General features: G+C 44.7%; 5 protein-coding genes across 5 annotated transcripts in view; 3 read left to right on the top strand and 2 right to left on the bottom strand.

Annotated features, from left to right (window-relative positions):
* ZCCHC7 (zinc finger CCHC-type containing 7) overlaps nt 1-59,951 on the top strand; it is a 161,525-nt gene extending 101,574 nt beyond the window's left edge. Inside the window, exons 5-8 of the mRNA XM_056848601.1 lie at nt 709-744; nt 51,578-51,673; nt 57,870-57,987; nt 59,463-59,951. Coding sequence (XP_056704579.1) covers nt 709-744; nt 51,578-51,673; nt 57,870-57,987; nt 59,463-59,902 — 690 coding nt within the window. The 3' untranslated portion in view covers nt 59,903-59,951. The remainder of the gene's footprint in view (nt 1-708; nt 745-51,577; nt 51,674-57,869; nt 57,988-59,462) is intronic.
* Nucleotides 59,952-87,011: 27,060 nt separating this feature from the next.
* On the top strand, nt 87,012-130,976 carry GRHPR (glyoxylate and hydroxypyruvate reductase). Its single transcript, XM_056848942.1, has 11 exons — nt 87,012-87,124; nt 91,895-91,973; nt 111,909-112,120; nt 119,982-120,112; nt 120,314-120,386; nt 121,706-121,822; nt 123,761-123,849; nt 126,094-126,198; nt 127,188-127,323; nt 129,621-129,751; nt 130,838-130,976. Exons 1-11 carry the CDS (start codon nt 87,012-87,014, stop codon nt 130,957-130,959), a joined length of 1,308 nt encoding a protein of 435 aa, XP_056704920.1. The 3' UTR covers nt 130,960-130,976.
* Nucleotides 130,977-132,758: 1,782 nt separating this feature from the next.
* On the bottom strand, nt 132,759-144,091 carry ZBTB5 (zinc finger and BTB domain containing 5). Its single transcript, XM_056848154.1, has 2 exons — nt 144,026-144,091; nt 132,759-134,995 (listed from the first exon to the last, which is right to left on the bottom strand). Exons 1-2 carry the CDS (start codon nt 144,031-144,033, stop codon nt 132,964-132,966), a joined length of 2,040 nt encoding a protein of 679 aa, XP_056704132.1. The 5' UTR covers nt 144,034-144,091; the 3' UTR covers nt 132,759-132,963.
* Nucleotides 144,092-149,380: 5,289 nt separating this feature from the next.
* Nucleotides 149,381-169,598, top strand: POLR1E (RNA polymerase I subunit E). The gene is made up of 12 exons (XM_056848865.1): nt 149,381-149,459; nt 151,740-151,843; nt 154,056-154,132; nt 155,753-155,838; nt 156,767-156,822; nt 158,247-158,391; nt 161,558-161,665; nt 162,222-162,318; nt 164,625-164,758; nt 165,126-165,207; nt 167,413-167,544; nt 169,451-169,598. Exons 1-12 carry the CDS (start codon nt 149,396-149,398, stop codon nt 169,596-169,598), a joined length of 1,233 nt encoding a protein of 410 aa, XP_056704843.1. The 5' UTR covers nt 149,381-149,395.
* Nucleotides 169,599-185,821: 16,223 nt separating this feature from the next.
* FBXO10 (F-box protein 10) lies at nt 185,822-231,820 on the bottom strand. Its single transcript, XM_056848864.1, has 10 exons — nt 231,236-231,820; nt 227,487-228,344; nt 221,393-221,542; nt 209,537-209,673; nt 201,238-201,308; nt 199,824-199,976; nt 196,634-196,909; nt 194,232-194,542; nt 191,392-191,573; nt 185,822-186,043 (listed from the first exon to the last, which is right to left on the bottom strand). Exons 1-10 carry the CDS (start codon nt 231,818-231,820, stop codon nt 185,866-185,868), a joined length of 2,901 nt encoding a protein of 966 aa, XP_056704842.1. The 3' UTR covers nt 185,822-185,865.
* Between the last annotated feature and the right edge of the window lie 28,268 nt (nt 231,821-260,088).

Raw genomic sequence — 260,088 nt, 5'->3', positions numbered from 1 at the left:
AGGAGAAAAAAGATGTTTCTGTTTGAAAGTGTGCACACATTTGTAACTAAAATAATACTAGACTGAGAAACAAGTAGCACTTGTGTTACTTTCTTCTAGCTGTACCTGAAATAGTATGCAAAGAAATCTTCATAGTAATTAAATGCTTTAAGTGTAGTATGGAAAAAGAGCAAAGTAGAATAATAAAGGTATTGTAAACTGTGTAGTAATGGAATAGTTATACTCCTTATTTTTACAGGTCTTATTTCATTCTGTCGAGGATTGACTACATGAAGCAATTGTTTTTTCATTAGATTACAGGCAAAGTCAAAACCAGTAATATTGTTTCAGAATTCGAATGCCAGGTATGACACACGTTAATTTCCGAAACGTTGCAGAAGGTCCCTCCTGCGGTTCATCTGGCATTTTGTTTACACTCAGACCACTTACAAACTTGTCTTTAAAACTTCTGAACTTTAGCAAAAGAAAGGGAAAAGGGGGGGGGAACCTGTGACTGACTTTCTGACAATGGCGGGGAGTGTGTTAAACCAGTGTAAAATTCAATTAAACTGTCTAGCCAGGTTTTTGAAGCTGAAATGCAGACCCCTTTCAGTTAAGCTTCTTATTTTCCTGTGACCGACACCGGTGGATACTGTGTTATGCCAAAACCAACAGGCTGTAAAGCACCTTGTTTCATGCTCCCAGCTGATCAATATTTTTATTTTCCAGGCTTGCCCAGAAATATGGAGGCAGTATCACCTAACAGTAAGTAGAAACACCTTTTTTATTTTCTTCTACACCCAGCCTATTTACTCTTCTGTGAACTGCTGACCATAAAATATAGACAAGAATCTTGTGAAGGAAGATAATAAATATCTGAAGAGTTTTTGAAATGAAGAATGGACGAATGTACTCTTGGGGGCTCCCCCCCCCCAGCACTCTTTGAAAACAGTTTATGTAACGGAAAACCTTCTGCGGTGCCCTCAGGTCACTTGGCTGCCCATAACTTCATCAACAGTTCATAAGCAGAGTATAATATACTTAGATGTCTCACAGAAGTACAAAGCAGCGCCATTACTCTTACCTTTCCAAAAACCGTTATTTTTGTCTTCCCCTTTTCCAAGGAAATGACTTTGACTTTGACTCAGCATTTCAGAGAATGGGACATGATGGTTAGAAATGGACAGTTAAGGATGTCTCTTAATGAGGAAATTGGTTGGACCTTGATTAGGAGGCTTTCCTTTTAATAACTGCTCAGCAAATAAACTTCAGTCTCCCTACCCCACTTTGTTTGCAAAACACAGGGAACCGTCAGGAAAGCTGAACTTTCACAGTATCTAGTTCAGGGCAGGGTTTAATGTTCTACAAATTTTATGCAAGATTTATATTTGGCTTTCCCATATAATTCTGAAATATTAGGGTTTGATTTGCTCATGGGAACTTTGGATGGCTTCTAAGAAATAACTTAAGCTTAACCAGCAAACAGCTGTCACCTTTAAATAGTTAAATATTTTCATTTAGGTAAGGACATACAGGCACAAGGTACATTCAAATATAATTCTTATTTGGCATATTAGAATATTATGATTTCCTCTGTTTTTTCTTTAGAAACATACTAAAGTTTTGTGATGTCTCTACTTATGATTTCGAACACATGTTTTTAAAACACCCCCTTTCCTTTTGGCTATCAGAAGAAACATGAAAAGTCTTTATGATATGTATTGTATTTTAGGGAATTGTGTCATAGTATATCATTCAAGTGAATATTTAATGTGGAGAAATAACTTGGATAAATGTTTCAAAGTATATTGTATTTTGCTTCATTTTGGGCTATCCGTTTCTAGAAAAAAAAATTCTTACAAAGGGCTTTGAAAATTGTTTTGTAGCTGCTTATTACAAGAATAGTTTCACAGTGTTATTTTATATGATGAACCTGCTTACTTTTTTCTGCTATCTAGTAATCGCTAAAGATTATCCAGGATTGCAGTGTACATGGACAGTGTTTTCTGCATAAATGGACAGTGTTTTCTTCAGCACTTTCTATGTTGATACCCTTATTGGTGGCTGTATTTGTCTCTTGATATGCTAGCAAGTCTTCCTAAATAGCAGTAACGGGATTTCATCATCAGAATCTTGGTTTTTAAAAAAAATCTTTTTAAACCAACATTTCGTATTTTTATAACTACCACCTCACGATATCATATGATGCTAGGATAAAGCAGGATACTTATTGGTATAACTTAAAGGTAGGCCAAACCCAAGAAATGAAAATACTGAATGTCATTTTTTATTAGCCATTACAAAAAAAGTGAAAGAATAAATAAACTTACATTAGTATTGTATTTGCATTAATGATAAAACAGCTTATTCCATACTTGTCTCCAAGTTCAGTCTCACCTAGTTGTAATGTCTCTTAATGAACCAGAAGGCAAAGTATATATCAAATTTGCGTAACCAGAACATTTTTATATCACACAAACATATACCACGTAGATAATCTTTTAATCCCACTTATTATGCGTGTTTGTCAAAGGGTCATATAAAATGTGTGGTTAATTTCTCATGCATAAGCAAAACGTCCCTAATTAATCATCATGAATGCTTGTTCAGATCAACATAACACAATATTTGTCACTTCTGACTATTTTTGGTGATTTTATTCCTGATTTCTCTCTTTACCAAGAGATGGGGTGCCATCTATTGACTCATTGTATTTATTACACTCAAATCTTTGCTTCAGTACAGATAATGATGCGTAAATAACGTAGTTTGTTATTTTGGGGTTGGGTCTAAGATTTTGATTAAATTTGGTATCTCTTGAACTTTTAGCTCTCTGAAGAAAACTGTTGTCATTATATCAGCTGTAACATTTCTGAATCCAATTATGCTCCCATAATAGTAAATGCTGTAAAGTATTTGGAAGGACTAGAGGAAATGTGTTTAAGAAATGTGTTAATTTGTGCCTTGCAGATATTAGTCTTGCTTGTCTTGATATGATTTAATTCTTTGTCGTAATAGTGTTTTAGGGTTCAGCCAATACAGGTGTCAAAGAAATTAACAAATTAATGGGGGGAAAAACACAGCATCCTAAAGCTGTTTAAAAATTCTGGATAATAATTAATGTTTCACCTCGTGTACAAAACAACTAACTCCAGAATTTTCCCTTAGTAAGTAGATTGTAAAAGTACCAAATCAAAACATCGTGTGTTCCCTAATGTAGGGTGCGCTCTGACATCTACTACATGAAAGATTTCAGAAATTCAGAGTAATTTAAATTCAGAGAGGGGTTTTGTTTTTTTCTAGCAGTGTATTAACATTCAGAGGTGCTGTTCCGATCAAGAAATCAATTTTGCTGGTCAGTGTGCAGCTACCCATTAGGTCATGTTGTTTGACTCTAAAGTCATAATTCATCTGTTTATTCTTATTTGTAATAAATGTGATTACTGTTTGTAATGTAATAAACGTGATTACTATCAGTACACATATATGTCGTTTTCCAGCATTTGTTTGCATTTTGTTTGTAACTTGTGCACTATTAAAACCTTATATTAACATAATTTACATTTTGAGTTGCAAGACTGTCTTCAATACATTTTTCATTGCGCAGATGAGGCCCAGCTCAGTTTCTCCTGAACGAGTAGCCCCTTGACTGCCTTGGTGCTTTTGCTCCTGAATATGTTGACTTTCAGGAAAGAGTACAAGCACTCTTGCTTTTGGCTGATTTATAGGAGGGTGCAAGGTTTGGATCCTCGTAGTTTAAGCATTGGAGGTAGGGATTCTTTTCCCTGTGTCTGTTTTGTCCATTATTAGGGAAGTGTTGGCACTAGGTGCAGCTCAGAAGGATACCCTTGGCTGAGATCCAGAGAGATCCCTGTGAATGCAAAGGGGTCTGGATTCTAGATTTTTTCTCTTTCCAGCAGTAGTTTCTAACATCTCATGGGGTCCTGATGTATAGGAGCCCTAAACCACAGGGGGTTTCAGAAAGCATGGGGGGGCTGCCAGAAAGGGGAAAATGGAAAATCTTATACAGATGTGGTACTTTAAATTTCAGCCATAACATGTTTCAGATACAGGGCTTCCATGTATCTACACTTGAAGTTTTTTTTTTTAAAAAGCCTTAGTTTAGGTCATGATCAGCATTTTTATGATTATTTAATTATAGGATCTTATTCAAATATCTTTCATGTCATCGCCATTAATCTTTCCTGCAATTATTTCTCCCTTTAAAGGGGGATGGGACGGTTTTTTTACACGTCACAGTATTCATGTATCTGCTAAATGTACAGTTTGATATCTTTCTTGTCTTTATGGCTGTTAACGTGCTGACTTCTTTAATTTCTTGGGTAAGGATGTGTTGCAATGAATGACCTGGGTCCTTAATACCCAATGTTAAACATCCCACCCTAGGTATAGCGTAGTTTCTTTATCTGAAAGAAAAATCTGTGTTTTCTTTTAGTAAAGTATCACTTCCTAGAGCAGTTTCTTATTCTTCTGGGTTTCTCTTGACCATACAGCTTTGGGTGCAGTTTTTCACAGATGGCATTTGTAATCAAAACAAACAATATCTGGCTGTCTGTAGTTGTAGCACTAAAATTAATGCATAATGTAAAGTCAGTGATCTCCAATATGGTCTCTCAGCTCTAAAATGTGTGTGTGTGTGTGTGTGTGTGTGCATGCATTTCTCCATAAATATGAAAACCCACATAACATACCGGATAAAAAATATGTATGGTACCTAAATGTGTACAGTGTCTTCATTCATTGGAATGGGCCACCATCAAATGATGCTAAATTGAGACTTCATGTCTGTGGGGTGCAAAATGGCAGACATCCGATGAAACATGAGTAACAACTATAATGTTTGAGTGGAAAATTGCATTTGTTTTCTACCTATCCTGGAGGGGAGGGGGCGAGATTTCAGTGTCCTTTAAAATGACTTACAGCATAAATACCCTTTTACTATTCCATATCCAGAAAATGCCCTGGCTTAAAGTGTACGCCATGTTATAATGATTCTATAAATTATTATTCGGATATTCTGGATTTCAAAACATATTCAAAACTTTGCAGCTAAAGAAGTCCGTTATTTTTGTAGGTCTTTTTTTAACCTGCTTTTTTGGTAGATGTAATGTTGTTTTTCCTTTGGGAGATGGTAATTTCTCCTCTTTCCCTTGCTCTGTGCAGGCAGTAGGCCTCCCTTCCCCCATCTGCTGCCATCTCTGCCGTCACTCTGCTCATTCATATTAAAACCCCTCTCACCAAGATGGCCACCAACAGAGTTTTACAACCATCAGAATTTTTTTTTTAGCTACCAGACACCATCACTTAACACGCTTTTTGACAGTTTGTTAATCTTACTTTTAATCTACTTACATTAAAAAAGGTGGACCTGGAATTTGCTGTTACGGTATGCATATGTAACAGAAATGAAGGCCTGTTAAAAAGAAACGAAGGCACAAAACATCTTTTGTGCTTAAATTTTGCGGTTGTATTTCTTTGTGCGCCATTATGAAAATTCCGCCCAACCTACCACTTTTTCCTCCGGAAATAGAAATGCAAGCAGCCCTGCTTTTATGTCTTCAGGAAGTCATGGCTGGAAAGAAAAGAGACTCTTAAAACACATAAAACTCCATGCGCAATATAGGAAAAAATAGCCCTACATTTCAAAGGATGAAACTTAATAGTTCTCCACAAGGTTGCTGCAGAGGAAGATGATTTGGCTTTTTGGCTGGATTATTCAAAGAGATTGGTTCCTCATAACTGCACCAAAGCCTGCCCTTGCCCGAACTAAGACATTTGAACATATAAGCCTTGTAATTGCTGTTATAATTTGCCGCTGTTTATGAAAGGATGGCCCGGGCTGGCCTTTGTCTAAGGAATTTTGAAAATAGCAGTGTTGTTCTGTCTAGCTTTGCTCATATTTCCTATATACAACATTCTGCTGGCTTTTTGTCCTGTCCTGTACTCGGGAAAAAGTCCCACTGAGTCGTTGGGACGATTTAAGGACTTCCAAGTTATGTGTATGGTATTGCAGCCTTTGTGTGCCAGCTCTCAGAACTTTTCCGTTGGATAGTTTATGTTGGGTGTAACCTAGGTTTAATTTAAAGAACATATATCATTTTTGTGTGTGTGTAATGGGAAATAACGTGGTTATACTAAGGCAATTATTCTACTCGAATTCTGACCAATTAATATTCATTTTGAAGTGGGTTTAATCTTTACTTTGGTGTCTGAATTTAAGGAGAAAATGTAACTTTTAGGGTAACTAGAATTGTTTAAATTAAAAGATAGTTTATGCAACTAGAAATAAAAAAAACTAATTCCAAAATAATCCCTTGTTCTAAATCATCATCTGTGTGTGTGTGAGAGAGAGAGAGAGAGAAGAGAGAGACTGTAAACGGTTTGAATTGTCAAAAAAAAAAAAAAAAACCCTAACCGTCACATTTTGCATCCTGGAAGGCACTGACTTGAGTTTTGCAAACGTCTTTGTAACTAATATTAGGACTTTATAGATGTTTTAATTTCTTAATTGTTTATCGAGTATGGAATTAATTCATCCTTATTTTCTTTCTGATTGCCTGTTTTATAAGATCAGTTCAGGACATCTTCACTGCTATTGAAGTCAACGCTAAATCCATCAGTCTTATCCACGCTTGCTGGAGAATGACTCCTTATAAATACATTTGAAACTTGCCTCTGAGTAAGAGTGTGTAAAATGAAGCCAAATAGGCTGTTCATGTTTCTAGCCCACCAATCTATATACAGGATATTAGCTTTTAATTAAAAGGAATTGGGCGGGGGGTAGTTAAGGGTACTTAACTCGTGTTGCAATTGGTAAGACTGAGGTACCTTTAATATATAAGATTGTGCCCTTACTAGTTTAATGAGTCTCTGAAAATAGATCTTTGACAGTGGATTAACATATATAATTTGAATTTGGTAAAATTAAGTGGTAAGTGATAGTTTATCCCAGTTTTGTTTTATACCTCTACGGTATCTAGAAAGCACAATAACATCTTCAAAGAGGGAAAGAAAGTTGGTATTTTTAAGTATATGCCAGCTCATGGTACCACAAAACAGTATAACGTGGCAAAAACATAAGTAGGCACTGCTGCTAGCTGCTTATTCACATAATACAGAGCAATTTATTCAGGGTTTTGGAATGGACTGGTAAAATAATGGGCTGTTGAAAAGTAGGATTCTCCTCAACAGCCTGATAATGGTTGGATATGTTGGCCATTTCTGTTTATGTTATAATTCCTGAGACTAACAGTGCAATCTTGAGGAGAGTTACTCTTGTCTAAGTCCATTCATTTCAATGGGTTTAGACTGGAGTAACTCTCTTTAGGATTACACCATTAGTGTATCGGGCTGAATTTGTAGATACATCTGATAGGCTCAAACATATGAAGTTCATGTTACAATACCTTTTTAAAAATAAAGCTCTTGGTCTTTTATGTTCTTTGCTTCAGCAGGCTTGCAGCTTCAGTTTAATTATAACAATAATGTTTTTAAAAGTCATTTACACTGGTCTATTTAGAATATTGATAGAGTGCACATTTGAATCTTCATCCCATTGAAAACAGTGTAATGCTCATGCACAACGTGGACATTCCAGTGTGTATTCCATTTTGCATTTGGAGGTGTACCCAATTTACATTTACGGTTCCTAATCCAACAAGTGAGATGTGTGGGGATTAATATTATAGGATATTGTTATTTGCTATTCATTTAAAAGGATTACAAAGAAAAAATATAACATTGCATCCAAGTTCTAAACTAATTTATTAGCATTGGCTCTTAAGAGTATACAGTTAAAACTGGAGGAGGTAGAGTTTGTTAGCCAGTCACAGATTCCAGAAATAAATGTTTGCTGCATAATAGTTGACATAAAATACTGAATATCCAACATTTTTGCTACTAGTTTTTCTGAAACTTCTGGATGTGCTTCAGTTACCTAAATAATACATTACTTATGCATTATTCATATGGCTATTCTGTACTTACTTAGAATTACCAAAGAAATAATTTGTTACAGATATGCTAGTTAACAGCTGAGCGTTCCAAAAAATGGTCTTAACACCATTTTCAAAAGATATTGGTCAAGCAGATTGTTCCCCACAACATTCTTCCAAGCCAGTATTCTTTTTGAAAATCTGACATTGTTAACTTAGTGGGTTTTATAGTCCTGTAACGCCAAATAATAGTCAGTTCTCTGAAATATCTATTACAGGCAATGCCTAACAGTTCAGTCCTAGCAGAGTTACACCCTTCTAAGTCCACTGAGGTCAATAGGCTTAGAAAAGTATAACTCTCCTTAGCAGTGGTGAATCTGTGGGACTTCTTTAGAGACGGTGATATTTGAGGATTTCCAGATTAGATTTGTTTGAAAGAATATCCCTTTGTTTAGTATCTGAAAGTCATTTTCTTTGCAAATATACTGTAAGCATTGCCCACTAACATCCCTGTCCACACTGAATTATTCAAGAGGGCCTTTCTGTACAAATAATAGGTTATAGAAGCTAAAATGACTAAGCTGAGGCTATTGTATTTTGGTCACATTATGAGAAGACAAGAGTCACTGGTAAAGACACTCATGCTAGAAAAAGATGAGGGCAGCAGGAAAAGAGGAAGACCCAACAAGAGATGGATTGACTCAATAAAGGAAGCCACGGCCCTCAGTTTGCAAGATCTGAGCAAGGCTGTTAAAGATACGATGTTGTGGAGGACGTTGACTCATAGGGTCGCCATGAGTCGGAAGCAACTTGACGGCACTTAACACTCACGGACACAATAGGGTTGCACTGTACAAATTACAAACTTGGACAAATGATAAGAGACTTGGTCTGTACTGCTGTGTATAGTGTACTGTGAGTTGGATCCTATTATGTAATTTTTTGCACTGCTTAACGTGTCATGTTAATCCTTATGCTATGCTTCGGTTCTTTCCGGTTGGTTCCAGACTTCTACAGTCCGAATGCATTGTTTATTGAACATCCCATTTTGTTCATTGTGCTGACTCACAATTGTGTAATCCTTGAGTCCCTGTGAGAAAGGTGGACTATAAAGAATTTAAATAAAATAAATAAATCTGATGACATTGAAGCATTCAGATTTAAACTGAGGCAGTCTAATGACATTTAATGGGTCAAAATCACCTTAAATCTAGTTACTCCAATTTGTGACTGGGTAGTCACAACATCCCATGACTGGGTAGTCACAACATCCCATTTTGTTGATTGTGCTGACTCATTATTGTGTAATCCTCCTTGAGTCCCTGTGAGAAAGGTGGACTATAAAGAACGTAAATAAAATAAATCTGAAGCATTCATTGAAGCATTCAGATTTAAACTGAGGCAGTCTCATGACATTTAATGGGTGAAAATCACCTTAAATCCAGTTACTTCAATATAAGTTGTGACTGGGTAGTGAGGCATGCTAATATTGCAGATTAACTCTTTGGGATTCTCAGTGTATTAATTTCAATTTAGCCATCTGCTAAATATTTTCTTCCCAAATTTTCACAAGTGCGCTTGGATCTGAAGCATTTAAATTCCACTTACTGCTTCAGATTTTCTTTTATAGTCACTCCCATGATAAGAATGTCAAACGGACTTAGTCCCAGGCCTAATTTACAAGTTAAGACTTAGATATGCCAAGGATCACAGGTGCAGATTGGTGTAGAAAGTTCCACAAACAATTCTAATGCCACAGTTTCTATTTTGTACTGACTGCTGCTGCAATTTCGGGAAATAGTACTTATAATGTTGGCCATTGCCCCTGAGTGAAATAGGTGCATCTTTTGTCAGGATATTTTCCATTGCGTTTTACTATAGTAAAGGTAAAATGCATCTTTCCCATTCTTTTCTTGTCTGTGTCTGTAAATATTTGCTCGGTGTGGGTTAATTTATGTACAGATTGTTCCTTAATCCAATTTGCCGTCTTGTTTGTACTTGATGTGTTAATATTGTATACCTGATGTGTTAAATATTGTATATAAGTATTCTTACATAGAAAGGATAGACTTAAAATCACATACCCAATTACATACCCAAGCCTTTCTAATATTGTTTTGAGATGCACACACATTTCAAATTCTAGCCTTTTAAAAATATTTATCTATTTAGATTTGAAGGAACGAAATTCCACATTCCTTTCTACAAGTGTCACCACAAGCAGGTAACAAAAACCTATCAAAACCAATTTAAAAGACAGAATCAACGATATCCACATTCAGGTCTGTTCAACAGCCAATTGTTAGTAATTCAGCAGTCTAAAAATATGTCCCTGTGTTTGTAGATAGTAACTTAATGCCGAGAGGACAGGAGCGTGATCGTCTTATGAACCTCACTGGGAAAGGGTATTCTGGATTGTGCAGGAAATCCATCAGAGTGTTTTTTGTTTTTTTTCTAGCAAAAAATCTCAAAAATATGACTGCAGAATAATGGAATCTTGGCACCCAACATTCCTAAATACTTTCCCCGTTGTAACTGCCTCCAGCACGCATATAAATGTTGGTTTTAGCTGTTCTGCTAGGGCACCGGAGGATGCAGTGCATCCTAAACTTTTAAGCCTTGTTTCCCAAGCAAGTACTCATGTTGTCGGATGTACATTTGACATCCCAGTTTGCGGTATTTTTCATTTCAGCCTCATGCATTGTGGCATGAGGTTTAGTAAGCAGGGTCACATTAATTAAATGGGTTGTGAACAAATGTTTGTGTGTGTGGTGATGTATATAAATAGCATGCGTATAGGTCCAGTGCATGGCAGCGGGGTGATTTATAAGGTGAAATTGAAACTGGAAGGAACACGTCCCAAAAGTGGAGAAAATAATAGTTCAGCTACCCGTCCTGGAATTTGAATTTGTGGGTGCAGATCATTATAACAGAACACATATTTGTGATATCGAAGACAAATATTAATAATGTAAGTTATGCTGCATCCATTACTCTTTCATGTGTTTTAAGTTATCTTTAGTTTAATCTCAGGTTGTGATGACAGAGTTGGTGTGCTCTGGATGTGCCATCTTGGAATCCTTCCTCAGCCACAAATCCCACTGGGATAACCTACAGTGCAGTCTTAAGCAGAGTTACACCCTTCTAAGCCCACAGTGTAACGGTGCTCAGGATTGTAGTAGCTACTAGCTCTTGGCCTGACGTGCATCAGAGAAAAATTGAGGATAACCTCTATGTATATCCTTTTGGGAGGTAGGGTGATAAAATAATAGTCCAAATAAACAGTGGTAGTAGGGGCCTCTCTTTTTTTTTTTTTTTTTTTTTTTTGCAGTAGCGTTACTAATTTTATCGCAGACGATTCAGACCTTTCTTCTGGGTAACGCCTCTGTTAAATGGATATCACCCTTTTCTAGTGGGGATTTCTCATTTTCCAAACCATCCCAATTTGCCTAAAACAGCCCTACTTTACATAGCTAAGTCATAGGGAAAACCATAGGGAGCCAGCGTTGCGTAGTGGTTAAGAGCGGTGGTTTGGAGCGGTGGAGTCTGATCTGGAGAACCGGGTTTGATTCTCCACTCCTCCACATGAGTGGCGGAGGCTAATCTGGTGAACTGGATTTGTTTCCCCACTCCTACACATGAAGCCAGCTGGGTGACCTGGGGCAAGTTACAGCTCTGCTAGAGCTCTCTCAGCCCCACCTACCTTTCAAGGTGTCTGTTGTGGGGAGGGAAAGGGAAGGTGATTGTAAGCTAGTCTGAGTCTCCCTTAAGTGGTTGAGAAAATTCGCATATAAAAACCAACTCTTATTATTATTATTCTTGCCTTATAATAGCTGTGGTTTTAGCTTTTTTAAAGAAACAGATGGTATGGGGGTTTGGGGCATTGCACATGTGTACGTTACCTCAAAGTAAAGCCATGGGAATAGCCACCACAGAGGATTTGTCTTCCAGAGCTGTATATAAACAGCGGAGATCTTGACATTTTTAATTTCATGCTGATACCAAAACTATGGTTGCTCACCCTGTAATATTTCACAGCTGCTCAAATAAAAAAAACAACAACCTGGAAATATTCTATTGAACACAGATTTTGCCCAAATGTTCTTCCCCAAAGCCTCGATGCTAAATGCAAATTGTGCTTTTGCTATTAGCCAGTTGTCTCTGTTTCTCCAGGCCCGTAGAAGGAGGGAAACAAGATGGAGATGAGGAGGAAGTGTACAAGTGTACACCTGAGGGCAACCGCAAGCCTTTTCAATATGTAAATTGCTGGCCTCCCCATCCTCCCCCAACTGGTTATGGGGTTTACTGGCTGGCCAGGACTGTCCAGCATCTGAAATTATGCCATATTGTATTTTAAAATATGTGGCCAAGAGCCACATGACGCAGAGTGGTTAGCTGCAGTACTGCAGTCCAAGCTCTGCTCACGGCCTGAGTTCGATCTTGACGGAAGTTGGTTTCAGGTAACCAGCTCAAGGTTGACTCAGCCTTCCATCCTTCCAAGGTCGGTAAAATGAGTACCCAGCTTGCTGGGGGTAAAGGGAAGACGACTGGGGGAGGCAGTGGCAAACCACCCTGTAAAACAAAAGTCTGCCTAGTAAACGTCAGGATGTGACGTCACCCCATGGGTCAGGAATGACCCAGTGCTTGCACAGGGGACCTTTACGAATTTTAAGGTATGTTTTCATATAGATGTTTTAATTGATGTTTTATATTGCATTGTGAGCCGCCCTGACCCGGCTTGCCGGGAATGAGGGAAGAATATAATAAATAAATAAATAAATAAATAAATAAATAAATAAATATACAACAGAGAATGAAAGAGTAAGAGAGAGACTGGGTGTTCTTTTGCTATTTTGGTATGTTATTTTGATAGGCTATGGCATGTGGGAAGGGCTGTGGCTCAGTTTGTTGACCATCTGCTTGGCATGCAGAAGGTCCCAGGTTCAATCCCCTGCATCTCCAGTTCAAGGGACTAGGCAGGCAGGTGATGTGAAAGACCTCTGTGCCTGAGACCCTGGAGAGCCGCTGCCCGTCTGAGTAGACAATACTGACTTTGATGGACCAAGGGTCTGATTCAGTGTAAGGCAGCTTCATGTGTTCAAGTGCTTTTGAGCTTTGGAGGCGTCTGCTTCCAGAAGAATGGGAAATACATGCTGGATCGACCTGGAACAGCACTGCAGACATAAAAGTGACTGAAGATAGAGCAATGAAATGGGACTTTACCGAAAGCCCTTCTCCCGTATTAATTGATTTATGGAAGACTGTGTGCTTGTTATATTTAAGAGATATTTTCATTGTGCTGGGTTTCTGGCATGCTGATGTGGTAGACCTTTCATTCGATTGTTGCCATTTACTTTTGATTCGTTAGACACACCTCTTAGACCTTAGCATAGGACTATAAGTGAGTTTCTATTATTCTGCTTTGTCTGATATTACTATTATTGCTATCGTTGCTAAATTATGGATAAAAACCTTTCATAGTATAGGATTGTTTCCTGGACATTATTTGGTCATAGTGCTGCTTTGTTTTTCCCACCTGGAGGTTGGCAACCCTATGTGGGAACATTATGATGGTTATGGGGCAGATTTAATTAGCCATGCCTTCTTGGTCAGTAGGCAGGCAGCCACCTGTCAGTTCAGTGATAACCATGGGTCATTTATGAAAGGGAGTTTTACCTGAGGTTCATTGCTCGCTGCACCCACACTTTCCTGTTGGGAGTCTATGAACCAGCAATCTCCAAACTCAAATCAAGTCCCTGCCCCATTAAATGCTGCTTGGTAATTGACTGTAGTGAGAGAAAAGTTCCTCCCCCCAAAACCCAATTGCTTCATAAAAAAGCATTTAAAGAGCGTTCTATTCCTTGGCTCCATCATCAACCAAAAGGGAGACTGCAGCCAAGAAATCAGAAGGAGATTGAGACTGGGAAGGGCAGCCATGAAGGAGCTAGGAAAGATTCTTAAGTGTAAGGATGTGTCACTGGCCACCAAGATCAAGTTAATTTGTGCCATTGTATTCCCTATTACTATGTATGGGTGTGAAAGCTGGACAATGAAGAAAGCCGATAGGAAGAAAGTAGATTCTTTTGAAATGTGGTGTTGGAGGAGAGTGTTACGGATACCATGGACTGGCCAAAAAACGAATCATTGGTTATAGATCAAATCAAGCCTGGCTCTAGAAGCTAAAATAACTAAACTGAAGCTATCGTATTTTGGTCACATTATGCGAACACCAGAGTCACTGGAAAAGACAATCATGCTAGGAAAAGTGGAAGGCAGCAGGAAAAGAGAAGGACCCAACAAGAGATGGATTGACTCTATAAAGGAAGTCACAGCCCTCAATTTGCAAGACCTGAGCAAGGCTGTGAACGATAGGATGTTTTGAAGGACATTGATTCATAGGATCACTATGAGTCGGAAGCAACTTTATGGCACTTAACACACACACATATATGACTGTCACAGCCAGACCTGTTTTTTGCAATGCCCTTCTTTCTGACCCATAATAGCAAGGTACCTAAAGACTAATAGGATGGATGCCATATGAGAGGAGTATATCTGATACAGATTCAGATAGTTTATTTGCGGCCCTTAGCCAGATAAAACAAGATACATGGACTAAAATTGGAGGAGTATATCTGTACAGGTAATGAAGCATCCCGCATTTCATTGGCACTGTTGCTCTTTGCCTTTGTACTGTTTTTTTTTTTTAAAAATAATATCCTTTTTTAGTAAAAAGCTTCTTAACCTTCTTGCTTTGGGAGGAAATGTTTAATTGACTGGATAACAATTATTTCCTTTTGTTTTTGTGTGTATGTATAGGCATGCACGTACTTCAATTTGTGTGATGTTCTCTAGAAATGTAAATGAATGAAGTGATGGTTTGAACTGTGGTAGAGTGGTGATGTTAATGACACCAAATTTAATTACAGCAGAGTGCAAGGGAGTAGGCTTATTCTGTGGTGGCGTAGGAAATGGAGTGCATTCCCTACAGGGTCAATGTGAAGTTATAATCAGTCTGAAATAACTAACACATACGTCTCTCGATTTCTTACTTAAAGTTGTTCATCACCCTTATCACATGTTTCAGCCATCCCAACTATAAGTATGAATGGTGGTGAGGGGTACCTCCACTGAAGGTAATTTGCATTCAGTGATCTTGGGTTGGCATCCTGTTGTCGTAGTGATCTGCAGTGGAATTAATGGTAGTTTTGAATTAACATTAAATATAAGCATTGCTTACAGACTATTGTGTGATTTAGGATGTGTGCTTCAGATATATCACCATTCATTTGTACCTAAAATCACAGTGGCTAAATAATGGGTTGGATCTAGCCAGCTTTTTCGCTCCATCTCCCTTAATTCATCTCCTTATTGTAACATGGTTACAACCATTGCACATGGTTTTTGCTCATGGTATCCCACAATGCCCAGTATAGCCTTTGTTGGTGGTCAAAGGAATCCCTTCCTCCCTTTTCGCTAGCGAAAAAGTTGGTTGGATCTAACCTAGTGGCTTTAAGGATGGCTCTAAAGCTTATGTAGCTTCAGTTTGCTTAAAAGCTCCTCGGTTTTTACATATAGTATGCAGAGCAAGTTCAGTCTGTTTCCTAGACCTGTCCTATCTAACAACTATAGTAGAAATAGCTACAAAATTATTTTTGAAACATATGCAGCAGAAAGCTTTCTGTATTATACAAACAGTCATGTGAAGCAATATTTGTGAGACGGGGACGACATCTGAGGAATTTTTCCACGCTTAGCACATAAATTAGGAAGTTTTCTCCCCTAGTTTGTAAATAGTTTGTAAATAGACAAGGTTCTTCCCTGGATCACTTTTTATAGGTGCAAAAGTGCACGGAACTATTAATCAGAAAATGCCCCACTTCTTGAAAAAACCCTTCAGTGGTTAGAAGTACACATGCCTACCAAGTTGATCCAGTGGTATACAGTGAACTTTGAAGTCTTTTGGGGGGCCTTCCTTTTGATTACCAATAAGCCTGCAAGGGATGATCTGAAATAGGGGGTATAGTTTCACACAGTCTCTCTCTATTCGAGATCATTTTAAGTGCACTGATTTTCATAATTCTATGCCATGGTGAACCATCGAAATGGTTAATGAATGGCTTGCTCCCATCACAAATTGTGTGTGCCCCTCTGACTCACTGGGCCTCGCATCTGACTTTCAGCTGTCTACCCAGCCATGCCTCTGACGCCCACCCATGTACTTAACCTGCAAATATCAATATCATCTACAAAATCATAGAATCATGGAGTTGGAAGGGACCACCAGGGTCATCTAGTCCAACCCCCTGCACACTGCAGGAAATTCACAACTACCTCCCCCCCACACACCCAGTGCCCCCTACTCCATTCCCAGAAGATGGCCAAGATGCCCTCCCTCTCATGAACTGCCTAAGGTCATAGAATCAGCATTGCTGACAGATGGCCATCTAGCCTCTGCTTAAAAACCTCCAGGGAAGGAGAGTTTACCACCTCCCAAGGAAGCCAGTTCCACTGAGGAACCACTCTAACTGTTAGAAAATTCTTCCTAATGTATAGACCAGGAATGGGGAACCTCTGGCCCGCGGGCTGTAAACTGCCCGCGGGGTCATTTTATCTGGCCCTTTGCCTGCCTGCCGTGTGCCCCTTTCCAGCCCTCCCCCCTGCTCAATCCCCCCAACCCGCGTGCTGGCCGCACTGCCGCCGGAGGGCCCCTTTTCAGCCCTCCCCCCTGCTTAATCCCCTGGCCTGCGCACTGGACACGCCGCCGGAGGGCCCCTTTCCAATCCTCCCCTGCCTCGATCCCCCACCCTGCGTGCTGGACGCGGCCCCGGTGGAGGGCCCCTTTCCAGCCCTCCCCCATACTTGTCCAGCTTACCAGTTAAGATCTTCATCTCAAACCCTGCTCCCTATGTCCCTGCTGGTGGATTGACGCAGGTCGCTACTAGAGACAGGACTTTCTTGGTAGCGTCTGTTTCTGGAATTCCCCTCCTTGAGGCTCACCTGGCTCCTACAGTGTTGGCATTTTTAATTCATTCTTTCTTGATTCTGACATTTAAGAAGAAGAAGAGTTGGTTTTTGTATGCCGACTTTCTCTACCACTTAAGGAAGAATCAAACCGGCTTACAATCACCTTCCCTTCACCTCCCCACAACAGACGCCCTCTGAGGTAGATGGGGCTGAGAGAGCTAAGAGGGCTGCGACTGGCCCAAGGAATCAAACCTGGTTCTCCAGATTAAAGTCTACCCCCGAACCCATCGCTGTTAACCACTACGGCTAAAACATCCCTCCCCCACCTTTTTATTTGTCTGTTTTTATATTTTATGGCCTGTATCATGCTTGTTTGAGGTTCCTGTGATTTGTTCTCAAGTTTGTCTTATGCTGTTTTCAAGGTGCTTTCAATGGCTGGTGGTTTTATGACTGCTAAAAATTTAGATTATTTTATTGAGGCTAGTTTTACTGTGCTGTTTTATTGTATGCGGAGATATTTTTTTAATTGTTAGCTGTCCCGAGCAGATCTCTGGAGAGGCAAAATGCAAATTTTATAACTTTCCTCCCTTTCTAGTATAATTGTTGGTTTAAACTCTTTGAAACTTCTGATGCCTCTGACCAAGCAGTTTTATTTAGTGGAGTTTGGGGAAGTCTTCATCCATGCCTAAAGCATCTCTTATTCCCAGGTGTGTTATTTTGAGAGCAAGAATGTGGTTGAATAAAGCAATTTCTAGGAGGAAATATGGGCCTAAGCAAGCTCCATCAGTGTGCATGTGTCAAGGTATATAAATAAGATTAAGAACCAGAAGAGTGTGGTCAGAAAAAGAGATGGGTTTTTTTCTGGATTCCGCAAGAAAGCTGGTAAATCATGAGCCATTTTCAAATCCTTACTGCTAAAGACATCCCTCCACTGTCCATGTTTCAAAGCACAAGATTCCAAATCGCTCCTTTTTTCCCTTTAGAGTAGTCAATGGCTATACATACAGACTCCCTCCTCTGTACAGGGATGGGTTATATTGCTGCTTATGTTGAATGGATGTACATCACTGAAGAAAATATGTTATGCTAAATCGTTTGGAGAGTTCCTAGCCGGTGATCTGCTAAGAGTGTGTGTTTGACATCATTTGAGACTTCTATAGTGTGACATTAAAAATTTCACAAGTGCTCAGTGGCACAGTAGGAGAGGAGATATTGCATTTACACTTAATAACTCTATTGTCGCTCTGTGTGTGCGTGTGTAACACCATAAAATAGGCTTGGTAACTGCTAGTTTCTTTTATCACTCATTGATATATCAAGAGGTGAGTAAATGCTCACTTAGATTACACCATAATTTTCTAAAGGTATACTCTTTAAGATTCTGAGACCCTGAGTAGGGCCTGTTGTTCTTTTAACTTATGTCTATAGAGAGTTTTTGGTTGACTTTATATAATAAAATAATAAAAGATTCTGAAGTGTAAGGATGTGTCACTGGCCACCCGGATTAATTCCTGCCATCTTATTCCCCATTACTATGTATGGGTGTGAAAGCTGGACATTGAAGAAAGCTGATAGGAAGAAAGTAGATTCCTTTGAAATGTAGTGTTGGAGGACGGTGTTACGGATACTGTGGACTGCCAAAAAAAACAAATCAGTGGGTTCTAGATCAAATCAGACCTGAACTGTGACCCTAGAAGCGAAAATGACTAAACTGAGGCTATCGTATTTTGGTCACATTATGAGAAGACAAGAGTTACTGGAAAAGACAGTCATGCTAGGAAAGGTTGAGGGCAGCAGGAAAAGAGGAAGACCCAACAAGAGATGGATTGACTCAATAAAGGAAGCCAGAGCCCTCCATTTGCAAGGCTGTCAAAGATAGGACTTTTTGGAGGACATTGATACATAGGGTCGCCATGAGTCGGAAGCAACTTGGCGGCACTTAACATACATAAATAATGTAATGAGGATAGAGCTAAGAATCCAAAACACAAGATTCTCTGAGTGTTGGTATGCAACACATCTGTAATAACATGTTAGTGTGATCTATCATGGTACTGCAGTTGTTCCTTATTCAAATTTAAAAACAAAAATAAACCTTGTTGGGTTACAATAAAACTCTCTAACCTGCAGTCTGTTCTCAGGATTTAGAACCTCTAGATGCCACAAGAGCGGATCAGTCCCAACTACCGTTTCCATCTTCTAATAGCAAATTATTTGTGATCATATTTTTCTAGTCTTAATATTCTTCCATGAATTTTAAGTCTTTTAAAAAACCAGATGATATTACTGGCCGTTTCTGTCTCCAGGATTAAAAAGAAAACTGTTTTATATTTTTATATTGTATGGCAATTAATTTGATTCCGGTCTAATTCTTGTGTTACATGAAACAGTTTACTCCTTTGGAGATTAATATAGCCGTTTTCTCACTCTACTGCCTGTCTGCATCTGCTCAACATGCATGCCATGTCACACTGAGAGCATTCATGTGCTATGCCTCTTATTGAACCCTTCAGCAACTGGCTTCTCTTAGGTCCCCCCACCATTGAAGCTGGGCTCACCAGGAGTAGTGGCTCCCTTGATCTTCTCTGGACATGACGTGCATGCAGCAAATCCCAGCAGCTGGTCACTATGACAGCATAGTGGAGGAGGGTTCTACCGGCCTCAGTAGAGCTGCTGTGCATGTCGAGAGCCAGCGTGGTGGTGTGGTTTGGAGCGTTGGAGTCTGATCTGGAGAACTGGGTTTGATTCTCCACTCCTCCACACTAAGCCAGCTGGGTGACCTTGGGCTAGTCACACTCTCTCAGCCCCACCTATCTCACAGGGTGTCTGTTGTGGGGAGGGGAAGGGAAGGTGATGGTAAGCCGGTTTGATTCTCCTTTAAGTTGCAGAAAAAGTTGGCATATAAAAACCAACTCCTCTTCTTCTTCCTCATCTTCTTCTAGTTCTCTGCCCAGACACTGAATGGCAATATGATATAGCAAGGACACCTGGCTTCCTGTCATCCTTAAAAAATAGATATATGTTGGCACCCCTCTCACAGATTTAAATGTAAAAAAATTACGCAGATCTTTTACTCTAGTTAGATGTGCAGTACTACCATCCGCCATAATTGAAGGTAAATACAATAAGATTCCGTTTGAGGCGAGGATTTGTCCATGTGATCTCAGAGAAGTTGAGACTAGGGAGCACATTTTCTTTTAATGTCCTATATATAATCAGCTTCGACTCGCTATTCTGTCCCCATTATTAGTTAATTTACCCGGCCGTTCCAATAAATATAGACTTGAAAAATTATTGACAGACGAAAACCCATTAATTACAAGACAGGTTGCTAAATACTGTGTTGCAGGGATTGAAGCTCAAAGTAGGATAAAAACTAAAGAGTAGGTAATGACAAGCTTGGTCTACAGTAGCCTACTTGCGGATGATTCTAATGACTGTTTTGGGTGTAAGAAAGAGTTCATAGTTAAACTACCATGCTGCAATCTGTTTTATCTGATAAGTTTTTATATGATATTATGTTGTGTGTTGGTTATTACATACAATATGTATTTATTGATCTTTGACCGCAAATAAATTTATCCAGTTCAACTGCTCTAGCCATGATGTAGTAGTGCATGCAGCAAGCCTCAGCAGCTGGGAACTACGACAGCACTGCGGAGGAGGGTTCTACTAGCCTCAATAGAGCTGCTGTGCGTGTAGTTCTCTGCCCAGAAAGAGAACTGACTTGTACCCCAAGAGAAAGTAAGCCAGGTCTCAAATACATCAGGTTAAAGAAGTCATACTCCGCTGATTGAAGGAGTGTTTTCCAGTCAGGACAGTAACCGATGTTACAGAAAATGAAATCTGCATTTTGGTTTTGTGGTGGGCTCAGTTTTCATTTGGTTGTGAAATGTCATTTCTTTTAATACATATTTAATAATGTTCCAAATAGCTAGTATCGATTAATAGTTGCTGCTCATTTGCCTTGGCAAGGTTTCCCATTCTGCATACTTTTAAAAACTGTATGCAATTTTTTATTGGCCTGGGATATTTCTTTCAATTGTCACTTGTCCAGTTGCTTAAACACCTACGGTGTCTTGCAGTTCTTTATTATGGCTTAACTGAATTTTGCTGGTGCCTCATAAGAGGGAACATTTGATCGGGGTTCATTTTTCTTAACCTTGGTTAAGCATTTCATCTAAATACCGTCATTGCAGTTGTGCTGGGGCTGCTAACCAGCATCTAAAACCAGAGCTTGAAGTTGGCTAACCATGGTTTGCTAAACCTGCAGTGCAATCCTAAGAAGTTTTACACCCTTCTTATTTATTTTCTAAACCAAAAGATACAGTAAATATGTACAGATAAAGAAATACAAAAAAAGGATTTCCACAGCTATGAGACAAAATAAACAACCTCATCTTTAGGATACGCAAGTGACAGAGGACATAAAGAGAGATTCATTGGATCAAATAGCAAATCAACTGTAGAAAAAGAAGAGTTGTTTTTTATATGCTGACTTTCTCTACCACTGAAGGCAGAATCAAAGCAGCTTACAATCACCTTCCCTTCCCCACCCCACAACAGACACCCTGGAAGATAGGTGGGGCTGAGAGAGTGTGACTCGCCCAAGGTCACCCAGCTGGCTTCATGTACAGGAGTGGGGAAACAAATCCAGTTCAGCAGATTAGAGTCCACCCCTCATGTGGAGGAGCGGGGAATCAAACCCGGTTCTCCAGATCAGAGTCCACTGCTCCAGATCGCCGCTCTAAACCGCTACACCACACTGGCTCTCTGTAGATGTTTCTATTTTGTTAAGTATGAAATTCCATTTCTTGAATATCTCCTTTAGATCATGGGCTTTTTGCAGTGTGTTAAGATGAAGCAGTATAAAGACTTCTTTGTGTTTATTTATCCAGTCATGTTTGTGGGCAGCAGCCTAGATTTCCAAAGTCAGCAAACTTTAGGAGGGGTATCAGATAAAGGACAATATGTTAGTGCCCTTTGGGGACTGCAACAGTTCAGTGGAGGTTTGCAGGTTAATGCTAACTAAATGCTAGTGGCAATATTTTTGTCCCCATAATCTCTTAGCCCTTACACACTTCCACCAAGTGTGTAAAAAGTTGGCTTTCTCTTCCTCACAGAAACCAACAACTGCTGGAATTATTTTTTATAAATTCTATCTCCTCTCAGAGAATTTAAACACAATTGATAGATAATTTTACATATATTTTCTATGATAGGAACACTAACCCAAAATGTAGAGCCCTGGGTTAACAGAAAAGACCAAACACTACCGTTAACATCATAACAGAGATTTCCTTCATTTCAAAACAAAACTTGTAATACAGCTGTTTCTTGGTGGAACAGGCTTCCTTGGGAGGTGGTAGGCTCTCCTTTGGAGGTTTTTAAGCAGGGGCAAGATGGCCATCTGTCAGCAATGCTGATTCTGTGAACGTAGGCAGATTATTAGAGGGATAGCAGGAAGGGTTGTGCTAGTGTTTGGCTCCGGTTGCCCTTTCTTACATGCCTAGGGTAATGCTGATCGCCACTTGGGGGTCAGGAAGCAACTTTGGCCAGGCATCCTGGTGGATTTATTTATTTTATTTGCCATATTCTGGGCCTGGAATAGGGGTCACCATGGATGTGGGGGATGTAGTTGTGAATTTTCTGCATTGTGCAGGGGTTTGGACTAGATGACCCTGGTGGTCCCTTCCAACTCTATGATTCTATGAATAGGAGTATGGTTAACCTCTAATAATTCAGCGTACAAATTTGACAAGGTCCCTTTCTCAAACTTTACTAAACAGGTTTTAGATGTACACATTGCAGACATCAACTTTCCCCTACGCAGTTTTAGAAGAATTAAAATTTTCATCTGCAAGTAGTAAAAAAGTAGAATAGCACCTTTGCTCCTATGTAATACCTCTTCATACGGGAGAAGCTTTTAATCTTTAACTTGGTCACTATAATGGCTCAACATAGCATTCTGAGAGTGCTTCCCAAGAGCATTAGACCACAATCCTAGGAGCTAGGTCTATCACTGCTGAAGATAACGGAGCTCTCTGGAGTTCTGTTATACTTTATATTATACTTTACAGCATATTTATTCCATGTTCTGATCATGTTTGGTAATAAAATTTCAGTCTTTCATATTACTTTGAAAATACCCAATCACTAAACTGAATTCCTACACAAGACTGTTGTGTGCTTTGAAGAGGTTCTAAACCACTCTGATAACCAGAGTTGCCTAGCAGCTGAATGATAATAAAAACCAAACTTGGAATCATTAGCCCACCATGAGTCCATTTTTTTTAGCTGTACTCTGGTCAGTTCTGAGCTGTTTTTGTTCCCAAATGTATTCTAACAATAGTTTTTGACATTTTTAAAAAAAATCTGTCAGGAATATCAGTTGGGATATTTTGTAGGGGAAAGATCAGTTTAGATAGTGCTGTCATTTTCACAAATCACAAAATCACACAAGGTTGGAAGAGACCACAAGGGCCATTCAGTCCAACCCCCTGCCATGCAGGATCCCACAATCAAAGCACTCCTGACAGATGGCCATCCAACCTCTGCTTAAAGACCTCCAAAGACGGGGACTCCACCATCCTCCGAGGCAGCGCATTCCACAACACTAATTCTGTTCTATAAAGGTACTTTAAAAGAGGTCCACAGCTTAATTTTACTAGTTAACTCTGTGATAAAGGGTTACAGTTAAGGGTAACAAAGACAATTTAAATTTGGTGAAATATAAATACCAAAATACTTTATCAGTATATTTTATGTTACACAGCCAGCAATTTTGTCGATGTCTTCTTTATGTAGATTAAAAAACATTAAACAACATCAATTCAGATTTTTTGTAGATATAGCTTATAACCAGAGACTAAGCTATAGTCATCTAAAGTTGCCTTTAAAGCCTTAATAGAGTTTTCAGCATTCAATAGAAGTAAAGCCAGTTCATCTGTTGATAAGCTTAAATTAAAGTGGTAATTTGTCAAGGTAATTCCCCTAATTAAATGAGATTGGTGTATTGATACTGCCTGAGGTTCAGTTGCAAGAATAAAGAGTAAAGTTGAGAGCGGTCAGCCCTCTTTTACTCTACTTGAAATCTGAAGTGGCTGAGAGTCAGCATAGTATAGTGGTTAAGAGCAGTGGTTTGAAGCTGTGGACTCTGATCTGGAGAACCGGGTTTGATTCCTCACTCTTCCACATGAGCGGAGAAGGCTAATTTGGTGAACTGGATTTGTTTCCCTGCTCCTACACACAGAGCCAGCAGGGAGATCGTGGGTAAGTTACACTTTATTAGAGCTCTCTCGGCCTCACCTACCTCACAGGGTGCCTGTTGTGGGGAGGGGAAGGGAAGGTGATTGTAAGCTGGTTTGAGTCTCCCTTAAGTGGTAGAGAAAGTCTGCATATAAAAACCAACTCTTCTTCTGGGCAGGGATTAAAAATATATTATATTAGCCCTCTGCATATAATGGTCCCCAAACCCAAAAGCTGCTAAACAGGATATCAGAAATAACAGTTCAACACAGTCAAACGCTTTCTCTGCATCTAAAAAAAAAAAAAGCAGAGCAGTTTGTGCTCTTGACACGATCAATCAAGTTACAAAGCTTCCTAATGTTCAGTGATAAAGAACAACTGGGAATGAAACCACTTTGATCTGTGCTGATGTATTTGGCGATAACTTTTTTTTAAGCGTGTAGGAAGAATAGTAGTCAATATTTAGGCCTTTTCGCGAAGATCAAGTATAGAAGAGTTAACACCCTTCTTAAGCCCATGGACGTCGGTCAACACCGTGACTTTCCTTGGGATTGCACTGCTGGTGCTGTACATCTGCACACAGCTGACATATTTTTGCCTTGGTTCTAACATATGTCCCGTCATGGTTCAGAATCAGGTACTGTTTTTTAACTCTTACTCTAGGGACCTCATAAGTTATGTGCAAGTATAAGCCTTCCAAGGAAGATGGTCGTGCACTGATAGTCTTAAGTGATCAACATTTCAGAATTTATTTGTACATTTTTTTTGAGCAAGCCATAAATGAGAATTGTACGAGCATAGTTTTACAATTTGGCAGGATTTGTCCTTTGCAGATTTCCCCCCCAAAGACCTCCAATCCTTGGCCAGATCTCAAGACAACATAATAAATATTTTCTCTCTGATACCAATATTCTGATGATGATGGCATGGTGGGAGATTACATTTTATTTGTGTAAACGGTGTGTCATTGATTTAGCTCTCATAATATTGAAATGAAATACTAGTTTTGTGTCACTTTAAGTAGGTGCTAAATTAAGACCAAATGCTTTCACATTACTTCAGGTCCTAGGATTTTATGTCAGCGTTGTGATATGTTCATACTGACTGCTTCCTAAGCAAAGATTGATAGGTTCTGATCTCATAATGATTTTATACGCACTGGTTTTGACTGTGTTGAGCTAAGTTGTCAATAAACTTCACTATGTATCGTCCATCTTGTGCCACATCAGTTGGCAGATAGAGAATTTCAGATCTGAAAAACACTTCCTACCATAAAAAGCTGTACTTTCCTCAGGGAAACATCTAGCATAGAACCTCCCCTGATATGGTAGTTTGTATGTGCAGGGAAGTTTTTTTGGGAGAAGTATTAAACATCCTGTTCTTCCACCTGCAGTCTGAAATGATGGAGCAAAGGATAAATCACATGGGTCTGCTATGTATTAGGTTGGCTCTAAGGCAGGGGTATCAAACATAAGGTCCGCGGGCCAAATCCGGCCCCCTGAGAGCTTTTATCCGGCCCGTGAGCCAGCCGAAACAGCCACCCCCTCCAGTCCCAATCTGGGCTGACGAGGCATGGCCCCGCTTGACCAAGTGACATTTATGTCATATCTGGCCCTCGTAACAAATGAGTTCGACACCCCTGTTCTAAGGTATATAGTATATGCTAATCCTTACTAGTAGGATATAGTACAGTGAGGGGAAAAAGTATTTGATCCCCTGCTGAATTTGCCCGTTTGCCCTCTGACGAAGAAATGACCAGTCCATAATTTTAATGGTTGGTCTGTTGTAGCTGTGAGAGACAGAATAACAACAGGAAAACCTCCAGAAACCCAGAAGACAAAAGTCAGAGATTGATGTGCATTATAATGAGTGAAATAAGTATTTGATCCCTTTGCAAAAGATGACTTAGTACTTGTTGACAAAACCCTTGTTGGCAATTACAGAGGTCAGACGTTTCTTGTAGGTGGCCACCAGGTTTGCACACATCTCAGGAGGTATTTTGTCCCACTCCTCTTTGCAGATCCTCTCCAAGTCAGTAAGATTTCAAGGCTGATGTGTAGCTACTCGAACCTTCAGCTTCCTCCACAGTTTTTCGATGGGATTAAGGTCTGGAGACTGGCTAGGCCACTCCAGGACCTTAATGTGCTTCTTCTTGAGCCACTCCTTTGTTGCCTTGGCTGAGTCATTGGGTCATTGTCATGCTGGAATACCCATCCTCGACCCATTTTCAATGCCCTGGCTGAGGGAAGGAGGTGCTCACCCAAGATTTGACGATACATGGTCCCATCCATCATCCCTTCGAAGCGGTGAAGGTGTCCTGTCCCCTTAGCAGAAGGTACCCAAAGCATAATATGTCCCCCTCCATGTTGGACGGTGGGGATGATGTTCTTGGGGTCATAGGCAGCATTCCTCCTCCTCCAAACACGGCGAGTTGAGTTGATGCCAAAGAGCTCGATTTTGGTCTCATCTGACCACAACACTTTCACCAAGTTCTCCTCTGGGTCATTCAGATGTGCATTGGCAAACTGCAGACAGGCCTGTACATTTGCTGTCTTGAACAAGGGGACCTTGCGGGTTCTGCAAGATCTCAGTCCTTCACGGCATAGTGTGTTACCAACTGTTTTCATGGTGACTATGGTCCCAGCTGCCCTGAGATCATTGACAAGTCCCCCCCCCCCGTGTAGTTCTGGGCTGCTTCATCACCGTTCTCATGATCATTGCAACTCCACGAGATGAGATGTTGCATGGAGCCCCAGACCGAGGGAGGTTGACAGTTATTTTGTGTTTCTTCCATTTGCGAATTATTGCACCAACTGTTGTCACCTTCTCACCAAGCTGCTTGGCAATAGTCTTGTAGCCCAGTCCAGCCTTGTGCAGGTCTACAGTCTTGTCCCTGACATCCTTGGACAGCTCTTTGGTCTTGGTCATGGTGGCTAGTTTGGAATCTGATGGATTGATTGCTTCTGTCGACAGGTGTCTTTTGTACAGGTACTGTAACAAGCTGGGATTACAGGTAAGACCTCTCCCTTACAGCAGGTGCTTCTAATCTCAGCTCGTTACATACAGTGAAGATACCAGGTAGCCTGACTTCTGGCTGGTTGATAGAGGATCGAATCTGGCTGGTTGATACGGGATCAAATACTTATTTCACTCATTATAATGCACATCAATCTCTGACTTTTGTCTTCTGAGTTTCTGGGGGTTTTCCTGTTGTTATTCTGTCTCTCACAGCTACAATAGACCTACCATTAAAATTATGGACTGGTCATTTCTTCGTCAGAGGGCAAACGGGCAAATTCAGCAGGGGATCAAATACTTTTTCCCCTCACTGTATATGCTATAGTATATAGTATATGCCAGTGATGGCGAACCTTTTAGAGACCGAGTGCCCAAACTGCAACCCCAAACCCACTTATTTATCGCCGAGTGCCAATGCGGAAATTTAACCTGAATACTACCCCCAGAGGGGGCTCAGAAGGAGAGGCTAGGGTTGCCAAGTTCCTCTTCGCCACGAGTGGGAGGTTTTTGGGGTGGCGCCTGAGGAGGGTGGGGTTTGGGGAAGGACTTCAGTGCCATAGAGTCCAATTGCCAAAGTGGCAATTTTTTCCAGGGGAACTGATCTCTATTGGTTGGAGATCACTTGTAATAGCAGGAGATCTCCAGCTAGTACCTGGAGATTGGCAACTAGTTCCTTAGTGTTTTCTCTCAACATATCAAGACAAATGGAAAAGTGTTTGGAGGATGGCTTGTGGGCACTTCAAAGGTGGAATAGGACTGCACGCCCCTCTGCCCGCGCAGACCCAGAGGGTGCCGGAGAAGCCGCTGGAGGGAAAGAAGGAAGGAAGGAAGGGAAGAAGGGAAGGGAGGGGGAAGGGGAAGGGAGGGGGAAGGGGAAGGAAGGGAGGGAGAGAAAGAAAGAAAGAAAAAGAGTGCACGCAGAACAGCCCGCAGCGCACAGGGCACCGGAAGACCCTTCCCTTCCCGCGGAGGCTCGATGTCCTGCCCCGCTCCTACACACCCATGGAGGGCTGGGGCAGGTCCTGGGTGAGGGAGAAGGAGCTGGGAGAGGAAGGGTGAAGGGGCAGGAGAGGCAGAGCAGCCCAAGGAAGGCCAACAATGCAGCGGTGTGGCTCAGGCCCACCTTCGCGCCCACCAGCCAGCCACGCCCCTCCACCTGCACAGGCCCAGAGGGCGCCGGAGAAGCCGCTGGCCATGCCGAGTGTGGGCGCTCGGCTTCTGTTCCCCACTCTCCCACCCACCTGGCCAGCCGTGCACGCTCCAGCGGCGGCAATGGCGGCGGCTTCTGTGGGAGAGTCTGGGGGCCACCGCCAATGATGTCGGAGGTTCCCCACCCCTGGGCTACAGCCTCCCCCATCCGGGGCAGGGCAGATCTGGAAAGGACAGCTGCTTGGAGGAACTGCGCGTGCCGGCAGAGAGGGCTACGCGTGCCGGAAGTGGCACTCGTGCCATAGGTTCGCCAACACGGGTATATGCTAATCCTTACTAGTTGGAGTGGTGGAGTCTGATCTGGAGAGCCGGGTTTGATTCCCACTCCACATGAGTGGCGTAGGCTTATCTGGTTAACTGGACTTGTTTCCCCACTCCTACACACGAAGCCAGCTGGGTGACCTTGGGCTTGTCACACTTTCTCAGCTCCACCTACCTCACAAGGTGTCTGTTGTGGGGAGGGGGAGGTGATTGTAAGCCGGTTTGAGTCTCCCTTAAGTGGTAGAGAAAGTCGGCATATAAAAACCAACTCTTCTTCTTCTACATGAGTATGCTAATGTGATTGGGAAGTTATGGTCACCCTAACCAGTGACTAGCCTGATAAGATTGTGCAAGCCCTGATGCTGTGGCCACTTGAAACATAGCCATCTTCTGGGCATGGAGTAGGGGGTCACTGGGGGTGTGTGGGGGAGGTAGTTGTGAATTTCCTGCATTGTGTAGGGGGTTGGACTAGATGACCCCGGTGGTCCCTTCCAACTCTATGATTCTACCTGGAGGCAGTTTTACTTGGTAAGGCATTTGTATTGTAGCTTCCAATGTTTGCTACCACACCAGAATAAACTGTGGGGGAGAGAAGGAGTGTAACAGCATGAGAAACAAAATCTGGAAGCATACAGGGAGTCACTTCACACAAACAGGTGCTAGATGTTGTGTGGAGTTTTACACACAAGTGTGTTTCCACTGTTTATACATGTCATAAAGAGGAATCACGCTATCAAGGTAAACGATCTTCTCCTTACAAAAGTTTTAATATTTTGAATGTTTTGAGTTGCTGCTGTCACTAAACAGTAAAGTCAGAGGTTAATTCAACATTGAATTTGAGATACACAACAGGGACCTTAATTAAAACTTTTGAGATGTACAACGTGGAAAACTCACAACCGTGGCAGTAAAATGAAAACGTCAAAAAGGGACTCACACACATTTCTTTGTGGCCTCTTTGTTATGCATTTTTTCCTAGTCCTAAATACAAATACTACATTAACACACAGTTCTGTTTTTTTGTTTTTTTTTACTGTAAACCTTTTCCGTTTTACAGGTTATTTCAGGCACTTCCTGCTGTTGTGAATTATGGTTAAATCTGGTGCTGTAAATAACAGGAGAGGAAGTTGTACATCATTTAGCATTTGTTCAGCTCCCCAGCGTATTATTAGCAAATATAACTGTACTCCTCTTATATTTATCAGCTGGCTTTAAAGACATTAAAGATTTGTGCCAACAGGTCGAAATATGCATGCGCCATATTCATATGTTTGCCACATTATATAGATGACACATGTCTTACATATACTCAGGGTCATATATAAAAGAATGCTAGTTTCTGTGAACCACTATTATAAAAATGTACATGGGATCCAAATATAGCCGCCTTCTGCCCCTCCGTTCCCAATCAACATCAAGGCTTGTGGGTTTTTTCATCCCCTTACTAAAAAGGTGGGTTTTGTGTGTGTGTGTCAGAGAGAGAGAGGGCGAGAGCTAGGCCATTTGTCAGTTATTGTTTGAGGTCTAAACATTGGCAGAATACCTTGTCACTGATCCAGTATGTTGTGAATGGCGGCTCCTCTCTGACAATTGGCGGAGGTGCCTCGAAATATCCCTGAGAGGATTATTTAACCTTTCAATTTAGGGGGCACAAAGCCGTGCTGATTAATGAACTTTCTGATGGCCGCTGATAAGCGGATCTGTTTCTTTATTTCCTCTAAAAGTGATTCCTCCTTCTGCCCCCCCATATTACTATAATCTTTAAACATAAAATGTGGCAAATAGATTAAAAAAACAGCACATGAAGAGTTTATCTGGTTGGCAAACTGAAGGAGGCTAAATTAAAATTGGTAATGAAAAGCAGTGGCTGAGCCCTGCGTATGGTTTTTTAAATGTGCTCTGTATTTTGAAGAGACTTATTCTCCAGCTTGCCTGGTAATGACTCTGCTTTTGGTGCACGGTCCGGGGCTGGCTTCTGTTATCCCCCCCCCCCCCAAAAAAATGAGTTGTGTTATCTGGATGACTGCAGACACATATGCATCCCCCTTTCTCACTGCATGGGCAGACAAGGTCGATAGCATTACAAGGTATTTGTGGCAGCGCTTGTTTCAGTTTTCAGAGCTGCCAGTTTCCAGCCAGATTTGAATTACAAAAGAAGAAGCTGGCATGAAAATTGAAAGGGTTTATCGGCTAGTCTGAAGCCTCATAGCACATTGCTTATTTATGCAGTCCATTTGCACCAGGAATTTTTTTTTTTTTAAGGAAATACATTTTTTAAATAAGGTCATAAAGACCTAGATATGTTTAAGATGGCAAATAAAATATAGATACCTGTAATATCTTTCTGGGAAACGGTTTCACTTAATGTTGCACATTACTTTAGAGGAGCGTTTATGTTGCTGTCGTAAATTTGTGTGTTTATGTCACTATGCAGGTAGTCTGTGGGGATTAAACAGGAAGCCTCTGCTAACTTGCTTTAAAATTAAAATAGAGGGAAGATAGGTCTGCAGCTTGAAAGCTCCATAGGAAACGGTTAGAGTTTCATGCACCACCCTATTTAAATAATGCTTTACATTCCATGTAAAATTAGCTATGGGCCAGTGAATAAGTGGCATGACCTTTGGGGAAAATTGAGGGGCCTTTTAAGCCATGAAGATTTTGGATTCTTGCTTTTCTCTGTGTGAGGTTTTTAAAACGTTATATATATATATATATATATATATATATATATATATATATATATATATATATATATATATATATATATGTGTGTGTGTGTGTGTGTGTGTGTGTGTGTGTGTGTGTGTGTGTGTAATTACATTGTTCTGTGCCTGTAGAAGACGACTTCTTCTGTGTATTATAAAAAGTACATACTAGAACAGAGCTCTAGTATGTAATCTAGTATATGTAAGATTTTCACAAGATTGTATTCTTGTCTATCAAAGCTGTGATTTTTCCAGATTTTTTTCTCTATAGATTTAACGTTTTCGTTTAGTCAGTGTGGCTATGATTTGCATCTATTTAAAATTCATTATATAATGTCTACTCTGTAGAAGACTATCATGTCATACCACTTGTATTGTAGATAGAACAACTTACATGTCATTTTATGGTTATTTGCAAGTTTTAACCCTTCAACTTTCCAATTAAAATGTCTGCCAAATGTCAGCTTACATGCCATTTAAAGGAAATGTAACATACTTCACTCTGAGTTTAATCGTCAAGTATTTCTTCTTTGTGGCCGTTCTTTTGAGGTTTTAGTCACATCAAAACTGAAACATTCTCAGCTTTAATCTTCCATTCAAAGGTCACTACTTATATATTACTTTTTTCTTTTAATGTAATTCAGTTAAAATTAATTAGTCAGTTAAAACAGGAGTGTAGTTGAATAAGGAATCACCAACTCCATAATTTCCCAATAATTTTCTATTAATTTTCTCTTAAAATGCTGAAATGTTTTAAACTTCTCGTATCCTATATGCTAATATTATTTTTTTTCATGAATTTTCATAAGGATCTTTATTACGTACATGTGTGGCTTAATGATGCAATCACCCGATTAGACTAAAAAGGTTCCAAAGGAGCCGTTCCGGTCTGTTGTGTACATAATACATGTTTCAAAAATCTGCCTAATTAAGGAATTACCCAATGGAGTGGGAATCTATTGAGTGCATAACATGATTTAACCCAACCCACCCAAAGAAACTGCATAATTATGACATTAAATGATGTCTGATATTGGCAGTTTTTAAACTAGAGTGATGACTCTACAGTTGCATACTACCTACTTAAAAGAATGGATCCAAACTCAAAGTTATTCCATCATATCAAGTATATGGGGTTTGTTGCTTAAATTTCATAATTTCTTGTCAATTATTTTTATCCTGACTCAGGCATATGTGATCCATGTACATGAATGTTTGTAGATACATAACCAGAGAATCTGCAGAACTTTTTTACTATGAATTGCTTGCATCCAACTCTGATATCAGTTACCAGGATCCTACTTGTTGCTCAGCGAATTATGACTAGATACTCATTGTGCAGTTTGGGTGGTTTGGTTGGTTTGGTTGTTGTTGTTTTTTATTTGCCGACTTTCTCTACCATTTAAGGGAGTGTCAAATCAGCTTACAATCACCTTCTGGGCTGAGAGAGAGTGACTTGCCCAAGGTCACCCAGCTGGCTTCATGTGGAGGAGTGGAGAAACCAATCCGGTTCACTAGATTAGCCTCCGCCGCTCATGTGGAGGAGTGGGGAATCAAACCTGGTTCTCCAGATCAGATTCCAGTGCTCCAAACCACCGCTCTTAACCACTACACCACGCTGGTGCACAGAGATGGGGAGAGAGAAAGAGAATGCCTCTTATTATTCAAACATGTTTTTGTTTGACTTCTGCTTGTCTCAGTCTGGACCATACACCATGATTAAAAAATGCACTAACTATTAACTAGTGTTGGACTAGGACCTATCTGTGCAAACTTGTTGTTAGGTGCTCAGACCTCTAATCCAGGTATTTTTACTCAAATGGCATATTTAATGGAGAATTTTTTCTAAACGTGCATGTTACATCAACCCCAATGTTAAATTAATTGGTAAAATGTGCATTTCCAAATCAAATTTTAAAATCCTGGCATCTTTTGGCCACTGGCACCTAAAAAAAAGTGGGCCATCTTGGTTGCTGCAGGGCAAAATCTTGCTGGCCCTATAGATTTGCAAAAAATGGCAAGAAAAGCACTTTGCAGGTAACGTTGCAATAAGCTAGGGTTCTTTTGTTATAATCAAGTTTGCTGTCAGTATACAAGGATTGCTCTGACCTGGATAACCCAGGTTGGCCAGATCTCGTGAGATCTTGGAAGCTAAGCAGAGACAGCTTTGGGTAGTATTTGGGTGGGAGACCACCAAGGAAATCGTGGGTTGTGACACAGGCAATGGCAAACCACCTCTGACCATCTTTTGCCTTGAAAACCCTATGGGGTCGCCATAAGTCAGATGCCACTTGACAGCACTTTCTACCACCATACAAGGATTAAGTGCATGTTTAAAAGAGAGTGGTTGTAATACTAGCCAAATGGCTACCAAGTGATGAACATGTGTGGTGTTGTCAGACTAGGATCTAGGAAGATCTAGGGAGGAGACAGAAAATAAAAGTGTAGGTATAATTTTTGGAATTATTATATTATCATTAATAGGAATCATTATATTAATATGCAGTGCAATGATGTTGGAACATGTATAAATACTAGCCAAATGGCTACCAAGTGATGAACATGTGTGGTGTTGTCAGACTAGGATCTAGGAAGATCTAGGGAGGAGGCAGAAAATAAAATTGTACGTATATTTTTGGGAATTATTATATTATCATTAATAGGAATCATTATATTAATATGCAGTGCAATGATGCTGGAACATGTATAGCTCTAGTCACTGACTCAAAGAATATCATGGAGCTGTCAAGGATTCAGAAGAGGGCAGCTAAAATTATCAAGGAATTGAGGCTGCTTGCCTATCTTGTATGACTTTATCATGCCCTGTCTCCAAAGAGCACAGGGCAGCATACATTTGTCTCCCTTTCCCATCTCACCTTCATATAAACTCTGCAAAGTAGGTTAGGCTGAGAGAGAGTGTGACAGACCGGAGGCCAGCCACCAAGTCAGTATGGTGCAGTGGTTAGTGTTGGGCTCCAATCTGGGAGAGCCAGGTTCAGATCTGCCGTGGAAGCTTGCTTGGTGACCTTAGGCCCATCCCACACTTCCTCATAGGGTTATTCTGAGGATAACATGGAGGAGAAAAGAAGAATGTAAGCTGCTTTGGATCCCCATTGTGTGGTGTAATGAAGTAAATAAATAAATTTCATGACACACTGGAGATTTGAACCTGAGTTTCCTAGATCCTAGTCTGACAATGTAATCAATACGCACCATGCTGGCTCCTATCAAGAAAATCTAAAATGTTCATAACTTCATAGCTTAGGGGAAAAGGCAAATACAGGGCAAAGTAAAAAGTGAGTAACATTAATATTGTAGAGGGTGGGATATTCTCCTGATCTGATAATGATAACACTCTGGACCATCTGATGAAGCTGCTCAGCAGAAGGTTCAAAACTAAAAAAAACATCCATAGGGTGTGCTATTAACCTCGTGGAATAATAGCCATTCACTTAAACAACTTTATACTTTATTTATTAATAAGTACTGAGACCAAGCCTTTCTTCATGGCTTACAAACCATACTTAAAAGCATCACAATTAAAAACCAACATTATAAACCCCTGAATAATCCCCTCCCCCTGCAAAGCACCTGCAGCTTGTTTTTAATCAATTTATTTGCAGTCATAGACCACCAAATAGAGCGAATTTACATAACTAAATATGGGGTAAAACAAGTACAAAATACACTTGAAATTAAAATGCTTGAAAATGGCAAAGGTTACAGAAGTAAATAGCTAATTAATATCAAATAGAGTGAATATTAAATATAGTTTAAATTGTAATGCTTATTAATAGCAAAAGATTACAAAGAATAAATCTGTCAAAATAAACATACTTAAGTATATAGATACATACAGTACATACAGTACATATTCACTATCTCCTTGACTGTTGTGGAGTCCTAAGCGATCTCTGCCTTATTTTAATTGCAAGCCAAGCAAATCTGGCCATGCTAACAGATAAGTTAACTATTGTATCCAATAGGAGGAGCGCTAGATGCCATTTTCTCAGAATTCTGCAGCTTGTTTAATTGTTTTATAAGATTTTATTCACAGAGGATCAGTCTGTTGATAGCTATTAACCTTTAAGTGGAACCAGATACTACGGGTAAACATGGAAGAAAACCTTCACATTATCCTTGTGAGGTTCCAGAGACAAATGGCTGGACTAAACTTGAAGGCAACTGGTCGCTAATATATTAAGTACTTGCAGAATTCCCAGAAGGCTTTTTTTAAAAAACTTAGGTGGCAGCAACCCTACCTGAGCCTCTAAAACTGCTCGTGTTCAACCCATGTCACTGATATGGGTGACAGGACCCGAGAGGTGGACTGGACCAAGAACTTAGTAGCTGTAATCTTCCCCTCAGAGATCTAACAGGAGGCAATCAGTCAGAGGTTCTTCTGGTATAAGCTCAGGTAGAGGCTGGTTTCCTTCCCCTTGATGACATGAAAAGAGACTCCATCCAGATCTAGCATGCTGGCTTCTTTACAGAGGACAGAGCTTCTTTCCCCCAGAACCATTTGAAAAAAGGATATTTACAATGAACAGACATAAATGCTGTAAATGCAGCTGCAAAAGCTAGAGTTCTGCTTAAGGCAGGGGTGGGGAACCTTTTTTCCACTAAGGGCCATTTGGATAGTTATAACATCATTTGTGGGCCATACAAAATTATCAACTTAAAAATTAGCCAACCAAGCCCCAAGCAGGCAGCTGCCCCAGATGACTGTCAACATATGTCAAAGTTATGCCTAGTCTGCAGTTTGCTAAACAGATCATACTGATCAGAGTGACAGCTAAGTCATGTGATGATGCTGGTCTGATCCAGTTTGTACAGCCAGGAATGGGGATTTCCAGAATGACTCATCTCAAGTGAACTGTGATTGGTCATGAATGTGTATATAAGTCTGTGTATTGAATGCGAGTTACCTCTTGCCTGAAATATATATGCTGGCGGAGCATGCTGTTGCTCAGAGCTGTGAATGTTAACAGCCAAAGGACTCTGTGTAGATATTGTAAATAAACTGTACACAGCAGAACTGCGTGGTGTGAAGTTGCTACCAGGTAAACTCCTGAAGTCCAGACAAGCTGTGCACGACAATGACCCCCCCTGGCATGGGCAAGCAGGCAGGCATCCAACCGGTGGTGCACTTGCCCACCTGGTGGCACAGGATGGTCTGTTGCACCAGCTGGGTGTAGCTGTCCAGCCACACGCTGGAGTTGCTCCTGCTCTGCATGGTCGAGGCCAGATTCTACAGCTGGCTCCTGCTACCTCCGCCTGCAGGGATGAAATGAGGACACACTGGCTAAGAACTCGCCCCCCCCCGCGCATTCTGCCCCTGCTCCCTTTAACCCCTCCATTGTCGCCACTTCCGCCCCCAGCCCTCTTGTAGTACAGAGGGAATACGTTTCTCCATGGCCCGGGTGGGAAAGGGTTAATACAGTTTCTTGGGTGGTCCTAGAAGCTCCATAGCTATCGACTCTTCTGCAGGGGGGAAAGGGTTCTTTTTCTCAACAAAACAAACTCACATCCGCCTTGAATAGAGGCTCTTCCTGTCCACTGGAGGGGGCGGATCGCCAGTCTTAGATCCTTCTGAACTAGAGATCTGCCAGGACCCACAAAGGGCCAGACCAAATGATTTCATGGGCCTTAAACGGCCCCTGGGCCTGACGTTCCCCACCCTGGCTTAAGAGAACTTTCTTCCATTGACACAGATCATGGGATAGGGAAGACCTCAGTTGGATGGGTTTGTTCCATTCCTCCATGCTTTGTTTTAAGCTATTAGGTGTTTCAGGCCCATCTGTCCTTTTTTTTTGGGGGGGGGATAGCATTGGAACTAGTTCTCTCAACCCAAGCCTTCCTCCAAGAGCAATCCAGTCCAGCCAAGAACAATACAGAAGATAGCCCCCTTATGGCTCGTCATGGAATGAATGTTCAAAAGCTTCTAAAGAATTGTAGAGAGGAAGACCGCATTGTCTGGGAAGAAAAATCTACTGCAACTGAATTGAAGCAGGAGCAACTGTTCAAATTATATGCTTTTCTTAGACTACTTACGAAAGTTACTGAAATCGTTCAGCTTGGCCAGAAACCAGAAAAGTTTTTTAAAAAATCCTTAAGATAGTAGAGGTTTTTCCTGTAGATAAGAACTGGGTTCAGTGGTTCCTTTCCCCAAAATGTTTGACCAGCTAATGAAAAAAAAATTAAGTTGCCCTAATGGAGGCCAAATCCATCAGAATCTGATTAAGTGCCTACCTATCCTCCCACAGAAGACACTACAGGTTCCACTCATAGATGTTTTGGCCCTTTTTTCTACCATTCGCCTGGTAAGCAATCCCTCTAGCTCAAGGAATGAAAAAATATAGGCTCAGATCTTTTCACCATTCACCTAGTAAGCAATCCGTCTAGCTCAAGGAATGAAAAAATATAGGCTCAGATCTTTACTGTTGCAACTGCATGATGAAGCTCAGCTGGGAATTTTAATTGTACCTTTTTTCCACTTACGTATTTTGTGAAAATTTTATTCTTATAAAAATTAAATGATAGCCCTATAGTTGTGGGTGGGCCCCCTTTGTCTCCTGGCAACCAAATCAGTTAGAATGCAGAATGTTTGTTGCTTATTGGAGGAATTTCATTCAGAGGTTTAAAGCCATAACATGCAAATATGGACAGTGCATATATGAATCTCCAGGGAGGGACTGTATCCCTTGCACTTCACAAGGAAGTGATGCTCTAGCAGGCAGGATCCTACATTGTCACTTGAAGGGGTGGGTTATTTACAGATGGTGGAGAATTTCCCATCCGTCCCTGAGGCAGGAATGAGGTTACAATTTCCATCCCTGGCACCAGGGAGTACTCTCCTCCTCTTCGTGTTCGTTTACTTCCTTGACAGCAATGTGCAAAATTAAGAGAGCTCTGTAGGGATTTTTTTTTTTTTTAGCATAGCTCTCAGTTTGTAGGTTATTTCCTCTTTTGTGGCTAGTTAAGCCCTCTTTATATCTACTGTTCATCACATTCTTATGTAGTAAAATAAAAAGGGGTCCAGAAGGCAAACGGGGAATTACAGGCCAGTTAGCTTAACATATGTTTGAGGCAAATTAATAGAAACTGTAATCACATAGAGTTATTAAGCACATAGAGGAACAAAGCCTGCTGAGGAAAAATCAGCATGGCTTCTGCAAAGGAAAATCCTGTTTCACCAGCATTTTGAATTTCTTTGAAAAAATGAACAAACATGTAGTTAGTGGTGACCTAGCAGACATTATATACTTGGATTTTGAAAAGGTTCTTGACAAGTTACGTCACTAAAGATGCCTAAAGTAAGCTTAGCAGTCATGGGATAATAGGATGGATCCTTGTCCTTGTATGAATTAATAATTGGCTAAATGAAAGAGCCCCATGGCCCAGAGTGGTAAGCTGCAGTACTGCAGTCAAAAGCTCTGCTCATGACCTGAGTTCGACGGTTGACTCACCCATCCTTCCGACGTTGGTAAAATGAGGACCCAGCTTGCTGGGGTTAAAGTGTAGACGACTGGGGAAGGCAATGGCAAACCACCCCATAAACACAGTCTGCCCAGTAAACGTCGGGATGTGACGTCACCCCATGGGTCAGTAATGACCCGGTGCTTGCACAGGGGACTACCTTTACCTTTTTAAATGAAAGGAAGCAGAGTAGGAATAAATGGACAGTTCTCTCAGTGAAGGGAAGTAAGCAGTGGGGTCCCACCAGGATCGGTACTGGGGCCACTGCTGTTTAATTTGTTCATTAATGATGGAACTGGGGGGTGAGCAGTCTAATGGCCTAGTTGCAGATAACACAAAATTATTCAGGATGGGGAAAACCAGTGCCAGCTGTGAAGAACTCCAGGAGAGTCTCCACAAATTTAGTGAGTGTGCAACAGTGTGGCAAATGAAATTCACTGTAATGCCCCGTATAGATCTATGGTGCAGCCTCATTTGGAATACTGCATGCAATTCTGGTCACCATATCTCAAAAAGGACATTGCAGAGCTGGAAAAAGTACCAAAGAGGGCAACCCAGATGATCAAGGGGTTGGAGCCCCTTTCCTATGAGGAAAAGTTGAAAGGCCTAGGACTTTTCAGTTTAGAAAAGAGATGACTAAGTGAGGACATGGTTGAGCTTTATAAAATTATGCACAGGACAGAGAGAGAGAACTTAACGAGTGTTTAAAATGTGGAATTAGCTGCCAGAGGATATAGTGATGGCCACAGGCATAGACGGCATTGAAAGGGGATTAGATCAATGGAGGATAGATCTGTCAGTGGCTACTAGCCATGAAGACAAGGGAACCACCGCATTCAGAGGAAGTAAAGACAGGAGACAACATCAGAGGAAGGCCTTGGCCACTTTGCTCTGTTGTTTGCCCTTCGGAGAAACTGGTTGGCCACTGTGCAAGAGACAGGATGATGGAGTAGATGGACCACCATGTCTGATCCAACAGGGCACTTTTAATGTTCTTGTATGCAGCAGTAAAGGACTTTGACATTGTTTAAGTAGAAGGGGCCATGGCTCAGTGGCAGAGCATCTGGTTGGCATGCAGGAGGTCCCAAGTTCAATCCCTGGCATCTCCAGTTAAAGGGACCAGGTAAGTAGGTGATGTGAAAGACCTCTGCCTGAGACCCTGGAGAGCTGCTGCTGGTATGAGTAGACAAGACTGACTTTGATGGACCAAGGGTCTGATTCAGTATAAGGCAGCTTCATGTGTCATGAACCCCAAAAGGGGTTGCTTTACACTTTCAGTGCCCTTGTTGCCAAAACCATGAGCACTCAGAAAGGCATGAGTGGAGTCTCAGGGTATCATAGCCCATTCTGTTAGGGGAACATCTACATTGCCTGCCTGTGGTTATTTGGTTTTTTTTTAAAATACCCTGCCTTTCTAAAAAAACAGTGACTAACAAAGTCTGCAAGTCACTCATGGAGGACTGCAAGACACTCGTGGAAGCAAATATCCGCCACCCCCTTCCCCCTATGATCCCTGAAAAGACAATGCTGGGGCGGGGGGTGGGATCGTTGTGGACAAAAGGGCAAGTGGGATAAGTAAGGATGGCTGCATGGAAGAAGAGGGAATCGGCCCCCTTCCTTTTCAGTTAGCAAAAAACGGGTGTGGCAAGCTCTCCACTTGGGAGGGAGAGTGGTGATTTTGCCCCATACATGTGGCTTTTTGTCCATGAGGATGAGACTCATGGTGACCCTATGAATCCAAGTCCTCCAAAATGTCCTATCTTTGACAGCCTTGCTCAGATTTTGCAAATTGAGGGCTGTGGCTTCCTTTATTGAGTCAATCCATCTCTTGTTGGGTCTTCCTCTTTTCCTGCTGCCCTCAACTTTTCCTAGCATGATTGTCTTTTCCAGTGACTCTTGTCTTCTCATTATGTGACCAAAATACAATAGCCTCAGTTTTGTCATTTTAGCTTCTAGGGTCAGTTCAGGCTTGATTTGATCTATAACCTACTGATTTGTTTTTTTGGCCGTCCACGGTATCCGTAACACTTTCCTCCAATGCCACATTTCAAAACAATCTACTTTCTTCCTATCAGCTTTCTTCAGTGACCCCCCCAGTATCTGCTTTTGAAGGGTCATTGCTAGGGAGAAGGCAAACTTGTTTTTTTCTTCAGAAATTATTCATTTGGTGCACATCTGTGGTGATTTTCCAGTGGAGAGGGAAAAGTGGAAAGTACAGTGAAGTTCATTTGTCCTTTCTTGTAGTGCAGCCGAGGTTGGCCTGCTATGTGGGACCGCACAGAAGATTAAAAATGAACATTTTACACCACCTGAGTTGTGCAGGGGAACCGAATAGAAATAGGAATCAGTAGTTTTTAGGGACTGCTTTGGATATCAGCATCTCAGTTTGTAGAGCATCTGCTTGGCATGCAGAAGGCCCCAGGTTCAATCCCCAGCATCTCCAGTTAAAGGGACCAGGTAAGTAGGTGATGTGAAAGACCTCTCTGCCTGAGACCCTGGAGAGCCGCTGCCTGTCTGAGTAGACAGTACTGACTTTGATGGACCAAGGGTCTGATTCAGTATAAGGCAGCTTCATGTGTTCATGTATTCATGTGTTGTGTTTTGGGGGAGAGGGTAGTTAATAATAGTATTTCCATCAGTTCAGATTGTTAATGATAGCATTCTTCACATTTATGCTTAGGATTGGTTATATCAGCTTTGGGAAAGTGAGAAGAGCCCTCATTCCTCTTGGGAGAATATTCCTTCCTTTGCTTGCAACAGTAGGAGGAGCTTCCTTTATCCCACAGTGAACCTCTGTGCCCTTGACAGCAAGAGTATGCTGTTGTGGTTAAGTCCCACTATTCTTTTCCCTTGATGGAGCTTCGAATGAATTTGCACTATTTCCCTGATTGCCATCTAGCAGAAAAGAAAGAACGAGAGCAGTAAACTTTGCCGCTGAAACCAGGAGGGCTGGGCAAGAGAGAAAGGGCCAAGCAGAATTGTGATTGTTATTTTATTTATATTGTAAGCCACCTTGGGGAGAGCCAGTGCGGTGTAGTGGCTAAGAGCGGCAGGGCTCTAATCTGGAGAACTGGGTTCGATTCCCTACTCCTCCACATGAAGCCTGCTGTGGGTCAGTCATAGATCTCTCAGAACTCTCTCAGCTCACGGGAGTCAGGCAACAGCAAACCACCTCTGAACATCTCTTGCCTTGAAAACCCTACAGGGTCGCTATAAGTCAGCAGTGACTTGACGGCACGCACGTACACATAAGCCACCTTGAGTCCCATAAGGTGAAAAGGTGGCTGATAAATGTTTTAAATTAAATAAATAAATAAAAGGAACATCTGACAAACTGCGTGCAAGTGACTGTCACTATATTCCACTTGCCGGATTTCTGTACATGTTTACGGTAAGTTGGAGAAGTTTCTTCCTCTTGAAGCAGATAGTTTTCCATGAGAGCCAGCATGGTGTAGTGGTTAAGAGCAGTGGTTTGATGTAGTGGACTCTGATCTGGAGAACCGGGTTTGATTCCCAACTCCTCCACATGAGCAGCAGAGGCTAATCTGGTGAACTGGATTTGTTTCCCCACTCCTACACATGAAGCCAGCTGGGTGACCTTGGGCTAGTCACACACTCTCAGCCCCACTGACCTCACAAGGTGTCTGTTGTGGGGAGGGGAAGGGAAGGTGATTGTAAGCTGGTTTGATTCTTCCTTAACAGCCCATTCCTGAGGTTTCTGGGTGAAACCTCTTAGGAGGCCGCGTGACCCCGCCGCCAGCGTAAGTGCGTGTAAAACCGTGATTACACGCACTTATGGTGGCAGGGAGGCCAGTCCCGCTGGCAGCTGAGTGCTGCGGGGACCGCGCCTCACCCCTCCACTGGCGCAGCCTCTCTGTGGCGCAGGCCACGGCATAGAGAAGCTGCGCCGGCGCAGGGGGGCGTTCCAGGGGGAGGATCCACCGGGTAGGCGGCTTCCTATCCCATTTCGGCTGGTTACGCCAGCCCCGGGAATGGCGTTGCTGTGCCTGCTTTTTAGCAGGCTCAGCCTCACTGTTTTCTATGGGACGAGACGGCTTTTTTTTGTGTGTGTGTGTGTGGCATACGCAAAACGGCTTAGGAAGAGGCGCCGCCACACCTCTTCCCTGCCGTCTCTGTACGCCATCAGCTCAGGAATGGGCTGTTAATGGTAGAGAAAGCATATAAAAACCAACTCTTCTTCCATAAGGTAGAAAGGTAGCTAATAAATTTTTTAAATTAATTAATTAAAGGAACATCTGACAAACTGCGTGCAAGTGTCTGTCACTATATTCCACTTGCCAGATTTCTGTACATGTTTAAGTTGGGGAAATGTCTTCCTCTTGAAGCATAGTTTTCCCTGTATTCATACTACTAAACAGACTACAGGATTATTCTGTAAAGACAGTGCAGGTCAGATGCATGTCCCAAACGAGCACTAGCCCAGAGTTAAAATTCTGCTGCAGAGAAAACCAGAGTTTGTCAGGATTGGGTGTTACTGTAATACAGTTTGGTCTACATATGGAACAGCCTAAACCAGACAGGGTGATAGCTGGTGTAAACTGATTAATGTCACAAGACAGTGACCTCAGATTCAGCGGATCGGAGGGTATTAGTAAGCAATTGCAACTTTTCATGTTTTATTCTGCTGTCAAAATCATGTCATTAGGGATTTGTTTGATGGATCACATAAGACTTGACTTGTGATGGTGCTTTCTCAGGGACTCAATGTCAAGTAAGACATTGATTTTACAATTAATAGCAACTTTAAACAATAAAAAGCATAGTCGCAAATCCTAAACTGTGCACTCCTCAACATTTTATCTACATGGTATGTTGGATGTACGGTTTAGCAGGGCATGCGGCCACAATCCAGGGGTCTGTGTTGCTAACTTTTCATGTCCAGTGACTCCCCCCCCCAAAAAAAACAGCATCTCCCCCACCAATCTGATCTCAGCACTTATATTTCAAAAGCACTTTGCGATGTACCATAGGGGGGTAGTGTTCTAGAGGTGGGGGGAGCCAGACGACCCACTCATCTCTCAGAAGTATGAGATCTTTAGGGGTTGATGGAAGCCCCAAAAGGTGTACCCTAGATTCTGGTTAACGTGTTACTGTTAATGTTAAAATACATGGTACACTGTAAAAGCCTTTCATTTTTTTTAAAAAAGAAACAAATAGCGTGGTCCCTTTGAATAGTGTGGGAGCACCCGAAGCAGAGCTGATATAGATTTGATCAGGAACCTGAATGGGAGACTACGAAGAATCCCACATAAAGAGCAGCGTGCCAAATCTAATTTGCATTTTGAAAGAAAACATATTGTCAAATAATTTTTCCCCCCAACTCAAATTTGGAAGGGGGAAAAAACGAGCGTGTTTTTTCCTTGTCAGCATGTGTCGTCAAAAGATAGAAGGGGGGGGGGGAATGTGAACAGACCATTCCTTTTAATTAGTGAATTTTTAAGCCGGATGCATATCTTAAGAAGTAATGAGCTTCATAAAAGCAAGACCTCATTGGATCAAAGTCAGTTTAAGATAAGGGCATCTCAAGGTCACCGAGGGAGCTGGCCAGCAGCGCCATTTGCATAAAAAATTACTGTCAGAAATGGGCCGGGGAGGCAACCCCGGTGGTTTGATCTCTTGGCCTTTGTCATGGAGATTTCTGGCAGAGGAGGGAGGAAGGCCAGTGTCCCAGATAATGATTAACTGTTTTAATGGCATTCATTCATTCATTCACTCATTCCACACTAACTACTCATGCAGAAAAAAGGGTTATGTAAAATGACATTAGAAGAAAATCGTTTGTAATGGTTGCATCGGGGCTGCACTTTGAGGAGACATTAGGAGTAAATCCATGGCGTGGTCGGCTTACGCTTTATCTTCTGATATTTACTGAGTTTACTGGTGCATGAAAAGCTTTCAGCAAGAATAGCAGATGGGATGGACCTTTCATAGGTAATGCTATCTACTGGGTTATTACTTCTATATATTGATAGCGAAGTAATCTTCAAGATATCGCCCTACAAAATATAGATTATTTAAATGTTTGTAACAAAAAAAAATCCCATAACACAGAGGAGCTACTATTATGAATACTTCATTTTGTACCAGTTGGATCACAAACCTTAAATGCTTTTTAAAAACCTGAAATAATGAGAATATAGTGAGCTCGACACACTGGGTCTCTCCCCCCCCCCTCCTTTTTTCTTTTGGACAGCTGTAGGGAGATATGCATAGTTAATCTGAATAGCAGGTATTCAATTTAATTTGTCTCTTTAAATCTGACCTTTTCTGCTACATAAACAAAAGGGAAGTGTCTTGCAGATAGCTTCCAGTGTCACATGAACACATGGTTCCTCATACATCCAAACCCTCCTCAAGGATTTTTTGTGAGAATTGTGAAACATAAAAACAGGCTCCCGTTGTGACTGATTCCAAGTGCTCATGTACAATTATGTCCCAAATGGAATCTTTCTCCGGCCGCTCTTCCTATACCTATGGGAGTAGGATAACATTAGTCGGAGATGTTTTCAACTGATCAAACTATTTAGGCATCTGTTTTATCAATTGATACAATTGAGAAGCTCTGGAGCAGAATATGGTTGGATCTAGACTCCCACAAATGGAAGGTATCCATGAATGCATATCTTCTCTGCTTTACCCTTCTCCCAGCAGCCCTCTGCTTCTCCTATAGACCCTCTGTTGGGGCTAGGGGTCCCTTTTGAATAATATGCTACGCAGGGGGCTGTAGCAGTTAGGCAGAATTGAGCTAAATGCACAAGTGGGGTCAGCTAGCCCACCTGCTCACACACCCGTGTACGTTTGTATCCTGTAAGGAAAATGCACCACATTGTAAATCTGTCCTATCTGTGACTCAAGCTGCCATATGCTGAGCTAGACTATTCGTCTGACCACTTCTATCATCTATATACCAATACTGGAATCAGCCAATCCTGAGGATACTTAAATCCAGTGACTGGAGCTGTGAATGGGCAAGACAGATCTTTCTACAAACCTTGAAAAATCTGAAATCTTTAAAAAAAATAACCAGGGGTTTAAAAAAAAAAATGATAAAAGGAGCTCCTGAAGCTTTAAGATACAGAAGCCCTCAGTGGCTATTGCTAGGCAACCACAGCTTTTCAGGCTGTGTTTTTGTAAGTAAGAAGGCAGGGTCCTTTTCAGGGCTGTTCTGGCCTTTGAGGGAGAGCTCATCAGGGCCAGGCCTGGGGTTACGGTTGGCAGCTCTAGGTTGGGAAATTCCTGGAGGATCTGGGGAGAGAAGGGAGCTCAGCAGTATAGTATATGATGCCATAGAGTCCATGCTCCAGAGCAGTCATTTTCTCCAGGGAGACAGATCTCTGTTGTCTGAAGATCAGTTGTGATCCCAGGAGATCACAACTTCAGGCTCCACCTAGAGGTTTGCACCCTAGGCCTGGCAGTAACCACTGGGTGACTTGGTACCACCTGATTTTCATGACTCAACTAGGCAGCATACATGGTCCCCACATCCTGTTCTGTCCTCAGAACCCTGTGAGGTTGATTAAACGGAGAGAGAATGACTAGCCCAAGGTCACTATGTGAGGGTCATATCAAGCTGGATATTTAAACCTAGATATCCTAACTCCCAGTCCAGCACTCAAATTCCTACAGCATAATGCATCTTCACATACATAATTTTAATTGATAATTTTTTTAAAAAAAAAAAAGTAGTGCTGACAGCCTTCCTGCCTGAGAAAGTTGTTTTACTAAATCTAGCCCGTGGACTAGATTGTCCACGTCAACCAACGGGTTTTCCAGGGCTCCAGAAGAGGTCCTTCTTAGTTCATCCACCTGACATACTGCTAAATTGAAAAGCCAGGGACGCAGGGATGTCAAACTCATTTGTCATGAGGGCTGAATATGACATAAATGTCATTTGGTCAGGCCAGGCCATGTGTACCAGCACGCGCGGGCTCGCCAGCCCAGATCGAGACTGGGGGTTGTCTGCCTCAGCTGGCAAGCCCAGCGCGTACATCACCCTCCCCAGCTGCCCCCTCATAGCAGTCCCAGCTCACAGCGTGGATCAGAAGGCCCCACAGCCCAGAACTGGAAGCAGGGGTGGTGGCTGCTTTGGCATGGCTCACTGGCCAGATAACAGCACTCAAAGGGCCGGATCCAGCCCTTGGGCCTTGTCTTTGATACCTTTGGACTAAAGATTCTTAATGTAAAACATGTTCTGTGAAAGAGTTTTATATGTGGTAGTATACCAATTACCTGCTCACCACAAAACTATAGTGGTCTGGCAGGGTGCAAGCAGGTTATCAACTGAGCACAGGGTCAGCTTCCTAAATAATCTACAAAGACATTTCGCCATAATTTCTAAGCATAGTTTAAGTGCCATTAAATTGAGTGAAGTTTACTTCTGAGTAAAAACCTCTTTGGGGGAAAAGCTGTTGTACAGGCCTCTCACAGTTGGCACTGCGAGAGAGCAATTTGTAAGAACACAATTCACAGGTCATACAGCTTCAATTTCATGTTCCATTTAGCAGTCGAAATATGACAATAAAATTGGTTATTTGGTTTTTTTTGAAGAAGGTTGATGAAGAGATTTAAGAGCCAAAGAAACGTACAGTAAGTTGTTCTGTAATGCAGTTGATTTCCCTGGATCAGCTGCTGCACAACAGTATTCCAGGCAGATGTGCTAGATGATGGTCACAGTAACGTGTTGATGTCTAATATCACTAGATTGTTTACAAATGATGTCAACTAAAGCTGGCAAATGGATATCATGTACACGCATAGTGAGAAAATGAATGATTCTCAGATTATCAATAGATTGCAGAGTTGTAATTTGTTGGTTTTAATTCTTGAACTTTAGCACTACTTTTTCGATCGATTGGTAGAAGAAAGAAATCCCAATGTAACTGAGCTTCTCCAGAGCTCAAAACCTCCCTTTGTGTTTGGTTTTCTCCCAGACTTTGGCTGTTACCGCACTAGGTATTCCAAGCGATGTATTAAGAGTTTGAAAATGTTATAAAAAATACTGTTGGCACTTTCTATGTATTCCCACCGATGTATTAAGAGTTTGAAACTGTTATAAAAAATACTGTTGGCACTTTGTTTGGCCCCTTTAGCTGTGAAGATGTCTTCCAACCATTTTTTAGCCGTGACATCCAAAAACCCTTTTAAAGCGATGTTTTTTATAACATTTCCAAACTCTTGATACATTGCTGGGAATACCTTTGATTGGCTTTGGTTCAGATCAGCGAGAAGAATATGAACATAAGAAAGGCCATGGTGGATCAGACCAATGTCGATCAAGTCCAGCAGTCTGTTCACACAGTGGCCAACCAGGAGCCTCTAGGAAGCCCACAAACAAGACAACTGCAGCAGCATTGTCCTGCCTGTGTTCCCCAGCATCTAATATAATAAGCATGCTCATCTGATCCTAGAGAGAATAGGTCTGCATCATGACTAGTCTCCATTTTGACTAGTAGCCATGAATAGCCCCCTCCTCCATGAACATGTCCACTCCCTCTTAAAGCCTTCCAGGTTAGCAGCCATCACCACATCCTGGGGCAGGGAGTTCCACAATTTAACTATGTGTTGTGTGAAGAAATATTTCCTTTTATCTGTTTGGAATCTCTCACCCTCCAGCTTCAGCAGATGACCCTATGTTGTAGTATTATGAGAGAGATAAAAAAGCTTCTCCCTGTCCACTCTCTCCATACCATGCATAATTTTACAGACCTCTATCATGTCTCCCCTTAACCGCCAGTAGTGTAGTGGTTAAGAGCGGTGGTTTGGAGCGGTGGAGTCTAATCTGGAGAACCGGGTTTGATTCCCCACTCCTCCATATGAGCGGCGGAGACTAATCTGGTAAACTGGACTTGTTTCCCCACTCCTACACACGAAGCCAGCTGGCTGACCTTTTGCTAGTCACACTCTCTCAGCCCCACCTACCTCACAGGGTGTCTGTTGGTGATTGGAAGCCGGTTTGAGTCTCCCTCAAGTGGTATAGAAAGTCAGCATATAAAAACCAACTCTTCTTCTTCTTTCTTCTTTCTTCTGCCAAACAGCCCTAAGTGTTTTAACCGTTCCTCGTAATGAACTTTCCCATTGCAGCCCTCTCTGTCTCCTTAAATGCTCCTTCCAGATATCAGGAGACCTGAGGAACAGTCCTAGTGGGGGTCAGCAGTGGGAGAGAGGAACCTCTGAATGTTACACCCACTATGGGAAGTACATTTGCCCTGACCCGGATGGCCCAGGCTAGCCTGATCTTGTCAGATCTCAGAAGCTAAGCAGGGTCAGCCCAGGTTAGTATTTGGATGGGAGACCGCCAAGGAATACCAGGGTTGCTGTGCAGAGGAAGGCACTGGCAAAACACCTCTGTTAGTCTCTTGCCATGAAAATCCCAAATGGGGTCGCCATAAGTCGGCTGCGACTTGAAGGCACTTTACACACACAAGGGATAATGGCTTGATTTGAGAGGCAACCAGCCAGCAGAGGGAAAATAATTAGGACATGCTTATTTTGAAAGAATTTATCAGATGTCAACAGTTCAGATTTTTCTATGCACACTTAGTACAGAAATAGAATAGGGGAGGGGCTGTGGCTCAGTGGTAGAGCATCTGCTTGGCATGCCAAAGGTCCCAGGTTCAATCCCCGGCATCTCCAGTTAAAGGGACTAGGCAAGTAAGTGATGTGAAAGATCTCTGCCAGAGACCCTGGAGAGCCGCTGCCGGTCTGAGTAGGCAATACTGACTTGGATGGACCAAGGGTCTGATTCAGTATAAGGCAGCTTCATGTGTTCATGTGTTCAACTATATTTTCACAGAACTGTGTCTACCTGATAGTGAAATACTACATATCTGCAATCTGAAGTATAACTAAAATTTGTTATTCTGAAATAAAATTAGGTATGCTGCAGTATAACTAAAATTTGAAGATTCCACTCTTCCTAGCATTTTTTATGTCTCAGGTCTCTTCTGCAGGGGTTCCCAATTCAGGGTCTGTGTTTTTAGAAAGTGAGTGGGCCAGGTGGGGTTTTGCCCAGCAGAGCTTCTGATCAGCCAGTGGAAATATGATTGTGTAGATTTAAAAAAAAACTACAACGTTGCTTCCACAGCAACTGCCACCACAGCACAAGAATCTTTACTGCTGGGATGAAGGTAACCCGTGTGTAAGCAAGAAAATATTTTAAAACTATATGATCATTTTTAAAAGGCATCCTGTTAAACAGAGCTTCTGACGGAAATGTGAAAGAATTACTATTGGGGTTATACATAATCTCACTCCCTGACATTTTGTGGCTGGCTCTGCTTCCTGCGGCGGCATTTTGTGGCTTCACCCACCATCCTGGGTCAAAATTCCAAAGGTGCCTGAAGGTTTGAAAAGGTTGGGGACCACTGCTGTAAAAGCTGAGCTTCTGTTTGATATTGTACAAATTCAGTATATTTGTTCATAGTATAACATCTGTGTCCCCAAATAATTAGAACTAAAACCTGTTAATTTGAGGAGGAGAATCTGTCTTGTTTCACTGAAAGGAGCTAGTGCAAATCTGTACTTTTCTTACATTAAGTGAGTCCCAACTTGAAAGCCCTAGAGACAAGAATTCAAATCTGTCTCGAGCAAGCTTACAAATCGCCAGGTTGATCAGGACACCTATTAGAGGGGGTATGTTTTTTTCCCCAGTTCGTGGCACAAGCAAAGAATATGTACATGCCTGGGAGAGAACCAAACATGTAGCTAAATTTTTTGTTCTGTGCTTTTTTCTTTTAAACTAGACCATAACTTGTTTTTCCAGTAGTGTGGGATTGTGATGAAAATAGCAAACTTGATTGCATGTGCAATTTTCGCCAGCACATGTATGTGCCTTCTTTGGACAATATCCACTGAATTTTATTTGTGTTATCGGAACAAAGGAGTGTGGAAAACTTAAGTCGTACCTGGTCTAAGAACAGCCTTTTCATATTATGTTGCTATTCTTGATGGAGAGCTTCAATACTCAAGGGCTCTTGTACTAGTGGGTGACCATCCATTAGGCCAACTACCCTTTAAGGGGTGGAAGAGGAGAATCTGAAGGTTAATTCCTTGTACTGGAATCTTTTAAGCAAAGTAAGAGAACAGAACTGTATTTCTTCCTAAGTTGGTTTTGTGGTTTATTTTTAACTTGCTCTAAGATTGGCATACACCGTACATTATGTTCCTTTTCGCTGTTCTCAGGCTGTGCTGTGATGTGTAAGCACTACTCTGAATGAACATGCATAGGATTGTGCTGTTAATGCTCCAGCATGCGCCGGCTAATCCTGTGCGCTTTGGTCAGTCAGTCTTATTTCAAACAAGTGAGCAACTGAATGCAACCATTCTAAGCCGAGCTACATCCTTCTAAGTCCGTTTAAGATTTGGGGTATGTGTGGAATGTTTATTAATACGGGGACCGAAGAAACTATGGGAGACAGTCGCCCTGTTAGAGGCATTTCTTCTCTCATGCACTGGAGGGAATGCCTTTTCTAAGGTGGTCCTGCCACAACACATGTAACGTCTAAAATCAAAGGAAGTACGTTTTTCCCTGAGAACTTTTGCTTACGTGCGAATTTATGCAATATTACTAGTTAATCAACTGACTACATCTAATACACTCAAAATTTATATGACAGCTCTAATTATACTGCTATTGATTCAAGTGTGAGGGGGGTGAGTTCTGGTTATTTTAATTATAGTTTCTCCTATTTGGAATGTTCCTTAACTTAATTGGTGCCATTTTTTCCCCTCTTCCAGACCAGGCGAGGACCACTCAAGAAGGCCAGTTCTTTCTCTGTACATGATGTTCCAGTATACTGTTACAACTGTTCACGGAGAGGCCATTATGGCTATGTAAGTAGGTTCCAAAAATGTTTGTTTGTTAGTTTTTGCTTGTTTAGAAAAAATTTATGCCGCCTCTCCAGAGCATCTCTTCAAGGTGGCTTACAAAGCTTCTTCTTTTAAGATAAAATTGTAAAACATCATCTTTATTATTCAGTATTCAGTATTCACAGAATCACAGAGTTGGAAGGGGCCAAACAGGCCATCTAGTCCAACCCCCTGCTCAATGCAGGATCAGCCTAGAGCATCCCTGACCAGTGTTTGTCCAGCCTCTGCTTAAAGACTGCCAGTGAGGGGGAGCTCACCACTTCCCTAGGTACCTGTTGAAAAACTCTTATTGTAAAAAAATTTCCCCTAATATTCAGCGGTACCCCTCTGCCCACAATTTAAACCCATTATTGCGAGTCCTATCCTCTGCTCCCTGCCCTCCTCTAAGTGATAGCTCTTCAAATACTTAAAGAGAACAGTCATGTCCCCACCTCAACCTCAACCTCCTCTTCTCCAGACTAAACATTCCCAACTCCCTCAGCCTTTCCTCATAGGGCTTCTTCTCCAGGCCCCTGGTCATCCTCGTCGCTCTCCTCTGCACCCACTCCATTCTGTCCACATCCCTTTTGAAGTGAAGCCTCCAGAAATGCACACAATACTCCAGGTGTGGTCTGACCAATGCTGTGTACAGCAGAACTATATTGCTACTAACAAGGACTCTTTAACAACGCACAGGGTTCAGGATCTGGAAGGCTTCTTAAGAGTCACCAGTAGTTAACTTCTGAGTCACACTAGTATATAGTTCATGAGAGGCTGTGAATGTACACGGGTGTCTTTGGCAGGGGTCTTCTGTAACTTTCCTGAAACATTTTCGATGTCTGATTTCCTTGTTCATACAGGAGAGTACAGTGCTCCTTCCCTGAAGGTTTTTAAGCAGAGGCCAGATGGCCATCTGTCAGCAATGCTGATTCTGTGACCTTAGGCAGATCATGAGAGCGAGGGCATCTTGGCCATCTTCTGGGCATGGAGTAGGGGTCACTGGGGGTGTGGGAGGGAGGTAGTTTGGAATTTCCTGCCTTGTGCAGGGGGTTGGACTAGATGACGCTGGTGGTCCCTTCCAACTCTATGATTCTACAGTGAGATAAATGATTGTGTCAGTTTATTAAAAGAGAGGAAGGAGACATATGTGAAGGGCTTGATTGTCCCAGGAGTCTTAGGTGGATCAGACAAAGGTAGGGTGGAGCTTTGATTGCTTTCACTGTCGGGAGCACCAGCCAACCCTTGCCAGTAAAGCAAAAACGAAGCCCAGCAACTGAGGGAGGTAGAAAGCGCTCAGCAAATCACATGGCTTTGGATAAAAAGACATTTATTGTGCAATTATGCAGATTTGAAACGGGAACATTTAGTACAGCACAGGGTAAAACCTTCTTTTCTAGCCCATTTCTTGCTGCATTCTAAGTGAATTATCTAAGTTCTCTGCACTGTAATCAGCCAGCCTGTTTAAAATAGGTAGATTTAGTTCATACTGACCAAATTAATTATGTCCAAACTTCAGCAATTACCCAGTTTGACTTATTTTGTGCCTCTTTCAAATATGCCGCAAGTTATAAGTTATGAGAAGAATCTAGTAAAGTGATGAAGCACATTAAAATTCAACTGACTTCATTGAGATCTGACAAGAGTTCCTTACAACTGACTTCAAATTACAGTTTCAGCAGTCACTGTCCTACAATAACAAATATAGATTAGTGTCTGTAGGCACCTAATACATGTTTTGATCATTAAATGTACACCTCAATAAACTTATGAGGGAATTTGAGTAAGAAATGTTCAGCATTCCTGGCCAACTATCATACATACTTTTAAGAGACTTTGCACCTGTTTAAGTTCAGGTATACACAATTCAGTGGGAACCTTGCCTCATGGGGAGGGGCTGTGGCTCAGTGGGAGAGCATCTGCTTGGCATGCAGAAGGTCCCAGGTTCAATCCCTGGCATCTCCGATTAAAGGGACTAGGCAAGTAGGTGATGTGAAAGACCCCTGCCTGAGACCCTGGAGAGCCTCTGCTGGTCTGAGTAGACGATACTGACTTTGATGGACCGAGTGTCTGATTTAGTATAAGGCAGCTTCATGTGTTCATGCATTCCTCATTGAAATCGATGGCAGCTGAAATCGATGGAAGCCCATCACCTGGAGTCCACAGAAGGTGGGATTCTGTCTCCTGCAGTGGTACAGTGTATTTTAGGAGAAGCATTAATCAGCAATTTGTGCCATTATTTTCAGCCTCTGAGATAGGAACACAACAAGAACTGCACTGGATCCAAATTAAGAACATTGGAAAAGCTCTGCTGGATCAGACCAAGGCCCATCGAGTCCAGCAGTCTGTTCACACAGTGGCCAACCAGGTGCCTCTAGGAAGCCCCCAAACAAGACGACTGCAGCAGTACCGTCCTGCCTGTGTTCCGCAGCACCAAAGATAATAGGCATTCTCCTCTGATCCTGGAGATAACCTTGCCTTATGTGGTGGGGCTCAGTGCTAGAGCATCTGCTTGGCTTCTTTCCTGGCCATCACGAAGGAAGATGGGTGACGCAGTAGTCACTTTGATGAGAAACAGCCGTCTCAGTGGATTCCTGAAGAACTCAGGAGGCTGGAGGTTGTGTGTGTTAAGTGGCGTCAAGTCGTTTCCGACGCATGGTGACCCTATGAATCAGTGTCCTCCAAAGTGTCCTATCCTTAACAGCCTTGCTCAGATCTTGAAAATTGAGGGCCGTGGCTTCCTTTATAGAGTCAATCCATCTCTTGTTGGGTCTTCCTCTTTTCCTGCTGCCTTCCACTTTTCCTAGCATGATTGTCTTTTCCAGTGACTCTTGTCTTCTCATAATATGTCCAAAGTATGATAGCCTCAGTTTAGTCATTTTAGCTTCTAGGGTCAGTTCAGGCTTGATTTGATCTAAAACCCACTGAGTTGTTTTTTTTTGTGTTTTTTTTTTGGCAGTCCACGGAATCCGTAACACTCTCCTCCAACACCCCATTTCAAAGGAGTCAACTTTCTTCCTATCAGCTTTCTTCATTATCCAGCTCTCACACCCATACATAGTAATAGGGAATACAATGGCACAAATTAACCTGATCTTGGTTGCCAGTGACACATTCTTACACTTAAGAATCTTTTCTAGCTCCTTCATGGCTGCCCTTCCCAGTCTCAATCACCTTCTGATTTCTTGGCTGCCGTCTCCCTTTTGGTTGATGATGGGGCCAAGGAATAGAAAGTCTTCAACAATTTCAATTTTCTCATTGTCAACCTTAAAGTTGTGTAATTCTCCTGTAGTCATTACTTTTGTCTTCTTGGTGTTCAGCTGCAATCCTGCTTTGGCACTTTCTGTTTTAACTTTCAGCAGTAGTCGTTTCAGGTCTTCGCTATTTTCTGCCAGTAATGTAGTATCATCGGCATATCTCAAATTGTTAATGTTCCTCCCCCCAATTTTCACTCCACCCTCCTCTAAATCTAATCCAGTTTTCCTGCTGTCTAACACCTTTGCCAATTGGAAACCATTCTGTTTCTCCATATTCTGTCCTAACTGTGGCCTCTTGTCCAGAATACAGGTTGCTCATCAAAACGATCAAATGTTGTGGCACACCCATTTCCTTTAAAACCAGCCACAGCTTTTCATGATCCACACAGTCAAACGTTTTGCTGTAATCTATGAAACACAAGCTGATTTTCTTCTGAAATTCTCTTGTATGCTCCACTAACCAACGTAAGTTTGCAATATGATCTCTGGTGCCTCTTCCTCTTCTGAATCCAGGTTGAACACCAGGCATTTCTTGTTCCATATATGGTAGTCTTTGTTGTAGGATTTTGAGCATCACTTTACATGCATGAGAAATTAATGTGATAGTTCGGTAGTTGCTGCAATCTTTGACATCTCCTTTCTTTGGAATTGGGTTGTAAACTGATTGTTTCCAGTCTGTGGGCCATTGTTTTGTTTTCCATATTTGTTGGCATATTCTTGTCAAGATTTTAATGTACTCCGTTTCTGTGGCTTGGAATAGCTCTATTGATATCCCATCTGCTCCTGGTGCTTTGTTTCTCCCAATTTATTAGAGTTTATGGTCATGGGCAAAACTGTTAGAGACTGCACTTGATGAGAAAGGAGATGGGGAGATCTGGAAATGTTGTACTGGAGTCACAATTCTTCAGCAGGAGTAAAATGCACAAAGCACTTGCAGCAAGCAGCTTAAGGCCCAAAGTACACATCCCATGTAACACAAGATTGCCACAGAGGCTTGCAGCAGGATGCCAGCTGCAAATTCCCCATGGGAACTCAATTCTGAAGCACCGCAGGGGTCTAATTTGGATCAGGACCATGCTGGAGGTGAGGGGGGGCTTCAGCCTACTCTCCTGTACCATTTTCCCGACCCCAAATGGCCCTGAGGTATTATTTGCCTCACATGCCTCACATTATTTGCCTCACATGTATCCACGAGGGGTAGCCATTTTAGTCTGTCATTAGCGGTAGAAAAGAGGAAGAGTCCAGTAGCTCCTTAAAGACTAACAAAATTTCTGACAGGGTGTGAGCATTGGTGATCCACAGCTCACTTCTTCAGATACAGCTAGAATGTGAGTCCATCTATCCTTAAGTAGAGAAGAGTGAATTAGACACACTATGACAATGTAAATGTCAAAAGCAAGTAAATGATATTACCAGCCGTGATTGGATTAGGTGTGGTATGCAAAGGTTTGATATGCAAGAATCCAGTAGATGTGCATCCCCCTACAATCCAAATCAGGTCCATCGGCACTTCAGAATTGAGTTCCTATGGGGAACTTGCAGCTGGCATATGGCTGCAAGTCCCCGTGGCGATCACATGTTACATGTAAGGTGACTTTTGAGCCGAAGAAGAAGGACCCTTTTCAAAAATTGTGGTCTTATGGGGTAAAGAGAACCGGAAAGCAACTTGGAAGATTAAAAGGGGTGAGGCAATGACCCGGATGTTGAGAGGTTTGTAGGGGCAGGCAAGTTCTGAAAGTGCCCTCAGAATCGGCAAGAACCTAAATTGCAGCAGCCGTTCAGTTGTTGCCCAAATTCTGAAGAGCCCATTTCAGTATTTAGACTTCGTTGCCCACTGTTGCAAGTTGCAACGCAAGAAAGAGAGGACCGGTCGATTCGCTTTGCATTTGTATTCCAAGCTGTCAGTTTGACCAAACGTTTCTCAGGTGGGTTAGTAGCAGGCCGAGCTTTCAGTCCTGGGTGAATTACCTGTGGTGCTGAGAAGCCTCCCTGGAGTATTTAACAGTACAAAGCGTGTGGCAGGAGTGGCAGCTTACCTGAAAGAGAGGGGTCTGGGAAAGTGCATGTCATACACCATTGAGATGATGATTCAATGTGGTGATGTTCAGAAGAGGAAGCAGGCGTGCCGGTTTTTGGAGGCTTGTACGTTTTTCACCCGCTGGGGCTTTACTGTCAACATATTAACAAAAAAGGACCATCTGTCTGCAGCATTACACTCTAGACTTTGTGCAGCGTCTCTGAGAAGACCTTGGGGGGAGGGTGTTCCACAGCTATCAAAGATTAACTGGGCTTCTTCGCATAGTCTTGTCTGAAAATATTCTGGAGGGGTCTCGGAAAATGTTTGGTTGAAACAGGTAGAAAACAAACCACAGGTTGAAATGGAGACCTTCTGCATCTACTGTATCACCAAGAGAGCTATATTCCTCCTGTAAACATTTTACTGGTCAACATCCCAGGAATAGAAAAATCACATTAACAAGTAGTAAAAGGTCTCAGTGTGCATAAACCCTTCATTTAAGATCATAGAAGGCAAACAGGAAATAGTTGGTCTAGTGTATGAAGCAGTGAGAAAATAATTTTTGTTGTGAATAAATTGTATAACTAAGAATGAGCTTAGGCGTTCAAAGGGAATCAAGCTTCACTAATCCAATATATCTTCCTGTGCATGCAGCTAGATTACTTATGAGGATATTAAAAGCGAAGCACGGGAATACATTTCTCTTGAAGGCCAGGGATCTTAATTTGCCCCACAGATATCTTGTTAGTATCGGTTAACAAAAGGTCTCATTACTGCAGGCCAGCAAAACTGTTTGCTCTACCAACTTTCTTCGTTGGCTTCCCTGAATGTGTTCAAATGTTGAGTTATTGAACCCAAAGTAGGAGAGACTGTCTGTCAAAGAACTAACATTTCAAAATACAATTTATAGGAATGCTCAGAGAAGCGGATGTTTGGAGGGACGTTCCCTACTTTCCCCTTCGTCTATTACTATGATAATAAATATGATATCAAGAGGGGCTTTCAAAAAGCAAAGAAAAAAGTGCAAGGTATGATAAACATTTCATGCTTTTATCGTTGTCTGTTAACAGAAGTAGTAAACATATTTATGCTAATTTGATTTATGCTTGAGAATTAAAATAAGTAGACTCAGGATTATTTCAGAATTGACACAAACAGTATTTTCCATTTGTAATGTGATGCCTCCAAAGACAATTCTGGCCTTAAAACATTTTGTTCAGCAGTCAACAAGGCCACATTGGTTCCTTATCGAGAAACTGAAGTATCCAGTTACTTCTGCGTTTTGAGCAGCACGCAAGAAAAATATTGTAAAGAACCAAACTTATTTCTAAGGTAAAAATTTGAACATGTGCACATGAGTATTGGAGAACATGAGTATTGTAAGTACTCATAAAAATTGCATCAATTAGTATTCAGTCAGGATTACTGCTGTTTTAAACCTGTATATGACTAAAGCTGCTAAGTACCTGGAGATTTCACAGTTTGTTGGCCTCAAACATCTCATCATATAGATTTCTCTATATAAGGTTGGATGTTTGTTTATTGGGTTGGGATACCCTTAATGCTGGTATGAACTCACTGAGAAAACGTATCTGTGACACCTATGTTATGATTGTTGGTTGGCTTTTCTCTGCAGCTTGACCTCTAAAATGAGTGGGATAGAAAAGTATCCATTTGTTGCCAAAGTATTTAATAGGGCTGTGCACCATTTTTTTCGGCATTTTTCAGGTTTGGGTTTAATAAACCCGGAAATTAAAAAAAAAAATAGACAAATCCTTATATTGGCTATTTTCGGATAATCGAAAATCTTCAGGTTTACTAAACCTGAACCCAAAAAATACGTGGCACAGAGTTGAACTCTGGTTTCAGCTGAGCCCAGTGTTCAGTTCTGCACTGCCTGCTGCCTCCGAAGTCCACGTGGACTTCAGAGGTGGCGAGGGCTGAGCCAGCAGGTGAGGGAGGGGGGAAATGGTGGCAGAGCCAAACTGGACCTGAAAAATGCCAAAAAAATGGCATTATTCAGGATCTTCTTTTTTGACTCCCTTTAATTGCCGCCATTTTTTTCTGGTTAAAAAAAAAACACCTGAAAAATACCAATAAGGTAATTTCGGGATTTTTTCGGTTCAGCTTTAGCCAAATGTACACCCTTGTATTTAATAACAGTGGGTTAGATCTGACAATCCATGAGCCAAAAGATTGTGGATCCCCACAGCAAGCCTTTTTAATTTCATGAATAATCTGATAGAAGGGAGGGGGAAAGCAATTTCACACAGTCCCTTGACCATTTGGGCTGTTAGTCCACACAAGTTCCGTGACCCTGGGAATCAACTTTCCCAGTGCTGGAAAGGGACTAGTAGCAGGAAGGTAACAGGGGAAAGATCTGCTGACTGAGTACTGGTTCCAGCCATTTAAATCCAGCGCAACTCCAACTTGCATGTGCTGCTGGGCTTTTATGTTCTAATAATGTGACCTCTTAAGTATCACCCAGTGTTTGGTTTTACAGATCTTCAGGAAGCTGGCCTTCTTCCCATGGCATTGAAGAGACCACACATGGATGATGACCAGAAGGTGCACACCCATAAGAAAAAGGGGAAACTGTTGAAGGAACACAACAAAAGAGTGGAAAAGCGTCACAGAAAGCTCAAGAAGTCCCAGGCAGACAAACACAAAGGAAGGAAACACAAGAAAGACGTCCAAAACAACTGTAACATAGAGGAGAACTTTCCCAGAGGAGGTCACTCGAAAGCTCTGAAGTGGCACAAAAAACCCAGTGCTTCTGCAAATGGGGACAAACCAGAAATTGCGAAGGCTTCCTCGGAGGCAGCAAGAAAACGTGGGGAAAAGAAAAAAAAGAACTACACAGTCAGTAGCCCCACCAGGGATGAAAGTTTATTTCTTATAAAGCAGAGAAAGAAGAAATCAAAACAGAAGCCTAGTAACTGATATGATTGCAAGAAGGTAGCTTGGGGAGTGGGTGGGGCTTAGCTTCAGGCGAGGCTTTGACCCACCCTCTCCATGTTACAGTGTAGAGCGCCAGACCACATCAGGCCATCTAAGCAGAGGCTGGGATACCAAAAAGCAGAGAAGCTCGTCCGTGCCATCTCTCTGAGGGCATCTTGGTCTGTGACGGTGATTCATGTGTACATCGGTACTGGTGTGTTTTCTGCAATGTCTGTATTTGGATTAAAGGTGTTTTTTGGGGGAGGGCAGGTGGCAAAGCTGAAAGCAAAAGGAGCATTCGGGTCTCCTCTGTTTCATATGTACTTTTTTTTTTTTTTTTTTTACAAATCCTACGATTTATTAAAGCACCTGCTGAGCACACTTGGTTTGCTTGCATCTTGGCCTTTAAAGAGCAGCTTTTTAAACTAGGAAAACTCTCAGAGGGGTGTGGAGACTACAAGAAATAAACTTAGAACTGTTGCACGTATGTGGCAGAAGCGGCAGAAGGTATGAGTGACTCATGATTCCTTTTTAGCAGCTGATGCAGGGACAGGGGTGCACATCATCCCCCTTCTCATGAGACCCGACATTGGTAGTGGCTTCGTTCTTCTTTCATGATTTATGGAATACGTGTTATGAAATGCCTGGAAATCCATGATCTCTCATGGCTTCTTAAAAGAAGTGGGCGTGTTCCAATTGGGGCGACAGAGCTAGGAAAAAAGGGGAGTTTAACCTTTCCTTCCATGCACCATTTTTCATGATGCGTCTCTCTCTCCCCCCAAACGTCTAGTTCCTCTGCCAGGGGAAACCGTGTCTACAGCAGAATAAAAGTTCAGTGGAAACAGCTACTTTTGTGGCACTGTGATCCCCAAATCCAAGTTACTCCCTGACTACTTTTAGAAGCCCCCCAGGAGATCTCCAGTGGCTCTCCTGACATCTCTGCTTAACCCCTTAATGTATGAAATAGATAGGCGGTGGGGAGAGAGATACTGCAAGCAGGTTCTCCTTTTCATCCTGATTCATTTACCTGCCAGGATCTGTCATGATGTTTCTGTCTCATGCTGATGGCGTCCTCCCGTCTTAGAATTTGTTACCTGTGTCTTTGGTTTGTCATACTCCCTTCTCCACAAGTTTGAGTAGCGTGCCTGGTAGGAAAGCAGATCTTTATTTTCTTCTTTTTTAAAAAATTTTTTCTTTTTTCTTTTCTTTTAATAGAAACAGTAAAATCCTGAAACCTCACCCATTGGGACTTTAAAGTTAGGTGGTTTTCAGGATTTTGCCTCCCAACTTCCTTAGCGTAGCTAACTAACGTTGCAATTAAATTATTAAAAATTTAACTATGGATTTAAATGTTGAATTAAATCTTTGTAAGTAGGTGTCGAGTTTTTTTAAGAATGTAATCATGTAAAAACCCATCTGTTCTCAGAAATAAATTGTTTTATAATTCTGTTTCTTTAAAACAATGCATTTCTGTCCATTTGCAGTAGTTAATTTTGTTACAGGAATAAATGCAATATCCAAGGGGGAAAGTAACAGTGACTTCCTTGTTTGCCTCGGGAAATCAAGTCTGTAACATCTTAAATTCATACTATCAAATGATGTTAGTTATAGCAAGTTTTTGGGCTGTTTTTACACATTATCTTTTTTGACGGACGTTAATCTCCTCGTAAGAAGAATTGTGAAGCTGTCCTGGGCGACTGCGGGTCAGTACTGAAATCCTATTGTCATGGATAAACCTCTTTCCTGCTGTCATAAAAATGGAAGCTGTCCTTTAGTGCTTCTTAAAGTTGAACACATCATGATAATCTTACTGAATCGTGCCATTGGCCTGTCTAGCTTGCTATTTTTTGCTCTGACTGGAAGCAGGTCTCCCTAGGTCCTAAGAAGAGAGACGTCTTTCTCCATAACTTCTGCCTCAGCCTTAGTTCACAAAGATCTGAAGTGGTAGAGTGGACTGCCCCACTGCAGGTGAAGAATCACATTTTGGGATGTTCCCTTATGGCACTGTTCCCCCATGCATCTCCTGTGAACACCATGGTACCTGCGTGGAGAGAGCCAGCATGGTGTAGTGATTAAGAGCGGTGGTTAAGAGCAGTGGACTCTAATCTGGAGAACCGGGTTTGATACCCCACTCCTCCACATGAGCACGGAGTCTAATCTGGTGAACTGGGTTGGTTTCCCCACTCCACATAAAGCCAAGGGTGACCTTGGGCTAGTCACAGTTCTCCCTGAATCCCTCAGCCCCACCTACCTCACAATATGTCTGTTGTGGGAAGGGGAAGGTGATTGTAAGCGGGTTTGATCCTTAAGTGGTAGAGAAAGTTGGCGTATAAAAAACAACCCTTCCTTCCTTTCTCTCTTCCTGGCACCCATTTCATTCTTCCCCAAAGCAAAGAGCCGGTCTTGGCTTTCCTCCACCATGTTGGAGCAGAGTTGCTTCTGATGAGCTCAGGAGGCATCAACTTCGTGTCTGCCAAGAGCACTGCTTTGAAAACTCTCACTTCCGTAGGAGGCCTCTTGGCTTGGAATTTCCCAATATTTTGTGACTGGCCCCAGCCCCCATGGCAACCATTTTGTGACTGGCTGCCTCCTCATCCTGTCAAGTCGGTGGTGCCCACTGTTTTTAGAAGCCAAAAGTGCCCACATACTCAATATCGGTGGAGAACCTGCTTTGCCATAAAGTGGAAGGGCGAGGTACTTCCTCCAAGGCTGATGGAGAGGAAGTGCCAGGAGATTGCCAGTAGCCTGCAGCCAAAGCAGAGCAAGAAGGCAGGAGCACCTCACAGGGAGCCCCATTGGGCATCAAGGGGGACATTTCCCCAGCCAAAGCAAAGAAAGGGGAACACCTCATGAGAAGCCCCACTGGGCACCAGGGGCATAACATGAAATTTCCTCTCTCCTCGAAGGCGGTGCAAAATTAAGAACTTTGAATGAAACCTTTAAAATCAATATAATAAAACTGGGAGTTAATCAAGAGAGATGAATAGCAGAGATGTCATAGAAAAAGAAGAGTTGGTTTTTATACGTCGACTTTCTCTACCACTTAAGGAAGAATCAAGCTGGCTTACAATCTCCTTTCCTTCCTTTCCCCACAACAGACACCTTGTGAGGTAGGGTGAGGCTGAGAGAGCTCTAAGAGAACTGTGACTAGCCCAAGGTCTCCCAGCTAGCTTCATGTGGAGGAGTGGGGAAACCAATCCAGTTCACCAGATTATAGTCCTCCGTTCATGTAGAGGAGTGGGGAAATCGAACCTGGTTCTCCAGATTAGAATCCGCCACTCCTAACCACTGCTCTTAACCACTACACCACACTGGCTCTTTTTTCTCAACTCCCACAGACCGGGTCAAACAGGAATGGAAAAAAAATAACCAGGTAGCACATTCAAAACAGAATCTAGAGGGGGAAGTGGACAATCAGATAGTGATATAGTGCAATAATCTGAGCAAAATCATGCAGTAAAGATTGTCATATGCAAGCAGCATTAAAACTGACTGCTGAGACCCATGCACACACAAAAATATTTCCTGCAGTTCTGCTCAATGAAAAAAAATTAACAGTAAATCCTCTTCAGGTATATTTTAGGCCAGCACAAGTTGCCCGTGTCGTCTTTTATCTCTTCAAAGCGAAGTGCACTTCAGTATGTCAGCTTTTCCACGTGCTGGGGGGTTGCTTTGGTTTTCTCCTTTTCAAAGAACTGTCAGTCTTCTCTCTCAAGAAGCCTGGGGCTGAATAACATCCTCATCCCAGGAGGGGATGGTGTCTCAGGGTCACAGTTGATATGCACTGGCAAAGTAGCATGAGGGAGTTGGCACCGTGGGAATAAATAAAGGGCTTCCCCTCAACATAAAGAGGTGGCAAGAAGGTAGCAGAAATGGTCAGAATCTGATTTCTTCAGGAGTGGCGTGTGGGGTAGGATGGGCAGGAATAAAGCGTTAATTATTGGCTGGGGACTCCATACGCCAGTCAAAAGGTGGTTTCTAAAACCTGCTCGTCTTCTACCTGTATTAGAATATGGATTCTGAGGAAGTGGACAAGTCAGAAATACCAAGGAGCTGGAGTATTCTGCATGGTATTTCCAGAGCTGCTGTAGCAAACCTCCTTCAACTTAATCTGTGAAACAATTTACATACCCAGTATTCTTTTGCATATTCGGAACCCAAGTTAAATCCAAGATATCTTGGGTCATTTACACAGGGCTGACTTTGCCGCTCACTCGCAGCAGAGTTTAATGATCCGAAACATATAACGCCTATTCATGGGTGCGGAGTGAAACGACAAACTCCAGGGCTGAGTTTTTTTCATTGGTCATTCAGGCAGGGCTGACTTTGGAGTTCTTACAAAAACAAAAGTTTGCAATGACAGACATCAATGTGTACCCAAATGCAGAGTCTGAAAATACTTTCAAATGAGGCAGAATATTTCTTTTGAGTAGATTACCACATCCTTCTTGCATATTGAATTATTCATACCAGAGCTGTTCATTTATAAAGCTATGGGTCTGTTATAAAGCTATGGCCCACCCATTCAAAAATTAAATTATGAATGTAAGGTACTAGAAAACTAATCAACTTTCATAAATTCCAAAGGAAGCATCTAAAATTAATAATTTTAAATGTTTGTATCTTAGAGCACTTTCCTGCCCCACAAGCATCTCTCTCTGGTAACCTAAATTATGGAGTAGGGGTCACTGGTGGCGTGGGAGGGAAGTAGTTGTGCATTTCCTGCGATGTGCAGGGGGTTGGACTAGATGACCCTGGTGGTCCCTTCCAACTCTATGATTCTAAATGTTCTCCAGGTTATCAGGAAGAAATGCCATAAATGCCTTAAATGCCAAAAATGTGGATTCTTTTATTCACATTTTCTTTCACAGTTCAAGAACACAAGGCACTACATCATGTCTGCCTTAAAATAAAATGTCAGTTCATTTGCCTGAAAAACGAAATCCCTATTGCCGAACACTCCACTTGGATGTGAAGAGGAAAAGCAAAAATATGGTAAATATGACAGTGCCTCGGAAGAGTGACAGACAGCTGATGATACACTGTTGAGAAAGAAAGGACGACTGAGAATGGGAGAATGAATGAATATTACACAATGGATGATAAAATCTCTTATTTATACTAAATTGCATGCAGTGTCTATTTTCTATAAATGTAGAAGCCAGTGTGCTGTCCTGCCAAGAAATGGAACTCTAGACATGAATTCACAGATGAAGCAGATAGGGCAGTCCCAAATATTTCTGTAAAATTACACAACTAATTCCATAATTTACAAAATAAACTGGGAGTGCTCGGGTTCCAGTAAATTATAGTCTTCCAACAAAATTTATACTGCTAGCCCACCATTCGTTTTCTGTCAGTACAGCTAGGAAAAGTATTTTAGATTTCTCAGCATCCCACATTTGCCATTTTTGTATACAATTTTTTTACAGAGGTACAGAAGAAAATATAGCAGAGTTATTACATTCATTTTGCCTATTGAGATCCTTAACATTCAGCTTTTCTTCATTTCTAGATCTTCTTTGGTATAGACTGGTTTGTGATTATCTTGATGGAGTTTACCTAAATCCTTTCTCAAGATAATCCCTGGTTTTTCATACCCTTTTATATTACATTGTCTTCTGAATTTCTGTTTTATATTTTAATTCAGGTTCAGGCTCAATAACTCTGATGTTATATGCTGATAATTCTATTACAGTGATCATAACTTTCTACAGAAACTAATATAGCTTGACTATTGCTTGCATAATCTCTGTGCAAAGAGGGTTTCATTTTCTTTTCTGCTTTTACTCACTTTACCTTGCTCCATCCTAATGTTTGTTGCTATAGAATCTGTTTAAGAAAACTAAAGTGCCAGCGAACTGATATCCCTATCAAGACTTCTTCTTCCTCTTCCTCCTCCTCCTCTTCCATAAGGAAACTATGTAAGCTCAAAGCCAAATCTTCATGGTTGCTTCTTGTTTATAAAAGAATTAGCGGTGAGCAGGTTAGTGGTCAAGTTGGCGAATGACACCTTTTTATTCAGGGTGGTGAAAACCAAAGCAGATTGTGAAGAACTTCAGAAGGATCTCTCTACATTTGGTGAGTGGGCAACAATGTAAGAAATAAAATTCAATGTAGATAAGTGTAAGATGGTGTATATTGGAATAACAACCAAAAAATCCTAACTTTAAATAAATGCTGATTGAGTCTCAACTGGGAGAGACTGAGAAAGAGATCTTGGAGCTGTAGTGGAAATCTCTATGAAAATATCAACTCAGTGTGTGACGATGAAGAAGGCAAAATCCATGCTGAGGGATAGTAGGAAAGGGACTGAAAATAAAATGGCCCTTTTTGACCTATGGTGCGGCATCATTTGGAATACTGTGTACACTTTGGGTTGCCACATCTCCAAAAAAGATGTTGCAGAGCTGGAACAACTGCAGAAGATGCCAACCAGGATGATTTTGTGATAGACACCTTTTCAATGAGGAGGTTGAAGTGTCTGGGGCTTTTCAGTTTAGAAAAAAAAGTTGACTGGGGGGAGGACGTGATTGAGATGAATATAATTATGCATGGGGTAGAGAAAGTGGATAAAATGTATTCAACCTCTCCCATAATACTGGAAATTGGGGGCACCCAGTGAAACTTATGGTAGATAGTGTCAGAAGGGGGGAATACCTCTTTATTCAACAAGTAATTGAATTATATTCACTGAATTGAATTATATTCTCTGAAGATGATATAGTGATGGCCATCAGCATTGATGTCTTTAAGACACAATTGGACAGATCTATGGTAGATATGTCCCATCAATGGCTACTGGGTCGTGGTTACTAAAGGAGACCTCTGTATTCAGAGGCAGTAAACCTCTGAATAACAGTGCTAGGAGGCAGCATCAGGGGAAGGCCTCGGTTTCTGTACCCTGTGTGTTAGCTGCCATTTGAAATAGGATGCTGGATGAGATGGGCCACTGGTCTGTTCCAGCAGGGGCTCTATCTAGGAGAGATATTGGGCTTTCCACATGGGTTTGTCATCCGTTGTGATCTCATACTGTTTCAGTTTATCTCCTTGATTCCCGCACACATTTTTGTGCCTTTGGTTTTCACTTTGTCCCTCTCTCCCCCCACCCCACCCCCGTGGAGGGTTTCTCGCTCTTTTGAGACAACTTCCCCCAATGTTTTTATGGATTCCGGTTTTGAGTCAGCTTTTTCCTCATGTGTAATGTTTCTGTCGGTTTTCCTTGTTGCACCCACCTCCAGCCTACTTTTCAATGTTTAGGCTGTCGTCATCATTAAACCACTCCCTCTCCCCTCCAAGGAATAATTCCAGTTTTTTTTTTTGTTTTTTTTTAAGATAACCCTAAAATATCAATATCGCTGTAGTGTTGTAAGGGTAGTTTAAGATGGTTCTCTGAATTCCCAGTTTTGTTTTGTTTTAAGTAAATCTCCAGTTCCTTCCCTCGCAGCGATATAAGGATAAAGCGCATCTCTGTGCGGGGAAGAGGTACAGACTTGCTAATCTTTTAAAATGAACGCTGAGAATTCAGAGAGCCTGCTTAAACTATCGTTTACAACACTACAGTGTTATATCCATATTTTAGGGCCTTCAAAAAAAGGGGGGGTGCTCTGATGATACTGATGAGGACAGCACCCTCCCTAATAGGGAAGACCCTCATTATTTAAGCCACACACAGAAGAAAAAAACCAACTCAACAATTGTAAAAATGCACCGGGAGGGCAGACAGGCAGGAGGACCCTGCCCAAACTGATTCCAATGCTTGTGGATCGACTTCTGAGAAAATCAGGAGTAAGCAGAGTGTGCAGAAAAGGCCATGGTGAATGCAGGATGAGATAATTGCATGACAGTTACATGTTTATATACAGCAACAGAATCTGATATTTTTCTTCAGTTTTCAGCTAGCATTCTGGAACTGTGACTCCTGCGTAGAGCATCATTCTCTCAAATTCATGTCTGTATTTTGCCACGCATGAACACATGAAGCTGCCTTATACTGAACCCATCCAAGTCAGTATTGTCTACTCCGACCAGCTCTCCAGGGTCTCAGGCAAAGGTCTTTGACATCACCTACTTGCCTAGTCCCTTTAACTGGAGAGCCTGGGGGTTGAACCTGGGACCTTCTGCATCCCAAGCAGATGCTCCACCACTGAGCCACCGCCCCTCCCCAAACATGGTGACACCACACTAATGTTCATACCATACAACAAATAGTTCTGGGCAAATGTAGCCCCCAGAACATGCTACTTCTCTCTCTTGCTTTTTTTCAGGAAGTTCTACTTGTTCATCTCATGTTCAGAACTGCAGGGCCCAAAAGCAGTTTCTGCCTCCCATCAAATGCAGGCTGTTTAAAATGATTTTCCCAGCTATGTCAATTAACCAGGAAAGTTATGTGTGGGTTGTTAGAAGCTGTTTTGATGTGCAATTTGAGCAAGGACACTTCCCCTCCCCAAAGCGATGTTAATTAGGGCTCCTAACACCTCAAGGACCAATCTCCAGTAATTCGACTGTCTAATCGTCCCATAAATGTGGTGACGCTCACCTAAAAATACATTTTATCCTGTTCGTTAGGGCTTAGACAGATTCTAAGCTTCAGGAACCATACTATATGGTGAATTCTGCCCTTGCTGAGCCGCCTAAATCTTAAGAGGTTCTATTGAACTCCAGCCGGATTTTCTATGCACTGTAGGTTTTTCATTTTGCCTTTTAATTTTTTACTTTAATGACTTACTTTTTTAACAAAAGAACAAAGTCACAACCAAGCTTTAAAATAATAATAAATATGTGGACCTTAAGAGGGGAAAAAATTAAATTGACTTCAGGAAAACTCTTTAATTAAAAACTTTGGAAAATTCCATTCAAAATGGCTGCAGTACGCATGTGTTCAAGGCATGGTTTCCTTCTATTGCTCTGCCCAGATTTGTGGTATAAGATCGGGAAGATGGAATCTGGATAGAAACCTTTGTTGGTGACGGCAGAGGATAGGAAAGACAGACAAAAAGGAGAACTTTGTGCAACATCTAATTGTAGAATTCACTCCCAGAAGATGGGGTGAGGGCGTTCACTTCAGTGACTTTACAGAATTAAACATGCATGGGTGGTAGGTCTGTTACTTATTGGCTGTTCACATAAAGCAATGGTTCCCAAACTTTTCGGGCCACCGCCCCCTTGGTTCCACAAACTCAACCCCAGCGCCCACTACCCTATCCTATAAAATGCATTATTCAAAGTAGGGGTTTGCATGACGCACTAAGAACAATAAAATTTCAAAACAGTAACAATTAATTGCACATCTATTCAAAATCAAATTAAAACTTTTTAGTTGAAACTTATTCAACAAAACTGATGAACTTGATGCTGTGGTACCAGCTCTTTAACGTCTGAAAAAAAATTCTGATAGTTTCCACCAAATTTGCCAGCATGGTGCCATAGCTTGATCTATTGTAAATTAGTGAACAACACAATTGAAGGGGTCCACCTCTACCACACCCCTGCTGCCCTCTTGCCTCTTAGTGCCCCCCTAGATAATCCCACCTCCCCCCAGGTACTGCCCACTGATATAAAGTAAGCTAAAGTTAAATAGAACCTCCATGTGCAGAGGCAATATATCTGGAGATGAGCCTGGGTAGGCTACTGCCTTCATGCCCAGCTTATGAGTTTCCCAGAAGAATTTGGCTGGCCACTCCTTGAAACTGAATGCTTCATAGACCCTTAACCTTGATCTTGTCAGGCTTTCCTTTTATATTACAAAGAAAACGTAGAACGTTATGCGACTCAAATCCGCTGAAACTGGTATTTAACATCTGTGAACCTCAGATGTCAGCCTGTGCTTGAAATTTTACCCCATGTAGCCTTGAGTTGTAGACGAGATAATTTTTCCTGAAATAAGGTTGGCTTTGGACTCTGTAGTCTTCAGTTTACTTGAATGTCAGCATTGGAGCTGTGAAAATCTTCTTGTGTATTTTTGTAGCTGTTAGATGTGATGGCTTCACATTAACAGATAGTTTTTAAAAATATAATCTGGTTTGTGAACCCAGCGGTAAGGAAACACCCAGAATGGAAGGGAGTTGCAGCCTAGGATCAGCATGGGGTTAGTACATCAACGCCTAGTTTTTTTACAGGAAACTGAGTCCTCAGGGCCAGATTAATTGCATCCAAGGGTACTAAAAGAACTCGTAGATGTAATTTCTGAGCCTCTGTCCATTATTTTTGAGAATTCTTGGAAAACAGGTGAAGTGCCGGAAGATTGGAGGTGGGCAAATGTTATCCCTATTTTCAAGAAGGGGAAAAAGAAGGATCCAGGTAACTACCAACCCATCAGCTTGATGTCTATACCTGGAAAAGTTTTAGAACAAATCATCAGTCAGTCCTTGAGCATTCAGAAAGGTTGACTGTGATTACTAAGAGCAAGCACGGGTTTCTCAAGAACAAGTCATGTCAGACTTACCTCTTCTCTTTTTTTGAGAAAGTTACTACCTTGCTGGATCAGGTTTATCTTGATTTCAGTAAGGCTTTTGATAAGGTTCCGCATAATATTCTTGTTGACTAGTTGGTAAAATGTGGTTTGGATCCTATTACTGTTAAGTGGATCTGTAAGTGGTTGACAGATCAGACCCAAAGAGTGCATGTTAATGATTCCTCATCCTCTTGGAGAGGAGTGACAAGTGGAGTGCCTCAGGGATATGTCCTGGGTCCTGTGTTGTTCAACATCTTTATACATTATTTGGATGAAGTGAATAGAGGGAATGCTTATTAAATTTGCAGGTGATACTAAATTGGGAGGTGTAGCAAATTCAGCAGAAGCCAGAGTCAGCATACAGGATGATCTTGACAGACTGAAAAACTGGGCTAAAACAAATACAACCTGGGACCTTCTGCATGCCAAGCAGATGCTCTACCACTGAGCTACGATCTTATGTACATTTTTCCCCATCAAGTCACAGCTGACTTACAGTGACCTCATGGGGTTTTCAAGGCAAGAGAGGTTCAGAGGTGGTTCTCCATTGCCACGGTCTACTGATATGCTTGCATGTGTCCACATAAATTTGGGTCCTACCACCTTTCTAAGCAATCTCACACGCTCCTCTGTCTGCTGCCCCTGCCCCTTGAAGGCCTCACAGTCCCTGGGATAGCCTTTTCTGGAGTCCAAAGGGACAATCTATCTTTTCTAGTGCAAAATCTGGTAGGATCCCACCCAGTGCGCCTCCAACTCTGTGAAGGCATACATCTCCCCTTCAGACTTTGCATGTGTGGTCATTTATGCATTGGAGTTTTGCCTTCAGACTTTGCATGTGTGGTCATTTATGCATTGGAGTTTTGCCTGAGGTTTGTTGCTCGCTGGACCCACACCTTCCTATTGGGAATCTATGCACCAGCAGTCTCCAAGCTCAAATTAAGTCCCTGCCCCTTTAAATGCTGCTTTGTAATTGGCTTACTTTGTAGAGCTTACTGTGAGAGAAAATCCCACCCCAAACCCATGGTCTTCATTCTGTCAAGATCTGCCAAATAAAAAAGCATTTTAAGAACAAAAAACAAAAACCGGAGCAATCTGAAAGGGGGGGATCCAAGCCTCGGTTTCAAAAAGCCTTTCTTCTGCTCAGAAAGAGCTCCAAGGAAGAAGGAAGCATTTGATTCCCCGCCTCTGGACATACTGCTTTGTAATTGGCTGTGTGAGAAACCAAGCTTGGGTGCCCCACACTTTGCCTTATGATCGGAGATTTCACCCGGGCCGAGCTCAGGGGAAAGTGAAGAATCGGGTAAACAGAGGAACGGGAAGGTCCAGGATTTGTGAGGGCTGGCAGCGAGGTCATCTCCAATGGACAGAAAGCTCATGCATAACTCCAAGGAACAACCTAGACAGACCGGGGGTGAATGTGAGTGAAAGTACTCATGCATAAATGACCTGTATGACAGCACATCCCTGGATGGCCCAGGATAGCCTGATCTCGTCAGATCTCAGAAGTTAAGCAGGGTCAGCTCTGGTTAGTATTTGGATGGGAGACCACCAAGGAAGTCCACGGTTGCTATACAGAGGAAGGCACTGGCAAACCACCTCTGTTAGTCTCTTGCCTTGAAAACCCCATAAGGGGTCTCCGTGACTCGGGTGCAACTTGACGGCACTTTACACACCCACACATGACAGCACATGCTGAATAACGGCAGCAAATACAACGACCACAGAAAGTATAAAGCCATCTTAGGAGTTTTTAGCCCTCTTGCAAAAAATTGTTGGTTGCCTGCTATCATCCTTACAATGTCCTAGCATTGTATCTGACTGTGCATGTGTTGATGGCTTGGATATTATTGCTTGACTGTTCCCTTACTTGTCAAATTAGCGTATAGTTTGAAAAATTAAAGCGGGCGTAGACGGGTGAATACTTGAGGGACTATGAATCACTGACTACAGTGGGCCTTATATACACACACAGGATCCAGCTGCAATAGTGGTTTTTTTAAATGCACCATTGTTTGCATAAATGTAAAATATTTTCAGTAAAGATTTATATCTGTACAGAGCAGATACTTTTTACAAAGGACAATTAGACACCCACAAACATGCTCCAGGTTAAAGTCTATCCATTTTCTTCACATTTTGTCGTGAATTAATTCTTTCAGGCTATGCAAACAACATCTCCTTTTGAAATACAGCCAGCTTCCCTCTACATGGAAAAATTAAATTTGCTTTGATAATGAACGGAGGTGCTAATCACTTTTTTTTTTGCAATGCAAAAAACTCAATTATGGACTGCCACAGCCTACCGTACGGCTTTCTCCTGCAACTGTTTCCAAGTGCTTTGACTGCATGAGAAGGAGTGAAACCCAGAGACACACTTAAGGCCATGGCATTTTTCACTGCAACCACACAAGGCAAGGCAGACAAAGATGAAAAGACACATAAAATTCATCTCACCATATTTTCTCTCCCATCTGACATGATTTCATTTGTTCTCGGTTTTTCAGATGTTACTAGCGGTGGACTGGGAGGAAAGGACCCTGCCCTTTGGTCTGTCCCCCTCCAATGCCAGCTCTGGGTGGTGAAATTCCTGGAGATTTTGGGAGTGGAGCCGGGGGGGGGCAGGGTTTGGGGAGGGGAGAAACCTCAGTGGGGTATAATGCCATAAAGGCCAACTTCCAAAGTAGCCATTTTCACCAGGGGAACTGATCTTGGTCATCTGGAGATCAACTGTAAAAGCGGGAGATCGTTGTATTTGTTTTAGCCCAGTTTTTCAGTCTGTCAAGATCATCCTGTATCCTGACTCTGTCTTCTGCTGAATTTGCTCAGGTGATGTGAAAGACCTCTGCCTGAGACCCTGGAGAGCCGCTGCCGGTCTGAGTAGACAATACTGACTTTGATGGACTCAGGGTCTGATTCAGTAGAAGGCAGCCACATGTGTTAATGTGCCACTTAAACGGCTCTCCTCTACCTATCATCACTTCCCCTCCCACCCAAGCACTTTTAGCACCATTAGTAGCAACATGATGTTTTACTGATTCAAAACTCTGGAAGACTTGTTTCCTTACTCTGGTTAAACTATTTGGCCTTTGGACAAGATTATTTCCATATGGAACAGGATTGTTATCACTTAATAGAAAATAATTATCCAATGCAAATTGACTTATGGGATGTCGAGTTGGATGAAAAAGCAGTAAGCTTCGCAGAGCGTTTTAAAGACTGCCGAGCTGGTTGTTTAAAGACATGTAACTGCAAAGATAAAGGCTGATATTTATTTTCTCTCTCTGAACGAGGAGCGTTGGGCATTCACAGCTGAAACGCAAAAGAAATCTTCAGGATTCTGAAAAGCATGCACGTTCAAATAAGCATAGGGAATGGAGGGGAAGCATTGTGCATTTCAATAAAGAGGGTACACAAGAAGAACAGCCAGGATTTAACAGCATCGAAAGGATTCAAGTACTGTCCTTACTTGAATAGGTGACACTGCTGTGATCCGTGGAACTATTACATTCCCATGGTACGGCAGCAACCGTTTTGATTTTGTGTGATGAACAGAGTTCTAACCAAAGGATGTAGCCAAGCAGGGCTTTGTTCATCACAGCAGAGATCTTTAGAAGATGAATTTACTCATTCCCCAAGGCTCTCTTTGGATGGTCAGCCAAGATTACTTTGGGTTGAGATGAGTACTGGTGATATTAGGCATGCCAAACAAGACTTTAGTAACACGGCTATGCTGGAAGCATCTGCATACACCCCAGCCTAGTCCTTTGCTTTAACCACATATCTCTGATGGGGTATAAATAGCAATCTCTCATTTCCCACCGCTTTAATATACTTATTGCATTTATATATTGCATTTCAAGTGCTCAGATTATTTCAAATATATCTCAGGAATTCTTACAAGAGCTTGCAAGGTACCCCAATGTTATTGTGTGTGTGTGTTAAGTGCCGTCAAGTCGCTTCCGACTCATGGCGACCCTATGAATCAGTGTCCTCCAAAATGTCCTATTTTTGACAGGTCTTGCAAATTGAGGGCCGTGGATTCCTTTATTGAGCCAATCCATCTCTTGTTGGGTCTTCCTCTTTTTCCTGCTGCCCTCAACTTTTCCTAGCATGACTATCTTTTCTAGTGACTCTTGCCTTCTCATAATGTTATTAATGCCATATTATGGGGGGGGGGGGAGAGAGAACATGTCCTGATTAATCAATTAATTAAAATATCTGTATCCTACCTTTCCTCTTGGCTCTAAGAGCTTAGCTTCCGAGATCTGACAAAATTGGGCTAGCCGGGGCTGTCCAGGTCAGGGCCCTATGAACACAAGGGCCTTCAAGTCACAACTGACTTATGGTGACCCCCCACAAGAGGCTTTCAAGGCAAGTGAGAAGCAGAGGTGGTTTGCTGTTGCTTTCCTCCACCGTTCTGTCCTCCTTGGTGGTCTCCTGTTAAGGATTGACCCTGCTTAGCTTCTGAGATCTGACAAAATCGGACTATACCATACTGCTTTCCTTCCCGACGATCACCATAGTATAAAAGGCATTGTGATGACCAAGTAGATCCTCTTCTGGTGTTCCTCTCTGTGAAGCAGAATCCAGTCTGGCTTTGCAGCTAGAGTAGTGGACTTGGACCCAGAAGACTCAAATTCAAATCCTTATTCATTCAGGAAATTCCCTGGGTGACCATGAGCAAGTTTATTTATTTATTTATTTATTGGGGGGAATTATCCCACCTCTCCAGGGAACTGGCCCCAGGCAGCTTACAAAACAAAACATACTGAAAACATAAAACATTAATTAAAACCCAGCCAGGGCAGAGCATGAAAACAAACCACTGAAGAATTAACACGAATTTAACAGTTTTCAGGCTAAAAGCCTGCTATAAAAATGGTGTTAAGAGATCAAGCCCTTAATTAAGAGCCTAGGTTAAAAAGAAATGTTTTTGCCTGGTACTTAAAAGACAGTAGCATAGCTGCCAGTCTATCCTCAAGGGGAAGGGCATTCCATAGGTGAGGGGCCACTCCTTAAAAAGCCTTGTCTCTGGTTGCCACCTGCCGCACCTCTGAAGGTGGCACATACTGCAGGACTAGTGAGAAAGATCTTAGAGCAGGTATCTTGCATAGTATCCAGTAATGAGGAGTACTGGCCAGGGATTATTTGTCACACCCATGGAAAAAAATGCAGTCTATCGCTTGACAATGAGAGAGGGTAACTTCATAATTTGGAATAAATTGGCATATTAATATGCAGTGCTTCTCCCTGCATCAGTTAGTGATTTCATTCAGTATCTTTCATGTCAGGGTTGCTTACAGTCAGAAGAAGAAGAAAAAGAAGAAGGAGGAGGTTTTTATGTGTCGACTTTCTCCACCACTTAAGGCAGAATCAGACCGGATTACAATCACCTTCCCTTCCCCTCCCCACAACAGACACCTTGTGAGGTAGGTGAGGCTGAGAGACTGTGACTAGCCCAAGGTCACCCAGCTGCCTTCATGTGGAGGAGTGGGAAAACCAACCTGGTTCACCAGATTAGCTTCCGCCACTCTTGTGGAGGAGTGGGGAATCGAACCCAGTTCTCCAGATCAGAGTCCACCGCTCCAAACCACTGAGAGCCAGTGTGGTGTAGCGGTTAAGAGCGGTGGTTTGGAGCGGTTGATCTGGAGAACTGGGTTTGATTCCCTGCTCCTCCACATGAGCGGCGGAGGCTAATCTGATGAACTGGATTTGTTTCCCCACTCCTCCACACGAAGCCAGCTGGGTGACCTTGGGCTAGTCACAGCTCTCTCAGCCTCACCTACCTCACAGGGTGTCTGTTGTGGGGAGGGGAAGGGAAGGTGATTGTAAGCCGGTTTGATTCTGCCTTAAGTAGTAGAGAAAGTTGGCATATAAAAACCAACTGTTCTCCTTCTTCTTCTCCTCCTCCACCACCACCACGCTGGCTCTCCAGCGTCCTGTCCTAATGGCTAAACAGGTAACCCCATATTGATTACAGTATAATACCTTTAGGGGCTGAGGGGATTCTAACAGGAAAAGACTGCGCTAACACATTCTTGTTGTATAGTGAATTTTAAAGGAAAGTTGATGTGATGAGTCGAAACCTCTCAAAATAGCCAATGGAGAGTCATGGGAAGTGACTGTGATGTAACAGACGCTGATAGGGATGCTTGGCAACTGCTGTCCTGCCTTACTAGAGATAGCAAAGGTTGAAGGCTCGTGCCAGCCTGGATTTCCAGATTCGCAGCCCATGACAGCAGGCAGCGGTGTCAGAAAGGATGGCGACAGATGGGAGAATAACACTCCAGAGAAATACCTTTGGGGTGTACCCTCTAAGGAATAAGAAGTGGTAATGTACAGGACGGTAAGTGTGACAGGCTTTTTTTCCTTGCAATCGAGGGACCCACGATGCTTCTCCGACGAATCTGGAGGACCTGCTTGGTTTTAAGATATAAGCTTTCCCCTCCGGTGCAGGATGTTCTTAGGGTAGTAAGTGTAAAGGCTGGGGTCACTGCTGTGAGGTACGTATTGTTTTGAGCATGAAGAGCAAATCAGAGATGACTGGTACCAGGAGGTTTCAGAAAACAACAAAGAATATGTATGTATGCACACGTTATTTGGTGAATTCTCTTTAAAGCTTGTAGTTAACAGGTCTCATCGCCAGAGACACAGGCCTCACAACACTCTCCTCTCCCAGGTGTAGCATCAAACCAAGTTTATCAAGTTGTGCTTACCTACAGGCTTGTTGGTATACTCAAAAAATTCTAAAAGATTAGCGAGGCAGGGCTTCCCTTAGAAGGTGAGTTTCAAAACTATTATTAGCCTTGAGGACTAAATGAAAAATCCGTGAGAGCCAGCATGGTTTAATGGTAAGGATTAGAATCTGGGAGGCTCCAGGTTCGAATCCTTCACTCTGCCATGGAAGCTTGCTAGGTCGCCTCCAATAGGTGTCCTTGGGCCAGTCACGCACACTCAGCTTAACCAACCTCACGGGCTTGTTTGGAAAATAAAATAGAAACTGTTGAAAACCACCTTGGGTTAGGGTTGCTAACCTCCAGGTACTAGCTGGAGATCTGCTATTACAACATCTCCAGCCAGTAGAGATCAGTTCCCCTGGAGAAAATGGCCACTTTGGCAATTGGACTCTAAGGCATTGAAGTCCCTCCCCTCCCCAAACCCCGCCCTCCTCAGGCTCCGCCCCAAAACCTCCCACTGGTTGCAAAGAAGGTCCTGGCAACCCTACTTTGGGTCCTCAGTGGAGAGAAAAGTAGGCTTGAAATTAAGTAAATAAATGTTCAGAAGCAGCATTCCTTTGAATACCAGGCGTTTGATAGAAGTTGATGCTATCATTGCATATGAACTTTCCCAAGGTCATTTGATGGGCTACTATCCTACCCTAGAGCCTGGATGCCTTCTGCTGCTTAGTAGAGTATCAGGGGGGTTAAAGGGGAAGGTAATAGAAATCAAGGCAACGTTGCAACCTCACTTCCAATATGAACCTGGAAACGAAGTTAGTGAGTCAGCATGACACTCTTGGATTCCACCAAATTTCTATGGTTTTACTATAGAGTTTTGTTGAAATCCTGATGTCACTTAAAGTTTGTGCCGGAAGTGACATCATGGTGTTGCCATGGCACCTATTTTGCATGTCCTCACCCCTCTCAACTCCTTCCAGTTGCCAGAGAGGGCAACTCCTGCCAGAGAGCTTGGCTGGCAGCCCTACTTCAGTGACTAGTTTACACTCTCATTTCAGATAGTGCAATCCCATGTTGAGTTACTCCAGTCTATGGCTATGAGCTTAGACTGGAGTAACTCAGCAGTCTATGGCTATGAGCTTAGACTGGAGTAACTCAGCAAAGGATTGCACTGTAAGTTACAGGAGCACTTCTAACACATTTAAAATCTGTGAATAAAACTGCAGTTTCCTATTTTATGTGTGATTTCCCCCCCCCCACATGTAGATTATCTTCATGTGCAAGCAACATTTGTGTGTGCATGGTATTATGGGCCATGCTGTCCTGCTATTCAAGATCTCTCTATAATTTTATGATTGCTCGTCCACAAACAAGGAATGCTAGAGCCATCTAGGAATGCAATGCACCTCTGTCTGCCAATGGGAAATAAGATAAGTACTCAGTTTGGACAAAATACGGGAGGATGTAATTAGGATGTGGACTGAAGCAAAGTTGGGGGAACTTCCTGGGGCATCTGAAGGCACATCCAGATCAATCCCACCTGCATTCAGAAGCACATCTGGATGTTTGCCTGAATGGATATCTTATGGAAGCCCTTATGTGGACAGGAACATCTTAATTTTGAGCTTTCTATCCCCAAAAAAAGTAGCAAAGGGGTTTCTGGCTAGCAAGAAGTTATTTTGGGGAGCTACCCAAGTGCTCAAATTATATATTTATAACGAGTGAGAAAACACCATGTTTATTAGTGACCCAGGAAAAGGCTGGAACTTCTTACCTTTTGGAGAAAAGGGAAGCATGGAACACACTGGGTTGGATCCTAACAACTTGGGCACTGCAATTTAAGAATGATGTAGACAAGCTGGAATGTGTCCAGAGGAGGGCAACAAAGATCGTGAGGGGTCTGGAGACCAAGTCCTCTGAGGAAAGGTTGAAGGAGCTGGGTATGTATAGCTTAAAGAGAAGACTGAGAGGGGAATGGGGATATGATAACCATCTTCAAGTATTTGAAGGGCTATCACATAAAGGAGGGTGTCGAGTTGTTTTCTGTTGCCCCGGAAGGTCAGACCAGAAGCAACGGATTGAAATTAAATCAAAAGAGTTTCCGTCTAGACATTAGGAAGAATTTTCTAACAGAGCGGTTCCTCAGTGGAACTGGCTTCCTCGGGAGGTGGTAAGCTCTCCTTCCCTGGAGGTTTTTAAAAAGAGGTTAGATGGCCATCCGTCATCATGAGAGGGAGGGTATCTTGGCCATCTTCTGGGCGTCAAGTAAGGGTCACTGGGGATGTGGGGGGGGAGGTAGTTTGGAATTTCCTGCATTGTGCAGGGGGTTGGACTAGATGACCCTGGTGGTCCCTTCCAACTCTATGATTCTATGAACCTTCCCACTCAACCTCACCTAATTCCCATCCTCACTGTTTTCCCCATCCCACATGACTCTTGTTCACATAGCTCCCACAATCCCCAGCATAGCCTTTTTGGTGGTCAGGAGTGGCCCTTCTTCCCTGTTTCATTAGTGAAAAAGCTTATAGGATCCAGTCCACTGTCTTATATGAACTGCGGTGGGAGTGCATAGACCGGGAAGTAGATGTGCATAGTATGTACTTGCTAGATGTGTTCTGTGTTCCCCACTTGGTGGCCCATGTGGAAAAAATCCAACAAAAATTCCATCCATTTTGCATAGATTATTCCTGTGGTTGGTTTCCACATTCCTGTAGAAGACAGCGAGACCTCCGTGGCATGTGAGTCAAAACTCCACTTCCAAGTATGTGTTTCTGTTCCCTAGACAGATATGCCTCTAAAGTATTCTTGATCTCTCCCAAATAATTATTATGCATTAAAATGTATGATACATATTTAAATATGCATTTAGTACTTCCAGTAAATACTTGGGTGAATATGCATGTTAGAAAAATACATATTTAACTAATAGTGTAATTAATTGGGTAAAACTACTTATTACTTAGGGGAATGGAGCATCCTCCAAAGTGTTTTAATTACTGAAATCCAAATTAGGGGAGGGGGGAGAAGATAGGAATTATCAGGATTTTTAAAACAAAAAAAATTCTCCATTTAAATACACCCTCTTAACCCAAACCTCTGGTTTTGGAGAACGAGGTGTTTTTTAAAAGGAAACAGTTTGACTTTTAAAAATCCTGATAATTCCCATCTTATTTTCCCACTGTTAATCTTCCAAGTTGCCATATGTCAAATACAGACATGGAAAAGGTTAAATGGAATCTGGTTCCTCAGAAATGTTGTGTGGGTTATAGATGTGTTTAATTCTGAGTATTAATTCTGAAATACATACTCTGCTGTTCAGAATACTTTTGTTTTCCAAAATAATGGAAGGGTTCAGAATGGATTTACAAGGTTAGTTTCTTTTGGACAAGAAAGTTGGAGAATTTAATACAGTACATTGTTTGAAAATGTACAGAACTCAAGCAGGCAGTACTAGTCCCATAACTGTATTAATTCGAAAAAGCAAGATAAATGTGTTAACTTCCCACAGGGAGCTTTCTTCTCCAACTAATTTTACAATACTATTTCTTAGCTGTTGGCACACAAATCGTATTCAGGGGCCCTTCTGGTTTCATTCACTCATGCAAGTCAGCAACAATATCAAGGCTAGGGACTGCTGAATGCTAAGGAATACTGTACTATTAATTCAGATAAATATACAGTAGGATTTAAAAGATCTCGCCTTGTGGACTCCGAACAGGGTGTGGAAAAGATTATGCAGTTTTTATTGCAATGTTGTTTATTGTATTATCAAAAAGGTAAAGGTCCCCTGTGCAAGCACTGGGTCATTACTGACCCATGGGGTGGAATAAAGTTTTGTTAGTTTTTAAGGTGCCACAAGACTCTTGTTTAGCTTGGCTGCAACAGACTAACGTGTCTACCCTTCTGAAATGACCTTCTTAAACTGTAATCATATAGGGCCACTTTACTGAAATGTTCAGTAATTTATCACAACTCCAAAGTGGATTTAAAAAAAATATTTAAAACCTTTGCTCTGCCTTTCAGTTAAAATTTTCAAGGTGGATAACAAAGCAAATGTGGGGGTTTTGTTGTTGTTTTTAAATATGTTGCTACCAATAAAATCACTATGACAAAACTACAGCAAGAGACAGAAAAAGGATAAAAAGAAACCAGCAATTAAACAGTAGGACCACATTGCTGAACAAATCAGTGATTAGAAGCCAAGGGGAATAAACTAGTCTAAATCTGGTGCCCAAACAGCAGTAGAGAAGGCTCCAGTTGAAAGTCTCTGTGGAGGTAATTCCATAGCCAGGGTGCCACCATAAAAAAGCCACTGTCCTTCTTTGCCGCTTGCCTCACCTTCAAAATGTGATCTAAGAGAATGGGCAGGTTCCTATGGAGCAGGAAGTACTTCAGGCCACTTGTCCAAAAGACAATATTTTGAGGCTGAAAGTTCAACAATGTCATTTAAGGATACATTGAGAACAGCCTGCTCTCTAACCAAGGATATGTGCTACACCTGTCTTCAGTGTCTGTAATAGATGATGATCATCATCACAATGTTGGGCCCAGGAAACTCCGCTCTACTGAAACCAGGTTCATGTAACAACCCAGCTCTTGTGTTTGTACTATGAGCTTGGACAAGAGACGTTCTTTCTGAACTGTTCTCATATTTACTGGCCTTGTTTGCATTTTCTCCAGCCCCACTTAAAATGTTGTTGGTTATGGAGTTTGTTTGAAAAAGAAATTGCATGGCACCCAACTTTTAGCATGCATGTTTTCAATCCATGAACAGACACTCGGTGCTGATAACTCGGCAGTTCTAATTTGCAGTGAAATGAAGTATGAGATTACCAGAATGGGTTCTCCTCCCTTTTAATGCCATGTTTTCTAGTGGAAGCTGGTGTGCATTGAAGTTTGAAATACAGAAGGCAATGGTCTCCTGGTGAGCACTCTTAACTGCCCTGGTCAGTCTCAGGGACTTCAGAAGAAACGTACACGCAGTGTGTGTGTGTGTGTGTGTGTGTGTCTCTCTCTCTCTCTCTCTCTCTCTCTCTCTCTCTCTCTCTCTCTCTCTCTCTCTCTCTCTCTCTCTCTCTCTCTCTCTCTCTCTCTCTCTATATATATATATATATATATATAGGTTAAGAGTGTATAGGTTAAGAGTGGTGGATTCTAATCTGCAGAACTGGGTTTGGTTCCCCACTCCAACCGGGATCAATTCCTCACTCCTCCACATGAAGCCTGATAAGTAAGGTTGCCAGGTCCCTCTTCACCACCGGCGGGAGATTTTTGGGGGGGGGGCGGAACCTGAGGAGGGCGGGGTTTGGGGAGAGACTTCAATGCCATAGAGTTCAATTGCCAAAGCGGCCATTTTTCTCCAGGTGATCTGATCTCTATCGGCTGGAGATCAGTTGTATTAGCAGGAGATCTCCTGCTACTACCTGGCAGGTCACCCACCCTACTGCTGGGTGACCTTGGATTAGTCACAATTCTCTCAGAACTCTCTCAGTCCCACCTACCTCACAGGGTATCTGTTGTGGTGAGGGGAAGGGGGAGCGATTGTAAGCCACTTTGAGACTCCTTATGGTAGAGAACAGTGGGGTATAAAAACCAACTTTTCTTCTTCATCATCCATAGCTAGTAGCCATCATCAATTCAGTGTCGTTTACAATTACAAATTTGGCTCTTAGGGAGTTTTTTCAAGTCAAGAAATATGTGGGTGACCTACCTTGTTTATACTCTCTCCCCCTTTTTCATTCTGACTGATTTTGATCCCAATCTTGCATGAGGGTATGTGCTCAATGTGGGAAGGGTCTTCTACATACCCCATGCATATTTTTGCTAAGAAACGCAAAAGAAATGGTCTGCTGGATCCGCCCAAAAGTCTGTCTTCACCAGAATTCTTTTTGCAACAGTAGCCCACCAGATGTTTCTGTGAAGCTGGGGACAGGAGGGCCATAACTCAGAGGCAGAGCGTATGTTTTTCATGCAAAAGCCTCTAGTGCCAGTTCACAAATTATGGAGTGCACAGGTTGGGTCTCGAGTCCCCACTCTGTGTCAGACATAAAACAATGATACATGAGCTGTGGGTTCTCTTCAGTTCCCATGCTTGTGGTGCCTAATGTGCATCAGGAGCATAGCATGAATGGAAAAAGGACTTCAGAGTTCCCCTTTGAATCATTTTCCCAATCTGAAAGAGCCTGAGAGAGGGAGCTCTTTAACCCATTGGGGGAAGCCACATATATCCTAGGGATGCCTTGACCTGGATGGTCCGGGCTATTCCCGATCTCATCAGATCTTGGAAGCTAAGCCGGGTCAGCCTTGGTTAGTATTTGGATGGGAGACTGCCAAGGCAATCCAGGGTTGCTATGCAGACGCAGGCAATGGCAAACCACCCTCTTATCTCTTACCTTGAAAACCCTGTAAGTTGGCTGAGACTTGATGACACTTTCCGCTACCATTCAGGGAATGTGCAGCTTTCAACAAACATTGCTTCCCCCACCCCACCCCGGAACTGTTTCAGAGAAAAGGGACATCTCTCTGAAGACCTTGGATTGCTCCCGCCAGCCTAAACAGATGATATTGGATGAGATGGATATTCAGAAATAGGGCATGACCCCTACTCCTAATGATGTCTGCACACAAATGGTTGCCCTCATGATTCAGTCCCCAGTAGCAAAGAGAACTAACCCTGGGGTGCTTGGTGGTGGGTTAATAAATAAATTAGGGTTTTTTAAATCCTACCCTTGCACCAAAGAGCTCAGGGATGTGTGCGTGGTTTCCCACCACCCATGTTCTCCCCGGCTTGGTGAGGCAGGTTGGGCTTGAGAGAAGGAGAAAGAAGGTCATGGTGGCTGTACAGGATGCAGACACACCCAATGTTTAGGGTTGCCAGGCCCCTCTTTGCCACAGGCGGGAGGTTTTTTGGGGCAGAGCCTAAGGAGGGCAGGGGAGGGGCTTCAACGCCATAGAGTCCAATTGCCAAAGCGGCCATTTTCTCCAGGGGAACTGATCTCTATCAACTGGAGATCAGTTGTAATATCAGGAGATCTCCAGCTAGTACCTGGAGGTTGGCAACCCTACCAATGCTCGTGTCATTCTTATCACCCATATGTGCCAACAACCAGCCAGTGTTGGTCCCTTGACCACCCCGATGTGCCCACACTACCAATGGGAGACCAATGAAAGACTAGGCCAGGCCATCGGGATAACAGTAGGAGCCAAACGAGATGGGTAGCTCTTTCTTCAAGATATCTGCTCTTCGGATGTAGCCCAGAAGCAACCGACAGTCAGCACAGGCAGCTGCTGTGCATGCCCCAAGACAAACATTTTGGCAGGCGCTCTGACAGCGGACGATGCATCAAATGCCTTCCTCGAGACAACAGGCAACGATAAATTGCATCCCAAATAATTTGGGAGTGCGGTCCAGACTGCTAATACCCTGTACAACTGCCTATATAAAAAAAAAATTAAAAGGTCTTTTTTTTTAATTTGTAAAAAGAGTTTAATCATTGTAGGAGGCTGTACCTTAAGGGTATCATTTTAGAAAGACAGGCAGAGATTAGAGGGGATTTGTGAGATGGTGTTTATTCCCAATTTAGGTGCTTTCCATAAATTAATTATAGAAGCAAGCCAAAACAAGGGAGGTGTACACTGGGAAATTCTCAGTGTTAGTCATTTTCATACACTAATATTCATGCCATCTGCCTTAGAGCTTTTTCTCCCCACCACCTCTTTTTTCTCTAAATGTGCCATTGTTAATTCCGGGTTATTTTCTTCTGCTGAATTTGATCTCTGCCTCTGTCATCGCAACCAAGGGCAGGAATCCCACATTGTGGGTAGTCTCTGAAAAGTTTAAAAAAAAAAAAAAAAGGTTCTGTGTGCAAACGCAAGCAGCCCTTAAATGAACTTCCTTGCAGAGATCTTTCAAAACAGAAACATGAATAAATACTTGGGGTGGGGGGTTAGGGCAACTTTCCATGAGTCACTTACCTTTGCAGAACAGTGCCCTGGAGTTTTGTGGGATGTTTTATGAAACGTTAAAAATATTTAGCGAGAATTTTCAAGTTGAGCAGTAACGAATTGTGGGCAGATATGCCACGGAATCACTATGAGTTGGGTTTTGGGTGGGGGAGTACTGATTTTTCTGTCCTGTGTTTTCTACTTCATACTTCATGGAGTGATCTTAGACACTCAAAACAATCTCTCTGGAGTTTGAGCCCAAACCAAGCAACCATATGCTTAGCAGAGAGTTTTCCTGTCTCTAACATAGACTTGTTAATCCTTCTCTTATTGCCATGTCATCCTGGGTAAGCATCTAGCCCCAGATTGGCCCTATGCCAGGAAAAATGAGCCCAATCTCAACCCAAGATGGGTAGGGTTTCCAGGTCCCACCACCGGCGGGAGGTTTTCGGGGCAGAGCCTGAGGAGAGTGGGGCTTGGGGAGGGACTTCAGTCCCATAGAGTCCAATTGCCAAAGTGGCCATTTTCTCCAGGTGAACTGATCTCTATTGGCTGGAGACAAGTTGTAATAGCAGGAGATTGGCAACCCTATGCGTAGGGTGATGGGGTCCCTCTACTTAGAGACACATGTAACATCTGGAATGACTGTTCCTAAGCACTCTGGGGCCTGATATGGTAGCATGGCATAGCATGGCATGGGGGGGGGGGGGGGGCGGGGGAGAAGCTTCAGCCTTACTTTCCACACCATATTCCTGAGCAGAATCGGAAACAGCCCCCAATGGGGGCTCAACAGGCTGCAGTCAGTACACATGGAGCGCCACAACAGGCAAAAAAGGCCAAACAACCTGAAGCATCTGTGCTTGATTTCCAAGAAAACCTTCTTGCCTGAACCACAAGAACAAATATGGAAGATTAGGAGGAGGATATGGGGAGGGGCTGTGGCTCAGTGGTAGAGCATCTGCTTGGCACACAGAAGGTCCCAGGTTCCATCCTTGGCATCTCCAGTTAAAAGGACCAGGCAGTAGGTGATGTGAAAGACCCCTGCCTGAGACCCTGGAGAGCCGCTGTCAGTCTGAGTAGGCAACACTGACTTGATAAGTCAGTTTCCTGTGTGTTCAAGATTTCTGACCTCTGATGCAGTGGCCGTTTAATGAATAGGGCTAGACTGGCTACAGATTGGTGTCGATCCAACCATAATTAAGATGACCGGAAAATTGGTCTCTGACAGCCATTTTTATAACCCTCACGGTAAATCATTTCCAGCTCTCCGCTGCCGCCTGGGAGTTCCGTTCAATTTTTAAAACATCCTTCTGTTAAATGGTGAATCTGTGTTTCTCTGCATGCGAGATCCTAATTGCTTTGGCAGGATGATGGCCGGCGTGGTGCCATCCGTCTCCTACAAGCTGGCAGTGGCGAGGCACGTCAGTCTAGACCCAGGGCATTTTGCCAGGGTGATGCTTTCCCACGAGCACAAGGCCGCAGGAGGCATCAAACCTGAGTGATGGCTTGTCCTACCAGAAAAACAAGTGTCGACGCTTCAAGAATGACAGATGAAGAATTCCTTCGCCCCCCCAGTGGAATAATATCCCCAGTGGGATTCTCTTTAAAGGAGACGAGCAAGGAAAAATTGAACAGGCATCTGGCTGTGGGGATACTTCAGGGCTAGACTAGCCTATCTCAAGAAGGAAACTGGACCAAAATAGTCCAGTATAGTGGTTTGCATGTCAGACTAGGACTGGAGAGGTCCAGATTCAAATTCCCACTCTGTCCTGAAGCTCTTGGGCTGGTCACTCTCTCTCAGCATCATTGACCCCACGAGCTTGTTGTGAGAATAAAAGGCCGGAGGAGAGAAAAGAGCCTTTAAAGCAGCGCCCCGATCTCCTTGGTAAAAAGGGTGTGGTAAAAATGTCATGTCCCTTTATAATTTTAACCATGCAATCCTGAAGGGGGGGTGGGTCGAAGCGCTATAGGAGCCAGCGTAACCCTGTGCCGGCATCCGTGCCAATTTTCCCCATGCTAAAGTGGCACGAACGCCGGCATGAGGGGCACTTACGCCAGCACCATGGAGCGACATGGCAGCGCGGGCAGCAAAAACTCAGAAGCAGGGGCCCGCATGGCCATTAGGAGAGCGTTCCCAGGAGCGGAGCCGACGTTAGTCAGCTTCCAAACCCCTTTAGGCCTGGGACCTAGGGTTGCCAGGTCCCTCTTCGCCACCAGCGGGAGGTTTTTTTTGGGGGGGGGAGCCTGTGGAGGGCGGGGTTTGGGGAAGGGAGGGACTTCAATGCCATAGAGTCCAATGGCCAAAGCAGCCATTTTTCTCCAGGTGAACTGATCTCTATCGGCTGGAGGTCAGTTGTAATAGCAGGAGATCTCCAGCTAGTACCTGGAGGTTGGCAACCCTACTGGGAACGATCCTCTATGCTGGGTTGCCCAGTGTAACGCCGTGGAGGATTTTCATGGTTGTTGTGTTTTTAAAATGCATTTTAAGCATTTATTTTTTCGGCCGGGAAACCTGTGGATGCGGCACATTTAATCTTCCCTTTTTGTAAGAAAGAAACTGGTGCTGGTGGTGGTTGTTCTCCCCATAGGGTTGCCAGTTCCAGGCTGGGAAATACCTGGAAAAATTTTTTTGGGGGGGTGGAGCCTGAGGAGGGCGGGATTGGGGGAGGGGAGGAACTTCAATAGGGTATAATGCCATAGAATCCACCTTTCAAAGCAGCTATTTTCTCCAGGTGAAAGCATTTCAAGAAGGCCTCCCATTCTGGGACTGGCCAGGGCTGAGCCTGCTTGGTTTTCAGCAATATAGCTACATATTGCAGCATGGTGTAGTGGTTAAGAGCGATGGTTTGGAGCAGTGGAGTCTGCTCTAAAGACTGGGTTCGATTCCCCACCCCTCCACATGAGTGGTGGAGGCTAATCTGGTGAACTGGGTTGGTTTCCCCACTCCTACACACATGAAGCCAACTGGGTGACCTTGGGCTAGTCACAGCTCCCTCAGCCCCACCTACCTCACAAGGTGTCTGCTCTGGGGAGAGGAAGGGAAGGTGATTGTAAGCCGGGTTGAGTCGCCCTTAAGTGGTAGAGAAAGTTGGCATATAAAAACCAACTCTTCTTCTTCTTCCTACTATTCTCTGAGCCTGTTTTTGAAAATATAATATTGGGGGGTAGGGTTTCCAATTCTGGGTTGGGAAATTCCTGGAGATTTGGGGAAGGAAACTTGGGGAGGGTGGGATTTGAGGGGAGGGACCTCAGTGAGGTATCATGCCAAAGAGTTCCACCCTCCAAAGCAGTCATTTTCTCCAGGGGGAGTGTCAATGATCTCTTGTCTGGAATTAGGGGAGATCTCCAGGCCCCACCTGTAAGTTGGTAACTCTGGGGAGATAGGGTTGCCAACCTCCAGGTGGTGACTGGAGATCTACCGCTATTACAACTGATCTCCAGGTGACAGAGATCAGTTCACCTGGAGAAAATAGCTGCTTTGAAAGGTGGATTCTATGGCATTATACCCTATTGAAGTTCCTCCCCCAATCCTGCCCTCCTCAGGCTCCACCCCCAAAATCTCCAGGTATTTCCCAGCCTGGAGCTGACAACCTTATGGGGAGAACAAACAAAAAAACCCCCACCAATTTCTTTCTTACAAAAAGGGGAAATTAAAAGATTGCTTCTTGTACTATACTACAGTTGCTCCAAAATGTTGTTTGCAGCCAGCTAATTACAACATTTCTGTAGCGCCTTGAGAAGGAAGGATTAAATCGTCAGGTCTGATTAATATCCCCAGCGGAGGCAACCTATTCTATTTTATTTCCCCCCCCTACAGGAAACTTTGGACTATTAGGCTGAGATTATTTCTGTAACCTTGCGAACTGCCCTGACACATACATTTGCACACCAGTGAACACAGACTTCCATCTGAGTAACAGACTTTGAGGGTGTCACAAATTCACAGACAAAGGGTGACAGCTTTTTGAATCCATAAGCAAAAAAAAAAAAAAAATGTCTGGCAACGCACCCGGCACGAGACTCAACTTCTCCGGACCACGGGTAGATGTTTGAACAAAGCGCCGATGTCCAGAAACAAAATTCTCAGTCAAAAACTAAATTAACAACCCAGGGATCAAAGGGAAAATGGCATTCTCCTTGGATTCATTGGGTTCTTTCCCCTCAATTTTAAGGATCTTTTTGGCAAAAGGGAAAATGTGTTTGCTTCAAGGAATTCTATAGCAACCTCCAAGTACTAGCTGGAGATCTCCTGCTATTACAAGTGATCTCCAGCTGATAGAAATCAGTTCCCCTGGAGAAAATGGCCTCTTTGGCAATTGGACTCTATGGCATTGAAGTCCCTCCCCAAACCCCGCCCTCCTCAAGCTCCGCCCGCAAAGAGGGACTTCGCAACCCTATCTATTGTAGCTTTGGTTAAAAAAATGCAGACCTCTCCTAACAGGCAAGGCAGTAGGAACTTACCTAGGAGGATTTGTGCTGCCCCAGGAATAGGACTGATAACATCACCTGTTGAACTCCCTTGTATTATCACTATTGGAGAAGCACTTCAGTTGGCTTAGAGGCACAGGGTGGCCTGCTGCTCATTGGGAATCCCATAACTCCATTATTGGGCATTGGTGGAGGGAAAATGCAGACACCTGTTTACTTAGCATCACATGAACACGCGAAGCTGCCTTATACTGATCAGACCTTTGGTCCATCAAAATCAGTATTGTCTACTCAGACCGGCAGCAGCTCTCCAGGGTCTCAGGCAGAGGCCTTTCAAATCATCTACTTGCCTAATCCCTTTAACTGGAGATGCCGGGGATTGAACCTGGGACCTTCTGCATGCCAAGCAGATGCTCTACCATTGAGCCACGGCCCCCATTGTATGCCTGTAACCCCTTGGTAAGTTGCAGCACTATAACAAATTGTTTCTATTCCCATTTGAGCATCATTATGGGCAGTGGAATTTCTTTTTCCGAAACTCTCTTTTTTAAAAAAGGATATAGCCAGTGATTCCTCTTATTCTTCCCCCCTCTTTCAAAATAAGATTTTATCTTTGATTTCTCTGTCTAGATTTCTCTTACACCTCAAACACCCCCTTTTGTAACTTCAGCCCTTGCGAGTATTGTTTTGAGGTCACACATCACGGTGTGTTCTATCAGGAGGGTGTGGGAAGGTTTAGGAAGACACTGTCCTGCCTCTGAGCACCTACAGAGTAAAAGTGTGAAGTTCTTGCAGAACCTTCCTTCCTGCCCCTCCTCTCTTGGATTCCTTTTCTGGTCAAAGTGGAATCGATTCAAAACAGACTTCTGATTCCTGAAAAGAAGAAAAGAGAGGATTGTTGGATGTCAGAGAGAAATTGGGTAAATAAAGAGGAATTAAGAGAATTCCTCTTAATAACCTGAGTCCTGGGCAGGCTCACAACCCAGTATCCCTGAACGCCCAACGATTAGCTCTGGAACAATTGAGAATGGCTGTGAACATTCATAGTCCATTGATAGTTAAATCCACCATGAATTTCTCCACCATTCTCCCCAATGGGGGACCCAAAGTAGCATACACCATTCTTCTCTTTTCCATATTATCCACACAAAACAACCCTGTGAACTGAAAGTGTGTGACTGGCCTAAGGTCACCCAGCAAGCTTCCATGGTAGAGTGGGGATTCGAACCTGGGGCTCCCAGATCCTAGTTCAGCACTTCAACTACAGCACCCATAAGAACATAAGAAAGGCCATGCTGGATCAGACCAAGATCCATTAAGTCCAGTAGTCTGTTCACACAGTGGCCAACCAGGTGCTTCTAGGAAGCCCCCAAACAAACGACTGCAGCAGCATTGTCCTGCCTGTGTTCCACAGCACCTAATATATTTGGCCTGCTCCTCTGATCCTGGAGAGAATAGGTATGCATCATGACTAGTATCCATTTTGACTAGTAGCCATGACTACCCCTCTCCTCCATGAACATGTCCACTCCCCTCTTAAAGCCTTCCAAGTTGGCAGTCATCACCATGTCCTGGGGCAGGGAGTTCCACAATTTAATGATGTGTGAAGAAATACTTCCTTTTATCTGTTTCAAATCTCTCACCCTCCAGCTTCAGCAGATGATCCCGCGTTCTAGTATTATGAGAGAGGGAGAAAAGCTTCTCCCTGTCCACTCTCCCTGCATAATTTATTAGACCTCTATCATGTCTCCCCTTAACCATATTGTCTCTCTTGCTCCCGGTATGTGCCATTACACCGGTATATCCTGGGAGTAAGTTGTCTGAAAACATCTTCAGCTCTGTCTTTGATAAGGCTGTAGGGGTCCTCTGCTTTGTCCCTTGGCGTCTATGAATGAAGAGCCCACTGTGGTCAGAAGGCCGCACTGTGTTCAGCTGCAGCGCATGAAACCTGGAAAGAAGGGGAGGGGATTGAATTCCTTCCACCCAGCACTCCAAAGAGATAAACACAAAGATGTCACCCTGAAGGATATACACTCCTGACACAAATCCCCTCCTTGATCACCAAGGAAGATAAGCTTCACCCGACACATCCCGGCTCCAGTTCCCAAAATAATCAACTTTTCAAGCAATTATTAAAAATAAAAGGCTTAAGTCTACGTAATCTGACAATGTGCGGGACGGCAGAATAAGTGATGGATAAGCGATAAACACGGGAATCCGATCAGGAGGCTTCAGTCTCATTAGATAAGCCGATCCTACACATAATACAGTGTGAGATTTGCGCCAGAGAGAGGCGGGAAGGGTGGAGGAGAGGAAACTACAGTCACCTCGGGGTCCTGGAGTTTATTAAAGCTGCTGAACCCTTCACGTTCTAGACTGGCAGACCTGTTCTTAAAAGCTTTTGCCTCTTATCTGAATCTCTTCGTCGCTGTGGGAGCACCACAGAGAAGATTTCCAGAAGTGGGTAGTCTCCCCTCCCCCTTTTCCCCATAGGAAAGATGTAGCCGAGCAAGATGGCTTGGGCAGCGGTCAGGTGGCCCTGAGATGTCAAGAGTGGCGGAGCCTCAGCATCGTGAGAGACAGGCTCCGCTGGGAAGTCCAGCAGGCAGGCAGTGACTGTAAACAGAGATTTGGTACTTTAAAAGTCTAGCGGCATCTCTGTGTGCAATCCCCCCACTTTAAAAAAAAGCCAAGTAGTTCCATCAATTCATGTATATGGAAGCCCATATAAATAAGCCATTAGCCTTTTGATTGGGTCATCTTTTGGATAACAGTGAATGCTAGGATTTGTTTAAGAATTTTTACCCTGCTTTGTCAAGCAGCTTACAAAATATGATTTAAATGAGCAATCACACACACACACACACACACGGGTTGCCAACTTCCAGGTACTAGCTGGAGATTTCCTGCTATTACAACTGATCTCCAGCTGATAGAGATCAGTTCCCCTGGAGAAAATGGCCACTTTGGCAACTGGCCTCTATGGCATTGAAGTCCCTCCCCTCCCCAAACCCCGCCCTCCTCCACAGAGTCTAATTGCCAAAGCGGCCATTTTTCTCCAGGTGAACTGATCTCTATTGGCTGGAGATCAGTTGTAACAGCAGGAGATCTCCAGCTAGCACCTGGAGGTTGGCAACCCTAATTGTAGCTGTATCTGAAGGTGTGAGCTGTGACTCACAAAAGCTCATACCTTGCCAGAAATTTTGTTACTCTTTAAGGCGCTACTGGTCTCTTGCTCTTTTCTACTGCTACAGACAGACTAATGGCATCCATCGTGATCAACCTCCACATAGGGGTGATCAGATCAACCTCTAGGTAGGACCTGGGGATCCCCTGGGATTACAGTTTACAGCGACCTGTGCTGTGGTCATCCATACTCAGCTCAGCAAACAAAGACTGGATGCAAAGGAAAACCAGACTCTCGCACCTGCAGCAGCAGGAAATATTCCAAGCAGAGCCAGCGTGGTGTAGAGGTTAAGAGCAGCGGGCTCTAATCTAGAGAGCCGGGTTCGATTCCCCATTCCTCCACATGTGCTGGTGACTCGGGTTGGTTTCCCCACTCCTCCGCATGAAGCGAACTGGGTGGTCTTGGGCTAGTCACAGCTCTCTTAGAACTCTCTCAGCCCCACCTGCCTCACAAAAGGTGTCTGTTGTGGGAAGAGGAAGAGAAGGAGATTGTTAGCCAGGTTGATTCTCCTTTAAAAGGTAGAGAAAATCAGCATATAAAAACCAACTCTTCTTCAAGTGCAACCTGATGCACACCTGCTGAAACTTCAAGACAATGATGAATACTAGAGCAGCCCTGACCTCTGCTTCAAAAATCACTCCTTTGACTCCCAGCACTCAAACCGCTAACCTTTGGTGCTAGGAAGCACCCATGTATCTCACTGGTACCCCATCCATCCTCTAAGAAGTGCAAGGCAGTGGTTGTGGGAAGGGCCGGTGCTACCATTAGGCGAACTAGGCGGTCGCCTAAGGCGCAGACCTCAAAGGGGCGCAAAACTGACCTGAGGGGCAGTGTTTTTTTAAAAAATCAGCAGTTTCAAGTTTTGCGTTTTTATTTTTTCTACAACACATTTGTTTCTGAAAATTGGTTTGCAATGGGGGGGGCGCAAGCGGTTAGCCTCGCCTAGGGCACAAAAAAGCCTGGCAGTGGCCCTGGTTGTGGGGTTTCCCCCTACCATGTGAAGTCAGTCGGTCATGCCAATCTTGAAAGCAGCGAAACCCACATATAAGGTTGGGGTTTCTTCACACTTGGAGGAACTCTCCAGCTAGGCAGGAATACGTGCCTTTGTAAATTAGCATACTTGCAGTTTCTCTCTTTATTTCCCCTTCTCAAATGCATATTTTTAGAAAGGGAAATTAGACTGAAGGTGGTTCAGATGCACAAATCCCATTTCCTTCTCTCTGTCTCTCTCTCACACGGATCCTGTGCGCCTCGCAGACACTGCAGGCAAACTCTGTCCTTAAAAGCCATTTTCAAGTTATTAGAGATCAGGGCGAGGTGTGTGCGTGCGCTCTCCAAATGCACTCACTCCATAACAATTATGAATGGGGAGCCACCTTCCGGCAAGGTGGGGCCACTCTTTGGAGAACGCAACCTGGAGGGCTGGCAGAGCAAGATGTGCTCCAAGAGCCGAGACCCCAGACAAACATCTTGCCTGGATTAGTACAATCTCCCATTGTCGGGAGGTGCTGTGAGCCGCCGGGGTCCCGTGACGTGGTGGTAAAATGGGCGGCCTGACACCTATAGGTTCGTGTTCATTTCCATTTTTGCTTTAATGACAAGCTGTCAGACCAGATGCAGAGTGAAAGCGCCATTGTTCCCTTAATCTAGAGGAAGAATGGCCCGATTCTCTCTAGAACAGAATGTATTTTATGACCATCAGATATCCTGTATGCTCTCCCCCCCTTGTGATTTCGCTCCACTTGGCTCCTCCTCCTCCCCTGTCTTGTAGCTGAGCGCATTTATTCGCCTCGCAGTTAGTTCGAGGTGTCGGTGGCTCTCTTGATCACACAAAATAAGAAAACAATAGGAGAGGTGGTTGGAAGTCGCCATGGCTTTCCATTCTGAGTAGCTGCAGGAGGGGAAACCGGGGGTGGCGGGAACTGTACGAGGGAGAGGGAAGCAGAGGAGAATCTGGGTGGGAAATGAATTGCAGCATGTCTAGAGAACCTGAGTAGTGGTATTAATGAGCACAATAGTGCCATTCCCCCCCCCCAACATAATCAGTTCATATAATGCAGGTTAATTTTGCAAACCTAATATAAAGCCTACCTCCCTGTACCAAGTGAGCTGTTGCTGGCCTTCGGGGGGTTTAGAATAGAGTTGCCAACAAGCCAGAATTTGACCGACCTGACCAGACTTTTATCCTCTTGCTCAGGAGTGAAGGATGTAATCTAGGGTTGCCAACCTCCAGGTACTTGAAAAACTAAGCAGCAATAATGCCAAGAATTCATATTGTTTGTCTATGTAACTCACATTATTTGTATTCACATAGGCTTAAGTTTGATTGTTAAATACACTTAGTAATTGTGAATTCTTGGCATTATTGCCGCTTAGTTTTTCAAACACACCCTGCAGCAAGCTAACGTTGTTGTTTTGCACAACCTCCAGGTACTAGCTGGAGATCTCCTGCTATTACAACTGATCTCCAGCTGATAGAGATCAGTTCGCCTGGAGAAAACGGCCGCTTTGGCCATTGGACTCTATGGCATTGAAGTCCCTCCCCTCCCCAAACCCCGCCCTCCTCGGGCTCCACCCCAAAAACCTCCTGCTGGTGGTGAAGAGGGACCTGGGAACCCTAATGTAATCCCAGGAGAAAAATAAACGCCCGAGCTAGGCTTGCCATTTGCACACTCAGGGTGGGAGGAGATCTCCCCCCCCCCAGCTGTCACTGCCCACCAGTACTCTGGTGACTGGGGGCGGGGAGGAAAACAAGCATTGGGCGACAGCATTACATTGCTTCCAGGAAAACCCTGGGAGTGACATCACGGCTCTCTAGGATTCGCTGGAAACTTTATGGTAAAAGCGTAGAGTTTCTGGCAATTACTAGAGAGGCATGACATCACTTTTGGGTTTTCTGTGGAAGTGATATAATGCCATTACCCGACAGTACGCCCCATGTCCTCACCCCCCTGGACTCCCTGGGGGCCCACTATACCCCTCACACCAGAGGGCTTTTTGCTGGCTTAAAAAAAAATGGTAGTAGTGTAATGCTGCTGTAATGATATAATTTCTACTTACTTTTTAAAAGTCAGCAAAAAGCCTGCCAGTGGGGGTGGAGACGGGGGGGGGATGGCAGGTGCAAGGGGGAATGGTGCCAGGGTGGTTGCCAACCTCCAGGCAGGGCCTGGAGTTCTCCTAGAATTATAACTGATCTCCAGCTTTATAGAGAGGGCTGCCAGGTCCCCCCTTGGCTCTGGCGGGAGGTTTTTGGGGCAGAGCTGAGGCAGGGATTGCGTGTGCGCGGCCGCACCGACGCAGTCACACCACTTCCGGTTTACACCCGGAAGCGCCCGCATGGCAACAGGAATTTTACAACTCAAACTGGGAGTTTGAATGGTAAAAGGCCCGTTGCAATGCGGCGCTTCTGGGTGTAAACTGGAAGTGATGCGACCGCACCAGCGTGGCCGCATGGGCATGCGATCCCCGCTTCCAAGCCGGGCACTGGATTGGTGGGCAATTGCCAATCTAAGCGACCTGGCAACCCTGCTTACAGAGATCAGCTCCTCTGGAGGGAATGGCAGCTTCAGAGGGTGGATTCTATGGTATACCATAAAATCTAGGAGAAACAGAAATCCTAGAGTGACGTCACAATCCTACTGAGCTCCTCCCCCTCCCTAAACTCTGCTCTCCCTCCCCAGGCAATGCCACCAAATCTCCAGGAATTTCTCAAGGCTGACTTGAACCACAAGGAAAAGTGGTTCAAAAAAGTGGTTTTAATTTAAAATTAATTTTAAAATGTTTTAATTGAAAAAAAAATTAAAAACTGGAGCTGGCAACCCTATTGGAGCTGATTTGGGCAGAGAGCTACGGAAATCCATACCTTCCAACAGAACAGACCCCCGCATAGCAGCAGCCCTGGTCTAAACGAATGTTATCCCAGCAAACAATTGTTTAAAATAATTGTAGCGAATGGTTGTCGAGACGTTTCAGAAAGCGAGGGAGGGTAATGGATGTGCATACACACAGTCAACAGCGTCTTTTGGAGATAACGGATGTGGGGAAATCACTGAACAACGGTCAAGCGTCTCCTCGCTGGCCATTTTCCTTTGCCTCTTGGCATATGATGAATCCTATCAAGCGTAACTTGTGTTAAACATAGCTTTTTCTAATTAATTACTTATTGCTCTGTGTCTCTCCAAAGCTTTTAGCCGTGCCGCCGGGCCTGTCGACGTTGGGTCTGACATTAGCGGGGATGTTCCCGCCGCTGTTCTGCTCATTGTGGAACATGAATGTCACCGAGAGATAAGCAATCTTTTTAGAACGTGACCTTTTTTCTCTCTCTCTTTCCTTTTAAAGAGCCAACTTGGCATTTGCTGAGGGGAAATCGGTTCATTAAAATTATCTGTATTTCTTACCAGGCATTAAGCAATCTGCGGGGACAATCTCCAATATATTTGCATTTAGAGAATGGGTGTGTGTTTGGGTGGGCACTTTTAAAACTTCCATTTAAAGTATAGAAAGATAATCCAGCTCTTGTTCTCTTGTACAATAACTTCCAAAAACCTGCCCAAGTTCAAATATAGAAACCTGAGGGGGCGGGGGCTGTCTGCCAGATTAAAGCTGACTTTTAAATCCCTGGATGTCCCAGTGTTTTTGTCATTTTAAAAAGAGGATCATATATCATTAAAAAAAACGAGAGCCAGTGTGGTGTAGTGGTCGGAGAGTTGGAGTAGGATCTGGGATTGGGTTCAAATTCCTACTCTACCATGGAAGCTTGCTGGGTGACCTTGGGCCCATCACACACAGGCTAACTTACCTCGTAGGGTATTTTTGAAGATAAAATGGAAGTGAGGAGAACGTTGCAAGCAGTTTTGGGTCCCCACTGGGGGATATAGGCAAGGTATGTATGATGTAAATAAATAAATATTTATATAATCAGCCCATGATAGTTCCTTCTCACAAGTTATCCCTCTTGTGTGAGTGTTAAGTGCCGCCAAGTCGCTTCCGACTCATGGCAACCCTATGAATCAATGGCCATTTATGCATGGGAGGTTTTGCATTGGATTTGCCTCTCTCTAGATGCACATTTTCCCAATCTGAATTCTCAAAACTCTGCATGGGGGCTTATTGTTGAGTTTTGAGAATTTGGGTGGGGGGAATGTGCATCTAGAGGGCAGCAAATCCAAGGCAAAACCTCCCATGCGGAAATGGCCATAATGTCCTCCAAAACATCCTATCTTTAACTGCCTAGCTCAGGTCTTGTAAATTGAGGGCTGTGGCTTCCTTTATTGAGTCCATCCATCTCTTGTTGGGTCTTCCTCTTTTCCTGCGGCCTTCAACTTTTCCCAGCATGATTGTCTTTTCCCGTGACTCTTGTCTTCTCATGGTGTGACCTAAGTACGATAGCCTCAGTTTAGTCATTTTAGCTTCTGTGGTCAGTTCAGGCTTGATTTGATCTATAACCCGCTGATTTGTTCTTTTGGCAGACCAGGGTATCTGTAACACTCTCCTCCAACACCACATTTCAAAAGAATCTATTTTCTTCCTATCAGCTTTCTTCATTGTCCAGCTTTCACACCCCTACGTAGTAATAGGGAATACTATGGCACGAATTAACTTGATCTTGGTTGCCAGATACATCCTTACACTTCAGAATCTTTTCTAGCTCCTTCACGGCTGCCCTTCCCTGTCTCAATCTCCTTCTGATTTCTTGGCTGCAACCTCCCTTTTGGTTGATGACGGAGCCAAGGAATAGAAAGTCTTGAGCAATTTCAATTTCCTCATTGTCAACCTTAAAGTTGTGTAATTCTCCCTCTTTTACCCTTTGCTTTATAAGGATGTGATCCAGCGGCTATCACATGTCAACCTATTGCCTGGAACAACAGGATATTTTGTCCTGAGGGAATAACAGACCTGCCTTATATGAGTTCAGACCTCTGGTCCATCCAGCCCAGTGATATTACATGAAATTCCTTTTTAAATGAAGATAGAACCAGGGACTTTCTGTCTGCAAAGTGTGCTCTACCGCTAACTGTAGCCGTTCCCTAGAAACCAGTTTTCATCATGTCTTATTTTTGTGCTTTTATCAATCTGGGATTTTTTAAATATACTTTTATGATTCTGGGCTTTATTGGCCAATGTTTTAATGGTGGTTAATTGTAGCGGTTTTACGTTTTTGTTACTTTCTCTATTCCTTTAACCTCCTTGAGCGGGTCTCAGAAGCGGCAGCGTACTAAATATTTTTAAATAGGTAACCAAATTGGGTTCTCTAACTGATCAGTAATACCCTCTTAAGGGCTAGTTTGCTGCATTAGAACAATGAGTCTTTAGTCCAGCATTCTGTTTCCAGAACAGTTCAGGCAGATAGATGCCTCTGGGACGTTCACAGGCAGGTCATGAAAAGCAATGCACCAGATATCTCTAGCATCTAACATTCAGAGGTATAGTTCCTCTGAATAGGGAGGTTCCGTTTGACTGACTAAATAATAGCTGCCCATGGAGCAGTGAATGTTTGACAGAGATCCATGTGATCGTCCGCAGTACCTACGCGTAGGGTTGCCAGGTCCCTCTTCACAACCAGCGGGAGGTTTTTGGGGCGGGGCCTGAGGAAGGCGGGGTTTGGGGCGGGGAGGGACTTCAAATGCCATAGAGTCCAATGGCCAAAGCAGCCATTTTCTCCAGGTGAACTGGTCTCTATCGGCTGGAGATCAGTTGTAATAGCAGGAGATCTCCAGCTACTACCTGGAGGTTGGCAGCCCTACCTACGTGACTATATCCACATGCCACCGGAACATGGGCTTGTAACATGTGAAAGTGGGAGGAGCCTAAGCTCATGGCTGTTGCAGGCCCAGGAGGAGCTGGTTCTCTCTAGGAGATGCTAAACCCCCACCCACCCATGCCTCAGATGACTGGGGGGCAAGTAGAGCCCCCGTGGTGTGATAGCACTGTCCCCATTATTTCGCCCTATGCAGTAACTTGAGTGGCTTTGCCAGAGATCTAGCCCTTTTCCAAGTAATTAATGTATGCCTTCCAATGGATTCAGTTGGGCATGCCTGCGTGAACACCTACCCAAACTAGAGAGGTTAGCTAATTTCTGGGGCTTTCAAAAAATCGTTTAATCGTCCTCCTTTTAACCAGCTCATTAGCTGATTTATTGAATTTAATCAAACATGTACATTACTAAGAAGTCACCTCGGGTGCCTTATTGAGCTATTGAAGGAAGGGAGAGGAAAATGTCATTTTAATAATCGAAAGCTGCTACTCGTCATTAGATGTGCTGTCTTTTCATGGCTTAGATGTAATCAGGTTTATCTGTTGTGGTTTTAATAGTCTTAAATTATTGTTATTATGTTGTTTGTTGTGAGCCAACCTATGCCTTGCTAGACTGAGGGTGGGAGGGATATAAATAATAAATAAATAAAGCAAATATGTTTAGTATTTTCTTTTCTCTTCCCTATTACAGCAACCCATGAGAACCCAACAGCCATTAAAAAAAAATGTGTCCCTCACTTGCAGCCTGCTTTGTCAAGCAAGTCAGTTGGGTTGCCAACCTCCAGGTACTCGCTGGAGACCTCTTGCTATTACAACTGATCTCCATCTGATAGGGATCAGTTCCCCTGGAGAAAATGGTCGCGTTGGCCATTGGACTCTATGGCATTGAAGTCCCTCCCCTTCCCAAACCCCGCCCTCCTCAGGCTCTGCCCCAAAAACCTCCCACTAATAATGAAGAGGGACCTGGCAACCCTACTCATGTTACACACATTGTCTATTTGAGCCCTCAGCAAAGAGAAACTCCCAGGGGTTTGCTGGATCAGACCAAGGCCCATCAAGTCCAGCAGTCTGTTTACACAGTGGCGAACCAGGGGCCTCTAGGAAGCCCCCAAACAAGACGACTGCAGCAGCAGCACCCTGCCTATGTTCCACAGCACCTCATATAACAGGCATGCTCCTTTGGTACTGGAGAGAATAGGTGTGCATCATGACTAGTATCCATTTTGACTAGTAGCCATGAATAGCCCTCTCCTCCATGAACATGTCCACTCCCCTCTTAAAGCCTTCCAAGTTGGCAGCCATCACTACATCCTGGGGCAGGGAGTTCCACAATTTAACTATCCATTGTGTGAAGACATACCGTACTTCCTTTTATCTGTTCCTTTTATCTCCACCCTAGATGGGTGGAGTCTTTCAAGGGAGAAGATGGACATCAGGCAGCTCAGAATCCTAGAGTTAGAGGAGCGTAGGTCAGAGGGGGAGAAGTGGGACACAGAAATTATGTTTTGCACAAAATATTTATGAATGAGGAGGGGCATCTTCTCTGATAAGCACTTTGGCTTCTATAGGGGAAAGTGGCCTGTTTGCTATCAAGCAGAGTTTAGTTACATTGTTGTACATACACCTCCTCAAATAAGTTGGCATTTCTGCTGAACTTTTATTGTCAAATGTCACACCTGCAGCAGCTCCAAGCTTTTCAAACAGGGCAACAGATCACTATTAAAGGAGTTGGGGTGGGTATCATGAAGACACCTAGTGGTAAAAAGCGAGAATGGATTTGATTGAGATGCTGGCGCGCTTAACTGGAGTCCTATAAAAAGAATTGCTACTGAAATCCCAATTCCTTCCAACGAATCTCATTTAGGTGCCCAGTTTTTGTGCCATATTATTCATTATATCCCTCCCACCCCCAAATATGGTTACAATCCAGAGTGGAATAAAGCATGTGTAAGACTCTTATGATTTAGGGAATGTCTGAGTTTAACAGGGCTCTGGATGCTTCTCAGTAGTTATATCATGTGGTTTGCACCCCTCCCCGCCATTTTATTCTCTCAACAGCCCTGTCAGATAGTAAGAGAGTGGCTGACCACATGGTCACACAGGTCAGACTTATACAGAATGGCTGTATAAGGATCACAAACTACATTTATATAGCAATCATATTTACTTTCCGCAGACACCCACACAATCCATTTTTAATGGGACAAATTTGTGTGACCTTGGGATTTGCACATTGCTTGCCTCAGATTTCTCCAGACACCCGTTTATAAATAGCATGACTATTTCCAGCAAAAAAATTGCATAGGAGTACAGCCAGTCAGCTGCAAGGAGATTTGTGCTAATCATAGTTTGCCAACCTGCATTTGAGTAATCTCAAGACTTTGCAATCTATAGGGTGAAATAAATTCACATACAGCCTCCCACACACACAAAAAACCAAGTTGTTAAATACTCGTGGAACCCAAAGGTTTAGAGAAATGTCTATCCATTCTGTAAAAATTTATCTTAAAATGTACATATACTATAGTTCATCAGGAAATTATTCTTCTGACTTGCTCTTTATAAGCTCCTTTAGAGTCCTACCTGGGACCAGCGAATTTGTGAGAATGAAACCAGATTATGTTGCTGATTATTTCATTTTTCCTAGACCTGATCCTTTACCTTTAATATCATCCTAAAATTTAATTGGACGAGCTCATCCTCTTATGGAGATAAAAATTATGGGGAAAATTCACCAGTTCAATTTGTCTGTGTTGGGCTGCTATTCCGGGGTTTGTTTGTTTTTTAATTATTGTTATTGTGATCTGTCCTAATAACACTACCAATAATCATTTGAAGCATTTTTTAAGAGGAAAGTGAGGTATAATAAATAAAATGAAATGCAGGCCTTGCCCTGCGGGTTGCAGCATAATAGACAAAGAAAGGCAGGTTGAGGTGAAAAACGGCAGTATGTAAGAAAGTAGAAGAGAATCACCTAACAGGCAAAGGCCAAGAGGGCCAACAGTGTCATCGCATGTTTAAGAATGGAAAATGATGGCATTAGGGGGCCAATACTAAGTAGGTCCGATCCGAAATAAGTCCTGTCTTAGTCAATGGGGCTTGTTCCCAGGAAAGTGTTCTTAGGATTGCCTTGGAAGGTAAGTAGGACTGCCAACCTCCAGGTACTAGCTGGAGATCTCCTGCTATTACAACTGATCTCCAGCTGATAGAGATCAGTTCACCTTGAGAAAATGGCCGCTTTGGCAATTGGACTCTATGGCATTGAAGTCCCTCCCCAAACTCGCCCTCCTCAGGCTCTGCCCCAAAAACCTTCCACCGGTAGCAAAGAGGAACCTGGCAACTCTAAAAGGTAAGGAATAACAAGAAAAAGAGGGTACAAATTAACACTGAAGGCCGCAATCCTGAGCACGTCTACTAGGGAGTAAGTCCATTGGACTCAATGGGATTTACTTCTGAGTATTACATTGTTGGGATTGCACTAGAAATCTGAGTGTTGTTTATCATTTTATTTTGATTTAGGTATTTAGCCCTTCTTTTCTCCCCAACAGGGATCCAAAGCAGTTCTCCGTTTTGTCCTCCGTCTCGTTCTCCTCCTCACAACAACCCTGCGAGGAAGGTGAGGCTGAGAGTGTGTGTGGCTAGCCCAAGGTAATTCAGCGAATTTCCTTGGCAAAGTGAGGATTTAAACCTGAGTTTCGCACATCCTACCCCAGCAGTCTAACCACTACACCAAACTAGCTAATGACAAGAAGTGGAAGATGTTTGACAAGATCTGAAAGGCAACACTAGACCATGAAGGAGTACAGAGGAGCAGAAAGATGAGATTTCAGTCTGCAGACATTTCTAAAATGTTTCAGTCAAATCCTATATGAAAATGGAAGCCAACACTGAACGGACCAAGGTAAAATGGGAAACAAGAAGAGCTAAAAGCACTACATGAATTTAAAACAGGAAAGCAGTTGTAGCTATGCAATAGGAAAGCCAGGTAGGGGAGTGTTACAAAAATCAAATCCAGACATTTTATTGGAGGGGGGCATCTGCTTGGCATGCAGAGGCTCCCAGGTTCAATCCCCGGCATCTCCAGTTAAAAGAATCAGGCTGTAGGTGATGTGAAACACCTGTGACCCTGAAGAACTGCTGTCGATATTGACCTTGATGGTCCAATGGTCTGATTCAGTATAAGGCAGCTACATGTGTGCAACTTGAAGTAGGGGGTAGGATTGCCCCTCTCTTCCCCCTGCCCCTGGTGGTAACGCAGCACCTATAGATGCTCACTGTACCCGGCTCATTGTGATGGGACTTGCAGAACTCTTTTTTTTCCCCCAGAGCTTGCTCCGGAGCAAAAAATTATACAAAAAAATGTCTTCTTCCAACCACTTCCACCACCACCCCGTCAAACGTTATATCAGTCTTCACCCCATGTTTAAAGGTTTGGCTAAAATTAGGGAATGTACGGGGAAATTGCCTTACAGAGTTTGATGCATTTTCCTGGTAGTGTTTAATGTTGCGCAGCAATACCTTTACATTTCATCGAGGAAGAGGAGGAGGAGGAGGAGAAGTTGGTTTTTATATGCCGACTTTCTCTACTGCTTAAGGGAGAATCAAACCTGCTTACAATCACCTTCCCCTCCCCACAACATACACCCTGTGAGGTAAGTGGGGCTGAAAGAGCTCTTAATGGAACTATAACTTGCCCAAGGTCACCCAGTTGGCTTCAGGTGTAGGAGTGGGAAAACAAATCCAGTTCACCAGATTAGCCTCTGCCGCTCAGGAGGAGGAGTGGGGAATCAAACCCAGTTCTCCAGATCAGAGTCCACCGCTCCAAACCACTGCTCTTAACCACTACACCACACTTAGCAAAAATTGCATCTGGCTGGCCATTCTGGTCTAGGAACCTCTCAGTCTGTCTCTTGTTGCTTTTGGAACAGATTCCCCTCCATTCAGTAACCACACAATCCTCCTGATCAGGACTCTGTCTCTCCCCACTCTCCCAACCCCTTGCCCCCAAGATCTCCAGTCTCTATCAATGTCCAGCAAGACTGTTTAATTAGATGTAGCATTTGTTCTTCAAAGGGGAAAAATTTCTAATCTGCATAATTCCTGGTACAGACCCAGAAATGTTTCATTTAAATATATTCCCTTAGCATATTTTTTTCACTCCATGGATTTTTAAAATTCATCGCTAGTGGAAAAAAAGCCACTGTCAGATTTCTCAGTGTTCAATAGCATTTGTTAATCACTTTCCTGCTTGCTCAGCATCTCTCAACCACTGGAGTTCTGTCTCCGGCCGTTTCCATAAAAGAGCAGCACCTTTGCTTTCGTACGATTTTATGTCGTTACACTTCTGATTCCTATCAATGCAATACGCCTCTTTTCTGATCTCGCTTCACATCTGCATTGTGCAAGGCATAGGGGTATATTCAGCCAGAAAAGGGGAGGGGGAGTGAGAAAAAGAGGGAGATAAATTAAAATTGGTGATGATTTGGAAGCTGCCGTCTTGCTGAGCCCTAACTTGGATGGTCCAGGCTAGCCTGATCTTGTTAGATCTTGGAAGCTAAGAAGCAAGGTTGGCCCTGGTTGGTGTTGGATTATTAAGGCTTCACTATGCCCAAATCCATGTTAAATTAGCAGAGTGCACAAAGGCTGTGGTGCGCAGAGAAGCTCACCCAAACCTCTGTGTGTGCCAGGAACAAAATTGCTAGGAGCCTTTTTATCTATTCAACTAATATACTTCATATACTGTAGGAAATCCATTTCAGGATAGGGATAGAGTAGAATATAGTTGCCTGTCTATTCTAACTAACTGGGATGGAGGGAGATCCAGGACATGCGTCCTTCCCTCATAGAGGCAAGATGGAGAAGAGGTGCCTGTGGGTATGAGGAGGTGAGGCAGAAGCAGGAAGGAAGGAAGTTTCCCTAAGAGTAGCAATCTACACATCAAAGGGATAGTTCAGAGCAGTAGAGAAAGGATGCCCTAGTGCAGGGGTGGGGAACCTTTTTTCTGCCAAGGGCCATTTGGATATTTATAACATCATTCGCAGGCCATACAAAATTATCAACTTAAAAATTAGCCGACCAAGCCCCAAGCAGGCAGCTCCCACCCCAGCGTGGGCAAAGAGACAGGCATCCAACCGGTGGCGCACTCGCCCACCTGGTGGAACAGGATGGTCTGTTGCACCAGCTGGGCATAGCCATCCAGCCACACACCAGAGTTGCTCCTGCTTTGCATGGTTGGGGCCAGATTGTACAGCCGGCTCCTGCTACCTCCACCTGCAGGAATGAAATGAGGACACACTGGCTAAGAACTCCCCCCCCCCCCGCGCGCATTCTGCCCCTGCCCCCTTTAACCCTTTTATTGTTGCCACTTCCACCCCCAGCCCTCTTGTAGTGCAAAGGGAATACGTTTCTCCATGGCCTGGGTGGGAAAGGATTAATAGTTTCTTGGGCAGTCCTAGCATAGCTAACGACTCTTCTGCAAGGGGGGAAAAGGTTCCTTTTCTCGGTAAAACAAACTCACATCCGCCTTGAATAGAGGCTCTTCCTGTCCACGGGAGGGGGCGGATCGCCAGTCTTAGATCCTTCTGAGCTAGAGATCTGCCAGGACCCACAAAGGGCCAGACCAAATGATTTCGCGGGTCTTAAACGCCCCCCCCCCCCGGGCCTGTCGTTCCCCACCCCTGCCCTAGTGTATTGTCCCCTCTGTCTCTCTGACTCACTAGTCTTGTCCTCCCTGTGGAGTCTGAGGTTAAGAGACAGCGTAATGTCCTTCACTTCCAACAGTTGGTACTTGGATGGGAGATTAACAAGGACGTCCAGGGTTGCTCCACATAAACTGGCAATGGCAAACTTCCTCTGTTTGTCTCTTGCCCTGAAAACCCTGTGAGGTCGCCAGAAGTTGGCTGCAGCTTGACAGCACTTTCCACCACTATCTTGCTGACGTTACTGGCTGTCGTTTGCCATTTCATTGTGGGAGAGCAAACTTGGCTGTGCAGAGATTTCTTCGTTGGATCCAGTCAGTTCATCCAATGATTCCCTTCCACCAAGAGAGGAATCTTGTGGAAGGACTCCTACCTCCAACAGAAGGTGGTTCACTTAGCAGAAGGGAATAATTGGGTTCAATAAAAGCTGTAGAATAAAAACAATAGCCAAGACAGAAAAGGCAGTACAATTTGAACACATGAAGCTGCCTTATACTGAATCAGACCATCAAGGTCCATCAAAGTCAGTATTGTCAACTCAGACCAGCAGCGGCTCTCCAGGGTCTCAAGCAGAGGTCTTTCACATCACCTACTTGCCTGGTCCTTTGAACTGGAGAGGCCAGGGATTGAACCTGGGACCTTCTGCATTTAAATTTTAATAGGAAATTCCATTTTTTCCCCAATCAGAAATATTCTGTAGAAATCCCCAACACAATTTGAAAATCTTCCTAATCAGAAATAAAAATATATAATACCTGATAAATAGAATGCTGCACCTTCGGTGGTGTTAATTGGAAGCTATGGCAACTTACCTTATTCAGATAGGCTTTGTCCCTGTGATCTGAAGAGAGTGGCTTAATTATCCCATATGATGTTGGAATGCCCCCAATACAATTCTTATCGCAATCAATGGATTACTCCTATCTTAATCAAATTACCTGCCATTGTAACAAAAGATAAAACAGTCCCCTTTTTGCTGGCGGATAGAGACCCAAGAACAATATGGGTGGTGTCGAAGAATCTCTCCACCATATTTTCCTTAAAGAAATAAAGGCTCCCCATTTACTGCTCAAGACCTTTGGGTCAAGGGAGCTTGAAAGAAGGAAAGGAAAGGAATGCCTGACAAATAGAAGCTTAAGACGAACATTCAGATAATGTTATGTGAAAATGAATAATTGTACAAAAAAACTTAAATGGCCAAAAATTTCCACTGTCATTAAAAATTCAGAAAAAAAAATTCAAACGTTTAAAATGTATGTCTCTTTAAGAGCAGCAATTTATTTGTCCAAAAACCAGTGCCTTATTTAAATACACTTGGTATGGAAATAACAAGGTAGCTAACACAGCCCTCCTAAGCAGGCCAACTCAGAATCCTACTGCAGATGACCCAGTGGGGCTTACTTGCAGAGTGTCTTCGGGGAGGGGCCGTAGCTTAGCGGTAGAGCATCTGCTTGGCATGCAGAAGGTCCCAGGTTCAAGCCCCGGCATCTCCAGTTAAAAGGTCAAGGCAAGTTAGGTGATGTGAAAGACCTCGGCCTGAGACCCTGGAGAGCCGCTGCCGGTCTGAGTAGGCAATACTGACTTTGATGGACTAAGGGTCTGATTCAGTATAAGGCAGCTTCATGTATTCATGCGTCTTCTGGATTGCACAGTAAACTACATAGATAAACCACATTGTTTATGTTGAGATCAATTGCTCTAAGAGTCACTCTAGGGACTCACAACCTGTGTTTTCTGATGGCAACAAATAAATATATTGTTTTATTATTTTAAGAGTCTGTTCCCTCTTAGATACTGTAACAAACATGTATGCAAAATGTGAATCTACACAGCTGTATGCTGAGGGAATGTGCTCTATAACATGTCACTAGATGGCGCCAATTTTATTACTTCATTTACTTACTCCATTTATGGTTCACCTTGCAGAATCTCAAGGTGGATTACAAAAAAAAAAAAATCTTTAAATCAGCAACACAACAAAAATACTATAAGAACCAATAAATACAATAGCCTGAAAATGCATGAGCGGGGTTGTAGACTTACCAGCCTCAAGGCTGGACCTGGATTTCTCCCTGTTCCCCAGACTACAAAAATCAGTTCCCCTGCAGGATATGGCAGCTTTGGAGGGTGGACTCTATAGTATGCCATACAGTGTAGGAGAAACAGAAGTCCTAGAGTGACATCACATCCCTGCTGAGCTCCCTCCCCTCTCCAAATTCCACCCTCCCTCAAAATCACCGGAAATCTCCAGGCGGTTCCCAAGACGGAGTTGCCAACCCTAAAAAAGTTATACTTTCTCGCCTCAGTCCACTACCTGGAGCTTAAATCGTCTCTTCTCCAACAGTATGGAAGCTGGTTAGCCCTGGTGTAGTGGTTAAGAGCGGTGGTTTGGAGCGGTGGGCTCTGATCTGGAGAAACGGGTTTGATTCCCCACTCCTCCACATGAGCCGTGGAGGCTAATCTGGTGAACTCGATTTGTTTCCCCACTCCTACCCATGAAGCCAGCTGAGTGACCTTGGGCTAGTCACAGCTCTCTTAGAGCTCTCTCAGCCTCTCCTACCTCACAAGGTGTCTGTTGTGGGGAGGGGAAGGGAAGGTGATTGTAAGCCGGTTTGATTCTTCCTTAAGTGGTAGAGAAAGTTGGCATATAAAAACCAACTCTTCTGTTACTTCTTCTTCTTCTTCCCAAGGATAATGACCAATCCGCTAAAAATTACTTACTTGGTTGTCAATTCTAGTCTTGAATCACCTCCAAAATTCACATGGAGTAGGAATAGGGTTGCCAGCTCCAGGTTGGGAAATACCTGGAGATTTTGAGGTGGAGCCAAAAGAGGGCGGGGTTTGGAGAGGGGAGGGACTTCAATGCCATAGAGCCCAATTGCCAAAGCAGCCATTTTCTTCAGGGAAAGTGATCGCTGTCACCTGGAGATCAGTTGCAATACGGGGAGATCTCCAACTGCCACCTGGAGGTTGGCAACCCTACATGCGATTCTTACGGCAGAACCTCTCAGTTTATCCAAGGAAGCACCTGCAGAATAAGACACAGTCCCCAAAAGTGTACATTTTGTACAAGTAAATTAAAAAAAAAAAGAAATGTTGTATTTGCTGCATTTCAGTATCCGGGAACCACCTGCTTGCTCTTGTCCTGGTGCCCGTCTCAATATACTTCATTACGATATGGACTTTTATCTCGTTCTCTTTCCCTTTCATTCTAAAGCAAACAGGTCCCAATCTTTCCCGTCTCCTTTCAGAGGATGGTTTTTCTCGGCATGCCCTCCGCATTATTCTAGCTGTACAATTATCTAATCCTTTCTTCTTAAAACTCGCTAAACCGGTTGCTCTGAATGATTGCCTCAATGAAGAGCTATTGGAGGTTGATAAAAATGCCGTCTGTTTTTTTCCCCTTTAAAGTAATTCCTTTTATCCTTCAGAAAATGTGGTCTAAATGACCTTGCGGGGGTGGGGAGAGAGAAATGTTCAAAATGTTCTGCTCCTGTAGGGCTTGTAGTAGCACCTTGAATCCTAGGGTGGCCCTGAACAAAACTCTGGACAAAAGAGGACATAATTTGCACTTTCAGATTTATAGACTTTATCAGTATTCCAGCAATGTTCTCGTCCGAAGACAGTGGCACTCACACCCTTTCTGGTTATATTGGTTGAGTGAAGAGAGAGAGGACTTGGTCCCCGAACCAAAATGATTAGTGGACTAGAGCAAGTGCCCTATGAGGAGCGGTTAAAACGCTTAGGGCTGTTTCGCTTGGAAAGAAGGCGGCTGAGGGGAGGCATGATAGAGGCCTATAAAATTATGCATGGTTTGGAGAGAGTGGACAGGGAGACGTTTTTCTCCCTCTCCCGTAATACTAGAACGCGGGGTCATCTGCTGAAGCTGGAGGGTGAGAGATTCCAAACAGATAAAAGGAAGTATTTCTTCACACAACGCATAGTTACATTGTGGAACTCCCTGCCCCAAAATGTGGTGATGGCTGCCAACTTGGAAGGCTTGAAGAGGGGAGTGGGCGTGTTCATGGAGGAAAGAGGTATTCATGGCTCCTAGATAAAATGGATGCTAGTCATGATGCATACCTATTCTCTCCAGGATCAGAGGAGCATGCCTATTATTTTGGGTGCGGTGGAACACAGGCAGGATGCGGCTGCTACAGTCGTCTTGTTTGTGAGCTTCCTAGAGGCACCTGGTTGGCTGCTGTGTGAACAGACTGCTGGACTTGATGGACCTTGGTCTGATCCAGCAGGGCTTTTCTTACGTTCTTATGACTTTGGTTCAGCTGGATCTTTTGGCATTCAGATGGTTTCCTTGAAATCTCCCTTGAGCACTGGGTTAAATGGTACTGTGAAGTTTAGACACTGTTGAACTCCCAGTCACCTGTTTTTGGAGTGGGGATGCAAGAGATATTGTGATGTGATGCGGCACTTTAAGGACTAAGGAAACCTTCAGCCTATTTCTTCAGAAGTGATGAACAAGCATTATCATTAGGCAGACCTCTGTAGGGTTGCCAGCTCTGGGTTGGGAAATACCTGGAGATTTAGGGGGTAGAGCCTGGATAATACGGCAGGGTTTTGGAAGGGGAGGGACCTCATTGGTACATAATGCCATAGAGTCCACCCTCCAAAGCAGCCATTTTCTCCAGGGGAAGTGGTCTCTGTAACCTGGAGACCAGGTAATTCCAGGAGATCTCCAGGCCACACCTGGAGGCTGGGAAGGTGGGAGATACAAAATCCTCTCCGCATGTTGCATCTGAAGAAGCAGGAACTGGCCTACAAAAGCTGATGTAGGAATAAAATGTTTCTAGTCCTTAAAATACCACAGGACTAGCTGCCACAGGTTCATATGGAATCCATAGGATGAGGCTGTTGTCAGGAAGCAGTGAGTTGCCAACCTCCAGATGGTGGCTGGAGACCTTCCGTTATTACAACTGATCTCCAGATGATAGAGATCAGTTCACCAGGATAAAATGGGCGCTTTGAAAGGTGGACTCTATGGCATAGACGTCTCTCCCCTCCCCAAACCCTGCCCTCCTCAGCCCCCCCCCCCAATTCGTGGTATTTCCCTGCCTGGAGCTGGCAAACCTAGGAATAGGGTTGCCAGCTCTGGGATGGGAAATACTTGGAGATTTTGGGGCGGCGCCTGATGAGGGCGGGGTTTGGAGAGGGGAGAGGCTTCAATGCCATAGAGTCCAATTGCCCAAGCCAGGTGAACTGATCTCTATCAGCTGGATACCAGTTGTAATAGCAGGAGATCTCCAGCCACCACCATCAATTTGCAGCCCATTTTCTTCGGGAGCATGAAATATTCTTAAAATAAATTAAAAAAGCAACATAGAACTGAAGACGTTCAGTCAATCCTACTTGTTAATCATGACTTCCTTTCGGAGGCTGATGAAGCTCTATTAAGTGAAAGCGCTCAACTACCCGGGAGAGCGTTCCCTCCATCTTTGCTTGCAATTGGCAGTGGCAAGATTTTGGCAAGATTGTGGTTCTGACCTTTGGACTCGCGGTCCCTCTCCTTGGACTTGATATTCGACCTATTTCTGCCTTGCCTCTCGTCCTTCTGCGGAGCCTGCCATTGAGCTTTCTGCACAATCGCTGTCTCGCTGCACAGATGCATGTAGTGGCACAACTGTCTTTTGCTTCCGTGTGCATTTTGTAATTGGCTAACTTTGGCTGTCGCAACTGAATATAGAATTTGGGACACTGAGATTTGAGCCGACCCGGTTTTGTTCTTACATTTCTGGTGTCACAGTGGGTTTGAGTCTTTCTGGTAGTTGTGCCACCTGGAGGTTGGCAAGCCTACCCAGGAAAAGGACTACTGGCGCGCGTGCTTAAGGGCCTCTTTGCCCTGCTTGGGAAACAGCCACATTTCCCAGGGGTTGTTGCGATATGTTTGGGGACGCTGGGGGGCGCTGCCGAGCAAGCCGCGCCGGCGGAGCGCAGGCGCAAAGCCCTGCCCGGGGCAGAGGGCGGCGGACCGTGCATGAAGGCGGCGGCGGCGCTGCAACTCATGAAGGTGTTCGTGACGCGGCGGCTCCCCCCGGAGGGGCGGGCGGCCTTGGCCCGGGCAGGGGGGTAAGTGCGCTGCAAGGAGCAGTTCTGCTCAGGGCGGGCGTTGTGCAAGGCTGCAAACGGGCTCCCAGGCCCTTTGCAACGGGGAGTTGCTTCCTCCCCCCGCCTCCATACGCCGCCCGTGTCCTTGGAGGGCTGTACTACCTTGGAGGGCTTGAAGAGGGGAGTGGGCGTGTTCATGGAGGAGAGGGCTATCCATGGCTACCAGTCAAAATGGATGCTAGTCATGATGCATACCTGTTCTCTCCAGGATCAGATGAGCATGCTTATTATATTAGATGCTGGGGAACACAGGCAGGACAATGCTGCTGCAGTCGTCTTGCTTGTGGGCTTCCGAGAGGGACCTGGTTGGCCACTGTGTGAACAGACTGCTGGACTTGATGGGCCTGGGTCTGATCCAGCATGGTTTTACTTATGTTCTTATTATAATTATATTATATATAATGTTATTATGTTATATATATTATATATATATAATTATATTAGGTGCTGTGGAACACAGGAAGGATGCTGCTGCTGCAGTCGTCTTAGTTTGGGGGCTTCCTGGAGGCACCTGGTTGGCCACTGTGTGAACAGACTGCTGGACTTGATGGGCCTGGGCCTGATCCAGCATGGTTTTACTTATGTTCTTATTATAATTATAATATATATTATATTATATATATAATTATATTAGGTGCTGTGGAACACAGGCAGGATGCTGCTGCTGCAGTCGTCTTAGTTTGGGGGCTTCCTGGAGGCACCTGGTTGGCCTCTGTGTGAACAGACTGCTGGACTTGATGGGCCTGGGTCTGATCCAGCATGGTTTTACTTATGTTCTTATTATAATTATATTATATATAATTATATTATATATTATATTATATATATATATTATATATATAATTATATTAGGTACTGTGGAACACAGGCAGGATGGTGCTGCTGCCGTCGTCTTGTTTGGGGGCTTCCTAGAGGCACCTGGTTGGCCTCTGTGTGAACAGACTGCTGGACTTGATAGGCCTGGGTCTGATCCAGCAGGGCCTTTCTTATGTTCTTATTATAATTATATATAATTATATTAGGTGCTGTGGATACAGGCAGGATAATGCTGCAGTCGTCTCGTTTGTGGGCTTCCTAGAGGCCCCTGGTTGGCCACTGTGTGGACAGACTGCTGGACTTGATGGGCCTGGGTCTGATCCAGCATGGTTTTACTTATGTTCTTATTATAATTATAATATATATTATATTATATATTATATTATATTAGGTGCTGTGGAACACAGGCAGGATGGTGCTGCTGCCGTCGTCTTGTTTGTGGGCTTCCTGGAGGCACCTGGTTGGCCTCTGTGTGAACAGACTGCTGGACTTGATAGGCCTTGGCCTGATCCAGCAGGGCCTTTCTTGTTCTTATTATAATTATATATAATTATATTAGGTGCTGTGGATACAGGCAGGATAATGCTGCAGTCGTCTCGTTTGTGGGTTTCCTAGAGGCCCCTGGTTGGCCACTGTGTGGACAGACTGCTTGGCTTGATGGGCCTGGGTCTGATCCAGCAGGGCCTTTCGTATGTTCTTACCTTCGGACAGCCTCCTCCACGGCGCTCAACGGCGCTGGGAGCATGTTCCTGCCCTTTCCCCTGCTTGCAAACTCTTTCTGCAATCCTGCGCGGAGTCACTCCGGTCCTAAACCCATAGGATAATCCTATGCAGAGTGACCCCAGTCTCAGGCCAAGCGTTTCGACTGGAGTCACTTTCTGTTGGACTGTTCGCTGCATTAGATTGCAGTGGCTCTGTGCAGGATTGCTCTGTGTCATTGGAGCACCATTCCCCGGGGAGTAGTGTGTGTGTGTGGGTGTTTAGCTATAGGAAACAGGAGACAGTTTTAACGACTTAAATAGTGAAATGGTGGAACTCCCTGCCCCAGGATATGGTGATGGCTGCCAACTTGGAAGGCTTTAAGAGGGGAGTGGACATGTTCATGGAGGAGAGGGCTATCCATGGCTACTAGTCATGATGCATACCTCTTCTCTCCAGGATCAGAGGAGCATGCCTAATATATGAGATGCTGTGGAACACAGGCAGGATGCTGCTGCAGTCGCCTTGTTTGTGGGCTTCCTATAAGCACCTGGTTGGCCAAGTCTAACAGACTTGATGGACCTTGGTCTGATCCAGCAAGGCCTTTCTTATGTTCTTATTGACTTGAAAAGGGTGTATTTCTACGTAAACCTTCCCAGAGTAGAGTCCTCTTCTTCAGATGCCATGTGTTTGAGGAAGTGGGCTCCAGTTCTCAAATGCTTGTGCTGAAATTAAACCTTGTTTAAGGTGCCACAAGGCTTGTGTTTACTTCAGTGGTGCATGTGTGGATGGGGGCTTGGGTGTTGCCCTTGTCCCATGTTAATTAGTCTGGGTTTACTGCACCCCTGGTTTCTGCCCTCACGGGCAGCTTGGAAAGAAGGGGTTAAGGGGAGACATGATAATCTATAAAATTATGCAGTGTGGAGAGAGTGGACAGGGAGAAGCTTTTCTCCTTCTTTCATAATACTAGAACGCAGGGTCATCTGCTGAAGCTGGAGGGTGAGAGATTCCAAACAGATAAAAGGAAGTATTTCTTCACACAAGGCATAGTTACATTGTGGAACTCCCTGCCCCAAGATGTGGTGATGGATGCCAACTTGGAAGGCTTTAAGAGGGGAGTGGACATGTTCAAGGAGAAGAGGGCTATCCATGGCTACTTGTCAAAATGGCTACTAGTCATGCTGCATACCTATTCTCTCCAGGATCAGAGGAGCATGCCGAATATATTAGGTGCAGTGGAACACAGGCAGGATGGTGCTGCTGCAGTTGTCTTGTTTGTGGGCTTCCTAGAGACATCTGGTTGGCCACTGTGTGAACAGACTGCTGGACCTGATGGACTTTGGTCTGATCCCCCATGGCTTTTCTTATGTTCTTATGTTCAGGACCAGTCTGCAAAGAACTGGAGAGTTGTGGTAAAGGAGGAGTTGGTTAATAGTGAGGTAAAGCATTATGTGGTGCTTGGTGTGAGTAAAGCAGGGTTTTCTGGGCAACGTTTAGGATAGGTATGTTAGTCTGTTGCAGCAAAAAATGTTACCTTAAAAACTGACAGTTGTATGGGGCATGAGTAAGACCTACTTCATAAGTGTTATGGATGATTCTCAACAGAACCTCCTGCGCCTTCCTGGGTTAAAAGTAGTAAGGAACTCACCCTTGTTACTATTTTTGAGCTGGATTGGGAGCCTTAAAGAATACTTAGGAAGCAATCCTGAGCAGGTCTACTCACTGTATTTAGGTCTATTCTATGGGGCTTAATCACAGGAAAGTGTTTTTAGAATTGAAGACTTGCAGAGTACTTTAAGAGGCAGTTCTCTGTGTTAAGTGACCATGGGTACGATCCTCTGAGATCAAGCACCTAGGCACATATAAACACACACACATTTTAGTTATTTCTGCCTTACTGAATGGGAGAACAGAGTCCAACTCTGAACCATGTGAGGGAGCAGGGAGCAGAACAAATATTGAACAAGTCTGTGGAGGTGGGAAAGCTAGGACGTTTTCCTTTACACAGGATGCAGTAAGGAGAACTTTATGCAACACCTAAAAGTCATGTCAGTTGTGTTTAAATTAAGGGGGGGTCCAGGTACCAAAGCCCCCAACATTGGAGCCTAGTAGCACCTCGGGATTTGCAACTGTTTGTTAAATGTGTGTAAAGAGGGTCTCTTTAAAAGAAATTCAGCACTGGCCTCCAGTAAGTTATTTGCTATTTATTTGCTACATCCCAGGGACTCAGAAGGAGTTACAGGTAGGTCTGTGGAGAAGACCCATAGGTTTCTGCCACCAGAGTCTCGAAATCTAGGCCTGTTTCTCACATTGCTACTTGCATAAGTGGTGATCGACCTTTTTCTGGGCTGAACCTCTCCAAACTGCCAGCGGAGGCTCCATTGTGTTGAATGATTTCTTATACAAAAACAAAATCCCTGCCTGTAGAAAACTAGCCCATCAGGGAGGAGGGAATCAAGGTTGACCTCGTCTCTCACACCTTTGTTTTCTGAGTGTGGGGGAATTCCCCCCCGCTTGTTTGGTACAGAGGAGTGTTCACTCATGCTGAGTCTGTAGCCTGAAATGGTACCACCATCTGTTTATGAGAACTTTTGCCTTATTTGTGAAGTTGTTATGGGGGTGACCAGAAACACACATTCATGCCCTCCTAGCTTTGCCTCTGGCTTTTCCCCTCTCTGTTGGCTTTGTTTCTTTTAATGTTTGGCTTGTTGTCTTTTCTTGCTGAAGTCACTTCTTCACTGTTGATCTCCATGCGTAATAATGTACAGCTCTGTTATGGAGACCTTTCAAATCCTGTTCTCTCTCGCCTCTACCTGCTTGCCAGTAGTCACCTGGTCCAGAGAATGACCCTTTAAGCCAGATGAGTCTCACACTGGCTCTTTCCATAGGTACTGTTCCTTTCAAAGTGGGAAGTCTGGTGCTTATTGGCAACTCCCAGCTCAGCCCAAAACAGAGTTCCAGCCGAGGACTTTGATGGGCTTAGAAAGAATCCCAGAATCATGGAAGGGGCCATAGAGGCCATCTAGTCCAACCCCCTGCTTAGTGCAGGATCAGCCTAGAGCATCCCTGACAAGTGCTTGTCCATCCTCTGCTTAAAGATGGCCAGTGAGTGAGGGGGGAGCTCACCACCTCCCTAGGGAGCTGGTTCCACTATTGAACAACTTATAGGCCATTTATGCTTGGTAATTAGCAGCCTGTTCCATGCTGAAGTAGAGGAGGGCAGGGAGCTGTTCCTGTTGGCAGCAGAGGATAGGACTCACAATAATGGGTTTAAATTGCGGGCAGAAAGGTACCAGCTTGTTGTTAGGGGAAAATCTTTTTACAGTAAGAACTGTTCAACGGTGGAGTCGGCTAGCTAGGGAGGTGGTGAGCTCCCCCTCACTGGCGGTCTTTAAGCAGAGGCTGGACAAGCACTTGTCAGGGATGCTCTAGGCTGATCCTGCATTGAGCAGGGGGTTGGACTAGATGGCCTGTATGGCCCCTTCCAACTCTTATGATTCCAAGCCCAGGCCTCAGACAGGCCAATCACACTTGTGAATTTTTGCCTGGAAAGAAGCCATCTTTGATGATGGCCATTTGGAACCGCATGGCTCAGTGTGGACTAATGTTTAACAACGTTCTTTCGGCAAGGAGCTCTGCCCACGGTTAGGTTAATCATTCGCCACGACCAAGGTCTCCCCTCACTTGCTTTTGGCCCAGCAACTGGGATTTATTAAGAGAAGGCCTCTTTTATTCAGTTCTCTAAATTTGTCCCTTATTACCCCTGTTTGGTTGTGTTGGGAGCCGCTGTTCTCGTTTTCCTCGTTTCTGACCTCGCAGCCTCTATGTAGAGAGCGCTTGAAAGGCTTCTGCAGCTTGTGCCTGAGGCAGATTGGGAGGGTTAACTGGAGGAGGAGGAGCTGAAGTTGGTTTTTGTACGCTGACTTTCTCTACCACTTAAGGAAGAATCAAACCGGCTTACAGTCACCTTCCCTTCCCCTCCCCACAACAGACAATCTGTGAGGTAGGTGGGGCTGAGAGAGTTCAGAGAGAGCTGTGACTAGCCCACGGTCACCCAGCTGGCTTCATGTGTAGGAGTGGGGGGAAACAAACCCAGTTCACCAGATCAGCGTCTGCCGCTCATGTGGCGGAGTGGGGAATCGAACCCGGTTCTCCAGATCAGAGTCCGCCGCTCCAAACTGCCGCCCTTAACCACTGCACCACGCTGGTCCAGGAACAGGCAGGGTTGACACTTGTGGGACTGTCCAGCCTGGCTGGCAGCGACGACCATGGGCAGAGGTTTGCTCGGTGCCGCCTGTCATGACTCTGCCCGCTGGGTCCAAGTGGAGAAAGGAAAACTAAGCTGACAGCGGCATTGGAGGAGGCGATGGGCAATTCTAAGCACATTGTTCTTGCTGGCCAGGTTGGAGCCAAGCGGTACCTGTGAGGCCTCTAGTGCTTGGGTTGCTTCAACAGGACAGTTCAAAGCAAAAAACCTGTACTTAAGCCCCTTGTGCAGTTGATCAGGAGAAAAAGAGTTGGTTTTTATATGCTGACTTCCTCTACCACTTAAGAATCAAGCCGGCTTACAGTCATCTTCCCTTCCCCTCCCCACAACAGACAATCTGTGAGGTAGGTGGGGCTGAGAGAGCTCTAAGAGAGCTGTGACTAGCCCAAGGTCACCCAGCTGGCTTCATTTGTAGGAGTGGGGAAACCAACCAGCCTCTGCCGTTCAAGTGGAGGAGCGGGGAATCGAACCCAGTTGTCCAGATCAGAGTCCACCGCTCCAAACCACCGCTCTTAACCACTACACCACGCTGGCTCAGCTGTCCATTGTGACGAGAAGTCTGCCTGTGATACAACAAAGCTCAGTGCACTGTGTGAAAGTTGAAGAACTTTGTGCTTTGTGCTTATATTATCAGTGTGTGAACTGGGCCGTTTGTTGAGATCTCTGCTAAAATATTTCCCAGCCTTGGTGAGGAGTAAGTCAAGAGTACCCGGTGATGGCAAAGCTGACGAGTCAAGTAAATAAAAGACCCTATGAAGAATTTCAACAAAAATGGGAATTGTATTTTGCATATGTTTCATAGTGATTATATAAATAGAAACTCTTTAGAAAAATAATAATAATAATAATAAATTGCTTTGGGCATGGGGGGTTTAAAGATGTTTTGCCTAGATAAAGACTATGATGTTAATGTTGATTATAGATAAGTGAACAGGAGTTACAAAAGGGATATATAGGTTTTAGTGCTAAAGCAAAAACAAAGCATAAATATTATGATATGATTGATAGATGGGGCAGTTGGTAATGATTGTGCATACTGAAAAATTACAAAACTAAAGGTTATTAGTAAAGCAGAATTAGGTATGCCATAATGTTAGAATTGTTTTGGTGTTATGTTTGTGTGATACGGTAGGTTGTTTGATTTTTTTTTAAATTAACAAACTGATAAAACAAAGCAGTGTGTATTACTTTGTAATGTCTGGTTTTGTTTGCATTAAATGTTTGTGGAGGGAGTAGTTGTGAATTTCCTGCATTGTGCAGGGGGTTGGACGAGATGACCCTGGTGGTCCCTTCCAACTCTATGATTCTATGATATGAAATGGAAAATATTTTTTTTAAGACTTGGGAGGACTTGGGAGGGCTTCTAATTTAAAATTTTGCAAATCTGGAAGAGCACTCCAGTGGCGGTCAGAGGGGCCTTAGCTCAGTGGTAGAGCATATGCTTTGGATATGTAAAGATTCTGTGTTTAATCCCTGGCAGTCTACAGTGCTCTTGAGACCCTTTAAACTGGAGAGACCAAGTCAGACCATTGGTCTATCTCACTCAGTATTGTCCACTCTGATTGACAGTTTTTTTCTCTAAAGTCTCGGGCAAAGCTCTTTTCTAACCCTACTACTTGAGGATCTGTTTTAAGGTGGAGATGGCAAGGATTTGAACCTGGAACCTTCTGCATGAGATGCACATGTTCCACCACTGGTCTCATTTCCATTTAGCTGATACCTTTCTGAAATATGGAAGGAAGCGTTAATCAATGATATGGGATTACTTGTTGTTAAAGGGCTGGGTTATCATTGACAATACAGTTCCCTATTGCAGCTACACACCAGTAACAAAGTACCCTCAAAGCAAACTGTTGTGCCCTTACCTTACAATCCCACTGATAACATTTTGTCCTCCAGTGATTAAATTGGCTCCAACAGATTCATCATCTTAAACTTTTGATCTATGGATTGAGAAGGATTACAGGTTGCAGCCTTTGGTATAAAGTGCTCTCCTCTGATCTGCTTTGAATGATGGTATCTTTCTTGCTTCCTTTAAAGCTGCAGCATCCAGCAATGGGATTCAGATGAGCCCATCCCACAGTCAGAGTTGTTAGCAGGGGTTGCTGGGAAGGATGGGCTCCTGTGCCTTTTGTCTGACCGGATAGACAAAGAGGTTCTGGATGCAGCAGGTGAGTAGAGGTGGCACTTAATGAAATCGGCGGGTTTAACTCCGCATAGGGTTGCGCAGTACAACTGACAACTTCTTTCATTTTTAATATTAGATGCCGCAATTAGTTTTGCTCATGAGTTCTTTCCACTTTCTTTTGGGAGAGGGGAGGGCATATTAATGACCCCCCCCTTTGAGCGCCTAACCTTTTATCGTTTTACAGGGCCATCCCTGAAAGTAATCAGTACATTGTCTGTGGGATATGACCATCTTGCGACTGATGAAATAAAAAAACGGTAAGACCTGTGGAAATTTGAGCCGGGTCTCCTAGACAAACACTGTAATCATTATACCATGCTGTCTGTCACATGTGGTGGTCGTCATATGGGGGTGTGTGTTACGCTTTGTGTGCCTGGAGAGCTTTGAAGGTAGTGAGGAGAACTGGAATCTTGTCAGTGATGGCTTCTTGGCTGTGAAATTCACTGCTGAGGGGAGCCCTCCTAGCTTTCAGGAGACTTGGAAAATGATTTTTAATTCATAAAGCCTCTAAGGAAGGGTGGCTAGCAAATGATACAGTTAGTTTGACATTTGTCAAACTTTGCAGACACCAAACCATAGTTAAGAGTGCTGAATTACAGTTTGGAGACATTGGAATTGATGAAGCCGTGTTTTGTGATTGGCTGGATAACCAGAATCAGAAACTGCAGTTTGTGCTAACCATGGTTTGGTGGAACTGACATTGCCATCTGCCATACTATGGAGATGGGAGTGTAACCCATTATTTGCCTGTTGTGCTTCTGGAAGCTTAGAGCTTGGCACAAACCATGGTTTGGTGTGGTGTCTTGCTTAAGCCGCTGCCTCAATGATTGTCGATTGGGGGGTTCTAATTCAGTGTTTTAATTGGTTGATTGTATTTACTATTTTATGTAAAGCTGTCTTGGAAGTCATTGTATTGAATGGCAGGTGAGAATATAAAGAAATCCTAACAATGATTATCCAGTTAGATCGCGATGGGTAGCAGTATTAGTCTGTCTGTAGCAGTAGGAAAGTGCAAGAGTCTAGTGGCACCTTAAAGTCTAACAAAATTTCTGGCAGGGTATGAGCTTTTGTGAGTCACAGCTCATTTCTTCAGATATCTGAAGAAGTGAGCTGTGACTCACCAAAGCTCATACCCTGCCAGAAATGTTAATCTTTAAGGTGCTGGACTCTTGCTCTTTTCTAATGATTATCCAGTGTACACTGTACTCCGTCTTGATGCCAGTTGACTTACCCAGCCAAGAATTCTCTCAATGTTAATGGAAGAAAAGGTGTCTTTTCCTCCTCCCCTCTTTATTTAAGGGAAGGTGTTTCACTGGGGCTCCATTTTTGCTCATGAAGGTTTTATTGACATGATCCTTCCCACCCTTTTGGAACAGGAAATAGTTTTGCAAATTGGGCCTCTGGACTTCACAGTTGAGGTTTCTTGGCTATGTATGCCTTAGTAATACCCACACCGAAGAAATGGCTTTCAGAAATGGATGTAACATTTTAAGCTGGCTTGAGCAGCACGAAACTCTTATACGGGCCTGTGGTAGATGAAAGAAAGAAGAATCTGACGGCCTCTTTTAAATTCCAGAGGAATCCGTGTGGGGTACACGCCAGACATCCTAACGGATGCCACTGCTGAGCTCACGGTTGCCTTGCTCCTAGCAACATCTCGCCGGCTGCCTGAATCGGTGGAGGAAGTAAAGAAGTGAGTGTTGAGTTTGGGCTCTGAATTCTGGGGTTGCCTAGCTGGTCAGTCTCCACTGATTGCAATGTTTTCGGTGTGTGTTTGTGGATGTGTCACACCTATTCTATTGGAGGCTTCTGTCTTATTTGAGGAGAGCTGGAGATGTTTGTAGCATGTTGACAAGAGCCTAGTTTACTAGTGTGGGCATTAGGTTGTACAGCAGTCCCTTGACTGTACAGACTGCAGGGAAAGGGGCTCCCACAACTGAATTTACTCCTCTGTTCAGAAGGATTCCCCGTCCCTAGAGAACAAGATGTCAGGGAGAAAGCTAGACCTCCGTTCTGTCTAGTTTCTTTTGTGCAGAAAGTTCTTTCCACAGAGAACTATTTAACTGTGCAACTTCTGCCTGTAGTCTGCAATGATACAACCCAGATTCAGTTACCGACAGTTTTGTGTGAACCACATCGGTGAGACTGAAGCGAGGAATCCTTGGTTCAAAAACTGCGTTGCCATGACCTTCAAAGGTGACAGTAGGCAGCATGGTGTAGTGGTTAAGAGTGGTGGTTTGGAGCGGTGGACTCTGATCTGGAGAACTGGGTTTGATTCCCCATGCTTCCACGTGAGCAGCGGAGGCTAATCTGGTGAACTGGATTCGTTTCCCCACTCCTACACACGAAGCCAGCTGGGTGACCTTGGGCTAGTCACAGCTCTCTTGGAACTCTCTCAGCTTCACCTACCTCACAGGCTGTCTGTTGTGGAGGGGGGGAGGGAAGGTGATTATAAGCCAGTTTAATTCTCCCTTAAGTGGTAGAGAAAGTCAGCATATAAAAAACAACTCTTCTTCTCGTTCCACCCTCCCCCAAACCTGCACCATGCAGATGATACCAACCTGCCTTACTGTGGTGCTGCAAGGGTTAGTGAAGTGAAGTACATGGAGTGCCTTGAACATACCTTTGTATGCATGGGAACCCTTGTTCTAGACACTGTTTGTTACGTTCTTTGGTTCTGTGCTTTGATTGCATGACGATAACAGATCAGTGCAAACTTTCCAAGGCCCCCAGAATGTAGGCAAATGACCATATGAAGCCCATCCAGCTAGGTTAGTTTAGCATCCATCTGTGCTCATTGTACCCAGGAGATCTTGGTTCTAGTGGCCATTTGGTGTTTTCAACTTGTGGCTGAATATGGGAGCAAGGGGTAAGGGGAAGAGATAGGACTGGCTTTGAAACTGCTGTGTGGGTGGCAGATAATTACATTTTTGAAGACAGCATTTGTGGGGGGGTTACCATATATTTTAGAAGAAGAGTTGGTTTTTATATACCAGCTTTCTCTACCACTTAAGGGAGACTCAAACTGGCTTACAATCACTTTCCCTTCCTCTCCCCACAACAGACACCCTACCCTGTGAGGTAGGTGGGGCTGAGAGAACTGTAACAGAGCTTTAACTTGGCCAAGGTCACCCAGCTGGCTTCGTGTGTAGGAATAGGGAAACAAATCCAGTTCATCAGATTAGCCTCCGTCGCTCATGTGGAGGAGAGGGGAATCAAGCCCAGTTCTCCAGATCAGAGTCCACCGCTCCAAACCACTGCTCTTAACCACTACACCACGCTGGCTCTCCAGCGTGGTGTAGCATCCATCTCTGCTCACTGTACACAGATGATCTTGGTTCTGATGGCCATTTGGTGTTTTTAACTTATGGCTGAATATGGGAGCAAGGGGTAAGGGGAAGAGATGGGACTAGCTTTGAAACTGCTGTGGGTTTGGCAGATAATGACGTTTTTGAAGACAGCATCTGTGGATTAGCGTTCACTGCAAAGCTTAGGAAAGAGCCTGTCTGGGATATGTGCTTATTTTTCTTACCACCGCATTGGCCACTCCTGTGATCAGGCCAGGTTCCGGAGCTGAATACTTGGCGTGCCTTTTCTAGGACCCCTTCATCATCTTATTTCATTTTTGCAGCGGCGGCTGGACGACATGGAAGCCCCTCTGGATGTGTGGCTATGGGCTTTCTGGCAGCACCGTTGGGATTATTGGGCTGGGAAGAATAGGTAACCACTGTTAATATGTTAATCTTGCCTCCTGACCCAGAACTCGGAACAGCGTTTTATCCTCATGTCTACTAGGGAGCGGTAACTCGATTGAGGGAGAATAGTTGGCCCAACTCTTAAGTTTCACGACCGAGCTGGAATTTGAACCAGTTTCTCCTCCTCCTGCTTCACAATATGCTGACTCCAGACCACAAGCCACTATTCCATGGTGCTGTACTACATATCTTTTCAGGGGGTGGACAGACATGCAATAGTAACTGTTACACTCTGAAATGACCATTTCTAAAACATCCACTCCTTTCACCTTCCAAAACCAGGACACATGAAACTTTCTGCTATTGATTTTTTGGTTAAACATTTGGTTAAACCACCTCCACCATCGAATTGACCTACATGCCTTGCCTGCTTTTGGGCCTTGGTCAAATTTCGCTTAGACTGTCAAATACCACTTGAATGATGCAATGAGCCTTTTTGCTGCTGCTATCATCTTTTCAATATAGAGTAGATGATCAGTCCCCAGTATTCCTTAAGGAAGGACCAATACCCTCCCCCCCATTACAGTTAATTGAGAAATACGAGATCAAACTCTGCTGAGGAGTTTAAAATCTTACACCTAATCCTAAATATGCCTGCCTTCCCATGCGGATCAAAAAAACTCACAATGTTTTGAATGTACTTATATTTTCGGCTGGATAATAGCGAACTCGAAAGATATAATAGTCATCATGTGGTCTGCACGACTAATTTTTCAAGAGGAAGTGTATGTTGTTTTTCTTATATTTTGATGGATGCCCTGTTCACCCTTCCCCTTTTTACTTTTTGTACCCATAATATAAAATAAAACATTAAAAAAACTCCACAAAGTGCAGCCACCCAGGGATGGGGGTATATTTCTGTAAACCTAGGGAAATAATCTGGTTCATAAAAAAATCTGAAAAAGGAGAGAGGAGGAGATGAAGGGGGGGGTTTAAAACAAACCTCAGAGCTGCTGAAGTGAAGTTGGTGCAAGCACATATTTCACAGCTGAAAAGGGGGAAAATGCAGATTGCACAATGTAGCAATTAAAAAAACTGCTGCCATGTTGGGGTTGCCAGAGCAGGCGGGAGGAAGCAGTGGTGGCATCAGAAGTGTTTAGTGGGAGAACCATAGTGATAGAAGGGGAGGGGCTCAGTGGTAAAGCATCTGCTCTGCATGCAGAAGGTCCCAGGTTCAATCCCCGGCATCTCATGTTAAAGGGACCAGGCAGGAGGTGATGTGAAAGACCCCTGCCTGAGACCCTGGAGAGCTGCTGCCGGACTGAATAGACAATACTGGCTTTGATGGACCAAGGGTCTGATTCAGTATAAGGTGGTTTCATGTGTTCAGAAGGGGTGTGTGTGAGCAAGTACAGGCTAGCAGGGAGTGGGTTTCCCGCTCCCCCAAGAGTTTCTCACCTGGCTCTGCTTGTACTTATATAAACCCATTAAGCCTGGAATTGAATATTTAAGAAGTAACTAGATTTCAAACACCTTGGGTATAACTGGAGTTTAACTCTGCCTTAGAATAGGGATGACCATTTACCAGGTACCAAGTAGACATTAGCCCTGTTCACAAGTTACTGTGCGTATGCAAACTATGTGTGTACTTGATTTTTCTTGGTACAGGCGTTGAGTAATTCTCATGTTACATTCAGTGCATGTGCAGCTGAATGTGTGGTTAAATGTGCACATTTATCCAGGTACCGGTCTCCTGTTTCATTCTTGAAAGTGAACACACGTTGGCTCTTTCTTACAAACAGATGTATGCACATAACGTGTAGGATGTACGTGAGTTCACTGTAACGTGAACAGGGCTAGTGCGTAAGACCTTTGGCAAACTAGTTGTCTGTATCCTAACAAGTCATAAGAAAACAATCAGCCTCTTAAGTAATTTAGATAAGCAATTCAGATGTGGTGTAACATTATTCTCTGCATCTATCCTCTGACCTAATTTTGCAAATGCCCTACAAAGTCTTCTCCCCACATCAGCCAGTTGATCAACTGCATGAGGGGTTAAGTGTTTATTTTTTGCTTTGAGCTGTCCTGTAGAATGAGAAAGCCAGTTGGTATTGTGTGGGTTTTGTGTGCTTGTGTCTTTGTGAAATGCTTATGCAGTCTGTGAAATGCTTATGCAGTCTTTGGAAGTACCACATCAGTATCTTCAGCAACAAAGGTACCCTTGTATAACAAGGATCCATCCTGCGGTCGATATGCTTCCTATTTCTAGGGCAGGCTGTAGCACGTCGCCTAAAGCCATTTGGAGTAAAGAGGTTTTTGTACAGTGGACGTCACCCCAAGCCTGAAGGAATGGCAGAATTTGGAGCAGAGTTTGGTAGGAATCATATCTTGTACTTACCATTGGGGTTACATTGAACTTCCACCATATTTCTAATGAGTCTTTTACGTAATCTGCAGAGTATAAACCTGAGGTTTAGATCTGTGGTATTTTGGTAATTGTAATGAGAAATAAGACTTTTTAAACTGAGAGGGAGTAATAAATTAGGAGCCCTGTGGCGCAGAGTGGTAAGTTGCAGTACTGCAGTGCAAGCTCTGCTCATGACCGGAGTTTGATCCCGACGGAAGTTGGTTTCAGGTAGCCAGCTCAAGGTTGACTCAGCCTTTCATCCTTCTGAGGTGGGTAAAATGAGTATCCAGCTTGCTGCAGGTAAAGGGAAGATGACTGGGGAAGGCCCTGGCAAACCACCCCATAAACAAAGTCTGCCTAGGAAACGTCGGGATGTGACGTCACCCCATGGGTCAGGAATGACCCGGTGCTTGCTCAGGGGACCTTTACCTTAATAAATCAGTGGCTTCGGAGTAACATTTGTAGAAAATCTAGGGGAGGTCTCATTCAAGGGCTTGTACACATGAACCATTATATCAGTTTTTTTATATACACACATATACTGTATTTTTCCGGGTATAAGATGACCTTTTTTTCTTTTAAAGTTTCCTTTAAAATTGGGGGTCATCTTATACATGGAATAATGCGGGCAGGGAAGAGAGCGGGGCCCATGCGCCGGCTCTCTTCTCCGCCTGTCAGCTTCCCATGGGCCCTGCTCTCTTCCCTGCCCGTATTTTTCCAAGACGCCCCCACGTATAAGACAACCCCTTTCCCCCCTTATTTTTGGGTTAAAAATAGGGGTCGTCTTATACATGGGGGCATCTTATACACGGAAAAATACGGTATGTGTATATTATATCAGAACAACTCCTGCAGAAACACCATACAGCTGTTGGAAAACCCAGTGACTGAGTACTAGTAAAAGTAAGCAAACCTTTCAGACAATCCCTGATGTGTGTTCTTGTCTCTTTCTGAAGTACCAGTTGCCAAGCTGGCGGAGGAGTCTGACTTTGTCATCGTGACTTGTTCCCTGACTCCCGACACCCAGGGCATGTGCAATCGGGATTTCTTTTGCAAGATGAAGAAAACCGCTTTGTTCATCAACACGAGCAGGTAAGAACAGAGGCGACCCAGACAGTTACATTCGGTAGACCTATAAAGTTCAGGGCCCCTTTCCACAACCAATTTCTCATGAAGAGTCTTCCATGTAGAATGTCTTGAGGTAACACAGTTTAAATTAGTCCATAGACTGTTTACTCTCCTAGTTTAGTATGATCACCTCATAAAACGTACCACAGTTTTGAGGGTCTTGCTCCCACTGTCATGTTCAATAAAGTATGTGGCTGTTTGTAGTGGATAATCCATGCAGCTTCCTTCATGACTGATCTTCTGCTGTGAGATATTCATCCCTGATCTAGCAGCAGAGATGCGTCTGTGAAAGCAGACCCTGATTCACTATATTACGCCTATCCATATCAGTTAATGGGCTGGCTTCATTCTTGGATACCCTTTCCAATCTAGAAATATTGCATCGTCCCAGCATTCAACCTGTAGTACTCTGTAATTCATGACTCATCTGTTATTACCGTAAGGCAGGGGTGCTATACGGCGGAAGGCACTGGCAAACCACCTCTGTTAGTCTCTTGCCATGAAAACCCCAAAAATGGGGTCGCCATAAGTCGGCTGCGACTTGACGGCACTTTACACACACACATTTAACAGTGCAGTCACACCTTTCTCAGGCTACTGATTTCAGTGGATTTAGAAGGGCATAACTCTGCTTACAATGGCTGTTGGATGTTTTAGAACAGGGGTCCCCAGCATAGTACCTGTAGGCACTGTGGTGACTGCTGACACCTTTCCTGGCACCTGCCAGGTGTTTTTAGAAAGTGGGTGGGGCTTTTGCCCAGCAAGGCTTCTGATGGGCCATTGGAGATTTGATTGGCTGGGCAGATTTCAAAAAATGTTACTTTGGCAGCAGCTGCCAGCACAGCACAAGGATCTTCACTGTGGCAGCTGCTTTGCGGCTGCACCCACCACCCTGTGGCAGAATTTCAAAGGTGGCTGCAGGCTCAAAAAGGTTGGTGACTTGTTTTAGAGCATTTCAAGAATATTTCTCTCTGTCACCTGTGCCAGTTAAAATCAGTATTTTGGTGCCATATTGCAGAGTGGTAGTAGGATCTGAGAAAAAGAAGCTTGCTGAAGGCTACCCAAAGAGCCACCGTACCGTAAGAACATCAGAAGAGCCCTGTTGAATCAGACCAGTGGTCTGTCAAGTCCAGCGCCGTTTCATTGCCCTGGAGGGCCAAGTGAACTGGGCATAGAGGCCAAAGCCTCCCCCTGACATTGTCTCCTAGTCGTGGTATTCAGGTTTGCTTCCTCTGTATACAGATATTCCTTTTACTCACCATGGCTAGGACTTGTTGATGGATTGTCCTCCATGAATATGTCTCGCTCCTCTTTTAAAGCCATCTACCATGTCTTTTCACTCAGGAACACACACACAGCAGTGGTATCAGGAGCTTGCAGACCACAAGTTGAATTATCTTGGTTAATGCTTAATTAATTTCACTGCCAGGTGCCTCATGGGGAAAATTGTATAGTCACCCACGTTTCTGACTGCTCATGCTTCTCCATGCGTTACTCCTGTCCTAATAACATGCTGGGCTTTCCTGCTCTAGTGTTCCATCTCTCTGCAGGGAAAAAGTATTGGCGTGGGGGCTCCCTTAGGTGATTTTTGCCCTTGTATAAGGGAGGGAACCAGAGAAGTGGCAACCATAGTCACATGGGTAGCCTGGATCGAGATGGAGGCTCTACTTTCCCTATACTTGCTAACTGGCAACTGACAGTATGAATGGATTCAGTTGAAACCCGATACGTTTGAGGTTTTACAAAAGTTCTATCTTGTGGTAAATCCGATGGGCTATTCACTCAAGCGTGTTTTCAGGTGGGAAATAGCCCTCAGTTGCAAGAGTAGCACGTCAGATTATATAATGACAGACCATGAAGGCAGCTTAAAGATCTGTTTTTCCCGCAACTGCTTGCATCAAAATGGGGCAGGGGGGACTGCAGTTAGTAATTGCATGAATTGTGTGAGTGTTAAATAAAAATCAATAGTTCCTTTTTGGCATCTTGTTTAGCGTTTTCAGAATATTCTTGTGTGTGTGTAAGAGCCTTATGTTCCTCAAGAATATCCTGAAAACAGCTAACAAGATGACAAAAGAGGAACTCTTTTTTGGGGGTGTACCTTTAAGCCTAATAGTTTTAACGAACTTTTGGGAGCCTAGAAACTACCAATATGTGCGCTTGCTGCAACGGAGTAACAAATCTACCCACTCTGGAATTCCCGGGACGTTGAACGCATGCAACATGTAGAGCCTGCCAATAGTATTCTTGCTGTGTTCCGCCAGAGGTGCCGTGGTGAATCAAGGCGACCTTTATAATGCACTGGTCAAGGGCCACATTGCAGCTGCCGGCCTGGACGTCACGACCCCAGAACCACTGCCTCCGGCCCATCCGCTCCTTTCTCTGAAGAACTGCGGTAAGCTGTCTTTAATTGTGCATAGATATTCCTACATCCCCGTCGCTGGAGGCTGCTGGGTGTTGGGCAAGCCTGCGAGGACTGTTCTGTCGTGCGGCAGGAAAGGGGTCCACAGCAACCGAGGCAACTTTGGGGAGGGGGGGTATGAGGAGAAAGGCCCATTGTGCTCTCCTAGGAAAGAAGCGGGCACTCTGCATTTAAACAGTAGTCAGTCCTAAGCCAAGAAAACAGAACTGCTGGAAGTAGCACGAGTGCTTTTCAGCCAAATTAAAAACACAACATGTAGCATCAAGAGCTTGAAAGGTTGCACCCTGTTTGTATTTCACTTGGGTCTTAATAAAAACTGCTTTGGTTTTTAAAAAAAACATTTTCAACCTCTAGTTGAAAATATAAAAACCAGCAGCTGATCAAACATCTGACACCAAATTGGAAGACAGAGATCCCTTAGAAGGCAAAGATAAAACACGATAGTTGTGACACTAGCAAAACTGGGGACAGATTTGAGAAGGGGGTGCAAGCAGTTTACCTTCCCAGGGCATTTTCTTCCCATTGGAGAGCCTCCACTGTGGTGTTAAGATTCAGACATTTCCAAAAGAGAGGTTGCAAATAGCCATAGTGGTCCAAAGCAAAATCCCAAAAAACCAAAAGCTTCATTCTAGAATTCCACTGTACACCACTTTATTCAAATCCGTCTGCTATTCTACCTAGGATGCAGTCAGAAGCCCTGATGATCTGCTTTTTCCATCCCATTATCTTGCAAATACATGGAACATGAGAGTGTCCCTTTTCCAGTTGTGGAATTTCATTGGTCCTAATAAAATGTTATCGCTATACATAGCTTTTGCTTAGGAAAGAGTTCCTCAGGCTTCTGAGTCTCCGTAGTCATATTCCTGCTACCTTTGAAGTATATCTTTACAACAATAAGGGATAAGGGTTAGGTCTTAATGTTCCAATTTTTACATCAGTACTATATACTGGAGCTTTTACAGAATACACACAACCCCGGGTGACTACAAACCAACATTAACTAGTTACACTGGCTTATTGTCTAAAGATGACGCTATTCTTTCCATTTTCCTTGAACAGTGATTTTGCCTCATATTGGAAGTGCCACCTATGCAACCAGGAACACTATGTCGGTGCTCGCTGCTAACAATCTTTTGGCTGGACTGAAAGGGGAAAGCATGCCTAGCGAACTCAAACTGTGAGAAGAAATACTGGAACAGTACCAGGAGTGCATTTTCAAGTGATGGTATCCACCTCAACCTTTGCTTGGACGGCTTGTTGCCTTGGATCCCGGCGCTTTTTCATTAAAACACGTTTACATGACAACAGAGGTTCTGGCGCTACTTCTTAAGAGCAATATTCAAAATACTGAAACCAGCAATTAGATCCTGGCCAGAGAAATGTGCAAGCGAATCCTTTTTTTGGGGGGGGGGGGGACTCGGGCTTAAACTGGAAACAAGGCTATTAAAAGCACAGGCTGAATATAGCAAACTGATAGTCCAATTCTGTTTACAGTGAAGTCATTCTCAGAGTTCAGTGGGATTACGAGCAGGCAGAGGAGTAGGATTGCACCTCTTAAAACTCCCCCCGGTTTTTCATACCACCTCAGAAAATTATTTGTAACCCCCTCCCCCTTAGCCACTTCAGGCTTTACCCTTAGGAAGAATTCAGCAGGAAAAGCCTGCTGCTACCATACTCTGCTTTTCCTTGTCTCTGATATTTACTATTACCAGAGAAACCTAATTTCCATTGCCCACTGGGGCTTTCACTGTGCTTTCCAGCTCTCAGCCATGAAGACCATTCCTCCCAGAAGCTGGACTGATGGTATTCCATTGCTGACAGCTTTATCCCAAAAGTCTGAATTTCCATGACATCACTGCATTAACTTCTCCATCAATCTCATCCGTGCATTATAATGCAGGTGAATAGTTCTAGTCATCAGAGGCCCACCACAAGTAGTAGGCACTCCCAATTGCAGCTGCTCCAAAAATTCTCAAAACCTTAACACTCCATGGTTTCAAAACAACATAGACGGAAGGACTCATCCACTGACCAGCCTGAATGCTACAGTCAATGCATGAATTGGCTGACCAAGTATTTTCATTTCCAAAGGAAACCACGCTTCCATAAAGTCATGTCCGAACTGGCACACGAGTCAAATTGCTATTTTAATACTTTAGTGCATAGGAATATGGAAATGCACATTAAATCCACAGAAGTACTCTCTAAAGAAATCATCTGCACAATAAATTCAGATGAGACTGAATAGCCACATTTGAAAAAGGACAGAAGGTTGCAAAATAAAATACAAGATCTGACATTTGAAATAACAGCAGACTTCATTTAAGACTTAATGAGGAGTTTTAACACATGAAATACAAATTGGTTAGAAACACTACCAAGCATAACACACATTTCACTTATTCAGTACAAGATTTTACAAAAAGAAAACTATGAAACATCTAGGAGATTTTGCTGTATTCAAAGTATATACACACACACATACATATCAGACAGTCTAAAAAGTTACTTGCATTGGACTCAAGGTAAGCACCTTCATTACACAGTGTAAGTTACTGCAAAACAACTGAAGTACATTCAGAACCCCTAAAACTATGTTAAATCTATAGCGCACTTCAAAGCACTTTGAGGTGCAAAGGTGGTGTCGTCTTCAAGATATGCAGTCTTCAACCATAAAGAACTCTTAGTAATGTTCCTCACACACTCCGTGTAGGAACTTATTTTTACAGATAAATGCTTTCACATCATTAAAAAAATTAAAAAGTTTGCAGTTTCCCATTCTTGAAACGTGCTAGTTAAATTAGGCGCTAGCTACACTTTTCATTCTTTCAACCTTTTCTTCTACCAAAGAACTAACTGATACTGAGGATTGTATCCAGATAATTCGTGTAGCCCACTCCTGTCTGCATTTACTTGGAAGTAGGTCCCATGCAGTTCAATGGGCCTTACTGCCAAGTGTGCACATAGGATCCTTGTGTGACAGAGCTGGAGAATTTCAAAGCGCTACTACTTAAAAAGTTGTTTAAGCCTCACAACACCCCTGTGAGGTAGGTATGGTACAGGTATTAAAAAGAGCTAAGCCTTTTTTTTGTGTGTGTGGCACAATCACACTTTTAAGTGTTCACTTTTTTGTGTTCCATGCATTATTAAAATCTGTATTGGCATCATGAGATTAAGGGAAGGAGTTAAAGCAAAGTGCTGGGTAGATTGCTGCTTTGCCAGCGAAGGCAAGTAGTCTTGGAATGTTTATACAAATGGCTCGACTGGCTAAACCTTTTGCCACACTTTAAACAGGCATACGGTTTCTCTCCTGTGTGCACACGGATGTGCTTCTTGCAGTCTGTTAAGGTGAGAAACGTCTTGCAGCAGATTTTGCACGCATACTTGCGTGCGCCTTCTACCACCAAGACGTTGTGTTCTGATAAGGCCTTCTTGCATTTTGAAAGGACGTCAGCAGACGCCCGGGTCAGCTGGGGTGGGCCCGGCTGTGAAGGATGCCCGTTTTCAAAAGAGGAAGTGGCGCCGTTCATTAGCAGCTGAGAATTAGGAGCGTTGTCCGGTAACTGAGAGCTCCGAACCGAGGTCACGACGGGCATTTTGGGAGCTATGCGGCGGTAGCTAGGGAAGCCGCCCGCTCCGCCCCTGGAAGAGCCCATCACGGCTCTTGATAAGGAATGCAACCCCAAGCCAGATCTCGGGAATTCCATCCCAAACTGTTCCGCTCCCCGGTAGCCAGACGTCTGTACGCAAGGCAGACCCATGACGTCCTGCATGGGCCTGACAAAATGAGAGTCTGCGCTCTCACCGAACGGGTTTTCCACGTGAGAGACTGTAGCGGAGGAATGACTGTTACCAGGCCCAGACTCTGGGCTCATTAAATAAGAGGCATCCCCATCCATTCTGCAGTCACTCGTTGTGTTGGGAATGTTGTCCTCGTTCTGGCTAGCCCCAAAGCTGCTGGCTCTGCTCTTGTTCAGGAAATTTGAAATACTGAATGTGGACTTGTGCTCCAGGTTATTTGTGACTTCCATGATATGGATGTCTCCCACCCTATCCGTGCTGGACTGGGGATCCGAAAAGCTACGGTCGCTACTCTCTGGGCTCAGTTCTATCTTTTCGGCGCTTACTCCTCCCCCTTCCACTTCCACTGATTCACTTCCCTCGGCTTGGGAAGTCACATCGCTCACTTCGTCTTGGGGCTCTGGGGAACTCAAAGGCTCAGATTTCACCACCACTCTCATGTGATCTTTTTCACTTAGACCAACCTCGGTGTTCTCGCACTGAAAGTTATTTTTCTGGCCACCGGTCTCCTGGTCAAAGCTAGTTTCAACTTGAGTTGCCTGTGATGCCATGGACATCTGGGAAATATTCCCCCCACCGTTGTCCGACTGACTGGGCACCTGGGCATCTTCTTGAGCACCGAAGGACTGGTCAAACATAATAGTGTTATCTTCTTGGTTGTCGGTTACACCGTCTGGCTTAGAATTGTCTACAATTTTCAAGGAGTCTGGGGAAAAAAATTCATCTCGCGAATGTACCACCGCCTGGGCACTCTCTGGAGTAACATCGGACATCATGGAGTCATCCATGGAAGGTCTGATGCGCTGTCTAACCCTTTCTTCAGAAGACTGTTTGCGCTTATGTAGGCGTCGTATTGGAAATGTACTCCGCTGCTCTATGTTACCGCGGATTGATGAACTCATAGAATTCGTCTGATCCTCTGTGCTTTGGGTGGAGTTTAAGGCAGAGCTCACTATGCTGAGTCCAAGCTGCTGAAGCATGAAGGACCGCTGCATGCGGGCGTTCTGCTCTTGAACCCTATCACTCGGTGGCGACATTGGTAGCGTCCTTGTGGTCAGGTAGTGTTTGCACGCTTTCACCACAGAGTTCAAGTGGAGGTGAGAAGCCGCCAGCAACACATCCATAACGTTACTCTCTCCGAGCATAAGGGTGGAGGTGTACATCATATCAATGAGGGCGGCGAAGGCCTCGGCCGTCACCACCTCGCTGTCCAACTGGATCATGTTCATGGTCTGATCTCCTTCTGCTACCGTGAAAAGGGCTCGAAAGTGCGTGCTGCATGCTGCCAACACCGATCGGTGCGCCTTGAAGTGCCTGTTCCCGACTACAATCACACAGTCGCAAAGTTGGCCGTGGAGCCGTTGATAATTCAGTTGCTGGAAGATTTGCTCAAAGTGCCCAGGAAAATCCATGATCCTGCAAAGAAAGAGAACGGCATATTAAACACAGGAAAGGGCCCAACCTCTCCTTGATCACAAGAAGCTAATCTCAATCCTAAAAGACGGGGGAAAGAATTCTCCATATTAAAAACATCTCGCCATGTTCAGTTCTTTATTATTACAGTCCACGACCAGTAGGTATATAAAGGAAACATTAATTACAGAAAGAATAAAATGTATATACAAATGATCTTGATAAACACAGGATAGTCCTAATAGACACCAGCTAAAACTACACGTATCTCTCAGCAATTTCACACTTTGACATTCTCCTACACAAATACTAGAGATTAAGTCATTTCAGGAACTAAAATCTCTGCCGCTCTTCAGGATTAAAGTCCCTTCTCAATTCTTCTGTGATTACAGACCTGGGCGCAAAACCGGGCAACCAATCGTACCGTTTGGTGGTCATCTTGCCATGTTTGTTAATCTCTTTTAAGAATACAGAATAGACATACTCTAGTATACACTGTAGTTTCCTATCTTAGTTTATACGAGCATCAATGCAGTGGTTGCAGGTCTAGATGGGAGTTCCATAACGGAGTTGTCACAACGGAGTTCCACTTGCAACTGGAAGTTCCGTTTAGCTTGTGACATAAATGCCAAGCTTATGCCCTGAGAACACACTTTACTTAGTGCTGAATGCAAAGAGACTGGGCTGAAGTGTACACCTGTACATGAAACATTTGGGGTTTCTGACAGCGAGAAAGTAGAGGGAAGAAACTGCAGCAGATACCCAGAAGCAAAGAATGTCAACAACTGATCAAAACCAATGATTGTTCCGATGAACACTCCCAAACAAAAGTGAATTCTCAGCACACCTGAGATACTACCCAACATTTATATGTAAAATGAAACCACAAAAACCACTGATTGCTTCAGTCACAAAAGCTTTGGCAAGTTACCTCATCCAACATACACAGACCTGGAGTAATTCTGGCTAATGGCAGGATTTGTGATGGAAGCATGCCGTTCAGCAACATCTATACAAGTTCATACAAGGAACAAGTTGGCCTTTGGGGTAGGTTTGGTGCTGCTTGTTAGTAAACTTTTCTATACTAACCTTGAAGAGAACATTCTAGGATTATCCCAGGGAAGAGGACAGTCTGATTTAGCTTTGCAGTTCACCATTTGACTGCTAACGGCAAGTAGGCCTGGACACACACCACACACAGTCCCTTGTGCCCCAGAGGGCTCAAACTCTCCAGCCCAAGGCAGTGGTGGAAGTGGGGTCAACTGCCCATCCGCACACTGCCACAGTCACTTGTCTTAGTAGGACCAGCGGAAGTGATAGCATGGAGGGAAGGAGCAGAAGAAATGTTTTTAAGCTTGAGGGGGGAGAAAAAATAACTGGCTCTTCAATCTTTATTTGCTCAGTGGTAGAGCATCTGCTTGGCATGCAGAAGGTCCCAGGTTCAATCCCCGGCCTCTCCAGTTGAAGAAGAGGACTTCTTTCTCTACCACTTAAGGGAGAATCAAACTGGCTTACAATCACCTTCCCCTCCCCACAATAGACACCCTGTGAGGTAGGTGGGGCTGAGAGAGTATGACTAGCCCAAGGTCACCCAGCTGGCTTCGTGTGTAGGAGTGGGGAAACAAATCCAGTTCACCAGATTAGTGTCCTCTGCTCATATGGAGGAGTGGGGAATCAAACCCGTTTAATCCACTGCTCTTAACCACACCACGCTGGTCATGTGAATAGACCTCTGTCGGAGAGCTGCTGCCGGTCTGAGTAGACAATACTGACTTTGATGGACCAAGAGTCTGATTCAGTATAAGGCAGCTTCATGTGTTCAGGCCTTTTACAGAGCGAAGTGAATCAGGAGTGTTTATGGTTTTAGGAAGGGGGCACCTTAGATGCAGAGCACATGCTTTGCATGAATAAGTTCTCCCCACTCCATATCATCAATTGAAGAATCTCAGATAGCAGGCTGGGAAAGACTGCTGCCTGTGGACTTCCAAAGGAAGGACTTCCAAAGTAAGAACTGCTGGATTAGGCTGACTAAGTCTCACTTGGTTGAATGCAGTTCCGTATATATGTTGCACAGGGTCAATGCCTCATTCAGACTGCAAGGCACAGACATATATATGTGATAAACATTTTTAACATTTGATAGGGACCTCAGTCAGCTGGGCTCCTTCCTCACAGACCCTGCAACACAAGAACTGGGCAACTGCTATGGGTGACAACAGGTTCTTTCTCTTGTACCACAATGCATCTTTAGAATGAAGAACTGAAAAGTCAAAACATGTTCAAGTAAATAATCAGGTTTCGGTGGTTCAAAAATTCTAAGTAAAATATTTACTGCACTGAATGGTGTGTACAATATATCCCATCAATACTGGGTCAAGAAAAGTTAGTTTTGTAATCTGCTTAGACTTTCCTTCTTAAAATCCCTCATCAGTAAAATGGTATGAGAATTTTTTAGCATTAACATATTTTGAAAGTTTAATTATATATGCTTTACACTAGTCATGCCTCATGGGCGCAGCCTCAAGAGATAAGCTACTTATGTTCAGTGGTTTTAGGCAGCCTTTCAGACAGGTGCCTGAAACTTGTCGAAGTGATGAGATTTCAACCACCAACTTCTATCTAGATTACATCTATTACTCATAACATGAATGTACTTCTTCAAAATGTTCTCATTCAAAACTGAACTCTCCAATCTTCCTGGCTGCTGGGAGTGAGAATAAACCATAAATGTGAAGCAAAGTCAACACTTTAAGATAATGCAGATATATATCAACTGAATCTAAAAAATCCCTAAAGTAAGCAATACCGTTTGTCCTACGCAATTTTGGCTTTAACAACAGGCAGGAATGCCCATGTACATTTTGTTGAAGGTTTCTTTAGTTGTAATTATAACACTTTCAAAAATAATTTTAAATGCCTCCAAGTTTAATAATTAGTTGTGAGGGTCTGAAAAAGACTCAAGTTTCAAGGTTAACTGAAAGAGGAAGGGGAGTGTATGCAAACCTGCAGCAGTTCCATTTAATTAAGCAGGTGGGATGAAGAATGTTTGGGCCATGTTTCAATAACTAGCTAATGATAAACTAAACTAACCACCCAATGCACTGAGAAAATACAGATGCAATCTGATCTCAGGAAATAGAAGGACTTCCTATTAAAGATCAGACATCACCCATCCCAGAAAATGTTTTGACCTAGTGGGCATTGATGCAAGTATGTCAATTCCTATAAGACGTCAAGGGCAGCTCAGAAAACTACTCCTAATGCCCCAAAGTACAGTAACAGAACTCTTATTTTCTGAATTACTAATTGGTTGAGATCTTTGAATCTTCTTGCCAATAAAATACCATGTTTGGATTAATGCTTGAGATAGCTAAAAAATATTCCATTTGACTACCTTTTCTGGAACATTATTAGTTTTAGAGGAGTACCAGAAGGTTGGAATTACTCCATTGCAAAGGAATGAGGATGACAAACCAGGTCTTATAAGCATCATTCTATAGGTAACAGAGGCATTTATCCATTTCTTTGAAAAGCCAAGAGGAAGAAAATGTACAAATCCCTATATAAAAGGGGCAGTTAAGCTTTTTAGGTGAGCAACTGGTGATGGCAGATATGCCAAATTCTAGAATACCATTAAACTGAACCTACACCAAGGGTTGTGGGGCAAGGAGGGCAGATCAGTGAGATGGAAGCAGATAAATGAGGTGCATGCACATAACGTACATATGATAACATTTTATAAATCAGATCAGTTACGTACTTCTTTCAAGTTTACTAAGGCCATTAAAATAAAATGGAATTGTAGGATATTACAGTATATACTTTAAGGTATAGAGTATGCATACCTTATATGTATATATATTCTCTTTACATAGCGTGTTTACCCAGTGCCACCACATCACTTTCTTCTTACTAGTCTTGTACTTCCTAGGCCTCGTTCATTCTCAGCTCTGTTCATGTATTTCTTTTTCTTACATGTGCACAAAAGGGGACCCACAGGTAACCCCCCCCCACTTCCTTCCCTCTTCTCTGCCTAAGCCAAATTTTCCTTCCCCCTTTTCAAATCCCACTTGTATGTTTTCCTTCACCTCCCCTTGCTTGACCCCCCCTTTTAATGTTCTTTTTTTTTTTTTTGCTACGTCAACATATGAAGAAGAGGAGTTGGTTTTTATATGCCGACTTTCTCTACCAGTTAAGGAAGAATCAAACCGGCTTACAATCACCTTCCCTTCCCCTGCCTGCAACAGACACCCTGTGAGGTAGGTGGGGCTGAGTGTGACTAGCCCAAGGTCACCCTGCTGGCTTCATGTGGAGGAGCGGGGAATCAAACCCAGTTCACCACCACTCCAAACCACTGCTCTTAACCACTACACCATGTTGACGTATTGTCAATTACTTTTCAGGGGGAGGAATTAACCCCCCCATATACAACTTTCTGTATTTCTCTGCAGACCTGGGGATTAGACAGGAACAGATACTTTAGCCTTGGGTGCCCCCCCTGCAGACTTCATTATCCACATGGCCACCTGTCACTATTATACGAGTCATGAGAACAAGTCAAATAAATATAACAATTGAGACAACTGCCTAGCAACAGCAGACTTGACTTTTTAATTCAGAGGAGGCTGTCGATGTTGCAAGGCTGTCAGATTAGTTTGACAGGCAGCATTTAGATCAAGTGGATCTGGAATGATGCAACAGGTCTGGAAACTCCCTGAAGAGCCTTAGGGAGCTGGCCAGAACTGGTTGTGGCCAGGAGACTGATGCAATGTATTAGAAACATCAGTATGACTAAGCAAACTACTGTGATTGGTGCCTGAGATGGCATTGTGTATATAACTGAATGGAACTCAAGCCCATGTGTTGAAATGCTATAAGTGGAGGAGAGTGTAAGGATTTGTATTATATCTGTGCACTGTAAAATAAGCAAGCACTGCTTTCTAGTAACAAGGAGTTCTGGTGGTGTTTTCCTGGACCAACTGCATAAGCCGCTGGCATCCGCGTCAGAGGCATGGTTATGTTGTCGTTTTTCTGATATAAGATGATACCTTTGGTCATAGGTAATATTATTAGACCACAGTTCAATGCAATTTGTGTTCTTTTTGCTTGCCAATGTACTGTTGCTACAGTTTGTTATTTGAACCCCAGTACTTCCACCCTCCCATTTTAGACAGACTTCATACTTGTCCAACAACTAGCACATGGAAATCTGCCAAAAACACCATTATGATGCTTGACCAATGATGGTTTCTTAGCAAGATGACACAAATAACTGTAGTGTGCAAGACAGCACACAGAATGCTGATAATGAATAACACCACCCATTTAGCATAGTTAAATAATCAGTACTCGTGAGCATTATCCATAGTATTAAAAAAACCTATTTCACACATAACTTAGTTCTCCTTCCAGCTCTGGGTATTTATTATTTAAGTTTAAAATAATATACTGCTTTTGCATTAGAGTGCTCATTGAAGAAGAAGAGTTGGTTTTTCTACCCCAATTTTCTCTACCTTTAAGGAGTCTCAAACCAGATTACAATTGCCTTACCTTCCTCTCCTCACAGCAGACACCTCCTGAGATAGGTGAGGCTGAGAGAGTTTGGTGAGAACTGTGAGTAGCCAAGGTCACCCAGCAGGCTTCATATGGAGGGGTGAGGAATCATGTCTGTTTTTCCAGATTAGAGTCCACTGCTCTTTGTGCATGCCACAGCAAATTATTACATGTAGCATACGCATAAAACTTATCAATGTATCATCAAATTTTATAAACATTTAACAGACAACTTGCCAAACCTGCAGGAAACATTCTCTCTCTAGCCGATTCCAGGGTCTAACTGAGGTGGAATTGACTGTCTGGGGCATACAGAACTGACACTTTGATGGGAAAATGTGGATGTGGTTTCTGGTCATCTGTGCCCCCCAGGTAGGTAATGTGGTTCTCCAACCTGTTTGAGTTTGGCACCTCTTTTTAAAGGAAAACATTAACAGAACAATAGTTCTGTTTAATCCAGAGGTGGCTGCACCAGAGATTCGCATACTTCTGTCATAGTTCCCAGTGCTGCAGTTTGATGGCAAGAACAATGCGGCCTTAATTCTTACAGAATTGTATATGAATGCGAACATCCAAGTTAATTCCAATAACTGCTCCTCGAAAGGATCGTTATAATTGGTTCCATTTTCCCTTCACCAAAGAACAGATAAGCGGTAGTGATTAAGTTCTTTAAAAAATTCACGATTTCATAGCAACAGACACAAATAAACGAGACAAGCAACTTAGCAGAAGCTACAGCAGCGAAGTTTATTCTTCCTATGTGACAAGAGACCTAAAAGATCATTTATCAAAAAGGAACATCTAACTTGGGAGAGCAATTAGGACAGACTTAACCACCCACTCGACATAGAAGAGTTGGTTTTTATATACTTTCTCTACCACTTAAGGGAGAATCAAATCACCTTCCCCTCCCCACAACAGACACCCTGTGAGGTAGGTGGGGCTGAGAGAGCTCTAACAGAGCTGTAACTTGCCCAAGGTCACCCAGCTGGCTTCGTGTGTGTAGGTGTGGGGAAATAAATCCAGTTCACCAGATTAGCCTCCGCCGCTCATGTAGAGTGGGGAATCATACCCAGTTCTCCAGAGAGTCCACCTCTCCAAACCACCGCTCTTAACCACTACACCACGCTGACATAGTATACATGGTCAAGAGGCTGAGCTCACACCTGACCGCTGCTGCCTTTTTTGCATCTTTTTACACTTGAAAGAGATGGGTTGTACAGTTCTGGAATGGAGCATAACTAGTTCTGTTATCTTTAGGGGGGAAGGGCAGAGCATTCTCCTCAAAAGCATCCTTGCTTACTCAATGTAAGACAATGTAGGAGGGCTACTACTGTTGTTCTCAGCCTGGGGACAAAGCAGAAAGGAATAACACCGTTCATGGCCAAATGAAGAACCAGCACATGACGTCACAGCTGAATTTAACATAGTGGGAAGCTACAGCTCACTGAAAGCCATCGATGCAAAAAAACCCCAAGTCACACAGGAATGTCAGGACTGGTCTCAAGGCCATTTTAACAGAAGGCAATGTCTACCCATTTAAGAGGCCAGTCATATCCCTTACAGATGCAAGGAACTGAAGAAGAAGAGTTGGTTTTTATATGCCAACTTTCTCTACCACTTAAGGAAGAATCAAACCGGCTTACAATCACCTTCCCCTCCCCACAACAGACACCCTGTGAGGTAGGTGGGGCTGAGAGAGCTCTGTGACTAGCCCAAGGTCACCCAGCTGGCTTCCTGTGGAGGAGTGGGGAAACCAATCCAGTTCACCAGATTAGCCTCCGCTGCTCCTGTGGAGGAGTGGGGAATCTCACCCGGTTCTCCAAATCAGAGCCCACCGCTCCAAACCGTCACTCTTAACCACTACACCATGCTGGCTGAAGGAGAGAGACCACAACAATGCCTGAATGCAGTTCATCCCAAGTGTTGCAAACTTCGTTTCCCCTTAGAAGTAAAAAGTAATATTCCTCAGGTCCTGCAAAAGAGGAAAGCACCCCAGCAATATCCAATTTTATCACGAACACGCAAATACATCCCCCTTTTGTTATGTAAATACAAATTTGAGATATTTCTAATCCGAGTTTGATACAAACTACTGAAAATATTTATGCCGCCTCTGTTCCACTTTTCACCCATCCCAGTAGGGTTAGGACGCAGACTCAGGATAGGACTTTTCAGCTCAAGAGAAGAGCCAGGGTAGATCCCAGAGATTGGTGGGGAAGCAACAACATAAACACTTCCTGCAGCCTGCCCTAAAATGTACGGGCCTTACACATCTCAACATTTACATCTTGCACCACTAAAACGGACACTTTTGGACAACCCTGCTTCAAAGGCCCTTCCTACATTCTACATGGAAGCCTGTCTTGAGGAGAGAGGCCAAAATGGCCCATTTCACTCCCACTTGCCAGGGTGACCCTCCACTGCTTTCAATATGGCCATTTATGCCTGGGAGGTTTTTTGCCTTGGATTTGCCGCTCTCTAGATGCACATTTTCTCCATCCGAATTCTCAGAACTCAAAAATAAGCCCCCAGACAGTTTTGAGAATTTGGATGGGGAAAATATGCATCTAGAGAGCGGCAAACCCAAGGCAAAACCTCTCTTGCAGAAACAGCATATGTCACCACAGAGCCACCAAAGTACCATCTTTTCTTGAGGGATGACACAGGTCAGCCTAACAGGAAAGAGCAGGCAAGACCATATGGCCAAGCTGGGGATTAGCAGTGTGACAATTAGCAAAAGCAACCGTGAACAAGGTTTCTGAACCCCAGTTTATATACACAAAAGTCCTGTACACATGATTGCAAACAAATATACACCCATGTGCAGCTGTCGGTAATAAAGAACCAAAACACGTCTGCTTTCAGAATAAAACTGGGGAACCAGAAACTTGGACGAGAGTGGGGTTTAAATCAGGTGCTGGGCTAGACACATGCGGGACATGTCAGAATCACTCAATGTCTGCACAAAGAGCATTCAAGCGCATGCAGACCATGCAAGGGGTCACTGTGAATGGGTAGGCAGGGCGAAAGTGGTTTTATTTGGTGTGTTGCCTCGGGCACCTAAAGTCAACACATGAACACATGCAGCTGCCGTATACTGAATCCGACCCTTGGTCCATCAAAGTCAGTATTGTCTACTCAGACAGGCAGCGGCTCTCCAGGGTCTCAGGCTGAGGTCTTTCACATCACCTGCTTGCAGAGTCCCTTTAACTGGAGATGCCGGGGATCGAACCTGGGACGTTCTGCATGCCAAGCAGATGCTCTGCCCCTGAGCCACAGCCCCCTCCCCCATAAGTCAGGCGGCTTGCAAATAAAAATGAAAAGTAAGTTTAATTGCTGTGTGCAGGAAAGAAACCCACCCACCCACGATCCCTTTCCTTCCTCGCTTGGGTTGTTCAGCTTTCCCCATTAAGCCCACTCCCCCCCCCCCATCTCTCAACTTTACCCCCTAAGGAACCCGCGCTCCTCCCCACTCACCAGTCCATGCCCCGCCCTCGCCGCGAGCCAGGTGGGCGTGGCAGTGGAACCCTCGCGCTCGCTCCCTTCCTTAACAGTCAGCTCAGGCGTTTTGTCACAGAACCACAACGCCCCTCGGACCACCACGGGGCATGCGCAGTTGCAAGGAACAGCCCAGCCTCCCACTCCCCCCTCCCCCGGCCCCGCGAGAAAGGCGGCCGAACCCAGACAGCCGACACCTCCGCCAGTCAGCCGGCGCGCGCACGCTCGGGTCTTCTTCCCCCGCCGTCAAAGCTGCGCGCGCCACCGCGCTCGCCCTTTTCACCTACCCACGGCGCAGTCGGAGGGCGCGCGCGCTCCCGCGTTCGCGAAGAACAATCCCCCCACCCCCATAGCCCGGTTCTCTAAACCGCACCGCCTCTGCCGCCGCCGCCCCCCCCACCATCGCTTTCTCGCGCCACACAGCCAATCACCAAGCAGCGCGCCCAGCACCGCCTGCCACGCCCCCTTGCCCGCGCGCTCCCAACGGACACTCGAATATCATTATCCAATCACCGCACGGCGCGCGCCTCCCCCAACGCTCGGTTCCCCCCCCCCCGGTTTGGTCTTGTGTTTACGGCGCGCGTACCTCACCGACGCTATGGGGGTTGGGAACGATGATGGGTGTTTTTTCCCCCCCTCCCGTCCCGCTCGCCCGTGTCACCGGGAGGGAGGGGCAGCCGTTGTTCTCGACTCCGGCAGCGTCCGCTTGCCCTTCCTTCCGCTCCTTTAGGGGGGCGGGCCCAATCTTCGCCAAGCCGTACGGCCCTCTAGCGCGCTCGGAGCCAGCAGGCGGAAATGACGTCGTCAGCCTCACAGCCAATCCACCTTCTTGAAATCCCGAATGGTCTTCTTGTCAGGTATTTCTATGCCTCGGCACCTGATCTACATTCATTGGCTACATGGGGAGAAGGGGGGGGTGGGATCACACAACAAACTGCTCAATGATTGGACAGCCCTCTCCCTACCAACGAGAAAAAGATTTCCGGGAAAGGAAAGGCTCCCACAGCGCCTCTCATGCACCAAGGCTGGCCAGGCTCTATGAAGCATATTGTCGAAGGCTTTCAAGGTCAGAGTTCATTGGTTCTTGTAGGCTATCCGGGCTGTGAGACCATGGTCTTGGTATTTTCTTTCCTGACGTTTCGCCCACAGCTGTGGCAGGCATCTTCAGAGGAGTAACGCTGAAGGACAGTGTCTCTCAGTGTCAAGTGTGTAGGAAGAGTAATATATATAGTCAGAAGGGGGTTGGGTTTGAGCTGAGTCATTGTCCTGCAAAAAGTATCAAAGGTAATGTGCTAATCATTGTCCTGTAAGTATCAAGATAATGTGCTAATGAGGCTGTGGTATGTTAAAATGGAACCACTGTATCCTGAAGTGATCTGTTAATGTGTGAAATCCAAAGCTAATCTGCATGACTATTGTGGACTGTAGTCTTTGTTAGTCTGGAGGTTTTCAGGACAGAAATTTAACAGAAAAGAAGAGAGTTTAAGAATGAATAAGGCTTGGCTTCCTGTCCTGAAAACCTCCAGACTAACAAAGACTACAGTCCACAATAGCCATGCAGATTAGCTTTGGATTTCACACATTAACAGATCTCTTCAGGATACAATGGTTCCATTTTAACATACCACACCCTAATTAGCACATTATCTTGATACTTACAGGACAATGATTAGCACATTACCTTTGATACTTTTTGCAGGACAATGATTCAGCTCAACCCAACCCCTTTCTGACTATATATTACTCTTCCTACACACTTGACACTGAGAGACACTGTCCTTCAGCGTTACTCCTCTGAAGATGCCTGCCACAGCTGCTGGCGAAACGTCAGGAAAGAAAATACCAAGACCACGGTCACACAGCCCGGATAGCCTACAAGAACCAATCTATAAAGCATGTTTGCATTTCTTATAACTCGAGTCGGCTCAAAAATCCCAATATTAATGTAGTTTGCAAAGTGGAGACTTCGACTTTGTAGAGTTGGGATCTGCTAATAATAGGATCGCCAACCTCCAGGTAGTAGCTGGAGATCTGCTATTACAACTGATCTCCAGCCAATAGAGATCAGTTCACCTGGAGAAAATAGTCACTTTAGCAATTGGACTCTATGGCATTGAAGTTCCTCCCCTTCCCAAAGCCCGCCCTCCTCAGGCTCTGCCCCAAAAACCTCCCAGCGGTGACAAAGAGGGACCTAGTAACCGTAGCTAATAAGCTCTGCTTATACCACGAAAATCTTGTTGGTCTCTAAGGTGCTACTGGACTCTAATCTACTGCAGACCAGCACGTAGATCCTCTGCAACTAATAAGCCATGCACATGGGCTGGAGAAATCTGGATAAGCATAGCGTATTAGATATGCTACAGATAAAAGGAGCCATACAAATTGATTACATACAACAAGAAGCTTGTGACACTGTAAAGAGAAATAAAGTTTTATTCCAACATAAGCGTTCCTGGACTAATGCCCACTCCTTTCAGATGCAGTGACACAATGCAAAACGTTGCAGTTCTTCTAAAGCACTGGTTCTCAGGGGTCCACGAGAACTAAATTAAGGTCCGCAAAACAAAGTTATAAACCCATAATAAATTAATATTTTCAATTAAAAGTTCTCTATTATAAAAATATATTCAAATATTATTCTAAGTTTAATGTTTAACAGTTATGATTAAAGTTTATTCTCAAAATCTCAGAATTTTTATTTTGAACCTTGGGGTCCCTGCACCGAACAAAAAAGTCCTAGTGGTCCCTGGTCAAAAAAAGGTTGGGAACCACTGTTCTAAAGCCACTGAACTCAATGGGTTCAGTGTAACTATGTAACTTTAGGACTACCTCGTAAGTAACCTTTTCAATTAACCGTGAAGCTTGTTTGCTGCCCTACTGGCCATGTGGAAGGTACAGAGATTACTTAAAAGTTCTGGCTGCAGGTTTGGATTAGCTTTTGACCTAGATATGTTGATTGCCTAGCTTGAGAGGAACAGCCTTTCGTGTGCAGAAGTTGTTGGATTCAAGCCAGCACAGATTCCTTGTGTGCTTTGACTTCAGAATGTTGTGTATTTTAGCTCATGGCCTACAGCCAGGTTCATTGACACGGGGTGGAACTGGTTCCACCTCATACATCAGGCCAACTGGACTCCATTTATGCTTGAATTGAAATGTTTTAGCCTTTGTGTGTTGTGTGCTGTCAAGTCACATCTGACTTATCATGACCCTGTGAGTGAATGACTTCCCAAATGTCCTGTCATTAACAGCCTTGCTCAAGTCTTGCAAACAGAAGGCCTTGGCTTCCTTGACTGAGTCAATTCATCTCAGGCTGGGTCGTCCTCTTTCCCTACTGCCGTCAACTTTACCTAGCATTATTGTCTTTTCCAGTGAGCCTTTAGGATGCTACAAGATCCCTTGTTTGTAGTTTCTGTAAAAGTCAGTGCAGTCATATTTACCCTTCTAAGGGACAAACTGGGCCGTTGAAAGTCAACATACTTAGAAGAGTATAAACTCTACTTAGGAGAGCGCATTGTTATACAATTCCTCCTCTGGAATTCTTAAAATAGTTTTGGAAAGTGCCTTGGGGGGCATTGTGTGCTTTAAAGAAAGTTTATTTTAATAAATAACTGGACCTATTTGAATGTGCCCCCACCAGCCTATGCCAACAGGATATTTTAGTAAAGTGGAAGCACGTGCAAAAAGCATTTCTCTCATCACTGTATCCCCACAACCTCCAGCTCACATTAGAAAGCGGAGCTCACCTTGCTTCATTTTCAGCTTCCATTGGAGGCTAGGTTACCAGAAGTGTCTTACTGCTGCTCCACCCCTCCTAGTTATGGAACCTCTCTCCCAAGAGCTTTTTTTGGTGGCGGAGTGCGTAGCAACTGAGCTGACTCTGCCCCCTCCTTCTTTGTATATTTATTTTATTGGTGTAGTATTTGTTTTATGGCTGGCTGTGTTGCTGCTTTGAATACCACGTGGGATAAAACAACAACTTGATATTTTAAAATAGACACATTTATCACACTGTATCCATCCCCAACAGCCCCCAAGGCAGCTAATCAGAACTGTATATATACCCATGTCCTTCCCCATTCGTCCTCTGCACAATAAAAAACCTGATTTTTATAACCCATTTACACTTCTCTAACAGTACAATTGTCACACCCTTCTAAACCCATTGACTTCAGTGGACTTAAAAGAGTGTGACTGTGCTTAGAATTGTACTACAAATTGCGTCCCGGAAATGTTACAAAGAGAGACTAACTACATGCAATGAATTAATTCCTACTAAGTATGTTTCCACACTGATCTGAACAGCCCAGGCTAGCTTGATCTTGGAAGCTAAGTGGGGTGGACCCTGGTTAGTACTTGGATGTGAGATCACCAAGGGAGTCCATGGTGGCTATGCATAGGCAGTCCACCTCTGTTCGTCTCTTGCCTTGCAAACCCTACAGGGTCACCATAAGTTGGCTGCGACTTAACGGCACTTCCCATCACCAACTTTGTTTCCAACTAAAGCCTCATAGCCTCAGCTCTCAGCCCTGGCCCTTCCTAGAACCAGTGCAGAATCGGGCATTAGGGGGACAACAGTAGCCCTCTGCAGAAATCATGTTCTGCTCTCAGAAAATCCCCCAAACTGTTATTCTCAGGAAGAAAAAATAACCATGTTCCTTGCCTGCATAGAATCACTACAGCTCAAGGAAGAGTCAGTGCAGATCCCCCGTCAACTTGTACCTTCAAAATACATGTTGCTCTAGTGCAAAGCTTCTTACACTGTGGGTCGCGAACTGAATGTGGGGGTCGCAATTTAAAAAACAACATTAAAATACATTTCTTTATGATTTATTATCAGTAAATGTTTGATTCGTATACCTGTTTTATATACCTATATACCCGGGGTCGCGTAAAAATTTGTCGGGCGAAAAGGGGTCGCGAGTGGAAAAAGTTTTAAGAAGCCCTGCTCTAGTGAAACTTGCAAAAGAAACACCACGAGGTGGACAATCCATCTAGAACTTTTAAAAAAAAAATCACCCTTCCATCAAGGCACTCAGGATGGCATGTGCTGTCTTCTCTCTTATTTTATCCCTGTGAGGGAGGTGAGAAGCTGAGACAGAGCGGCCCAAGCGGGTCACCCTGCGAGCAGGGTCGGAGTCTACAGCCCCCTCCTCCCCCCCACCCCCCGTGCCACCGCCGCCTTCCTTGGCAAGGGTTGTCAGGCTCTCCAAACCTCGCTTGCTGCGTGCCCGATTCTTGCCTGCAGGGGGCAGGCGAGGCTTACTGCCTGGCTCCGGATCCAGCGGCGCAGGAACTCCTCCCCTTCCCGGGAATCCTTTGCAGGCGGGCGTGCTTGCTGCACGCTTGGCCATGGCCCTGGAGGCCCGCTGGCGCTACCGGGGGGACCCCCAGGAAGGGCAGCGCGCCCCCCTAGGTAAGAACTCGCGGCTGGGACGGTTCCCAGGCTGAGATTTCGGGTTCTCCAAAGCGGCTTGCAGCGGTGCGGCGAATCTTCCTGTTTTCTTTGCCCCACGTGGGTTTTTAGTTTGGGCAGCCTGGCTAGTGGCATAGGGTAGCTGTATCAGTGCAATGCTCCTCCTCCCCCCGAAATGTTGTCGGTGCCGCTGAACTTTTTATTCGGGAAGCAGAAGGGAAAGGCGGTGCGAAGAATCCGCGCCACGGGCAGCGCTGAGATTTGGGCCGGATCCACACGTGGTTGGATCTTGGGTTGTTCCTTGGGCCGACACAGCTGTTCACCCCTTGGGTTGGTTTGTGCATGCAGGTGAATCCAGTTGCGAAGGACTGCTATAGCATAAGGGTAGCGCAATGTCTAACTGTGTGTGTGGAGCGATGGAAGCAATCCTCAGCTCAGGTTCTTCCCCGTACCAGTAGGGTTGCCAACCTCCAGGTAGTAGAACAAATATGAAGTTAGCCTGCTATATAAGTAGTTAGTAAACCATGAAATAGCATATTTCGACCATTCGGGGTCAATTGATCCCTTCCACAAGGAGCGTGTTACTATACAGCCCTGGTTGGCAGCTGAAGAAGACCCTGAATGGTCGAAATAGGGAATATCCGGCACCCTGTCCTATAATCTGAAGATTGCCACTTGGCTACAAATTGGAAATTGCCACCTGTGAGACCTTATACTTAAAAGACTGTGGCAAGAAGAAAAGACTTATTGCCAGAAACCCTTGCCACTGGGACTACCTTCACATCTCCAAGACGCAAGTCAAAGCGAGATATTTGCACAAATTGTGATTGTCAATTGATATATTGTGATTATACAAATCCATATATGAACTTTAATATAATGTGAATATTTGCGAAACATATCTAACTAAAAAGATTGCAGTATAAAACTTTGCATATTTTCTGCTATTTCATGGTTTACTAACCTCCAAGTAGTAGCTGGAGATCTCCTGCTATTACAACTGATCTCCAGCTGATAGAGAATCACAGTGGGTAACCGTGTTAGTCTGTCTGCAGTAGTAGAAAAGAGCAAGAGTCCAGTAGCACCTTAAAGACTAACAAAAATATTTTCTGGCAGGGTATGAGCTTTCGTGAGCCAAATATTTTTGTTAGTCTTTAAGGTGCTACTGGACTCTTGCTCTTTTCTACTACTGATAGAGAATCAGTTCACCTGGAGAAAATGGCCGCTCTGGCAATTGGACTCTATGGCACTGAAGTCCCTCCCCAAACCCCGCCCTCCTCAGGCTCCACCCCAAAAACCTCCTGCCGGTGGCAAAGAGGGACCTGGAAACCCTAGGTACCAGTGCAGAATGGCTTTAGAGGATGGTAGTAGCCCTCAGTAAATCACATTCTGTTCAGGGGAACTGGAAGCCTGCCAGCTGTGCATATAATCCATCCCTTTGCCGTCTTGTGTGAATTGGGCACTGTGTGGGTTTTCCAAGCAAGTACCCCTTCTGCTCATGTGACCCAGATCCCTGGAAAACCAAGGTTCCGTGAATGAGTGCTGCATTGCATTCATCACTGGCTAATACCTAGTAGCAATAATGTGCAGCTGCTTTGGCCTGTCCACACAGCAGAAATCCAGTTGTGGGTGATTGCGTTGTCCCTGTGCTAGGGCAACATCCAACCATGTGCAGATGTTGTCTAGGAGGTTTTCCTGGTGCTAAGTTCACTGAACATATTTCCATGGGGCCCTGACCTAGATAGACCGATCTTGTCAGATCTCAGAAGCTAAGCAGGGTCAGTCCCGGGCTAGTATTTAGGTGGGAGACCACCAAGGAATATTAGTCAAAAAGGGCAAGAGTCCAGTAGCACCTTAAAGACTAACAAAAATATTTTCTGGTAGGGTATGAGCTTTCGTGAGCCACAGCTCACTTCTTCAGATACAGCTAGAATGTGAAGAAGAAGTGAGCTGTGGCTCACGAAAGCTCATACCCTACCAGAAAATATTTTTGTTAGTCTTTAAGGTGCTACTGGACTCTTGCCCTTTTTGACTACTGCAAACAGACTAACACGGCTACCCACAAGAAATACTAGGGTCGTTACCCAGAGACAGGCAATGGCAAACCATTTCCATTCATCTCTTGCCTTGAAAACCCTATGGGGTTGCCACAAGTTGACCACGACTTGATGGCACTTTCCACCACCATTTCAAGTGTGACAAATTTTGTGCCAGACTGTAGCCAGAACCTGTTCGTCTCATACTTTTTAAAATTGGTTTTGGTTCCCCTGTCTGTTATAGTTCAGTTTACAAACGGGAAACTGAAGAGTTGTGACGGCATGAAGTTCACCTTGTACAACAGCACTGATGCCAGTAACCCCAGAAAGAAGCATAGGAGGATTTTGGTAAGGCTCTTGGCCCTCACCATGGCCTCTTCTTACGTTTCTGTGGACAATGTGTTTCTCGCTGTATTCATCTTAGTACGTGTACACCCTTGTTTTCCCTTTATTAAGTTCAGCAAGGTTAATATAGGATTCTGGTATGTGATTAGTGTTAAGAATTGGTTGCCAAACGAACACATTTAAAAGAAGTTCTGATACAGGCATCCCACACCACAGGGGAGAAAAAGTTTCATTTTTAAAAATATGTGTCAGGGTCACTGGGCTTCGCACTAGTGTTTGCAATAGCTGTGTGGCAAAGAGAAGCTCCTTTTTCAAAAAATAATTTCTATTATATAAAGTATAAAGGGTACAGAAGGAAAACGGAAAAAGAGACAATATGATCATCTAACATATAGTTAAAAAACGAGAAGAAATTCTAATGCAAATCAGGCAAATGACATAACTTTGCATTTCAATGTTTGGGTAGATTACACAGATAACATATTCAAAAAATGGTCCCTGTCTATGTCTAATTGATGTATAAACGGGTCAAATAATTATCTTAAAATAAAATTAAAGTTATTGTCGAAGGCTTTCATGGTCAGAGTTCATTGGTTCTTGTGGGTTATCCGGGCTGTGTAACCGTGGTCTTGGTATTTTCTTTCCTGACGTTTCGCCAGCAGCTGTGGCAGGCATCTTCAGAGGAGTAACACTGAAGGACAGTGTCTCTCCACTGTCCTTCAGTGTTACTCCTCTGAAGATGCCTGCCACAGCTGCTGGCGAAACGTCAGGAAAGAAAATATCAAGACCACGGTTACACAGCCCGGATAACCCACAAGAACCAAAAATTAAAGTTACATTATAATACCACTAACGATTGTCTAATTTCTCACTTTCTATTTATTAATCATGAACCTCGACATAATTATAGAATGGTTTCTATTTATCGTAGTGTTGCTCAAAGGTTGTATCGTTGTTTGTGTTTATCATGTCGGTCATTTTTGCCATGATGGCATATTCCATTAGTTCCTCCTTCCATTCTTATATGTCTGGAATAAGTGATTGTTTCCATTTCCTCGCCAAAACCACCCTCGCAGCAGTTGTAGCGTATTTAAATAGTTATTTAAGTTGAGGAGGAAGTTCTGCGGTTATAATACCTAAGGGCATATTTTTGGCGTTGCTTGGATTATGCTATTCCATCCCTGGTATATATTTTTGAATGCCAGAACAAGATCAAGCTCCCCAATCTTTACAGATAAGTGTGTTTACATATTACATGTACAATAATTAGTCATATGTTGGTAGGGGATTCAGGGAACTTCCCCCAAGAAAATGCTTCTGCTGCACAGATGTCAGATTTTCTGGGCTCACAGGCTGCAATATTTCATCACCAGGGCAATGCTTTGCTTTCCACTGTTCACTTGTTGCTTTTGTAATCATATTATATGGAACACAGCTGTGTATTTTGCTTATATATTAGACTTTTATATGTGGCCTTTTAACCATCATGTCTACAAATACACTTGTGTGTGTGTTAAGTGCTGTCAAGTTGCTTCCGACTTATGGCGACCCTATGAATTAATGTCCTCCAAAATATCTTAGTGTTAACAGCCTTGCTCAGGTGTTGCAAATTGAGGGCCATAGCTTCCTTTACTGAATTGATCAATCTCATGGTGGGTCTTCCTCTTTTCCACCTGCCTTCAACTTTTCCTAGCATGCCACTATGTCATGGAAGCTTGCTGGGTGACCTTGGTCCAGTCACACACACTCCTCCTAACCTACCACACAGGGTTGTTGTTGTGAGGATATAATGGAGGGGAGGAGAATGTAAGGCACTTTGGGGAGAAAAGTGGCATATAAATGGAATACAATTAAATAGGTTAAAAAACAAGGAGGCTAGATGAACAGTTCAGTCCCAAGGACTCTTTCCTGGGAGTAAGCCTTGTCAGATAGATCTGAGGGAGGGATCTCCGGAGATCTGCTTTGGATTGTTCTTTCAGTAACTGCCCTTGACTCTGAAGAGCAGGGAAATCACAATGTCTGGCTGACTGGACAAGAGCATGAACCTTTTACAGGGGTCTTTATGGACTGCTTGAAGCTATTGATTACCTGTTCCAAGGAGGGGAAATCCCTATGCTGACTGGAGAGGATTTAAGCTGCTGTAATAACCTACTTCTGTTTACGCTGCCAGTATCCTTGCCTCATGCTTTTCTTTCCTTTTGCTTTCTTTCTTTAGAATGCAGAGACCAACAGGCTTTCCTATGTCGGAAATAATTTTGGAACAGGATCTCTGAGATGCAACACCCTATGCCGGTATGTCCGTGTCTAAACTGCATGCGTGTAACGAGTACATGTTATTTTGCTTTCTTTAGACTGCCTGCACTTAAAATGTCCATTCAATGTACAAATATGATTTGGTGTGGAATTTATTCATACGCTTTGACATAGTTTCAGAGGCCAGCAGCGTTGTTCTACAGTAGAACAGTTTGAATCGAGTCCAGTAGCACTTGAGCGACCAACAAGATTTTCAGGGGAATTAGCTTTCAAGTGTCGGACGTCCCTTTATCAGAAACCAGGTATCTTGTTGGTCTCTAAGATGCTGCTGAACTCAGTTCTGGCTGTTCTACTGTAGCCAACACAGCTACCCTCTGAAATTATCTTCATTACACCTTCTTCTGTCCTCTTTACACAGTGCCCAGATTTAAATTCCTCAGAGCTTTCAAAGGGCCTAAATCTTTTTCCAGATCCAGAGAAGCTGCTCTTCCTTCTATCAGATGCCAATCCTGATGTTTCCTACAAAGTGTCACTCTTTGGCCTTAGCAGCCAAGAAAATCCGAGCTAAAGTTGTTTTTAATCAGGGAACTTAACATATTTAAATACTAGCTTCTTGGGGGTCAGACTGTTTTAAAGTTATTTCAATGCTATTTTATGTTATTTTAATGTCATTTTAATGTTTTGTATGATAGATTGTGATGGCCTTCGGCCACAAACAATGAATTTTATCACTGTCTTCATGGAAAATACCATAATCAGCCACATAGAGTAGAAATCCATAAACCTCACAAAAACACTTTAACGTTATGATTCTGAGCAGAAATAAAATAAATGGGATAGCCTGCATTGAAGATACATAGGCTAATATGTAGGTGAGTGTACGGCTACATCGTCAGACGAGCACCCCAATGACGTATATATTTATCCAGTATTTTCTTGTTGTTGCTAATGTTTATTTCATCACAAATGAAAAAAAAATTACCTAGGCTGAATCAGGATGTGCATTTAACAAACAAAAAACAGCACGAAGGTCTATATCAAAATTGTATTGCCAAAAACATAAACACTAACGATATACTAATATTATACTAATTATTATTAGTATAATATTATAATACCTATGCTGATATCTGAGTATAACAATGTGATTTTGCACTCCTGTGGACTGCTTTCGGTTGCTATTGACTTTGCAATTTGTTTTTGAATTGTAACATTGTTTATACTATAGCTTATGTGTTATGGGTTTATCTGCTGCTTGTTTTCACATTGTTATACTCAGACATTAGTATAGGTGTTATTAGTATAATATTAGGACATTGTTAGTGGTTTATGTTTTTGCCAATACAATTTTGATATAGAGACTTCGTGCTGTTTTTTGTTTGTTAAATGTTTATTTCATGCTAGTTGTCATTCATTTATTTCTAAGGTTTTTAGCCTGGTTTTTATCCTAGAAAGAAGGGTTACTGCTTTTAATACTAATAAAAAAATAGAAATAACATACAGGTAGATTCTAACAAAGTTGCTTTTTAAAAAAGGAAAGATAACCAGCATGTGGAAACCCATTTATGGAACTAACTACAAACAGTTCAACCAGCTATTCCAAAAATTGTTTGAAATCAAAAAGAAAGAAAAGCTTATTGGTGTTATCTGTTCCCTTAGGTACTTTGTCGGGGTGCTTGACAAGGACTCTGGAGAAATGGAAGTCTACAATGCAGAGTTATTCCACATGAAGCCATTACTTTTAGGTGAGGAAGAGGTGTTTTGTATCAATAAGGTTTTAGAGCAGTTCATTGAGAGACAAGCTTCATACTCTGCACAGGCACTTGGCACAGGCTGGGCCATTTCAGATTGAAGTCATGGAGCATTCCCTACTTGCGGAAAGTGAACATGTCAGGGAGGCGAGTCTGAAATTAGCATTCCTGATATGCTGGTTTTCTGTATGCAGGTATCCTTTTTTTAAAAAATCACAAAAGAGTCTTAAAACATGCTGTTAGTAATGGTACAACCTCACCAGGATTATAACTCCGTGTGCACACACCCACACATGCATATACACTATACCAGGTGTCCTCAAAGTGATACCTGCTGACACCTTTTTAACATCCACCAAATGTTTTTAGAAGGTGAGGTTGGGGTCAGGTGGGGCTCTTGCCCACCAGGCCTTGTGTTTGGGTGCTGAATTCTCTATTGGCTATGCAGATGAAAACAACATTGTTTCAGTGACAGCTGCCAGCACATTGTTGGTTTTATTCTCTGACACTCCTCTTTACCATTGTATTTATTAAATTATTCCTCTTCCCTCTGCACTTGGGCTTCCCCTGTGTGTTTAATACCTCCTCTCGCAGCAGCCATTTTGTACCCACCACCTGGTGTGAGAATTCCAAAGGTGCCCACAGCCTCAAAAAGGTTGGGGAACCCTGCACTGTACTACATATATTTTTTTCAGAACGTATAGCAAAGTTCTTGGACTACTTTTAGAATCTCCAGTTCCCATTAATATCCTCGACCAGCAGAACAAAAGGAACTTAACACTGATCAACCATCTAAGGAAAGGGAATTGGATCCACCAGCAGCTGTTATGATATTTGCTTTTTTTATGCTTGAAACCCTTTTCTGTAGTAGTAATTGAGTGATCTTCTTGATATAGATCTTTTTGTTTTCTCTTCTTAACAGATGACGTAGCAAATGAAGACCTGTCAGAATATTTGAACAAAACCTACAGAGAGAAGGTACCGCTTGAGCACCAGCCATTCTGTTTTAATAGATTTAATGGGTCTATTTGGGGTTCCTCTTAGGCATTGGTTTGCTCTGTAAATGTCTAGTTAGAGCTTAACACTTTTTGCTTCAGTGGAGACTCTGCACTAGGGGAGTGCATTCGGCAAAGGGAGCCAAAAAGCAGATCCCGAATCATGCCAAATTTGTTTGGCATGATTTGAGCTGCTTTGGCTCCGCTGCCATTTTTAAAAAAAAGAATCCAGTCTCCCCTTCCCCTCTCCCTTCCTCTCTCCTCACTGACCTGCTACTTGGCTCCACCACCACGGCCTCCGGATTCCACATGGGACTTGGGGGCCACAGCAGGGCAGAGCTGTGAGCCTGGCTCAACCAGCCGAGCCAAGCTTCCAGCTCTCCGCAGAGCTCCACTGCTGCGGCCTCCAGTTTCCACGTGGGACTTGGAGGCAGGCCACCCCCGCTGTTGGAGTTCAGGTAAATGAGGGGAAGGGAAGATGGGGGGGGGGGTAGAGATGGGGTGGTAAAATTCAGATTCGGGTCTAAATGGACATGATTTTTTTCATGAATCCTGGATTTTCTGATATGGGTTTTGGAGCTATCTGGGATTCCCAAAAAAATTCAGGTTCATTAGATCCTAATCCAGTTTTTAACAGGGTTGTTGTTTTTGCACACCCCTACTGTGTACTGTTATTTCTCAGAAAGGCAGGAGTGGGGAGCTGTTACCAAGAGATGCCATTTTTAAAATGTGATTTTAGTTATAGTGCATGGTGGTGATATCTGCCCTGATAGTATGTGTGTGCATAAACCAGGACCTTGGGGGGGAAAGCGAAGAGCCCTCCTTCCTACCTTTGCCATTGGACAATATGATCCAGTTAAAAAGCTACGAATTCCCCAAGTATTCTTGGTTTTTGGGAAGTTCTTTAACAGTCTTTGCCCTGTCAATTGATTCGGCATCCCACAGAGCTAGAATCTCAATCTGGACCTTGGCCCTAAAGAAAGTCTGCATCGTTAAGACATTCTTGGTCCATAAACCGATCATATCTTGCCCAGTTCATTTTTAGTGACTTAACCTCTCCTGATATGGGTTGCTTTACATTGTTGTTCACCAAAGAGCAACCCCTGCATTTCATTACAACTAAATCGCTGCTGTCTTTATCAGGTAATCTGGCTATAAAGAGAGTGGCTGTGTTCTGTTTGATTTCCCAGAAAGACGTTTGGTGGCTGACTCGGAACGATTTACCCCCTAATTATCTTTGCTTGATTTCGTTGACTTCAGCGGGTGGAAACTTGAGGGCTGTTATTAGCTCCTTGTGTTTTTGCTCGCTGCCTCGACTTTTCCTGCAAGAGAAACTCTCCTGCAAGAGAGTCCGTGTCCAATAGCCCCTTGGGAGTGGCACTGTAATCTCTCAACGCCTTTGTGCAGGTGGATCTGTGTATCGAGGCCTTCGGGACCAGCAAGCAGCGGAGAGCTCTGAGCTCACGGAGGATGAACGAAGTCCAGAAGGAGGTGCTGAGCAAGGCTGTGACTAACGCTGCGGAAAACATTATTGAGACGAAGGGCACGGATGGTAAGGAACGAGAGCTGCGCAGGAAGGGCACAAGATCACCAGGCTCACCTGTTAGGTTCTCCTGAGGCTCCGTTCTGTAGATGAATGATGCTAGCACTTCCCTTTCCAGGAGAGAGGAAAGTGGAAAAAAGCCAGCGGGGCAGCTGACAACCCATGGGCTGCAGGTGACCTTCAAAGGCAGTGTGGTGTAGTGGTTAAGAGTGGCGGTTTGGAGCTATGGACTCCAATCTAGGGAACCGGGTTTGATTCCTCACATGAGCTGCAGAGGTTAATCTGGTGAACCATGTTGGTTTCCCCACTCCTACACATGAAGCCAGCTGGGTGACCTTGGGCTAATCACAGCTCTGTTAGAGTTCTCTCAGCCCCACCCACCTCACAGGGTGTCTGTTGTGGGGAAGGGAAGGTGATGGTAAGCCTGTTTGATTCTCCCTTAAGTGGTAGAGAAAGTCGGCATATAAAAACCAACTCTTCTATCTTCTTGTATTTGGGCCTGCCACATGTCAATCAAGGTTTGCTGTGAATTCTGCCTGCAGTTTCACTCGAAAGGGTATTTTTTTAAAGTTACGAGACTAAGGGGGAACACGATAGAGACTTATCAAATGATGGGTAGGGTGGAGAGTGTGGATAGAGGGAGGGTTTTTTCTCTCCCTCTACTATAATACTAAAACTTGGGGGCATCCAAAGAAGTTGATGGACAACAAGTTCAGGACCGACAAAAGGGATTTTTTTTTTTACTCAGCAAATGATTAAACTTTGCAATTTACTGCCTGTTGAGGTAATGATGGCCACAAGCATAGACAGCTTTCAAAGGGGGTTAGACAGATTCATGGAGGAGAGGTCTATCAGTGGCTACTAGCTATGGTGACTGAAGGGAGCCTCCTTATCCAGAGGCATAAGAACATAAGAAAAGCCATGCTGGATGAGACCAAGGCCCATCAAGTCCAGCAGCCTGTTCACACAGTGGCCAACCAGGGGCCTCTAGGAAGCCCACAGACAAGACGACTGCAGTAGCAGCATTATCCTGCCTGTGTTCCACAGCACCTAATAGGCATGCTCCTCTGATCCTGGAGAGAATAGATATGCATCATGACTAGTATCCATTTTTACTAGCAGCCATGAATACCCCTCTCGTAGCAAACCTAGCAAATCGTAGCAAACCTCTGAATACCAGTTTTGAAAGGCAGCATCAGGCCTCGGCCTCTGTGCCCTGTTTTCTTGGCCCTCTGGAGTAACTGGTTGGCCACTGTGTGAAACAGGTTGTTGAATTAGATGGACCACTGGTCTGATCCAGCAGGGGTCTTCTGATGTTCTTAGATTGCATGTTAAATGTTCCTACCTTCATTAAAAACGGAAAAAATATCTGCATGTGGAGAGGTAACAAAAGCTTCCACCCTCCCCGACATGCTAGCTTTTCTTGGTTAAGAAGATTTTTTTAAAAATTGACAGCATGAAAATACCATCTCCCCACTTGGGGTCTGCAATAGTGCAGTCTCCCCCCACCCACATTTTTAAAATTGAAATAAAAGAACAAACCCATACATACAAAACATCATACCTTCCAAAGGGAGCTTGTATTTAGAGCCATTAAGAATGCTTCAAGTAAAAGAGTGATATTCTTACTTCACATTATCATTACTTCCTATATAATGTTGGTTATTATTTTATCAGTGCATAAAAACCCCCAAAAGGGGTCGCCATAAGTAGGCTGCGACTTGACGGCACTTTACACACACACACAAACTCAATTTAAACAAATTACTGCTTACAAACATCTGCTTTATGCTACCCCTCCTGTTCTTGCATTCTCTAGAACAGTGGTGGCGAACCTATGGCACGCGTGCCAGAGGTGGCACTCAGAGCCCTTTCTGTGGGCACGCGCGCCGTCTCCCCAGCACAGAGTTTGCCTGAGTTCGTTCCCCCGGCTGAGGAGGCTGGGGACCAGCGGTGCCTTCCTGGCTCCTCTGGGAAGCGCCGGACTCCTTCCCATCACCTTCTCTGCAGTCGCCGGCTGCACACTCCAGAAGTGAAGACAACGACGAGCCTTCTGCCGAGGACTGAAAGAGGCAGAGCCAGGACGGGGCTGGACCGGGAGTGGGACGCCTGGGCGGTCATCTGCGGCGGGCTGGTTGGTGATTGCAGCGCAGGGGATTGGCGGTGAGGGCTGAATGGGGGCCCGTCTGGCATTTGTGCTGGAGTCGAGCCCTTCACTTAGCTCGGGTTTCCACTTTGCTTGTTCATGCAACCGAAGATGCCTCTGAGCACGTACAGAGGGCTGTCCCCACCATCAGCCCCCCCACATAACAGTCTTTTTTAATCGTATGAAGATAACCATTGGAAAAAGAATCAAACTGATGGGGTGGGGGCTATGCTCCAGCTGCTTTCCTTCCCCTGCTTGGCCGCCAACCTCCAGGTAGTAGCAGGAGATCTGCTATTTCTGTTCACCTGGAGAAAATGGCCGCTTTGGCAATTGGACTATGGCATTGAAGTCCCTCCCCAAACCCCACCCTTCTCAGGCTCCGCCCCAAAACCCTCCCGCAGGTAGCAAAGAGGGACTTGGCAACCCCTAGCCCCATGTGGACTTCTAGCTGTGTTGGCACTTTGCGATAAGTAAGTGGGTTTTGGGTTGCAGTTTGGGCACTTAGTCTCTAAAAGGTTCGCCATCACTGCTCTAGAAGCTACTGATACTGACATTCTGGTTATCTAACACCCATTAGCTATTATGCGGTTACACATAGTCAAAATACAGTTTCCTTTTTTTTTTAACTCCACCTCAGGTCTTCTGTTTACAAAATGCATTAATTTTGCCATCACCGCCATTTTCTCTCTCCACCTCTCAATCTTGGGAATCTCTTCCTGCTTCCACATTGAATGCAGAACCGTTCTTGCAGTAGTGCAGTCTTGAAGGACTTCAGCGTGCTCTCGTTTTGTTCATTTCGAACCAGCTCTGTGTCCGTTTTAACTTCTATCTGTGTAGGGATGCTAGAAAAGTGCCCAGCTCTGGTGGCATCATATCCCAGGTTTTGCTGGATCTCATAGTCTCAACAGGATCGTCCCGGGAGATCCCCTTAGCAAAATAGTTGGGAACAGCTGTGCTTGCAGAGCACAGAGGGTGGCCGTCGATCCTCATGCACAAGACTCCTATGGTGTTCTCTGCTTGCTTTCAAAGCTGTGGTCAGTGATGCTACAGAAGATGATAAGGCAGACATCTCCTTGGTCCTTCCTCCGTGCCATGAGGATGCTGAAAGGCTGGAAGATGTCTACAGGTTTGAGGACTGTATCCTTTGGTTTTGTTCGGGGGGGGGGGGCAGGGGGCAGAAAGGGTGCTCTGTCCCAACCAAGGACTCTTTTATAAATATTACCAGCCCACATGGTGGTGTAGTTAGTGTCAGGCTAGGATCTGAGAGACCCAAGTTCGAATGTCCACTCTGCCGTGGAAACTTGCTGGGTGACCTTGGGCCAGTTGCGCACTCAGCCTAACCTACCTCACAGGGTTGTTGTGCGGATAAAATGGGAGGGGAGTAGAATGATGTAAGCCCCTTTGAGGCCCCTCACTGGGGAGAAAAGCAGTAGTGAAGTAAAAATAGGCAAATGAAGTCAACTAAACAAATATTAGAGGGAAAGGCATGGGCTTTTTTAGTTGTAAAGGCCGGAGAGGAGTAGAGGTGTTTGCGAATGGAAAGGGAGGCGGCCCCGGTTCATCCACGGGTGGCTTTCCTCAGGGGCAAGCTGCCTTTGAAAACAAGGAGCCGAGACTTTTTCAACCTTCGAGGTTCCAAGGGGAAATCGTTAGGATACGGGGCAGGGTTTGTTTTCCTGAGAACGGCCTCCAGTTCTTTCGCCAGCCGAATATGAGGCTCTAAAAGCTCCAGCCGCAGCTTTTGTGAACATAACCTCGGACGAAATCCTGAAGCTGACGGAAGAGAAACGGTAAAAGGGCGCTGTGAGGGTGTTGCTGGGGTCAAAGGGTAGCCAGGTGCTGTGGCTTGAAGCGGGAAGGGTCCTGCTTGTGTCCCTGGAACGGCTGAGCGCAAGGGGCTGAGTCACACGTGCACTCTTGTGCAGTGAAGACTGCAACTTAAAATGGTAGCTTGCGCGGGTGACTGGACAGATAGAACACCCTGGAGAGGACTTCCATTTCCGCAAGGTTCATCTCAAACGCCACGCTGGTCGACGGAATCAATTTAGCTTGGCTGTTTAGCTTGGAAAGAAGGCGATTAAGGGGAGACATAATAAAGGTCTATGAAATTATGCATGGTATGGAGAGAGTGGACAGGGAGGAGCTTTTCTCCCTCTCTCATAATGCCAGAACGCGGGGTCATCTGCTGAAGCTGGAGGGTGAGAGATTCAAAACTGATCAAAGAAAGTATTTCTTCACACAACGCATAGTTAAATTTTGGAACTCCCTTCCCCAGGATGTGGTGATGGCTGCCAACTTGGAAGGCTTTAAGAAGGGAGTGGACATGTTCATGGAGAGGGGTATCCATGGTTACTAGTAAAAATGGATACTAGTCATGATGCATAGCTATTATCTCCAGGATAAGAAGAGCATGCCTATTATATTACACAGGCAGGATGGTGCTGTTGTGGTCATCTTACTTGTGAGCTTCCTAGACGCACCTGGTTGGCCACTGTGTGAATAGACTGCTGGACTTGATGGGCCTTGGTCTGATCCAGCAGGGCCTATCTTATGTTCTTATGTTAATTTGTGTATTCTGCTGCATGTTGTTAGTTCTTATCAAGGGGTAGGGTTACCAAACTCCAGGTGGTGGTAATCAAACAACGGCTTACAAGTGCTTGCAGGAGTATAGAATTCAAAATATGGCACAAGACAAATATTTCCAATGTAGGAAAATAACAATGCAAATCTTGCTTTTAGAAGAATATATTGAGAACAAATTACATACAGTCACACTTCTAGAGCAACAAAATATGTGACCATGGGTCAAAGGATGATCCTAAAATTAACACAAAATATAAGAATATACAGGCGCAAAGGCTCAGTTCATATCAAATTCGTTGTCAACAGAGTTCATAGATATTGCATCACATGAGCAACGGAAACAAGACGTGGTACAATGGAAATCCGGTATAATTCCATTTCGTGTGAACTTTCTCAAGCCTTCAGTCTTTCCGTGCACAATTCTGTGGGAAAATGCATAACTCTATAATATGCCATCCGTTGTAAAGTACTGATAAATAGAATAAATATATAAATAGATAGATAATTAAAACAACATACCATTCAACGCATAAAGGAGTGTACCTTTCCTATGTCTTTGGACGGCAAAAGTAAGACGTCTAATTCACTCAGCGAGCCATGTCATTAAGAAGGGTCTCAGAGCAAGCAAGCTCATTACCACTAAATGTGGTGCCCTGCCTTTTTTAAGTGCCATGTGTATTAAAGTGAAAGCTGCATAGTACTGTTATAAATAACTGGATAGGTCCATGAACGTATTGAGCCCATTAGGTATTAAAGAATTAAACATAAATATGACGTGAGAGCTTGGAGAGCCGCTGCCGGTCTGAGTAGACAATACTGACTGATGGACCAAGGGTCTGGTTCAGTATAAGGCAGCTTCATGTGTGTTCATGTATTCATTTGGTATCTTGTTTTTTTGTTCTGTCATGTTATACTCATTTGTCTGTTTGATTTCTTGTGATGTATTGGTTTTATGCTCAAGACCTTTGGTCATGCGAGCTTAATAATAAAAAGGAAAGGCACTCAGTGAATTCACGTGCTGTTGAACCCCTGTAACCACACTGACACACATTCAGGGCACATCAGCGACATGCTTAATACACAAACCAGCTGTTTCCATTTGTGTTCCTTGTCCATGCTGGGATGGCCAGTGTGGAGTAGTGGTTGGTGTCGGACTTAGGCTTGGGAAAGCCGAGTTCAGATCCCCATTCAGCCATGAAGTGCTGGGTGCCCTTGGGCCAGTCCTTCTCCCTCAACCTAGCCTACCTCGCAGGATTGTTGTGATGACTAGAGGAGGACAGAGAACTACGCCGTCTGGTCCTTGGAAGAAGGGCAGGATAAAAATAGATATAGCAGGTACTAAAGTTTAAATAGGTAAGATGACAGGAGGCACAAAATCATTTGCTGGGCCTCTTTGTGTTAACAGAGGAGAGTTTTTTCAAGACACATAAAACACTTGCTTTACAGGAGCGGGAAAAGCAGCAGTCGCCAGACTGGTTTCGGGGCTAATGATAGTTTTCTCTGTCTCGCTTAGCCACTGTTCCTTCATGTTGGATGAACTGAAGTGCATGCCCGTGAATGAGAAGAAGCGAGACCACAAGGCCCGGTGCCTCTGGTTTCTCGATAGCCTTGTCAAGCTGAGCTTCCAAAGAGTGGTTAAGAAGAAACGTAAGTTTTGTTTCCTTTCTTTCCTCCTGCTTCCTTACCTTCACTCTCCAATAATGTTGCCTGTTCGTAGTACGGCAAGGCAGCTGATTGGAATCACCAGTGAGCAGTTTAACTTGGGTTTGATGCTCTCGAGGCCAGCCTCTATGTATTTATTTGTTTTGTTTTACTGCATTTATTAGCCGCTTTTCTCCCCGGCATGCTTTATTAAAGGATATTTTCAGGTTAGTTTATATTGCATAGAACTGCTAGTCGCCACAAGAAAACTCTGCCCCCAAACTCTGCAAGTCTTCTTCATTTAATACAGTCTTTGTAGAATTGATGCTCATCTATATTGGAAACTCTAACTGAACAGTCCTTCCTCTTCCAGAGGCAATGGGGCCTGACTGCCCACATATCATCAGCAACAAACTTGTGAAAAATTTCACGGCACTCTCCTATGGCAATGGCAGGTATGTTGTTGCATTGGGGTCTCTGCAGAAGAGTCTAACAAAATTTATAATTTGGGGCTCAGTGGGCTTGGCTTGGGAGGAGGGCTTGTTGCTAAGCTAGGGCTTCTTTGGCGGGGTTGAGGTGTGCTCCTGCACCTTTACTAACTAGAGAGTAGCGTTTTAGAGAGTTGGGACTTTGTTCCTGTCAAACTTCCCTTGTTGGGTGTGTCTAAGAAAGACACAAGAATCATAGAGTTGGAAGGGGCCATACAGGCCAATTGGTCCCAACCCCCTGCTCAATGCAGGATCAACTAAAGCAAAGCCTAAAGAGATTTTGATTGCTTCAAGAACTGGCCGGCCTACTGCATGATGCTAAGGATTCTGCTCTTGGTCCCTTTGTCCTAATCTTTTTAGCTCAGTTGCTGGAGTGAATTAAATTTGATTCTTTGTTAGCATTCCGTAGCCTCCTGAAAGCATTCAGGGGAGTGATTCAGATTTATTAATACGGCAAAGCCATTAAAATATTCATATCAATTACAAAATAGAATTAAAAGATACAGTATCTAAGACTATGGGATATATAATTCTTAAATAAATTAAACTAATTAATATTAGCAAAAAACCTCAGATTAACATTTTCCGTTTTAGATTAGATTGCCAAGCCCCCGCTTTGTCTGATGGATCTTGTATATTGCAGCACAGAATTTAGCAACTTGTTTCATCATCTGGGCTGACCCTTCCCATAGAAGATTCCTCAACCTCCCTTCCTCAGAGCTGCTCTTTGTTAGATTAAGGAGAGGGGAAATTAGCTTAAATCTTACTTCCCTCATAGAAAGGGCATCTGAAGAAAACATGCGCAACTGACTCGACTTCACCCGTCCTGAAAGCATTCTGATGGGGCACCAGGAGGTCTCTGCAGACTCTTGCTTGAGAGAACCTTCTCATTCTAACAGAATACTTGGGTGGTTCATGTAATTTTGCTGTGCTTGAGAAGGTTGGATTCAGTCCTGCACTCAAGCGGGCAACTTCAGCATGCAAATAAAAGAGCATAAGTCTGTCTGATTTTCCTGCCCAGGGCTAAATTCTGTGGTTTATGCGAATTTGCCCATGCATATACGTTTTGTGGAACTTCTGCTTAGTTATGGGGAGGAACTAAGTACTGATACTGTGCCCCCTTAGTATTCCATCCTCTTAGGCTTTCGTGGTTTCACTGGCTGTTTTCCACATGCTTTGAAGTCCATATTGGCAGCCATGAGGGCTAGAAACTTGTTTTAAATAAAAGAAAACCAAGACACTCTGGCTGTTGAATTCTGCATCCAGTGTTACGTAGCTGTACTTTACAATGAATCCAGGGAATATTGGTTTGTATGATTTCACATCACTCTTGCTCATTGGCTGTTGTGAAATGGCGGCTGGAAACGGCGGTTGGAAACTACCGTCAAGTCGCAGCTGACTTACAACGACCCTGCAAGGTTTTCAAGGCAAAAGAGGAACAGAGATGGTTTGCCATTTCCTTCCACTGCATAGCAACCCTAGGCTTCCTTGGTGGTCTCCATCCGAGTTCTAACCAGGGCTGACCCTACTTAGCTTTGGAGATGTGATGAGATCGGGCTAGCCTGGGTCATCCAGGTCAGGCTGTTGTGAAATCATAGAATCATAGAGTTGGGACCACCAGGGTCATCTAGTCCAACCCCCTGCACAATGCAGGAAATTCTGAACTACCTCCCCCCCACACTCCCAGTGACCCGTACTTCATGCCCAGAAGATGGCCAAGGTGCCCTCCCTCCCATGAACTGCCCAAGGTCATAGAATCAGCATTGCTGACAGATGGCCATCTAGCCTCTGCTTAAAAACCTCCAGGGAAGGAGAGCTTACCACCTCCCGAGGAAGCCACATCTTTAACTAAGGGCCCTGCAACCAAGTTGTAGCCAGGACTGCAGTGTGTCCTAAAATACTTCACAAGCAGAGAGGAAATACAGAATAAACTCCATTAAATTTCAAACAGTGTGGAATAAATTATGCATATTCAGGGCATTTACTCAAATTTGCGTAATTTTTGTAAGCTGCAGGAAAAACTCGTGTAGATGGATGGTTTGGATTGTACCAGTGTAGGATTTTATATGTTTGAATCTGCAGGGTGTACACACAGTGCCGGACGTAATACGCTTGATCATATTTTGTTTCTCACATCCTTCCTTTTCTCATTTCCCCCCCTTTCTTTGTAAGGCTTCAGAATCTAGTTTCTGCATCCATGAAAGCAAAGATAACTGCATACGTCATAGCCCTGGCCTTGCATATCAACCACTTCCAAACGGACCTGACCGTCTTGCAGAGGGATCTGAAATTGCGGGAAAACAGGTGCGGGGAACCCGGCGATTGCCGTCCTTATCAGTTGCAAAGACCACGGCACCTGCAGAGTTCTCATCTCTGCTTGGAGAGCCTTGAAGGCAGAAAGCCTTCTCCTTTTGGGTTGGATTGCGGAAGCTGTCAGTGGAAGATGTAGACAGTTGCAGTTCTTCCTGCATTCCCCAAAAGTCTGGCTCAGCTTAAGGCAGAGAAGAAAAAAACAAAAGGGCCGCACTAACCACCAAGATAAAAATAGGCAGAAAGAGCCGACTGTGCAGATAAAGAAGAGAATGTTATTGTTTAGGTAAAAAAAATCCCTGTGCATTTCGCAGTAAAGCTTTGGGGGAATCTGTAATATAATACACAATTATAAGAGCTGAGTTCTCATCATTAGAGTATATGTTATAAAAGTTATTTAATTACCAAATGCAAAACCTTTTTTAAAAAATCAAGTGTACAAGTTAACAAAGATTAAAAAGCAACCAGTCTTTAATCTTCATTAACTGTACACTTGGTTTTTTTAGTACATTTTGCATTTGGTAATTAAATAACTTATAATACATACTCTAATGATGGGAACTCAGTTCTTATAATTATGTATTATATTACAGATTCCCCTGAAGCTTTATTGTGAAACGCATAGGGAATTTTTAAAATCTTAGGTTAAGGCAGAGTCCTATGTACATATGAGTTACAGGCTAGGGAGTTTTACAGTCTTTTGTGTGTTCTTTTAGGCAACAAATCATTATCATCTTGGGTGGGTGGAAACTAGGGGAGGAAAGCTTGTGGACTAGCAATTTGGTAGGGTGAGTGAGACTACCGGTTTCTGCCAGAAGGGTTACAGATTTTTTCTTTACATAGCACCATCAATATACCTGGTACTGTGTTTATGTATTTATTTTTCATGCCTTTAATGATATGGCCAATTCGGCCCTGAACAATAGCACACTGAGACAGAAATAAGAAAAAAGAAAAAGTAACGATCTAACTAGCCCATAAAGAAATTAATATTTTTTTAATTGCCTGGGAAAGAAATTTGGCCACTGCCAATGTAGTATTAAAATCCACCCCCTGCTAAAATAACCCTCAAATTATCCGATTTGGAGACAGATTCCCAGATAAAAGGCTTTATCCATCTGTCTCTAGCCTTGCTGAGCAAGTCACAACTAAACAAAGCATGCGGAAGAGTGTCTATTTGGCCAGAACCACACTGACATACTCTCGCAATACGGCACCCTATTTAAGCGATCTATTAATTCCCCTGATGGAATGGCATTCAGTCTAGCCAACATAAATAGTCGTCTATATCGTGGGATTATCAAAAAATCAAAATACATTGGGAGGGATTGCGGCAAGTTTAGACCTAGGTATAGAGGTCAGCACACTCTACGTGCTCTAATTTTAGTACTTCCAGAATCCAGTTTTTGCAAGCAGCTCAATGCCAGTAATTTATTGAACCAGATGACTGTACGCAGCCAAAAAACCTAAGAAAGAAACTAACACACAATATTGGGAGGAGAAGGCACTGATGATTGTGGTGTGTGGGGGTTATCCACAAGCGGGGGAACCTTCAATCCTACAGCGATTTGAAGGCGGCGGGCAAGAGAATGGGGTTCGGGTGGGAGGCAATCATTGCAGCGTTGCGTTAGGGGAAAAAATTATAATTATTTACAGGGAGAACGGTAAAAGGAAACCATTTGGAAGGAGAGGGATAGTTACCTGGTACTTTATTGAGTAACAGGAATGAAAAAGACTGGCTTTTGCCCCAATTAGTTTGCAGTGTAAATTTCTCTATTGCTGAGAGTCTGGCGAAGGAGGAGCAGGAAGGGAGGGCAAAAACTAGCAAGCGGGAGAGGGAAGAGAGGTTGAAGGCAAAGCAGCCCCTTTCACAGGCCTGTTTTTGTTTTCTCCCTGTCAGGATTCTTGACATCGCCAAGGCCATGAGGCTAAAGATCACAAAGAGCAAAAGCCTGTCTGGGTGCGAGGACCACAAACTGGGGACCCTCTGCCTGCCCTTACCCATCTACAAGATGCCAGCAGGCCGGAGAAAACGCAAGATGAATTAAATGTCAACGGAGGCCCTTCGTTGAGGATCGATGGCCTTCGTTGTACAGGGCGAGAGATACCAAAAGAACTGATCGGCCTTCCGATTTGTGCCTCTACCTCAGAAGCTGTTGATTATTTTTTTTTAACTCCACTGCTCACTCTTCATCAATCAGGCAGGCTATTGGTGACCACGGGGAAAGGAACTGGGTGGGGTACTTGCTGTTGGGAAAAGAGCATATTGCTTTTCTCATGGTGCAGATTAACCACAGGGAGCCAGCATACACATTCCTCGCGTTATTGTGTTTAGTTGCTGGTGGGGGCGGCTAGGGGGCTCATGCAAATGTTCATTTTAGTTATCTGTAAAATAAACATGAAGAAGGATTGGTTTTTCCCACCCACCCCAAGCATCTGTTAATGCTCAAGTATCTCAAAGATGAGCAGTTCATATTGGTGTGTGTGTGGGTGGAGAGATGACCCCCGAGTACTTGGGAGGTCAAGGCTCTTAAACTTGTTATATTACCTGACTTCCTTCCATACATGCTTTTGTATCCTCTCTGCAAAGAAGGTGGTGCTGCTATGGGGGAACGGAGAGGAAATAAATGGTTCACTGCAAAGGGAGGAGCAGACCCCTTGTGTCCTTGACTGAGGCTTTGGGCTCCTTGCCTTGAATTTTTCTCAGAAAGCGAAAGGCTGTCCACACACACAGAACTTCTCCCCTGTCCCCTTCCTTTCTGAATTTGTTATAATCTGATTATCTGCACCTTTGTATAATGTTATGAAACGGCTATTTTGGCATGACACGAAATGCAAGTGATACAAACCAGCTACTTGACATCACAGAGAGAAGACGATGTCCCAGTGTTCTGTGTGGCAAATCAGATTTGGCTGTGTGTTGACATCACTGAAGCTGAATAAAGCCGATTGTGATGGCAGCGGTCACATGGGTGATCCTAGCCAATGGGCATTGTCTGTTGCCCTCACTCTGAATTGAATGAATCCTTTTGTCTCTTTCGTCAGCAATCTCTTAAGGGGAGGAAAAAGCTTTTCTCCCCTGCTCCAGGTCTTTGTGAAAAGGATGCTTTCCATTTCTGTCATCTCAGCCTTAATGAATGAGTGAATTAAACGTGTTTTTAAATCTTCCATTGCTATTAGTGGACCATACAGACTTGTCCTGTGTATTTGTATCTGGAAACCAGTTCTGCTAAGTGGAATAGGACATAATGGTCATTGGTTTGCAGCTTTAACAGGGCCTACCTTTGGCTGCAGAGTATTGCTGTTTCCTAGGCCAGGGGTCCTCAAGCTTTTTGAGCCTGCGAACATCAATGGAAATTTGAGTGCCGTTCCAAAATGGCTGCTGCAGGAGGCGAAGCCAAATGCAATACCTCTCTCCCCACTCAGCAGCCTTGGGCAGCCCTCATTTGAATGAGGGGAGCCAATAACAAGCCTGTGTTACAGTGGTGCCACCCACTTTCCGTAAAGCTTGACAGGTACCGAGGGACATATTGGTATGTGTCATGGTGCCAGTCACTGGCAAACCACCTCTGTTAGTCTCTTGCCATGAAAACCCCAAAAAGGGGTCGCCATAAGTCGGCTGCGACTTGTCGGCACTTTACACACACATGGTGCCAGTGGAACCATGTTGGGGAACCCTGTCCTAAGCAGTGTAGAAAGACAGGTTCCTGCACCCACCTGAAACTTACAATCTAAAATTGTTGCAAGTCCCTTGTACTTAAGGTGAGCCATCATTTGCTTGGTGCATTCTCTTTATTCCTCCCTTGTTCTTTCCACTTTTGTCTCTTACTGTTGGCGAAAGCATGTATGTACCTGTTTTGATACCTGCCAAGCATCCAGCGCAGCTGTCGGCGATGTATAAATGAAAGCATGGTTGGTGTCACCAGTAATCATGCGTAGGGAGGCAGCTGGGCCCCAGGGATGGTAGAATCTGCTAAGCCAAAGCCTGGTTCCAGCACAAGCACAAAGCCACTACCAGCAGGAGCTGGTTGCTTTCTCAGATACCCAGGAGCAACAGGTGGCGGGGTTAGAAGAGGAGGAGTTGGTTTTTATATGCCGACTTTCTCGCTCTGGGAGAGGAGGCCATCTTAAGAGTGGGTGTTTCCTCTTCCTCTTGTTCCGGGAGGCAGGACCTAAAACTTTAACTGCCTATCCCTGGAGGGAACGCCCCCGCCCTTTTCAGTCTTGTTCCTGCCTCGTCCGGGAGAGCAGTGTAATCACGGCTCTCTTCCTTTGAGCTATTTCTAAAAAATTCTTATCTCTAATTTCTATATTTCTATCCTAGTCTATTTCAAATTCTAACCTATAAAAAAAAAAAAAAAAAAACCTTTTCTTCCTTCTGTCTCTGTCTCTCTTGAGGCTAGGTGCAGAACAGTTTTTTGTGGCTCCTTCCCGCCAAAACAAAATGGCGTCCGAACAATCGGACAATTATATTTCTGAGGGGGATTTGGTCCCGGAATTACTCCAGGCTATGCCGGTTGACCGGGACTTGCCTTCAAACAGTCACTCTAGTGACTCAAAAGGCAAATCAAAGAAATCTTCTACAAAGCGCAAGAGAGGCTCCTCTCATCAAGGCAGCGCTAAACGCCTCCTCTCCGCCGCTCGTGCCCGCGCATCGGTCGCGGCTGCGGCAATACAGAAAGGAAAAGACAAGGGCTCCGGAGCCGGGAACAGCCGGGGGAAAACAACGGCTTCGGCCGCTATCCCCTCCACAAGCGGACGATCCGCAGATGAGGCTGTTGGCGTCTCGCCACCCAAGAATCCCGTGCTGGCCACGCCTGAGACTGGTGATGTACTCCCCCCCCCCTTACCCTCCCAATCGGTGGCAAGCGAAATTGCTCTTTTAAGAGCGGAGTTGGCGTCTTTAATTAGAGACGCGTTCTCAGATGGGCTAAGAGCAGTTCATCTCCCCTCCCCCCCTCCTTCAATCAGCGGATTACAAGCCCCAAATCTTAAGGTACCTGACCCTCGGGCAACTACTCAGTCGGGAGGTGGGGAGCAAAATAATCCGCGCACGTCACAGGCTGGCGGCGGATGGCCCACCAAAGCAGCCTTAAAGGCTAACTCTGCCTCTCAGCCCCAACAGTTAGAACAGGCGACTTCGCCTTTCTCATCTGATAATGACCTTTCAGACAGGGAGGAGGGTGAGTTTTCTGAAGGGGAAGATCCTACGCCCCAGCCTACCAAACAGACTAGACTTTTTGAGGCTGAGGAATTTCAACCCTTCTTAGCAAAAGCATTAGCAGCTCTTGACCTGACTGATGACTCAAACCCTTCCCAAGAAAAGAAAAAAGGGGCAAAAGAATTTTTCCATATGCATAATGTTACTGATAGAGTGGTTCCTGTGCCAGATTATTTTCTATCTCTGTTGCAGGGGGAATGGGAGAAACCAATGGGGGGGAAACAATTCCCTCCAATTACTAAAAAGCTATATAATGTGGCTCCTACTGCTTCTGAGTTACTAAAGCTCCCCCTAGTGGAAAGCCCCATTACTGCCTTACATTCTTCTGATGCAGTCACAGAAGAGGGCCTAGTTTCAATAAAGGATCCAGCTGATAGAAAGACTGAACTGGCCTGTAAAAAATCCCATGAGGCCTCAGCTCTGGCCATTAGCTCATCCATCACATCCGCCCTAGTATCCAGAGCGGCTATAGTCTGGACTAGAAAATTAGCAAAGCTCATTCCAGAGGAAGACAGAAGTGCTATGGAAGGAGTTTCTAGAATTTTGAAGGCTGTATCCTTCCTGGCCGACTCCACTCTTGACATTATGTGCTTCTCAGCACGGGCACTAGCTACTGCAGATGCAGCTAGGAGAGGCTTATGGTTGCGGCCATGGCAAACCGAACACAGATCCAAATCTGTACTGATGGGATACCCCTACCAGGGCAAGAAACTGTTTGGGGAAAAGTTAGAAGAAATATTAGTCGAATCTAAAGACAAGAAAAAGTACCTACCCAGAAGCCTACGTAAGGATTCTAAGGGATTCTCTAATCCTACTTCCTTTCGTCCCTTTCACCCGTACTCAAGATACAGGCCAGAACAGAGAAGAGGCCAGTGGAGCTACAACAGGGGTTCCTTTCGTAGAGGGGGGCGCTTCTCTAGGAACTCCAGATCTAGCAATTTTCAAAATGACAGAGGAGACAAGTCCTTTCGTCAACCTAGACAGTGACGCCAAACGCGAACCTGTGGGGGGCAGGCTCAGCCTATTCCACAACCAATGGTCTACCTCCCATCCAGACCATTGGGTTTTACAGATAGTGACCCACGGCTACCGAATTCAGTTTTCCAAGTTACCAAGAGATCGGCTGGTGGTGTCCCCTGTGTCCCGTCAATCGGACAAGAGACTCAGAACATTGGCAGCAATTCAGCACCTTTTGGAAATAAAGGCAATAGAATATGTGGACCCATCGGAACAATCGTTGGGCATATATTCAGTGTTCTTTACCGTGCCAAAGAGAGACGGAGGATGGCGAGCCATCCTCGATTTGAAGTACCTGAACAAACACGTAACATACAGACGATTCAGGATGGAGACCTTAAACTCCATAGCAGAAGCCTTAAGACCCGGAGACTTCCTGTCCTCTGTGGACTTAACAGAGGCCTACCTGCACATCGCCATTCATCCAGATCACAGACGATTTCTCAGGTTCCTGCACCACGGTCGCCATTACCAGTTCAAGGCACTTCCCTTCGGGTTAGGTTCAGCTCCTCGGGTCTTCACCAAGGTCCTGGTGACCTTGGTCGCCTTAGCACGTCAAGAGGGCGTAAGAATCCATCCCTACCTCGACGACATCCTAATCTGCTCGTCCTCAGAAGAACAAAGCGTCCAGCACACAAGGATTGTTCTACAACTATTACACAACCACGGCTTTCTAATCAACCAAAAGAAAAGCCATCTCCAACCCACTCGTCATCTACGACATCTAGGGGTGTACATCGACACCAACAACAACTCCTTCGTCTTACCTCCAGACAAAATTCAAAAAATCTGCACTCTGGCGAAAACAACTATACAAGCAACCACAGTCCGCCTCATGACCCTGGCCAAACTACAGGGTCTGATGATTTCCTGCATCCCTGCAGTGCAGTGGGCACGCCTCCACTCCAGGCCTCTGCAGTGGTTCCTAAAAATCTACCAGAAGGACATCCTGATAAAGAGGAACAAATCCCTGCTTCTCTCCTCAGCGACAAGGCGCAGTCTCAAGTGGTGGACCTTCCCAGAAAATCTACAGAAAGGGGTTTGCTACATACGACAGCCACCAATTCAGCTGTTCACGGATGCATCTCTCAAAGGCTGGGGAGCCACTCTGAAGAGTATTCCAGCTCAAGGCACTTGGTCAACACAAGAACAGCGGATGAACATCAACGTTCTAGAGATCCGTGCAATTTACTATGCCCTCCGGCACTTCAAGCATCATCTATCAGGGAAGGACGTACTGGTGAGAACGGACAATGTGGCGGCGAAAGCTCACCTGAACAAACAGGGGGGCTCTCGATCATCTACGCTACACCAAGAAGCTCTAAGGATTCTGTTCTGGGCGGAGACCAATCTATGCTCCATAACAGCAGAACACATTCAGGGAGTCCTCAATGTAGACGCAGACTGGCTCAGCAGACAAAATCTCAACGAAGCAGAGTGGTCCCTGAACCGCGAAGTTTTCCAACTACTGACAGTTCAGTACGGCACGCCCATAGTAGATCTCTTTGCGTCGAACAAAAATCATCAGCTCCCAAGATATTACACCAGATATGTCCAGACAGGAGCGGAACAGACAGATGCGCTCACAGCACCATGGCCATCGGGGCTGCTATATGCCTTCCCTCCCTTCCCACTCCTTCCCAGAGTCCTCAGGCGAATCAACCTGCTTCAAGCCACAGTCATCCTGGTGGCTCCTTATTGGCCGCGTCGCCCATGGTTCCCCACTCTGCTAGAAATGTCCATCACAAAACCATGGACGCTTCCACTTCGACCGGATCTCCTCCTTCAGGGACCAATCCATCATCCAGATCCAGGTTGGTACAAGCTGACCGCCTGGGTATTGAGAGGAGTCGCCTCCTAAAGCTGGGATACGACACAGAAATAACAGAAACTATCCTTGCTGCTCGAAGACCTTCTACAAAACGAATTTATAACACCACGTGGAAGGCGTTCGTTAGATGGTGCCAGAGGAAGCACGTTGATCCCATCAAACCACACGTTTCTAAAATATTGGCCTTTTTACAAGATGGTCGAAGACAGAGCTTGTCCCCTGCCACATTACGCCGTCAGCTGTCAGCAATTGCCACTATTGTTCCTAAAGTATCAGGCTACACCTTAACTAGACATCCACATATTAAGGCATTTCTAAGGGGACTTACTCTGGTTTCTCCTCCGGTTAAACATAGATTCCCTACCTGGAGCCTACATACGGTCTTAACGGCCCTTACACGACCCCCCTTTGAGCCGCTAAAGTCTGTCACTTTAAGCTGTCTAAGAATGAAAACTCTATTTCTAACAGCAGTCACGTCAGCCAGGCGGGTCTCAGAATTAGGGGCCCTATCCATCAGACCGGGTCTTTGTACATTCCACAAAGACAAAGTAGTCCTGGCTCCTGACCCTTCCTTTATCCCTAAAGTCAACTCCAATTTTCACAGACATCAGGATGTAGTTCTTCCCTCTTTCTGTCCAAATCCAAAAGCGCCACAAGAGAAAATCTGGCATACCTTAGATCTCAGACGAGCCCTGCGCATCTACATTGCCCGTACAGAACACATCAGAGTATCTGATGCCCTCTTCATTAATCTGTCAGCTCCAAACAAGGGTAAACCCATGTCCCGCACTTCCATCAGTCGCATTATTACTCAATGCATTTCTCAGGCTTACAAAGCGGCAAAAATCCCAGTACCTGCTGGCCTAACAGCCCACTCAGTCAGAAGCGCAGCCACATCAGCAGCCTTCGACCGCAGAGCTCCGTTAGAGGAGATTTGTAAGGCCGCTACATGGTCTTCTGTCTCTACATTTGTGAGACATTACAAAATAAATCTCTATGCCTCAGCTGATGCCGCCTTTGGCAGGCGGGTTCTTCAGAGTGTTCTCCACGACGTCTGATCCCACCCGGGCAGGGACAGCTCTTTTAAGTCCCACTCTTAAGATGGCCTCCTCTCCCAGAGCGAGAAAGAGCCTTGGTTACTCACCGTGAAGGCTTCTTCTGCTCTGGGATACGGAGGCCATCTTGCCCGCCCAGACGTCTAAGTAAATTAGGGAGAATGCTATACAAATTAGCACGAATAAAATTTGATTGGCACAGATTTCAAGTTAGATTTACGTATAAATTTTATTAACATGATTATAGTTACAGTTACAACTAATGCATTACTACTATATCTGTTTACTGTTCTTTACTTACTGTTCTATGTTTTAACGGTTAAGCTCCTTGCTCGGAAAGTTTTTTGACTGAAAAGGGCGGGGGCGTTCCCTCCAGGGATAGGCAGTTAAAGTTTTAGGTCCTGCCTCCCGGAACAAGAGGAAGAGGAAACACCCACTCTTAAGATGGCCTCCGTATCCCAGAGCAGAAGAAGCCTTCACGGTGAGTAACCAAGGCTCTTTCTCTACCGCTTAAGGAAGAATCAGTCGCCTTCCATCCCCCTCCCCACAACAGACACCTTGTGATGTAGCTGGGGCTGAGAGATCTCTATGAGAACTGTGACTTGCCCAAGGTCACCCAGCGGGCTTCATGCGTAGGGAGTGGGGAAACAAATCCAGTTCACCAGATTAGCCTCCACCGCTCACGTGGAGGAGTGGGGAATCAAACCCGGTACTCCAGGCTAAGCATGTCAGGAGAGAATATGCCGTGTGTAGGTTCTTGCTGGATAGGGGAAAGTCACTTTTGCAAGGTCAACAGCAGGCATTTGCTTGGGGGCCTACAGAAGAGTGGTTCAGGAAAACTGGTAGCACACAGAGTGCAAATCCAGCACCTAAACCCTGGTCTGATAAACCTGATTCTCAAATGTGCACTTCCACTGGAACACGATATGTGAAACCCTGTCTGGTAATTTACCCCCACTCCCGTGTGAATGAATTACAGCTCATCTTTTCCTGTTTTGCTAGCTTGCGTGGTTAAGTTGCTTTTTTGTGATTAGCTGTTTCAAAGAAGGAGATAGAGGGGAACTGGAAGAACGTTGACGTCACCTCCCTTTCCAGTTCAAAGAACAGCTTCGCAGTGGTAAAAATATTCTCACACCTCCACCTCCCCACCACTTTCATTTTCATGTTATAGGCTTGCAAACAGGGCCGTGTTACATTTTGTACAGGCAATAGCTTTTTTTAGGCGTTTAATATCAGGTGCATCTAAGTTGCCAGCGTACTGCGGCGAAATTAAAGAAACAGACTTGCGGCCAAAGATTTCAAATCGACAAACGATCTGGAAGTGCTGAATTTTTCTGTGTACAAGACAATCTTTTTTTCTAAAAATATTTAGAAAAAAATTGGGGGGCGTCTTATACACAGAAGGTCCCGCTCTCTTCCCCGCCTGTCAGTTGACGAGAGGGGAAGAGAGTGGTTGGGGAAGAGCCCAGTTGCCCTGGCCAGCCAGTTGGCGGCCTTCCCACAGTCTCCTTTCTCTTCCCCGCCCGTATTTTTCCGTACACGCCCATGTATAAGACGACCCCTGGTTTCTTAATTTTGGTTTAAAAAATATAGGGGTCATCTTATACATGGGGGCATCTTATATACAGGAAAATACGATATATGAAATGGGAGCTATGCGGAAGATCGGGAGGTGTAAACCTCATCAGTATTTGTAGTTGTAGCTGCAAGGAGAGAATAAAAAGGGCTGGCTGTTACCCAGGAGCAGGATGCAGAGAGGTGGTGTGACTTCTTAGCTGTAATTATCTTGTCATACAAACTCTAGCGGCTTCTGTCTCATGCTCCCTGCAGAACCTGTTTGCAGTGCAGTGTGAAGAATGGGTGGGCCAGGTTCTGCAGTTCAATACTGGTGTGTTGGCATTGGACGACAACGTTTGAAAGCTTAATGAAGAAAAGAAGATTCCCATTGCTCATCCATAGGTTTGCCACCTCTTGAACAAGAAAGGTTCTGTGACCCTTCAAAATTGAACACAGTACATACGTATACAAAAAAGTGTGAACTGCCACATTGGGCCATGCAAAATCCAAAACCAAGCACACAATCCTTTTTTTAGGAGCGACCAAACTGGCACCAAATACCATGCTCATCTGAAATGGCTGGATGTTACTTTTTTTTTTTTTTTTTTGGAAGGACATCTTTTTTTCAGGCAAAATTCGCTAAAATTCGGAGTCGGCAAAATTTGGACCGTTTTGATTCGGGAAATGATGAAGTCCGAGCTCCCCCGATTTTGATATGTTGGAATTTGGCGCGAGATTCGGAGTTCAGGAAAAAATTCGGCCAAATAAAGCCATTTAAAGCACATTCAAGCCTTTCCGCGGCTCTGGGGGGGGGTATGTTTGGAGGTAGAGGTCCCAAACCTTCAGTGTAGCTTTAGGGGACCCTTCTCGCAAGAACCCCCAAGTTTTGTAAAGTCTGGGTCAGGGGCCCCCGAGTTATGGGGCCCGGAAGGGGATCCCCCCATCGTCCCATTGGAATAAAGCCATTAAAAACACATTCGCGGCTTTCCATGGCTCCGGGGGGGGGGCATTTTTGGAGGTAGAGGTCCCAAACTTTCAGTGTAGCTTGAGGGGTCCCTTCTTACAAGAACCCCCGAGTTTTGTAAAGATTGGGTCAGGGGGCCCTGAGATATGGTGCCCGGAAGGGGTCCCCCCCCCAATCTGCCCATTGCAATAAAGCCATTACAAACACATTCGCAAGTGTGCACCCCCCCCCCACGGGGATCTCTCTCACACACAAACAGACTCTCTCTCTCCCCGGGATGCACAGCAGCTGGGCTCACGCACTCAACCACAACTGATTGGCCAGAAGACCCGGCTTGGCCACCATTGGCCACAGGAGAATGCTGCTAGTTGCTTACTAACTGTTATGCTGCTGATTCGGAGCCCCTGAATTTGTCGAATTTATTCGGCATTCGCCCGAACTCGCCAAATTCAGCTCCTTGTTTTCCTGCCTTTTTTTAATTCGGCTCTATCCGAACCGGAAACTGCCGAATCTGGGGGAATTTGGCTTTTTTTGTTTCGGGACGAACCGAATCGACAGCCCTAGTCACAACCTGATGCACCCTCTGGGAAATGAATGTAAGAACATAAGAAAGGCCATGCTGGCTCAAGCCCATCAAGCCCAGCAGTCTGTTCACGCAGTGGCCAACCAGGTGCCTCTAGGAAGCCCACAGACAAGATGACTGCAGCAGCACCATCCTGCCTGTGTTCCACAGCACCTATGCTTGCACGCAGGCACAATGCTTAATTTATTGTCAGTGTTAAAGTATAGCAGCACATTCTCAGGTAAGAAGCGTTTGGATGTCATCTACTCATACTGCGTATGCAGACAAACACCTGCAGGGCCCCCAAGACAATTTAATGCTTGCACATGGTCTCATGCACCATGTGTTGCTAGTCACTATGCCAAGCCCAGGGACGGCATCAGCATCCCTTCAGGTGGGGCATCTGCCAGTGCCCAGGGATCCCAGCAGGGCCCACTGACACGGAGTCTCCTACCTGCACACCTCCCTGTGGTGTAGTGGTTAAGAGCGGTGGTTAAGAGTGGTGGGCTCTGATCTGGAGAACCGGGTTTGATTCCCCACTCCTCCACATGAGTGGTGGAGGCTAATCTAGTGAACTGGGTTGGTTTCCCCACTCCTCCACATGAAGCCAGTTGAGTGACCTTGGGCTAGTCACAGCTCTCTCAGCCTTACCTACCTCAAAGGGTGTCTGTCGTGGGGGGGGGGGAGGAAGGTGATTGTAAGCCGGTTTGATTCTTCCTTAATTGGGTAAAGAAAGTCGGCATAACAAAACCAACTCTTCTGGTTCCTCTGCCAGCTACCTGCACACCCTTCCCTCACTTGCAAGCATTTCTCCTATGGTGCTCCTGGCTACCTGGGCTGCCCAGAACCGCCAGGGAAAGGTGCGTGGGTGGTGCAAGCAACACTTCTCATGTTCAAGCACTGGCACTCCAAGTGACACACACAGCCCTGTGCCATTGAGGAAAGGGTACACAGGTGGCTGGGAGATGGGAGGGATTGTGAGCCAGGAGGTGTGAGTGGGGGGGTCTTAGTGGTGGGTGGGCAGGGGCGGACCGGGGTTCCTCCAAAAAATGGACCAGGCTCTGGCCCAGCCCAAGGCCTCGTGAGCTCCCCAGCCATCCCTAAGCAACCAAGATTCCTGCCATCATCTGCACCACTGGGAAAGGAAGTGTCAAGTTTCCAGGGTTGCAGTAGTTTTACTTGGGCAGAAACCAGAACCTCTTCTCGAACTCATGTAGTCAAGTTGCAACCTCAGGTGAAAAGCAGCACCCACCTGCCACAAAGCCTTCCTTTCTAGAACTGTTAATGGTACAAGATCCTCTGCCCCAGGGGGTCCACCCGTGCATTTGATCAGCCTGCTTGAACTGGGGAAAAATAAGTCAGAAGGCAAAACTTCAGTGTTTAAAATAGAGCACTTTTATTTAGTAATATACAGGGAGATTCCCTTAACAAAACTTTATACATAAAATGTTTATAATTTCCTTTAAAAAGGGATGGGAGGGGTAAATGTGGACAGGGTCATAATCTGACAGTTAAAAACATTGCAAGTTCTTTAAAAATATGAATTAGTGGCCTTCTGCTCATAAAACTCACTTGTTTTTAAATGGAATGTCTACACCCCCACCCCCAAGCCAGCTAAATAAAGTTAGTTATGACTAACTCATAGAAAGCCACAGGATCTACATTACTTACACCTAATTTGTAACATTGCTTACAGAGGGAGATGGCACCAGTTAAGGTACACATTTGCTTAACTGAGAGTCTGCTGAGCAATGGCACTTACTCCCAAGAAAAGGGGTCACACAAGTGTTAATCACAACTAGCTGTAGCTGGATCAGGGCCCCTATCTATGACTTCAGTGGAGCGGAGAGATTTCCTTTTGCTGGTTTGCAGCTGGATCCGGTGTACTTGCTCAGAAGTAGGCTGCACAGGGAATTTCTCGCAACGAAACTTACCTTATCACAGTACCTGCATGGTTTGTTTCATTTCAAAATTTGGGAATTTGTTGGGGGGTTTTCCTGGGGGGAAAAGATCATCTGGCAATGCCATGACTGTTTCTCAGCGTTAACCTGTTAACGGCCTGCTCATTACACGAAGAAGTCTTGACTCAACTTGAAGGTCACTCATCTGAAGAGGACTGCCCCATCAGAACCATTACCTGCTGCAAAGAAACTCTGGTTCCCTATTCGTCATCCAGCACATGGCTGGCGCTGGAAACAGGTGAAGTCACGTTGTGTTCAGGGTCCTCATAGAATCATAGAGTTGGAAGGGACCACCAGGGTCATCTAGTCCAATCCCCTGCACAATGCAGGAAATTAACAACTACCTCCCCCCACATCCCCAGTGACCCCAACCCTCCCCCCGCCATGCAGGATCCCACAATCAAAGCACTCCCGACAGATGGCCATCTAGCCTCTGCTTAAAGACCTCCAAAGACGGGGACTCCACCATGCTCCGAGGCAGCACATCCCACCGTCGAACAGCCCTCACCGTCAGAAAGTTCTTCCTAATGTTTAGGTGGAATTGCTTTTCTCTTAGTTTAAATCCATTATTCTGTCTCCTAGTCTCTGGAGCAACAGAGAACAAGCTAGTTCCCTCATCAACATGACATCCCTTCAAATATTTAAACATGGCTATCATGTCTCCCCTCAACCTTCTCTCCTCCAAACTAAACAAACCCAACTCCCTAAGTCTCTCCTCACAGAGCATGGATTCCAGACCTTTGACCATTCTGGTTGCCCTCCTCTGGACACCCTCCAACTTGTCAACATCCTTCTTAAATTGTGGAGCCCAAAACTGGACTCATCCAATAGGGGTTTCACCGCCAGCCCCTCCCTTGCTGGATCAAGGTCAGAAGTCATATGCAGAGCTCCTCCTCCTTGGGCATGTGCCAGTTTCAGGGGGAAAGGGCCAGCACATGGCTGAGGGTAGGGGAACCCTTCTTGAGTAATGGTGGGACTGCACAGAAGCCATGAAGAGAAACTCTCCACTCTTTGCTGCTATTGTGCCTAGGTGCTCCCCACACACACCAGTTCAAGGGTCCTCCAAAACCCGCAACGAGAGCTTCCCTGACATGCAAGCTTTGCCACTGCCAGAGGTACGTCCTTGACCTCAAACCCAGAGTGCAGCACAAACCAGAAGCCACATGAACACATGAAGCTGTACTGAATCAGACCCTCGGTCCCTCAAAGTCAGTATTGTCTACTCAGACCGGCAGCGGCTCTCCGGGGTCTCAGGCAGAGGTCTTTCACGTCACCTTACTTGCCTAGTCCCTTTAACTGGAGAAGCTGAGGATTGAACCTGGGACCTTCTGCATGCCAAGCAGATGCTCTACCACTGAGCCACAGTCCTTCCACAGACCCGCCTAAAGTATTGCCTTGGAGGAAGTGACGGGCAGGAGGAACTTTTCGCCGTCTCTCACCAGCGTCGCAAAAACAGGGTGACTGGTGGGAGCTTTGACTCTTGAAAGCTCATATCCCCCCCCAAAAAAAATCTTGTTGGTCTCTGGACTCTATAATCTCGCAGGGCTACTGCGGACAGGGTTGCACATGGTTTCACACAGCGGGGCCGCTCAGTGACCAGGGGAAACAAGGACAGGATGGATAGGCACCTGTGCTTTAAAAGCTGGCTGCTTCTTCAGCATGAATTGGCAGGCAACATCTATCACGGTCTGGAGGTAGCTATTACCTGCTCATGTCTGCAGACCAAGGAACAGCGGCCAGTTAATACAGTGGCAACCCTACCAGGGAGATTTGAGCACCAACAATAGGCCACATCAACATGGAGTGGGCACTACGTGTACCGGCAAGCCAAAGGGGCCACGGTTGCTAAAGGGAGATTCAAGCAGGGAAATCCTTTCTAAGGTGCCGGTGACCTGAACGGACTGTAATCACTGGACTAAAACATGTGTTGCAGGGCAGGGCAAAAAAGCAAAAACATCCCTTGGTTTACCAGATAGTACCCCCTTGCTACACAGTTGCACAGAAGACAGGAATTCAACAGATTCTGCCCGAAGGCCCCGGCATCAACCATTTGGCTGACGGGAACCGCTTCACTTATTGTGCTGCAGCCTTCCCGTCAATTGTTAAAAGCTCAGGAGCTCTATGTGGGTGGGGGAAGAAGGCGGCAGCCCTTGAGGGGGCCACTCAGGCCAGAGAGCTGGCCACTATTCTGCTCCCCCCACCCCAAGATGGCAAAGATAAAGTCACAACTTTCCTCTCCCCATTGTCTTATCTGGAAAATACTACCAATATCCAGCTTGTTCTCACAGATTCAGGTTGAATCTCTTGTACTGGTTAATTAAAGGGGGAGGGAAAGTTAAGAATGCTTTTCTCCATAGGAGCATTAATAAGTGTAGGTTTTCTCTGGCAGGCAGCCACATTAAAGTATCAACAAAGGCACAGTGTGGAGCCTTATTCTTCCCTCTATTTCTATTTCTAGCTCTGAGCAGCTCCAATCTGAAATCACTGCCAGCTCCCCAGGAATCCATTTTTGTCCCATTTGGCCTTTAGTACATCATTTTCAAAGCCAGCAGTTCCCCGTTTGACACCAGTGGCTGGATTGTTCACAGGCTATTCTTCCTCACAGAAAGCTCTCTGCAATGTGCAACGTAGGAGATAAACACTTGCTGACGATGCACAAAACGCCCAACAAAAGAGCCTGGAAGATGGAGTCAATCTTGGGAAGCACTTCCTGGTCCAATGAGCAGAAGAAAGCCAAGACTGGCTCTTTGCTTTGAGGAAGCAACTTGCTGCCTTCAAGAGTCAAAACATTCCAATTCATGATCGAGTACTGGCTTAGGCCTACTTAATATTTTAATAGAATTACAGAGGCTATCTGGCCCAGAGAGCCAGCATGGTGTAGTGGTTAACAGCGGTGGTTTGGAGCGGTGGATTCTGGTCTGGAGAACCGGGTTTGATTCCCCACTCCTCCACATGAGCGGCAGAGGCTAATCTGGTGAACTGGGTTTGTTCCCCACTCCTGCACACAAAGCCTTGGGTGACCTTGGGCTAGTCACACTCTCTCAGCCACACCTACCTCACAGGGTGTCTGTTGTGGGGAGGGGGAGGAGATTGTAAGCCGGTTTGATTCTTCCTTAAGTGGTACAGAAAGTCAGCATATAAAAACCAACTCTTCTTCTTCTTCTTGTTCAGTCCCCTGATCAATGGGGGGAAATCCAAACTCCAGCATTCCCAACAGATAGCCGTCAAGCAAGGGAGAGTCCAGCATTGTCAAGCCATCTCACTGTTAAATTTATCTTAATGTGCCTTGTTTTACCCTCACAACAACCCTGTGAGGAAGGTTAGGCCAAGAGTGGTCACCTAGCAAGCTTCACAGAGGGGTGGGGATTGAGTCCCTCCCTTTCCTTTATAAACACAGCCCCCAGGGATGGGCTACTGCAGAAGGGACAAAAGGAAAGAGACCAAGAGATGGGTGTGTGTGCAGAAGATGCAGTAAATAAAACAAACAGCACGATGGCGGCAATAAATTCTTGTATTATAAATCGCACACTCCAAATGCAGTAAGTATTATAGAAATATGGTCACATTAATTGAAGTCAGCTCACACACAAAGTACTGTAAACCCCAAAGTTCATGAGCTATACTTCACACCACGCTAGGAAGATACCGGGGCAGCAGAAACCTGCCCAAATCCAAAGGTGGTAGATGCTGTTGTAAGCTTACAACACCTTTGGATTTGGGCAGGTTTCTGCAGCCCCAGTATCGTACTAGCGTGGTATTAAGTATAGCTCCTGGGGTTTAGAGTACTTTGTGTGTGAACTGACTTCAATTAGCAGGACTGTATTTCTATAATATTCCCTTTACTGCATTCGGAATGTATGATTTACAATACCATTACTTATTGTTGCCATCCTGCTATTTGTTTTATGTACTACTGATAGTTTCAGTGCAGGTTTTTCATTTTGGTTTATCAAAGACGCAGTAAAGACATGGGCAAAGTCATGTGCTGTGGCCACCTTTCCAAACACACTCCTTCACATTGGTTGGGCATCCTGCTAGTAGTTAAATAGCGAGCAGGTGAACACTCGCTTCTGCTATGAAAGTGCAGAGGAAGAGTTCCAAGGCTGGTCTCTGAGCTAAATAAAAACTTGAAAGAAATGCACAGGCGTCACAGAATAGTGCAGAAGATGCTGCCGTTGTTATGGCAACCTCCGTCCATTCGAGCAGCTATCCTGGCGGTTACGTTTGTGACCTTTTGACTGTTCCCAGCGATCGACACGCCTCGGGAGGATCCTTCGATGTGAGGGCGCGCCGGAGGGTTCTCCAAGGTCCAGGCAGCGTCGAACCTGGAAGAAAAACAGAGTTTCACTTACCTGTAACTGTTGTTCATCTGGTGGATCTTCTATGCAGGCACACATGGGACTGCGCAGGCGCAGGCCAGCCACGGATAAGATTTGTCAGCTTCTAGCAAAATCTAAAAGAGAGTGCTCCCCCTCCCCTTGGGGCATGCAATCTCCCCGCCCACGGTCACATGACCCAAGGGGGAGGGAGCACTCTTCCCTCCAGTTCTCCAACCGGCTGCCACGGAACCAACCACTGGTCTAGCGGAGAGGTCCCACAGCGGGGAAGGAGGGAGGGATGTGTGCCTGCATAGAAGATCCACCAGATGAACAACAGTTACAGGTAAGTGAAACTCTGTTTTTCATCTGCGTGGCTTCTATGCAGTCCCACATGGGAGAGTAGCGAGCTCGCTTACCAGGACGGTGGGTGTGGGACAGTCACCGAAATAAAGACTGCAGTACGGCACGTCCCACGGCTGCATCTCTTGCCGAGTCCACATCCATAGCGTAGTGTTTCATAAACGTAGAGGGCGTGGACCAGGTAGCAGCCTTACAGATGTCCCGGAGATCTATCTTAGAGGAGAAGGCGATGGAAGCCGCATACGCTCTGGTAGAATGCGCTTTGATCATAGGAGGGCACTCCTGGTGAGCAAACCCATATGCCATCTTGATGGTTGACGTGATCCACCTCGAGAAGGTCTGAGGAGAAGCACGACAACCTCTGCGATGCCCACCGAAGCAAACAAAAAGGTTGTCATCTTTACGGAAGTTCTGAGACCTTTTAATGTAAAAAAGAAGGGCTCTGCGGACATCGAAGGAATGTAATGCTCTATCAGCATCTGAGGATGGGTGAGGGGAAAAACGGGAAGGACAATGTCCTGTGTAGGGTGGAAGGCTGAAACGACCTTAGGTAAAAAGGAAATCTTAGGCTTCAATACTACTCTATTCGAGTGGAACTTAGTATAAGGAGGGGAATGTGACAGTGCTGAGATGTCGCTCACCCTCCTTGCCGAGGTAATGGCGACTAAAAAGGCCACCTTGAAGGATAGTAGGGCCAATTCACAAGTAGCTAACGGCTCAAACGGAGGTCTCATGAGCTGTGAAAGGACTAAGGAGAGACTCCACTGGGGAACTGGTGGAGTGACAGGAGGGTACAAGTTATTGAGACTCTTGAAAACTTTTTGGAAAGGGGGTGAGAAAAAACTGAGGAGTCAATATTCGGGTGAAAAGCCGATATTGCGGCTAAATAAACTTTAAAGGAAGAATTAGATAAACCATCATCTTTGAGAGATAGAAGGTAATCAAACACAACAGACAGTGGGCAATTGATTGGTGAAATATTTATAACCGTAGCCCAATCAGAAAAATGTCTCCATTTAGCGTCGTAGGACCGCCGTGTGGAAGACTTTAACAAATGCAGTAGAACTAGCTACCCTGTCAGACCACTGCCCTGGAGTATCACCCTCCAAGTTGCAGGTTCGGGGGGGAGTGGGAGGGATTCTTTGGAAGAAGAATGTAATTCCCTTGTGCAAGTGACATGAGCACTGCAAACCACGACCTCCTGGGCCAAAACGGAGTGTCATGGTTCACCTTGGCTAGGGCCTTGTGAAGTAGAGGGAATGGGGGAAAGAGATAAAACAGAGCCCCGTTCCAGACTGCCTGAAAGGCATCTCCCATTGAGCCCGGGCTGGCTCCCATCCTTGAATAGAACTTGGGGCTCACTGAGTTGAAGTGTGTGGCAAAAAGGTCTATTTGCGGATAACCCCACAGGAGGAATATTTGGTGGAGACAATTGCTGCTCAGGGTGAGCTTGTGCGCTTGATTGGGAAGGCGACTCAGAGCATCGGCTAGTGTATTGCTCTTCCCTGCAATGTGAATTGCTACGAGAGTAGCGCGGTGAGCTATGGCCCATTCCCAGATGTCGCTGGCTTCCTTGGAGAGCGAAACGGACCCTGTGCCGCCCTGCTTGTTTATATAGAACTGGGCGGTGGAGCTATCTGTGGCGATCTGAATGTGCTGTCCGTCCAGGTGCCCTGTGAATGAAGACAGAGCAAGACGGATGGCACGCAGCTCCAACAAATTGATGTGCAACCGGTATTCTAAATACCAAGTACCCTGGACCGTAAGGTCATCACAATGAGCCCCCCATCCTGACAGGGAAGCGTCTGTGAACAGGTACTTCTAAGGAGAAGGGCGCTGAAAGGGGACACCTGAGAGGATGCTGGCATCGTGTGCCCACCATTGTAAGGAAGAAATAACGTATCTGGGGACGGAAAGGCATTTGTATTGGGGATCAATATTGAGCCTGAACACCCGGAGGAACCAGTTTTGGAGCGGGCACATACAGAGCCTTGCAAACTCTACCACGGTCGTGGTAGTCGACGCCGAGGCCGTTGGCCGGGCTCGAGATGGGACGAACCCTTCGGAGACTCCGCTTGGTTCCTTTCAACCGAATGCTGGGAGTCCTGTTGAACACTCACAGGATGGGGTGGTTGATCGGCACCAACCTGGAGCTCTGTAGGTTCTGCCCGAGGCCCTTTATCATCAGGCGGTGGGGACTTTGCAAGCACCGGAGGCACATCTTTATAGAGGTGAAGGAGGTGCTGCTTAAACTCAGCCGAGTCTTCCTGGGCCCTGCTCGGACACGGAACCAAGGGGGTAGCCAGGGAACGAGGAGGTGAATCCTCAATGGTAATGGGCTGCTGTGCAGCTTCGTCGGGAGCTCGCGACTCAGACAGACGAAGCGAGCGAGGCGACTTGGCTTGGGATAGGCGTCGAGGGGTCCTCGGCGACCTCGAAGGTGATCGACGCCAAGGCGATTTTGAGCGGGACGCATGGTGTGATGAGCCGCGGCCACGGCCATCTTGCGAAACCGGAGCAATAAACTTTGCCGGCCGAATAACGACGGAGGAAGGCTTCTTAGAAGGGCCAACGTTTTTGGACTTTTTTGTAGTAGGTCCCACTTCGGATTGGGACTTACCGGTCGAAGTACTCGGTTCAGCAGAACGACCCTGTGGGCGAAGCGACTCTTTGTAGAGATGAGAAAGTAACCGAGTCGACCGAACCTTCAAGGCCTTGCTGGTGAGTTTGGAGTAACTTTTACAAGCTGCCAGAATGTGGCCTTCCCCCAGACAAAGGAGGCATTCAGTGTGGGTATCATTCTTCGCCATCTTAGTACCTCACACAGTGCATTTCTTGAAAAGTGGAGCTTTTTTGGGCTCCATGGCTAGAGAGAGGTGCTGACACATCCTCTCTCCGTGGCGGCAGAAAGAGAACTGGAGGGAAGAGTGCTCCCTCCTCCTTGGGTCATGTGACCGTGGGTGGGGAGATTACATGCCCCAAGGGGAGGGGGAGCACTCTCTTTTAGATTTTGCTAGAAGCTGACAAATCTTATCCGTGGCTGGCCTGCGCCTGCACAGTCCCATGTGGGACTGCAGAGAAGCCACGCAGATGAACAGAATCAAATGGCATTGCGCATTTGTTGAGGCTCGAGCTTACGGCCGATCCTAGAAAGGGGAAATCTGGACGAATGACGTAAAACGCGGGCCGAAAGACCCCCCCTCCCGAGACCACACATCACCCTGCGATCCTTGTGAGAATGGAGAGTACACAACCCAGCTCAGCAGATGTTGCTTTGGTTTCGCACGCCAAAAGGTCTGGAAAAGCCAATGAATTAGACCAGGAGCTGGCAAAGAATAAAAACTGGGCCTCTCCAAGAGAGTTGGAAAAAGTGACCAACCACTGTATCCCCCCCCCGATAAGCATTAAGATAATCTGCTAATAATCTACCGGTAGTCCCTCAGAGTGTGCGGATGTCCTCAACGAGAGCCAGGGCTTTTTCAGCCCTGGCTCCAGCCTGGTGGAATGATCTGTCTGATGACGCCAGGGCCCTGCGGGACCTCAAGGAGTTCCGCAGAGCCTGTAAGACAGAGCTTTTCCCCCAGGCCTACAGTTGAGGACAGCCGCAGATATTATAACTTCTGGCCTCCCTCCTCCCCCCCCCCCATGTGTATATAAGACCAACTTGAGGGGATCCCTGCCTGTGTGCTTGGCCACTATGTCTGGATAGTTGTGCCACCTTTGGATTTTGTTTGTTTTAATTGGGTTTTACCACTACGGTGGGGGTTATTAAACTCTCTCCCAAAGTACTTCTCCTGTCTTACTGCTCCCCATCTTCGGAGAGCTTATATGCTAGCCAGTTTTAATGTTCTCCCTTCTGCCATTCTGTTTGGGAGATACAAGAAAATTCCATACTCCGCTAGAGTGTGTAACTGTGTTATGGGGGAGGTAGAAAGTATTGAATGACCATATTCTTTTGTACTGTCCATTTCATTGCGAAATTCGTGCTGCCCTTTTAGATCCTTTTCTATCAAACTATGCTAATCAAGCCGACGATAGTAAGATTAACTTGTTGTTATCCTCCCGAAGCTCTGAGATTATTGAATCTGTAGCCAAATTTCTTGGTGATGTAATTAAGAGGCGAGGTAAAATGAAGTATAGTGGCTAGGTTTACTCTTTTTGATTGTCCTTGGTATACCAATAAAGGTACTGAAACTGAAACTAATTGTGTTTTACTGTTATAAGTTTTAATATTATTGGTATAATTTCAAATGATGCAACCCGCCCTGAGCTGGCTTTGGCCGGGGGAGGGCAGGCTAGAAATCATACAATAAATAAATAAATAAACCAGACGAGAGCCCCCCCATCCCATTAGGTGTTGTGATTGGGCCGGTTGGTGTAATCACAGAGGGTATAAATCCTAACAAAAGACCACCGAACCACCTCTGCTAATCTCTTGCCTTGAAAACCCCCACAGGTCAGCTGAGGTTCGATGGCACTTTACACCACCAAATAGAGACTTAGGAAACTTAAATACAAAGAAAATTGGCCTTTTATAGCTAAGTGTCCTTCACTGCCTTCACCAGGAAGTCCAGGAGGGCAAGAAAGGTACTTCTACCAAGTATCCCTCTCCTTTACAGAACCACATTTCCCAGGATTCATTGTGGGGCGGTCATGACGATTGATTCAAATGTAATTTTGAAATAGAACATGCTCTCAATGAGCATCCCACAAGCAGTCTTGGAATCTCTCTAGTAGCGCTTTTCGCTCACTGAAGTCAGCTAGGAGAAAAACGAGACTAGGGTTGCCAACCTCCAGGCAGAAGCTGGAGATCTCCTGCTATTACAACTGATCTCCAGCCGACAGAGATCAGTTCACCTGGAGAAAATGGCCGCTTTGGCAATTGGACTCCATGGCATTGAAGTCCCTCCCCCAAACACCGCCCTCCTCAGGCTCCGCCCCGAAACTGCCCGACGGTTTCCAAGAGGGACCTGGCAACCCTATGAGAGACTTACTTTTTTTTAAAGGCAATGAGCTTATTATTCTGAACAATGCATCCGTCGCCACTGTACGTCTGCTGCAAAATGACCTTTTTGGATTTCCCTTGGAAAATCAGGTTGTCTTGCACCACGCCTTTGGTCTGGTCAAGCATCTCAATTCCATATCCTCGGAAGGAGTGGATTCTGTTTTTGATTACCTAGAAAAGGGAGAGGGGGGCAGAGAGTAGAGTCAGATATTGTAATGGACCTGTGTGCTGAAGCTCAGAAAACGGCCTCGATACCCTGGCAGGCCTGTTGAAATGATGAGAATCTGTTGCAGAACCAAAGCCTGGTGGACAGATGGCTAAGGGAACTTGGGGAAGAGCTGAAGACACAATGTTTTCCGTATGGGGTAGGATTGCCAACCTCCAGGTACCAGCTGGAGATCTCCTACTATCCAGCCGATAGAGATCAGTTCACCTGGAGAAAATGGCAGCTTTGGCAATTGGACTCTATGACACTGAAGTCCCACCCCACCCTCCTCAGGCTCCGCCCCAAAAATCTCCCACCGGTGGCGAAGAGGGACCTGGCAACCCTAGTATGGGGACAGACTTGTGCAGTTTCCCCGTAGCTGCTGTGGCTGTTGATACAGGCAGGACAATTTCTACATGGCAGTTTCCATCTTACTTTCCTTGCCCCAGTGCCCCATGATGGCCATTTCCCCCTCCCCGCCCCCAGAAAGCTTTTTTAAACTCTGGGAACTGATGCTTTTTTGTATTTATTTATTTCATTTATAACCTACGTTTCTCCCCAACAGTGACCCAAAGTGGCTTATTTCATTCTCCTTTCGTCCATTTTAACCTCACAACAACCCTGTGAGGTAGGTTAGGCTCAGTGTGTGTCTGGCCCAAGGTCCACCCAGCCAGCTTCCATGGCAGAGTGGAGATTTGAACCTGGATCTCCCAGATCCTGGTCTGACACTCTAACCACACTGGCTCTCACACCACGTTATATTTTATTTTTTAAAACACTTATACCCCGCCTTTCCTCATGGTTCAAGGTGGCTTACCACAATAGTTAAAAGACATTTAAAACCAGAATATAATAAGACACCCCAAATGTTATAGTATTATAACAATCTATTAGGTTCTCCAAAATTCCTACTCTTTATTTTAAAAGTCTCTAGTCTCTTTCCTTGTTGAGATTCAAGAGAAAAGGAACATGTTTGCAAAGAAAGGAGCTAGATTTTTTAAAAATAAACGCAAGCTAGAAATTCAGAGAATCTGATAGAAAGATCATTATAATACTATTATAACACGAGATCATTATAACACTATAATGATAGTCAACTGCCATTTTAAGCCTAGTAGTAGTGTAGAGAGCCAGCGTGGAGTAGTGGTTAAGGTGTCAGACTAGGACCTGGGGGTCACTTCCAACTCTATGATTCTATTCTATGTTAAAACACAGAGGAGGCCTCTGTTAAAACACAGTTAAAACACAGAGGAGGTCTCTCACAGCCCAATCCTTTGTCCAATAACAGACTAGCACTCCATCAGCGAATCCTGGGTTGCATCACAACTAACAGATTCACCAGGCTTATGATGTATCTTGCCTTTTCCCGGGACCAACATAATAACAACATTTCTCTCCAAGGAAGCATGGCCTCCGAGGACTGCTCAAAACTGTTTACTTGTTCCACACGGCTCCTCTTGGGGTAGGCGATGGATCCCTGCCAGATCTCAGGTGAAAAGCAACAACGCAACAAGTTGTCTTTGGGCTTACTATCTACACTGCCCTTGAGGCGATACATCACCCTAAGCTTGCATTTGGGCCAATAACCCACAATTTAAAATTAACAATGATCACAACCAGGGGTGTCAAACTCAACTGTTACGAGGGATGCCACTTGGTTGTGCTGGGCCATGCCTCGCCAGCCCAGATCAAGGGGTGGGGGGGCTGGCTGCCTTGGCTGGCTCGCGTGCCGGATAAGAGCTCTCATGGGCCAAATCCAGCCCATGGGCCTTATGTTTGACACCCCTGATCAAAACTGATTTGGGAGGAATCAATTGTTCACACTGCTGATATTTTGGGACCTCTTGAGCTGAGAACCCTCACTGGGATCCTTAACTGAGAAATATGCCATGATACCTCGTGACCTTCTGGGATGCTCTTTTCAAGGGGCCCTTTGTTCTGCCAGGCCTATGGTTGAGACCAGCTATGATTCCCTATGAATTTAGGAAGAATTTTCTAACAGAGCGGTTCTTCAGTGGAACAGGCTTACTCAGGAGGTGGTAAGATCTCCTTCCCTGGAGGTTTTTAAGAAGAGACTAGATGGCCATTTGTCAGCAATACTGATTCTAAGACCTTCGGCAGATCATGAGAGGTGGGGGCACCTTGGCCATCTTCTGGGCATGGGGTGTGGTGGGAGGTAGTTTGGAATTCCCTGCATTGTGCAGGGGATTGGACTAGATGACCCTGGTGGTCCCTTCCAACTCTGATTCTATGACTCTATGATTCTATGTATAAAAGCTGGCCTCCCTAAACTCCACTGTTGTTACATCTTTCCCTATATCAATCTTGGACTTACTCCATCTGCTCGCCTAGTTGTACCATTGCGTTTTAGAGGTGCCTTAGGCAATGTTCAGTATCTGTTTTATGTGACTTTTTATAGGGCTATTTTAAATGTTGTTTTAATGGTTTTATTGATTTGATGGGATATTTACATTCTTTGTAAACCACTCTGAGCCCGGTCTCAACCGAGAGCGGAGTAGCATGTTGAAATAATAAATAAATAAATAAAACCCTTGAGGGAGGAAGGGTGGGATATGAACAAGACAGGTAAATGTATTCTCCTTGCTTATCAAAAGGACCCCCACCTTCATGTCAGCTGCCTGCAACAACCGGAGGCCGCACCCCTTGTTTCCGAGGATATCGTTTTCAGTGACGACCCCGTCACCCTTGGAAGCGACGCCGTGGCTGCAGTTGTCATAGATGCCGTTGCCTCGGAGGTCCACCCGGCACTCCGCTTCCACCAGGACTCCACCGAGGCTGTTGCAAGAAATGCTGTTGTTGGCTATCCGGGTGAGCTGGGAGCTCTGGGAGACGGAGACCCCACAGTCGCGGTTGGCATGGATGGCATTCCCTATGATGTTCAGGGCCTCGCTGCTCTTGACATATAAACCAGCAGCTACGAAACGAAGGGAAAAGGGGAAAGCCGCGTTATCGATAGCCTCCCCGTAACAAAACCATGGAGTCAAACGTGGCAGTCCAAGGTGCAAGATACTTAGTGTAAGCGTTTAAAATACATTGCTTAGAGAGCGTCGGACCAAGAGCTGGGATATCTGGGTTCAAATCCTGACTCTGCCACAGAAGTTCACTGGGTGACCTTGGGCCAGTTTCTCTGTCAGTCTAACACAGGGGTGTTAAACATACAGCCCGGGGGCCTGATTCAGCCCCTTGAGAGCTCTTATCCTGCCCGCGAGACAGCCTAGGCAGCCACCCCCAGTCCCGATCTGGGCTGGCGAGACATGGCCCAGCCTGACCAAGTGACATTTATGTTATATCCAGCCCTCATAACAAATGAGTTCAACAATCCTAGTCTAACATGTCAAAGGGTTTTTGCTGAGAGGATAAAATGGAGGAATCCGGGCCAGACTGGCAAGGGATCCTGGAGGTTTTTTTGTCTTTTTCTAGGCATAGAACAGGTGATCACTGGGGGAGGAGGGGGGAAGGTAGTTGTGAATTTTGTGCATTGTGCGGGGGTTGGACTAGATGACCTTTGAGATCCCTTCCAGCTCTATATTTGTATGAATTACATTTTAAGCCACTCTGAGTCCCCACTGAGAAGCAAAGTGGGGGTATAAATACCTAAATACATAAATAATATAAGGGACAGCTGAGATAAGAAAGTGCTAAATCTGCCCCACAAACTGGCATGCACAGACACACAAGTGACTGGAATGGCAGAAATCTGGATGCTTCTCTTGGTTCTAGAGATTCTACCAGACCCATGCAGGGCATTCCTAGGCCATTTATGCAGAGCTGTTTTCCTTGCGGTCACCCCCACCAACTACTTCGGGGATTCCTTTTGATTATGCATGCCTCTCCCGACCACCAGTGGTTGAATCGCTCTCCCCACGCATTTCTGCGCATTTTGCCCATGTTTTCCAGATGCTGTTTTAGTTAGAATATAGAAAGACCGGGCAAAACATGCAGAAATGCGCGGGGAGTGCGAGGCAACGTCTGACGGTTGGGAAAGGCATGCATAATCAAAAGGAAGCCCTGAACTCATTTGTTGAATAAAAGATCTTTAGGAGAGCTCCAAAGCAAATGGAAATCTTATTATGATTATGGAAAACTGTAATTCAGTAATAGAATAATTGGAACAAACAAGTAACAATTATTGATTGACTAATAGTAGAGTACATATTTTAAAGGCGTTTTATTTAAAGTAGGAATAGTAACTTTAGATAATCTGGTCTATGTTTTTGTAATAGTGCTATTCAGTCAAAGTATGATTATTTGTCTTGTAGACACCTTGATTATATCGTTTATACCAACAGGTGGTCAGTTAAAGAAAACCACAGCTTAGGTTTTAAGGAGTAGAATAATAAGTAGGGTGCATATGAATTAGAAATCATTATGTGGTATAGTTTACTTTTTATTAAGGGGAATCGGTGTTAATTACAGTAAGGTCTTTTAATATAGATATTCTTAATTACCCAACTGTTATTTTAGAGAGTGGCTTGTTATTTTAGAGAGTGGCGCAGAGTGGTAAGCTGCAGTACTGCAGTCCAAACTTTGCTCACGACCTGAGTTCGATCCCGACGGAAGTCGGTTTCAGGCAGCCGGCTCAAGCTTGACTCAGCCTTCCATCCTTCCGAGGTCGGTCAAATGAGTACCCAGCTTGCTGGGGGGTAAAGGGGAGATGACTGGGGAAGGCAGTGGCAAACCACCCCGTAAACAAAGTCTGCCTAGGAAACGTCGGGATGTGACGTCACCCCATGGGTGAGGAATGACCCGGTGCTTGCACTGGGGACCTTTACCTTTTTGTTTTGTGGCACATTTTGGAAGGTTTGACATACTATATGTGTGGTGTATTGTTTTGTAAGTGGGTGTTTTGTATTTTTCTTTGTTACCTAAATTTTTTAAAAAAGAATTTTTTTTAACAAAGCCTCGAAGCAGTTGGGGGTGACCGCGGGGAAACAGCCCTGCATAATTGGCCATAAGCTCCTCCTGCAGCCTTTTTTTTGGTCAATGCAATTTTCCCAGCGCTTACCCCCATTGTGATTGATGCTGTTGGACTCCACCAGCGCCACGCTGATGGGCCTCCGGAAAGTCAGGCGCTCGTCCTCACTCTCCAGCTCGTTCTCCCAGTTGGCGGCTTCCCCCTCATCGTTGAAGTTCTCGTTTCCCCCTTGGTTGGCAAGATAGTCGTTGGCATCATCCTTGCGGCAAAACACCGCAATCCCATAGATGCTGTTGTGGCCAATTTGGTTGCTGGTGATGTGGGGGAGGCTAGAGGACATTATCCAGACTCCGCAGCCCTTGTTACCTGTGGCAAGAGAAAAGTATGGTTCACGTTCGTCTGTATTATGTAAGCAACTCAGGGGCTTTGGTCAGGGACCTCATGAACTGAGTGATGTTTATTTAATACTGGCTTTATTTCAATGAATTACTTCAATGAATTACTTTATTTACTGGATCAGACCAAGGTCCATCAAGTCCAGCAGTCGGTTCACACAGTGGCCAACCAGGTGCCTCTAGGAAGCCCACAAACAAGACGACTGCAGCAGCATTGTCCTGCCTGTGTTTCACAGCACGTAATATAATAGGCAAGAGCCCCGTGGCGCAGAGTGGTAAGCTGCAGTACTGCAGTCCAAGCTCTGCTCACGACCTGCGTTCGATCCCAAGTCGGTGTCAAAGAGCTCCCCAACCTGTCTCCACCAGTTGGAGGCTGCTTTGGTTTGGTCAGAAGTTTTCCAAAAGACAAAACCTTGAACTCCAGGCTTTCGCCCCAAGTCCAAGGAGTAGCTGCCACCAGCCCTTTCAAAAGGTTGAGCTCCAGGGGGAAGATAAGGGCAATCCTCTCCCAACTCACTCCAAAATTGAGTGTAACGCTTACCCTGCAAGGTAGAGACCTGCCAGGGAAAGATTACACTCCCAAAATGTCTTAGGTTTTTGGTAGGTGGTTTTTACACTCACACAAAGGCACTTAGAATTTAAACTTGGAATCCCAAAATCACAGACACAAGCCATTTAAAGGCTAACAATTTATTTATAAGATTCAAGCTGGTTTACAGGAAAGAAAAGTCATGAAGTGTTAAGCAAGAAAATAATAAACTATTTAGCATAACTAGCTAATACATTCAAAAACCTTTTTGGTTCAAAAGGATTGGCAAAGGTTTCTTGCATCAGGTTTATAGTTACCAACTTCCAAAGATGCTTCCAGCATTCAAGAGTTTCAAAAGGTTGTCCAAAGGTTTCTCCAAGCAGGTCAGCTTGACCAGAGTTTCCCCCTCAAGGGCCAAAATCAAATGGGTTGTGATGCAGCCAGCACAGCTCTCCTGCTGTACCCCAAAGCATGCATAGTTTTCTCAAGGGTTGGTTTGTCCTTATATTCGTTTTCTCAGTGGCATGAGCTCATAGAGGCCAATTGAGAAAACGCAAGCACTTAGCTGTTACTTAATCGCTTGGTCAGAATTGCTGACTCACTCAGAGATGTGTTCAGGTGAGGAAGCCTGCAGAACTACCTGCACCTGGACATTGTCATGATGGCTGACCATTTAATTACCATGGCAATGCACGGCCTTGCATTCCAAAAAGGGGAAAGGTTAACTAGCACCAGCTGGGGCTTACTCCCTCCACAGAAGCAGTTTTCAAAAGGAAACTTATTTTTCTGGTCTAAAATCCTAATAACACAAAACTCATAGGCCTCCCAGGCCTGAACCAAAGAAATAACACACTCCAAGAAATTGAGAGGCCTCAACTTCTTGACAGTCGGTTTCAGGTAGCCGGCTCAAGGTTGACTCAGCCTTCCATCCTTCCATCCTTCCAAGTTCAGTAAAACGAGTACCCAGCTTGCTGAGGGTAAAGGGAAGATGACTGGGGAAGGTACTGGCAAACCACCCCGTAAACAAAGTCTGCCTAGTAAACGCTGGGATGTGATGTCACCCCATGGGACAGGAATGACCTGGTGCTTGCATAGGGGACCTTTACCTTTTAATATAATAGGCATGCTCCTCTGATCCTGGAGATATCTTACTTTTCTCCCCAGTGGGGACCCAAACATTGCTTTCCCTGCCCCCATTTTAGCTTCCCAACCACCACCCTTTGTGAGGTAGGTTAACCTGAGAAGGGGAGAGAGAAGTCCAGGATCAACTGGTAGTGTCCATGGCAGAGTGGGGATTTGAACTTGGGTCTTGCAGATCCTGTCCCAGCACTTTAACCACTAGATAGGTTGGCCAACTTCCTGGGGATTGGTGGGTGAAGTCTGGGGAAGGCGGGATTTGGTGAGGGATGCCATACAGCCCACCTTCCAAAAGCCTCCATTTTCTCCACAGGAACTGATCCCTGTCATCTGTAACTCCAAGAGTTCTCCAGGCCCCACCTGGAAGCTTCCAGTTCCTTGAGAGAACCCTCGGTGGTCTACAGAAGATTTTTAGGCTGAAGAAGCCTTATGGTGAAACGTGACCAAATACCTGGGATACGCGTTCCTTTGCCTTTATCATCTTGTGTCCATCATTTCATTACCCCGGCAAGATAAGTGCAGACTGGACAGACAGCAAGTCTACTTTATTAAGTCCTTGAACTGTGCAACAATGAGGAGCCAGAAGTATCCTTAGCCAGCTGGTTTTCTCATGTGGCACAGAAAACTCGGGAGGAGTTTTCTCCCCTGATAACAAAGGATTGTGCTCTTCAATAACAGCCATCATTGGCGTCTTGTCTGCCTTGGATTTCTAAAGGGGTGTGACTCACAGTGTACATTGTATTGTTGGGTTTGTATAATTGTTTTTGTATCGTGTAATTAGATAAGTTATAGTGAGGTGCTTTTGTTTACCTTGTATATATTGCATGTCTATTTTGTGAAATATAGAGATAGGTTTGGGCTTCGTGCTGTTATTTCTTGTGAGTAGTTCCCACCTGGAGGTTGGCAACCCCACCACTACACCATGTAGGCTGCCAATGTGCGCTCAGCCTTCAGAGGCTCTCTGTGCTAGAGCAGGGTTCTAAGAACCAACACCTTCCTAACTTTATCTCAAAAAGACACATGCTAAAGCCTATTGTTGCCAGCAAAAGCAGCGAGGCCCCAAGACTGACCTAGCTACAGTCGATGAAGAAAATCGGCCGTTGTCCATTTTGAAACTAGATTCTAGAACGCTCTGAGGAAGACCACGCTGCTACCTCATGACACCACAGAAGAGACAGGAAAAAGAGGGAAATGGAGGGAAGAAAATCCATCTTGTTACCATAAATGGTGTTTCCTTCGACAAGCCCTTTCCCACGCTCTCCGACCACCACACCATCTGAATATCCACAGCAGATCAGGTTGCTTCTGAGGACGGGGTCACCTCCCCGACGGATATCGGCACCTCCCCATTGGTTCTCTCGGATGACATTTTCTAAAGAAGAAAACAGTGGAAAGGAAGCAAAAGAGCTTTATCGATGCTGATGGAGTATAAAGAGAGGGCACAGGAGGGGAAAATACCAGTTCCAGGCACCCATGAGCTCCTCCTGGGACATCCTGAATCCAAGCACCATTATTATCACGGGTGGGGAGGGCGGTATATGGCAAGGACTACATTGGAGAGTGGGGATAGACCCCCCACCCAAAAAAAGCATCCTAGTAGATTTATTGAAAGAAAGATCCAACAGTCAGGTGCTGTAAAGTGAAGAGTTTGAAATGGTTACCAGATTTTATTCTTGAGAGATAGTGTAATGTTGTGAAGAGGCGAATTGGATGGGAAGGGACTGGGGAGGGACTGTGGCTCAGTGGTAGAGCATCTGCTTGGCATGCAGAAGGTCCCAGGTTCAACCCCCGGCATCTCCAGTTAAAGGGATGAGGCAAGCAGGTGATGTGAAAGACCTCTCTGCCCGAGACCCTGGAGAGCCGCTGCTGGTCTGAGTAGACAATACTGACTTTGATGGGCCAAGGGTGTGATTCGGTATAAGGCAGCTTCATGTGTTCATGTGGAAATTCATGGGTTCATCAGCATTTCAGGCAAGAACACTGCATTAGTTTATATTTATTTGTTTATTTATTTATTTGAACTTATTTGCTCTTTCCTGGCCAACTTTCAGAGCGGCTAACATTCATGACCATTTAAGGGTATCTCTCGTCAATGGTTCCCCCCTCCCCTTGGTAATTCGGGAATAAAAATACCTACTTTACAAGGTTATTGAGAACAGAAATACACTGGAACATCTGTGAACCACTTTTGCAAGGTATTATTATTACTACTGAAAAATAGTGGGATCAAAATACTGTTGTTTGAGAACATCTCGGTAGCTGCACACTATCCCAGCTGTGGGGTGTTGTTTTTTTAGGGGGGCCTTCTTCCTGTCTGCAGGTATAAGGGCTGGGTGTGGCCAGAGGTGTGAGCCCTTGGATGTAAGCCAAAGGACTCATGGCTCTTAGCCTGGGCCTTCAGATAAGCCAGCCACTGTATCCAACACCAAGACTGGAACGTACTCTGTTGTTTTCTTTGTTCGTTGGTTTGTTCACATTGTATAGCTTTTCCCCCCTATCATCGTAAACCACTTGGGGTACCTTTGGCAAGAAGAGTGGGCTATAAATATTTACAGAAAGGAAGAAAATAATAAAATCGAATATCAAAAGACAACTTGACTTATCGTTAGAGCTATTAAATTGCCTTTCCGTACCTGTTATTTGGCCTCTTCCGTTCTCGTTCACAGCAATCCCCGCAGCAAGTCCCTGAAAGATGTGGTTCCCACTGGCACAGAAAGCAGAAGAACGAAAGCAGTCAACCGTTTAATGCAGGCAGTTCCATGTTTTTGCTCCCCGTAGATGCGCTAATAAGCCAGCTCTTGTCAAGGGATTGTGTTGCTGTTACGCAAACAGGGCCTGGCGCCCCAAAGCATGTGAAAGCAAAGCTCTCACTTAAAAACAACAACACACACACCTTGCCCCGGCATTGCTTTTATGCTTACTAATGCTGTGACACTGAGGAAATAGGGCTGGGTCCCAAGGCCAGAGCTACCAGATGGTTCTCTCAACACCAAACTGGTATTAAGGAAAGGTACAAAGTTTCTATACATATAATGAGTTGCCCGACACAAACAAAACACAGATATTTTATCTAACTTAGGTTTCCAACTCTTTAAGGTAGCTCAGTCCCGTAACTTGCACACAGAGGTCCGTGTGTATACTCTGGTGCCTAAAACTAGGAAATGTGGAGATTCTCCCGTCTCCTTTCCTTTATCTCTCGGTGGAATTACTTCACGGCACTTAAAGTAATTCTTCACACAACGCTTGGGCCAGGAATACCCCCTTCCCCAAAGACTATTCCTCCCTTCAGTGACTACAGTAGGGGCCTTTCTCCCCAAACTCTCTCTTTCGTCACCCTTCAGGTTTTTGCCCCAGTCACACTGGGCACAACCTATCACATCAGAGTCAAAGAACCCGGAGTCAAAGACCCCTTCTCTTCCAGCAGCTCAGAGTCTCTCCCCTTAAGCTCCGCTCACTTACAGTCACTGACATTAACCTTTAGTCCATCACATGTCCCACCCTTTTAGCTCATTGCTTCTGGTGAGGTTCTCAAACCTCTTCTAGGCAATGGGTGGAAAAAGTGGTCATCACAGATAGACAGACAGACAGCCCCAATCAAAGGTGGAAACTTGCCGGTTCATTGAAAACAGCCCCAACCCTGGGCTCACTGAAGGAAGGGCAGGACCCATATACAAATAAATTTAACTGCTGGGGAACCATTTGGATGTTCTGCTTCAGACTGGTCTTGCAACCCCCCGCCCAAATGTGATTCTAGGTGATGAGGACTGACCCCATCGTCCCTTCTTTTCCTGGCCCAGCAACAAACTACTACATCACAAGGGTATCCTCATACTACTAGTACTGTCAGTTTCTGGGGCTGCCGCTGCCCAGGGATCAGAAGCAGGGCCTGCTGCCAGCACTAAACGGGACCCCACCAACAACACTGGATTCTAGAACAACTCTTGGTTCACCAAACTGTTATATCTGCTGCGCTCTTGTTGACCTAACGGCACCACCACAAAATGGCTGCTCCAGGGGGCAGCTACAATAGGTTGGGAGGTCCTGAGCCAAGCATCGTCCTATGATGGGAACAGCAATTTCCCAGCAGACACAAAGGTGATGTCTCCTGGGATCTTCTGAAGCACTTCCTGGTCCAATGAGCAGAAGGAAGCCAAGATTGGTTCTTTGCTTTGAGGAAGGAGCCAATGGGCACTAGGAAACACATCAGTGGATGCCATATTGAGGGATCATTGGTCCAAACAGTGCAGCCTGGTATTGCATTGGGTGTTCCAGAAACACTAAGGGGGGTTGTTTTTGTCTTTTGGAAGCTTAAAAGTTCCACAATGAAAAAGATCACAGGAGGAGAAGGAGAAGAAGAGTTGGTTTTTCATATGCCAACTTTATCTGCCACTTAAGGAAGAATCAAACTGGCTTACAACCACCTTCCCTTCCCCTCTCCACAACAGACACCCTGTGAGGCAGGTGGGGCTGAGAGAGCTTTAAGAGAGCTGTGGCTGCCCCAGGTTACCCAGTTGGCTTCATTTGGAGGAGTGGGAAAACAAATCCAGTTCACCAGATTAGCCTCCGCCGCTCATGTGGAGAAGTGGGGATTCAAACCCAGTTCTCTAGATCAGAGTCCACCACTCCAAACCACCACTCTTAACCACTACACCACACTGTTAGATGAGCTTCTCACAGAGTTCCCCCAGACTACCAGTCTTGACAATGCAGCTGTAGATGAGTTCTGGGATGCATCTTCCTTTCACACGAGGCAGCAGTGCACTCAAAATGCCACCTGATAACATATCCCAGAATCCTCGGAATACTCTTGGTTTTATGGTAGATGCTAAGGAATTCCCTAGCAGGTCAGAGCAATTCAGAAAATGTTCCTCGAAGGAGGGGAAGTTATAAAGACCCTGTGCTGTTCCAAGCAATTATAATTGTTAAGAGAAAAATGGCTGAAGTGTATCATGAGATCAAATCGTTCAGTGCAGCAACAATAAAATAGCAAAATATAAGACAGAGAAAGAGGCACCAGAGGAGATGTGGGCTCTGCAGAGAGGACATTTTGGTGTGGGTGGGTGCTGGTGTAATTTCAGAATGGTTCAAGAGCGTGAAGTGCTCGTTTTAAACAGAGAGAAACCTGCTGTAACAAAAAGCCATCAAAACACACAGATGCAGAATTGTTGGCACCAGTTTGTAACAGTGGACCTGATACTACTGCGTTGCAAATAGAGTGTCGGACTTGGACCGAGGAGACCACAGTTCGAATTGCTGCTCAGCTAGGAAGTTTTCAGGGTGGCTTCAGGCCAGTTGCTTCCGCTGAGCCTAGCCTCCTCCCTAGAGTTATTGTGAGGATAAAATGGGAATAACCCCATATATGCCACCCATAGCATGGGAATATATTACCCCATGCAGCAAAAGGATGGGGTATAACGGAGGTGAGGTGGGAATGCAGCCGCAAAGCGCCAAGGTGGTACAACGGACTGAATTATCTCACACTGCAGGTGAGGGGTGCCATTTTTAAAAGATCCCCTGCCTTAATAATTACCTGCAAATGGAAAATGAGCACAGCGTGCAAAGGGTTAAACTCTGAACCAGTCTCTGTGATGTACTAATTTTTTAATGTGGTGGGAAATCAGTTCCTCTGGAGAAAATGGCTGCTTTGGAGGGTGAACTCTAGGGCATTATACCCCATTAAGGTCCCTCCCCAAAACCCTTTCTCCCCAAGCTCCACCTCCAAATCTCCAGGAATGTTCCAACACAGAGTTGGCAGCCCTAGATACCACCCCTCCCCTGTCTACAAGTCTCAAATGATACAGCCCCATTCTACTACCTTAGAATTCTGCCACCTGATTGTGCTGCAATGCATACGTCTGGACCTAACACACAATACATACACACAAGAGGATACATACTCTCCAAAGATGCTGCAGCAAAAACTGAAGAAATCAGACATGGGCATTGCACATCCTGCAGCTTCCCTCCAACCACCACTTGGTGAGCACGCCAAATCATTTTTTTGATCATACTCACAACAAATGTCCAGGGCCGGACCAAGATATTTGGTCCCTCAGGGCCAAAAACTCTAATGGGGAAAAATAACAGGAATTGGACGCTTGCTGCTCTTTGACAGTACTCAAAAGTTTAGGGCAGTCATCTCACTTTGCCTTGTGATACAGCTGGTCTTACAAATGCAGCAGGAAAAGAGGAAGACCCAACAAGAGATGGATTGACTCTATAAAGGAAGCACAGCCCTCAATTTGCAAGTTCTGAGCAAGGCTGTTAAGGATAGGACACTGTGGAGGACATTGATTCATACAGTCGCCATGAGTCGGAAGCGACTTTGCGGCACTTAACATATGCACACAAATGCCCTTTTAGGTCCTTAACATTCTTTAAGCCATAAATGCACATTTAAGTCCTTAGCATTCTTTAAACCATGAATGCCCTTTTAAGTCCCTAACATTCTTTAAGCCAAAAATGCACATTTAAGTCTTTTATCATTCTTTAGCTCACAGGCTATCCACACAGAGAAGAGTACGGTCTTGGCTTTAAAGAAAATGAGCAACACACTAATTCTTGCACTCTGCCTTCGTAAGCATTTGAGCTCATTTTCTTACATTTCTGTGCATGCACGTTTCGGACCAAGAGCTTCAGAATTCTCTTTCAGACACAGAGGGGCAGCTTGGGAATAATAGCTGGCGTAGCACATAACACCATCTCTTCAGGCATAACAAGTCTCTCCTCTCCCCCCCTACCTCCAAATGCTAGACTAAATCGTCACACAGCTGCCTCTTGTTTTAACCAGTGACAAATGATCTCAGGGATAATAGGTCTGCGTGGGTGCTTTGACGGGGCCCGCTGTTGTCATTGTGCGAGGAAGAGAAATTAAGCTTTCAACCCGAGTCACTCGCTCTTCCGAGTCTATGGTTTCTCTAGACTTATTAGCGGTTTCGTAATCACCACCCGAGACAGCTGCCAATTTAGAAATTGCCACTTGTCTGACAGGTCTCGGGAAAAGAGCTCTTTCCGGACCCCGATAGTTTGCAGATTAATAAAATCTGCTTCGCTGTTGTCAGAGCAATTATGCAGGAACAAGCTAGCCTCTAATGGATCTGGGCTAGTGTTTGGGATGTCTGGGGTTGCTATTATTATTATTATTTTGCTAGTCTCGCATATTTTGTTGCAGCCTCTTGAATACTTATCTCAAAACAAGCATGCCAGGAATCTAATTTAAAACAGGAAGTACACGCTAGGGGGGGAGAAAGGTACCTTGGAGATTGTATGCAGCTCTTGAGCAAAAATATGTCAACCACCCACAGTTAGCACATGGTGATAATCTGTTGTTCTTGTCCTAAACTAAAGGTACTCTTCTGCAATCACCTTAAACCAGTGACAAGAACATTGCAAGAAGGGCAGAAGTGTGAGTTCGAAGAAGAAGGAGGAGGAAGAGAAGAAGAGTTGATTTTTATATGCTGATTTTCTCTACCACTTAAGGAAGAATCAAACTGGCTTCCAATCCCCTTCTCTTCCCCTCTCCATAACAGACACCCTGTGAGGTAGGTGGGGCTGAGAGAGTGTGACTAGCCCAAGGTCATCCAGTTGGTTTCATGTGTAGGAGTGGGGAAACAAATCTAATTCACCAGATTAGCCACTATATTGGAAACACAGACCCTTCTGTGCCCCTTAGAGCGCAGAGGTCCCAGTGCTACACTGATAACCCCGCTTTCTACCCATATGAGGGAAAAGACATTATTTCTAGGGAGGAAGAGAGGATGTACCTGGATTTCCAGATGTGGCTGACAAGCACAGATGAAACCAGAAAGCATCATCGTTGCCTAAGAGGCACCACTCCCACCCTTAAGCCCTGGCCGGTCAAAATTTATTTATTCATGATTTGATTTGATTTACTTTATTTCTAGCCCACCATTTTCACTGAGACTCAGGGGGTTACCACACTTTGTATTCCCAGCGATGTATTAAGAGTTTGAAAATGTTGTTAAAAACATCGCTTTAAAAGGGTTTTTGGATACCACGGCTTATAAATGGTTGGAAGACGTCTTCACAACTAAAGGGGCCAAACAAAGTGCGAACAGTATTTTTTATAACGTTTTCAAACTCTTCATACATCGGTGGGAATACATAGAAGGTGCGAACAGTATTTTTTATAACATTTTCAAACTCTTAATACATCGCTGGGAATACAAGTGCGGTAACAGCCATAGGATGGATTAGAAAATATAAAACGATGCTATCAGATACCATATGACCGTCAATGAACAATGCAACAAGATTATAGAATTAGAAAACAGCGTGAGCAACAAACTGCTATACCAGGGGTGTCGAACTCAAGAAGAGGAAGAGTTGGTTTTTATATGCCGACTTTCTCTACCACTTAAGGAAGAATCAAACCAGCTTACAATCACCTTCCCTTCCCCTCCCCACAACACACACCCTGTCAGGTAGCTGGGGCTGAGAGAGATCTAAGAGAGCTGTGTCTAGCCCAAGGTCACCCAGCTGGCTTTATGTGCAGGAGTGGGGAAACCAACTCAGTTCACCAGATTAGCGTCTGCTGCTCATTTAGAGGTGCGGGAAATCAAACCCGGTTCTCCAGATCAGAGTCCACCGTTCTTAACCACTATACCATGCTGGCTCCCAGAGCTGAATATAACATAAAATGTCACTTGGTCGGGCCAGGCCAGGCCTCGCCAGCCCATATCGAGTGTGTGTGTGTGTGTGTGTGTGTGTGTGTGTGTGTGTGTGTGTGTGTCTGCTTCGGCTGGCTCACGGGCTGGATAAGTGCTCTCATGGGTCCGGATCCAGCCCGCGGACCTTATGTTTGACACCCCTGGACTATACTATCAACAATGCAGAAAGGTAGAAGACAATGCAAAGTCAAGGTAGAAGACAATACAAAGGTAGGAGACAATGCAATAATAGCAGGATGGTATTGACAGCAATCATTGAACTAGACGGCAACCCTACAAAAGAGAGGGCAGGAGGCGATACTAACTGGGCTACCTCTAAAAGTCAGGACTGGTGTCTGCCCACTGTTCTGGGAACTCATGGAGAAAATGCATATATCACTGAGTGACACGGGCCTTCCAATGAAAAAGAGAAAAGAAATTAAGGGACGCCTATGCTTAGGTATCAGAATCTCAGGAAACTCTGCCTAGAAGGAATTCTTCAGCAGCACCAAAATCCGGAGCAGAAGAATGATAAACAAAATGAGGACATGCACATGAAACAGAGGGGAAAGAAATGGATCGCTGGAGGTGGTTCTTGACATCCCAGGCAATGCAGAAGCAATCGTTGGGTTACTAAAATCCATGATCCGCCCCACTAATCCTGTAACATTGCCCAGGTCCAGTTCCACCCAAAATTAATGACTTTTTGATGAACACTGTAGCAACGGGATGACCAGATGTCAAGGAAAACAGAACCTTTAATAGTTATCTAAAAGAAAACATTTCAACAGAGGCAGCTCCCCACCCCCCACCCCAAGTTGACAAGTATCACTTCCTGGATTTCCCTTACTTACAGACCTATTAAGAGATACAATAAACTCAATTCACTTTTGCCGAATCTACCCTAACACAGTGGTTTTCAAAAGGTCCTCCCTCCGGGGAACCCTTTCCATATTAACTCGCCTACCACAAAATCCTTATGCAGGGGCTGTGACTCAGTGGTAGAGCATCTGCTTGACATGCAGAAGGTCCCAGGTTCAATCCCCAGCATCTCCAATTAAAGGGAGCAGGCAGGTAGGTGATGTGAAAGGCCTCCACCTGAGACCCTGGAGAGTTGCTGCTGCTCTGAATAGACGATACTTCCTCTGATGGACCAAGAGTCTGATTCAGTATAAGGCAACTTCATGTGTTCATGAGTTCATTTCAGAGGATTCTGGGGCCAGTTCTAGGGTATACACACTCAGTTCATGTAAGGCACCAGCCAGGCTCATGGCCATACAGGAACCAGCACGTGCTCCTCCGCCACAGACTGCAGGGATACTTCACCAGCCGTGTAAGCAACCTGCCCTTTAGGGAAGCGTGTCCACCATTACTGATCTTCTAACTGAGGAAACAATGATAAGCTTCCAAGGAACCCCACCATTTCCAAGAAAGTGATCTTCAACCATTCCAGAACTGGGACCTACTAAGCACTCGACATCAGAGACACGTGACAGGAAGAGGCAGAGTCAGCCTTATGGCCTCGCTGGTGCTAAGGCCAGGACTGCAAGCAGCAGACCAAAGCGCTGGGGACGGGAAATATATGTGCCACAGTAAGGAACAAGCAAACATTCAGAGCCCTGGAGAAACCCTCTGCACCACTGAGTAACCCCCTCTCAGGGCACATGCAAAGACAAGTATGAACTTCAGGACCCTTGCTTTTTACGCATGCGCACAGCAGTTCCTTCCAAAAGGACAGTAAAGCAATGTTGGTTGGAGACAGGCTCATGACCAACAAAGTCAGTTCCCACCCCTGGGGTAGGACTGCCAAACTTCAGGTACTAGCTGGAGATCTCCTGCTATTATGACTGACCTCCAGCCCATAGAGATCAGTTCACCTGGAGAAAATGGCTGCTTTGGCAATTGGACTCTATGGCACTGAAGTCCCTCCCCTTCCCAAACCCCGCCCTCCTTAGGCTCTGCCCAAAAAACCTCCCGCTGGTGGCGAAGAGGGACCTGGCAACCCTAGCCATGAGCTGAATACCACAGCTCTAGGACACCGTTTGATAACCACTTCCCCAATGCATAACATGACACAAGGATACAGATACCCCCAAATTCAGTCTTCTTTGTCTTGCCAGTCCATTTTAAAACCCCATTCCTGATTTTAACTGGATGGTACTGGGGAAGGGGGGGGTTCACATTCGAAATGCCACCACGGCTAACAGCCAGAAAACAGGATAACAAACGGCGAGGGGGGAAACGCCTCTGCTAATACACATACCTCACCAGAGGGTTGCCGTTATACAGAATGTAAATGCCAGCCTCCTTATTTCCATAAATTTGATTGCTACGGATGATGCCTTTTCCGTTGCCAAGGACGACGATGCCGGAGCGAAGGCCGCTGTGGATCCTATTACACTGCCGGTTGATTTATGCACATGTGGAAAGAACCAGAGGAGAAAAGAAGAGGGAGAGAGATCAGTGGTACAAGTCAGCGCCTCGACAACAATAGCGGAAAGGTCGGCAAAGCTTCCGCACAAAAGCGCCCAGATTTTTAAGACCCCAGCAGCGCTTTCAATGAATGGACACCTAATTCGGTGTCTCCTGAGAGAAACTCGGGCATTTCTGAGGCAGCTAAATTTTGTACGGGTGGCAAGCGGGTGAAGAAGTCAAAAGCTTTCCCCTATTGTGCTTTCTCCACTGCGCCTCAGCCATAACATACACCTAGTACAGAGATGCACAAATTTGGGGGGTGGGGGTGGAAGAGACAACACAGCTGATGGTCAGCAAGCCCCTAGTGGGGTAGCGGTCTTTTAAAGCAGTGGTTCCCAAACTTTTCGGGCCACCTCCCCCTTGGTTCCACAAACTCAACCCCAGCGCCCCCCACCCTATCCTGTAAAAAGCATTATTCAAAATAGGGGTTTGCATGATGCACTAAAGAAGGACAACAAAATTTCAAAAGAGCAACAGTTAATTGCACATCTATTCAAAATCAAATTAAAACTTTTTAGTTGAAATTTATTCAACAAAACTGATGGAGTTGATCCAGTGGTACCAGCTCTTCAAAGTCTGGGGGAAAAAAATTCTGATAGTTTCCACCAAATTTGCCAGCATGGTGCCATAGCTTGATCTACTGTAAATTAATCAACAACACAGTTGAAGGGGCCCACCTCTAGCACCCCCCTGCTGCCCTCTTGCCTCTTAGTGACCCCCTAGGTAATCTCACTGCCCCCCCAGGGGGTGGTACTGCCCACTTTGGGAACCACTGTTTTAAAGCCAGCCATCACACCAATTCTTTGAAGAGCAGCTTGAGAAGTTCGTGGAATGCAATAGAAGAGCAATATTCAAGTCCAGTAGCCCCTTAAATCAACAAGATTTCTACAGTATAAGCTCTGAAGAGTCAATGCTCTTGTCAGACAAAAGCTTATACTCTGGAAATCTTGTTGGTCTTTAACGGACTACTGGACATGAACCTATTTAGAGGAATCTCTGACATCCTTGTAGAAGAAGAGTTGGTTTTTATATGTCGACTTTCTCTACCACTTAAAGAAGAATCAAACCGGCTTACAATCACCTTCCCTTCCCCTCCCCACAACAGACACCCTGTGAGGTAGGTGGGGCTGAGAGTGTGTGTGACAAGCCCAAGGTCACCCATCTGGCTTCGTGTGTAGAAGCGGGGAAACAAATCCAGTTCACCAGATTAGCTTCCACTGTTCATGTGGAGGAGTGGGGAATCAAACCCAATTCTCTTTTTTTAAAATAATTTTTTAATTATTTTTCCAAAATTATTAATCACATAGTTTAACAATGACATAAACAGTAAAAAATAAAAACAAATAGGTAGCATTGTTAAAAAATTTATATACAATAAAAAATTGTTGACTTCCCCTACACCTCCCTTCATCTTGTGATGAATTAGTAACCTCCTTTGCACGAAATTCTAATCCTAATATTATTGTTAATATTTATTGATCTCTTTGACATTTATATTTTTCAAGGGAGAAAAAATTTAATAGTTAATAATATCATATAAAGGAAAAGAAAAAGAAAAAAAGATATAAGAATAAAATAAAAAAGAAAAGAAATAGTAAATCTCACTAGTAATAAATGGATTAGCATAATAAAAAGCATTTAATTATGTCCATTAAAAATTAATTATTTTGTAAGTCCTCCATTTCTCCCTAACACTCATTTAATACATTATTTTTCTAGTAAATTGATATCATGTATAATTCTATTTCCATTATAACCAATCCTTTTAACTAGTTCCTTTTCAATCTTAGCCAGAAAAGACACTAGACTCTTTTAAATCAGTCCCTTTATCCAGAATTTCCAGCATTTCTTTCCCACAGTAGCAGTAATAGTCGAAGAGCATCCTTGGAAATTGGTGGTAAAGTCTCTTCTGCAGATAGATAATTTCCATAGTAAATCCATGTTGCAATGTCTTCCATCCCCAATTCCAAGAAAAGGATCCTGACAGCCCCAGTCTCTCCACTCATTAAATCCTCCAAGCAGGTGTTGAAAAGTTCATCAAGCAGATTAAGGGGACAGAAGTCAAAATCACTCAAGTTCAAATCCATTGTTGTCATTCCCATCTAAGATGCTCTTAGGCCGATACCTCCAGATCCCTAGACATGAACGCCTATGCACATGTGGTTTAAACTTGTTAGATACAATTGACCACATCCTTTTAGATTGCCCCTTCTATGTGATTCTGCGGAATAAACTGCTATTTAATTTGCTCCAGTACAAGAGATACAGGAGTAATGATGTGAAATGCAAATTTCTTTTGAGTGACCATGATCCTAAAATTATGGCTACTGTGGCTGAATTTCTTACAGGAGTTCTTAAAGAACAAGAAAAGTTTTATTAACCCGACTTGTAACTTATATGTATTGCCCTTTGGAGGTATATTGTTGTTGTTTTCTATCTCTGTCTTTTGGTATGCCAATAAAGGTTAATGAAATGAAATGAAATGAACTTGCTGGAGCAGCTAAATCACATATATCACCAGAATCTCTACTGGAGATACAATTGGAAGAAGAAAGACAAGCAAATCTCTTAGCGCTTGAGGGACTCCCCCTGAAGGAAGAAGAAGAAGCACTGAAAGCTGACCAAGTCAGAGTGGTACTGGCAGCAATCAACTATATCAAGAAGAAAGAAAGAAAAGGCGGCAATGATCTTCTTGGATGCAGAAAAAGCCTTCGATAACGTCTCTTGGAATTTTTTATTGAAAACGCTCCAGTTGACAGACTGTGGATGCCAATTCTTGAAAGCAGTGAAAGCGATATACACCAACCAAAATGCCAGGCTATTGATAAATGGCAAGTTGACAGACCAAACAGAGATTCAAAAAGGTACAAGACAAGGCTGCCCACTATTACCTTTACTGTTCAACTTAGCAATGGAGGTATTAGCCAACAAAATCAGAGCAGACCACGAAATAAAGGGTCTAAAATATGAAGACCAAGAATACAAAATAAGGAGTTATGCGGATGACGTGGTGTTAATTTTTTCCAATCCAACACCTTCTCTGACTGCAGTTAAACAACAGATAGACACTTTCAGTTACTTTTCCAGATATAAACTCAACCAAACCAAAACAAACTATATATTGTATAACACTGACCGGGAAAAACAAGTCATCCAACAAATATTTAAATGTAGCATACCTAAGACAAGTGTCAAATATCTTGGCATTAAAATACTTACTGGCTCAGACAAGCTCTTTGACTTAAACTACAAAGCTGTATGGAGGACAATAGAGGAAGACCTCTACAAATATCATGGATGGGCCGAATGGCAGCTATTAAGATGAATATTATGCCAAGATTAAACTTTCTATTTACCAATTTTTATTAACTTAAAAACAATTCACAAGTGGCAACAGAAAATTAACAAATTTATTTGGAATGGGAAAAAAACAAGAATAAGATTTGCAGTCTTACAAGACGACACAAGCAGGGGAGGCATGGGTCTTCCAAATCTCAAGTATATCACCAAGCAGCGACTCTGGTATCATTGATGGACTGGATTTTATATCCAGAGGACAGGGTCATAAGACTGGAAAAAGCAGGGCTTGACATTGGATTTCATCAATTGCTATGGCCAAACAAACATACAAAAATATCACAAGATCAAAAAACTGAAGGTTTGGCCGGCCAAATGTTAAGAACTTGGAACACACTGAAAAGATTAATTAGCCCCTCACCACCAGGCCTGATGTCACCAACTGAGGCTTATACTGACTTCACAAGCAGAAAAAAAAATGACTATCTCACTTATAACGATTTGATTCAAAAAGACGATCAGATAAAAACACTTCTAGAACTACAAGATGAAAACATCAAGATTTCATGGTTCACTTACCATCAAGTAATACATGCACTAAAAACGGACTATCAGAAGCAAAACAGAGGAAACTAACGGATTTTGAACAAATGATCATCAAAATACAAGACCATCTTCTGTCTAAAATATACAAAATGTTACTAAAAGTGGAATCATCATCAGAACAGGTTAAAACCTGTATGATTAAATGGATGCAGAACTTTGGGGAGATTATTCCAAAGGAGACTTGGGGAAAACTTTGGAAAGTAGAGATCAAATTCTCTAAATCACAGGCAATCAAAGAGAACTGGTACAAAATGTTTTTCAGATGGTACTACGCTCCTAAAGACTTGCAAAAGATGTTTAAGTCTAAGCTAACTGTTGGAAGTGCTCAGATACGGAAGGAACTTTCTTTCATCAATGGTGGACATGTAAGAAAACCCAGAAATATTGGAAATTAATACACAAAGAAATACAGGAGCTATTACAAGTCAACTGTGAGTTTCAAGCCAAATATTTTCTGTAAGGAATAAGTCCAGAAAAAATCAGGCCCATGCAAAAAGAACTATATCAATATGCCACAACTGCCGCGAGAATAGTATTTGCATCCAAATGGAAGGAGGTTCCAAAAATAAACCTTTGAATCATCAAAATGCATGAGTATGCTTCAATGTCTAGACTCTCAGCTCTGATACAGTATAAGATTGCAGACAATCACAAACAAAAATGGCAACCATTCTATGACAAATACCAATAATTTAACTAAAAACCAAAAATAACATTGGAATGGAACTTGGGCAGATACCAAAGACTGCTAGTGACTAAACCGAACCATAAAATATATGGGGGATTACAAATTCAACTCGTGGACTACAAACTGAACAACATTGGGTTGTAAACCTGTGGATTACAAACTGGATGAAAATAAACCAAATATGTGGATTACAAATCAAATAATCTTGGATTATAAATTCAGGGAATATAAAACTCTCTCTCTGTGTGTGTGTGTGTGTGTGTGTGCCGTCAAGTCGCAGCCAACTTATGGCGACCCCTTTTTGGGGTTTTCATTGCACGAGACTAACAGAGGTGGTTTGCCAATGCCTTCCTCTGCATAGCAACCCTGGTATTCTTTGGTGGTCTCCCATCCAAATATTAACCAGGGCTGACCCTGCTTAGCTTCTGAGATCTGACGAGATCAGGCTAGCCTGGGCCATCCAGGTCAGGGCTATAAAACTGTGGCCGTTGCGAAATACCAAACCACACTATGGATTACAAACCAAATGTAAAGATTTTGGCTTAGATAAGGGTGATAATAGAAGACAATCCGGTCAACGATTAATAAATGTAGAACGTGATATATTAGAATGATGTCTTAGTTTATATAAATGAGTAAAAGTAGAACCGTGTTAGATCTTATTGGAAGTAAATCAGTATTAATATTGATTTGTAGAGTACACATAAAGGTAATATAAAGGCAATTTTGGATTTGAACATAGAGTTGACCAGAACAATATGTAACCATGGTAGAATGCTATTAACGATGAAAATGGGGCTCCAAGAACAATGAAGACGGGGTTCTCGCGAGACAGTGTTAAAAATCCTTCTTTGTTTTCCCTTTCCCCTTTTATCTTTTGTACCCCCAAAATCCCTAATAAAAAACAATTAAAAACAACAACAACAGAATACACTGAAGTGCAGCTATTACAAATGAAACAGAAGCGAAGCACACAGGAACATAAAAGACGAGAGCTATTTTAATACAGAGGACACTAAAGTTTTCCTTTGAACAGTTGCTGAGCATATTGCCCTTCCATGGGGATGCTACCGTCAGGATAAAAAGCTCAGCCACTGCCAAAAGTTGATTACCTGAACATATTATGTAGACCTGGCTGGTCAAAAAGGGAGACACGACGTTCTCCAATGTAATTAACTGGGCTCAACACCACCACCCCTTCTTATATTAGCATGTAATTCACAAGCATGGGCGAGCCTTTTCCCCACGGAACAACCCTCTTCTTCCCTTCTCTCACTTGCCATTGGAGGTTCCAAGATCTCTCTCTTAGTGGGTTGTAGCCCTGAATATCAGGACTGCGGCCTAGAGCAATTATCCATCATCTAAACTTGTTTTTCAGTTCGCTGAAAGAACTGACAACATACTCGAGCTCAGAATGTCCAACCGCTTCCACAAGGCAGAGAATGCGATCAGATGCCAAATGTCCAGGATGGCGGGCCTATCTGTCACAATACACTAGCTTCTTTTGTTCTGCAAATTCAGCCCACTCTTCCTGTTTGCCCGGGTGATTATTTGTAGCACACATAATTCTGCTATTTTAACACTCGCACCAATGCATTCCACATCTCTCTTCTTTTGATTCCAAGAAGCATTCTTCTGCAGGGCTTTAGAACTGCATCAATACTCCTAAACATGGGCTTTCAGTGACCTGTTGTTTAATATCCGTCTCATGTTTTCAGTGCTTCCAATGACAGGAAAGGTTTATATTTGCCTGTTTCTGCACCATACTTGGATAATCGATCCTTTTGAGGTGCTGATGCAAGAGACCCTGTGTGGGTGGGCTTTGATTCTGGTTTCCTTGCTGTCGCACACACCATACTGTGAATCTGATTGACAAACACCACATTGTCACGACTGTCCCATTTCTCATTTTCGAACAATTTTCTCTAGCATCTGTTAGCCTTCGCCTAAGCCGATTACACAGATGGCAGCAGGGAGCAAATTCTTTCCACTCCGAACCCGAAGTAGGAAGTACAATTGCAGCCTGGCAGAGCATTGAAAGGTAACTGTGTGGCCTCACAATTGCAGGGGAAGTGTTCGCAGCCCTCCCACACATTCTTTTAGCCCGGGCTCCTGAGTTGATCCAGCAGTCTCTCCATTTCAGCACACATAGCTGTGCAAACAAAAGGTATCAGGAGATCTGAGCCTCTGCAGGAAATCACAACTGGGTCACAAGGAACGTTGATTGCATGTGACACCCTCATGTGCACCGGGATAACATGTAATACCAGTTTTTGCTCTTACTAGCACTGGCTCAGAAAGTACTCCCGGTGTGACAATATCCTTATCAAATGGTGCTATTGTAATTAATACCTCTCCAGAAAGTCCAGCTCTGCTCTGTTGGCAAAAATTGCCATAAAGTTCCTCCATCCTTCTCCGCCAAACAAGTCTGATATCTTTTGCTCAGAGCTGTCTGGTTTATTTATGGAAATATAGTTGAGCCAACCAGAGTGGTAAGCTGCAGTACTGCAGTCCAAGCTCTGCTCACGACCTTAGTTCGATCCCGACGGAAGTTGGTTTCAGGTAGCCGGCTCAAAGTTGACTCAGCCTTCCATCCTTCCGAGGTTGGTCAAATGAGGACCCAGCTTGCTGGGGGTAAAGGGAAGATGACTGGGGAAGGCAGTGGCAAACCAAAGTCTGCCTAGGAAACTTCGGGATGTGATGTCACCCCATGGGTCAGGAATGACCCGATGTTTGCACAGGGGACCTTCACCTTTATTTAACCAATACTGGGTGTATCATTAGAGGAAGAACCACTTGACGTTGGAAGAAGGTTTCAAACTTCGCTTAGTGGAGTGGTAAGATAGAGGCCACCTCAGCAGTTCTTTTGCATGCAGGCCCACAATTTAAAACTGATAAAATAAATGATAGTAGAAGACCTTCAAAATGTCTTTGCACCCAGAAAAACCACAGTACAAACCACCAGAGCTTCTCCATTGATTTTCAGAGATGCACCCTTGTTAGATCAACTTTTTCAGGGCAAGCAACACCTGCTGCTAAAGACATCTTTCCACACATTGTTTTTGTCCTGTTCATAATCCACCATCGGTCTATAAAAACGACGGCAGCCCTGGCAGTTCAAATAGCGGCTCTTTGAAAAGATCAAACCGACACTGTCCATCATCAGGAAATACTCAACTAGATGCTGAAGAATGCCGTCTAGCTGCTTAAAAGAATAAATTCTCTCCCGCCGGTATGGCTTCACAATCTGGTCCAAAGATGCTCCCACTTGTTTCAAATCGTTTCAACATAGCAATCTCTAAAATTTCATGTATTCAGGCTTTTCATTTTCATGACACAGCCATTCCTTCACGAATGACAGTGGCCTGGATCCAATCACATTAAGAAAACTGAATTGTCCTTAAATTTTTGTAATAATAATAATAATAATAATTAACTTCTGTCATGTCACAACTGATTCAAGGCAATCCCTTTATGGGGGTTTCAAGGAAAGAGACTAACAGAGGTGGTTTGCCATTGCCTGCCTCTGCATAGCAACCCAGGTCTTCCTTGATGGTCTCCCATCCAAGTAGTAACTAGGGCTGACCCTGCTTAGATTGCAAGCTCTGTTGAGCTCAAGCTAGTCTAGGCTATTCAGTCTGCTTTTTTTAGGAGAGGCAATTTTTGCTTATTCTCCCCACTCACTGCAGACCCCCCCCCCACACACACACTGTATTGTTCCTCAAGGTCCCCTGACTCCCCCAGAACAAAATTTCATGGGCCTAAGTGGGCTGCAGTAGGAGGGAGGGATCAGCAAAACTTGCTACTCCCCCTTATGAAATCTTAAGGGCATTTAAGTTTTCTTAACTGCGTGGCTGGACCCAACTCCAATGCTTTGCTGACATCTCAAGCACTGAGCCGAGAATCCTGGATTTTCTCTTTTGAGCCACGGTCCTTCGCTGGCCACGTTCTGTAAGCACGGTTCGTGCAAACTGCAGAAGATGTTGAAAAATGTGAAGGAATCTCTGCGTTTTTAAGCACATTGTTTCCATGAATTGCTGGCTTGCCTGAGAAGTCTTTAATGCATGCAACCATGTTGTGCGATCCCTAGGAGGTGTCCTCAACTACCCCGAGGTCAGGGATCATATGAAAATGTCCACCGTCTCACCGCTGTGAATGCCTTTGGGATGCTCACAGTTCCTCCTCCTCTCTTTTCCAATTGTGTTTAGCCACTCGCAAGTCTGGATCGGGACCAATCTGAGTGACTCTGGTCATTTATATGTGGGAGTTTTGCCTGAGGTTCGTTGCTCACTGGACCCACGCTTTCCAGCTGGGAATCTCTGCACCAAGCTCTCTCCAAGCTCAAATCAAGTCCCACCCCTTTAAATGCTGTTTTGTAATTGGCTTACTTCACAGAGCTCACTGTGAAAGAAAATCCCCACCCAACCCAATTGCCGCATAAAAAAGCATTTCAAGAAAAAGCAAAAAATGGAGCAATCTGAAAGGAAGCGGGGGAATCCAAGCCTCGGTTTTAAAAAGCCTTTATTTTGCTCAGAAAGCAGGAAGTATTTGAATCCCCGCCTCTTTGCACGCTCCTTTGAAAGCAAGCTTCTGGGTCTAGTGCTTTGCCTTCTGCAGGGAGATTTCAGCTGGACTGAACTCGGGGGAGAGGGAAGAGTCGGGTTAACAGAGGAATGGGAAGATCCAGACATTGCGAGGGCTGGCAACAAGGTCATTTCTAATGGAACGAAAACTCATGCAGAACTCCAAGTACCCATGCATAAATGACCTCTTTTGCTTTATCGCTCGATGGCAGTTTTGAATTCCACAAGGATTTCTGCTGGTAACTTGTATTTCTGCGATGGAACAGTGTCCCTCCTTTGCATCGTTATGGTGATTATAGTGCACAAAGAACTGTAAATAGAAGCATACAAATGAATATGAAGGTCCTAAAACCCTTAACCTTGTGTTCTAGGAAACAGGAGGAGAATGTTAATCATTTCCATGAGCAGGTGAACGTCAGTCATTTCCATAAAAAAAAATCCACATGGAACGGAATTTGCAGGGAAACGAAGCTGCAATCAGAAGACAATCAACTGAACCACTTTGTAGGAGGGCATACAGACTAGCAAGATTTAACATGTTACCATCAGCAATATTACAGGGGAGATTTCAAAAAAATACCACTCACAGCAAGATTATGCCCTTGTGGAATGAACTGCATAGAATCGGTTGCACGCGCTCTTTTGCACTGTCCTATTTATCAGATAATCCACCTTAAGTTTATCAATCTATTGTTCGCTAATAGGGAATGGCGACCGGATGAGCGTAAGCTAACCTTTCTTATGTCTACCCAGGATGTGGCCACAACTGACTATGTAGCCAAGTTTTTGCAGCAAGCAACGAGGATTTGTGAACAGGAGCAGGTGAACTTTGTTGAGTGAAACTGTACAATTACGTTCTCGGCGGATGTTGTTTACGCCAATAAAGGTTTTGACATTGACACTGAACCACTTTGTATAAAAGTAAAAGCCTGTCCCACCTTGTAAACATTAAATAAGGAAGAGGATAAACTTATTGCTGGCAAGCTATGGAGTGCAAAACTTGGCAACCTGGATTTTGAATTGTTTAATTTTTTTTAAATTGTGAAATAGCTGAGGGCTACTAATTATCTCCCCCCCCCCCCAAATGCCTGCAACGAATCACGAGAGGATTTTTTCTGACTTTCTGATGAGTCTGTTACAGGTAGATATTCCATACACTGCATTAAGGAGAGCTTGTAACTACTGTGGGTGAAGGTGTCTCCCATCTGGAATATTCAAGCACCCAGAGAATGATAGAGTTGGAGGGGACCACCAGGGTCCTCTAGTCCAACCCCCTGCACAATGCAGGAAATTCACTGGTGGTCCCTTCCCCCCCCACACACACACACAGTGACCCCCTACTCCATGCCCAGAAGATGGCCAAGATGCCCTCCCTCTCATGATCTGAAAAGCCCTCCTCTCCTCCACTGAGGCATAATAAGAGAGATGAAATCAGCCAATGCAGCAAGGGGGTGGGGTGAGCTAATTTGGCCCTTTAAGAAAAAGATGCATTTCATGTGCAGCACGGGAAGAATATTTAGGAGATAAGATAGGTAGCCTGAAGTTAAACTAGATGTCATGTCATTAAAAAAAAAATAATCACAGGGATTCCTAACCCCTGTTGACTGCTTAATGTGAATGTAGGAATGGCATATGCAAGGGAGACATAGCAGGGAAAGGGTCCGTAACCTCTTCCTCCCCTGCCACGATCCCACCCCCACCATAACCCTTCCCAAGTGGGCCTCTTTCTGATCTCACATCCTGGTTGGGGAGGGAAGTAGCCTGAGGGTAGACCTGCCGAGGGGAGAGAGAAGAAAGCAGCAGGTGGGGGAAGGATTAAACACCCCTCCCACCTACCACTTCCCCCCTCCAAACATGACCTATGTGGGCTACCTCTGAAAATGTGGAACTCCCTGCCCCAGGATGTGATGTTGGCTGCCAACTTGGAAGGCTTTAAGAGGGGAGTGGACACGTTCATGTAGGAGAGGGCTATCCATGGCTACTAGTCAAAATGGATACTAGTTATGATGTGTACCTATTCTCTCCAGGATCAGAGGAGCATGCTTATTCTACTAGGTGATGTGGAATACAGGCAGGACAATGCTGCTGCAGTCGCCTTGTTTGTGGGCTTCCTAGAGGCACCTGGTTGACCACTGCGTGAACAGACTACTAGACTCGACAGGCCTTGGTCTGATCCAGCATGGCTTTTCTTATGTTCTTACATTATGTCTTAGTGTTTGGAAACCACAGCTGGTCCGAATCCAGTTGTCAAGTTATTAACTAACTGGGGCAAGCTGTATGGAACTTATTATTAACTTATTGTCCAAAGGGCTTAGACCAGAGTTACTCTGCACAGGATTGTTCAACTATTTTTAAGGATAATGCTCATACCTCCTCATTCATGTTAGGGGAAATGTGTGCCTCAAGGGGTTGGGAATCCCACAAACTGCTCTGCAGAATCGAGTTCCGCAGCCAACATGAGAATCAATACCAGAATCAGAGGGTTGGCTCCTTTCCGAATGTCAATGCCCGCTTCACAGTTGGAATGAATGTCATTGTCTGCTATCAAGCCCCCTGCACCGAGGCGGAGAAATATCCCTGAGGTCTTGCAGTGGTGAATGTCATTCTTCAGCATGATGATCTAAAGGGAAAACAACAACAACAAAGTTGAGAATCCTATTGATAAAAGAGCTATGGAAGAGTGCCAGAAAAAGCAGAGATTACTATAGGTGTGAAGAATTTTAATTTGATTTACTAATGCCTATATATATATATATACACACACACACACACACACACACACACACACACACATAAATATGTAAACAGGATGCAAAACACGTGCCATTTGACTGTGATCTATACGATCACATTCATACAGGCTCATTGATCCCATTATTAGTGGACTGTCCCAGACCTTTAAGAAAGCGACGCTTAGTGCTCCTCCTATTGGATACAATGGCTAACTTATCAGCAAGCATGGCTAGGTTTGTTTGGCTAGCAATTAAAATCAGGCAGAGTTTGCTTAAGAACCTACAATAGCCAAGGAAATAAGAGAATAAATAGCAAATCCATTTTGTATTTGTTTTTATCCTATACTATTTAACTATGCAAACTGCTTTATTTGATGGTCTATGACTGCAAATCAAATTATTGATTGATTTATATATACAGTGAGGGGGGAAAGTATTTGATCCCCTGCTAAATTTGCCCGTTTGCCCTCTGTCGACAGAACCCTAACCCTAACCCTAATCTGGCTGGTTGATAGGGGATCAAATACTTATTTCACTCATTATAATGCACATCAATCTCTGACTTTTGTCTTCTGGGTTTCTGGGGTTTTTCCTGTTGTTATTCTGTCTCTCACAGCTACAATAAACCTACCATTAAAATTATGGACTGGTCATTTTTTCGTCAGAGGGCAAACGGGCAAATTTAGCAGGGGATCAAATACTTTTCCCCCTCACTGTAAATATATCTAGACTAATGCAATGAAATGCCATAGACCACGTTAAAACTACTAATTATGATGATATATGTTAAGAATACATGCGCTAAGAATTTTAACCCAACTAGTGCAAATATATAGTATAAGAAATGTTATAGAATAAGACAGATGAGTTTAGAAATATAAGAAATACACACAGACAGTAGGCAGGGAAAAAAGTAGGTCAAGCGAATCATGAAGATGACATAACTATATAATTATTGTAGTAATAGCAAGGGAGAAGCACAACGTTTTTCTCTTCTCTCATTTTATATATATATATATATATATATATATATATATATATATATATATATATATATATATATATATATATATATATTACTAATAATGTAGCTGTTCTGTTTTACTACTTTCAACAACATTGTATTACCGTATGTATATATATATATATATATATATATATATATATATATATATATATGTGTGTGTGTTTGTGTATATATATACATATACACACACACATATATAATACAATGTTGTTGAAAGTAGTAGAACAGAACAGCTACATTATCAGTAAGATTCGATAGATAAAGTAAGTTTAAGATAAGGATGTAATAGTCTGTATTGTGTTTGTAGGGTGTCTGTATGGTGTTTATGTTCATGTTAAATGTTTGAAAAATAAAAATTTATCAAAACAACAACCACAATTCACATGATAAATACTGATAGGAGAGGGTAATGTTTCCCAGGATAGTGGGGGTCCCTCTACAGCAGTGGTCCTCACGTTATTCATGTGGGTACCATGGTGTTCACTAATGGGTTTCCTGGTGCCCACTTCCTTCTAGCCCAAACCAAAAAGTCACTCCTGGAGTAAAATGCGCTTCAGAAGAGACCCAGAGCCATCTACACTGCGTCTACAAGGCGTCCCCATTCAGAAACAGCGGCTTCCATCACAGGACAATGCTTGGCTTGGAACCTCCCAATATTTTGCAATTGGTCCTAGTGCCCCAGCAGTCATTTTGTGGTTTGCCATGCCCCCCCCCCCTTGGGCAGCCATTCTGTGGCGGTACTCGCTATATGTTTTCAAAAATTTCTGACGCAGCCAGCGGTTCACCGAAGTTGGAAACTCCTCCTCAAGGGACTGGTGCCATCAGGTCAGCCCTTACTGAGGCTGCCAGGGTGACACCCCTTCCTAGGCCTGAGGCGGCAGAGAGACCACCACAACTACCACTACTCTGCGGGTGCAGAGGAGAGCGATGGGGACAATCAGGGGCCTGGGGACCAAGCCCTATGAGGAAAGGGTGAGGGAATTGGGAATGTTCAGTCTGGAGAAGAGGAGGTTGAGGGGGGACATGATCGCTCTCTTTAAGTATTTGAAGGGCTGCCACTCAGAGGAGGGCAGGGGGCTGTTCCTGTTGGCAGCAGAGGATAGGACTCAATAATGGGTTTAAACTGCAGGCAGAAAGGTTCCGGCTGGATATTAGGGAAAACATTTTTCCAGTAAGAGTTGTTCAACAGTGGAACCAGCTCCCTAGGGAGGTGGTGAGCTCCCCCTCACTGGCAGTCTTTAAGCAGAGGCTGGACAAGCACTTGTCAGGGATGCTCTAGGCTGATCCTGCATTGAGCAGGGGGTTGGACTAGATGGCCTGTATGGCCCCTTCCAACACTATGATTTTATTATTCTACATACACACACACACACACACACAAAGAGAATGATCCTGTCACACCCAATGCCAAGTTACCTTCTTCTCCCTGTCAAGAATCAAGCCCCAAACAGCATCCTCTGCAGAAACACAGAGAGGGGCAGTAATTTTGCTGAGGCTGAACTGGGAGGGATTAAACAAACCAATGCAGAATTATCTCCCCATACAACCTGCAAAAAAGGGACAGCTTGTAATTCAGAGGGAAACTGAGCGGCCTATGGATGGGAAGGCTGGGCTCATAGCAGCCTTGACGTTATTTAGTTTGTTTCTTATAGCCAGGTGTCCTGTAGTTGCCATCCTCCAGGTGAGGGCTGGAAATCTGGACTTTCAGAGATCAGGTCCCCTGGAGAAAATGGCTGCTTTGGAAGGTGGACTTGATGGAATTACACCCTGATGAAGTCCCTTCCCTCCCCAAGCCCTGCCATCCGCAGGCTTCACCCCCATATCTCCAGGAATTTCCCAATCCAGAGTTGGCACCAGTAGTATGTCATTTGGAAATAAGAGATCTTCAGCCCAAAACGACCCCGAAAGAAAAACGCTACCACTTGGAAATGTATGCTACGCAGGCCAGCAAAATGGGGGGGGGGGGGAACCTGCTTTTTTTTATTTGAGCAAACAAGTTGTTTCAATATTCATGCACTGCCACACTGCTTAATTCTTTTCCAGTCAAATAAACCTTTTAAACCCATGTCTGATGAGCGTAAAGAAAGAAATCTACAAATTGCCTTTGCAATAGTCTCGCTTTAATGAGCGTTGCGCTTCGAATAATTAAATTACAAAACTGCTTTATTTGCTCATTTGAAAAGGTGCTGCATGCCCCCTCCCCATCCAAATCAGTTAATTAAAACGCAGAGGTGAAGACGGCCCCGGCTCCTTCCCCTATTAGTCATTCACCAATAACCTGGTATGGAGGTCAGCCTCCGATATGAATATCACCTGCGCAATCCTAGACAGAGTTACTCCAATATAAGCCCACAGAGCTCAGTGGTCTTAGGCTGGAGCAACTCTACCTAGGGCTGCACTGTAAATCTGGCTACCCAAAGTTTTCACAGGGAATACTGCCATTGTCCCAGTAAACAGGAGTAGACTGACTCTGTTTAAAGCTGTCTTAACCTTGACCGTGAGGTTCAAACTTAGGACTTCCAAAGGCCAATTTCCCAGTTTCCATGATTGTCTCACACAACCAATGCCAGGGAGTATGTCCAAAATAGACCTGCCAGGTTCCCGCTGGTGGCAAGGTATCCCTTGCCGCCAGCAGGCATTTCTCGCCGCTGCTCGGGTGGTGGGAGAAAAATAAGCTGGAAAATTGGGACGTCACCTATCACTCCTGATGCACTGACGTCACTTCCTGCGCACCTGGAAGTGACATCAGCACTAGAGTGTCCCTGGGGACGTGCTAACTTCACTTCTGGGTGCGCAGAGAGTGATGTCGATACGTCGGAGGCAACATCTTTATGTCACTGGCAAGCCCCTCTCCCGACCTCGTAAGTCTCTCACCAAAAAGATGCTGGGTTGGATCCTGCAGATCTATAGCAGCGCACTGCTATTAAGCTACAGCGGGGAGTGGGGGATATAAAGAAACTTGCATTTCATGTGTAAAGAAAATATGGGCATTGGAAGGGGAAAGAAAAACAGACCATACAGGTGAGGGGAGCTAAATCCTGCCTCCCACCCTCACGTTGTACTCTGGTGCCTGAAGCATCTTCCTCCTGCCTTTTAGAAGCTGCTGAAATCTGCCTTGTTCCAGAAGGCATCAGAGTACAATGTGAGGGGGGTGGGAGACAAGATTTAGCTCCCCTCACCTGTATGGTCTGTTTTTCTTTCCCCTTCCAATCCCCATCTTTTCTTTACACATGAAATGGAAGTTTCTTCATTTTAAATGCTCCGAGGCGTGTATAGATGCCAATCCTACACATGTTGTTACAAGAATGGAGGAGACAGGGAAACATCGGTCCTCACTCACCTCCCTCCCCAGTCTGGCAAATGCAGTGAGTTATAAATCCAGCCTACACAACTGGGAATCCATTGCCTGGAGTACGTACGCAGGTAAACAAAGACACAGTTGCAGGTCAAAACACCTCTTTCAAAGCCAAGAGACAAGCTTCTCATATCCACCTCTGGCTCCTTCCCCCCCACATCCATGCAAAAGAAAAAGAAGAAGCAAATTATTGATCTGGAAGCCAAGGCTGAATGCGCCTCAGAAAAATGCCGGTGTAATTGCAAAGCATTTCGCTCGGGAACAATAGCCGCATAATGAACGGTATACAAACTCCCACTTAGCGTTTCATTCAAAAGCCCAGCCAGCGCCGAACACAGCAGCCTCGTGTTGAAAAATGCCTTTTCCGCACTCTCATTGCTAAGAAACAAATAGGAGTTTGGCGAGGCTGGGCGATGCTCACCATCTGCAAACATGTCTGCCCTCTTGCCAAAGGGGCCTGTACTCAGCAAAGCACTCATTGTATCGAGACCCCCATCTGTCAGATATCTAAAGTTATTCATGCAGGAATGGACACGATTTTCCTTTCCTTCCATTTTATCCCTTACAAGCGCCTTGATCCACTGATCTTGAGCAGCGTAATTTTAAATCTAATGTTTGAGGGATATAAGGACTGAAATAAATTTTTCCACTGACTATGTAGCCTTGGAATCCCTGTCACTTAATAAAAAGGCATATCGGACACAGAGGCATTAGACATATATTAAAAGGGGAAAGATATAACGTGATCTAAATTCCTCATAAAAGCGGCATTCCAAAAGGGCATGAGCTAATGAATCACTACAGCCAGAAGAGCAAGGACAAGTCCTTTCTGGGTATGGTATATTCAAAATTCTGCCTTGCATAACCATAGAGGGGTTAGCATTCAGTCTAGCTAAACAGAAAGCTCTAGAAAGACGAGGAGTTGTCAAATAATAAGCATAAGTGGGCAAACTGCATGGTGGTGGTATTCCGAAAACCTGAGATGAACAAACGTGGCGAGCACGAAACGGAGTGATGTTATAATCAAGCTCTTTAATGAGCTGACATGCTTTTCTACAAAGCCAGAGAACCCCGAGAGCCTGACCCTCTTGCTTCAAGCCCGTATTATTTTATAAATAATCTGAACCCCCAGTTCCCTAGGCAGACATTCAGAAACAAAAGGCTCCATTTTTTTCAAGGACCTGGGAAGTTCGCGAAGGAAAGGACAGCAGCAGCATCACCAACACACCCATCAGACTGTTGAAAAGATACACACGGGCATTGAGACCCAGGCATGAATGACGGACACTATCAATCTTGCTTTAAAGAGCCGGGTCAGATAGATATCGAAAGGTAACATTCCCCATATGCAGGGCTGTCAAAACATCAGCTTTTAAAGAGGCTCAGCTGAATCCATCCCCCGCAAGCTCAACTCCGGCATGCTAGGTTCGCTCCCCGGCTTTTACTGCACCTTACTGTTTTGTATGCATCGCACGGCGTAGATCAAGTCCTTGAAGATGCTCCCTTCCGCTCGGGCTTGCCCCTGAGAGCAGACAAAGACTCCACCCTTCCCGTCCCTGAAAAGGCACTTCCGAACGAGGCACCCTTGGACCGAGTTGGCCAGAGCCTGGACCTCCTTATCTTTTTGCATCTCCTGAGGTAGGCTTTTTAGCTCGTAGTCGTTCTGAAGGGCCATCAACCCGTTGGCGGGCGGCCGGCCGTGAATAACTCTGGCCAGCAGGTGGCTCAGACTGTGAGCCTGGTAAGGAAGACGGTACGTCGACTCCGACTCCTCCTCGTTCTCGCTGCTCATGCTCAGTTCGCTATCGCTAGAATCCGTATCCATGGTCGTGGCCTCTTCTTTGTGCGCCACGGTAAGGTGGCCGGAGAGGTCGTTCTCCTTCTCGCAAGCTCTCTTTAGCATTGCTTCAGTCTGCGAGGCAGAAAATAAGTGACCTGGTTCCTCACCGACCACAACTTCACAAGTCCTCATGCTCCTCACGGGTAGATGTCCCTGGCTTTCCAACTTTGACATATTACAAAGAGGAGACTCTGATGTCTGTAACAAAACAGAGCGGGACTTGGCCAATGTGGCCAAGTGCTTGCAGGCCCAGTTCTTGTCCAAAGAAGGGCAGCCTTCCACCGTCACTGAAGCGTTCTCGCTCCCAACAAATTCGCAGTTTTCAAGGAGGGAGATGGCGACGCTGTGGAAATTGATGCTGGACTGGTTGAAAGTGCAGAATTTAACCTGGCACGTCCCCGGGGCGTGGATCTGCAGCTGTCCGCTCTCAAAGTTGCAGTTGTCAAACTGAACGTGGCCCGATGTTGTCTGAGGGAGAATGAGTTTAAAAAAAAAAATCAACTCGCTTTATGGTAACCAACATTGTGAAAGAAACAAAAACGACCCCTTTCCCTGGAAGTACACACCGTCGTGTGGCACAGGGTTGCCAGCCAAGGGCAATGTCCAGGAGCTTTTTGGGGCGGCCCTAGGAAGTGGAAGTGACATCACACATTTTGGCAGCGCTCTAGCAACCCCCTCCCCAAATTATTTTGGGGACTGCTAGAGCATTGCCGTGTCACACCACTTTTGGCATGCGTCCAGAAATGACATTGCAGCATCGTTTTGATGACACCTCCCCTAGTTTCTCCCACTGCTGTACTGGGCAGCAGCACGCAGGATGAGACAGGGGTCAGGGTGTCCCACTACAGGGAGAGACGTGATCCCCCTAGTTGTGGCACCTTACAGATTTAGAACATGAGAACATAAGAAAAGCCCTGCTGGATCAGACCAAGGTCCATCAAGTCCAGAAGTCTGTTCCCACAGTGGCCAGCCAGGTGCCTCCAGGAAGCCCCCAAACAAGACATAAGAACATAAGAAAAGCCCTGCTGGATCAGACCAAGGTCCATCAAGTCCAGCAGTCTGTTCACACAGTGGCCAACCAGGTGCCTCCAGGAAGCCCCCAAACAAGACATAAGAACATAAGAAAAGCCCTGCTGGATCAGACCAAGGCCCATCAAGTCCAGCAGTCTCTTCACACAGTGGCCAACCAGGTGCCTCTAGGAAGCCCCCAAACAAGACGACTGCAGCAGCATTGTCCTGCCTGTGTTCCCCAGCATCTAATATAATAAGCATGCTCATCTGATCCTGGAGAGAATAGGTATGCATCATGACTAACATCCATTTTGAGTAGTAGCCATGAATACCCCTCTCTTCCATGAACATGCCCACTCCCCTCTCAAAGCCTTCCAAGTTGGCAGCAATCACCACATCCTGGGGCAGGGAGTTCCACAATTTAACTATCATATTATAAATCTACAGTCAATTACCAATGATTAAAAAAACCCTCAAAAAGCCCTCTAGTGGTACATGAAGAAGTGTGTGTGTGTATGGGGGGGGTAATGGCAGTATCAGGCAGGTGGAACAGGGAAAGTGTGGGGAAGCCTGTCGTGCAGAAATCCCCCTGCAGAAAACCAAGGCTTGGTGAAACGCTCTTCCTAGGGAGATCAGGGCCCTGCGGGACCTTAAAGAATTCCACAAGGCCTGCAAAACAGAGTTGTTCCACCAGGCCTATAGAAGAAGAAGAAGAGTTGGTTTTTATATGCTGACTTTCTCTACCACTTAAGGGAGAATCAAACCGGCTTGCAATCACCTTACCTTCCCCTCCCCACAACAGACACCCTATGAGGTAGGTAGGGCTGAGAAAGCTGTGACTAGCCCAAGGTCACCCAGCTGGCTTCATGTGTAGGAATGGCGAAATCAACCCAATTCATCAGATTACCATCCGCCGCTCATGTAGATGAGTGGGGAAACAAACCCAGATTGGAGTCCACCACTCCAAACCACCGCTCTTAACCACAACACCATGCTGTCTCTCTATAGTTGAGGGCAGCTACAGTTTCTATCAATACTGGCCTCCCTACCCCACCCCACCCCGATTCCAAATAATTATTCTAACTATCGGTGGGGGGCTCTGACTGCTTCCAGGCCCATGGGGGGTTATTACTCCCTAATAAATGTGTTCCATCTACTTATTAATTGGTGTGTTGGCGGAAGCTTAATGCCAAATGTTAATTGTTTTATTTATATGGTATTTTATATTGTTTTATTGGTTTTATATATTGAGTATTGCTGTTAGCCGCCCTGAGTCCGGCCTCGGCTGGGGATTGAGGGCGGGTTAAAAATCTAAATAAATAAAATAAATAACTCTGAACCAGGGCTAGCCAAAGACATTTCACTACCTGACCTGCAGACACTCAGCTCCTGAGAAGGTCCCATTCGTATTGCTAGACGATGCAGTTGGACTTCCTGTGAACTGCCCAGCTTGGCCCCGTGCCCCATCTTACTGTACTTAAGGGCCACCTGCTTTTTAGTAAACCGTAAGCCTGTCAGCATCTAATACCAAAGGTGGACCAAACAGCATGGTGTAATGGTTAAAAGCAGAAGTTTGGAGCAGTGGAGTCAGATCTGGAGAACCAGGTTTGATTCCACACTCCTCCACATGAGCTAAGTTGGTGAACTGGGTTGGTTTCCCCATTCCCGCACATGAAGCCAACTAGGTGACCTTGGGCTAGTCACAGCTCTCTTGGAACTCTCTCAGTCCCACCTACCTCACAGGGTGTCTGATGTGGGGAGGGGAAAGGAAGGTGATTGTAAGCTAGTTTGGTTCTTCCTTAAGTGGTAGAGAAAGTCGGCATATAAAAACCAACTCTTCTTAGGATCTTGACCTGAAAAATATGCTTCCTTCCTCCATTTTTAAATTTTTTGTTACATCTAGAAAGGTTCTAATGAACTCAAAAGCCTGTGCAATGTTTTGTGTGATTTTGATGGGCCCTAGCAAGAAGAAGAAGACCTGTTTTTAATATGCCAATTTTCTCTACCTTTTAAGGAGAGTCAACCCGGCTTACAATCGCCTTCCCTTCCCCTCCCCACAACAGACACCCTGTGAGGTAGATGAGGCTGAGAGCTCTAAGAGAACTGTGACTAGCCCAAGGTCACCCAGCTGGCTTCATGTGGAGGAGTGGGGAAACCAACCTGGTTCACCAGATTAGAGTCTGCCGCTCTTAACCACTACACCACGTATGACATGGTATGACACGGATTTTGTTTTTCGTTCTGGATTTTGTGTGGGCCGATACAGCTGTTCACAACTTTTTTTGCTTTTGCTTTCTAGCAGGCCTGACCGTGGTCCAAACAGGCGCTCGAACAGATTTCCTGCTCACCTTATAGATGACCGGCGTGAACCAGGCTGGCATGAATACCAAATTGCATAGCCTCATGGTCGGACAGTGCTGGTCGAAGCTGGCCAGAAGAGCCACGTCCCCGAGCTTCCCTCTCCCCATGATCTCCACCGGGGCCTTGAGGAAGATCTCGCTCTGTTCTTCGTACACCCCCGGCAACAGCACGATCCTGTCATAAACGCTGGCCGAGAGCAAGGCCCTCCTGAGGTTGTCGAACTCGCAGCCGGGCCCGACGCGAAGCACGCGCCGGTCCTTTTTCCTCCGGAACAAATAGAAGCAGTTGGAGGACTCGAGGTCTTGGCTGTTCTTCGTCCAGGTCTTCGAGGCGAGGTAGTGCTGCTTGAAGGCCTCCCGCCACGACCAGGGCTCCACGTCGGGCTGGTTGGGCCAATTCGGATGCCGGCACTCGACGCAGCCGAGGCACAGCTGCCTCCACCGGGTGTTGTCCAGGCTGAGGATCAGTTCGTACCAAGCGCGGCAAACCAGGCTGCAGCGGCCGAGGTCAGGGAGGCGCATGTAGGACAAGATCAAACGCCACAACTCCAGCGGGAGGCCGCTGATCTCCATGGTCACCTAGTAATGTTGGGACACAAAGGGAAGGACTGCAGCGTCAAGTCAAGTTTATGAATATGGTCTATTTGACCAGCCAGAAGTTAGTATATCATATTGTCCAACTTGATAAAACCGTAAAGACTATTACAAATTACAAAAATAGATAAAAATCTGGTATTAATAAGATATTCAAAATTAGTGCATGACACAAAAGTGGCTTGCCAACTTAAGATTACTAAAAAATATAGAAGTATAAAAGAGTTTAACAGCTTTTTTCCACCCTATTTTGTGTATTTTAATTGCAATGGCGATTGGAGAGCGGATCGGCTTTCGACAGTATTTCGATATTTATGCACGTAGATCTCATATTGACACTTTTTTTTATCCCACCCTTCCTCCAAAAAAATTCAGGGCAAGATAACATGCTTCTCCCAGGCAGCAAAGAAAATAAGGACAAAGGCTATCTCTTCAAGAGCTGTTATGTAAAACTGGTTTTGTTTGCGGTTGTTGTTTGTATTGTTTTATCCAAACCAACTATTTTAAGGTCTATATTATTGTAAATCCAATTTTATAGCCTGACTTTTATTATGTCTATTTATGTTATAATATGTTGTACTTGCTGATGGTGTTTTGGAATGGCTGATGGCCCTATACAAATAAATGCACTCATTCATACATGCTTCTCCCCTTTCTTTCCATTTTACTTTCATGACAACTTTGTGAGGTAGGTGAGAGAATGACTGGCCCAAGATCACCCAGTGAGTTTCATAACAGAGGAGAGATATGCTTTTAACGGGATGTTGGCTGCAGGCATTCAAGGGGGCATTTAGGGGAGGGGCTGTGGCTCAGTGGTAGAGCATCTGTTTGGCATGCAGAAGGTCCCAGGTTCAATCCCCAGCATCTCCAGTTAAAGTGACTAGGCGAATAGGTGATGTGAAACACCTCAGCCTGAGACCCTGGAGAGCCACTGCAGGTCTTAGACAATACAGACTTTGATGGACCGAGGGTCTGATTCAGTATAAGGCAGCTTCATGTGTTAATTATTTGGTTTTTTAATGTTTTCAATGGAGATTTCTATGGCACCTTGAGCTACAGGGAAAGGTAAAGGATAAACATTTTAAGAAATAAACCCCAAACCTCCACCAGTCCTAGTCCAGGACCCTAACCGCTATTTCACGGTGGCCCTTTATGTGGAAACGGGTTCAGGCTTCTCAACAGCCTCTCTCCTTGTCACCTGCAGAAACGATGAATCGCCTTTGGGCGACCAAGCAGAAAAGCTTCTACAAACCAGAAGAAAGATCCTGGAGGAAAACGTAGCTAATTAAGTCGTTTTCAATAGAGTTTGGAAAAATTTGACAGGAAATGTGCTGCTATGTACAGAGCAGAGCAGCGGTAGAGAAATTAAACAGAGGGTTTCTTTCTCCCTTTCCTCCCCTTTTCTTTTCTATTTCAGCACAGCAGCAAGAAAGCCAAGACAGAGGAGAGAGAGGGAGAGCTCAGGGAAAGTTTACGAGAAAAAGAGAGAGAGAGGAAATTGTGACTGTGTTTGTCTTTTCTATAAAACGTAAGGTCTTTTTAATGAAACGAACGACAATGCAATTTTGAATTGTTTATATTAGTCTCTACGTTCTTGGTAACAAACAACCCCCCCTCCAACAACTATGGGAAGAAAATGGGCCTTCTCTTCTTCTTTTTCCAGGCTGTTTTTAATACATTAACTCCACCCACTGATCTGTTTCAGCCAGAGCCCTCCTTCTGCCATGACCGTAAAGTCCATTATTTTCCATGGATCCCGTCAACAAAAACATTCTGCAGGTTCCATGCTTAGAGCTTAATTCTCAGGTGCACACAAGCCCGATCGGGATCACAGCACATGGGGAAGAGGGGGCTTAAACCTCCCACCCCGATACCACTTTCCCAACCCGGAACAGCCCCCAAGAGCTGCTAATAGCCTGTTTGGGGAAACGTGTGCGTAGTTCATCCGTACACACGCGTTTCCCCAATCTCACCTGCAACACGTTTGAGCCCTCTCCATCGCTACGTTTTCATTCTTAACACCCAATAACATTGCATCGTAAGGTGGTGTGTAAATGAATAGGTGAACCTGCTTTTGTTATACCCAAATCACGTGCGCAATTCTACACCAGTTCTAGAGTTCACTTAAAACCATCAAACTGACCTCTGAACAACTTAGGCATACTGCATTTGGGGTATTCTCCAAGCCCGATTCTAATGTAACTTGTGGGAGAAACATTCCCACAAGAATAGATATCTTCGTTTCCCAGTGCTAAAACATTCAGAGCTTGAAAACAAACTTTGAAAGGGTGCAGAATGTTTCTTTTGCATAGATTCACCCATCCACCCTTTTTGCATATAAAGTTATGCCTTTAAAGAACAACAACCTTGAAATAACAGACACTATGTTGGAAATAGAAGATATTAGAAAACTAACAAATGTTCATGAACTTAAAAAAAAATCTACAATTAATAATGTCTATCATTTTTGTATTGTGGGGTATTTTTTCAATCCCTTTACCCCTAAAAGGAATTTAAAAACCCCACAACAGCAAAATACATGGATTTTGGGGGTTGTTTTCTATACTGGGTGCTTTTTGTTTTGATTTATTAAGTAGTACTATACTTTACTTTAGGGACATCGTTTACTATTGTGCGAGTGACAATGTCTTAAGAGGGGAAAAATCAAGAGGCACTTTGCTCTGCATTCTGCCCCCCTCCTCAAAAGAGCTACAACCAGGGTAGCAAATTTACCTCCCAGGTTACTTTTAGGGTAAAATCGTGGATTATTAGCTACACATTCAGAGAGGGGTGGGTGGGGAGAGAGAGAGAGTGTGATAGGGTTGCTAGGTCCCTCTTTGCTACCAGTGGGAGGTTTTTGGAGCAGAGCCTGAAGAGGTTGGGGTTTGGGGAGGGACTTCAATGCCATAGAGTCCAATTGCCAAAGCAGCCATTTTCTCCAGGTGAACTGATCTCTATCGCCTGGAGATCAGTTGTAAGATCAGGAGATCTCCAGCTAGTACCTGGAGGTTGCTACAAAAAGTTACAGCACAGTGGCCACAAAACAACAAGACACTCAGTACTGGATGCCAACAATTTATAATGCAACAATAATGTCACAGTTATAACTATTGCTAACAGTCTACCTAACTATGCCTAAAACATACAAAATATTTACACAATCAATATACAAAAGACTGGATAGTGTCGAAAGGTGAAAACAAGGTGATGCACAAAAATACAGTGTTGCTTGCAAACGCTTCCTGTACAACTGTACGGTAGTCAAGATATCTTTTCACTCCTTACATTCCCAACCCTGAATCTCTCACATTTTGGACCAATGTCTGTTGAGGTGACTAAGCTACTGCAGGAAAAGCCGTCCCTCCGTATATCAAAGTACATGCACCGGGATTCCACTAAAGTAGGGGTGTCAAACTCAATTGTTACAAGGGTCGGGTATGACATGTCACTCGGTCGGGCCGGGCCTTGGCTCGCCAGCCCAGATTGAGAGGTGGGGGGGGTGGCTGCCTCGGCTGGCTCGCGGGCCGGATAAGACCTCTCAAGGGGCCGGATCTAGCCCGCAGACCTTAAGTTGACACCCCTGCACTATAGGTTCCTCTCCCCATACTTGCAATTAAGACCCTGTGGGATGAGCACCCGCCCATTGAGGGGTTACTTATACATCAATTGCCCTGAGTGGATCTTTTTAGCAAGAAGTTTGGGCTTCTTGAGGCATATTATTACCAGACAATATCAATGCATCACAGGTGATGTGTGTGCTCAGTTGTTAGTGCCTATTGGATCTCACTGAGTATTTATAACATGATCATGTTCTGCTATCATCTGTGCATTAGATTCTAGTTATTGTTCATTATTGGTCCTTTGTCGTTCATTAGCGAGAGGGCTTGCCTTGAAACCCACCCATCTTAGAGCACATCATGCCTCCTTCCCCATGAAAATGTTAGGAGGTGATAAAAGAATATCATAAATCGACGGCTCTCCCAGAGGCCAACAGGATTTAATCACCACCTCTCCTGTATCCTGCTAGACTCAATTAAACAAAGCCTTACTCACCTCAGGGGAGCTGGATTTGGGAGATGGAAAAAGAATAGAGCACCGTTTTAATCTCTCCCACGTCATAAGGAGACTTCCTACGGGATCTCTCCACTCAAATAACAATTCAGCAGGTATTTTTAAAGGCCCTTTTGTTCTTCACGACTGTGCAGATTATAAATAGTCGCTCAATGGGCCACGGCACAGAGACGGTGCGGTGTGCATGACCTGTTGTTTCTGAACACATTCAGAAATGTTTTGAGGCTTTCAGCTAATTAGGGGTGGAATACGCAGAAGAGCAGTGCTCCAGAGACAAGAATCGTATCTGGTACGGGTGTCAATTTAAAAGCTAGACCAGAAGAATAAAATAATATAAAAGAGATGCATGTTTCTCTGGACCAAATTTGTACACACAAACTCCTGTGGAACTCAACACTTTCTATCTTTTTGCCAGTACATGATGAAGAGTTCTGCGTCACTGCAAAATGTACATACTCCGTTTTTACGAGAGCACCCCCTTTCAAAATAAACAGGCAATCTTTTCAGTGACACAGAACTCTTCTGAGCAGAACAGAAGAATGCTATGCCAAAAGCAGCTGGTTCAAGAACAGCTCTCTCTATTGCAACCTCCATCAGATTTGTACAATTTTTTTTGCCGTCAAGACTTATGGTGACCCTGTAGGGTTTTCAAGGCAAGAGAGAAACAGAAGGGGTTTGCCATTGACGGCCTCTGCGTCATGACCCTGGTATTCCTTGGTGGTCTCCTATCCAAATACTAACCAGGCCAAACCTGCTTAGCTTCCGAGAATTGACGAGATCAGGCTACCCTGGACTATATAGAAGATCGTCAATCCAAACAGTTCACGGATTATCCAAATAATGCCTATCATTTGATGTTGAGAAGATCAGGCTGTTTACCAAGAATTAACTTAACAGAGCATATGGGCAACAAATTCAGAAAGGAACGCTTTCAATTCCTGCAGCATGGATAGAGCACGGTGTCACAGCCTTGTTATTTGGTTTGCCAACATCCAGGTAGTGGCTGGAGATCTCTTTCTATTACAACTGATCTCCAGCCGATAGCGATCAGTTCCCCTGGAGAAAATGGCCACTTTGGTAATTGGACTCTATGGGACTGAAGTCCCTCCCCTCTCCAAACCCCGCCCTCCTCAGACTCTGTCCCAAAAACCTCCAGGTATTTCCCAACCCGGAGCTGGCAACCGTACTTGTTATTCTGTTACGCAAAATGGCCTTCTTACTATCTCTGTTTCTGCGTAGCCCGGCACCTGATGGCTAAAAATAGGGATGCAAAGGAACAACTTTCCAGGATTTCACTGCATCTGGGACTCCTAAACTATGTCCCACAAACAGGCAGAGAGCCAGTGTGGTGCTGTGGTCCGTGTTGGACTGCAACAAGGGTTCCCAATCTTTTTGAGCCAGCAGGCACCTGTGGGATTCTGACACAGTGTGGTGGGCACAGTAGGGTTGCCAGGTGCCCAGTGGTGGCGGGCAAACCCCCGGCAATTCACCCCTCTGCCCACCGACCAGCTGAGGGAGAGAGCTGTGACTAGCCCAAGGTCACCCAGCTGGCTTTATGTGGCGGAGTGGGGAAACCAGCCGGGTTCACCAGATTAGAATCCATAGCTCATGCGGAGGAGTGGGGAATCAAACTTGGTTCTCCAGATCAGAGTCCACTGCTCCAAACCACTACACCACGCTGGCTCTCCTTGGACCTGTCAGGCTCTCTCAGCCTCACTTATTCACAGGTTTGTTGTGTGGAGAAAAGAGAGGACGGGAGAACCCTGCAAGCTAACGCAGGTCAGTGTAGAAGTTTGAAAGCCCAGCTGCCCCCAGACCATATCCCACTAGGTGAGGGCTCCACTAATTTCTCACCAGGGCAAGGACTTCATCCTTTCCCAACTTCTCCATGAACTGCAGTAAACACAGGGGAGAAGAGGCTCTGTCTATCTTCAAGCTGGCTTTACGGGAGAGAAACGTGTACTACCTCTGCCTTGTCCAGAAGCCACAATAGAAATGCACTGAGATACAGGATAGCCCTCCACAATCTTCTACCACACAGGAGAACTTGGTGGAAAGGGTTACTTCCTGCGAGACAACAGAGTAAGCAAGAAGCAGCACTAGTCCAAAACACCCACCCAAAGATGGTGGGTGCTGCCTGCTGTATCTCTGTATGATTTACTGCCCTGGGCTCACCTTCTTTCAGTCAGCTTCAATCACCCTGGGTTGGATACCATTCCATGATTACAGAAACACAGCCAAAAGGATCAGGAATCTTGGAACACCTTAAAGAGCAAGGCATTTATTGCGGGATGAGTTTCGGTGAGTCAGGGTACATCATGCGACTCAACAGAGATCTGGCTTGGAAAAACTACTGCAGCAGTAAATGTGTTAGTCTTCAAAGTGCCACATGACTCTTGGTTACTTTGACTGCAGTGTAACATGGCTAACCTGTCCAGAAACACAGCAGAATTACCTGTCTTCAGAATACCCTAACCCCAACACGGTGCATGTGTGCACCATCTATGCCTGCCCACTGACACGTTTTTTGTGGTGCCTGCCAAGTTTTAGGAATTAGGTGGGGCCAAGTAGGGCTTTTGCCCAGCAAAGCCTCTGATTGGCTGTGCAGATTTTTTAAAATGTTGCTTTGGCAGCAGCTGCCACCACATTTACACTGTGTTACTGAAGTTAAGCTGCAGCAATCATTTTGTGGCTGGCTCCGCCTCCTGTGGCAGCCATTTTGTTGCTGTGCCCATCATGTCAGGCCAGAAATGTGCCTGCAGGTTCAAAAAGGTTGGGGACCCCTATTAACCTTTATGTCCCTGCACAAACCACTGGTCTAAGTTCGACTCCTTCCAGTTGTGAGGCATGCCCAGAACAGCAACTCACACAGTTAACACACAAACAAATCTTGAGTACGAACTTGGCTTGTTACTATTCATTGTGCTGTACACCCACTGAGGGTTTATTTTGGACATGTCTTCAATGCATACTTAGGGGTAATTGGAGGTTGCAGTCTTCCCTAGTTATTCTGGGTATGACTCCTGTGTGGTGTTCAAACTCAAGCTTGAAAGCTTTCCTGGCACCTTCCTACTTGCTAGAGCTGGTCACACCCGCACCGAAGCACACCTGATATGAGAACCACCTTTGAAGAAGTGCTTTCCCTCCCTGATCAGTGTCTCATCTGGGTCTCTGTACGTCTCTGCCCTTTTGCTGCATAAATGACAAGAAAGTCAATAAGAACATAAGAAAGGCCCTGCTGGATCAGACCAAGGCCCGTCAAGTCCAGCAGTCTGTTCACACAGTGGCCAACCAGGTGCCTCTAGGAAGCCTACAAACAAGACGACTGCAGCAGCACCATCCTGCCTGTGTTCCACAGCATCCAATACAATAGGCATGCTCCTCTGATCCTGGAGAGAATAGGTAATGCATCATGACTAGTATCCATTTTAACTAGTAGCCATGAATGCCTTCCTTGTTGTGTGTTAAGTGCCGTCGAATAGTTTCCGACTCATGGCGACCCTAGGAATCAATGTCCTCCACAAAACATCCTGTTGTTAACAGTTTTCATCAGGCCTTGCAAACTGAGGGCCGTGGCTTCCTTTATAGACTCAATCCATCTTACGGTGGGTCTTCCTCTTTTCCTGCTGCCTTCCACTTTTCCTAGCGTGATTATCTTTTCCAGTGAGTCTTCTCTTATCACAATGTGACCAAAGTACAATAGCCTCAATTTTAGTAATTTTAGCTTCAAGCTTTCCCTTAGGGCCAACTAAACCAGTTTCATCAGTCCTCTTGAACATACTGTCTGCCAGTTGCTTCTGCATTTCATCTCTGGACTATCCCATCTTCCTTGAGATTTCTATCTCCTTTATTATCACAAAACTGGGCGCTCCCTCTTGGCTGCCTGCAGTCACCCCAAAGGCATGCTGATGCTTATAAAGCAAGGAGCTAGGCATCTTCCAGGATTGGTAAATCACTAATATTTTCAGGCTCTCTTAATATGCTTACAGCATCTCTTAAAGATCATAATGGGTAGCCATATTAGTCTGTCACAAGCAGAATAAAAGAGTGTCCAGTAGCACCTTAAAGACTAACAAAAATTTCTGGCAGGGTATGAGCTTTTGTGAGGGATTCCAAAGAGAGATTAGGACGAGAGACTGCTGAATTACAACTAATAATGAAGCTCAAGACTATGCATTCTCCAGGACTTAACAGAGACCTGGGATTCCTGTCTCATCACCAATGCTGATTTCTCCATGCCTACTACCCCTCTGCTAATCCAATCACGCCTGCTAATGTCATTTCCTTGCTTTCGACACTTACATTGCCGTTGTGTGTCTAATTCACTCGCCTCTACTTAAGGATAGATGGACTCACATTCTAGCTGTATCTGGAGAAGCGAGCTGTGGCTCACGAAAGCTCATACCCTGCCAGAAATTGTGCTAGTCTTTAAGGGGCTACTGGACTCCTACTCTTTTCTACAGCATCTCTTATATACATCCATGGACCATTCCCGGCCGTTAGAATTACTGCGGGAGAGGATAATAAATGTTAGGCTGAAACATGGGATGTTGACCATTCCCCCTCCCCGCAAGCATCGGTGTGCATGCTCTGAAAACAAAGAGTCAAGCACTGGGTGGTTGTTGTTTAATTCCCCCCAAACCTGAACTGAAATCAAGCCTGAACTGACCCTAGAAGCTAAAATGGCTAAACTGAGGCTGTCGTATTTGGGTCACATCATGAGACAAGAGCCACTGGAAAAGACAGTCATGGTAGGAAAAGTTGAGGGCAGCAGGAAGAGGGGAAGACCCAACAAGAGATGGACGGACTCTATAAAGCACTGGTTCCCAACCAGGGGTCCGTGGACCCCCAGGGGTCCGCGAGAACTAAATTAAGGTCCGCGAAACAAAGTTATAAACCCATAATAAATTAATATTTTCAAGTATAAGTTCTCTATTATAAACATATATATATTCAAATATTATTCTAAGTTTAATGTTTAACTAACAGTTATGATTAAAGTTTATTTTCAAATTCTCAGAATTTTTATTTTGAACCTTGGGGTCCCTGCACCGAACAAAAAAGCCCTAGTGGTCCCTGGTCAAAAAAAGGTTGGGAACCACTGCTATAAAGGAAGCCACAGCCCTCAATTTGCAAGATCTGAGCAAGGCTGTTAAAAGATGGGGCGTTTTGGAGGACACTGATCCGTAGGGTCGCCGTGTGAGTCGGAAGCGACCTGGGGGCACTGAACACCCCCCAACCTGGAGCGGTACTCGCGCCCGAACCAGGGCAAGGAGATCGCTCGTGGCGCACCTCTGCACGCCCCGTTTGCTCCCTGCACGCTACGGGGCTTCGCCCAAAGCAAGCGCAGCCCGGACATTTGCAAGCTGCGAGCTTGCACATTTGCAAGCATTGCTGCTAGCAAATGCTGCTAGCGATGCAACTAATAATCGTCCCCCCCTCCTGCCCCAGCTACCGTCTGCAAAGTGGGGGAGATCGCGCCTTAGATCTTGCCCCCCCCCCCAAGAACTCACGTTCGCACGGCCACGAAGACACGGCAGGGCTGCTTTCACACCATGCAGGCGACGCGCCGAAGCCTGGAGAAGGGGAAACACCCGGGGACTCCGGCCACGCCCACCGCCCCAACGCGCACAGGCGCTCGGATCATAGAGATCTTTGCAAGGGGGAAGGGGAAGGGAGCGTTTTCCCCGGGATCTCTATCATCGCGATCACTTGGATGCTAGAGGAGAGCCCCCCCCCCCCAGCGCAAGAACATCAGACCAAGCTGGGAAGCAATGCCTGGGGGTGCAAGCCGTCGCTGGGCATCTTTGCAAGCGTTGGGTTGCACCCAGCAAAAGCTGCCTGCAGTCCCTGTCTGAAGAAGCGAGCTGTGGCTCACGAAAGCTCCTACCCTGCCAGAAAATATTTTGGTTGGTCTTTAAGGTGCTACTGCCAAAAAAACAAATCAGTGGGTTCTAGATCAAATCAAGCCTGAACTGACCCTAGAAGCTAAAATGACGAAACTGAGGCTATTGTATTTTGGTCACGTCATGAGACGACAAGAGTCGCTGGAAAAGACAGTCATGCTAGGAAAAGGCAGCAGGAAAAGAGGAAGACCCAACAAGAGATGGGTTGACTCAATAAAGGAAGCCACAGCCTTCAATTTGCAGGATCTGAGCAGGGCTGTCCAAGATAGGACATTTTGGAGGACTTTCATTCATAGGGTCGCCATGAGTCGGAAGCGACTTAACGGCACTTAACACACACACAAGGTGCTACTGGGCTCTTGCCCTTTTCTACTACTGCAGTCCCTGTGTGAAGGAACGTAGGAGCAAGAAGCAGCCCCACTGCTAGCGAGGGTCGGGCTTGTTGTGCCCCGGCGGCACACGTGCTTGTGTGTGTGTGTCAAGTGCCATGGGGGTGGATTTGCCACTCTGTAGATGCACGTTTTAACTTTTGCTAAAAGTCAAAAGAGAAAGGGCCAAAGCGGGACTACAGCTGAACATCAAGAAAACAAAAAGTCTTGACTGCAGGAGAATTACACAACTTTAAGGTTGACAATGAGGACATTGAAATTGTTCAAGACTTTCTGTTCCTTGGCTCCACCGTCAACCAAAAGGGAGACTGCAGCCAAGAAATCAGAAGGAGGTTGAGACTGGGAAGGGCAGCCGTGAAGGAGCTAGAAAAGATTTTGAAGTGGAAGGATGTGTCCCTGGCCACCAAGACTAGATTAATTCATGCCATCGTATTCCCTGTTACTATGTATGGGTGTGAAAGCTGGACAGTGAAGAAAGCTGATAGGAAGAAAATAGATTCCTTTGAAATGTGGTGTTGGAGGAGAGGGTTACGGATTCCGTGGACTGCCAAAAAAAAAAATCAGTGGGTTATAGATCAAATCAAGCCTGAACTGACCCTAGAAGCTAAAATGACTAAACTGAGGCTGTCGTATTTTGGTCACGTCATGAGACGACAAGAGTCACTGGAAAAGACAGTCATGCTAGGAAAGGTTGAGGGCAGCAGGAAAAGAGGAAGACCCAACAAGAGATGGATTGACTCAATAAAGGAATCCACGGCCTTCAATTTGCAGGATCTGAGCAGGGCTGTCAAAGATAGGACATTTTGGAGGACTTTCATTAACACACACAGAGAGATGCACATTTCCCCCCCCCCATCCGAATGGTCAGAACCCTGCATGGGGGGCTTATTTTTGAGTTTTGAGAACTTGGGTGGGAAAATGTACATCCACAGAGCAGCAAATCCAAGGCAAAAAACCCCCATGCCTAAATGGCCAGTGTCCTCGAAAATGTCCTGGCTTTGACAGCCTGGCTCAGATCTTGCAAATGGAGGGCTGTGGGTTGTCGATCAAATCAAGCCTGAACTGACCCCAGAAGCTAAAACGACTAAACTGAGGCTGTCGTATTTGGGTCACATTACGAGAAGGCAAGAGTCACTGGAAAAGACAACCATGCTGGGAAAAGTTGAAGGCAGCAGGAAAAGAGGAAGACCCAACAAGAGATGGATGGACTCGATAAGGGAAGCCACGGCCCTCACGCATGCTTACTCAGGAGCAAGACGAACTGAGTTCAGAGTTTGCATGGAGCTCCCAAGAAAAACTCCCAAAACAAGAGCCCCGGAATGTCTTTTAATGGGACCAGCTCAAAATAGTGTGCATGCTTTGCAGTTCTCCAGAACTCTTCATCATGTTGTTTTTCTATGGGGAGGGGGGTTAAAAATGATGTTACCCTATGATGTGAGGGTTTCTTTGCTCCATCTTCTGCAAGAGTTTCAAGGAGGCTTTAGTGAGATCGGTGACAGTTCTTACTGACAAACAAGTGAGTGTTAGGAGCACATCCGTCGTGTATCTCCAGGATTTACCTTCTTTTAAAGATATGTATTTCAGAATAAATGTGGTTCTGTTTCTTGTTTGTTTGTATTATTTATAACACAAATAGGAAAAACTAGAGAAGATGGACATTTCAGCTTTTGTGGGTTTGGAATTTTAATTCACAAATCCCCGAGCACAGCTCCAACCACATCTTTCAGTTTGGATATTTCAAACAGTCCGGATACAATGGGAAAGGCACATCTTTTCTGATGTATGATGAACAAGATACCAGTACGTGCTGGGAGGAGTAGAGAGTTAGCAAGGTGTAGTGGTTGGTGTTGAGCTAGGATCTGGGAATTGAACTCCTGCTCTTCCATGAAAGCTTCCTGGATGACCTTGGGCTAGTCACTCTCTCGCCCTAGCCTACCTCGCAGGGTGGTTGTTATATGAGGATAAAGTGGAGGAGGGAAAATGATGTGTAACCCTTTTTGCTGTAAAAAGGGCCAGGTTATTTGCTGTAAAAAGAGCCAGGTTAGTGACCACAGGATTTGTAGATGCCCCATTCTACACCTGGAACACTTTAACCTTAAACAAATAACATTTATTGGAAGGGGAGGGGGACAAATAAGTCAAACCAGGAGTGTGAAACAGTGAGAATAACAATTATATTAACCCGTCCCAAAGTCAGTGGGCAAAAGGAAGAAAGTCTCTTTAGTCTCTGGGTTCTGACTCACAAGCTGCACACAGGTTCCATTTCCAGCCTCCCTTGTAATAAGACCTTCCCTCTTCTCCCACTGCCTGCTGCCAGGCGAGAAAACACCCACCCTGTCATAAGCACCTCCCTCTACAGGGCAGTGTTTCCAGGCTAGTGTTGCATAACTTTGCAAGTGAAACAAGGCAATACACTTTCCAACAAAAATACAATTTTTACAAGGCTTACAGATGTAAGCCACTTCGGGTGAAAAGTGGGGTAAAGGTAAAGGTCCCCTGTGCAAGCACCAGGTCATTCCTGACCCATGGGGTGACGTCACATCCCGATGTTTACTAGACAGACTTTGTTTTACAGGGTGGTTTGCCATCACATTGCCCAGTCGTCTACACGTTACTCTCAGCAAGCTACTAATTTTACCGACCTCAGAAGGATGGGAAGCTGAGTCAACCTTGAGCCGGCTACCTGAAACTGACTTCCGTCGGGATCGAGCTCAGGTCGGGATCAGAGCTTTTTACTGCAGTACTGCAGCTTTACTGTTCTGCACCATGGGATAAAAATATCTAAATAAATAAAATTCGAACTAAGATGATGTTGTTGTCCTTACCTTGATTCTTTTCTGCCCTTCCTCTGGCCTAAGGAGGCTGTCTGGAACTTTTGGTTCTTCTGCCAACAAAAGAGCTACTTGAGTTAGAGGAAGGCTTCAGATTGCTGAGTGAACTGCTATGATGTTTGAGGCGCACAGATTGTGCAGTCTCTTTGAGATGAGGGGGCACGTCACAAGGCCATCCTTCATACTAATATTACATACATGTCTGTTATATTTGCAAATAGGTCTGCCTGTCTAAGACTGGACATACTTCACATGAGAATCCATGAAAAACAGGATTCAAACCGAGAGTAGCTGACACAGGAAAAGACGACACCACGACCACCACCCAATTTATACAGTGCCATTAATGTATACGCCCTGACCTGGATGGCCCAGGCTAGCCTGATCTCATCAGATCTTGGAAGCTAAGGTGGGTCGTTGCTGGTTAGTACTCAGCAAGGAAGTCCAGGGTTGCTTTGCAGAGGAAGTCAATGACAAACCACCTCTGTTCATCTCCTGACTTGAAAACCCCTATGGGATTGCCATAAGTTGTCTGCAGCTTGACGGTACTTTACACACATATTAATGTACATGCTATTTAGAATGCAAGAAGAAAAAGATAGTTCTGAGATCCTACATTTGAAGGTGCTCAAGGACAAGACGAAAGAGTTTGGAGCCCTTTAGTTTAGAGCAGGGGTGTCGAACTCAATCGTTACGAGGGCCGGACATGACATAACTGTCACTTGGTCGGGCCCAGCCATGCCTTGCCAGCCCAGGTCAAGAGTGCGGGGGATGGGGTGGCTGGCTCGCAGGCCGGATAAGAGCTCTCAAGGGGCCAGATCCGGCCCGTGGGCCTTAGGTTTGACACCCCTGGTTGAGAGATAAGATGACCCCTGGGGTGGACATGATTAGAGAATTGATTGAAAGACGTTTGTCCAATTTAAAGGGTGGGGTGAGACAAATCTGTGGAAGATGTGCCTTTTAAAGGCATGCTAGCTAAATGACACCTCCGTGCTCAGTGTGCGCCACAGGTACTGAAGGACAGTGGTGGGAAAAGTCTGTCGCTGTGGCGCCCTGCTTGTGGGCTTCCTGGAGGCTTCTTGCTTGCCCCTGTGAGAAACATGAAGACGCTCAGTTACTATTATTAGTAACTAAATCTATAGGATGTATACCTCGCTGGAAGGTATGTTTCCTTGGTAGAAATAGTTACCCAAAACAATGAGGCAACCTTATTGAATCAGCTTGATTCTTTTTTGATTCTTTCTTGATTCTAACTTCAGAAATATAAGTAGCGAGTCTCAAAGAATAAGAAGAGTATAACAGAATATAGGCTCAGCCACAACAGGCTAGTTTACACAATTTGCACAGAGTTCACAGATCATAATACAGAACAAATTTTCTATACATACCAACACACCGTCCGGGAGGTCTGATAGAGACCTCCAACGTTTTACAGTTTTCAGCCCCTTATATACCTTTTCTCCATAGGAATCTCAATCTGTGGTTATGCATCATAATCTATACATTACATCTCTTCAAGGGTCTGAAACTATCTCAAAGCAAAATTTATCCTTCAAATCTATCAAGGTTTCTCAAGCTAATTTATTCTAATATGGTGAGAAAGTCACAAAAAGGATGCTGATGTACATAGAATAAGGCACCCCTATGACTTCAGATTACCCCCATTCCAGAATTCAAAGAGACAAACAATTTTCCGTTCTAATCTACGTTTACATTTAGCGAAGGTCGCTTTGGCTGAGCGCCTGGAATCATTATGCTTCCGTCTAACTGCTAGCCAGCAATGAAGCTAAAGCATGGCATTATCATACATGCCAGTCTCCCAGCAGGAGATTAACTTTAATTAACATACATTGCAAGAATTTATATCTTTTTAAGGCTATATGTGTTAAGTCCATGTGGGGAGGACACACGAGGTCGAGACAGAGTTCCAACAACAACGCTTTATTGTAGAACAGAACAGAACTAACTACCGTGAAAACCGGCCCCACTTATATTCCCCCTGGCCGCATGCGGCCACTCCCCCCCGATCCGTGATGGAGGGGGACAACCCCAGGGTCGCCAATAGCGCGACCCGGCTTAGGGCCAATGGGGCGCGCTGGCTCGGGCCAATCGCGCAAGCAGGGTTTAGGAGCCTTCGCCTGGAACTCAAGCTCCTAGGTTTCCCCCTGCTTACTATCCTAACTATGTACATACATAACAATATGTGCCTAACGCTGCTACACACAGAATGCGTACTAGACAGATCCTTAGTGTGAAGATGCAGGACTTCCTTATATTCTTAGTCCTGTATGTTCAACCTGGTTGCGATGCTCAAAGGTCTCGGGCAAGGATATTTGAAAGACCTGGAACGTGAGAGCCTTTAATTGGAGATGCCAGAGCAATTGGCGTGTATAGCCATCCTAAAGGAAGTTCCTCCAGCCTAAGAAGTCCTCCTCCAACTGAGGTGGCTCTTCCTCCTAAGCTGGAGGAAGGCTTCAAACTTTGCTCAGTGGAGTGGTAGGGTACGTGTCATTTCGTAGTCGGGGCAAGTTCTGTGACGCTGAGCTACAAGGCCCTCTCATAGCTAGATTTTCTTGGGTGCATAGAAGATACTTGTCTGATCAAAGAAAGAGTGTTGGGGTACTATGGAAACTAGTATTTAATTGGAGTGTTCCTTTGATGGCACAAGCCACATTATATCAGTTTTTGTCTCTTTTTCAAGTAGGGAATTAATGCTACCCGCCAATGAAATGCAGGTTCTGATGCAAACGTTAAGTGACAGCTACAGCCGCCAGATGGCAGTGGAACTGCCCTGCATTCATGTTTCCAGCACTATTTAAATGAGATTTTATAAAAAGATACATAGGTGGCTTGAAGTATCTGCACAGTCAGGAATGAAATCCACTCAGTTCAGAAGTTTAGCGACCTCGATGTAAAGGCAGGAGTGGGACAGGAGGAGTGGGACAGGTAGGAGAAGCAGTTCTGTCACCCTCTTGGCATGCCACAGGGACGGCGGCTGCCCTCCTGCCCCCCCCCCCCAGTTACGGCCCTGCATACAGTGACAGAGTGCTGTACCAAATTAGATTGCAGGTGAGGGACCGTATTTTTCAAACTGCCCCGTGTTAATAATTCCATGGGAAAAGGCTGGTGTAGAACCTGTTCCCTGATATGCTATTTTTAATCAGAAGGAAGTTTTTACATTAACACCCCCTGCCTCACACATACCTTCCGTCTAAACTCGCACAGCCCATTTTGCCACTTGAGAATTCTACCAGCTCATTCTGCTGCATGTGTATCGATCAGATCTCAGTGCTTCTCAGACTGCTTTTCACACGATGAAGGAGTTCCACAAAAGCGTATCAGGAGTCTCATCTTTGCTAATGGCACATTCCTGCCTAAAAGAAAGCTTTTCACCATTATTCATATTCACCCACAACATGCAACCGCATAAGACTGGTGCGTGCATGAGATGCAAGACACAGTCTCTATTCCAAATAATTCCAATGGGCCCTGCTGTTGCCTCATGCAAACAGGCAGTGCACTCTGGAATCTTCTGTGGCATACAGGGGTTTCACAGATGTGCTCGGGTTCTGCAGCAGGCAGATCATTGTGGAAAAACGGTTTTTGCAGGGAGGGTAGGGGTATTTGGTAAGGTTTTCTGTTTACAAGATTAATCATGAGGATACCAGTTACTTACCAAACTGTATCCAATTTCTGCACTTATCAAAGATAACTGGCATGATGAAAAAGTCTTGCTATGGAGAAACCTATATTAAGATAATATGTCATAGTTTTTAAACAGTATCTTTATTGTATCGATGGAGTAGATATTTCAAATGTAGTAACTTTAATTATGAGTAATCTTCAACCTAGAGTTATTCTTATTAAGAACATCTTTGGATTAGCTAAAAGACGAAGGACATTATGTATAGATAACAGAAGCAGTAATAACCAGAATCAATATAGCATTCAAGATTTGATATTATGATCTTATAATTAGTAACTGACAGGTTAATATTTCCTAGCATAATGACCATTGGCACACCTTGGAATGGTGGGATGACTGAATACATGATGTGGTATGTATGCAGGAATCTGTTTTGTTTGTTTTTGTAAAAATAGTAAAATTTATTTTTTAAAAAGATAACTGCCATGTTTAAAATATTGGCGAAGGCTTTCACGGTCAGAGTTCATTGGTTCTTGTAGGTTATCTGGGCTGTGTGACCGTGGTCTTGGTATTTTCTTTCCTGACGTTTCGCCAGCAGCTGTGGCAGGCATCTTCAGAGGAGTAACACTGAAGGACAGTGTCTCTCAGTGTCAAGTGTGTAGGAAGAGTAATATATAGTCAGAAGGGGATTGGGTTTGAGCTGAGTCATTGTCCTGCAAAAAGTATCAAAGGTAATGTGCTAATCATTGTCCTGTAAGTATCAAGATAATGTGCTAATGAGGGTGTGGTATGTTAATATGGAACCATTGTATCCTGAAGTGATCTGTTAATGTGTGAAATCCAAAGCTCATTAGCACATGATACTTACAGGACAATGATTAGCACATTACCTTTGATACTTTTTGCAGGACAATGATTCAGCTCAAACCCTACCCCTTTCTGACTATATATCACTCTTCCTACACACTTGACACTGAGAGACACTGTCCTTCAGTGTTACTCCTCTGAAGATGCCGGCCACAGCTGCTGGCGAAATGTCAGGAAATAAAATACCAAGACCACGGTCACACAGCCCGGATAACCTACAAGAACCAATGCCATGATTAAATTGGAAAGACTGTATTTGCGTTTTCGTCACACAGCTCCCCTTTGTGGGTGGAGGTGCATTCTGGTTCCACTAGTTTAACAAGCTTGCAAAGAAAAGAAGCCTTTTTACTGTGAGAACACGCTCATTGCAGAACAGAAGGAAGGAGATCCAAGCTGTTTTTGATTTTGATGTTTGTTGTGCTCGTGTTAAACTAAAGGTAAAGGCAGTCCCCTGTGCAAGCACCAGGTCATTCCTGACCCATGGGGGGACGTCACATCCAGATGTTTCCTAGGCAGACTTTGTTTACGGGGTGGTTTGCCAGTGCCTTCCCCAGTCATCTTCCCTTTACCCCAAGCTGGGTATTCGTTTTTCCAACCTCGGAAGGATGGAAGGCTGAGTCGACCTCGAGCCGGCTACCTGAACCTGACTTCTTCCGTCGGGGCTCGTCAGCAGAGCTTTTGACTGCAGTACTGCAGCTTACCATTCTGCCCTACATGTTAAATTAGTTTGTTGTAATTTTTTGGTTCAAGTTTTACAATGTTGAGAATTTAGAATGGGAAAAAAGAACATTTTAATACTGTGTTAAAGCTCTTTTGCACAGCTTTTCCTTAACGAGAATCTAGGAGGCAGCTTCCAAAATAAAAGTGAATGCTAGAATCTCACTGAGGGCCTGATTGGTGGACACGGCGCGATTGATAAATGTTATATATAACACTGTAAAAAATTATAGGTAGTATAAAGGCAAATAAATAACTTTTATTCCAGGCTCACCTGCTTGACACTTAGTTATGCTTAGTTATTTCCAGGGTGGCTATTCTTCTGCTTCACTTTAGGGAAATGGACTGCACTTCTTTTCCACCTCCTTCTAAAACATTGTCATCTAAGGCTTCCTGTCGTCCCCGGATACAACAAAATGGTTCCTCACAGAAACTTAATGGAATTTTAGTTCGCTCCATCCCCCCCCCCCGTTTGCACTCTGTCTCCCGCCCAGCATCTGCACCACAATGGAGACCCACCCGAGTAATTGCTAGTATGATACCAGGTCCCGCAGAACAATGCCGGGGAGCTCTGGAAGATCATCTAGCTATTGCACACATTAATTTCTTGTATGCGTTTTCTTAAGTCGTTACCGGCAGTTAACTTCTGTATTGTTTCTTTGTATCTAAACTTAATCAACCTAATTGTATGTACCCTATATATGTACCAGTATTTCCCCATGCCTGTATTCTAACCTTACGTTTCTATGACTTTCTGAACTCGCTGGCTTTCTTAGTAAAACTTTATACTCGCAACTACGCCTGGAGTGGAGTCCCTTATGCAAGGAACGCAACGAGGTACTGAGGTCTGACAAATATACATATATACTTTTACCATATATACTTTTTCTCTTTTTATATACACAGTGGCAGTAGGGTTGCCTGGTCCCTCTTCACCACCGGTGGGAGGTTTTTGGGGCGGAGCCTGAGGAGGGCGGGGTTTGGGGAGGGACTTCAATGCCATAGAGTCCAATTGCCAAATCAACCATTTTCTCCCGGTGAACTGAACTGTGTCAGCTGGAGATCAGTTGTAATAGCAGGAGATCTCCAGCTAGACCTGGAGGTTGTCAACCCTAAGTGGCAAGCTGTCAGGTTCTCTAGCCAACCTGGGCAATTCCCAAAAAGCCACTCGCTCAGACAGCCAAGTCAGAAGAAGGTAAACTTTATTGTAGAAGCAACAGGTCAAGCTAAGGCAACTTGCAGTTTCAAAGCGGCTAATGAGGAGCCAGGCTACTAGGCATAACTTAAAAGCATGATTACATCACAGGTGCAAATTCAAACGGCCTGGGAAAAGACTAGATATCGGCGCTTGGCAGGAAGGAGGAATACGGAGCCTAAACACGGTGTTGCTTGTTAGCCGCTCAAGGCCGAGGCAAGGGAGGGGGAACGGACAGGGTGTGGGAATAACAGAGCAAATGAACATCAAAGCAAACATGCGAACACTGGCCTAACATGTCAGGAGCCTGACCGCTTATACGGGTCAGCCCCAGCATGGCTAGGCGAGAACTCAGAAGACATTCAGTGAAGAACCAAAGGCAATCGAAAGGCAACCTCTGACACAAGCTCTCTCAGAGGTACAGAGTGGTCCTATGCCACTTCCAGGTGTTTTTTTTGGGGGGGGGGGTGTTTCTTTTTTAAAATTTAAAGTTTATTAATTTTCATACATAACAATAACAAAACATAAGTTTACACAGCAACATCAACATCCTCATTCCAACGTTGGTACACTCATAATTGCTCTGCGATATTGTATACATAATCAATGCAGTAGGAGTGAAAGGCAAACCAAGTTCAACATTAAATCTAAGCTAAAGTTTATAAGATGGACCATATTTGAAGTAAGGATGCCGTCTTGGAAGAGCTCACATTCTGATGAGTATCATTGTTCATTACACACGTAATAAATGGAAACCATCTTTTTAATTGAAGTCGCTTTTGCATCCTCCGAGGCTCTGATCTGTGACGATATTTTATCCATTATCATTAACTTCCACACTTGAGAGTAACATTGTACCAATGTTGGGATAGATTTCCTTTTCCAAAACAGTGCTAAAAGACTGTGCAGCCAAAATCAAGATTGAGGTAAATTCCCTCTTACATTCATCTTCCTGTTAGTCATCTTGTAGATGTAACAATACATAAGGTAGTACCAGGTTCAGTTTATACAAAACAATTTTTTCTGTTTCAGAAATAATTTTCCCCCAGAATTCCTTGATTCTAGGACATGTCCACCAACAATGAGCAAAGTATGCTTTCCCCCCGCACCCTTTCCAACATTTATTTGGATATGTCTGTTTTATCTTATGTAGCCTGTCAGGCGTCATGTACCACCTACTCATAAACTTGTACGCCTGTTCTTTAATATTGACTGCAACTGATCTGAAGGGATAAGCTCTCCAAAGTTTTTCCCATTTCTTTTTTGGGATGCCCCTCCCTTCCACTGTCTCTTTCCCATTTGCTAATATAAGATGGGGTCTGTGGGAGACTTTCCAAAAGTATCTTGTATAATTTGGCAATCATACTCTTATGGTAACCACTTCCAGCTTTTGAGGGCCAGAACCATAATAAATTTTTTTAAAAGACAACACATGATGTATATGAAAATAGTCTGCAAAATTTATCAAATGCGATAAAATAAAATCCAAGACACCCTTTGAGCTTGAAGCCCAGGTCAAATGGTATTTCTGCCCTCCCCATTGGTCCTAGGAGATGGAAAGAGTATTCATTTCTTCACAAACTATACATACATATATGTATAGTTTTTAACAGTGCTTGTTTTTATATTGGAAATTTATTATTTTAGTTGTAAGACATTTCAAGAAAGACTCTGGAGAGGAGGCATAAAAGTTTCCTAAAATACAAATACTAGAGATAACAAAGTTTCGCTTTCTTTCTATATTCAAGATTAGGAGGGAAGGCAGCATGGTACAGCCCGATCTCGTCAGATCTCTGAAGCTAAGCAGGGTCAGCCCTGGCTAGTATTTGGATGGGAGACCACCAAGGAATACCAGGGTTGCTGTGCAGAGGAAGGCGCTGGCAAACAACCTGTGTTCGTCTCTTGTCATGAAAACCCCATAAGGGGTCGCCATAAGTCGGCTACAACTTGACGGCACTTTATACACACACACACATATACAAGATTACTATTTGCTTCATTATACAGATGTCAAAATTGCTTCACTTTACTACAGAAAAGTAAAGTGTTTCACTTCTTTAACTGTCCACACATTACGTATTTGAAGAAGTGAGCTGCTCTTGTAATAAATATTGTTTTTAAACCCGCTATTAAAATAAATGTTGTTATTAAATGTTATTATTAAAACTGATGGAATACTGTGTACAGTTCCGGTCACCACATCTAAAAAAAAACCCGATATTGCAGAGCTTGAGAAGGTGCACAAAAGAGCAACCAAAATGATCAGGGGACTAGAGCAGCTGCCCTATGAGCATCAGTTAAAACAGAGCCATTTGGCTTGGAAAAAAGGCAGTTAAGGGGAGACATGATAGAGGTCTGTAAAATTATGCATGGTATGGAGAGAGTGGACAGGGAGAAGCTTTTCTCCCTCTCTGATAATACCAGAACGCGGGGTCATCTGCTGTAGCTGGAGGGTGATTCAAAACGGATAAAACGATTTCTTCACACAACGCATAAATTGTGGAACTCCCCGCCCCCAGGATGTGGTGATGGCTGCCAACTTGGAAGGCTTGAAGAGGGGAGTGGACATGTTCATGGAGGAGAGGGCTATCCATGGCTACTAGTCAAAATGGATACTAGTCATGATGCATACCTGTCCTCTCCAGGATCAGAGGAGCATGCCTATTATCTTAGGCGCTGTAAAGGAACACAGGCAGGATGGTGCTGCTGCAGTCGTCTTGCTTGGGGGCTTCCTAGAGGCACCTGGCTGGCCACTGTGTGAACAGACTGCTGGACTTGATGGGCCTGGGTCTGATCCAGCAGGGCCTTTCTTATGTTCTAAGGATACTTGCAGGGGAAGTATTTCTCCACACAACGCATAGTTAAATTGTGGAACTCCCCGCCCCCAGGATGTGGTGATGGCTGCCAACTTGGAAGGCTTGAAGAGGGGAATGGACATGTTCATGGAGGAGTTATCCATGTCTGCTTGTAAAAATGTAAACTAGTCATGATGCATACCTGTCCTCTCCAGGATCAGAGGAGCATGCCTATTATATGAGGTGCTGTAAAGGAACGCAGGCAGGACAATGCTGCTGCAGTCGTCTTGTTTGTGGGCTTCGTAGAGGCCCCTGGTTGGCCACTGTGGGAACAGACTGCTGGACTTGATGGGCCTGGGTCTGATCCAGCATGGCCTTTCTTATGTTCTTACTATATTATATATTAATATTATATTACGTGCTGTGGAACACAGGCAGGATGCTGCTGCTGCAGTCGTCTTAGTTTGGGGGCTTCGTAGAGGCCCCTGGTTGGCCACTGTGTGAACAGACTGCTGGACTTGATGGGCCTGGGTCTGATCCAGCAGGGCCTTTCTTATGTTCTTATTGAAAATAAATGTTGGTATTAAAGCTGCTATTGAAACAAATGTTATTGCATGCTGTTATTAAACCTGCTATCGAAATAAATGTTAATCTTTAGGGCACCATCCGACCTCCCTCACCCCGCAGATTACACGCCCTCCCTAGGCAGGCGCCCTATGCCCGGGCGTAAGAAAGCGTGCGCGCGCCTCCCCGCAGCGGCGCGCTCCTCGGCCGACCGAACGAGCTCGCGAACGCGCTTCCCCAACGGTCGAAGTGGGCGGGAAAGGAGCAACGGAAGCCGTCGCGAAGGCACGTGACCTCTGGGGGGGGGAAGAAGGCTGGTCGCCTCCCAACGTCACGCGCGCCTCCCCGGCGCGAGGGGGGGAAGGGGCGTGGCGGAAGGGGGCGCGGCCAAGCGAGGCCTGCGTCACGGCCAGTTGGGGAGCGGATGGGCGTTGAGGCCCGTTGAGGCCGCTCCTGTCAGACCCGTTTCTTCCCGCGGAGGGCGCGGCCGCCCTTCCCGCCCGACGACAGACTGCGCATGCCCGGCTTGAGCGACCCGGCGAGTGGCCTTCCGCCGCCATGGAGCCCGGGCGGGTGAGTGAGGCCGCCGGGATTGGCCGAGCCGGGGGGGGGGCGCGCGCGGGGGGGGGGCGCGCGCGGGGGGGGGGAGGAGGAAGAGGAGAGGCAGGCCGGGCCTTCGTGGCGGTGGCCCCGCGGCTGACCCCGGGCAAGGGCAGAGGGCCAGGCGGGGGAAGGGGCCTTCCAAGACACTCGCCCTGTTTCCCTCCCAGACAATGCTGCCTCTTTCCTCGCATCGTCTAGATCCAACCCCATATGATATATGAAAAACGCCTCAAATGGTTTCGTGGGCTGCATGGGACACCCCCTCCCCAAATGGGGACCTGGAATTTTGCACTAACCTCTCTCCCCCCCCTTCCTTAAAACCCCCTCTGTATTTTACGATGTCCCAGTTTGTCCCAAATAGGAGCATAAGGAAGGCCATGCTGGATCAGACCCAGGCCCATCAGGTCCAGCAGTCTGTTCCCACAGTGGCCCCAACCAGGTGGTCTCCAGGAAGCCCACAGACAAGATGACTGCAGCAGCACCTAATATAATAGGCATGCTTCTCTGATCCTGGAGAGAATAGGCGTGCATCATGACTGGTATCCATTTTGACTAGCAGCCATGAATAGCCCTCTCCTCCATAAGAATATAAGGAAAGCCCTGCTGGATCAGACCAAGGCCCATCAAGTCCAGCAGTCTGTTCCCACAGTGGCCCCAACCAGGGGCCTCTAGGAAGCCCACAAGCAAGACGACTGCAGCAGCAGCATTCTGCCTGTGTTCCACAGCTCCTAATAAAATAGGCATGCTCATCTGATCCTGGAGAGAATAGGCATGCATCATGACTAGTGTCTATTTTTACTAGTAGCCATGGATAGCCCCGTCCTCCATAAGAACATAAGAGAAGCCATGGGGGATCAGACCTAGGCCCATCGAGTCCAGCAGTCTGTTCACACAGTGGCCCAACCAGATGCCTCTAGGAAGCTCACAAACAAGACCACTGCAGCAGCATTATCCTGCCTGTGATCCACAGCACCTATATAACAGGCACGCTCCTCTGGTTCTGGAGACAGTAGGTATGCATCGTGACTAGTGTCTATTTTTACTAGTAGCCATGGATAGCCCTGTCCTCCATAAGAACATAAGAGAAGCCATGGGGGATCAGACCCAGGCCCATCAAGTCCAGCAGTCTGTTCACACAATGGCCCAACCAGATGCCTCTAGGAAGCTCACAAACAAGACTACTGCAGCAGCACCATCCTGCCTGTGTTCCACAGCACCTAATATAACAGGGACGCTCCTCTGGTTCTGGAGACAATAGGTATGCATCATGACTAGTATCCATTTTGACTAGTAGCCAAGAATACCTCTCTCCTCCATGAACATGTCCACTCCCCTCTGAAAGCCTTCCAAGTTGGCAGCCATCACCCACATCCTGGGGGCAGGGAGTTCCACAATTTAACAATGTGTTGTGTGAAGAAATACTTCCTTTTATCTGTTTTGAATCTTTCACCATCTTCAGCAGATGACCGTGCATTCTAATATTATGAGAGAAAAGCTCCCTGTCCACTCTCCTAATGTCACGTGCATAGTGTTGCTTCCCTGTGCATTGTACTGCATTTGTTTTCTTCATTCCTTTTTGATAGCAGTTTGACACAGAAGATTCTAGCACAGGCTTTTGGGGAAAATTGGGTCAGGCTGCCTTTAAAAGTGCAGGAGCAGAGCTGGTAAGAAGGTAGCAACGCCTAGTCCAGAGCATGAGAATTGTCCCTCAAAATGCATGCACAATTCAATTTAGGTTATTTCTACAGCAGGGCGATGGTTTTCTTTTGGCCCCACTGTAAGTTGCATAGCACCCTGGGAAATGAGCTGCCAAAGGCACCCTAAAAGTTGAACAATCTCCTGTTCAGAATTGGTGGGGGGAGCCTCAGGGAGGGCTAAGGGTGCCCATGCAAGTGAGTATAGAATTTATTGCGCACATGCATCCCCAACAAATAAGTTAGACTGAACAAATTGGATTACTCAAATTTGCATAGACATAGCTGTACACGTCTCAGTTACACACACAAAGTCCCATGAGGCCTCCAAAGATATATTCATGTGTTTGCACTGACCACTGAGATCCATAAGCTATGCAGACCCGCTGTGCAGAATAGAAGCACATGGAGTTCTGCCAAGGTAGAAGCATTACTTTCCTCACCCCAGCTGCACACAGACAGCATTAGATCCAGCAAACCCAGAGTTAACATTACCTGATGAGAAGATCTAAAGAGCCTCCTTTCTGGGCCTTCTGTAACATTTGCTTTGTACTTGGCAGATGCTGAAAAGGAAAGACTTCTCTTCTCTGAAGAGCTCACAAAGGGGATTAAAATTAGTAGCTGTTGGGCTCAGTGGGAGGATAAGTAGAACACAAGCAAACAGCGAAGAAATATTGAGTATTTAACTCCATGCAAGTTGTAGGGCACCTGTCAAGATTTGTGAATGTTATCGGACAAAAATTAGAATCATAGAATTGGAAGGTACCACCAGGGTCATCTAGTCCAACCCCCTGCACAATGCAGGAAATTCACTACTATCTCCCCCCCCACACACACACCCTCAGTAACCATTCCCAGAAGATAGCCCCCCAAAAAACCCCTCCAGGATCCCTTGTCAATGTGGCCTGGAGGAAAATTGCTTCCTGATCCCAAAGTGGCAATTGGCAATTCCCTGGGCATGTAAGAGAGGGCCACAACAGCCGAGCACTGACCCATCCCTTCCTGCCCTCCCTCTCGCAATCTGCCTAAGTTCACAGAATCAGCATTGCTGACAGATGGCCATCTAGCCTCTGCTTTAGAACCTCCAAAGGAGGCCACCAAGTTGGCAGGTAAAGATTGTGGCATAATTTGGGTATGCAAATAGTCTCTTGTACCTCAGGTGGCATGGTTGAATTTTTGTGCGTGTCAGTTGTCTTTGTGTTGCAAATGAGTGACATAGGTGTGCATTGGCAGACATAGTCAAATGACAATCCCCAAACCATATTTTGGGTTCATAATTTTTGTAGCTATTCATGCAAGACTGTTGTTAGAGCGGTTCCTCAGTGGAACAGGCTTCCTCAGGAGGTGGTAAACTCTCCTTCCCTGGAGGTTTTTAAGCAGAGTCTAGATGGCCATCTGTCAGCAATTCTGATTCTGTTACTTTAAGCAGATCATGAGAGGGAGGGCATCTTGGCTATCTTCTGGGCATGGAGTAGGGGTCACTGGGAGTGTGTGGAGGAGGTACTTGTGAATCTCCTGCATTGTGCAGGGGGTTGGACTAGATGACCCTGGTGGTCCCTTCGAACTATGATTCTATGAACATGTAGAAAAGAGGCACGGGGAAAAGTGGTGCTTACACATAGTCCCAGCTTCTGGGACATTCCGTTTGCCATGTGGATTTCTCACGTGACATTTGGCTGTGGGTTGTTCCCACTGGCCTTGCTGGCAAGTGGTGAACCAGCCACAATGCCCATGAACTTCAGAGACTGGGTGCTGTCTCTTGCCCTCCGCAATGCCCGACCAAACACACAGAAGGTTGAGTCAAGGTTGAGTCAAGGGGTGATGTGGCATAATCATTAAGAATGTGAGCCGTGAACTGCTTCCAATCACCTTAGCCAGACCTCAGCCCCTCACATACCTTCCAGGACTGTTGTAAAGACAACTGCTTGCGCTTTGGACACCCATTGTGTTCTTATATAAATCCTGGGTAATCTACTCTGTTCATAGTGTACAGCTAAGTTAGCTTGAGTGAGCTGCTGGGGGAGAGTTTGGAAATGTCAGCCTGGTTAGCCATTTATGCCTTTGGAAATGTGTGAGGATTTAATTGGGAAAAGGAAGGACAGAAGGCACTCTGCAAGTCATGGATCAAAACACATAGTGCTGGCCTGCCTTAAACATTTGCGTCTTTCACTTGCGGTGTTCCATAGCAGTAATTATAGTTGGTAACTGTGTACAGATGCACACCAATATGAGCGTTTGTTAAGTTGGGCACGCATATCAGTGAAGAACAGAGAAGATAAACCTCTTTGTTCTTAGCCAATTACAGAGAATTTCCACCCTGTAGCATGACAGTGCGAGGCTGTCTTAGTTTGTGTTGAGAAGCTGACGAGGAATGTTTGTTTGCAGGGTGCGGGTGGAGAAGCACAGCTTATGGATATGGGTTGTGAACAGGGGAGTTTCAACAATAAGCTGAAACCCACATTCTCCTTTTAAGAGTATGAGTCATGCAAATTCTTAAGGTTCTGTTGGCTTTTCTTTTGCCTCTGCTTCCTGGGTGGGGGATGAGAAGCAGCTTGAGCCTGACATTAGAAGCACAGAGCTGACGATTTGTCCTATCTCATAATAAAGGGTTTGACGAAGCAGAGAAAGAAGGGAGGGTCAGAAGGGTGTGGGATCTATTGGGAAAGCCTGGCAAACCCGCATCCAAAAACTCAACTTTAGCTCTGTCCAGCAAAGAGCTCGGCCTGCGTTTCATGAAGCAATAGCATCGCACTGGGTGGGGCTTTCAAATGAAATTGGGCATAAACATTACAGATGAAAGCAGCATCTGCATCCGTTCTCATGTATAATGCAACTGTGGCACTCAAACAGTTCAGTTTACTGCACTGAGAAAGCAAGGGTGGTAGAAACTGGACTGAGTAGTAGCTTAACTCTTGCACTGTTTGTCTAGAACAGGGGTGTCAGACTCAATTGTTACAAGGGCCGGATAT

This window comes from Euleptes europaea, chromosome 4 (genome assembly GCF_029931775.1).
Source record: "Euleptes europaea isolate rEulEur1 chromosome 4, rEulEur1.hap1, whole genome shotgun sequence".
Classification (NCBI taxonomy): domain Eukaryota; kingdom Metazoa; phylum Chordata; class Lepidosauria; order Squamata; family Sphaerodactylidae; genus Euleptes; species Euleptes europaea.
Note: the sequence above shows the minus strand (reverse complement) of the source record. Positions and strands in the feature narration are given on the sequence as shown.

What these genes read in the sequence shown, in the direction of transcription:
- FBXO10 (XM_056848864.1), bottom strand. Translation starts at nt 231,820, where the DNA reads ATGGAGATCAGCGGCCTCCCGCTGGAGTTGTGGCGTTTGATCTTGTCC. An exon ending in CGAAGGAAACACCATTTATG is followed by an intron (nt 196,910 to 199,823) that starts GTAACAAGATGG and finishes CTCTTGCCACAG; the next exon opens with GTAACAAGGGCTGCGGAGTC. An exon ending in CAGCATCAATCACAATGGGG is followed by an intron (nt 194,543 to 196,633) that starts GTAAGCGCTGGG and finishes TTCGTTTCGTAG; the next exon opens with CTGCTGGTTTATATGTCAAG.
- GRHPR (XM_056848942.1), top strand. Translation starts at nt 87,012, where the DNA reads ATGAGGGGCACTTACGCCAGCACCATGGAGCGACATGGCAGCGCGGGC. An exon ending in AGAGGTTCTGGATGCAGCAG is followed by an intron (nt 120,113 to 120,313) that starts GTGAGTAGAGGT and finishes ATCGTTTTACAG; the next exon opens with GGCCATCCCTGAAAGTAATC. An exon ending in TTGTTCATCAACACGAGCAG is followed by an intron (nt 127,324 to 129,620) that starts GTAAGAACAGAG and finishes GTGTTCCGCCAG; the next exon opens with AGGTGCCGTGGTGAATCAAG.
- POLR1E (XM_056848865.1), top strand. Translation starts at nt 149,396, where the DNA reads ATGGCCCTGGAGGCCCGCTGGCGCTACCGGGGGGACCCCCAGGAAGGG. An exon ending in ACAAAACCTACAGAGAGAAG is followed by an intron (nt 156,823 to 158,246) that starts GTACCGCTTGAG and finishes GCCTTTGTGCAG; the next exon opens with GTGGATCTGTGTATCGAGGC. An exon ending in AAGAGTGGTTAAGAAGAAAC is followed by an intron (nt 164,759 to 165,125) that starts GTAAGTTTTGTT and finishes TTCCTCTTCCAG; the next exon opens with AGGCAATGGGGCCTGACTGC.